Genomic DNA, 288358 nt, shown 5'->3' with positions numbered 1-288358 from the left:
TAGTTATGAGGTTAATTTGCAGTGAGCTCGCGAGCTTTGACAAAGCATGAACTCAGATGTTCTCAACTTTTGGGATCTACTATATGGTGAAGTGCTTGAACTGTTGGTGAGCTCTTGTATCCTTTGCAAATAGCTTGCCATGGTGGGCTTTCGTGCCTCAAGTTGTCTAGTGACTTGGTTGACTATGAGCCCAAAGTCCCTAAATACCTCTACTCACCCCGCCCTAACGTCCCGTGCGAGCCAAAGCCTAAGTATCAGGGCCTCATATTCTACTTTATTGTTGGACTCTTTGAACTTAAACTACAATGCATGCTCTAGAACGGAGTTAGTCAGTCCACGGAGTATGAAACCAGCATTGCTACCTTGTCAGTTGGACGACCCGTCTACATGGAGAGTACAAGCTCTACTTACCATTGGCATTCTTTACCATTACCACGTTTGCCAATCAGTCTAGGTAGGTCACTTCTTGGATGAAGTTGGCATCTAACAACTTTTGCACTTCCTCGTTGATTACCTTCCACTGTTCCGAGGCAAAACTCCTCTTCTTTTGCCTCACAGGTCGATAGTGCAAGTTAGTGTTAAGTTGATGTGTCATGACCTCGGGCTCGATCCCAGGCATATCTGCTATAGCCCAAGCAAACACATCAGCATTAGCTTTCAAGAGTCGGATGATGTTGTCCCGAAGACCGTCCTCTAGGAGTAACCCTACCTAAATGGTCTTCTCCGAGTCACCATCGAAGAAGGGTACGTACCTAGACGAGGTCCTCCATGGGTTGGTTGTGCTGCATTCGTAGCTTGTCTTTGAGGTCTATGTTATCCATGGTGAGCCTCTCATTGGTGCGATGTCTCCCTCGACAAGATGTTATGTACCACTAGGTGTGGATTCGAGATGAGCTGAGCAGAATAGTACGAGGCTCGAGCTCGGCTTGAGACTGTTCTACAAGGAAGAGCCTTGAGCTTGAGCTCAGCTTGGCTCGGCTCGAGCTTGTTTTTGAGAAAAAATGTTTTGTAAAAATAAAAAATTATATATAAAAATATTTTTTATTTGATTTTTTAAAATTTAAGAATTATAATAATTAATAATTATAATATTTTTATTATATATATTATTTTCTATAATTTTATTATATATATATATATATATATATATATATATATTCAAGCCAGCTCGCGAGCCTTACAAGCTAAGCTCTAGTAGGCTCAAGCTCGGCTCGAAGCTCGGTTGAAACTGAGCCGAGCCAAGCTCGAGCAGCTCATGAAAACTTGGCTCGTTGCCACCCCTATGTGCCATTGCTTCACCGTCCGCTGGTTACCTTGGGTGACTGAGGATGGCATTGTATTGAGACAAGACGCGATCAACCATGAAGTCTAACATCACCATGCTAGTGATGAGCCCGTTGCCTATCAATAGCAGTAGGGTAATCTTCCCCTAAGGTATTAGTGACTCTCTCGAGATGCCTACTAGAGGGGTGTTGATTGGCTACAGGTGGTCTCTCCCACTGTCGAGTTGTTTGAAAGCTTCCTCTAAGATAATCTCAGCCGAGTTCCATGTGTCTACCAGTATTCTGTGCACCTCGAAATTAGCAATCTTGGATGAAATTACTAGGGGCACTTTCATTAGTTGATTGTCCCTCAAGGGCAACGGGGTAACTTCCCTTCCTTAACGGTTGTAGAGAATTTTCTATGGACACACGATCCTAATGCATCTACTCCTAAGTCACTAATTATGGGGTCGTGGTCGACCGATGCCTCTTTGAGTCCTCCTATGTGACCACAACCAATGGGATTGTTACTTGTTGTTCACTACTACTCACCTGAGGGACTCCGACTATAAAAGGGACACTATAGCTAAACGTACAACACGTACACTTGAGCTATCACTTACACTCTTATGGAGACTTTAGCTTACTTTGAGCCCTTGACTACTTTTCACACTTAGAAAGCAGGACACATATCCCTCCTAGGGCTTTTGACCACTTTTCACACTTAGAAAGCAGGACCCATATCCCTCGGAGCTTGAAAGTAACTCTCTTGCCCTTGGCTCCAAGTTTGCAACATCACCTTAATAAAAAGATACCATAATTTTCCCCTCAAAAATAAAAAGATTTTGTTTTAGACAATTCTATTGGCCCACTTACCCCTAGACCTTCTTTCACACTCAAACCCCTTCTCCACCGTCTACAAATGACCTCCAAATCTTGACCAACCAACTGGAATCCCTTTTTATCATTACTAATATTAAAATGACAAAGATATCCTTCAAATTTTCAAGAAAATCACAACATTGCCCTTATGCCCTAGTATTTAAGTAACCTAAAGTTTTGATTCAAGTTAATTGGAAAGGGGAAATCTGTTCACCATCTTCCTCATTGACAAACCACATCATTAATTCCTTTGGCCATCTAATTGTTTCTCTCTCTCTCTCTCTCTCTCTCTCTCTCTCTCTCTTTTCTTTTCTTTTCTTCTTCTTAGGGATGGATTTGAGCCAAGCCAAGCTGAATACTTGGCTTGAACTCGATTTCAAGCCAATTACATATAAAAATATTTTTTATTTTACATACAAAAAATTAAAAATTATAAAAATGATTTACTATTATAAATAAAAAATAAAAATATTATTATATATAATAAGAGTTATTATATATATTTATATGCACGTATGTATGTATGTATGTATGTATGTATGTATATGTATGCATGCATGGTTTTCAAAACCAGATTGGACCGGATGGTCGGACAGAAAAACCGGTAATCAGTCAGCCATCTGGGTACGGTTTTACTAGAAACCGGAAAATTGAAAAAAAATGTCGAAAAGTCAAAAAACCTGCTGACCCGGCGGTCAGACCGCTAAATCGTTCGACCCGGGCAGCGGTTTGCGGGTAAAGATTTTTATTTTTAATGCTTTAAATAAAAAACAAAAAATAAAATACCCATTATATCCCAACCAGTTCGAATCCTTATTTGATTTTCCCTTTAGCTTTGGGGTTATTTCCCATTCTCCCAAATTCCCTCCTCATTCCTCTCAACCCTCACACCCTACCGAGCGATCACCTATGGCGGCTATCACCTTTGGCATCCGACGGCGATACACATCGACGACAACTAGCAAGCTTGTAGCGGAAAAAAGTAACCCTCACCCCAGCACTTGCAGCCGCATCCAATGGCGAGAAGATCCAACACTTGCAACGGTGACTTGCAGCAGTGGACGGCGAGCTTGTAGCAGCACTCGACACTTAGCAACGACACTCAACACTCAGCATTTACACTAGCGAGCCCAAGCTTGACTTGCAGGTTTGCAGTGGTAGCGAATCCATTTGGCACTCAGCCCTTGTAGGCTTGCAGTGGCAACTTGCCTATGACCAAGCCCAATTGCCCAAGCCCACTGGCGGCGAATCCACTGTCACACCACCATTACCGGCACTTGGTAGTGAAATCCTGAAGGTATAAATTTTTTTGTGATTTAATTGATTTTTTTTAATTTTTTTGATTCATTTGGTTCATCAGCCCCTATTTGTTCTTCGTTTGCTTCATCATTTTGCTTTGGACCTGCTAGGCAAAGGCTTTTAGTGAATACTTTTTAGTTTATAATTAGGAGCAACAGACGATAAGTTGATATATTTACTAGCAAAAAATTGCTACTTGTATTTTTATATCAGTTTCTTGTTGATTATATGCCTTGTTGAACCCTCAAACTTCATTTGATGATCAGATTCTTAGTTCTTTATTTAATTAATCTGGCTTAATTTGTTTTAAATTTTCATATGCATATTTTTCTTAATTTTCATACGATGATCAAATGTTGAAAGTTTTGCTTAAATTTTTGCAAGCAATTTACTCTCATTTCTAATGGAGTGATTTTACATTTTGGTTAATTATTTTCTTAATTTTTTGCTTAAGTATTTTCTTAATTATCTTTTTGTTTATATGGAGTGATTTTACATTTTGGTTGGTTCTTTTAGTCAATGCAAGGTTTTAAATTTTAAATTTTGTGTTTCAATGAAGGGATTTATTTTTGAGTTGGATTTCTTTGATTGAACTAAGATGATGGAATCTCAAAGTCCAAATGCTAATAAATCTAATCCAGCTCCATGCAAGAGTCCATTTCATCAAATGTTAGGGGAAAAAATGATTATACTTGGGAGCATGTTTTCCTTAAAGTTGACCCTCTTAATGGATCAGAGTCAATGACATGTCTTTGTTGTCAAAAGACTTTTTAAAGGGGGAGGGATTAATAGAATGAACCAACATCTTGCCCAAAGGAAAGGTGACAGTAGAGCACAATGTGGAAGGATTGATAATGATTATGATATTGAGATTAGAGAAATAGATCCACCTAGTACACATGATACCTATCAAGGGAAAAAACCAACTACATCATCGGGAAAGGGGAAAGCATCTTTAGGGCTAATAACTAACCATCTTTCTCCACGGACCACTCCAGTTGCACAACCTGGAATTAAGAGTGTATTGGCATCTAAGGGAGCAATTAATCATGTGGACCATGTTGTTATGAAGTGGTGATGCTTGTATTCCCTTGAATGCTTTGCGTTCAAGATATTTTCAACGTATGTTGAATGCTCTTATTACTATTGGTCCAATGTACAAGGTTCCTTCATATCATAACTGTAGGATCAATTTGTTGAAGGATTTAGTTTAGGAGGTGCAAATGTCAGTTGATAAACTCCGTAAGGATTGGGTTACATATGGTTGCACTATAATAACTAACGATTGGATAGATACACATAGTCGAACATTGATTAATTTTTTAGTGTATTGTCCTACAGGAACTGCATTTGTGAAGTCTATAGATGCTTCTGAAATAGTCAAGAGTGCAGAGAATTTATTTATTTTATTTAACAAAATTATTGATTGGGTAAAAGCAGAAAATGTTGTTCAGGTGGTCATTGACAATGCTACAAATTATGTAGTTACAAGAAGATTGTTGGAAATAGAATTTCCATTGATATATTGGTCACCTTGTGCAGCACATTGTCTAAACCTGATGTTAAAGGAAATTGGGGAAATGGAATATGTTGCAAATGTGGTTCAATGTGCATCTAGAATTACCAAAATTTTCTACAATCATATTTTTGTACTCTCAATGCTAAGGAAGAGACTTGGTTGGGCTGAGATAGTATGTCTTGGAGCCACTTGTTTTGCAACTAATTTTATTACATTGGATAGCATTTTGAAGCACATGCATAATTTGCAAAATTTGGTAACAGGTCGGAGTTTTATTGATTCTAGATATGCAAAAGATGCAAAGGGGAAGGAAGTAATACAAATAGTTTTGGATTCTGAATTTTGGGCACAATGCAAAATGATTGTGGGTTTCACATCACTTCTTGTTAGTGCATTGAGACTTGCAGATTTTGAGTTTAGGCCTGCAATGGGGTATATGTATCATGCAATGTTGAAGGCAAAAGAATCACTGAAAAAGTTTTTTAATTATCAAAAATCTGAATATGGCCCAATCATGGACATTATTGATAGAAGATGGAATAAACAAATGGATCAGAGGCTTCATCTTGCAAGGTATTATTTTAACCCGGCCTTCCAATATGATCCGAAATCAAAAGTTAAATCCCCGGCCATTATGTCTGCAATTTTTGATGTCATTGAAAAGCTTGCAATCAAATCAGATGATGTGGAGATAAAGTTGAACAAAGAGCTTACTCTTTCTGAAAATTGTCGTGGTAATTTTGGAAGATCTTTCTTAGTGAAGACATTTAAGTCAATGCCTCTAGGTAATAAATATTTTTTTTCTTATAACATGTTTATTATTTCAATTTTCAATTTTATTTTATAAATTAAATTAACTCTATTTCATTGTATATAAGTGAATGGTGGTCGATATTTGGTTGTGACACTCCAAATTTGAAAAGGATTGTTATACGAATCCTTAGCTAGACGTGTAGCTCATCTAGATGTGAACACAATTGGAATGTTTTTAAATGTATGCACACGAAGAAAAGGAATATGTTAGAGCACCAAAGGCTTAATGACCTAGTATATGTTCATTGCAACCTGCATGTGATGGATGGGTAAGTGTTTTAACTTTTATGTTTCATGATTATTTTTTTTAATGCTTGCATTGCATCTAATGTATCATTTATTGATTTGTAGAGAAAAACTAAAAGTCTTGACCCAATTGGGCATGAACATGTTGAGGTTGTGGAAGATTGGGTAGTGCACGATGACAAAGATCCTCCATTACTTGATGGTAATGAGAATGATGATATTTTTAAAGCTGATGAGACAACATTTCCAATAACGGAATCACCATCAAGAAAAAGAGCTAGGACTGATGGTAAGTATCATTGATATTATCTCAAATGACATTTTCATACTTGATTATTTTAGCTATTTTTTGAGTTTTAATTTTCCATTTTCATTCTTTAGATGATGATGAATTTTTCATTGAGCAAAGGGGAATCATGGAGGAAAATGCAACCAACACCCAAGTTGGAGATGTAGATGAAACACAACCTCTCGAAGATGAAGATGATGGTGATATACCACCTAGCTTTGGTTGGTAGTTGGCACCATTGAGAAGTGGGGCCAACATATCTGGAGAATTTGGATGATTATACTAGTGAAGCAAACTCTATATTGAACTTGAAGTTTTGATTTATGTTTAATACTTGGTGAACTTTGCTTTTGATCTTTTTGTTACTTGTGTTTATGATCTTTTTATTTTTGAGTATCTAAGTATTATGTTTGATGAATTAAGAAAGCACGATGTTATAGGAATATGAATAATATCTATTGCAAAAAAAAAATTCTTATCTTCTTAGTGCTTATGAACAGAAAGTCCAGAGGAAACTCTGAAAGACATGACCATCTAAAGGGGTTCTTCTCCATAAGGTGAAAGAAAGTACTCATTTTATAGTTTGCATTGCTTATGGCCTGATAGAAGTTTTTCTTACCTTTTTCTTTGTATATTTGGAATATAGGTTAAAAGGGCTTGTAAAAAACTCAAAGAAAGTAGAAGTTGAAAGCCTGTAATAACTAATGGTAAGGTGCATTGAGTTGTTATAATGGGTATTTTCTAATAAGTAGGGGGAAGAGGACTTGATGGAAGAAGAAGAAGAAGAAGAACTTGTGTTTGTAATGACTGATGAATTGATGGAATTCTTTGCAAAATCTGAAGCAAAAAGGAGACAAGGTGGAATCCTCTTCTTGAACATACAAAATCTATTGAATGAGTTCTTGACATTTAGTCAGTAGTAATTATGTTCTTAAAGATCTTCATATATATATATGTAGGTTATGGTGTTTGGTTGCAGATATAAGTACATTACTAATATTTATTAGACTACCCCTTTATTGAAGAATGTACAGAATTGCAAATCTTTTGGAAATACAGATCTGTACAAAACTATAGATTATTAGACTACCCCAAGGCAAGATGGATCCAAGATACCTTGCGTTAGGGCCTTGGGTTTTTGGTTATTAGACAACATATCTTTTGGCATGGATGCTTCAGGTAGGCCAAAGTGTCTAAGTACTACAATTGGAATTTTTTGGAATTTTTTCTATATTTTTGGAAAATTTTCTATATTTTTTGGAATTTTTTTTGTATTTTTTGTATTTTTTGTATTTTATTATTTTTATTTTTCATGTATTGTTCTTTTTCGTATATTTTTTTGTGTATTTTTTGTATTTTATTTAAATTTCTATGGTATTTTTATTATATATAAGTTTTTTATTTATTTATGATGTTACGGGTTGAACCGTTCGACCTGGATGGTTGAACTACTGAACTGGAAAACGGTGCCTTGACTGGTTCAGTTCTAAAAACCATGTATGTATGTATAGTAAAAAATATTTATTTATTATACTAGGCTCACAAGCCTCATGAGGTGAGCTCGAATGGCTCATGAGAAGCTCGACTCCCTACTTCTTTTACTTCTTCTTCCTCTTTATTCCACGCTGCAAGTCAACTTGGCATCGTACCCCCACTTTTTTTTGCCTTTCTTCTTCTTCTCTGTTTTGTCCTTTCTTTCTTTCTATGTTCTTCTTCTTCTTCTTCTTCTTTTTCTTCCTGGTTCCTTGCATTCATCACCACCAAACAACCGATTTCAAGCCTATCACCACCATCATCTCTCTTTCTTTCTCTATCTTTCTTCTTATCTCCCTTATCCCTTCTTTCCTTCCCCTTTCTTCCCATGCTCTCCATCTCCTTGCTGCAGCTCCTTAGTTTTTTTTCATTAACTCTTGCAACTGGTGGGGATCTAAGGTTGATGTAACCTTTAATGCCTACCAATAGAACCCACCACAAGATAGCATTGAATCTCCATTGTTCTCATTAGTAGTAGCTCTAGATCATCTCTACCTCAACTTATTCTGATTGGTTTTTCAACAAGAATGGTGCTCTGTTTTACTCTCTCTAAATTGTTCTTTAATGAATGAAGGTTTAAAGATCTTGATCATCACCGATCTCAAGCCCCTTGCATTGAAAAATTTATGACCCATACATTAGAAGTTGGAGTTGATCTACCATCAGTCATTATTCCAAAACAAAACACTAAACCACAACCCTTTTGGTATTATTACCTGCAACCTCATTTCAAATATCGTTGTCGTAGAAGTTAAGCAGTTACAAGAATCAGTTTAGTAGTTTTGAAGTTCTTAGAATCTGTTAAAAGTCGTTACAAGTGGCAGCCCACTTGTCTAGCTGTCCAGCTTGTTTTGTTATGGCATGTTTACATGTATAAATATTCAACACCAAAAGTAAATGAAAGTATTATCGGTTTTCACTCACACCTAACACCCTTTCCATTCTTCATCATATAAATGCCTCTTGCGATGAACCTTTGTCATTTGTGATAAACTTTCACATTTTTAATAAAGTTTTACATGGTATCAAAGTCTCCTCAAATATTGATCCTGGAATCATTCTTGACCAAAATCCATGGTTGCTAGAGGTTACACAATTGACAATCTTTCTGATCCCAAATCCCCATATTACTTACATCCCTCATATCATTCTGGAGCAGTGCTGATCTCCTTTCTCCTCAATGAAGAGAATTACCCAATCTAGAAGAGGGCAATGTCCAATGCCCTATTGTCCAAGAACAAGATGGCCTTCGTTGACGAATCTCTTAAGAAACTAGATGAATCTTCACTTGACCTGTTTGCATGGAGGAAATGCAATTCTCTAGTCATAGCCTGGCTCTTCAACTCACTTGCATGGGATCTTCACAACAGCATAGCTTATGATGATCTTGAAGAAAGTTTTTCACAAGGGAACCCTCCTTGAATCATTCATCTCAAATGAGAAGTGGCCTTAATCAAGAAAGATAATTTGTTGATCTCTGCTTACTTCACTAAACTGAAGTCTTTATGGGATGAGCTCTCTGTTTACTTCCCGATTCCAGATTTCACCTATGGATCCTACACATGGGGAGCAATGAAAAAATTCATGGCTGATAAGGAATGAGAAAAAGTGTTTATGTTTCTTCTTGGATTAAATGATTGTTACAATTCCATTCAACCAACATCTTGAGCCTAAATCCACTGCTAAGTATTAATCGGGTTTATGCAATGGTCATTCAAGAAGAAAAGTATTTAACATTTGTAAGCAGACGGACACCTTAGATAGAGGCAGCAGCCTTGCACGTTGGAAGTACCCCAATCAACTCTTAAGCTCAACATAATCAAGGGCGTTCTAAGCTGAAGTGTGACCACTGCAAAAGCATTTGTTATATTAAAGATAGATGTTATGAATTGGTTGGATATCCAACCAATTAGGAGTCACGAGGAAAGAAGAAGAACCCTCTTCCTCCTCTGCTCAAGCTACATCAACTGAAATAGGATCATCATCATTTGTGGGTCTCACAATAGAACAATATCAATAATTAATGGATTTGCTGAATTCCAACAACGGTAAACGTCCTAATTCATCCAATTTTGTTGGTAAGGCCACTAAACTCCAAGGAATTCTTGAGAATAAATGGACATGGATAATTGATAGTGGTGCATTGGACCACATGACATTCCTAAGGTCCTCTGCATTTGATAATCACAGTGATGTGAGACCTGTACAACTTCTAAATGGCACCATGGTGCCAATGGAATCTTAGACATCGATAAATCTACCATCAGGCATCAAGTTATCAAATGTGCTATGCCTACTGGATTTCCATTGCAATCTTTTTATCAGTTAGTAAGATGACTATTGATATGTGATTTTGGCAAGAAGAAAGATCTCAATCAAGAGATGAGAGGAGGAGAAGAGAAGAAGAAGGAAGAAGAAAGAAGAAGAAAAGAGGAGAGAAGAAGAGGCAAAATATTTAGACCAAAAAACATAAATTGGCGGTGCCCATGATTTGTTTTTATAAGTTAGGGCGACTACATAAAAAATAAAATGTTAAAAAGACAAAAATGCCACTATGGCATATAATTGAGATTACATCACTCCCCCTCAAGTTGGGTCATAGATATCAATCATCCCCAACTTGTCACAAAGATTATAGTGCCACATGGAATTTAATCCTTTAGTAAGGATGTTTGCCAGTTGTTCCAGAGAGTTGATGTAGAGAGTGCAAACTTCTCATTTTTCCAATTTTTCCCTGATGAAGTGTTTGTCAACCTCTATATGTTTAGCTCTATCATGGAGAATAGGATTTGTTGAAATGTGAATAGTAGCCTTATTGTCATAGTATAATGACATAAGATCACTTATAGGAAAGCCCAATTCACCCAAGAGATTGTTTATCCATAGAAGTTCTGCCACACCATGAGACATGGCTCTATATTCAGCTTCTGCACTCGATCTAGCCACCATACTTTGTTTCTTACTCCTTCAAGTAACCAAGTTCCCTCCAACAAAAGCATAATAGTCACTAGTAGATTTTCTATCATCCATAGAACCAACCCAATCTGCATCAGTGTAAACTTTAACTCTCATATGCCCATGTTTTCTAAAGAAGAGTCCTGTCCTAGGGAATTTTTTCAAATATCTAAGAACTCTGTGTGCTGCCTCCAAGTGTGTGGCCTTAGGAGCATGCATAAATTGACTAAGGACTCCCACTACATACGCAATGTTAGGTTTTGTCATAGATAGGTAGGGAAGTCTACCCACCAATCTTTGATACTGCTTCATATCTGCTATGGGCTCATCGCTGCAATCCCCGAGCCTGTGGTTTACATCTATAGGAGTGTCAGCAGGTTTTGCTCCAAGCTTCCCTGTATCTTTCAAGAGATCAAGAACATATTTCCTTTGGGAAATGCAGATACCCTATTTAGAGTGAGCCACTTAAATTCCAAGGAAATAACGTAAAGGCCCTAAATCCTTCACTTCAAATTGGGTGGCCAAGAATCTCTTCAATTTTTGTATCTCTGAGTTCCAATCATCGATGATAATAATGTCATCAACATACACAATTAAAGCTTCCATTCTTCCTTGCTCTCTCTTCACAAAGAATGTGTGATCAGATTGGCACAACTTAAAACCCGTCTGTTGAACTACATTGTGGAACCTACTGAACGAAGCCCTTGGAGACTATTTTAAACCATACAAAGATTTATTCAGTCTACATACTTTGTGCTCATCTCCTTTAGCATGAAAACCTGGAGGTTGGATCATATACACTTCTTCCTCTAAGCCATCATTCAAAAAAGCATTTTTAATGTCCAACTGATGAAGTTCCTAATCTAGATTTGCTGCTAAAGAAATGAGGGCTTGAATAGAATTCATTTTTGCTACAGGTGCAAAGGTTCCGCATAATCAACTCCATACGCTTGTGAAAAACCTTTTGCAACTAGCGAGGCCTTGTACCTCTCCACTACGCCATCTGCCTTATGTTTCATAGAGAATACCCATTTTCACCCCACAGGTTCCTTTTCTTTAGGAAGATCTATTAGCTCCCACGTGTCATTTTTGTGAAGGGCATTGATCTCCTCCTTCATTGCATATGCCCATTTAGGAGTAAGTAAACCTTCTACAACACTCTTAGGAAGGGAAACATTGCTAATAGCAGAGAGGGAAAGCACGGAAAGAGGGTGAAACATGCTCATAGTATAAGGAAAGGGCCATTAGGTGGTGCATGATCTGACACATTTCCTCTTAGCAATAGGAAGATCTAGATCACAATTAGAAGTATCAATATCAATGGGCTTAGGGATGTCAACTGGAACAATAGTACCTGGATGCGGTGATTGACTTAACCCCGAAGAGTTTGATAGCATAGGTTGCACAGCTTCAGGATGCTTTGCATCTATTGAACTTCATTGATCATGGCCTTGACTTTTGTACCGCTGTCTACGAAAGACCCAAAATGGAGGTGGGTCAGGAGGAGAAAGCAACAAAACATGTCTCTGTTTCTCTTCACTTGGACTCTTCCCCTAAGGAGAAGTAAGAAAGAAAGGCACATCTTCAAAGAAAGAAATATCCATAGATACAAAGTACTTTTTGGAAATAGGGTCAAAGCAACGATAACCTTTTTGGGAAAGGGGATAGCTAAGGAATACACAAACAATGGCTTTGGGATATAACTTACCACGAGTAAGTGATAGATCATGCACAAAACACTTACACCCAAAGATACACAAAGGGATAGGAAACAATGGAGCTATAGGAAAGATGAGTTGATGAGGGAACTTGTGCTCCAAGAGACAAGATGGCATCCGATTGATAAGATAAGCCGCAATCATAACAGCATCCACCCATAACCTTTTTGGAACATTCATGTGTATCAACAACCCTCAAGCAACCTCTAAGAGATGGCGATTCTTTCTCTCTGCAACCCCATTCTGTTGAGGGGTTCGAGCACAGGAACTACGATGAATAGAGCCACAAGTTTCAAAAAATTCTATGAGGTCACCATGAAAGTACTCTTTGGCATTGTCTGATTGGAAAGTTTGAATCTTCGTTTGAAATTGTGTGTATACCATACGTTGGAAAGCTTTCACAAGTTTAAGAACTTCATCTCGAGGGTGCATAGGGTACACCCACGTATATCAAGAGAAGTCATCAATGAAAAATATGAAATATCTGTAGCCATGCTCTGTTGAAATATTTACAGGTCCCCAAACATCATAATATACAATGGAAAAGGAAACATTTGATTTTTTTATTACGTAAAGAAAATGAAGTTCTACAATGCTTGTTTAGCTGACACACTTGACACTGAAAATTATTAATAGACACATACTTAAACAATTCTAGAAACAAATACTTTAAGGACTCAAAAGACAGATGACCCAAACGGTTGTGCCATAAAGTAACTTGACTTTTATTTGATCGACTTAAAGACTCTGCGGCCGCAAGACCAACTCTATTCTCCAGCACATAGAGGCCATTTACCATGTTCCCTTTACCAATCGTTCTCCCAGAGGCCAAATCCTGAAAGACACAAGATTGAGGAAAAAAGGTTACTGAGCAGTTTGAAGAGTGTGTAATGCTGCTAATAGATAGTAAATTAATAGGCAGATTTGGAACATGTAAAACATCTAATAGGGGTAAGCCAAGTGGCAAAGATCTAGATCTTTGACCAGCAATGGAAGAGAAGGATCCATTAGCTAACCTCTCTTTATCTTTGCCAGAAAGAAGGGTGTATCATTGGAAAAAGGTTGACTTACCTGTCATGTGATTGGAAGCACTGGAATCAATAATCCATGGAGATTCAGAGGCATCGATAGACACATGGAATGTAGAAGCTAAATTACCTGAGGAAGAGGCAAAATAGGTTGAAGGAGTGGGTCCAAAATTAGTTTGTGTGAGGCCTTACCATATTGCTCCAAATGGTCATGAAAAGCAGTGATAATATTTTCCTTAAGATCGGGCCTAGGGGGACAATCTTGAGAGTTCATAGTAGTTCCTCCACTCTGCAACTCATGAGAGGCCAAGTTAGCCGAGGTGAATCTTTTCTGATTTGGTTTCTTGTTTTGTTCTTGTGCTGATTTCTTATTTAGGTCTTTTGCCCACTTTGGCTTGCCATGCAATTTCCAACATGTCTCCAGTGTGTGTCGGGATTTCTGACAATGAGAGCACCACCGTTTATCCTTATCATAAACCCTTTTCTAACCATTCCCTTTCTTTCTGAATTGATATTACCTCTTGCGGCTAAGGCAATGGTCTTCCCCTTGGGAGGATTCATGGCAGATTTTCTACTTTCCTTCAATTGAACCAATGCATACACCTTTTGGACAGAGGGAAGATCCTTTCTGCCCAAAATTTGAACTCGAATGGGTTCATATATGGGATTAAGTCCCAACATAAAAGCAAACACCCGCTGCTGTGACACTAACAGTTTGTAGGCTTTGGCATCCTTTTCACTCTCCCAGTCAATATTATGATAGGAATCTAACTCTTTCCAGATAGATGTGAGGGCAGAATAGTAGGTGGATAAGCTTCTTTCCCCTTGTTTACACGTTGCAGACTTAGCTTGCAATTGATAGATTCTAGCATAGTGCCTCTGTTCGGAGTGAGTTGACCTTGCTTGTTCTCATGTTTCCTTGGTTGTTTTAGCCCACATAAAGTTCTACTTCACTGATGGTAGCATAGTAGTCAAGAGCCATGACATAATCATGTAGTTTTCCTAGTTCCACTTATCATATTCAATCGTACCAATCCTAGGTTCCTTCACTTTTCCATTGATATACCTTGCTTTACCCTGGGTTGTGATGTACAACCGCATCTCCTTAGACCATGTCAAATAATTTCTGTCATCTGAGGTAGTAATGGTCATTGGAAAGCTCATGGATTCAATACTATTGTTCATTCCTCCTTGGTTAAAAGAGGCTCCAGAGGTTATTGAATCTTCAAAATTCATGATTGATGCTCACTAAGACAACAACTGTCCCTTCACTTTAGTCAATACACACAAATGGACTACATAGCCCTTACTTTAAGTTTTCTAACAGTTAGAACACAATCACAACCCTTGCTACAACACACTCTCACTGATCTAACAGGCCTCTCCAAGGCTAATATAAGCCATAAGAATCAGTACTCTGCTGTTGTACTAGCCATCTAAACAAGTTCACAGGTGTAACAAACTTCTCCAAGGCTAATATAAGCCACAAGCATCAGTACACGGTTGCTGTAACAGTCAACCAAACCAGGTCACTCATGACCTACAACTAATTCCACAAGTTCACAGGTTTTTGGATCATCCAACCCACAAAGAAAGGGTTAAACCTCCCTTATACCATTCGGTCAAGGCAACCCTCAACCTATTCCTGGTACTAGCACCAAGAACCAAAGAAAGAAAGGTTTAAAAAAAAATTGTCCAAGTTCTTTGGATGGTTTCTGGATTTTCCAGTCCAAGAATAATAAAAGAGAATAGAAAAAAGGAGCCCCCAACATCTTGGAAGGACTCAATCAGTCTTCAAGATTTTTCTACAATCACTTCAGTTGATTTCCGCCTAGAACAGGAAAGGGAGATCCGTTGAGTTTCTACCCAGAACAATCTTCTGCAATCACTTCCGTTAAGTTTCTGCCCAGAACTGGAGAGGGGGATTCGGCCGATGAGTTCTTAGGTCCAGAGCTAACTTTGTTTCTTCATTCTCAGTCAAGTGAACACAAAGGATGTCATCGACCAAAAAAAAGATTTGCAAAGCACCAACCTGTTCTAATACCATGATTTTGGCAAGAAGAAAGATCTTGATTAAGAGATGAGAGGAGGAGAAGAGAAGAAGAAGGAAGAAGAAAGAAGAAGAAAAGAGGAGAGAAGAAAGAGGTAAAATATTTAGACCAAAAAACATTGGCGGTGCCCAAGATTTGTATTTATAAGTTAGGGCGACTACACAAAAAATAAAAGGTTAAAAAGACAAAAATGCCCTTGTGGCACATAACTGAGATTACATCAATATGAATTGTGCAATCATCTTCTTCTTGACTTTCTATGTGATACAGGACTTGGCCCACAGGAAGCCGATTGGTGTGGGTAAACTTCACAATGGGTTGTACATGTTTTCAGATCATCATCCATCGATGAACCACACTACATCTTTTTGTTCGACACATAGACATGGCATTATCGATTGGGTCATGCTTCGTATGATCGTTTCTCTCTCATACAAATGCTACATGTTCCACATTCAAATAAAGACTATTGTGATACTTGTAATAAGGCCAAAATGACACTAGTACCTTTTCCTATGCAACAAGCCAGATCTAATTCTTGTTTTGATATCATTCATTGTGACATTTGGGGTGGATATCGTACCTCGTCATTGTCTAGTGCTCATTATTTCTTAATAATTGTTGATGATTGTTCATGTGCTACTTGGGTTTTCTTGCTAAAAAAATAAATCTAAAACAACCATTTACTTGTAACAATTTTGTGTTTATGTTAATACTAAATTTCAAGCAGTAGTTCGTTGCATTCGTTCAGATAATGGGCTTGAGTTTTGTGGGCCCAATGAAGTCCTTCTAAGCTTCCCATGGTATTGAACATCAAAGGACCTGTGTTGACACACCCCAACAAAATGGAGTGGCTGAACAAACACACAAAAACCTACTAGAGATGGCACACACTCTTCGATTTCATGCGAAACTTCCTATCACATTTTGGGGAGAATGCATATTGACTGCAGCCTACTTAATCAACCACTTACCAACTCTCCTACTATCTGGGAAATCTCCTTCTGAGGTATTGTGTGGAAAAAACCAAGTTATGAGCATTTGCATGTATTTGGGTGCTTATGTTATGCTCGGGTCCATGGTCATGATAAATTCTCTCCACGGTCCACAAGATACATATTTCTCATATATCCACGTGGTTAGAAAGGATACCGAGTCTACAATTTGGACACCCAACAAATATTTGTCTCAAGGGATGTTCAGTTCTATGAAAATCAGTTCCCATTTGCTCATGGTGATATGATAATAGATTTTGAGTCACAAATTGGGATGGGACACCTTGAACCCAATCAAATCATTTTGGATGGAACATGGGCCAATTTCAGACCTAGACCCATGATTGAAACCCATGTTGAACATGTAGAATAGGACCACCCATCACAGCCTGAACATATAGAGGCATCCCAACCTGATCAACATCAGGATCAAAATTCAACTGTACCTTCTAGGCCCAACACTAGGCCCATCAGAACCACTTGGATTCCCAAACATTTTCAGGACTATGTATGTTCCACATTAACCTCCACAGCCCATCCATTAACTGGCCTTGTCACATCACACCCCAATGCCTTTACAACTTCATTATTCCAAGTAAATGAACCCAAGTCCTATGCTCAAGCTGTCTTAGATCCAAAATGGTGTGAAGCTATGGATGTTGAACGAAGCACTTAACAGAAATCAGACTTGGACCCTCATTGATCCACCACTAGGTAAACATCCTATTGACACTGAGGACCATTACAAAGCTTGGCTAGTATCTAAGGGCTATAACCAAACTGAAGGCATTGATTACAACGGAACGTATGCTCCCGTTGCAAAACTTGCTACGGTACAATGCCTCCTGTCCATTGCTGCTATATGTAATTGGGAATTACATCAAATGAACATGAATAATGGCATTCTTACATGAAGATCTACACTAAGAAGTGTACATGTACCCTCCTCTTGGACTTTTTAAAGATGGTGATACCTGTGTGTGCAAACTACAATGGTCTCTTTATGGGCTCAAACAAGCCTCAAGATAGTGGTTTGAAAAGCTTGCTATGGCCCTCCAAACCTGTGGATTTAGTACATTGAGTGCAGATTGTACATTTTTCACAACTTCCACTCAAAATAATTTCATAGCCGTGCTTGTCTATGTTGACGATCTTGTGATCACATGGACAGATCCTACTCAGATAGAAACTCTTAAACAATACCTTGGATCATGTTTTCACATCAAGGATTTAGGTCTCCTTCACTATTTTCTAGGGATTGAGGTCACATGAACCACAGAAGGCATACACCTTTGCCAAAGGAAGTATACACTTGAAGTACTTCAAGATGTAGGCGTCACAAGCTGCAAGCCCAACACCTTTCCCATTCTTCAACAACAACATTTGGCCCTTGCCTCTAGACCTTTGTTAGCTGATGCAACTAAATATAGAAGACTTGTTGGAAGATTAATCTATTTGACAGCCAGACACCTAGATATAAGATTTTCTATTAATGTTCTAACTCAGTTTATGAGTGCTCCACGGCAAGATCATTGGGGTGCAGCTGTTCATGTTCTTCGGTATTTGAAAAGCATAGTTTCTCATGGGATTCTCTTGTGTGCAACAAGTAACTTGACTCTTAAGGCCTATTGTGACTCAGATTGGGCTGGTTGCCCAGTTAGTAGGCGGTCAACCACAAGTTACATTACAATGCTGGGAAACTCTCTTCTATCTTCAAAATCAACGAAACAAACCATTGTTTCAAGGTCTTTTGTAGAAGTAGAGTATCGAGCTATGGCAGCTACACAAGTGAACTTCTATGGTTGAAGCGGTTATTTGCTGACTTAGGGCTACAACATATTCCGCCCATGCAACTACATTGTGACAACAAAGTTGCGATACACATAGCCACCAACCCAGTTTTTCATGAGAGGACCAAGTACATTGAAATTGATTGTCAATTTGTGTGTCACCACATCCAATCTCAAGCTATTTCCACCCACTATTTCTCCTCTAAAACTCAGCCAGTAGATATTTTCACCAAAGCACTTGGGGGAGATCACTTTCATTCCTTATTATCCAAGTTGGGCATGTCTCTTCCTAATCAAAGCCATGTCCAATTTGAGGGGGAGTCTTAGAAGTTGAAAAATTACAAGAATTGGTTTAGCGGTTTCGAAGTTGTTAGAATCTGTTGGAAGTCGTTACAAGTAGCAACCCACTAGTCTAAGTTGTCCAACTTATTCTGCTATGGCATGCATACATGTATAAATATTTAACACCAAAAGTAAAAGAAAGTATTCCCAGTTTTCACTCACACTCGATACTCTTTTCATTCTTCATCGTACAAACACCTCTTGCGATGAACCTTTGTCATCTGTGATAAACTTTCGCATATGCGATAAAGTTTTACACGCTGTAATAGCATTGGATTGAGCGGACTGAAGGCAACATTGGGAAGATTACACCTCCCCCATCACCAGTAATCAACCCCCTTTCTAATTGATTTCCTACATTGAATTAAACACTTTAAACTTGATGATGAAATGCTTTAATCTAGTATCTATAGATTCTTCAATTTTCAATTTTCAATGTCATTGTGTTAGTTTAATTTATCCAATCTGAGTTGTATTTTGCATCACTAAGTTAGGTTATCTTACCGAAGCAAAAAGAGAAAACAAAAGAGATTCCAAGTACTAGATCATTCGGTATCTAACTCACAGAGGGTATAGACATGCATCGACACTTAGTTGCGATTCATTGGGGTTACATCTCAAAGGCATTTTATAAAACACCTAACAGTCTTTACGAGTCAAACATCTCAACAAACATTACTGAAGAGTGAAGAATAAACAGAATTCAAACTATCAAATCCTCATTGAACAACACTTATTAGAAAGAAAAAAAACCTCATAGAATAGTAGTAGAGAGAAACGCCTCATTTAGACTTCTATGTAGTTTGAAATTGTTAGAGGTTAACGGCATACGAGAAAAATATATTACAGAACTATGAAAACTAGTAGGTTTTAAAGTTTTATTATTACTGTATATTTAATTCTATGTTCATACACCGGAAGATAGATTTAGCTGACCACTTGCACGTGGGGAGCGGCGTACCACACAAACAGCAATTATGGGAAAATGATTCAGTAGGGAGCTGCTCATTCCACTAAACGGAATCTTGCCACACAACCAATTATAACTCAAATCCAGCCAGCTCAGGGCATCCAATTTGGTGATCTGCTAGGGAATTCTCCCCCAAATCCTGTTGTGTGCCATTTCCAAAACATCCAACTTCTTTGGAAATCTCACCTTTGACAAATCAAAGCTGAGAAAGTCATTAGACAACATGATCGCACGAGCTGCTGAATTCTCCTTGAATAACACCGATGGGTCCCTAGTGAGTCTGTTATTCGATGCATCCATTACTCTGAATTGCAACTTTCCTAATGATTTGGATATCTCACCGTGTAAAAGGTTGCCATTTAGGAGGAGATCGAAATATTCGATCTTGTCGGGATTAAATCCCCCGAACGAATCGGGTATGTTTCCGGTGAGTTTGTTGGATGAGAGAATCAATGTATTTAGTTTCTTGAGATCTGCGAGGGAAGTTGGGATAGAACCAGAAAGCTGATTGCCTCCCAAATTTAAAAAGCCAAGGTTTTTAAGCTGGCGGAGGCTGTTGGGAAAAAGAATAGAAATTTTATTTTGAAAAACAAAGCCACTTCGAATTCAATTCACTTTGCTAAAAAACATCAAAGGTCCAAATAAATAGACTAACAACAAAATAGTGCCTAACAGCTAAGAAGTAACTCACCCACTAAGTCCACTAAGTTTGAAACACTATTCAACATAATGCTTAATAATTAGGAAGTAAATCACCCACTAAGTTCACTTAGTTTGAAGCACTATAATAGTGCCTAACATTTAGGAGGTAAATCACCCACTAAGTTCACTTAATTTGAAGCACTATCAACACTCCCCCGTGCTTCAAAACTTGTTACTTCCATCTACAGTCTGAAGTACTCGTGTTTGGCACGTGGCAGTGACTTGGTAAGAACATTAGCTACTTGCTCATTGCCCCACAATGCTTCATTGCTATTGTTCCTTCAGCAACCAAATTTCGGATGAAATGATAGCTGATGTTAATGTGCTTTGTTCTGCTATGGAAAGCTGGATTTTTCGCTATAGCGATTGTGGCCTTATTGTCACAAAACACTTGAATTGCACCTTTTTGAACCTAGCAAAAATCAACTAACAATTTCCTTAGCCAAACTGCTTGACAAACTGATGTTGTTGCAGCAATATATTCTGCTTCTGATGATGACAAGGCCACGATCTCTTGCTTCTTTGAACTCCATGAGATAGCACCCGAACCAAGGGAGAAAACATAGCCGGAAGTGCTTTTTCTATCGTCCAAGCAACCTACCCAATCACTGTCAATAAAACCCAAAAGTTTGAAATCTGATACTTTTGAGTACCAAATTCCAAAATCAACAATTCCAACAACATAACAAAGGATCCTCTTTGCTGCCCCGAGGTGATGCATTGTTGGGCTATGCATAAATCTAGAGACAACGCTGACAGGGAATGAGATATCAGGCCTTGTGTGAGACAAGTAGTTCAAACCACCAACCATACTTCTAAAATATCTCACACTCGCCATTCCGGTGCCATTATTAGCTATGAGTGTCTCATTCACATTCATGGGAGTTGGAGCTGCTTTACAGTTTAACATATTGAAAATTTTCAACAAATCATTAGCATATTTTCCTTGGGAACTAAAACTCCCATCTGCACTTTTGTTGACCTCTAAACCAAGAAAATAATGCAAGTCACCCAAATCTGACATCTTGAATTTTTTTCATCATGCAAGACTTAAATTCCTCAACAAGAGGCTCACAAAATCCCATATAAATTATGTCATCAACATAAAGACACACCACCAAAAAATCAAAGTTACCTCGCTTCTTCACATAAAGTGTTGGCTCATTTTTACTTCTTTCAAATCCATTCTCCTGAAAGTAGGAGTCTATCTTGCTATACCATGCTCACGAGGCTTGCTTAAGGCCATATAAAGCCTTCTTCAACCTATAAACTTTGCTGCCATCGCCACTAACAAAACCTTCAGGTTGAGAAACATACACCTCTTCATCTAGTTCTCCATTCAAAAAGGTGGATTTAACATCAAACTGGTACACAACCCAATTTAATTATGCAGCCAAGGCTAGAATGGTTCTCACCATTTCAAAGTGAGCAATTGGAGAAAAGGTTTCTTCAAAGTCAACACTTTGCTGCTGAGAGTACCCTTTCGAGAAAACATACTTTGTTTTGTACACCCACTTGAGCCTAATAACATTCTTGCCTTCTGGTAGGTTGATCAACTCCCAAGTTTCATTTCTTTCAATAGCCGACATCTCTTCTTTCATTGCGTCCTGCCAAACTTGACTTTCTGTAGCTTCATCGTAATAAGTGGGGTCAGAAACATACAAAGCAAAGCTACATGAAGCATAAATATCCCTCAATGATCTGAATTTTCTTGGAGGTGTTTCACTAGAGGAATTTGAAGATGAAGATTGCAAGCTTGTTGGAGTAGAAACTCGTCAAGTTCTTTAAAAAGAGACTTTGTTTTGGACATATGGTTGGAGCATCCACTGTCCAAAAACCAAACTCCATTGGAAGCATTATCAATAGGAGAATGAGCCATGAATAGCTTGCTCTCCTCTTCAATTTTCTCTATGAAATTGGCTTGTTTCTGCTCATCTTTCTGCTTGGTCCAACAGTCTACTTCTTTGCGATCCAATTTCTTGCAATATCGGCATTGGATAGTGCTTTTGTGTTGGCATTGATCACCAAATTGGCCTCTTCCTCTGCCGGAACCGCAACCTCGACCACCTCTGTTTTGTCCCCAACCTCTAGAATTTTCTGACTTTCCCTTGTAGGAAGACTCCCCCTTAACATGAAAAGCCTTCTCCTCTACCTTTTCATAGGATCTACTCAGTCTAGCTTCATGGGCTAACAGAGAACTCATTAATTCATCAAAAGTATAAGTAGACAAATCCTTAGACTCTTCAATTGCAACAACTATATGATTGAATTTTGAAGTTAAGCTCCTCAAAACCATACTCACAACAGTTTCATTACTAACACTTTCACCATACGACTTCATATGATTAACAATCCTAGACACCTTTGATAAAAATACTTGCACAGATTCTTTTTCTTTCATGGCCAATGTTTCAAAATCACGACGAATAGTGTAATTTAACATTAATTACCTTATTGTCACCCAAGAATTCTTGCTTCAGAATCACCCATGCTTGAGTGGAGGTGCTAGCTGCTGCAATTCTTGGAAAAATTTCTTCATCAAGGGCATGTTGAATGAGAAACAGAGTCTTTGCATCCTTCTTACAGGTTTCTCGCAACCGTTGATCAGGCTCAATCGGATTTGTGTCTTCAAATCCCTTCTCCACCAAGTCCCATAGCTCTTGAGACTTGAACATGGTCTTCATTTTGAGGCTCCAGAAGTGATAATTTTCCCCTTTAAAGACTAGAATTAGGGTTTCTAAAATGTTTGCAAAAGGTTTTAATTCTCGGGATCCATATAAGTAGAGAGTGCAACACTGTTCCTTGCAGTCGAGGGAGATGTCCTCTCTTGTCGGGCAGTGTTTGATCATTATTGGCTGAGAGGTTAAGTGTAAGGCCACTGAGGGTAATGCCTGATGGGCTAATCTTGCATCTGCCTATAGCCCCTGGGTTTTTATAAGGTGGCTTGGCCCAGGGACCACTTAATGCAAGTGTTGGGCCCAATAGAAGCCCATGTGATGGGTTTCAGGGGGTGCACTGTCCACAACAGTGTATTCGACCAGGCCTTGTAACAAAGGCTGGGCCGAACCCATGTGGCTGATGTATAGATCAATGCTTGGGTCCCACGCCATACAAAGAAGCCCAATTGGGCAATAGTTTGGAAGCAAGCTGATCTAATATGCAAATAAGATAAGATCAGGAGAAGGCTGATCTAATCTGCAAATAAGATAAGGGTCTTATCCTTATCACTTAAAGAGAGTCCAAATTCAGATAATGATCTGAATTAGGAAACTCCTGATAGGATTAGGAGCTGATCTCTTTAAGCTTGTAAAACAAGAAGGGGGCGAACCATCCAGAGCATCTCAGAAATTCCAGAGATATTAGATCTCGAATTACAGAGAGAAGAATACACAATGTGACTACGCCTTCTCCCTATGATCCCTTCCTACCGCCGCCATACTGCTAGTTCGTTCTCCAACCTTGTAGGAGTGGTCAAGATTGGATATTGACACCAGTCTTTGCTGAAAGGCTGATAGGAAGTTGTGCTCACTGCCTCCATTGGATTCTTGCTGAAGAATTCAGTTTGTGGGACGGGCCCTGTTGATTTTGCTCCTCCATCCACTGTGTCATCTTCAGTGGGAGTAGTCTTTGGTGATATTCTTTGGGCGTGAACACCTCTATTGAGAGATATTATTTCTCTATATCAGGTATATCCCTCTTCTACTGTATTGTTTCAAATCTGATTCGGTTTATGATTCAAGATTGATCATTGAAAACATGATTTTTCTAAAATAGGAAATGCAATTCCCAGTTGAAGGGAGAGAAAATTTTGAAATTCCCCCACCCTATTCAGCAAATTTTGGGCATCAATGTGATGGATCTCTCATCCCTTCAATGGTATCAGAGCTAGGTTCAAGTCTTGAACCAAACAAACCAGATCTGAAACTTGCGCAAATATGCAGAAGGTGTTCTACCCGATTTGCGCAGTTTAAAGTTTTTTCTGGGAAATTTGTTCCCAATTAATGGGCGAATGATCTGAAATTAATTTTTATAAATCTATAATTTATTTAGAATTGTTCTTTATTATTTTTTTTATTTATGGGCTATTCGTACAATTGGAGATCGAAATCTTGATTGGCTTAGTGAACCTGCGATTTGCAGTTTCTATTCATTCATTCTGGTATGTAAATAATTTTTTTTTATTTTCTAGACTGAATGTATAGGATTCGATCTGATGTAATATTAATAGAAAATTAGGATTTCTATTTATTTTATTTTGGATCGAAGCTGGCAGCGTAGGAAGGAGATTTCACAGATGATAAATTGTTATCTGCAATTTGTAGTTTGAGAAACTGCAAACTGGGATCTAACCTCTATTTTGTAGGATGGAATGTGCGAATAGCCTTATTTGAATGATTCTTGTTTGATCTTCTATTAGTAATTAATTTTAGATTAATTCTTGAATTAAATCTTTAATTAAAAATCAAACCCTAGACCCATTCAAACCAGATTGGTCCAAGCTGGTTGGACCGAATCTAGGGTTCGATCATGGCTGAATGTCAGTCCTATTTTTTTCCCACTAATGGGTCTGAGGATTGATAATTAATTAAATGTTTAATTGGGCCCAACCTGTAAAGGCCCAGTTTTAAGTTGTTAAAACTACTAAAAGCCCACTATGCGGATAAAGCTATATGGGCCAAACTAATCAACCCTAATTCAGCCCATATACCTAGATAATATTAATGGTTAATATTATGAATTAAAAATGGGCTTCAAATGGGATTTACAGATATTTAATTGATTAGATCAATTTATCCTTGTATGTGATGTATGGATGTGTGATGTGCTTCGAGCATGAACCATAAGAATTTGGTTCATGCAGTTTCGATAGTGGCTCTTGCGCACATCATGGCTGAATGCACATCATTGCCATGGTGTCCCTTTTGGTCATTGGATGACCTCCCTCAGTGGTGGGCCCCACACCTCATGGAGTAGATACGTGCGGAACACTAGCCGATTTAGGTCCACCGAAATCTAGCTTTATGAAAGTCAGTGGGAGCCACTTTGGTTTGACCTAGATCAAACTAGGGCGTAATTACTGTTCCCTCCAACTAATATGAGTGCATGTAATTAGGAGATTCATATGATGAACTCTCTAAAGGCCTTCCATCATTAGCATGAGGATGGGTCATTCAGTAATGAAAAAACACACCGAAAAATGGGCTATCCATTTGCTGTTGGGTTTGTCTGAATGTTTCATAAGATGATAGGGGCGTCATAGACTGATGTGGGAGGTGCTTCACCAGAAAATGGAAACTCTCTCACGGTACCTTGGCGTTTATGAATATGATGGGTAAGCACTCACTGGACAGAAATGTTTACCTGAAAACGACTCTGAACCTTGTTTGATAGAGGCCAAAGGGAAAGCTCATATGATGAGTGGATATGATCCTTCGCAGAAAGGTCGTGGGTTTATGCAACTGAAACAGTTGGCTCCATGCACCTTATGTGATTTCCCACATTTCCAGAGACAATTCGTAGTCTCCGTCACTAAGATGGGAGGGAAATCTCATAGATGAATAAATGGAAATGGAACATAGATTAAAAGCCATATCTATGTAATGAACATGAATCAAATTAGGTTGTGGACTGAGGTTTGATCTTTTATCAAAAAATGGCAAACGGACAATTTGCAAAGTTTCTTGATGACTACAAGCTGAAGGGCCCGAACTATGCCGACTGGTATAGGAACCTTATGTTGGTTCTAACTTCTGAAAAGTTAGACAAAGTGGCTAAAAATCCTGCCCCAGAGCGTCCGGGTGATAGAGCTTCTGAGGCCTGGAGGAGAGATTATCAGGACTGAGAGGAGAAAAACTCCCTTGCCCGGTGTTCGATCAGATTGAGTTCACCAAGGACATATTGGATAGTTTAAGAACAATGTATGAAGAGCAGAATCATTCTACTCACCAAAAGGTCTTGAAAAGGTTCATAACCGCTCAAATGTCCAAAGGGCAACAAGTTCATGACCATTGTCTTCGGATGATGGGCTACATCAATGAGCTTGAAGCTTTTGGATCCGGGCTGGATCTTGCGACCCAGATAGATGCCATCCTTAATTCTTTGCCTCCTTCCTTTACTCCGTTAATCATGAACTATAACATGAATAAGCTGAATGTCAGCGTACAAGAGCTCAGTAATATGTTGTAACGCAGAAGAATTGATTAAAAAGGATGAGCCTGTAGCTATGCTTGTTGAAGCTAGCAAGACAGGCAAGAGAAAGAGAAAGGCAAAGAAGCCTCAGAAGAAATCCACTAAGGGTAAGAAGCAGAAGAAAGACAAAGCATTGGATGCCTGCCACTTTTGCAAACAGACCGACCACTGGAAAATGAACTGTCCTACCTACCTGGAATCCAAGAAAGGTAATTTTGAATCATGTGTTATAGAAACTGATTTATTGGTAGCTTCTACATCTTGGTGTATTGACTCCGAGGCTTCAACTCATGCGTGTAACTCACTGTAGGGGTTCAAGGTAAGTAGAAAGCTGAGTGAAGGAGAAGTTACGCTCTACTTGGGGACTTCTGCAAGTGTTGCAGCCGCGACCATAGGAACCGTGGAGTTAATTTTTAGAGAATGAACAATTGTACTCAAAGATTGCCTTTATGTACAAAACTTAAGAAGAAATTTGATTTCTGTCTCAAAACTGTGTGCAGATGGTTATTCTGTCTTCTTTAGTAATATGATTACTATTAAAAGAAACAACAGATTCATCGCATATGGGGAACTAGAGAGCAGTCTCTATGTTCTACGTCCTTCTCTAGAAACTAACATAACCGAAACTACGTCGGCTGAAATCCCCAAGAAAAGAGTCTGTGATATAGTGAATCCCATGTGCTTGTGGCATTACCGGCTTGGCCATATCGGTGTTGACTGAATCACAAGGTTGGTAAAGGATGGTCCTTTGGATTTTCTAACTGTAGAAGACCTTCCCACTTGTGAGCATTGCCTATAAGGTAAGATGACGAAACGACCATTTAACGGTAAGCCTGAAAGATGTACAGACACACTTGACCTTATACATAGTGATGTATGTGGTCCCCTGAGTGTTAGGACACGCAATTAACACGTGTACTTCATCACCTTTACCGATGATTTCTCACGATATGGTTACGTGTACCTAATGAGACATAAGTCTAAATCCTTTGAAAAGTTCAAAGAGTTCAAACAAGAGGTCGAGAAATAGTTAGGGAGAGAAATTAAAGCCCTTCAATCTGATCGAGGTGGCGAGTATCTCTCTGACGAATTCAGGGACTACTTGAAGGACAATGGGATAGTATCACAATTGGCTCCTCCTGCTACACCACAACTTAACGGTTTTTCAGAGAGGAAGAGTAGGACCTTAGTGGATCCGATCACTTCTCATACACTCAGAGTTACCCACATCTTTTTGGGGTTACGCATTAGAGACTGCAATTTACGTGCTGAATTGGGTTCCAACCAAATCGGTTCCGAACACTCCATATGAACTTTGGACCAGAAAGAAACCAAGTGTCAGACACTTGAAGATTTGGGGTTGTCCAGCACACGTTAAAAAGAACGAGTGCAAACAAGTTGGAATCCAAGACCAGCCGTTGCCTATTTGTAGGCTAGCTGAAAGGTTCTGTGGGTTACCTATTCTATGACCCAAGTGAGCAGAAGGTGTTCTATAGCTGAAATGCTCAATTCTTGGAAACTGATTACATCCTGGACACCCATCGTCAGGAAATAGTTCTTGATGAGGAGAGCTCAGGAGCAGTGAGAGATGTCCCACAAGTTCCAGGTAGTGACCAACCCAGAAGATCCACTCGGGTATCTAGACCACCAGTTCGTTATGGTTATGACTAGGATAGTTACTTGGTGTAAAAGCAATTGGTTGCAAATGGACTATGAGGAAACATTTTCGCCCGTGGCCATGCTTAAATCCATTAGGATCCTGCTAGCTATAGCAACATACCATGACTACGAGATTTGGCAAATGGATGTCAAAACTGCATTCATGAATGGAGATCTTACTGAAGATATCTATATGCAGTAGTCGCAAGGCTTCATTGTTGCTGGTCAGGAACACATGGTATGTAAACTTAACAAATCCATTTATGCACTTAAGCAAGCTTCTAGAAGTTGGAACATCCGTTTTGACTCTGCTGTCAAATCGTTTGACTTCAAGCAGAATCCAGATGAGCCCTGTGTTTATAGAAAGTCTAGTGAGGATAAGGTTACTTTCTTGGTTCTGTATGTAGATGACATTCTACTCGTTGGGAATGATGTAGAAATGTTATCTACGGTGAAAGTATGGTTTTCGCAGCAATTCTCCATGAAAGATCTGGGAGAAGCCTCCTATATACTAGGTCTTCAACTCTATAGAGATAGATTGAAGCAAATAATAGGATTATCCTAATCTGCTTACATTGACAAAATAGTCAAAAGATATAGCATGAAGAACTCCAAGAAAGGATTCTTTTCAGGCATGGAGTCATTCTCTCCAAGAAGATGTCTCCCAAGACTTTTGAGGAGATTGAGGGCATGAAGGACGTTCCCTATGCCTCTGCCGTAGGGGGCATCATGTATGCCATGATGTGCACTTGCCCTGACATTGCTCAGGCAGTGAGTGTGGTAAGTGGATTCCAAGCCAACCTAGGGTAGGAGCACTGGACTGCTGTGAAAAATATACTCAAGTACTTTTGAAGGACAAAAGAGTTTTGTCTGGTATTCGATGGTAGTTCACTACAGATCCAAGGGTATACTGATGTCGATTTCTAGTCGGATCCATATGATAGAAATTCTACATCTGGATATATTTTCACGATAGGATCGTGTGTTGTTTGCTGGAAAAATAGCAAACAGGGGTCCACTGCAGACTCCACGACCGAAGCCGAATACATTGCTGCAAGCAAGGCTGCCAAAGAAGCCGTGTGGATGAAGAAGTTCGTTCACGAGTTGGGAGTAGTTCCATCTAGCACATCACCCATCCCGTTGTTGTGTGACAACAATGGAGCAATTGCTTAGGCTAAGGAGCCACAAGCCCACTTGAAGTCAAAGCACATCGAGAGGAAGTACTACGTACTGCGGGAGATTGTTGGTAGAGGGGACGTCCCGATTCAGAAGGTAGTGTCAGCGGAAAATGTAGCAGACCCATTAATGAAGCCACTATCACAGAAAGTGTTTGAGAAACACGTGGAAAGCATGGGACTTCGGCTTGTACCAGATTGGACCTAAGTGCAAGTGGGAGCTATTAGACAGTCTTTGTATGCCCTTAGCTCCAATCAGAATGATGTACTTTTGACATTTACTGTAAATGAATAAAGTGCATGTTTGATTCATGTTTTTGTGGTTTGTTTCTGTGTTATACCCTTAAGCTGGACACTTAATGAGACTCGTGTTTGTTTAGAGTGTTCACAACCGTTGGGTCGGTCTAGGGAGACCTATCCTGATAAGGCTGACACTAATGTGCCACCAAGTCAGTTGGGGTGGCCTGTCTCAGCCGCCAGGGTGAGACCCAAGGCACATATAGTGTAGAATTAATTGAATCTTTGTACCAGACTAGATTTCCAGTATTGCCCTGGACCTTGGAGATTAATGGGCAAAAACTGGAAAGTTACACCTAACCCCTAGGGGTTACCAATCAGTGAGATCCTTAGTGGGGGTCAAAACCTGGGTATGTTGAGACAATTTGAGAACTCATCTGAGTGGGTGATCATAGTGACAGGATCAACCCCTTTGTCGAACAAAGGTAATGATCGGGGATGCACTCTCTCTGATGGAAACCAAGACTGCTGGCAGCCGATTTCAATCGTTGAGATTTGTTTTGCAAAATATATTTTATATGAGATATAAAAGTATATATATTACAGTTTCTAAAATGTTTGGAAAAGGTTTTAATTCCCGGGATCCATATAAGCAGAGAGTGTAACACTATTCCTTGTAGCCGAGGGAGATGTCCTCTCTTGTCGGGTAGTGTTTGATCATTATGGGTTGAGAGATTAAGTGTAAGGCCACTGAGGGTAATGCCTGATGGGCTAATCTTGCATCTGCCCACAACCCCTAGGTTTTTATAAGGTACTTGGCCCAGGGACCACTTAATGGGCCCAATAGAAGTCCATGTGATGGGTTTCAGGGGGTGCACTGTCCACAACAGTGTATTCGGCCAGGCCTTGTAACAAAGGTTGGGCCGAATCCATGTGGCTGATGTGTAGATCAATGCTTGGGTCCTACGCCATACAGAGAAGCCCAACTGGGCAGCAGTTTGGAAGCAGTTTAGAGCACATAGACTTATTGGGCCTGAAGCCCATTTCGAATTGGCCTAATTTGATTAGTTAAATAGATGGGGCGGATCTGGGATTAAATCAGTAGATGGGATAGAGTCCTACCCTGTCCACTCAGAGACACTAGATCTGAATACAGATCTGGAAACCTCTTGATAAGATCAGGAGAAGGCTGATCTAATCTGCAGATAAGATAAGGGTCTTATCCTAATCACTTAAAGAGAGTCCAAATTCAAATAATGATCTAAATTAGGAAACTCCTTATAGGATTAGGAGCTGATCTCTTTAAGATTGTAAAACAGGAAGGGGGCGAACCATCCAGAGCATCTCAAAAATTCTAGAGATATTAGATCTCGAATTATAGAGAGAAGAATACATAGTGTGACTGCGCCTTTTCCCTGTGATCCCTTCCTGCCGCTGCCATACTGCTAGTTCGTTCTCCAACCTTGTAGGAGTGGTCAAGATTGGATCTTGACACCAGTCTTTGCTGAAAGGCTGAGGAAGTTGTGCTCACCGCCTCCATTGGATTCTTGCTGAAGAATTCAGTTCGTGGGACGGACCCTGCTGATTTTGCTCCTCCATCCACTGTGTCATTTTCATTGGGAGCAGTCTTTGGTGATCTTCTTTGGGCGTGAACACTTCCATTGAGAGATATTATTTCTCTGTATCAGGTATATCCCTCTTCTACTGTATTTTTCAAATCTGATTCGGTTTATGATTCAAGATTGATCATTGAAAACATGATTTTTCTAAAATAGGAAATGCGATTCCCAGTTGGAGAGAGAGAAAGTTTTGAAATTCCCCCACCTTATTCTGCAAGTTTTGGGCGTCTATGTGATGAATCTCTCATCCCTTTAGAAAGCTGGTTGTCGGACAAAATTAGGTACGTGATGCTTTGAGCTCGCCAAGAGAGGATGGGATTGGTTGGAAAGCTGGTTTCTGGACAACTCGAGATTGACAAGCTTTTTTAATTGGCCTAGGAATTGTGGGATGGGGGCGGAGATATTGGTTCCAGATATCTTGAGAATTTCTAGGTTATTCAATCGGGTGAAGGAGTCTGGGATGGTGCCAGTGATGTTGACGTTTGTAAACGCAAGCTCTGTAAGGTGGGGGAGGTCGCCGATGGCCGCTGGGATGTGGAAGGGGGCATAGATTTCATAAAAAAAGAGTGCAGTGACACGGTTGGTATTTGGGTGGTAATCAACATTTACCCAGCGACAACAGTCTGTGTTGGGATCCCAGAAGGCAAAGTAGTCAGTTAACCAGAGATTTCTTGATTGACAGGAGTGCTTTTTTGTCAGGTAGGTTGCAGCGGACAGAGGAAGCTGAGAAAGTGGGAGATGGAAGGAAAGATAATAAAAAAACAAGGAATATGAGAGAGAGAAGAGAGGTAAGTGAAGAAGGCATCCTGACACCACAGTTGTTCATTCGAATGTTTATCAGTTTCAATTCACTGGTTCGAGGAAAGATGGAGAGACAGAGCTTTGAATTTATAGACGTTTTGGAGCGGAATATTGACCAATCATTATGCGTTCTGATTCAACGTCAACCCAAATCCCAAAACACAGAAACTCAATGTTTTCTTCTTCCTATCTTTCTTTTTCATTTATTGGTTCCTTTGCTTTTTGTCTCTTTCCGTGTGCTATACATAAAATTTGTCTATAAAAATTATACAAAAATCCGTAGTTGGAATGGAAAAGGGAAACCAATGGATTCAGTTCAGAGAAGAAATGAGATTCAAGAACTAATGGCTCAGTTTGAAGGAGTACAAATACAAATATCAGTGTAAATACATAGAAAATAATATAAAATTATTTGTATTTGTATACTTCCAAATACAATTTATCTGGTATTTGAATCGAAGATTCAACGAGTCTTGTAACCTATAAAGAATTATATACTATGATGTAGAGATACAACCACAGAAAAATTCAGGTTGAATGGCGCCTCCTGGCCTAAGGGGCCTTCATAATTCAAGCCCATATCACCTTTGGGCCCAGTTTGGAATTTCTAGATACCCCGATCTGGGCCTATTGGGCCGAGTGGTCCGTTTCCATTCCTGTTCTGGATGTAGCACTTCTAAATCACACAATGAAAAAGAAGTAATGGAGCCCTCTCAGGGAAGGGCAGTACCCCATTAGGTTTTCTGAGCGACTCATTTGAGTTCTAACACCTTTGTACACAGAGATGTATTGTTGGTAGCAATATTCAGTCTTCCGAATGTGTTTGTCTGTTTTCGGTTAGTTAGTCTTCTTCTTCTTCTTCATTTGTATGATTGTGTATAAATCGAAGTCAAGCTTTATTTCCGCCTCGCCTTCAAAGTTGTCGGCGTATCTACAAGCACAAATCTTTTTCTTTGTTCTTTTCGGAATTAACCACAAGCATTTCAAAGAGAGAATGAAATCCGCCCCTTGACTTGAATGAACCCATATAAAATGCGAATTGATGTTATGGGCACAAGAGCTTCAAGCCCTCAGAGTCCTCACTCGTGCCCTCTTGGATATTTATATAGACTCAACTAATACTTTGATAATTGGATTGTCACTAAGCATCTTGGGTTGACTGTAATAGTAAAATAACTAAAATGGCCATTCAAAATTCGATGGACGCTGACTGAGATAAGAAAATATTATAAATAACGAAAATAGGTAAATTAATGCATGGGAACTCCTTTTTCATGTTTAGATTTTTTTTGCAAAATCTAATGTATTTTTCATTTCCCTTTTTTTCTATATTTTCCACTTTTCTTCTTTATTTATTTGTATTTAATGTATTTTTATGCAATCTCTTAATTTTTCTCTATTTTCTGTTTTCTTATTGTATTTCATGATTTTTTTTTATTTTTTTGCAAAATGTTCTCATAAAATGATACAAGGGTGGTTTAGTGTTTTAGAAATTTAGAAAAATGCACATGACAGCCATCTCTGAAGTTAAAGTTAAGTGACAAATTGCTAATGAAGGAACAAGGTGCTAGAATTGAAAGTTTCTTTCCTTTTTTTTGTGGTAAAACTAGAATTTGAAAGTTTAGGGTGGATTTTTGGCAAATGAAAATGGGGGAGGGGGATCTGTAATTTTCCCTTACATTTTTTCAATGCAATTTCTTACTTAGAGAATAAATACTATTCAGGGATCTCATTAAACAGGTTAAGTTTTTAAGTTGAATGGTTCTTTAAGATGATATCAAAGCCTTTTTTTACCAAGTAATCTAGTATTTGATCTTCATCTCCTCCATTATAATTAATTAATTAAATTTCAGAATAAGGCATCACCTAACAACTAATGATTTTAGGTTGAATGGTTTTTTAAAAGAGTTCAATACAAATACCTGTCCCCAAGTTTTTGTATCTAGGTCAAACAACCCATAAATATATAAACAATACACATTGTCCCTCCTCAGTTGGGTAACTTCTCTTTTTATTTTTCTGGTTATCTGATTTAATCCTGGGTGTTGGGTTTTTCTTATTCAACATTTTATCCTTACACTTTTTTGTTCATTTTTATTTAGAAGCTTTTTCAGTTTTTATCTCATTCATCTGTTACTAGTGAATGACCCCGTAGTAAGTACGGGGAATCAGTAATGTTAAATTTATATTAATGGAATCAATAATGTTAAATTTATATTTATTAATATTTTAAATAATTATTAAAATTTCAATAAATATTTATTTCAAAAAATAGCTTTTCAAAAATTATTAGAATATGGATAGTTTTCTTTTGTTATGATAAGTAAAGAGTTAAAGATTAACTGAGATTAATAAAATGTAGGCAGAAGTGGTTAGGAATTGTAGGTTGTGGGATTTAGTAGCAGCTTCTAAAAAAATGCCACATGTCTAACTTTCTAGAAAAATGAGGGCCATGTGTTTGAATGTTGGGGAGTGTAACTTGGTAGTGGGCTGTGGGACTTAATAGGAATTTCTTAGAAAATGTCACATGTCTAAATTTCTAGAAAATGAGAAATCTACTTTTTTGAATGATGATAGTGAGTTACGGGATTTAATAACTTCTCAAAAAAATGCCATGTGTCTAAATTTGAAAAAGCCACGTGATGGATGGTGGAACTGTTGCCTCAAAGCCTTCTTTTAATATATATATATTGCTTCGTTGCATTACCATGCACTTGATCTCTTGAAGCTTGAGATTGAAACCAAATTGCACGTTCCAAGTCACATGTAATGAACAAGTGTTGTAGTGTATGCACTTTCATCATTTCTACCCCCCATATTTACATTGCAATTTCATTTAAAGCATGGAAATGCAAATAAATTGAATGCAAAATTAATTTAAGCTCATTTTGGAAGGAGTACAAATGGAAATTTGTAGAGTGCAAAACCTTATATTTTGTATTATATTGTATGTATGTACACTATGCATATTTGTATTTGTACTCCTTCCAAATTGAGTCTTAGGGTCAAAACCTCTCTTGAATTCAGAATCAGAATGGTTTAATGAATCTCCCATATGTTCATTTCTCATTCCCAAGGGAGGGGGAGGAAATGATGATTCTCTCAAATGAGTAAATGTCATTCCAATAGGAAAGGGAATCGAATTCCAATTCCATAGCTTTATTCCCATGAACAAATTAACGGATCCTTATTTTCATTTCAAAGTTAATTTGACCTTGTTTGAAGTGCAAATGAAGTACAATAAAAGTTAAATTAAAGCAAAAGCCAAAGTAAAAAATGAATTTATACATTTCTGATTTGTACTCCCACGCATTCGTATTACTACAAATGAATTTGCACGGCAAACAAATACAATTTTATTTGAAATTGAAACATATCACACATAAAGCGTTGCACACATGCAACCACAACAAAAAAGAAGAACAATAAATTACAGACGACTATAGATTATTGCCTTATTGGAGGTGCTAATACTATAATTAATATATATTTTGAACATTGTTATGGTGTCCCGTTGTTCCCAAATTCCCTTTCTTCTCTTCCGCCGGTGCCGGATTACTTACACTGGTTGGGGAGCGGCGGTCCGCACAAACACTTATTATGAATAAAGTAGCCCACAGCTATGTTCTGCACGTTCCCACCCACCGGAATCCTCCCACATAACCGATTATAGCTTACGTCAAACACTTGCAACGAAGGCAGCTCGGTGATCTGCTCCGGAATGCTTCCTCTAATTCTATTGTGCGACAGCTTCAGAAACGACAAGTTCTTTGGAAATCTCACCTTGGAGAGGTCAAAGTCGAACAGGTTATTCGACAGATACACATTTTGGGCCGCTCCGTTCTCTCTGAGCAAAACGGACGCGTCACCCACGAACTTGTTGTAAGAGAGGTCGATGGAAACGTAGTTGAATTCTGCTAACGAAGCAGGGATCTCACCAGACAGAAGGTTGTTCGATAGATCAAGAGAGAAACCACCTGTGGTATTGAATCTCCCGAATGAGTCAGGTATGCGTCCTGTCAGTTTGTTCCAGTCGAGGTAAAGGTAACGCAGTTTTTGCAGATTTGCTAGGGAAGCCGGAATGGGACCCGAAAGCCGGTTGTAGGACAAGTCGAGGGACTCGAGGTTCTTGAGTTGGGTGAGGAATTCGGGAATGGAGCCAGAGAGATTGATTCTCCACATGCGGATGATTTTGAGGTTTTGAAGCTTGGTGATGGAGTAGGGGATGGAGCCGCTAATTTTGGTGACTCGCTGGAGCTGTAAAATTTCCAGGTAGGGAAGGTCGCCGATAGCTTCTGGTATTCGATCCATGCCAGTATTGAAAATGTTGAGCACGTTGACGCGATTGGTTTGATCGTCGCATTGGACGTAGCCCCAGTCACAGCAGTCGGTGTTGGGATCCCATGGGGTTAAGTCTGAAGGGAATTTTGAGGTAAAGGACTGCTTGATTTTTAAAAGGGCTGTTTTGTCGTCGGGATGACAGCGGACGGAGGAGGCGGCGGAGATGGTGAGAGAAGGGAGAGATGAGGAGACTAGGAAGAGAAAAACAAGGGGAAGAGAGAGTGAACCTGTAATGCCATGAACTCCCATTTCGATTGTTCTCCTTTCTTTAAGGATGAAACGTTTTCTTTTCTGATTGAGAAAATTTGCAGAGAACGGTCTTCAATTTATAGAGGCTCGATCCATTGCTTGATCTCATCCAATTCTGAGCTCTGTAGTTAAGTACAAAGCGATGAAGTCAGCCATCTCTGGAGTTTCTTTAACTTTCCAAAACCGGGATTTTTGTTCCACAACCAAGGAATGAAATTCTGTGATCTAGTTCAACTAATGGCATTGGAATGAGACTGCTGTGAACAAGACAATTAATGGCGTAGGACCCATTTCTTTATCTTTATTATATCTAGATTTACAGTGTCAGTGTCATTATTCAAAGTCCATGGTCCATGCTCATCACTGAATAGACACATCACGCGTAGGCGTAAATAGAGAAGTTGATAACGAAACACGGATTGACTTAGGTACATAGCGACGTCAAATTGCCTCGTATCATGATTATGTTTGTGTATGAAAAGGAATAATCTTGCTTGCAAAATAGTATATATCATCCATTCGAATTCCTGAGAGATTTTTCATTCTTAATCGACTTCAAACCTCAAATGCTCGGTTCAAATGGGAGTGCAAATATGGGTTTCAAGTAAGGGTGTGCATGGGTCGGTTTTGGATTAGATCCTGTCCGGTCTAAAATTAATTTGGACAGATTGAACGGGGACCAATAAGACATATTAGATTGAATCAATTTGGTCTAAAATATTTATTAGATTGTATTGGATCTGGTCCATTTATAATAAATTTATATTGAATTGAATTGGATTAAGCTATTATCTGATTTATTGATATATAAAATAAGAATATAGGTGTAAATAGATTGGATTAATTTGGATTAAAACCAATCTAAATTAAAACGAATTTGAAGAGGTTGAACGATGCACACATTGAATTACACTAATCCAAAATGGTTCCAAATAATTATTGAATTAGATTAGACCTGATCCATTTATAATGGACTCACATTGGATTGAATCCTATTGGATCAAATCCAATCCAATTGACATCCATGTCGAGCTACTACTACAATCCCTAGCTTTGTCCCTTGTACTAGTCGGTAATAGAATTGCTGGGTTTTGACTGAGAAAAAGAAAAGAAAACAGTTAATACTTAAACAAAGCAAAACAAGTATAAAGATGGTATGTCCATAACCAACCTCCTTGTTCATCCAAATATCCTTTTCCTACATGGTGGGTTTTGATATCGTCCTGGTTTTGTTTCTTTGGTTTTATATGTTTCTGGGGATTTAAGCTAGTGGGTTTTCATCGTCCTGGTTTTGTCTCTTTGCATTTTATTCATGGTCAAATTTCAGTACAAATACTTGCTATCGATGCAAAATAAGCTCTTCCCCTTAAACGTTAAAAAACCTCAATCAACTAGTACTGTAACTTGCAGATTGCCCTAATACGAGGTTGGGCCATGGTGTTGATCCTAATAACATATGGGCTTTTACTGAAGTTTCACTCTTATGTCCAACTAAACTTACTAAATTATTTTTCCTCAGAAAGAAATCCATGATGGTTTTAAATTAAAAAAAAAAAATGCAAAACTCAGTTTTCTATCAAAATTGAGAAAACTAGAAATATAAATATTAAAATAAAAGAACATCGATAAAATAATACAAAAATATTATTTTCTAATTCCATATTATTGAAAAACAAAATTGTTTCGTATTTAGGGCTTAGAATGGCTGAAATTTTCTAATTGGAAAAGGCTCCCTTCTTTAGGTCTATGTTCGTGCTATTGGATTTGACTCAAATGGTAAAGCAAATCAGCTCATAAATTGAGAAAAAAATAAGGAAAAAAAGTAAAAGCATGCGCAGTTGAGATTTTGAGTTTAAAACATAACATTTGTCATTAGAGTTCTTCGTGAAAGTTGGATGAGTTGGACGGATGGGGGATAATTAGCAGATCAGATAAGAAGGTTAATGCATTTAACCAAGTCATCTACTCTACTTGGTAGCATTGGCATTAACAATTCCCTGAGCTAATACATATATTTCAATTGTAATTGGCCAATCAATGAAGAAGGTAAAATGTCAAGTTATAGAAAAAGAACTAAACAAAAGAAAATGATATCTCTTAGCTTCTTCAATAAAAAGAAAAAAAGAGTGAAAATAAAAAAAGAATCATATATACCCTCATTGCATTGGATAAAATAGCGGTGTGTTTCTTGAGGACTTCATACTCAACATTTCAATGAAAATAAATTGTAATTTGATGTGCCCAAGGATATGTTTATGTTTGTTAAATTGTGAATGAAATTTATGACTTTAAAAGGTGGCATTAGTTAACAATTCATTTTGATATTTGAATTTTGTTTGTCATTTATGCAGGAATGTATTTGGGCTTTCTGATTGGATTAAGCCCAATAGAACAATAGAATAAACAAACCATATAGAAACCAGACCAAAATGTTCTTTTCTTTTTCTTTTCAGCTCCAAGGGGATACACAACGAGGGTAGCCCATCCCCCAAACTGCTATCCCCAACCCAGGTACAGGCGGGATTCAATCCTAAGTCTCCACTACAACCAGCAGATCTTACTAACCTGCTGGTCGGGACCTTGGGACCAAAATAGTTTGATTTTGTTTGATTTTCACAGTAATTTATTGGTTTTGGAATGAGATCTTCTCTAAATCAGACTGTTAATACCCCTATTTTTGAGTATTTGATCCCTTTTTTACTTCTCAGTATGTCTGTCTTGGTGCTTTTCGGTCTTTTTTTTTTGTGCTAAGCTTATAGGATATATCCACTATTAAATCAAGGTTTTAAAAATGATCCGGAAATAGAACCGCTATGACCACGGTTTTCTGGGTTAACGGTTTGAATATCCAAGTAAAAAAAATCAGGTGGGGTTGGATTATTAGGGCAACTTTTAGGCTTCTATCAATATGAGAAAAGAGAGACTATGTAGTTGTCGGCTAAAAAGAAAACAGAAGAAAGAAAGAAAGAAGAAAAGGAAATAAAGAAAGAAAGGAGAGAAAGGAAACAAAGAAAATGAAAGAGAGAAAGAAAAGGAGGGAAGGAGCCAAGGAGGGAAGAAGGAGGAGGATCTGAAGTTCACCGGCCGGCAATGACGATGGTGATGGTGGCGACAACAGATGCAGCGGCAACAGTCACATATCTCAAACCTGAGATTTGATTTCTCTCCAACCTTTGCAAAAGTGCAAATCTTGTTTTTTTCTTCTTCTTCTTCTTCTTCTTCTTCTTCTTAACAGGTCGATGGTTCAACCACTTGGGTCAGCGGTTCTCTGATCAAGTCAACTATTTTTGGCCTAAGAATGGATTAAGGGTGAAATGAAACGAGTTGCATGAATGGTTTCTGGGCCAAATGGTCCGACCATCCGGATCAACGATGATTCGAAAGCACTGTTTAAAGCTTTTCAAGTCTACGTACAAGACATTTGATTTATTTTCAATTTGAATTGTTGTTTTAATGGTATCATATATGTTTGCTTTTGATGTAGCGCGATCCGCTCACTCCTATCTGGCGCTCACTTGGCTCCTGGAAGATACCTGAGAAGAAGAAAATTCCCGGAGGGAGTTATCCGGCGGGAACTCTCCAATGATTAAGTTAGTACTTGGTAGGAGAAACAAGGAGGAAGATGAAGACTAAGAGTGGAGATTGCGCGCGTACCATAGATGAATCCCCCTCTCGCCTTGATGCTAAACTCCTTATAGCAGAAATCTGTTACCTCTCCCCGTTGGCCTCTGACAGGGCGGGTATAACCGTCACTGCCAACCTGCTGTAGCCATTATTGGCAAGGCTGAGGTGGCACGTGCGGGGCCGTCACCATTGGGTACGTGTCTGTCAGGTGTAGGACACCTTCTAAAGGTGGAAGGCACGACGCTGCCTGTCGAGGGACATGGCTGCTATCACCAGATTTGTCTGGTACGACGGTCGGGCAGGAGATCTTCCTGCCTTCCCTCATGCGGCTCGCCGAGCTGCCACAAACTGGGGTGCTTTAGGGAAGATAGGTCCCTGCCTCGAAGCACCGAGATGCTCCTTCCCAGGTGGGTAAAAGCTTGGCGTCCCTTAGAGGAGAGTCTAGGCTCTCCGAGCTAGGCGGGGGACTGACTCACCGAGGTATTAGCCCTCAGTGATTTGACTGTCTTTGACTTGGCATTTCCTCCGTGCTGAGTCGGGATCGTGCTGCTAGGTTGGACTGTTCACCAAGCCAGGTCATGCGCATGTGTCCTGGGTTCATGGGGTTGAGCCAAATCGTCCTCCATCAATTGCCCCCTACTCCCTGTGCTGGGGATGGGGGCCCCAATGCGGGGAGTTCATGGTTCGTTGGCGGATTTGGCTCGGTTACTCACACTATCGTGCTAGGTGATTCAATGGCTGGACCGGCTAGGCATTTGGTTCTTTACGGGAAAAAACCCACGTCTCGTGCAACTCACGCGTGGATGTCAGGCACTTTATGTTGCACGGACGCGAAAAAATGCGCTAAATTAAATTCGCGTCGGGAGCCCCGCAGCCAGTTTCTTTGAGGTCCGTTGGATTGATCCAATCCTGACTGTTGGTCACTGGGTCCGCGTCTATAAATAGTGGGGTTATGGCATTTTTTTGCTGCTAAGTAGCTTTCGCTTTGAGCTCGCGTGAAGTCTCTAACTTGAGTCTTTTCAGCTCGTTTTCGCCTATTTCATGTGATTCTCTGAGTCTTTCCTTTCCTTTTCTTTCTTCTTTTCTTAGCCCGCCCTCCTTATGTCTAGTGAGAGTAGCTTCTCGGATGTGCCCGGGGTGGGCACTTCGGGTCATGGTGACCCTTCCTCGGCCGGACCTGCCCATGAAGCATGGGCAGCTTCGAGTAAGTTGGCGTCCACCTCCCATCGAGGTCGGGTGCCAGACCAGTTTGGTCCCTCTACTCTGACATTGGAGAGGCTTCAAGACCACATCCAGCAGTTCAACCTTCCTTCTAAGTACGACTACAACCTTCCCACCCGTAATTTCCCTTGGGAGCACGGTCCGGATGAGGTCGTGATTTTCAGGGAACAACTCGTTGGTGGGCTTCGTCTGCCTCTTCACCCCCTTATCCCCGAGGTGTTAAGGCGTTTCAATATCACGTTGGATCAGCTCCACCCCAACTCCATTCGGAATTTAGTGGGGACCATTCCCTCTGCCATGAAAAGTTGTTTCTTTGGATGCGAACATACTCTGCTCCATACTGCTGATAAAAAAGAGCACCTCTAGCGCTCCCCCTGAGCACGGGCAGGTCTACTACTTATCTCCTCGCCTAGGCTTTAAGCTACTGCATAAGTTCCCGAGCAAGGTTCTGGCTTGGAAGCAGGACTACCTTATGGTCCGGGCCAGCACAAGATGGCCTTTCCTTACCAGCTAGAGGGTGGCTACCCAGGCGACCAGCATCACCCTCAACCAGTAGACGTGGGAGGCCTTCCACTCGTGGGCTCAAACTGAGTTCGATCATCGGGAATACATCACCGAAGAGAAGCTCGTTCAGGCCGGTTTGAGCTCGGGTAGGTCTGCTTCTGTCTTTTGGCGCTTTGTTTTTATCTGCTTGTCGTTTTTGGATTTACTAACGTCAACTTTGTTGTAGGCCCCATGGACGAAGAAGAGAGAATCACGGCTACCCGGCTCCTTAACCAAGTGAAGAGGAGGAAGAAGTGGACTACAAAGAAGGTCGCCAAAAGGTCCCATGTGGAGTCACCGAGGGTTCCCTTCCCCAAACCCGATCATTCTCGGGCTCCTATCCCTAGTCTGGGCTCAACAGTGTCCCTCCGGTGATAGATCTGAAGGGTGACTTTCCACCCCAAAGACCTGAGGCTTTGAGGGGGTTGGAGAATGAGCCAGCCGAGGTTACTACTGAGGCCCCGAGCTCAGTTGGGGTAGCCGCTGAGGCTACAGAGGGGTCGGCTCAACATATTGCAGACGCGGCAGCGTCCAGCTCAGGGACCGAAGAGAGGAGTCCATCTTGGATCCCGAGGTCAGCCTCGACGGAAGCAAGAGGGGCGTCACCAATGCAGAAGTCATGAGCTAGGCCAAACTCTCCCCAGGTCAGCTCGGAGGTCACGCGGCAACCCACATCATGGTGGTAAGTTCATTTTTTGTGAGCAAACACTTTATCTCACTTCTCTGCATTCTCCCCTTTTTCTATTTTTTTTCTTTTATTTTTTTTGCTGACTAGTTCCCTTCTGTTAGGCGAGCACCGTCGTGCACGCCTTAACTTTCCAATTTGATAAACACCTGAGGTGCACTTTGGCTACTGAGGAGTCATCCCATATGGCCCATGCCGAGCTGAAGGCAACACAGGACAAGGTCCATCAATTGGAGAGTGTTGTCGCCGCCCAGAAAAGTCTGAATGACACCTTGGCACTAGAGAGGGAGGAGCTAGCTCGAGAACAAGATAGACTGAAGGCAGAGGTGAATGGGCTCCGAGTTGGTCAAGAAGCCCTAAAGCTCATGGTGGAAAGCTTCGCAGCTCAAGATGTAGGCCCTCAAGGGAACCAAGGAGGCCCTAGAACGCGAGGTGGAGTCTCTCAAGGCCGATATCGAGGAGAAAACAGAAATCTTTCATGATGCTCTGGAACAGACCAAGGTCATCGACTACGTCAATTCCTCGCGGTTCGATAACGTAATGTCAAAGGTCTACCGTAGGGGGTTCAAGCTCGGCCGATGGTGGATAAGGCATACCTACCCCGATCTGGATATAAGTGCCTTCACTTCTTTCAACATCACAGATGACATGGCACGCCAGGCCACAGATGACACAGACTCTGAAGACAATGGCAGCAACGGGGAGGCTGACGCCACCGATCTGATTAATTCTTCTGAGGAAACCCCTGAAGAAACCCCGAGTAAGGCCGATGAGCCTCCCAAGTAGTCAAGCGCTCCTTGTATTCTGGGCCTGCGAGCTCGATTTTCCTCTCTTTTGTATTGAATGTATTTATGTAGTGTAGTGGAGCCTATATAATGAAGAACATTTTTCGCCAAATACTTGCGCAATTTTCTTTTACTTGCCGAAGTGGTTGTCTTACTCTGAACTGTTAGGCTACTAGGATGATTACTCGGAGTGTGGGTTCCTCAACCATCGTGGTCCCGAACTGTATTCCGACACTTAGTAGGGGTAGCCTTGTGTACATCGAGGTGAGTGACATAGTAGGGTACATGCCTGACCTGTCTGCACTCGGGTTAAGTTGGCATTGGTTGTCTCTTATAACTTTAACTTGTTGCATGCCAAGGAGGGCTATCCGTCACAAGGTTCCTGGTCGAAGTGCCTGTGCCTTAGGTATTGCAAGCATTTAGGCTATGCCAATGAGACAACTAGATATTGTATGCTGCTGAGGTCTTTTCATTATCTCGGCGTTCTAGCCCTTAGGCTGGAGGAGTGGATTGTGACCCACTCTCGGAGTCTGCCCATGCCATAGAGGCGGCTGGGTCCTATTGTGCCGAGGTCATGTCAGCTCGGCGTTCTTTGCCCTTAGGTTCTGGGGGTGACTTATAGTCTATTTTTGAGGTTTGCCCGTGCCTCAAAGGCGACCAGGTCTTATTTTGCCGAGGTTATGTTATCTCGACATTTTTGCCCTTGGTTTTTGGGAGCGGCTTGTGGCCTACTCGGTTGATACAGATAGTATTGTCTTATTCCATGCCCGAGGTACTTGTTTCCCTTCAAGGGTCTCGAGCTCATACGTTCCTTCCCTGAGCACTCGCTTCACTCGGTAGGGACCTTCCCAGTTGGACCCGAGCTTGCCAGCGCAAGGCTCGGGTACCATAACTTTACGAAGGACCAGGTCGCCAACGCGGAGGTTCCATCTCTTGACCCTGGCATTATAGTACCGAGCTACTCTCTGTTGGTAAGCTACGGTCCTTATGTACGCGAGGTCCCTTACTTCATCAAGTAGATCGAGGTTGGTGCGTAGCTCATCTTCGTTTGTTTGATCACTATATGCTTCTAGTCATAGCGTAGGCACTTCAATCTCTGTAGGGATTATTGCTTCAGTGCTGTAGGTGAGATTGAAGGGTGTTTCTCCCGTAGCGGTCTTCTCCGTGGTCCGGTATGCCCATAGAACACTGGGTAGTTCATCTGTCCACAATCCTTTAGCTCGGTCCAACCGTGCCTTTAATCCGCAGAGGATGGCTTTGTTCATTACTTCTGCCTGACCGTTTGCTTGAGGGTGTGTGACTGAAGTAAAGTTTTGTCGGATTCCCATGTCTTGGCACCAGTCTTGGAATTTGATGTCTTCAAACTATTTGCCGTTGTCGGAAATCAATACCCGAGGTAATCCGAAGTGGCATACGATGTTTTTCCAAAAGAAGTTTTGGAAATTTCGAGCTGTGATCGTTACAAGGGGTTTGGCTTCAACCCACTTGGTAAAATAGTCCACTGCTACCACTAAGAACTTCCTTCCACCCGTTGCTGGTGGGAATGGCCCGAGTAGATCGATGCCCCACTATGCAAAGGGCCATGGATTGGTGAGATACTTGAGGTCGACAGCGGGTTGGTGGTGAATATTGGCATGTCTCTAGCATTTGTCACATTTTCTAACAAGTTCAATGGCATCTGCCTTCATTGTTAGCCAATAATACCCTTGTCGAAGCGCTTTCTGGGCAAGGTCCCTGCCCCTCAAGTGCCCGCCGCACAACCCCTCATGAGTGTCGTACGAGTTCGGCTCCGGTAGGCCGCAAGCAATGTAGATAGGGGAGCGTGTAGGATCTCTTGTACAACTGCTCGTCTATCATGACTTATTTAGCTGCTTGGCGCTGCACCCTTCTGGCTGCATTGCGATCTGCAGGGAGGGTCCCGTGTAGCAAGCAACTCACGGGCAGGTTAATCCAGGTCGGCTCTACTTGAACGATGGGAGCGACCTCCTCTGCCCCCCAGGCCGAGACAGGTCCTCTATGTACACGGTTCTCATGGTGATGTCGCTAGTGCTGGCTAACTTGGACAGGGCGTCGGCCTCAACATTCTCTGACCTAGGGATCTGTCTAATGAAGTGTGATTGGAAGTCGAGCAGGGTCTCTCTAACTTTGGTCAAGTAGGCAATCATGGTTGGCTCGTGAGCTTCATACTCGCCGGTGACCTGGTTAACCACGAGCTGGGAGTTGCTGCAGATAACAATGTGCTTTGCTTTTACTTCTCTGGCTAGGGTTAGTCCAGCTATCAATGCCTTGTACTCTGCTTCATTGTTAGACGCCGCGAACGCGAAGCATAATGCGTATTCCAGTTTTGTGCTGCTTGGGCCATGTAGAACTATTCCGGCTCCGCTGCCCTATTGGTTCGAGGAGCCATCTATGTGAAGGATCCAGGGCTCCTCATCCCAGATCGCGGTTGGCCGAGCTAGGAGAGATGCCACACTGGCTGCTACCTCACAGGGTTTGGACTCGACCGACCTGGGAGCTTCGGGCTCACCCGAGCTTGGAGCCTTGTGCTCAACTAGCCTAGGGACTTCGGAGCTGAATGTGCATTCAGCTATGAAATCTGCTAAGGATTGGGCCTTAATGGTAGTTCGCGGCTTGTGCTGGAGGTCGTACTCGCTAAGCTCAATGGCCCACTTCGTCAATCGACCAGAGACCTTGGGCTTAAGCAATACTTGCCTCAGATGTTTGTCGGTGAGGACGATAACAGTATGAGCTTGGAAGTACAGGCGGAGCTTCCGAGCTGCGATTATCAATGCGTATGCTAGCTTTTCCATCTTCGGGTATCTCATTTCTGCTCCCTGCAATACTTTACTAACATAATAGATGGGTCATTGGACCCGATCTACTTCCCTTATTAGTACCGCATTGACCACTTCGTCGCTCACCGAGAGGTATAGTTCTAAAACATCGCCCTCCTCGGGCTGGGTTAATGTCGGCACACTAGCGAGGTATTTCTTGAGCTCATCGAACGCGAGCTGGCAGTCTTGGGTCCATTCGAACCCTTTGCTCTTAATTGCCTTAAAGAACGACAGACAGCGGTCTGCCGATTTAGACATGAAGCGGCTTAGGGCAGCTATGCAGCCATTCAACCTCTGAACCTCCTTCAGCTTCTGGGGTGGTTTCATATTTAAAATGGCCTTAATCTTATCCGGGTTGGCTTCGATGCCGTGCCGGTTAATGATGTATCCTAGGAACTTGCCCGAAGTCACACAAACACACACTAGTTTGGGTTTAGTCTCATATTAAATTTACGCAGAATTTCAAAAACAGTGTGCAAATCTTATATTAATTCATGTGAGAGTTGAGTTTTGACGACCATGTCATCTACATAGCATTCTACTTTTCTACTGATTAACGATGCAAACAACTTATTTACAAGCCTTTGAAAGGTTGCCCCTGCGTTTTTCAACCCGAAGGGCATAACCTTGTAATAGTATAGGCCAAATTCCGTGATGAAGGAAGTCTTTTCTTCGTCCGCCGGGTCCATAATGATTTGGTTATAGCCCGAATAGGCGTCCAAGAAACTTAGCAACTCATGCCTTGAGGTTGCGTCCACCAAGCGATTGATTATGGGGAGCGGGAAGCAGTCTTTTGGGCAAGCCCGATTCAGGTCGGTGTAGTCGATGCACATACGCCACTTGCCATTGGCCTTCTTTACCAGGACGGGGTTGGCTACCCAGCTCGGGTAGTGGACTTCTCTTATGAAGTCAGCTGCGAGGAGATTTTCGACCTCCTCGTCGACCGCTTTCCACCGCTCCAGGGCTAGGCTGCGTTTCTTCTGTCTAACGGGCCTAACTACAGGATCAGTATTCAGCTTGTGAGTTATGAGTTCGGGGTCTATACCAGGCATCTCTATCGCAGACCATGCAAAAATATCTAAATTTTGAAGTAAGAAACTTACCAGTTCGAATCATAGAGGTTCTTGGTCGGAAGCGCCGATTTGAAGCATCCGAGCTGGGTTTGCTGCTGAGGTTGGAATTGCGATTGTTCCTTCTGTGGGTGCGGCTCGTTCTTCGCCTTGCTCCATAGGCCGCTCTAGCTCGAGGTCATCAGCTACCTTGGTTTTTCCCTTCAGGGCGGCGACGTAGCACTTACGGGATTCAAGCTGGTCACCCCGTGCTACCCCCACACCAAAGTCTGTTGGAAACTTCATAGCCAAATGGTAAGTGGAGACCACTGCCTGTAGGACATGGGTGATTGGTCGACCTATTATGGCATTGTAGGGGGAGGGGGTCACGACCACCAAGAAGTCATGCTTGAATCTGACCACACAAGGCCACGTACCGACTTCCAGAGGTACTGTTATTTTCCCAAGGGGTCGGACTTCTTCTCCACTGAAGCCTACCAAAAGAGTGTCTGTGGGCTTCAGGTCGCCTCTCTGCAACTGGAGCTAGTCAAACGCAACTTTGAGGAGGATGTCGGCTGAGCTAGCTGAGTCTACGAGTACGCGCCTGACCTCGAAGTCGTTGATTCTTAGCTTTATTACGAGCGCGTCATCGTGGGGGTAGTGGAATCCCCACGCATCATCTTTTGTGAAGAAAGTTGGCTCTTCTGTTCTCGGCCGCTTTGGGGGTTCTGCTCCTCCCGGGTGGCCTCACGAACCGACGTTCGAGCTACCACTAAAGTGCAACCCGCAACGATCGAACCTCCCACTATCATGTGGATGGTTCCCTAAACTGGCCTCTCCTCCGGATGCTGCCTCTGCGGTGGCTCGGCCGACCTGCTACTAGACTCGGGGGCATCCTTACCCTGCTTCCCTTGCCGACCTATTTTATTACTATTATTATTATTCTATACAAAGTTTCTTAGATATCCGCGATGGATGAGCTCCTCTATCTCGTCGTGGAGGTTTTTACAACTCTCGGTACTGTGACTGTGATTTTTGTGAAAACTGTAATACAGATTCTTATTTCTTTCATTCGGATGACCCCTCAGACGGGGTGGCCACTTCACGTACGGGGCATCCTTGATCGCCATCAAGATTTCAGCTCGGTCCGTTACAGGAGGTCGGAAAAACTGACCCGGCTTTGCCCCCCGAGCTGTGTCATTTTTCTTTCGGCTGTCCCCTTGGCTGGAAAGCTCTCATTCCCTCTTCCTTTTTTCGAGCGCACCCTCGCCTTTTTGGTTGATCTCCTCCTCGGTGGCTATGAACCTATCCGCAAGCTTCAGGAACTCGGTTATGGTCGTTGGTTGGTTGACGACCATGTGCCACTTAAACTCTTTGTGTGTCACGCCCTTCTTAGCTGCTGCAAGGCGCACGACAGGGTCCAGGTGCGGTATCTGCATACAACTATCATTGAACCGCTTGATGTAACTTCGGATGGATTCTCCCTCTCTCTACACTATGCTGAGGAGACTTTCTTCAGTTCGTGGACACCGCTTGCTAGTAACAAAGTGGGACGCGAAGGTTTGCGTGAACTGTGCCCAACTTCCTATCGATCCAGGTGCCAAGTTCAGGTACCATGTACGGGCTACTCCTCTAAAAGTGGTGGAGAAGGCCACGCACATGCACGACTCACTAGCTCTCGCCAGGGGCATCTGAGACTGAAAAGCGCCCACGTGATCGTTTTGGTCGAATGACCCGTCGTACTTGTCAAGAGAGGGGAGCTTGAAGTCTTTAGGCATTGGGACTGCTAGGAGCTCGGGAGATAGGGGGACTGGACTGAAAGGAGGGGTGCCTTGGCTTCGCCCGAGCTTACCTCTTCTTTGACCCCGAGCTCGGGCAGGTCGTGGGTGGCAGATCGGCGAGCTCGGTGGTGGCGTCTTTGCTTCTTGGCGGGCTTGGCATTGGTGCTACTCACCTCCGTGTTGTCAGGAATGGTGTGTGCCAGAAGTAGCTCAGGCTGCTGGTGTTGGTTGCGGACAGAGGGATCCTGCTTGGAGCTTGTGGCCAGGATCTCAAACTGGTTCTCTAGGAATGGGGTATCGGGCTTCGAGGGCTGAGGAGACATGGACCTGGTGAGATGAGGTCCTCCCGACCTGACTGCCCGCGGTGAGGCCAGAGTGGCTGTTCTTCCACGTCTACTACGGGAGGAGGTCTGGCTCCTAGGAGGGTTCTGGGGGGCCTCTCCTTGGTGAGAAAGGTGCTCCTCCTGGCGGCGAGACCTGGCTTGTTGCGAGGCCGAGTGCCGAGGAGGGAGTTGTGGCTGCTGATGCTGAGGTTGGGGCAATTGAGGGAATTGCTGTTGATATTGGTATTAGAAGACCTGGTGTAGCACGTGCTGTTGATAAATCTGAAATTGTTGAAACTGCTACATTTGAGCCTGCATGGTCCGCATGCACTGCACCAAATCTTCCAGCTGGTTCAGGCTGGCCACTGGGGGCACAATCAAGGGTTTAGTGACGGTTGTTCCGACTGTGGTAGGGAGCGGAGCAATGATGGGTGCCCCTATAAGAGGCACGTTCAAACTAGGGATCCCGTCCGCTGAGAGGGGGATGGTGAACTATCCGATGCAAACAATAGGAAGCTGGGGCTGTTCCCTGGAGTTATTCATCTCAGTGCTTCGTCCGATATTACTTGAGGATGCCATGAGCGTTGAGTTTTTGGAGAGTAAAAAGATGTGAAAGTTTAGAGAAAGGCTTTCCGAAGCATTTCCCATAGACGATTCCAAATGATGTAGTGTGATCCAATCACTCCTAGCTGGTGCTCACGTGGCTCTTGGAAGATACCTGAGAAGAAGAAAATTCCCGGAGGGAGTTATCCGATTGGAACACTCCGATGATTAAGTTAGTACTTGGTAGGAGAAGCAAGGAGGAAGATGAAGACTAAGAGTGGAGATAGCGTGCGTATCGTAGATGAATCCCCCTCTCGCCTTGATGCTAAACTCCTTATAGCAGAAATCTGTTACCTCTCCCCGTTGGCCTCTGACAGGGCGGGTATAACCGTCACTACCAACCTGCTGCAACCATTATTGGAAGGGCTGAGGTGGCACGCGTGGGGCCGTCACCACTGGGTACGTGTCTGTCAGGTGTAGGACACCTTCTAAAGGTGGCAGGCACGATGTTGCCTGACGAGGGACACGGCTGCTATCACCAGATTTGTCTGGTATGGCAGTCGGACAAGAGATCTTCCTGCCTTCCCTCATGCGGCTTGTCGAGCTGCCACAAACTGGGGTGCTTCAGGGCAGATGGGTCCCTGCCTCGAAGCACCGAGGTGCTCCTTCCCAAGTGGGTAAAAGCTTGACATCCCTTAGAGGAGAGTCCGGGCTCTCCGAGCTAGGCGGGGGACTGACTCACCGATGTATTAGCCCTCGGCGATTTGATTGTCTTTGACTTGGCGTTTCCTCCATGCCGAATCGGGACCGTACTACTAGGCTGGACTGTTCACCAAGTCAGATCATGTGCACGTGTCCTGGGCTCATGGGGTTGAGCAAAATCGTCCTCCATCAGCTTTGATCAAATTTTATCATGCTTTTCATTCTTGAATTATACAAATTTTTCTGTATTATAGTTTTATTGTGATTGCACATTTTACTAACCATATATGTCATGGACCACAAGCATACGGACTAATTACGAATTTGGGTCGTCTAGACCACCAATGGCGAGAGTACTTTGTCTTGTAGAGCGAACACCCTACACTCCAGATGTGGGCGTTTTTGTAATTGCAACCAATAACAGACAAATTCGATCTTCAGAAGGGTGGAGTCAACCTAACTTCTACAACTTGAATTGGAATTTCAATGATAAAAGTGACCTTTGTGAAGTAGATGCCTTTCCTTTGATAGGAGTTCTTTTGCAATTCCATGCCACAATTAAAACAAATTAACACCAGCGGTGTATTCTGTGCAGTATTAATTACTGGGTAGGCCACAGTATGTTACTCTGGTCAATGGTCGAGAGGTTCAATTCTCAAACCCAAGTTTCTCATACGATTGTTAATAAACATTCAAGTCTTCCCTTTGCAAATTCAATTTGATGAAACTGGGGATGAAGTGATGGACTATTAATCATATAAAAGGAAATCTTCAGAGAAATTGGTGGATTATTAAGTTGCTATAAGTCAAACTGGAAGTGGAAAGTTACTGGAAACCGATGTAAAATTTTCATTACAAACACACAGTATCAAGTCCGACCAGTCGAACCAGCATTCCATCCAGCACAATTAACTAACTTGAAGTTTGCTTTTCCGGCAGAACGTAGACCGGAAAAATCCAAACTCTCGTCTGTTGCCATTCACGGCTGCAGGACTACTTACACTTGGTGGAGAGTGGCGGACCACACAAACACCGGTTGTGGATAAATGCATGCTCACCTTGCTGCTGCACATTTCCACCATATGGAATCTTTCCACACAACCGATTATCACTCAAATACAGTCCTTGCCAATTCAATTCTGTGATTTGCTCTGGAATACTACCGCGAATCCTGTTGTGGGACAAATCCAAAACCATCAACCCCTTCGGAAACCTCACCGCGGAAAGATCAAAATCAAGTTGGTTATTCGATAAATGGATCCACAGTGCCGCTCCATTCTCTTTGAACAACATTGACGCATCCCCAACAAGCTTGTTGTACGACAGATCAATCCCCGTGAAGTTCAATTCCCCCAGTGCTTTAGGGATCTGACCAGACAACTGGTTGTGGGATAGATAAAGAAAGAAACCACCTTGGGTGTTGAATCTCCCGAAAGAGTTGGGTATGCTTCCGGTGAGTTTATTCCCTCCGAGGTCAAGTCCTCCTAATTTGTTGAGATTGGCGAGGGAAGCTGGTATTCGACCCGAAAGTTGGTTGTTGGACAATTCGAGGTACTCGAGGTTTTTGAGCTGGGTGAGAAACTCAGGGATGGGGCCAGACAGAGTGGTGTTAAATATGCGAAGCAATTTGAGGTTCTGAAGTTTTGTGATGGAGTAGGGTATGGAGCCGGTAATTTTGGTGGCGAGGTGATGGAAGATTAGCTTTTCCAGGTAAGGGAGGTCGCCGACGGCTGCCGGAATATGGTGGAAATTGGTTTCGTAGATGTTGAGTATGCGTACCCGGTTGGTTTCCTCGCTACAGTCGACATATGCCCATGTGCAACAGTCGATCTTGGGGTTCCAGGGTGTCTCGTCCTTCGGGATGTGAAGGGAGAGGGATTTCTTGATGGCTAGAAGCGCTTTTCTGTCATCTGGATGACAGCGGACGTAGGATGCAGAGATAGTGGGGAAGAGGAGGGAAGAGGAGAAGATGAGGAGGGGAAGGAGACAACAGAGTGACGTCTTGCAGATAGAGCTACTGTGACTATTCATCTTCGATTAGTCTATAGGTTTGAAGTTTCTGGGTGTTGAGTTTGAGGGAATATGGAGGAGTGGAGTGTTGAATTTATAGATAGATGCTGTAAACAATGTTGGTGTAGAGTACGTGGTTCGATTCCATCGGGTAATAGTCAAGCAAGATGTGCTCCACCTGTTTTTGTTTTCTTTTCATCTGTCTCTCTCTGTGTGTGCTACTGATCATAGAGTGGTTGAGTTCACTTTGGCTATGGCGACTGTCTATGATTTGGCGACATTAACCAATCAAAGTCGTTCTCTGTGTGCAAAGGTGGCTTCCTGTCTTGTATGTATTGACTAGTACGAATCCGCGACACGTGGGATTCTTTTATGTTATGTTGGGATGAAACTTTTTTCCTTGAAGGGATAACGATGAAATACATTTTGTCCTGGAGATAATAAAGGAAATGGATTATGATCCAGTTTGTCAAATGTCTACGAGATTAATGAATTGGTGTAGATGTTGTAATCTGTAGGGTGTTTAACTTATTTTGATAGGAGGTGATCCGATTCTTCTTTTCGGGGTGTTTACGGGTTGGGTAGTTGGGTAGTCGGTTTTTTTATTGACTAAACTGAAGTCGACTGACCATGAAACAAAATCGATTCAAACATTAAGAGTATGTTTATCGGTTCAGTTAGTTTATATCTATATTATAAATTAAAATATCTTTATTTAAATATCTATATTTATATTTAAGTTTATTTTTTTAGTTTTTATGTAAAATCAAAATATATATTTAAATCTCTTAATTTTTTTTTTTATGTAAAACTGATTTTTATGCAAAATTGGTTCGGTTTGACTTCGGTTTTTATAATGAAAATCGAAATCAAACTGAATTATTGGTTTATTTTTTCATACAAAACAAAATCAATCAATGATTTTGAAAAACCAACCAACTTGAATTGGATCGGGCCGGTTTGACATTTAATTTGAACACCCCTACCGTTTATATCGATCGAACTAAGGAACTACCATTGGTAAAAATATTGTGTAAAATTTTATGTTGAATTTGGAAGGAGCATAAATACAAATATGTATAGTATAAATTTATACAAAATACAAGGTTTTACATTTTTCATATTTGTATTTGTATTCCTTCTATATTCAGACTCGATTTGTATTTGTACTCCTTTCAAACTAAGCCTCAAATACAAGGTTTTGCACTCTATATTTGCTTTTATACTCTATCCAAACCAAGTCTTCCCAGCATTGGTGCATTGGTATTGAAACACATTAGTCCATTCCGACGATCAATTCTCTCCTTCAAAAGTATTCAAGTATTCAACTTATTACCGTTGCAAGGTGGATGAGAGAAAGAAATAAGAGAGAAGGAAAAGAGGAGAGAGGAAGAGAAATAGAAGATGGGGCAGCGATTGAACGTCTTCACTCGGTCCATCGATGGTAGTGGAAGATTTAGTCAATTGTCAAAAAAAACTTGGAGGGTACCTTAAGGTAACTTGTAAACAATAGGAGTAGAGTTAATTTCTTAAAACTTTAGGGTATTTTAAGAGATTTTCCCTTCTTATTTTTTAAGCAATGACTTTGATAATTCTAATGAAGACCACCACTAAATAGGTTTCAACAAAATCTTTACAATTCATTAGGAGAGGTGGTTGGAGAAGTCTAGTAATGAGATGAGACACATTGTGCTTTCATTATTCATAACTCAAAAATTGGTTTCATTTTTCAAAAGGTAGAAAACTTCCTTTTATTAATGCCATCATGAAAAATCTAAGGGTCCATTTGATTGGTAGTCAGAATCATAATGGAAATGGGCTATTCTCATAGTCCCTTTAGTTCAGATAGGAATGGAATGTGATGCTGTGCGATCCGGGCACTCTTAACTGGTTGGAACCTGGCTCTTAGCTGTGACTGACGGCACCTGAGACGAATAGGAACGTGAAGAATTCTCGGGTAGCTCTTCCGGCGGGAACACTCCGATGCTTAAGTTAGAATTCTGAGAAGACTCAAGGAAAATGTAGAGAGAAAACTAAGAGTGCTGATTGCGCTAGCTTCAATACTTTTCTCCTCGAGGGTCCGAGGTCTTTTTATATTGAAGATCTCTCAAATCAGGTGCAACCGACTCTGCCACAGCTGTTACTGCCAGAGCCGAGGTGGCGGATGTGGCAGTCGTTGCAGGGTACGGACTTGTCAGGCGTGCCACATTTGGTAGAAGTGGTAGGCACAACGCTGCTTGACAAGAGACGTGGGCATAGCCTCCGGATTCGATAGGTACTATTGTCAAGTAGATCTTCTCTGTAGGTTGCCGAGCTACTTTGCACCGAGCTGCCTTGGTCCGAGCTACCCTACACCGGGGTGCCAGGGTGGCCGAGGTGCGAGTGCTCGAGTAGAGCCTTAGGCAAATATGGGCAGGAGCGTAAATGGGACTACCCCGAATTGTCCCTACTTCGGGGTACTTCCCGTAGACCGGGGTGTTCCATTTTCAGGAAGGAAGAGTTTGGGGCCCATTGGGGGAAGTCCAGGTCTCGGGAGGAGCTCGGAAGTCCTCCTCCCTTAGGGAGAATTCTGAGTATGCTAGATCTTTCTTCTCGGTGAGCTGCTACGTCTGCCAAGCTGTATTGCTGGGCTTTGATGAGTTCAATACACCGAGTTATGGCCAAGCTGCCATGCTGGCCTGTCACTTATGCCAAGTTGTACCCACATGTCCCCATGCTGTGAGGTCGGGCCAAATCACCCCATCAAACACCTAGCAGTCCTTACGAGTCAAGCATCTCAACGAACACTACTGAAGAGTGAAGAATAAACAGAATTCAAACTATCAAATCCTTATCGAACAACACTTATTAGAAAGAGAAAAAAAAAAACCCTCGTAGAACAGTAGGAGAGCGAAACCCCTCGTTTAGACTTCTATGTAGTTTGAAATTGTTAGAGTTGCGGGACAGGATGACAATTGTGTGGAGGTTAACGGTATAAGAGAAAAATATATTACAGAACTATGAAAACTAGTAGGTATTAAAGTTTTATTATTACTATATATTTAATTCTATGTTCATACACCGAAAGATAGATTGAGCTGATCACTTGCACGTGGGGAGCGGCGGACCACACAAACAGCGATTATGGGAAAATGATTCAGCAGGGAGCTGCTGCATCATTCCACCAAACGGAATCTTGCCACACAACCGATTATAACTCAAATCTAGCCGGCTCAAGGCATCCGATTTGGTGATCTGCTGGGGAATTCTCCCCCAAATCCTGTTGTGTGCCATTTCCAAAACGTCCAATTTCTTTGGAAATCTCACCTTCGACAAATCAAAGCTGAGAAAGTTATTGGACAACATGATCGCACGAGCTGTTGAATTCTCCTTGAATAATACCGATGGGTCCCGAGTGAGTCAGTTATCCGATGCATCCATTAGTCTGAATTGCAACTTTCCTAACGATTTGGGTATCTCACCGCGTAGAAGGTTGCCATTTAGGAGGAGATGGAAATATTCGATCTTGTCGGGATTAAATCCCCCGAACGAATCGGGTATGTTTCCGGTGAGTTTGTTGGATGAGAGAATTAGTGTATTTACTTTCTCGAGATCTGCGAGGGAAGATAGAACCAGAAAGCTGATTGCCTCCCAATTTTAAAAAGCCAAGGTTTTTAAGCTGGCGGAGGCTATTTGGGATCGACCTAGAAAGCTGGTTATCGGACAAAATTAGGTACGTGAGGCTTCTAAGCTCGCCAAGAGAGGGTGGGATTGGTCCGGAAAGCTGGTTTCTGGACAACTCGAGATTGACAAGCTTTTTTAATTGGCCGAGGAATTGTGGGATGGTGATGGAGGCCCATCTCCTCATATAGGCGGCAATTCATGAGATAAGAGTCATATGCAGGATAAGGATAATCCCAAGATCCAAGATCCAAGATTCAAGATACTTCCAAGAAGAAAGGATAATCCATGCATGGATCGATCCAGGGAGATCGGACGGTGGAGATCGAGGCAACCTCCAAGAAAACTTCGATCCTAGCTAGAAGATTAGTTGTTTAGATCATCTACAATTTTCTTTCCTAGTTTCTCTACAATTTTCCAGATGTATTATAAATACAGTTCTTTCCAAGCTAATAGACATTCAAGCCTTGCGTTCGCCCGGTGCTAGCATAGCCAGCCCGGTTTATTGCTTCTACGCTGCGTCAGGTGGTATCAGAACAGGGAGTTCGCCTAGTCAGATGGCCAACCCAGACGGTAGCAGTCGCAACCCACCCCATGACGGAGATCAGGGGTTACAAGCTGTTTGGAGAGCAATCTAAGAGCAGTGCACAGCCACACGTAACATCGAACAACAGTTGGTAGAAATCGTTGGACAACTACGGACCTTGTTACAGGAGGATGTTCCACGGAACTGGGAGAATCCGTATCCAATTGAAGGGGACGACCATGGTAGACCCCTCGTCAATCCTGCACCCTGGCATCCTATTCTTGACGACGATAATGATGTTGAGCTAGAACTCGGTGTTGCTCCAGTCAATCCCGACGACGGCTGGAATGGTAGAAATTGGTGCAACCCAGGTAATTTCAACCCTCGTCGGAATAATGATGAATTTAAACTCAAGGTAGACATTCCTACTTTTAGTGGGGATCTGGATATAGAGGGCCTTCTAGATTGGATCACAGAGGTCGACCATTTCTTTGAATACATGGAGATCCTAGAAGAACGAAAGGTGAAATTGGTAGCCTTTCGACTGAAGGGAGGCGCATCTGTCTGGTGGGAAAGGATGAGAGAGACCCAGATCAGAGAAGGAAGAGGTCCTATTCGAACCTGAAGGCGCATGAAACAACTTATAAGAGGTAGATTTTTACCCCCAGATTTATGAATAATATATGTTTGAATCATATCAACAATGTGTGCAGGGTTCACGGAGTGTCAATGAATATACATCTAAATTTCTAAGATTAGCTGAGCAAAATCAGCTATCTGAAAGTGATAACCAGCAGGCAGCCCGTTATTTGAGCGGTTTGAGACCAGCTATCAGAGACAAATTTGGCGTCCAGATGGTTCTTAGTGTACAGGAAGCAAGGAACCTAGCCTTGAAGGCTGAATTAATGTTCCAAGAGAAGATCGAAGGTGATAATTACTGCCAGTACAGTGGGAGCGACAACAGACTGACAACTGTCGATAAGAACATTCAGTCCCAGGAATATAGCCTTCTCACTTGGCAAGTACAGCTAACGCCAGTAAGGCCATAGCCGGAGGAAATACTCGAGGTAACCCTTCCAACCCTCCTAAACCCAGTAATCCCTATGCAAAATCTGCACCTTTTAAATGCTTTAAGTGCAATGAAGTTGGGCATAGGTCCAGTGATCATCCACAAACGGACGGACAGATAGAAGTGGTGAATCGGACCCTTGGAAATTTGATTCGCAGTATCTATAGGGAGAGACCGAAGTAGTGGGATTTTGCCATAGCACAAGCCGAGTTCACCTACAATAATGCAGTCCACAGCTCTACAGGTAGATCCCTGTTCTCCATTGTCTATATGAAGGTTCCTAATCATGCACTGGACTTAGTGAAGCTACCCAGAGTACCCAGTGCCTTGGCATAACAGCTGGCAGAGTAGATCCAGTCTGTCCAAGACACCGTAAGGCAGAAACTAGAGCAAACCAACGCAAAATACAAGATGGCGGCAGACAAGCATCGCCGACATCAAGTATTTGACGTCGGTAATGAAGTTATGGTGTTCTTGAGGAGAGAACGGATTCCCGTGGGAAAGTATAACAAGCTACATCTGCGGAAGTATGGTCCATACAAGATCATGAAGAAAATCAACGACAATGCTTATGTCATGGACTTGCCAGATCACATGGATATCTCTAAGACATTTAACATTGCTGATTTTCACCGATACCTGCCCGAGACGACACTTGCATATCCTAGTCATGACTCGGGGTCGAGTTCTTTTCAAGTGGGAGAGAATGATGGAGGCCCATCTCAAGGCCCATCTCCTCATATAGGTGGAAATTCATGAGATAAGAGTCACATGCAGGATAAGGATAATCCCAAGATCCAAGATCCAAGATTCTAGATAATTCAAGATACTTCTAAGAAGAAAGGATAATCCATGCATGGATCGATCTAGGGAGATCGGACGGTGGAGATCGAGGCAACCTCCAAGAAAACTTCGATCCTAGCTAGAAGATTAGTTGTTTAGATCATCTACAATTTTCTTTCCTAGTTTCTCTACAATTTTCTAGACGTATTATAAATACAGTTCTTTCCAAGCTAATAGACATTCAAGTTTTTCTCGCCAACTTTTCTCCCTCCTCTAGAGAATCGCGTATAATTCTCTTCGGCTTCACTACGAAGCCTTGCGTTCGCCCGGTGCTTGCATAGCCAGCCCGGTTTATTGCTTCTACGTTGTGTCAGATGGGGGCGGAGATACTAGTTCCAAATATCTTGAGAATTTCTAGGTTCTTCAATCGGGTGAAGGAGTCTGGGATGGTGCCAGTGATGTTGACGTTTGTAAACGCAAGCTTTGTAAGGTGGGGGAGGTCGCTGATGGTCGCCGGGATGTGGAAGGGGGCGTTTGGAAGTAGTACAAATACAAATATCAGTATAAATACATAGAAAATAATACAAAACTATTTGTATTTGTATCCTTCCAAATACAATTTATCTGGTATTTGAATTAAAGATTCGAAGAGTCTTGTAACCTATAAAGAATTATATACTATGTAGTATGTAGAGATACAACCACAGAAAATTTCAGGTTGAATGGCGCCTCCTGGCCTTAGGGGCCTTCATATTTCAAGCCCATATCACCTTTGGGCCCAGTTTGGAATTTCTAGATACCCCGATCTGGGCCTATTGGGCCGTGTGGCCCTTTTCCATTCCTGTTCTGGATGCAGCACTTCTAAATCACACAATGAAAAAGAAGTAATGGAGCCCTCTTAGGGAAGGGCAGTACCCCATTAGGTTTTCTGAGCGACTCATTTGAGTTCTAACACCTTTGTACACAGAAGATGTATTGTTGCTAGCAATATTTAGTCTTCCGAATGTGTTTGTCTGTTTTCGGTTAGTTGGTAATGTGGGGAACTATATAATAAGATGGGGCAAATGTTGACGTGGACATAAGATTGAAAAACTGGCTAGTCCAGATTGTCTCCTTTCTAATGAATGGCTGCGATTGGTCACATCATCAATCTACGTGGCAAAAAAGGGTAGGCCGTGTAGGAAATCTCCATATTTTGCATGGTTTTATTGAAGGAAACCACTCGCATGAAAATCAACCTGGAAATTGGGTTGGCAATTTCTTGGGTAGGACTGGGCTGCAAACGGTTTTTTAATGGTCCTAGTGGACCTCAATTTTGGATTCACTGGACCATGAGGAGTACCATGCCTACCGGTTACAGCACAGCAATTCGTTTAATTTATGATAATTAATACAATTTTTTATTTAATAAAAATAAATTCATGCTAGAGAGAGAGAGAGAGAGAGAGAGAGAGAAGAGAGAAATGAAGGATAAAATTTCATACTAGGTTACCTCTGCGGATTCACAGATACCATCAAATGCAACAGTATCAGACTGGGCCTATGCAACTGGGCTTAGGCTTGGCCAAGCATCAATGTAAAATTTATTCTCATGCCTCAACTCCAAGCTATCAAAGCTGAACTGAAAATGGTTCTCCCATTGGATCAGCCACAAGATCCGTTTGGAAATATTCATAATTGATCCATCTATTGAAAATGGTTCTCTCTTTGAATTGTTTTACTTTTTGTCGGTTCCAAAAACAAATCAAAAACGTTTTATTTGAATGTAGATTGTTTCTTAAAATAGAAATCCAAAAAACATGTTTTTGGTTAGGTGTAGCCTAGAAATTTCTAGGTTAGATGGGCCGGCCCACGCAGGTTTTGTTGGTAATCATCAGTTAAGAAACCCTCTTTGAGTTTTGTGGGTTATCATTTGAATTTGTAATTCTTCCAAACTGAGCCAAAAGTCCAATTAACCCAATAGGTTCTTTCTTATCTCCAAATAAATTTGACAATTTAACTGGAGAGGATTCCGATCAATACGTTAGGTTTATTATAAAGAGAGAAGAAATAACCAACACCACACCACATGAGCCATGAGTTCTCCGGTGAAGACAGTACACCGGAAATTTTGAGTGCCACACTGAACTTCATGCACTTGATGGGGAGTGGCGGACCACAGAGACAGCGATTATGTAGAAACGAGAAAACTCCGAGCTTCTGAATGTTTCCACCTACCGGAATGCTTCCTCGGACCTTATTATGCGTCAATACCAGAAATGTTAAATTCTGTGGAAACCTCACCTTGGACAGATCAAAATCGAAATCGTTATTCGACAAATAGATATACTGTGCTGCTCCATTCTCCTTGAACAATAAGGAGGCGTCACCGACGAGTCTGTTATAAGATAGGTCGATCGTCATGTAATCCAATTGTCCAAGCGATCTGGGGATCTCACCAGACAGCAGGTTGTGTGATAGATCGAGTGAAACCCCCTGTTACGTCGGTGTTGAATCTCCCGAATGAGTCCGGTATGTGCCCCGTGAGCTTGTTCGACTTGAGCACAAGAGTTGCCAGTTTTCTGAGATTTGCTAGAGAAGATGGGATTGGACCCGAAAGCTTGCTTTGGGACAACTCGAGGTACTCAAGGTTTCTCAGTTCACTGAGGAATTCGGGGATGGGGCCGGAGAGACCGGAGTTCCATATTTGAAACAATTTAAGGTTCTGAAGTTTTGTAAAGGAAGCGGGGATGGAGCCGGTAAGTTTGGGGAAGTCCTCAAACGTTAGTCTTTCCAGGTATGGAAAGTCCCCGATGGCTGCCGGGATATGACGAACGCCGGTTTGTTGAATTGTGAGAGAATTAACTCGGTTGGTTTTGTCGTCGCATTGGACGAAAGCCCAATTGCAGCAGTTGATGTTGGGATCCCAAGACGTGAAGTTGTCAGGACTTTCTTGGGAAAAGGAATCCTTGATACGTAGAAGTGCAGCTCGGTCGGCGGGATGACAACGGACGGATGAGGCGGAGAGAACGGGAGATAGGAGGAGAGGAGATGAAACAAAAAGAAGAAAGAGAAGAAAACGAAGAGTGAACCGCCACTACCAGTGCTGTAAATTTCCATTTTGTGGATGAAGAGCAGAAGAGGTCTTCAGACTGCTCTCTGAAATTTAACAGAGAATATGGAGGGGATCATCTTTAATACCACTAAATACAACAAAATGGAGCTTGAGTGATCAACGAGACAGGTTCCTTCTTCCCTTGTCGTTTTGTGCTTGGTCTTCTTCTTCATTTGTATGATTGTGTATAAATCGAAGTCAAGCTTTATTTCCGCCTCGCCTTCAACGTTGTCGGAATTAACCACAAGCATTTCAAAGAGAGAATAAAATCCGCCCCTTGACTTGAATGAACCCATATAAAATGCGAATTGATGTTATGAGCACAAGAGCTTCAAGCCCTCAGACTCCTCACTCTTGCCCTCTTGGATATTTATATAGACTCAACTAATACTTTGATAATTGGATTGTTACTAAGTAGTGCTGCTCATAAGAAGACCCAACCCGACCAAATCGATCAACTCGGACCGACCCAACCTGAGTTGGCCAAGTTTTCTTCAATACTGGTCGGTTTCGGGTTGTAAAAAATTATAAACCGATGGTTCAGATCGGTTTCAATTTTTATGTGTGAAAACCGAAACCGACTTAGTAGTTAGTAGTTAGTTCCTAGTTAGTAGTTACAACCTACTTAGTTCCTATTTAACTAAGTTGTCTCTATCCCACTTACAACATTACTTAATTTCTAGTCTTCTAGTTAGGAATTACATTAATGGCAAGTATTATAAGACAACTAGACAAGGAATTATTTTTAGAAAAGTTTAAAGAAAAGAATCAAAGGATCCTAATTTCTATGGTCTTTTACACCAAATAGGCAACCAATTACAATTATAAATAGGTGTCATTTTTTACTTAGATTAGAAAGTTTCTTAAAATATACAAATTTCAGTCTTCTTTCTCTAATACAGTTTGACTTTCTATTTTCTTGATAACTTCTATTCTAACTTGGTCTGCCCCCCCCCCCCTCCCCTTAGCACCTCAACTCAAGCACAACCTCTAATACAATTTGACTCTCAAGCATGGTTGAATTTAGAGCCGAAATCGACCCAAACCGACCCAACCCGATTCAAACCGACCAGGTTGGTTTGGCTTAACACAGGGTCGGTTTCGGTTTCAATTTTAGGTAACCCGACCATGTCGGGTCGGTTGGAAAAATCTCAGTAAACCGACCCAACCCAACTCGTGAACATCCCTATTACTAAGCATCTTGGGTTGACTGTAATAGTAAAAGAACTAAAATGCCCATTCAAAATTTGATGGATACTGACTGAGATAAGAAAATATTATAAATAATGAAAATAGGTATATTAATGCATGGGAACTCCTTTTTCATTTTTAGATTGTTTTTTGCAAAATCTAGTGTATTTTTCATTTTCTTTTTTTTTCTATATTTTCCACTTTTCTTCTTTATTTATTTGTATTTAATGTATTTTTATGCAATCTCTTAATTTTTCTCTATTTTCTATTTTTTATTGTATTTCATGATTTTTTTTTGCAAAATGTTCTCAATGATAAAAGGGTGGTTTAATGTTTTAGAAATTTAGAAAAATGCACATGACAATCATCTCTGAAGTTAAAGTTAAGTGACAAATTGCTAATGAAGGAACAAGGTGCTAGAATTGAAAGTTTCTTTCCTTTTTTTTTTGTGGTAAAACTAGAATTTGAAAGTTTAGGGTGGATTTTTGGCAAATGAAAATGGGGGAGGGGGATCTGTAATTTTCCCTTACATTTTTTCAAAGCAATTTCTTACTTAGAGAATAAATACTATTAAGGGATCTCATTAAACAAGTTAAGTTTTTAAGTTGAATGGTTCTTTAAGATGGTATCAAAGCCTTTTTTTATCAAATGATCTAGTATTTGATCCTCATCTCTTCCATTATAATTAATTAAATTTCAGCATAAGGCATCACCTAACAACTAATGATTTTAGGTTGAATGGTTTTTTAAAAGAATTCAATACAAATACCTATCCCCATATTTTTGTATCTATGTCAAACAACCCATAAATATATAAGCAATACACATTGTCCCTCCTCAGTTGGGTAACTTCTCTTCTTATTTTCTTGGTTATTTGATTTAATCCTGGGTGTTCATTTCTATTTAGAAGTTTTTTCAGTTTTTATCACATTCATCTGTTACTAGTGAATGACCCCGTAGTAAGTACGAGGAATCAGTAATGTTAAATTTATATTTATGGAATCAATAATGTTAAATTTATATTTATTAATATTTTAAATAATTTTTAAACTTTCAATAAATATTTATTTCAAAAAATAGCTTTTCAAAAATTATTAGAATATGGATAGTTTTTTTTTTGTTATGATAAGTAAAGAGTTAATGATTAACTAAGATTAATAGAATGTAGGCAAAAGTGGTTATGAATTATGGGTTGTGGGATTTAATAGCAACTTCTCAGAAAATGTCACATGTCTAACTTTCCAAAAAAATGAGGGCCATGTGTTTGCATGGGGGGGGGGGGCTGTAGCTTGGTAGTGGGTTGGGGGATTTAGTAGGAGTAGAAGTTCAGGACTATTATCAGTCTTGAACCCTAATGGATTTCAGGATCGAAAATAAGAAGAAAGGTAAGAGGAAAGAAGAGGAAGAGGGAGGAGAAGCAGTAGAACACAAGAGTTGAAAGGAGGAGTAGAAGCTTAATGTTCTGTCGCCGCCACTTTAATTAATATTTATAGGTTATGCTCATTACATGGAAATGACAGATTTTCCCTTAGTCTTTACATAACAAATAGAGCAGAAAATAAGACTGAAATAAATAACAACTGAAACAACTAAATGACCAATAGCTAATCCTAGGCAGACTAGAACATCTTCTACCCTACGAACACAATGAGACCGTAGCTGTGAGGCCCACATCAGTGTTCTCTACACTCCCCCTCAAGTTGGGAATAAATGTTTATCATTCCCAACTTGGATAGATCTGCCTCTAGCTTCTTCTGTGGTACAACTTTGGTGAGGATATCTACCAGCTGCATATTGGAGGTGATGTATGGGAGACACACTTCTTGTGATGAGACCCTCTCTCGTACAAAGTGTTGATCAACTTCAATATGTTTGGTCCTGTCATGCTGCACTGGGTTGTGTGCTATATTAATAGCCGCTTGATTATCACAATACAACATCAGGGGCTTCTCATACTCAATACCCAACTCCTCAAGTAGTGATCTCATCCAAAAAATTTCAGCCACTCCATTAGCCATTGACTTGTACTCAGCTTCAGCACTGGATCGGGAGACAACACTCTGCTTCTTACTCCTCCAAGAGACTAGGTTACCTCCCACAAGAGCACAATATCCAGAGGTAGACATTCTATCATCAACACTCCCAACCCAATTAGCATTCGTATAGACTTCCACCTTCATGTGGTCATTGTTCTTGAACAGTATACCTCTACCCGGGCATCTCTTCAAGTATGCTAGTATTCTTTCTACTGCTAGAAGGTGCGTAGTTCTAGGAGAATGCATGTATTGTCTGACAACACTAACGGCATAACTGATATCTACCCGGGTGAGGCATAGATATAGGAGCTTTCCCACTAACCATTGGAACATAACTTTGTCTTCAAATAGCTCCCCACTCTCTGCACTGATCCTGTGGTTCTGTTCAATGGGTGTATCTACAGGTTTGACACCCAGTTTTCCAGTTTCAGCCAAGAGATCTAAAACATATTTCCTTTGAGAGACAAAGATCCCCTGTTTAGATCTAGCAACCTCAATACCCAAAAAATACCGTAGTGTACCCAGATCTTTCACCTCAAACTCTTGATGAAGGAGTTGTTTGAGGGATTCAATCTCATGGTTGTCATTTCCTGTCACCACAATATCATCAACATATACTACAAGTAGTGTCAGTGACGACTCCACCCTCTTGATGAACAGTGTATGATCTGACTGGGCCTGTACATAACCGAACTTCCCAAGGGTTAGTATGAATCTGTCGAACCAAGCTCTAGGTGACTGCTTCAAACCATACAATGCCTTATTGAGTAGGCAGACCTTCTTACCTGCCTCTGTATCATAGAATCTGGGAGGCAACTGCATGTAAACCTCTTCCTGCAATTCCCCATTCAGGAAGGCATTCCTAACATCCATTTGGTACAAAGGCCAAGTGTAGTTTGCTGCAAGAGATAATAGAACCCGAATGGTGGTCATCTTGGCTATCGGGGCAAATGTCTCCAAGTAATCTATACCATAAGTCTGAGTGAACCCTTTTGCAACTAGCCGAGCTTTGTACCTCTCAATGGAACCATCCACATTGTGCTTCACAGTAAATACCCACCTGCATCCAACTGGTTTCTTTCCTTTGGGCAAGTCAACTAGCTCTTAGGTATTATTTTTCAACAGGGCATCCATTTCAACTTGCATTGCACCTCTCCACTCTGGAACTGATAGGGCTTCTTGCACTGTTCTCGGAATAGGGACATCAGCAACGGAGGTGAGATAGGACCTGTAGAAGGGAGATAGGCGATTATAGACAAAAACTGGGAGATGTAGTGGGCTGTAGATGTGGTGCAATGCCGTTTTACTTTACGGAGGGCAATGGGAAGGTCAAGGTCATCTGTAGAGGGTGAGGTAACAATAATAGAAGGAGTCTTTGTGGGCCCTGGGACTGTAATATCTGGACTTGGAGCCGCAGAAGAGGTTGGAGCTGGCCGAGACTACTGATTACCGGGATTAACCTACCTGCATCACCTGTGATAGACTCTCAACTCCCGATCCCTCTGACCACCCTCGCTACTACATCCCTCATCACCAACAGGAATAGGTAAGGGAACAGCCCCAAAAGTATTAACCCTGTCCTCACTACACTCCCCCTGAAGAAAAAGACCCAAAACTCCACGCTCACCACTCTCCCCCTAAGGAGAGACCCGAGAATAGTAGGGTGTCTCCTCAAAGAAAGTGACATCAATGGATACAAACTTCTTCCCTGAGATAGGATCATAACAACAATAACCCTTTTGAGTTTGTGCATAACCAAGAAATTTGGAGGCCTTGGGTTCAAACTTGAAGTGATGGGGACCGAGAAGCTGAACAAAATAGGTACAATCAAATGTCTTGAGGGGAATAGTGAACAACTCCTCATTGGGGTATAGAAGGGAAAAAATGAGGTTTCATATCAAGAACCCGAGAAGGAATCCGATTAATAAGATATACCACCATAAGGATAGCATCACCCTAGAAGCAAATAGGGACATTGGAAGTAAACATAATACTTCTAGCCACCTCCAAGATGTGCCTATTCTTCCTTTCTGCAACTCCATTCTGTTGAGGTGTATGAGGGCAAGTGCTCTGGTGGATAACCCCATGATTAAGGAGGTACGATGCCAATGGCTTAGCAAAGTATTCCTTTGCATTATCAGATCTAAGCACTTTGATCCTTGCATCAAACTAGGTTAGGATCATTTGGTGGAAGTTTTGGGTCAGGGCAGGCACCTCATCTCGTGAACTCATAAGATAAACCTAAGAAAACCGGGTGTGGTCATCAACAAATAACAAAAAATACCTGTACCCACCCATAGAAGGAATGTGATATGGCCCCCAAATATCAGTATGCACAATATCAAAAGAACTATTACTCATTTTATTACTCAATGAATAAGAGTTCCTATAATGTTTAGCAAACTCACAACTTTCACACTTCAATTAAGATGACTCAACAGACTCAAACAAAGTAGGAAACAGACTCTCCCCGAGCTGATAGATTCTATTCGTCTCACGACCAGTCCCAATCACCTTCTTCATCTCCAGGTCCTGAAAAACACATCGGTCAGGAAAGAAAGTTACTGCGCAGTTCAAATGTTTGGTAATACTACTAACAGAAAGGAGGTTAGTATCCAGTTTAGGAACATGCAAGACAGAGGACAAGGATATAGTATCCGACAGTTTGATGTCACCCTTGCCAGAAATAGGGACAAGAGAGCCATCAGCTATAGATACTTTATCCCTACCAGAAGATAAATAATAAGTAGTAAACAAAGAGGGAAAGCTAGTCATATGGTCGGATGCACCTGAATCTATTACCCAGCAAGGTTCAGTAGTACCTGGAGCGGATGCATGGTAGGCTGAGGCTCGAGTACCTGAGTGTGCAAAGGCCGATGTGGCCTGAGCTGACGATGACTGCGGTAATTGAGCTGAACTGCCAACTTCCTTCTCCAATTGTATTAGAGCAGCCCGAACTGCAGCTAAGGTCTCTAATGGTGTGCCTCTTGTGCTAGATGAGGATGCTAAATCAGTAGTCATAGCCACATGAGCATTACCCTTTTTATTTCTCAACTTTGTTGGGACCAAATGTGGATGCAGCTTCTAACATGTTTCTTTTGTGTGTTTAGGTTCCTTGCAATGCTCAAACACCACATCCCTTTTATCTTCCTTCTTTCTGTCCCTCTCTGAATCACCCTCTGTTTTGGGTTTGATAGCTACCAAGGCAGGTGTAAGCGATTGAGGTTGCATCATGATTTTCCCCCTGGTTTCTTCACTGTGCACTAAGGAGTATGCCTGAGAGAGGGTCACACTATCTCTGGTCAACATCTGCTGCCTCACAATATCATTTTCTAAATTCAGTCCTGCTAGGAACTCAAACACTCTGTTTGTCTTGATGTGCTTTCTATGTACCTGAGCATCTTTGGGACTCTCCCACTCAAGAGTCTCTAAGTGATCAATCTCATGCCACAGGGACTTCAAGGTAGAGAAGTAGACCGACATCGGTTTCTCTCATTGTTTAAGGGAATTCACCTCACATTTCAATTCATATGCTCTGGCAACATTAAGGGGTTGGGTGTAAGTCTCTTTCATCACATTCCATATCTCCTTAGTTGTCTTTGCCCATAAGTAATTTCGGCTAATATGGGGCTGCATAGAATTACAGAGCCATTTCATAACCAAATAGTTTTCTTGGACCCACTTGGTATACATAGGGTCTCCCTTAGAAGGTTCTGCTACATCTCCCAAGAGATACCCTACTTTGCCCCTTCCCCCAATAGCCATCATGGCTGATTGGGCCCATTCCAAATAGTTTGATCCATCAAACTTTACGGTTGTAATCTAAAAACCTGTCTCAGAACCACCACCATAACTGCTGTTCCCAAAAATGCCTTCTGCTTGATTCTTAAACTCCATTTCGGTCAAGAACCAAAATTCTCAAAATTAGGGTTATTACAGTCAAAACCAGCACTAGGACTACCAACCACAATCACAAAATCAGTATAGAACAAATCTGTACTCACAGTAGATGTGCATGAAACATGTATAAACTGATCTGAAATCAACAACCACACACAACAGCAACAGTTGGAACTGTTTTCACCCCTTTAGAAGTGTTCGAAACCCCAAAAGAAAACTGAAAAACAGTTTGAAGAACAATTTGATATGCTGAAGCCAATTTGAGGTTTTAATCAGTCCTAAGAGCTGTACACTCCTGATAGTACCATATGGATAAGGGTTAATATGAAACCCTAAAATTGATCAATGTTGAGGAGAACTATTAGGGTTTGCCGCAGGGATAAGATCACAAGGTTCAGTCCAATACTAGGGTTTGCCGTAGGGATAAAGACAAAACCCTAGAGAATAGAGAGATAAAACCCTAGAGTGGTTCGGCCACCCTTGCTGGATAGGTCCAACCTATCTTCTCTGATATTACTTCTCTCAGAAAATAAAAGACTTAAAATAGGATGCAGTTCGTTGCCTACCAAGGTTACCCAAACCCTAGCCTTCTCTGATTCTTCTTGATCACCAACTTGCTGCAACTGTGGCACTTCTTCAAACATTCGCTAATCCTCTAGAGATCTCCAAGAACCAGTCAACGAACTCTGCTTTCTCAGCTTCCAGCCCTAGATGGTTCTCATGTGGTCGGCTGGACTAGACTCACATGAGAAACCCTAGCTCTGATACCAAGTAGAAGTTCAGGGCTGTTATCAGTCTTGAACCCTAATGGATTTCAGGATCGAAAGTAAGAAGAAAGGTAAGAGGAAAGAAGAGGAAGAGGGAGGAGAAGTAATAGAACACAAGAGTTGAAAGGAGAAGCAGAAGCTTAATGTTCTGTCGCCGCCACTTTAATTAATATTTATATGTTATGCTCATTACATGGAAAGGACAGATCTGCCCTTAATCTTTACATAACAAATAGAGCAAAAAATAAGACTAAAATAAATAACTAAAACATCTAAATGACCAATAGCTAACCCTAGACTGACTAGAACATCTTCTACCCTACGAACACAGTGGGACAGTAGCTGTAGGGCCCACATCAGTGTTCTCTACAGTAGGAATTTCTCAGAAAATGCCACATGTCTAGTTTTGTAGAAAATGAGAACGCTACTTTTCTGAATGGTGATAGTGGCGTGCGGTCTTTAATAACTTTTCAAAAAATGCCATTTGTCTAAATTTGAAAAAGCCACGTGATGGATGGTGGGGGTTGTAGTCTCAAGGCTACTTTGCTTGGTCGCATTACCATGCACTTGATCTCTTGAAGCTTGAGATTGAAACCAAATTGCACGTTCCAAGTCACATGTAATGAACAAGTGTTGTAGTGTATGCACTTTCATCATTTCTACCCCCCATATTTACATTGCAATTTCATTTAAAGCATGGAAATGCAAATAAATTGAATGCAAAATTAATTTAAGCTCATTTTGGAAGGAGTACAAATGGAAATTTGTAGAGTGCAAAACCTTATATTTTGTATTATATTGTATGTATGTACACTATGCATATTTGTATTTGTACTCCTTCCAAATTGAGCCTTAGGGTCAAAACCTCTCTTGAATTCAGAATCAGAATGGTTTAATGAATCTCCCATATGTTCATTTCTCATTCCCAAGGGAGGGGGAGGAAATGATGATTCTCTCAAATGAGTAAATGTCATTCCAATAGGAAAGGGAATCGAATTCCAATTCCATAGCTTTATTCCCATGAACAAATTAACGGATCCTTATTTTCATTTCAAAGTTAATTTGACCTTGTTTGAAGTGCAAATGAAGTACAATAAAAGTTAAATTAAAGCAAAAGCCAAAGTAAAAAATGAATTTATACATTTCTGATTTGTACTCCCACGCATTCGTATTACTACAAATGAATTTGCACGGCAAACAAATACAATTTTATTTGAAATTGAAACATATCACACATAAAGCGTTGCACACATGCAACCACAACAAAAAAGAAGAACAATAAATTACAGACGACTATAGATTATTGCCTTATTGGAGGTGCTAATACTATAATTAATATATATTTTGAACATTGTTATGGTGTCCCGTTGTTCCCAAATTCCCTTTCTTCTCTTCCGCCGGTGCCGGATTACTTACACTGGTTGGGGAGCGGCGGTCCGCACAAACACTTATTATGAATAAAGTAGCCCACAGCTATGTTCTGCACGTTCCCACCCACCGGAATCCTCCCACATAACCGATTATAGCTTACGTCAAACACTTGCAACGAAGGCAGCTCGGTGATCTGCTCCGGAATGCTTCCTCTAATTCTATTGTGCGACAGCTTCAGAAACGACAAGTTCTTTGGAAATCTCACCTTGGAGAGGTCAAAGTCGAACAGGTTATTCGACAGATACACATTTTGGGCCGCTCCGTTCTCTCTGAGCAAAACGGACGCGTCACCCACGAACTTGTTGTAAGAGAGGTCGATGGAAACGTAGTTGAATTCTGCTAACGAAGCAGGGATCTCACCAGACAGAAGGTTGTTCGATAGATCAAGAGAGAAACCACCTGTGGTATTGAATCTCCCGAATGAGTCAGGTATGCGTCCTGTCAGTTTGTTCCAGTCGAGGTAAAGGTAACGCAGTTTTTGCAGATTTGCTAGGGAAGCCGGAATGGGACCCGAAAGCCGGTTGTAGGACAAGTCGAGGGACTCGAGGTTCTTGAGTTGGGTGAGGAATTCGGGAATGGAGCCAGAGAGATTGATTCTCCACATGCGGATGATTTTGAGGTTTTGAAGCTTGGTGATGGAGTAGGGGATGGAGCCGCTAATTTTGGTGACTCGCTGGAGCTGTAAAATTTCCAGGTAGGGAAGGTCGCCGATAGCTTCTGGTATTCGATCCATGCCAGTATTGAAAATGTTGAGCACGTTGACGCGATTGGTTTGATCGTCGCATTGGACGTAGCCCCAGTCACAGCAGTCGGTGTTGGGATCCCATGGGGTTAAGTCTGAAGGGAATTTTGAGGTAAAGGACTGCTTGATTTTTAAAAGGGCTGTTTTGTCGTCGGGATGACAGCGGACGGAGGAGGCGGCGGAGATGGTGAGAGAAGGGAGAGATGAGGAGACTAGGAAGAGAAAAACAAGGGGAAGAGAGAGTGAACCTGTAATGCCATGAACTCCCATTTCGATTGTTCTCCTTTCTTTAAGGATGAAACGTTTTCTTTTCTGATTGAGAAAATTTGCAGAGAACGGTCTTCAATTTATAGAGGCTCGATCCATTGCTTGATCTCATCCAATTCTGAGCTCTGTAGTTAAGTACAAAGCGATGAAGTCAGCCATCTCTGGAGTTTCTTTAACTTTCCAAAACCGGGATTTTTGTTCCACAACCAAGGAATGAAATTCTGTGATCTAGTTCAACTAATGGCATTGGAATGAGACTGCTGTGAACAAGACAATTAATGGCGTAGGACCCATTTCTTTATCTTTATTATATCTAGATTTACAGTGTCAGTGTCATTATTCAAAGTCCATGGTCCATGCTCATCACTGAATAGACACATCACGCGTAGGCGTAAATAGAGAAGTTGATAACGAAACACGGATTGACTTAGGTACATAGCGACGTCAAATTGCCTCGTATCATGATTATGTTTGTGTATGAAAAGGAATAATCTTGCTTGCAAAATAGTATATATCATCCATTCGAATTCCTGAGAGATTTTTCATTCTTAATCGACTTCAAACCTCAAATGCTCGGTTCAAATGGGAGTGCAAATATGGGTTTCAAGTAAGGGTGTGCATGGGTCGGTTTTGGATTAGATCCTGTCCGGTCTAAAATTAATTTGGACAGATTGAACGGGGACCAATAAGACATATTAGATTGAATCAATTTGGTCTAAAATATTTATTAGATTGTATTGGATCTGGTCCATTTATAATAAATTTATATTGAATTGAATTGGATTAAGCTATTATCTGATTTATTGATATATAAAATAAGAATATAGGTGTAAATAGATTGGATTAATTTGGATTAAAACCAATCTAAATTAAAACGAATTTGAAGAGGTTGAACGATGCACACATTGAATTACACTAATCCAAAATGGTTCCAAATAATTATTGAATTAGATTAGACCTCATCCATTTATAATGGACTCACATTGGATTGAATCCTATTGGATCAAATCCAATCCAATTGACATCCATGTCGAGCTACTACTACAATCCCTAGCTTTGTCCCTTGTACTAGTCGGTAATAGAATTGCTGGGTTTTGACTGAGAAAAAGAAAAGAAAACAGTTAATACTTAAACAAAGCAAAACAAGTATAAAGATGGTATGTCCATAACCAACCTCCTTGTTCATCCAAATATCCTTTTCCTACATGGTGGGTTTTGATATCGTCCTGGTTTTGTTTCTTTGGTTTTATATGTTTCTGGGGATTTAAGCTAGTGGGTTTTCATCGTCCTGGTTTTGTCTCTTTGCATTTTATTCATGGTCAAATTTCAGTACAAATACTTGCTATCGATGCAAAATAAGCTCTTCCCCTTAAACGTTAAAAAACCTCAATCAACTAGTACTGTAACTTGCAGATTGCCCTAATACGAGGTTGGGCCATGGTGTTGATCCTAATAACATATGGGCTTTTACTGAAGTTTCACTCTTATGTCCAACTAAACTTACTAAATTATTTTTCCTCAGAAAGAAATCCATGATGGTTTTAAATTAAAAAAAAAAAATGCAAAACTCAGTTTTCTATCAAAATTGAGAAAACTAGAAATATAAATATTAAAATAAAAGAACATCGATAAAATAATACAAAAATATTATTTTCTAATTCCATATTATTGAAAAACAAAATTGTTTCGTATTTAGGGCTTAGAATGGCTGAAATTTTCTAATTGGAAAAGGCTCCCTTCTTTAGGTCTATGTTCGTGCTATTGGATTTGACTCAAATGGTAAAGCAAATCAGCTCATAAATTGAGAAAAAAATAAGGAAAAAAAGTAAAAGCATGCGCAGTTGAGATTTTGAGTTTAAAACATAACATTTGTCATTAGAGTTCTTCGTGAAAGTTGGATGAGTTGGACGGATGGGGGATAATTAGCAGATCAGATAAGAAGGTTAATGCATTTAACCAAGTCATCTACTCTACTTGGTAGCATTGGCATTAACAATTCCCTGAGCTAATACATATATTTCAATTGTAATTGGCCAATCAATGAAGAAGGTAAAATGTCAAGTTATAGAAAAAGAACTAAACAAAAGAAAATGATATCTCTTAGCTTCTTCAATAAAAAGAAAAAAAGAGTGAAAATAAAAAAAGAATCATATATACCCTCATTGCATTGGATAAAATAGCGGTGTGTTTCTTGAGGACTTCATACTCAACATTTCAATGAAAATAAATTGTAATTTGATGTGCCCAAGGATATGTTTATGTTTGTTAAATTGTGAATGAAATTTATGACTTTAAAAGGTGGCATTAGTTAACAATTCATTTTGATATTTGAATTTTGTTTGTCATTTATGTAGGAATGTATTTGGGCTTTCTGATTGGATTAAGCCCAATAGAACAATAGAATAAACAAACCATATAGAAACCAGACCAAAATGTTCTTTTCTTTTTCTTTTCAGCTCCAAGGGGATACACAACGAGGGTAGCCCATCCCCCAAACTGCTATCCCCAACCCAGGTACAGGCGGGATTCAATCCTAAGTCTCCACTACAACCAGCAGATCTTACTAACCTGCTGGTCGGGACCTTGGGACCAAAATAGTTTGATTTTGTTTGATTTTCACAGTAATTTATTGGTTTTGGAATGAGATCTTCTCTAAATCAGACTGTTAATACCCCTATTTTTGAGTATTTGATCCCTTTTTTACTTCTCAGTATGTCTGTCTTGGTGCTTTTCGGTCTTTTTTTTTTGTGCTAAGCTTATAGGATATACCCAATATTAAATCAAGGTTTTAAAAATGATCCGGAAATAGAACCGCTATGACCACGGTTTTCTGGGTTAACGGTTTGAATATCCAAGTAAAAAAAATCAGGTGGGGTTGGATTATTAGGGCAACTTTTAGGCTTCTATCAATATGAGAAAAGAGAGACTATGTAGTTGTCGGCTAAAAAGAAAACAGAAGAAAGAAAGAAAGAAGAAAAGGAAATAAAGAAAGAAAGGAGAGAAAGGAAACAAAGAAAATGAAAGAGAGAAAGAAAAGGAGGGAAGGAGCCAAGGAGGGAAGAAGGAGGAGGATCTGAAGTTCACCGGCCGGCAATGACGATGGTGATGGTGGCGACAACAGATGCAGCGGCAACAGTCACATATCTCAAACCTGAGATTTGATTTCTCTCCAACCTTTGCAAAAGTGCAAATCTTGTTTTTTTCTTCTTCTTCTTCTTCTTCTTCTTCTTCTTAACAGGTCGATGGTTCAACCACTTGGGTCAGCGGTTCTCTGATCAAGTCAACTATTTTTGGCCTAAGAATGGATTAAGGGTGAAATGAAACGAGTTGCATGAATGGTTTCTGGGCCAAATGGTCCGACCATCCGGATCAACGATGATTCGAAAGCACTGTTTAAAGCTTTTCAAGTCTACGTACAAGACATTTGATTTATTTTCAATTTGAATTGTTGTTTTAATGGTATCATATATGTTTGCTTTTGATGTAGCGCGATCCGCTCACTCCTATTTGGCGCTCACTTGGCTCCTGGAAGATACCTGAGAAGAAGAAAATTCCCGGAGGGAGTTATCCGGCGGGAACTCTCCAATGATTAAGTTAGTACTTGGTAGGAGAAACAAGGAGGAAGATGAAGACTAAGAGTGGAGATTGCGTGCGTACCATAGATGAATCCCCCTCTCGCCTTGATGCTAAACTCCTTATAGCAGAAATCTGTTACCTCTCCCCGTTGGCATCTGACAGGGCGGGTATAACCGTCACTACCAACCTGCTGCAGCCGTTATTGGCAGGGCTGAGGTGGCACGTGCGGGGCCGTCACCATTGGGTACGTGTCTGTCAGGTGTAGGACACCTTCTAAAGGTGGCAGGCACGACGCTGCCTGTTGAGGGACATGACTGCTGTCACCAGATTTGTCTGGTACGACGGTCGGGCAGGAGATCTTCATGCCTTCCCTCATGCGGCTCGCCGAGCTACCACAAACTAGGGTGCTTTAGGTCAGATAGGTCCCTGCCTCGAAGCACCGAGATGCTCCTTCCCAGGTGGGTAAAGCTTGGCGTTCCTTAGAGGAGAGTCTAGGCTCTCCGCGCTAGGCGGGGGACTGACTCACCGAGGTATTAGCCCTTGGTGATTTGACTGTCTTTGACTTGGCATTTCCTCCGTGCCGAGTCGGGATCGTGCTGCTAGGTTGGACTGTTCACCAAGCCAGGTCATGCGCACGTGTCCTGGGTTCATGGGGTTGAGCCAAATCGTCCTCCATCAATTGCCCCCTACTCCCCGTGTTGGGGACGGGGGCCCCAATGCGGGGAGTTCATGGTTCGTTGGCGGATTTGGCTCGGTTACTCACACTATCGTGCTAGGCGGTTCAATGGCTGGACCGGCCGGGCATTTGGTTCTTTACGGGAAAAACCCACGTCTTGTGCAACTCATGCGTGGATGTCAGGCACTTTATGTTGCGCAGACGCCAAAAAATGCGCTAAATTAAATTCGCGTCGGGAGCCCCGCAGCCAGTTTCTTTGAGATCTGTTGGATTGATCCAATCCTGACTATTGGTTTCTGGGCCCGCGTCTATAAATAGTGGGGTTCTGGCATTCTTTTCGCTGCTAAGTAGCTTTCACTTTGAGCTCGCGTGAAGTCTCTAACTTGAGTCTTTTCAGCTCATTTTCGCCTATTTCATGTGACTCTCTAAGTCTTTCCTTTCCTTTTCTTTCTTCTTTTCTTAGCCCGCCCTCCTTATGTCTAGTGAGAGTAGCTTCTCGGATGTGCCCGGGGTGGGCACTTCGGGTCATGGTGACCCTTCCCCGGCCCGACCTGCCCATGAAGCATGGGCAGCTACGGGTAAGTTGGCGTCCACCTCCCATCGAGGTCGGGTGCCAGACCAATTCGGTCCCTCTACTCTGACATTGGAGAGGCTTCAAGACCTCATCTAGCAGTTCAACCTTCCTTCTAAGTACGACTACAACCTTCCCACCGGTAATTTCCCCTGGGAGCACGGTCCGGATGAGGTCATGATTTTCAGGGAACAGCTCGTTGGCGGGCTTCGTCTCCCTCTTCACCCCCTTATCCCCGAGGTGTTAAGGCGTTTCAATATCACGTTGGATCAGCTCCACCCCAACTCCATTCGGAATTTAGTGGGGACCATTTCCCTCTGCCATGAAAAGTTGTTCTCTTTGGATGCTAACATACTCTACTCCATACTGCTGATAAAAAAGAGCACCTCTAGCGCTCCCCCTGAGCACGGGCGGGTCTACTACTTATCTCCTCGCCTAGGCTTTAAGCTACTGCATAAGTTCCCGAGCAAGGTTCTGGCTTGGAAGCAGGACTACCTTATGGTCCGGGCCAGCACAAGATGGCCTTTCCTTACCAGCTAGAGGGTGGCTACCCAAGCGACCAGCATCGCCCTCAACCAGTAGACGTGGGAGGCCTTCCACTCGTGGGCTCAAACTGAGCTCGATCATCGGGAATACATCACCGAAGAGAAGCTCGTTCAGGCCGGTTTGAGCTCGGGTAGGTCTGCTTCTGTCTTTTGGCGCTTTGTTTTTATCTGCTTGTCGTTTTTGGATTTACTAACGTCAACTTTGTTGTAGGCCCCATGGACGAAGAAGAGAGAATCACGGCTACCCGGCTCCTTAACCAAGTGAAGAGGAGGAAGAAGTGGACTACAAAGAAGGTCGCCAAAAGGGCCCATGTGGAGTCACCGAGGGTTCCCTTCCCCAAACCCGATCATTCTCGGGCTCCTATCCCTAGTCTGGGCTCAACAGTGTCCCTCCGGTGATAGATCTGAAGGGTGACTTTCCACCCCAAAGACTTGAGGCTGTGAGGGGGTTGGAGAATGAGCCAGCCGAGGTTACAACTGAGGCCCCGAGCTCAGTTGGGGTAGCCGCTGAGGCTACAGAGGGGTCGGCTCAACATATTGTAGACGCGGCAGCATCCAGCTCAGGGACCGAAGAGGAGGAGTCCATCTTGGATCCCGAGGTCAGCCTCGACCGAAGCAAGAGGGGCGTCACCAATGCAGAAGTCATGAGCTAGGCCAAACTCTCCCCAGGTCAGCTCGGAGGTCACGCGGCAACCCACATCATGGTGGTAAGTTCATTTTTTGTGAGCAAACACTTTATCTCACTTCTCTGCATTCTCCCCTTTTTTTATTTTTTTTCTTTTATTTTTTTTGCTGACTAGTTCCCTTCTATTAGGCGAGCAACGTCGTGCACGCCTTAACTTTCCAATCTGATAAACACCTGAGGTGCACTTTGGCTACTGAGGAGTCATCCCATATGGCCCATGCCGAGCTGAAGGCAACACAGGACAAGGTCCATCAATTGGAGAGTGTTGTCGCCGCCCAGAAAAGTCTGAATGACACCTTGGCACTAGAGAGGGAGGAGCTAGCCCGAGAACAAGATAGACTGAAGGTAGAGGTGAATGGGCTCCGAGTTGGTCAAGAAGCCCTAAAGCTCAAGGTGGAAAAGCTTCGCAGCTCAAGATGTAGGCCCTCAAGGGAACCAAGGAGGCCCTAGAATGCGAGGTGGAGTCTCTCAAGGCCGATATCGAGGAGAAAACAGAAATCTTTCATGATGCTCTGGAACAGACCAAGGTCATCGACTACGTCAATTCCTCGCGGTTCGATAACGTAATGTCAAAGGCCTACCGTAGGGGGTTCAAGCTCGGCCGATGGTGGATAAGGCATTCCTACCCCGATCTGGATATAAGTGCCTTCACTTCTTTCAACATCACAGATGACATGGCACGCCAGGCCACAGATGACACAGACTCTGAAGACAATGGCAGCAACGGGGAGGCTGACGCCACCGATCTGATTAATTCTTCTGAGGAAACCCCTGAAGAAACCCCGAGTAAGGCCGATGAGCCTCCCAAGTAGTCAAGCGCTCCTTGTATTCTGGGCCTGCGAGCTTGATTTTCCTCTCTTTTGTATTGAATGTATTTATGTAGTGTAGTGGAGCCTATATAATGAAGAACATTTTTAGCCAAATACTTGCGCAATTTTCTTTTACTTGCCGAAGTGGTTGTCTTACTCTGAACTATTAGGCTACTAGGATGATTACTCGGAGTGTGGGTTCCTCAACCATCGTGGTCCCGAACTGTATTCCAACACTTAGTAGGGGTAGCCTTGTGTACATCGAGGTGAGTGACATAGTAGGGTACATGCCTGACCTGTCTGCACTCGTGTTAAGTTGGCATTGGTTGTCTCTTACAGGTTTAACTTGTTGCATGCCAAGGCGGGCTATCCGTCACAAGGTTCCTGGTCGAAGTGCCTGTGCCTTAGGTATTGCAAGCATTTAGGCTATGCCAATGAGACAACTAGATATTGTATGCTGCTGAGGTTTTTTCATTATCTCGGCGTTCTAGCCCTTAGGCTGGAGGAGTGGATTGTGACCCACTCTCGGAGTCTGCCCATGCCATAGAGGCGGCTGGGTCCTATTGTGCCGAGGTCATGTCAGCTCGGCGTTCTTTGCCCTTAGGTTCTGGGGGTGACTTATAGTCTATTTTTGAGGTTTGCTAGTGCCTCAAAGGCGACCAAGTCTTATTTTTCCGAGGTTATGTTATCTCGACATTTTTGCCCTTGGTTTTTGGGAGCGGCTTGTGGCCTACTCGGTTGATACAGATAGTATTGTCTTATTCCATGCCCGAGGTACTTGTTTCCCTTCAAGGGTCTCGAGCTCATACGTTCCTTCCCTGAGCACTCGCTTCACTCGGTAGGGACCTTCCCAGTTGGACCCGAGCTTGCCAGTGCAAGGCTCGGGTACCATAACTTTAAGAAGGACCAGGTCGCCAACGCGGAGGTTCCATCTCTTGACCCTGGCATTATAGTACCGAGCTACTCTCTGTTGGTAAGTTGCGGTCCTTATATACGTGAGGTCCCTTACTTCATCAAGTAGATCGAGGTTGGTGCGTAGCTCATCTTTGTTTGTTTGATCACTATATGCTTCTAGTCATAGCGTAGGCACTTCAATCTCTGTAGGGATTATTGCTTCAGTGCTGTAGGTGAGATTGAAGGGTGTTTCTCCCGTAGCGGTCTTCTCCGTGGTCCGCTATGCCCATAGAACACTGGGTAGTTCATCTGTCCACAATCCTTTAGCTCGGTCCAACCGTGCCTTTAATCCGCAACGGATGGCTTTGTTCATTACTTCTGCCTGACCGTTTGCTTGAGGGTGTGCGACTGAAGTAAAGTTTTGTCGGATTCCCATGTCTTGGCACCAGTCTTGGAATTTGATGTCTTCAAACTATTTGCCATTGTCGGAAATCAACACCCGAGGTAATCCGAAGTGGCATACAATGTTTTTCCAAAAGAAGTTTTGGAAATTTCGAACTGTGATCGTTACAAGGGGTTCGGCTTCTACCCACTTGGTAAAATAGTCCACTGCTACCACTAAGAACTTCCTTCCACCCGTTGTTGGTGGGAATGGCCCGAGTAGATCGATGCCCCACTATGCAAAGGGCCACGGACTGGTGAGATACTTGAGGTCGACAGCGGGTTGGTGGTGAATATTGGCATGTCTCTAGCATTTGTCACATTTTCTAACAAGTTCAATGGCATCTGCCTTCATTGTTAGCCAATAATACCCTTGTCGAAGCGCTTTCTGAGCAAGGGCCCTGCCCCTCAAGTGCCCGCCGCACAACCCCTCATGAGTGTCGCAGAGTACGAGTTCGGCAACGGTAGGCCGCAAGCAATGTAGATAGGGGAGCGTGTAGGATCTCTTGTACAACTGCTCGTCTATCATGACTTATTTAGCTGCTTGGCGCTGCACTCTTCTGGCTGCATTGCGATCTGCAGGGAGGGTCCCGTGTAGCAAGCAGCTCACGAGCAGGTTAATCCAGGTCGGTTCTACTTGAACGATGGGAGCGACCTCCTCTGCCCCCCAGGCCGAGACAGGTCCTCTATGTACACGGTTCTCATGGTGATGTCGCTAGTGCTGGCTAACTTGGACAGGGCGTCGGCGTCAACATTCTCTGACCTAGGGATCTGTCTAATGAAGTGTGATTGGAAGTCGAGCAGGGTCTCTCTAACTTTGGTCAAGTAGGCAATCATGGTTGGCTCGTGAGCTCCATACTCGCCGGTGACCTGGTTAACCACGAGCTGGGAGTTGCTGCAAATAACAATGTGCTTTGCTTTTACTTCTCTGGCTAGGGTTAGTCCAGCTATCAATGCCTTGTACTCTGCTTCATTGTTAGACGCCGCGAACGCGAAGCGTAACGCGTATTCCAGTTTTGTGCTGCTTGGGCCATGTAGAACTATTCTGGCTCCGCTGCCCTATTGGTTCGAGGAGCCATCTATGTGATGGATCCAGGGCTCCTCATCCCAGATCGCGGTTGGCCGAGCTAGGAGAGATGCTACATTGGCTTCTACCTCACGGGGTTTCGACTCGACCGAGCTGGGAGCTTCGGGCTCAGCCGAGCTTGGAGCCTTGTGCTCAACTAGCCTAGGGACTTCGGAGCTGAATGTGCATTCAGCTATGAAATCTGCTAAGGATTGGGCCTTAATGGTAGTTCGCAGCTTGTACTGGAGGTCGTACTCGCTAAGCTCAATGGCCCACTTCTTCAATCGACCAGAGACCTTGGGCTTAAGCAATACTTGCCTCAGATGTTTGTCGGTGAGGACGATAACAGTATGAGCTTGGAAGTACAGGCGGAGCTTCCGAGCTGCGATTATCAGTGCGTATGCTAGCTTTTCCATCTTCGGGTATCTCATTTCTGCTCCCTGCAATACTTTACTAACATAATAGATGGGTCATTGGACCCGATCTACTTCCCTTATTAGTACCGCATTGACCACTTCGTCGCTCACCGAGAGGTATAGTTCTAAAACATCGCCCTCCTCGGGCTGGGTTAATGTCGGCACACTAGCAAGGTATTTCTTGAGCTCATCGAACGTGAGAGGTATAGTTCTAAAACATCGCCCTCCTCGGGCTCATTGGCGGGCTTCGTCTCCCTCTTCACCCCCTTATCCCCGAGGTGTTAAGGCGTTTCAATATCACGTTGGATCAGATCCACCCCAACTCCATTCGGAATTTAGTGGGGACCATTTCCCTCTGCCATGAAAAGTTGTTCTCTTTGGATGCGAACATACTCTGCTCCATACTTCTGATAAAAAAGAGCACCTCTAGCGCTCCCCCTGAGCACGGGCGGGTCTACTACTTATCTCCTCGCCTAGGCTTTAAGCTACTACATAAGTTCCCGAGCAAGGTTCTGGCTTGGAAGCAGGACTACCTTATGGTCTGGGCCAGCACAAGATGGCCTTTCCTTACCAGCTAGAGGGTGGTTACCCAGGCGACCAGCATCGCCCTCAACCAGTAGACGTGGGAGGCCTTCCACTCGTGGGCTCAAGCTGAGCTCGATCATCGGGAATACATCACCGAAGAGAAGCTCGTTCAGGCCGGTTTGAGCTTGAGTAGCTCTGCTTCTGTCTTTTGGCGCTTTGTTTTTATCTGCTTGTCATTTTTTGATTTACTAATGCCAACTTTGTTGTAGGCCCCATGGACGAAGAAGAGAGAATCACGGCTACCCGGCTCCTTAACCAAGTGAAGAGGAGGAAGAAGTGGACTACAAAGAAGGTCGCTGAAAGGGCCCATGTGGAGTCACCGAGGGTTCCCTTCCCCGAACCCGATCATTCTCGGGCTCCTGCACCTAGACTGGGCTGAACAGTGTCCCTCCGGTGATAGATCTGAACGGTGACTTTCCACCCCACAGACCTGAGGCTGTGAGGGGGTTGGAGAATGAGCCAGCCGGGGTTACTACTGAGGCCCCGAGCTCAGTTGGGGTAGCCACTGAGGCTACAGAGGGGTCGGCTCAGCATATTGCAGACGCGGCAGCGTCCATCTCAGGGACCGAAGAGGAGGAGCCCATCTTGGATCCCGAGGTCAGCCTCGACCGAAGCAAGAGGGTCGTCACCAATGCAGAAGTCATGAGCTAGGCCAAACTCTCCCCAGGTCAGCTCGGAGGTCACGCGGCAACCCACATCATGGTGGTAAGTTCATTTTTTGTGAGCAAACACTTTATCTCACTTCTCTGTATTCTCCCCTTTTTTTATTTTTTTTCTTTTATTTTTTTTGCTGACTAGTTCCCTTCTGTTAGGCGAGCACCGTCGTGCACGCCTTAACTTTCCAATCTGATAAACACCTGAGGTGCGCTTTGGCTACTGAGGAGTCATCCCGTATGGCCCATGCCGAGCTGAAGGCAACACAGGACAAGGTCCATCAATTGGAGAGTGTTGCCGCCGCCCAGAAAAGTCTGAATGACACCTTGGCACTAGAGAGGGAGGAGCTAGCCCGAGAACAAGATAGACTGAAGGCAGAGGTGAATGGACTCCGAGTTGGTCAAGAAGCCCTAAAGCTCAAGGTGGAAAGCTTCGCAGCTAAAGATGTAGGCCCTCAAGGGAACCAAGGAGGCCCTAGAATGCGAGGTGGAATCTCTCAAGGCCGATATCGAGGAGAAAACAGAAATCTTTCATGATGCTCTGGAACAAACCAAGGTCATCGACTACGTCAATTCCTCGCGGTTCGATAACGTAATGTCAAAGGCCTACCATAGGGGGTTCAAGCTCGGCCGATGGTGGATAAGGCATACCTACCCCGATCTGGATATAAGTGCCTTCACTTCTTTCAACATCACAGATGGCATTGCACACCAGGCCACGGATGACACAGACTCTGAAGACAATGGCAGCAACGGGGAGGCTGACGCCACCGATCTGATTAATTCTTCTGAGAAAACCCTTGAAGAAATCCCGAGTAAGGCCGATGAGCCTCCCAAGTAGTCAAGCGCTCCTTGTATTCTGGGCCTGCGAGCTCGATTTTCCTCTCTTTTGTATTGAATGTATTTAGGTAGTGTAGTGGAGCCTATATAATGAAGAACATTTTTCGCCAAATACTTGTGCAATTTTCTTTTACTTTCCGAAGTGGTTGTCTTACTCTGAACTGTTAGGCTACTAGGATGATTAATCGGAGTGTGGGTTCCTCAACCATCATGGTCCCAAACTGTATTCCGACACTTAGTAGGGGTAGCCTTGTGTACATCGAGGTGAGTGACATAGTAGGGTACATGCCTGACCTGTCTGCACTCGTGTTAAGTTGGCATTGGTTGTCTCTTACAGGTTTAACTTGTTGCATGCCAAGGCGGGCTATCCGTCACAAGGTTCCTAGTCGAAATGCCTGTGCCTTAGGTATTGCAAGCATTTCGGCTATGCCAGTGAGACAACTAGATATTGTATGCTGCTGAGGTCTTTTCATTATCTCGGCATTCTAGCCCTTAGGCTGGAGGAGTGGATTGTGACCCACTCTCGGAGTCTGCCCATGCCATAGAGGCAACTGGATTCTATTGTGCCGAGGTCATGTCAGCTCGGCGTTCTTTGCCCTTAGGTTTTGGGGGTGACTTATAGTCTATTTTTGAGGTTTGCTAGTGCCTCAAAGGCGACCAAGTCTTATTTTTCCGAGGTTATGTTATCTCGACATTTTTGCCCTTGGTTTTTGGGAGCGGCTTGTGGCCTACTCGGTTGATACAGATAGTATTATCTTATTCCATGCCCGAGGTACTTGTTTCCCTTCAAGGGTCTCGAGCTTGTATGTTCCTTCCTTGAGCACTCGCTTCACTCGGTAGGGACCTTCCCAGTTGGACCCGAGCTTGCCAGCGCAAGGCTCGAGTACCATAACTTTACGAAGGACCAGGTCGCCAATGCGGAGGTTCCATCTCTTGACCCTGGCATTATAGTACCGAGCTACTTTCTGTTGGTAAGTTGCGGTCCTTATGTACGCGAGGTCCCTTACTTCATCAAGTAGATCGAGGCTGGTGCGTAGCTCATCTTCGTTTGTTTGATCACTATATGCTTCTAGTCACAGCGTAGGCACTTCGATCTCTGAAGGGATTATTGCTTCAGTGCTGTAGGTGACATTGAAGGGTGTTTCTCCCGTAGTTGTCTTCTCCGTGGTCCGGTATGCCCATAGAACAATGGGTAGTTCATCTATCCACAATCCTTTAGCTCGGTCCAACCGTGCCTTTAATCCGCAGAGGATGGCTTTGTTCATTACTTATGCCTGACCGTTTGCTTGAGGGTGTGCGATTGAAGTAAAGTTTTGTCGGATTCCCATGTCTTGGCACCAGTCTTAGAATTTGATGTCTTCAAACTATTTGCCGTTGTTGGAAATCAATACCCGAGGTAATCCGAAGTGGCATACGATGTTTTTCCAAAAGAAGTTTTGGAAATTTCGAGCTATGATCGTTACAAGGGGTTCGGCTTCTACCCACTTGGTAAAATAGTCCACTGCTACCACTAAGAACTTCCTTCCACCCGTTGCTGGTGAGAATGGCCCGAGTAGATCGATGCCCCACTATGCAAAGGGCCACGAACTGGTGAGATACTTGGGGTCGACAAGGGTTGGTGGTTAATATTGGCATGTCTCTGGCATTTGTCACATTTTCTAACAAGTTCAATGGCATCTGCCTTCATTGTTAGCCAATGATACCCTTGTCGAAGCGCTTTCTGGGCAAGGGCCCTGCCCCCCAAGTGCCCGCCGCACAACCCCTCATGAGTGTCGCAGAGTACGAGTTCGGCTCCAGTAGGCCGCAAGCAATGTAGATAGGGGAAAGTGTAGGATCTCTTGTACAACTGCTCGTCTATCATGACTTATTTAGCTGCTTGGCGCTGCACCCTTCTGGCTGCATTGTGATCTGCAGGGAGGGTCCCGTGTAGCAAGCAGCTCACGAGCAGGTTAATCCAGGTTAGCTCTACTTGAATGATGGGAGCGACCTCCTCTGCCCCCCAGGCCGAGACAGGCCCTCTATGTACATGGTTCTCATGGTGATGTCGCTAGTGCTGGCTAACTTGGACAGGGCGTCGGCCTTAGCATTCTCTGACCTAGGGATCTGTCTAATGAAGTGTCATTGGAAGTCGAGCAGGGTCTCTCTAAATTTGGTCAAGTAGGCAATCATGGTTGACTCGTGAGCTTCATACTCGCCGGTGACCTGGTTAACCACGACCTGGGAGTCGCTGTAGATAACAATGTGCTTTGCTTTTACTTCTCTGGCTAGGGTTAGTCCAGCTATCAATGCCTTGTACTCTGCTTCATTGTTAGACGCCGCGAACTCGAAGCGTAGCGCGTATTCCAGTTTCGTGCTGCTTGGGCCATGTAGAACTATTCCGGCTCCGCTGCCCTATTGGTTCGAGGAGCCATCTATGTGAAAGATCCAGGGCTCCTCATCCCAGATCGTGGTTGGACGAGCTAGGAGAGATGCCACACTGGCTGCTACCTCACGGGGTTCGGACTCGACCGACCTGGGAGCTTCGGGCTCACCCGAGCTTGGAGCCTTGTGCTCAACCGGCATAGGGACTTCGGAGCTGAATGTGCATTTTGCTATGAAATCTGCTAAGGATTGGGCCTTAATGGTAGTTCGCGGCTTGTACTGGAGGTCGTACTCGCTGAGCTCAATGGCCCACTTCGTCAATCGACCAGAGACCTTGGGCTTAAGAAATACTTGCCTCAGATGTTTGTCGGTGAAGACGATAACAGTATGAGCTTGGAAGTATAGGCGGAGCTTCCGAGCTGCGATTATCAGTGCGTATGCTAGCTTTTCCATATCCGGGTATCTCATTTCTGCTCCCTGCAATACTTTACTAACATAATAGATGGGTCATTGGACCCGATCTACTTCCCTTATTAGTACCGCATTGACCACTTCGTCGCTCACCGAGAGGTATAGTTCTAAAACATCGCCCTCCTCGGGCTGGGTTAATGTCGGCACACTAGCGAGGTATTTCTTGAGCTCATCGAACGCGAGCTGGCAGTCTTAGGTCCATTCGAACCCTTTGCTCTTAATTGCCTTAAATGTTTTGACAGAATTATTGTTGGTTAATTGGACTTTAATGACATTTTCTAGATGTTTAGATTTGTTTCTAATCAAATGGATGATTTTGCTTAGTCATAGGCACTAAAACTTTCAATGTTAACAACAAAAGAATATACTGCTGATTTGTTTTAATGTAGTTGAGAACCTCCTACCATGTGATCAGCCATTGCTTACATCTTTTTTTTTTTATTTTTCTTTTCTTTCTTTTTCTCTATGAATTTTCTGCTTAAAGGTTAATCAACTCTGTGGGAATTTTTTGCAATATCAGAATTTTGGTTTATTCAAATCTTAAACTCTTCTATCAGTTGAAGAAAAGGACCTATTTTCTTAGAAAATAATAGCCTCTCTAAACAGGTTTAATACATGCTTGATCCTTGAGAGCCATAGTAAGAGAGAAAAAAGTAGTAAAGAAGAAAGATGGACCCTGAAACACTCCTTAGAGTGGTCCCAATCCATTTGCATCTATTTTGGTGGTATGGGAAAGTTAGGGTATATTATTGGATCATCCCAAACCAGAGAAATCTGATTCTTCACATTCAAAGTGCATGTAAGAGAATTATTTGGCCATCTCCAGCCTGTGAATTCAATAAAGCCACATATTGAACGCAACTTCATGTGGATGGAGACAACAAAGAAATATGGGAAATTATGACTGAAACCCGTTCCCAAGGTATGAATGTGGCTAGAACTTATCAAATAAGAGGAGAAACCAATAATCTGAAATCTTGATTACTTGTATTATGCTCTGTTTTTGTATTTTCTTTCACATTTATTTGCAGAGTCCCAAGTTAAATTGTTCTAATATAACCTTGGGTGTGGAGTTCAACAAGTAAAGGGGAGAAAACTTACTCATTTCCATTATTCCATGTTCTTTTTACTTTCCATGGGGTGTTTGGGTTTTGTTGGGTGCAGGGGCTAGTAAATCCATTTGGAAGAATTGTTTCCATTAACAAGTTAATGAATTTTTGTCTTTAGGATTCTCTCAGTGGAACTGTCCCTTTAATATAACTTATCTAATTGCTTGTGAACTGTCTTTCTTCCAAGCAGTTGTGGTAACAGCAGTCACAGAATTGGGAAATGGGAAACCAAAATTAAAAGTTTTCTTCACAGATAATAGCAGAAGTAATTACGCTACTGATTAAAGAAAATGGAATATGGTTTCCCTTGGTTTCTTTGTCTGTGTGCTTGATGTCAAACACAGGATTATAAAAAACCATGGCTTGTTCTCCTGTGTTTTGATTACAAACTTTCTTCGGTTTCATCATGCAAATGCGATGGGGTTTTGCTATGCTGACACTACAACAAAATAAAACATTGGTTAATTGTAGCAATAAAATGAACATTTATAAAATAATATTTGCTTTTCCCGGCATTAATCCATGTTCAAATATAAATAGATATATATATGAGAAAAAAAAACAAGGTAAATCTATCAAATCAGAGAAAGTACTTTTTTCCTTTGAAATAAATATTTGTTTTCGTTTAGAGAAAATTTCAGATGAAACAAATAAATTATTTTTTAAAAAAATTTAAGACCAAATCAAACATTTCTAGTAATAAAAATAAAATCAGATCAAACCATTGTATTACAGAACCAATAATGTATTACGTTTGGTCTAGTTTTTAATCCAGTTTGGGCTACTCTATTAGGCTTAATTAGAAATAGGGTGCAAGTCAGGCGGGTGGGGCCGAGTTTATGTTCAACCCAGTCCTGGCCTTAAAATTTGGGTTTAAAGCCCAATCCGGCTCAATCCTGAGGTCAAGCCCGAATTTCCCAACCCAAGCCTAGTCCACCCTACAATTTGATGCACTTGGGTTGGATTGGATTTGGGGTCAGGTCGGGCTTGGATTGGTCAATGAACCCACTCTAAAATTATACATATATAAATGTATTTATGTAAATATATATTCATATATTTATGTATATATGTAAATATATATGAAACATTTACATATATACACATATATGTATAAATATATATAGTTGAGCCATACTGGGCTTGGGCTACCTAAGGACTATGCCTGAGCCCAGCCCGAAAAATAAAAAAATCCGACTTCTTGGGCCTGAAGTCTAGGTTGGGCCGGTTCGGACTTGGGCTGGCCCGGCCAAGTTGCACCCCTAATTAGAAAGCCCAAATAACATGATGCATACCTGAATAAATAACAAATATAATTTAAATATTATATTGAAATGTTAAAGTGTATATACCATCTATTACTATGATATAAATTAATTATGTTCACACTTTCTCAAATATAAATTAAAAATTGAAACAAGCAACAACAATTTATGAAATATTAAATGAATAAATACATACATATGTTTAGACCAATGTTTTAAAAACCAACCTAGATCCTAAACCGTTTTTGCCTCTGGGTCATGGTTCACCATATATATTTGTGTGTATAGGTATGTATAGACATGTATTTTATCAATTAATAATGTATAACTATGTTCCGCATATAATATATGTATTATTTTATATCTAATTAATCTTTTTTACTTCAGTTTTAAAGTTTTTATTTATAAAAAATATAAAAAAAAAATACAATTTGAGGCCAATTTTTTTTTGACAAAAATAGCGGAGCACAATGCTTTGCAACACATAGATCTCGAAAAGTTACCCAAAATATAAAAAAATAACCTCAATTAGACATTAGAGTAACCCGATCACCGGGTCAAATGGATTAATGGTCCAATCGTTTGGATCGAATTGTTTTGACCAAGTCAACTATTTTTTATTATCCGTTAAGTTTTACTAAGACTGGGCATGGAATCTCGAACAGAAGACAGTTTGAACAGTTCAATAGACCGCACAAATGGCGGGTTGAAAACACTGGTTTAAACATATGTATTATATATTACATATATTAATAAATACATTATTAATAATATGGTCTAGTTTCTAAATTAATTAGAAAATTAAAGCCTGAAAAATTTTCACCCTAAGACAGTTGCAATGCAAATGAATTTACACTGGTGCAAAATTATGGCAGTGCTAATGATTTGAGTGTAAATCATGATCGTTTTCTTGTTTTAACTTTAATCTTATGTTGTTTGGGTTGCGTTTGGTTGCAATGCAAACGCAAATATGTACATTGCATGTTTACCCTTTTTTCGTTCTATGAATGCAAACACAGTTCACATTTTAAACCGTTTTTGCACTCATCATGTTTGTTTGAAATTGGTGCAAAATGTGGGCCATCATTAAATGCTCCAACTATCTTATGCTCCAATGCCTTAACTAGGGGTGATTATTTCAGCCCATTCCGAGACCGACTCAGCCCGCATATAGTTAAACATACACATTTTGTGTAAAATGTATACATATATATACATGTTATTTTACATTATATTATATTTTATATATAAATATTATAACATGACATGTGTAATTTATATTATATGTAATATTTATATTATATAATGTATAACATAAGTTTATATGCATGTTATGTCATTTAATATATATATATATATATATATTTATATTTATATAATGTTTTATATATGAGTGACATTGGCTCAGAATCAGGCCTGGCCCGGTCCAGGCCCGTATAGACTTGGGCTAGGGATTATGTTTCAGGCCCAAAACCTCAGATCAGTCCGAGCCCGGGCCTAAGCTATAGTAGTTACCAAAAGTGCATAGCCTGGTCTGGGCCCAACACATGATCACCCCTAGCTTTAACTTTGTTCAAAAAGTTAATTATCAAAAGAACGCAAAATTGTATCCAAAAAATAAGTACAGTAATGCTATCTTTATAAAATACAAAAGTGTAGAAAATACATTTTTGATTTGGTAATAATTACTTTTTTACAAATAAAGTAAATTAAGACATAAACCAAAATAAAGTTAAACCAGAACAAAATTAAACGAGAATTTACAGCTTTTTTTCATTTGCACTTCCATGCATTTGTGCTACTGAAATTAAAATTGCACTACCAGCCAAAATCTCTAACCTGAAAACAAAAATAAAACATGCGCATCATTGTTTTATATGCAATCCAAGGCCCACCAATTTTGTCTTCTAAATCGTTTTTTGAAACGTACGTGGTAGAACAGCACTGGGCCAAAACAAAGTGTTGATCCTAGAGAGTCTTCTAAAATTCCTTCAATTGTAATATCTTGCGACAATTAACAAGTTATTGTTTTTAATCACAAGCAGGGTTGACGAAAAGAATATGTAAATGGGTTCATGGAGAAAAGTATCATGACTCGATGGACAAAGTACATTGACCTGCAACCATTTTTTTCCCTACCAACAAAGCCCATTACGTTGCCGGCTTGCCACGCCACCCACGATGAACCGACTACTTGCACTTGGGGAGTGGCTGACCACACAGACAGCGGTTATGGAAGAAAGAGTCTGCACCAAACTCCTGCACCTTCCCGCCAAATGGTATCTCTCCGCACAGTCGATTATAGCTTACTTTTAGCCAATACAAATTCAATCCTGTGATCTCCTCGGGAATACTCCCTCTGATCCGGTTATGCGATAAGTCCATATCTTGTAGGCTCTCGGGAAGCTTCACCCTGGAGAGATCAAAGTCGAACTCATTCCATGACAGGTCCTGATGCGACAACGTTCCGTTTGTTTTGAACAACGCCGATGCATCTCCTGTAAACTTGTTAATTCTAAGATTGATTGAATCGGCATTGAAATGGCTTAACGATTTGGGAATTTTACCAGAAAGCTGGTTCTGGGAAAGGTCCAATACAACGAAGCGATTTTGGGATGCCCAAAGTGAGTCAGGAATGTTTCCGGTCAATTTATTACCTCCTAGTTCAAGAAGTTTGGGCAGATTTGCTAAGGAAGCTGGAATTGGACCAGAGAAATTGCCGTACGATAGATCAAGTAACCAAAGGTTCTTCAGTTGGTGAAGGAATTCTGGGATGGGGCCAGAGATTTTGGTCGCCAAAGTACTTAACATTCTCAGGTTTTGAAGTTTTGTGATGGAGTAGGGGATGGGGCCGGTAAGATCGGCAACATTTAGGAAATCGAGGGTGTCGAGATATGGAAGATCACCGATGGCAGCCGGGATTTGGCCTGGGATGCTGATACCAGAGAATCTAAGTGTAGTGACGCGGTTCGTTTGGAGGTCGCAGATCACGCCCAGCCAATCACAGCAATTGGTGTTGGGGCTCCAAGAGATAAGTGCTCGAGGGTTGTTGAGGGATTTCTTGATTTTGAGGACTCTTTTATCGCTAGGGTTACAACGAACGGATGAGGCGGAGAGAGTGGGAGACGGGAAAGAGGACGAGACCAGGAAGACAGAGAGAAGCACAAGACGGAGTGTGATGAAGGAAGATTTGGCCCGACCCTGTAGTTACGCAACACGTAGCAAAGGCAACAGTTCGGCACAACAGTACGCCTAAGGCGCGAGCATCAAAGGGATGAACCAACAGTCCGAACTCCCTACTAGGAGCCCGAACTCACTACTGGGAACCCAAGCTCTCCCTTAGGCCCCAAGCAAAACCCAAATTGGCCTGCCCTATGGCAGTTCGGAACACACCTCACCGAACTGGACTGCCTTATAACAGTTTGGGACACCTCACCGAACTGGCCTGCCCTATGGCAGTTCAAGACATACCTCCGAATTCAAGACTTCACCTCGCTCACCACTCCAGCACTTCGCCTCCAAGACGCCCAACTGAGCAAACTGTACCATGACTGACACCGAGGAAGTTCGTATCCAAGGGCGGCGCACCTGACTGACTTGGGATCTAACGCTTGACGGCCACACTTCAATGGCCACCTGCCACTGCCACCTAACACCGCCATCTCCAGTTACAGAAATGGCTCCGACAAGGAGCAGTGGCGGTTCTATCCCAGTAGAAATGATGACACCCGAACTGGCAGAAACACAGAAGTAATCATACCCGACTTGACAGAGGCCTCGGAGTGAGTTCGCGAAGTGGTTATAAAAGGCCCCCTACCCCCAACAATAAGGTATGTGAACTTTGCGTCATCTGGTCTTTATCTTGCCTTTGAGAGAATACTAACTTAAGCTTCGGAGTTATCTCACCGGATTCCCCCCGGTGTTCCCTCATCTTCTCCGTTTCAGGCTCCCCATTGCTCCAATTAGAGACAAGATCGTTGATAGCTAAGACCGGCCGGATTGTGCACCATCAGTTGGTGTCGTCTGTGGGAATGCTTATAAAAGTCTCCCTCTAAATCTCTCTTACCCCTCTTACCTACTCTTCTTCCAAAAAACTCCAACACCCATGGCTTCCTCCAACAATGCCGGACGTGGCACAGAAACGACCACCACCGGGGAGCAACTCCAAGTTCCCTTGGTGTGCATCGGGCAGTTCACCATCCCTCTTTCAGTGGATGGGATCCCCAGTTTGAATGCGCCACAAGCAGTGGCACCCCTGAACCTTCCTACATTGAACACCCCTCTTCCACTCCCTATCGAAGCAACCTTCGCTGAACCAACTATTGTCCCACTGGCGACCCGCCAGAACTAGATGGACAACCTAATGCAATGCATGCAGGCAATGCAAGCCCAAATGCAACAATTCCAACAGCATCAACTCTAGCAGCACCAGGTACTACACTACCTCTCCCAACACCATTATCAGCAGCAATTCCCTCAGCTACCCCTAAACCAGTCACTGCTTCCCCCCCGGCACCCTATTCTAAAGCCGGTTAAGACCTCCCCTCAAGGTGGATGCCCTCACTGAGGAAAAGCTTCCCAACTACAGAACCCCCCTAATAGTCAGGCCTCATCCCCAGGCCGAAAGCAAAGAAAAGTTACCCCCGCCTCACAGCTCGCAAGTGGGTCGAGAACCTCGCCCACAAAGTCAGCACTTCAGTGATCAAAGCCTGAGTTCCCACTCACGGAGAACCGGTTCAGCGCCCAGGTAGCAGACCAACATTCTGGGCTTATCGAGCTCGGCAACACGGAGGCCAGCAGTGCCAGCACCAGGCCCGCTCAACGAAGGCGCCGACGAAGTCGCCGAACTGCTACCTGTGTCCTACCTAAGCTTAGAGGCAAGGAAGAGACGAGCTCGAACGAGGTAAAAACTGTCCCAATTCTCTCAGTTCCTTCCCCCCTCGCATCTGAACTCCTGGCAATCCCCATGCCTAGAGACTTCAAGCTTCCATCTTTGGACAAGTATGATGGGTCCTTTGACCCCAACGACCACGTCGACGCTTTCCGGTCGCAAATGCACCTCGCTAGGGCCAGCGAGTCATGAATGTGCATGGCCTTCACCACCACCTTCAAGGGGGTGGCCTGCACCTGGTACCGGAATCTAGCCCCGGGTCAATAAGAAGTTAGGCCCAGTTCGTGCAGATCTTCACCGCACACTTCGTTACCAGCAAGCGGTGCCCCAGAACCGAGGAAAGTATCTTCACGGTAGTCCAGAGGGAAGGGGAATCCATCTGGAGCTACATCAAGCGGTTCAATGAAGCATGCTTGCAGATACCGCAATTAGACCCCGTAGTACAACTCGCCGTGGCCAAGAGAGGGGTAATGCACAAGGAGTTCAAATGGCACATGGTGGCCAGCCAGCCCGCAACCGTGGCCGATTTCCTCAAGCTCGTGGACAAGTTCATGAGAACAGAGGAAGAAATCAACCAAAGAACGTAAAGCGGGGTCGAGAAAAGGAAAAGAGAAGATGAGCCCTCCAACCTGGGTGACAAAAGAAGCCATGCCCGAGAGGCTAAGCCAAGCCAGCCGTCCTGAGCTCCCTTAGCCGTTCGGATGGATTACACGCCGTTGAACGCAAGGCAGACCGAGATCTTGATGACGATCAAGGACGCTCCCTACGTAAAGTAGCCACCTCGCCTAAAGAGTGATCCAAACGAGAGAAATAAAAACCTATACTGTAGTTTTCATAGAGATCACGATCATAGTACCGAACAATGTAATAATCTCCGGGACGAGATAGAGGGACTCATCCATCATGGATACTTGAGAAATTTTGTACAAAATGACAATAATAATAAAGCAGGTCGGCAAGGGGAGCACGGAAAGGATGCCCCCGAGTCCAGCAGCAGACCGGTCGAAGCCTTGCAGCGACCTCCTTCAGAAGAGAGGCCAGTTCAGGGAACCATCCATGTGATAGTGGGTGGTTCGGTGGTAGCAGGTTGCACTTCGGCAACAGCATGGACATCAGTTCATGAGACAGCCCGAGAAGAACAGAACCCTCCAAAGAGGCCGAAGACGGAAGAACCAATCTTTTTCACGGAAGACGACACGCAAGGTGTCCACTATCCCCATGATGACGCGCTCATCATAAAACTAAGGATCAGCGACTTTGAAGTTCGGAGCATACTTGTGGACTCAGGCAGTTTGGCGGACATCCTCTTCAAATCAGCGTTCGACCAACTACAGTTGCAGAGAAGTGAGTTGAAGCCCACAAACATTCCTTTGGTGGCTTCAGCGGAGAGGAAGTTAGGCCATGGGGAAGATAACAGTACCTGTGGAAGTCGGCACATGGCCTTGCACGATAAGACTCAACCACGATTTCCTGGTGGTCGCAACCCCCTCCCCATACAATGCCATAATAGGGCGGCCAATTATGCATGTTCTGCGGGTAGTGGTCTCCACCTACTATCTAGCAATGAAGTTCCCCACGGACTTCGGTGTGGGGGTAGCGCAGGGCGACCAGCTTGAGTCCCGCAAATGTTATGTTGCCGCCCTGAAGGGAAAAACCAAGGCAGCCGACGACCTCGAACTGGAGCGGCCTACGGAGTAGGGCGAGGAATGAGCTTCACCCACTGAGGAAACAGTCGCGATCCCGACCTCGGCTACAGATCCGGCACGAACGCTGCAGATCAGTGCTTCCATCAAAGAGCCTCTACGAATGGAACTAGTGAGTTTCTTACTCCAAAATTTAGATATTTTTGCATGGTTCGCGGCGGATATGCCCGGTATTGACCCTGACCTTATAACTCACGAACTTAACACTGACCCTGTAGTCAGACCCATTAGACAGAAGAAACGCAACTTAGCCCCGGAGTGTTGGAGGGCGATCGACGAAGAGGTCGAAAAGCTCCTCGCAGCGGACTTCATAAGGGAAGTTCATTACCCGAGCTGGGTAGCCAACCCAGTGCTGGTGAAAAAAGCAAACGGCAAGTGGCGCATGTGCGTCGACTACACCGACCTGAACCGATCTTGCCCAAAAGACTGTTTCTCCCTACCCCGAATTGACCTCCTAGTGGATGCGACCTCGGGACATGAGCTGCTAAGCTTCTTGGACGCCTACTCAGGCTACAACCAAATCAAGATGGACCAGTCCGATGAGGAAAAAACCAGCTTCATAACCGAGTTCGGCCTGTACTGTTACAAGGTCATGCCCTTCGGACTAAAGAATGCTGGGGCAACCTTCCAAAGATTTGTAAATAAGCTTTTTCGGCCCTTAATTGGCACGAAAATAGAATGTTATGTAGACGACATGGTCGTCAAAACGCAGTTCTCGCAGGAATTAACAAAAGACTTAGATTCTGTCTTCCAAATTTTGCATCAATATAGCATGAGACTAAACCCAAACAAGTGTCTTCAGTGTCACTTCGAGTAAGTTTCTAGGGTACATTGTCAACCGGCGAGGTATTGAGGCCAATTCGGACAAAATAAAGGCCATCCTAGATATGAGATCACCCCGAAAAGTAAAAGAGGTTCAGAGGCTAAACGGCCGCATAGCCGCCCTCAGCCGCTTCATGTCCAATCGGCAGACCACTGTCTGCCTTTCTTTAAGGCAATCAAAGGCAAAGGGTTCGAATGGATCCGAGATTGTCAGCTCGCATTCGACGAGCTATAGACCTACCTCGTTACTGTGCCGACCTTAGCCAGGCCCGAGGAGGGCAAAGTCTTAGAACTGTACCTCTTGGCGAGCGATGAGGTGGTCAGTTTGGTACTAATAAAGGAAGTAGATCGGGTCCAGCGGCCCGTCTATTATGTTAGTAAAATTCTACAGGGAGTAGAGATGAGATACCCGCAGATAGAAAAGCTAGCGTACGCACTAGTGATTGCAGCTCGGAAACTCCGCCCATATTTCTAGGCTCACACCGTCGTTGTCTTGACTGACAAACCTCTGAGACAAGTATTACTCAAGCCCGAGTTTTCCGGTTGGCTGACGAAGTGGGCCATCGAGCTCAGCGAGTACGACCTCCAGTATAAGCCACAGACTGCCATTAAGGCCCAAGCCTTGGCAGATTTTATCACCGAGTGCACATTCAGCCTCGAAGCCCCTGGGCCGGTTGAGCCCGAGAGCCCCAGTTCGGGCGAACCTTGAGCTCCCAATCCAATAGAGTCTGAACCCCGTGAAATAGTAGCCAGTGTGGCATCTCTCCTGGTTAGGCCAAGCGCGAACTGGGATGAGGAGCCCTAGATCCTTCACGTAGATGGCTCCTCGAACCAGCAGGGCAGCGGAGCTGGAATAGTCCTATGCGGCCCAGGTGGCATAAAATTGGAATACGCACTACGCTTTGAGTTTGCGGCATCCAACAACGAGGTAGAGTATGAGGCACTGATAGCCGGGCTGAACCTAGCGCAAAAGGTAAGAGCAAAGCACATAGTCATCTGCAGTGATTCCCAGCTCGTGGTCAACCAGGTTATGGGCGAGTACGAAGCACGCAAGCTCTCCATGATCGCATACTTAGTGGAAGTAAAAGAGGCCCTGTTCAACTTTCAGTCACACTTCATCAGGCAAATCCCAAGGTCAAAGAACACTGAGGCCGACGCCCTGTCCCGGTTAGCCAACACGAGTCACAACACCATGAGAACCGTGTACATAGAGGATTTACCTTGGCCTAGCATTCTCAATGGGGCAGAAGAGGTCGCTTTCGTCCTTGAAGCAGAGCCGAGCTGGATAGACCCACTCGCGAGCTTCTTGTTAGATGGAACCCTCCCTGCGGACTGCAATGCAGCAAAGAGGGTGCAGCACCAGGCAACCAAATACATCATAATAGACGAACGGTTGTACCAATGGTCCTACACCCTCCCCTACTTGCGTTGCCTACGACCTGCCGAAGCCGACCTCGCCCAAAAGGCACTTCAACAAGGATACTACTAGCCAACGGTGAAGACAAAAGTCGTCGAGCTCGTCAGAAAATGCGACAAGTGTCAGAAGCACACCAATATCCACCATTAGCCTGCTTCCGACCTCAAATACCTCACCAGCCCATGGCCCTTTGCACAATGGGGCATCGACCTCCTGGGGCCATTCCCGCCAGCAACAGGTGGGAGAAAGTTCTTAGTGGTGGTAGTAGATTACTTCACAAAGTGGATAGAAGCTGAACCTCTGGCAACAGTTACAGCCCGAAACATACAGAACTTCTTTTGGAAGAACATAGTATATCAATTCGGGCTACCTCGGGTATTGATCTTCGACAACGGCAAGTAGTTCGAGGATATCAAGTTCCAAGAATGGTGCCAGAATATGGGAATTCGTCATAACTTCACATCGGTCGCACACCCGCAGGCAAACAGTCAAACAGAAGTATTGAACAGAGCCATCCTGCGCGGACTGAAAGCACGTCTAGACTGAGCTAAAGGGTTGTGGGCGGACGAGCTACCAAGTGTTTTATGGGCTCACCGGACTACAGAAAAAACCGCCACGGGAGAGACCCCCTTCAACCTCACCTACGGCACTGAAGCAGTAATCCAAGCGGAAGTCGAAATACCTACACTACGACTAGAAACATACGACGATCAAACAAATGGAGACGAGCTACGTACCAACCTCAACCTACTGGATGAGGTAAGAGACCTTGCGCACGTCCGGACAGCGGCCTACCAGCAGCAAGTAGCTCAATACTACAATGCTAGAGTAAAGAAGCGAAGCTTCTGAGTCGACGACCTGGTTTTTCGTAAGATTATGGTGCCCGAACCCGGCGTAGGCAAACTTGGACCAAATTAGGAAGGGCCCTACAGAGTAAAGAGAGTGCTCGAAGGGGCATATGAGCTTGAAACCTTGGAAGGCAAACAAGTACCCCGAGCGTGGAACATCATCAACTTGAGGCGATACTACCTATAGATTGCCAAGCGAAGTGGACGAAATCGCTACCAAAGCATAAGCCAGGATGCCGAGCTAACAAAGGAACCTTGGCATAGGCAAAGAGATGGGCGAAGCGAAGTATTAAACACCAAAACAGGTCGTGCGAGTGCAATAACCCGAGCAAAAATAGACCGAGCATATTATCAGTTTGGCAATTATGTCAGTTTGGGAGAAAGAACAACAACAGTTAAACAAAAGAGTCTGTTCCATTGCAAGAAAAGGAAGAGTACATTTAAAAAAAAAATTCACAAGTCCGAAGCTACTTCTTCCTCATCAAAAGGCACTTCAACGACACCCGAAGGTCCTGCCTCACCCTCGAAATCTGGCTCACCATCAGTAGCGTTGGCCATCTCCTGAGTTATGCATGAAGTGGATATGGCACTAATATCGAGCTAGGGGTACGTGTTCCGGATCATCCACCGGCTCAGTTTGAATCCCCTTTTGTAAGAATCCACCATCAAGTCATCAAAGCGCGGCGAGGTGATGTAGTCATCAACGGCCTTCTTCTTGGCATCTTCAATGCCTTGGCAAAACATCTGCATTTTTTCCCTTATGTCCTCCTGAAGGTATTCGACCTGATGTTGCAGGTCCAGCCTCAGGTCCGCCATATGCTTCACAACCACCCCCATAGCCTCGGCATCCCTCTGAGACCTCGCCTGTCTGGCCATAGCAGCACGAACAGCCTCATCAGCAGCATGAGTAGCCGCCTCAGTAGCTCGGGTAGTCGCCTCGGCAGCAGGAAGGGCCTCTTTGGCAGCTCGCACCTGCCTCGAGCTCCTCTCTACTTGGGCCGCTAAGGCGTGAATAGAAGAGTTCACCTAAAAAATGAACAAGTGATTAAGTGCAACAACAAGAAGGATAGAAAACAAAGAGGACCGACAAGAAATTTGACTCACCACCATAGCATGAGTTGCGGCACGACAGGCGATCTGGTTCAGGGGAAGATCGGTCCACGCCGCGATCTCCTCGGGGAAAGTGGCCTCCCTACTCTTCTAAAGAGCGTAGTTCTGCGACAACACGCTCCTGAACTCCCCTTGAGCTCCCAAGCCCGAGGGCCTAGCTCGCGTGTGAGCGGACCCAGAGTAAGCAGGAGCACTAGAGTAGGCGGGAACACCCGTGTGAGTTGTCTTGGCATAAGGGCCCCCTGCCGCTTCCTGCATTGAAGGAGCCACCTCGGGCTCCCTGGGCGATCCTCTAGCGTGTAGTCTGAAGCATGAGGCTTTGCATCCTGGGGCAGCTCGGCACGAGTTCGCTTGGCAACCGCTTCGTCCTCTTCATGCCTTGGAACAGGTGCCCACCGCGAGTCCTCTCTGAGTCTATCACACCTACAAAAAGAGTTCAGCATCAGAAAAAATGAAAGAACAAAGCGAAACAAGAAAAACCTCTGAGCAAGGAACCTATCAGAACTCAGGGCGGCCGTAATGAACTTGGCCTTCGTCAGGTACCAATTGCATTTTAGCCCTAGCCGTGCCCATTGCCGGAGGCCCTTCACCATCTCCTTATCAAGAGTGACACCGGAGTCAAGAGCGGCCATCCCCCACCCAGTCTGAAAAGGCCACCCTAGTACACTTTGCACCCCAAAGTAGTCCCGCTTCCATACCGGGACCTTGTTGGGAAGTTTGTGCAAGAGCTTAAAACCCAGGCGAGGAGACACGTAATACGCCTGCCTGCCCTCGGGAAGAGAACCCGCTTGTTTCCTAAGCATTAAGATAGAGGAGAATACCTCCAAGTCTAAAGGAAAGCCCTGTTCACAAAAAAGGGAGATTGTCCCCACCAAGTTATGAATGGAGTTCGGGTGAAGCTGGGCGACGATGATGCCGAAGTGGTTTATGACCTCGACAAGAAGAGGGTGGAAAGGCAGTCGCAGCCCCGCAGCGAGCTGCTCCCGGAAAATCATGATCTCTTCAGGTCTGTGTTCCCAAGGAAAGCTACCCGAAGGAATGAAATAGGCGTACTCCCCAGGCAAGTTGTAATAAGGGATTGGAGCCCCTTAGGCGTCATGGTCGAAGGACCAAACCTATCTAACATCCGACCTCGGTGAGAGGTAGATGCCAGATTGCCCAAAGCGGCTCGACCTATAGGCTCAAACTCTTCCTCGAGTTCTACCTCACGTTCGCTAAGGCCATCAGGGGATGCAACTCGGTTCGTAGAACCTGCATTTGACCCACTTGAAGAATCGTCTGAGCTATCCAAGCTAGACATGGAGGAGAAAAGATGGATTTCAAGAAAGTACTCACCCGAAAAAATGTTTGAAGACTCTGGAAATTGGAACAAGCAAAAAACCTTGAAGGTGAACTAACAAGCCTAGACGCGAGCTAAAAGGCCTGGACGCGAGCTGAAAAGTTGGACGTGAGTTCAAGAAGCAAAACGCAGAAGTGACAAATCGACTGGGGTCCCCTACTATTTATACCCACAGTAACCGAGAACCAACAGTGCAGATCAGAACCAATCCAACGGCCCGCATTCGTTCTAACTGCATGTCCCCTGAGACTGAAACGTGATTGGTGCACGTCTTTCTAAAACTGACGAAACACTGGCGCACGTCTTTCTGAAACTGGCGAGATGACGATGCACGTCTTTTTCTGAAACTGACAGAGTGGCCAGCGCATGTCTCCTCACCTTTCAAACGTCAGTGACGTGCTTTTTTCAAAATCAAAAGACCCGCGGTCACGTCTCCCAACGGTGCGCTTTTTTGAAATTTGAAATAAGTGCGCGCCGCCACGTCTGTCAGCATTTGTAAGCAGGTAGGCCCGCCTCCCGCCTTTTGGGCACTCAAGAGACCCAAAGAATCCCGACAACGCATCTCACGCTATCAAGATTCGAAGTACGGGACAAATCCACCTACCACCTCGTGAACTCCCCACGCTAGGGCAAGACCCTTAGCGCGAGGAGTGGGGGGCAATTGATGAAGGAAGATTTGGCCCGACCCCGTAGTTACGCAACACGTGGCTAAGGCAACAGATCGGCACAACAGCACGCCTAAGGCGTGAGCACCAAATGGAGGAACCAGCGGTCCGAACTCCCTACCAGTAGTCCGAACTCCCTACTAGGAGCCCGAACTCACTACTAGGAACCCGAGCTCTCTCTTAGGCCCCAAGCAAACCCAAACTGGCTTGCCCTATGGCAGTTCGGAACACACCTCACCGAACTGGCCTGTCTTATAGCAGTTCGGGACACACCTCACCGAACTGGCCTGCCTTATATCAGTTCGGGACACACCTCACCGAACTGGCCTACCCTATGGTAGTTCAAGATATACCTCCGAACTCTAGACTTCACCTTGCTCACCACTCCAACACTTCACCTCCAGGATGCCAAACTGAGCAAACCGTACCAAGACTGACACCGAGGAAGTTCGTATCCAGGGGTGGTGCACCTAACTGACTTGGGATCTGACACTTGACGGCCGCACTTCAACGACCACCTGCCACCGCCACCTAACACCGCCATCTCCAGTTACAAAGACAGCTCCGACAAGGAGCAGTGGCAGTTCTGTCCCAGCAAAAAGGATGACACCCGAACTGGCAGAAACACAGAAGTAATCATATCCGACCTGACAGAGGCCTCGGAGTGAGTGCGCGAAGTGGTTATAAAAGGCCCCCTACCCCCAACAACAAGGTATGTGAACTTTGCGCCATATGGTCTTTATCTTGCCTTTGAGAGAATACTAACTTGAGCTTCGAAGTTATCTCACCGGGTTCCCCCCGGAGTTCCCTCATCTTCTCCGTTTCAGGTTCCCCATTGCTCCAGTCAGAGACAAGATCGTTGACAGCTAAGACTGGCCGGATTGCACACCATCAAAATGTGTGAGCATTTTGTGGTGATTCACATGCATGAGAAGAGGCATGAAGAAATGGATGGACGAGGTTGTCAATATATACGTAAATATAGTTTGACTAGCCCACAGAGGGACTGGACTTAATGCTTTGCTCTAACTTCGACATTTTCTCTGTGTGCTTGAACTCGACCGATCTAAGAAGATTTTAATTTCCCAGCTAATTCTATTAGCTTATCAACAATTCTACTTGTTAATTTGGGAGCAAATTGACTATACAAAATATCATTATCGTAAATATTGATGAAAGGGATAAAATCTCAGTTTTACCCTTTTCCTTTCTCTCTTCACCTCATTTGCACACAATGGGACATCAACGAAGACACCGTCGCCACCACTACAACCTTTAAAAGTGGTGGTCATCACTAACGGGAACCAGTCGATACTACCCAAAAACCCCCGCCGTGTGACGGTGAGAAAGGTGAGAGTAAGCTTGCATCCAATGGCAAGACAGCAACTGCTAAACCCACTGCAGCCCTCGCTAGTCGCCGCTAGTGGTGCTTGATTCGTTTCTATTGCCGTCAATGCACAGAAATTTTGTGTTGGCTTCGACCCAGTCTATATGAACAAGAGGAGTCAATTGAAGCATTTGTTTGGCATCAATGTCGTTGCTCTAAAAAACTGTGCCACATAAACATCATGTCGAAAAAAATAAAATGGTGCTATAGGAAATAGGGCATTTGTTTGGAACCATTTATCCAAAAATAATAGTACTCCAAGTCACACCTTGGAAATTAGGAAGGTGTGGCTTAGAGTAATATCAAATAGCATTTCCTGGAATTGTAGTTTATTGTTGGCAACAAGGACATGAGATGGCAGTGACGAGGCATTCAATGTGGTCATTATATGAATTGATATGGTGCATCGCAATGCACTATATCGTAAATATTTCTCTTCTGTTTTTAACGAACCCTAACCCTCTTTTGCATTTTTTCAGCCGTTGGAGGTCGACTGCAGCCAGTCACCAGAGGCCATCTATGCAACCAGTCAACGGAGGTCTACCCGCGCAGCTAGTCACTGGAGAATCAAACAAAACGCTGAAGATCAGTTCTACTGTCTATTTTGTCACCAGACTTTTTTCATTCACTGGAAGTTTGTGTTCTTCGAGTTCTTTTTTTTTTTTTTAGTCATTGTTTTGTTCAGTCGCTAGATGTACCGGGTTTGTATTCTTCAAGCATTCTGAGGCTTTTTTTTCTTTCTTTTTTTTTGTTTGTTTTGATCCAACAGTGTGGTGTTTGCTCTTTCATCACTTGGAAAAACATTTCCGTGTTTCCATCACCATTCTATCATTCTAATCATCATGTTTTTGTACATATGAGATTTCAATTTGCTCTTTCATCACTATTTTTTTCCATTTTTCTAATTTTTGTATATATAAATTCATAATTTTTGAACAGAGAAGACTTCAGTTTGCTCTTCTTCATTTTTTTCACTATAAGTAAAATAATTAAGAATATCTTTGAGATGACATCAATTTTGAGTAGAGGAGACTTCAGTTTGGAATTGTTTCAAGTCGATTGATCTTGATACTTTGTTCTATATTTTAAATTCAGATGTGTTAAAACATGACTTATATTTATATTTATGTTCATATATATTTATATATATATACATATATATATATATATATATTTCTATTTTTTCCACGCAGTTTCATTCAATTTTTTGACTTTCATACTTTGTTCTATATTTTTCCATTTGTCTAGAATTTTTTTGTATTTATCTATTATGAAAATTATAATACAAACAAAGTATGAAATAAAAAAAATATATATACATATATATATATAAATATATATTCTATTTTTTCTATGTAATTTCATTCAATTTCTATGTTTTTTTTTTCCACCGTTGGATGTAAGATAATATATACATAGTAGAAGCATTGGATAATGGGTACCAGTGTTGAAAACATTTCCTGGAGCATTGCTATCAAACAAAAAACGTTGTTGTTGCTTCAGGAAACGTCCTACCTAACAACAATGTTTCCAAACAAAAAAAAAAAAAAAACAAAAAAACGTTTTCTCATAAAACAATGTTTCCAACCCACATATCAATAGCACATCTTCGATTTTCCTACTAACTTTAATCTACTCTCTTCTCTACTAACCCAATTAAAATATACCACCTGACCCTACCCATGTTACAAGAGATTTAGCCTTCCAACAACCCACTAACTAGCATCTTGCATCTTAAAACTTCTAGCCATGGTTTTCAAAACCAGACCAAACCGGACGATCAGACTAAAAAAACAGGGAAGGTGACCAATTTCATTTTTCCTCAAAATTGGATTTTTGCCAAAAAAAAACGTTGATTTGTTTAACAAACTATTGACATGGGTAGTTGAATCGTTCAAATTGTTCAAAAGTTTTGACCATTTTTTATCTTTTTTTTATTTTTACTTTTTTATCAAAACGGGCCGACTGTTCGACCCGAGAATTGGACCCCTGTTCGGTTTGTTCTTTGGGTTGGTTTTAAAAACATTGCTTCCAGCCATTAAACATAACATGATCTGTTATCAACTTTTATGTTTTTCTTCAGTTTTGAATTCTCAAGGTAAAAACTATCTATTGAAGATAGGAACTCTAGTTGATTGCATCTGATATTCTTCTCAAGTTGCCGGTAATGTTCTACAAGAAAATATTACAGATCCCTAATTGAATTCTCCACAATATATAAATCTATTTGGCCCAGTTGAGGAATTTACTCCCCATTTCCATTTCTCAACCTAGAAATTGATAAATTTGATAACATAACATGATAAACGATCAAAATGACACATTTTTGTGCAATGTTCAAAATAACCCCTATGAAGTTCTAGTTTGAGGCTCCTCAAACCTATAACAATGACGACGTTCAATGTTCTTGATTCAAATAGAGATGAATAGGTTGCTTCTTGTCCTAATATTTCAATTCAATTGAAAGCAAGGTTTTCAAACCATCATTGACCTGGACATTTAGACTGTTCGGCATTGGAACTCTCCAGGCAACCAATTCCGTTTTACTCCAAACCCGGTTTTCGTAAAAAATTGTTGAAAAAGTCAACAACCCATTGACCCGAGCAGTCGAACCGTCGATCTGTTCAACAATTTGTTACTATTTTTTTAATTTGTTTATCAAAACAAGACATCTGTTCAAACCAAACAGTTGGACTATTGACTCGAAAACTGATGGCCAAAACAGTTCTATTTCCAGGTCATTTTTTAAAACGTTAATTGAAAGTCTTTTAGGAAAATCAATAAAAAATTCCTATTTAACCAAGCAATTTTTCCTTAATTCGCAAATGACTATTTTATTCCATTAAGCCACAATACTAGGATAAAGAAAGGGCACAAAATCACCAAATAAATGAAGTTGGAAGCTATCAAATGTTCAATATTTGGTGTGAATCTATATAACTTGATTTGAAATTTGCATTTTTGGAAATTTGTCCTTAGCGTGCAAAAGAGAAAGGGAAAAAAATGTTTTGTGGGTAGTGACAGGTGGTGTATTTTAATTGAGTTAATAGGGAGACGAGCAGAGTAAATTAGATCGCAGGATCTCCTCCCTACTAGAACTATGTAAAGAATGAGATATTCTCCATGTGCGACTAAGATATACGTATAAACGTGGGCAGGGTTCTCGTAGGCAGGGGATTCGGGCTCATAAAATTAGTAGGGAAACAAGCTGTGGAGACTCACAGACTCACCACTTTTTTTCACCACAATTCTATAATTTTTTTATTACAGAAACAGAATTACAGAAGCAGAGCATCCAATCCAGCATCTTATAAATAGATCACTAGATCATATGTGGAGATTCAATAAACAAAGTTCTAGGCAGGAGAAAGAAGAGAGATGGCATTTTCTTCCTTCCACTTTGTTCCTCATTCTCTCTCACTTTTATCTCTCCTCTTCCTTTTCTCTTTATTACTCCCATCTACGATCCTCCCCGCCATCACCCACTGCCACCCAGATGACAAGAAAGCTCTGCTCAGTATCATGAAATCACTAAACAACCCCAACACCCTCTCCTCCTGGAATCCAACAACCGATTGCTGTACCTGGGAACATGTCACCTGCGACTCCAACAGCAACTACCGCATCATGGAGCTCCTCATCTATGATATCAGCGTCAATGGCCCAATCCCTTCGGCCGTCGGCGACCTCCCCTACCTCGATTCCTTACAGTTCGGCTGGGTCAAGAACCTCACCGGCCCCATCCCCTACTCCCTCACCCAACTCCCCAGACTCAGATTTCTGCGTATCAACAACAGCCCTCTTTCCATCTCCATCCCTGACTTTCTCGGCCATATACAAAGCCTCGGGTACCTAGAGCTAGACCAGAACCAGCTCAAAGGCCCGATCCCAGCTTCTCTTTCAAATCTGAGCAAACTACGAGATCTTGATCTCAGTCGGAATAAGCTAACTGGAAGCATACCCGTCTCATTTGGGAGCTTTACGAGCAACTTGTACAGGTCGGCCCTTTATGAAAACCAACTATCAGGTGAGATTCCCAAATCGCTCGGCCGGTTATTGGATTGAGAGACATTCATATTGTCTGGTAATAAACTGGTGGGGGACGCGTCCATGCTGTTCAAACAGAACGGAAAAGCGTCGTTCATCGATTTGTCAAACAACCTCTTGGACTTCGTTAATAGATTTTAAACCGGACTTGACCAAATTGGACCAAAACTCGGTCCATTTTGCTTGATACGACACCAAGTACTGAATCAGTCTGATTTCAATTGTTTTCCGAAAATTAAAAGATAAATTCTTAGCGTAATGAAAACACTGTTCATTTTGTATGATACGACACCAAAGAAGTGGTATTACAAAGAAAAAGTTACAAATAATAACAAGAAAAAGAAAAAAAAAAACTCAAAATTATTCAGTGGAAAAAAAGAACAATGTACCCATGGGCCATAACCGCTGGTTCCAGCAATTTCTTATAAGTTGAATCAGAATATATTATTATATATATATATTCTGTTTTTTTCCATGCAATTTCATTCAATTTTCCGATTTTCATACTTTGTTCTATATTTTTCCATTTGTCTAGAATTTTTTTTGTATTTATATATTATGAAAATTAGAATATGAACAAAGTATGAAAATCAGAATATTTATATATATATATAAATATATAAATATGCATATATATATATATATATATATATATATATTCTAATTTTTCCTTGCAATTTCATTCAATTTCTGATTTTGATACTTTGTTCTATATTTTTCCATTTGTTTAAAATTTTTCTATATTAATGTATGAATTTTTCTGTTTTTTCATGTAATTTTTAGATTTTTTTGCCAAATTTCTCTTGATTTCCTAATTTTTTTTAATCTATTGAACAATTGGGACTATAGAATGAAATAGGTGTTTTTCTTCCACCATTGGATGTAAGATAATATATACATAGTAGAAGCACTGAATAATAGGTACCAGTGTGAAAACGTTTCCTGGAGCATTGGTAACAAACAAAAAACGTTGTTGTTGCTCCGAGAAACGTCCTACCTAACAACAATGTTTTCAAACAAAAAAAAACCATTTTTTAAGAAAACAATGATTCCAACCCACATATTAGTAGCACATCTTTGGATTTCCTACTAACTTTAATCTACTCTCCTCTCTACTAACCCAATTAAAATTAAAATATACCACCTGTCCCTACCCATGTTACAAGAGATTTAGCCTTCCAACAACCCACTAACTAGCATCTTGCATCTTAAAACTTCTAGCCATGGTTTTCAAAACAGGACCGGACGATCGATTAGACTAAAAAAATTGGGAAGGTGATCAGTTCCAATTTTCCTCAAAACCAGATTTTTGCCAAAAAACATTGATTTGGTTAACAAACTATTGACATGGGCAGTTGAATCGTTCAAATCGTTCAACAGTTTTGACCTTTTTTATTTTTATTTTTTATCAGAACAGGTCGACGGTTCAACCCAAGAACCGGACCCCAGATCGGTTTGTTCTTCGGGTCAGTTTTAAAAACATTGCTTCTAGCCATTAAACATAGCATGATCTGTTATCAACTTTTATGTTTTTCTTCAGTTTTGAATTCTCAAGGTAAAAACTATCTATTGAAGATACGAACTCCAGTGATTGCATCTGATATTCTTCCCAAGTTGCCAGTAATGTTTTACAAGAAAATCTATTTGGCCCAGTTGAGGAATTTACTCTCCATTTCCATTTCTCAACCCAGAAATTGATAACTTTGATAACATAGCATGATAAACGATCAAAATGACTCATTTTTTGTGGATGATACTAAGTGCAATGTTCAAAATAAGCCCTATGAAGTTCCAGTTTGAGGCTCCTCAAACCTATAACAGTGACTACGTTCAATGTTCTTAATTCAAATAGAGATGAACAAGTTGCTTCTTGTGCTAATATACACCCTTCAATTCAATTGAAATTAAGGTTTTTGAACCACCGTTGACCTGGACGGTTGGACTGTTCCCCCCAGGAACCATCCAGGCAACTAATTCCTTTTTACCCCAAACCCGGTTTTGGTCAAAAACAGTTGAAAAAAGTCAACAATCCGTTGATCCGGGCAGTTGAACCATCGATCCGTTCAATAATTTATTACTAATTTTTAATTTGTTTGTCAAAACGAGGCATCTGTTCAAACCAAATAGTTGGACTGCTGACTCAGAAACTAATGGCTAAAACGATTCTGTTTCTGGATCATTTTTTAAAATGTTGGTTGAGAGTCTTTTAGGAAAATCAATTATAAATTCCTATTTAACCAAGCAATTTTTCCTTAATTGGCAAATGACTATTTTATTCCATTAATCTACAGTAATAGGAAAGAATGTTCAATATTTGATGATCTATATAACTTGATTTGAAATTTGCATTTTTGGAAATTTGTCACGCTAAGGGAAAAGAAATGTTTTGTGGGTAATTCCGAGCCGGCATTTAACAGTAATTTGAACTTACAAATTCTGATCTGGGCTGATCGATCATTCTCCCATTCTTTTATGAGCTTGAACCTCTCATTAACTAACCCAATGCAATTTGAAATTCTGAATTTGACAATCCGACTTAACCCTAATTCATGATGATAAGAGGTTAAAACGAAATTCAAAATAAAATATTAAAATACAGCCCTTTAATTTATATATGGATTATTTTACAATTTCCAAAAAAAAAATTCAAATCTTTCTCTTTATTAACCATTTTTCTTATTTATTGAATATTACACAAATATGAAAAACGGAGTGAAGCGAAAGAGTTGAATACTTAAATCTATAGATACCTATGTATATATAGTTTGTACAGTATTATTTGATAGACGGTAAGTGGTGAATCCTTCGAAATAAAATCCAACCCAACTTGAATCCTTCAGAAGAATTTCATCAAACCATGAACCTATGTTACCATTGAAATTAATTTCCTTGCAGGCAAAACAATTCTTAAAGGTGGCATGGAACCATGGACATGACACCAAGAAAAGTTACAACATGAAACAACATGGTTTTTAAAACCGAACCAATCAGGGGTCTCGTTACTGGTTAGAACGGTCTGACCGTTTGACCCAAATGGCCAGTTCATTCTGACAAAAATATTTTAAAAATTGAGAAATGATTAAAACGGTTCGAATGGTTCAAATGATTAATAGGCCGGTTCAATAGTTTACTGACCAAAATCAACGGTTTTGGGGGAAAAACGGAATCGGTCAGATCAGATGACCGGTTCCCAGTTTTTCCGGTCTGACTGTCCGGTCCAGTCCAGTTTTGAAAACCAAGTGAAACAGAAAAAAACTTTATCTTAGTTATTCACTAAAAAAAAATAAAAATAAAAAGAAGAGAACAGCATTCATATATATCCGCATGTTCCAGCAAATTCCTTATTACAAGAAATTATTCTTGTTGAAATCAAAATTCCCACCGAACGGAATCTTTCCGCACAGCTGATTATAACTCAAATCTATGCTTTCCAAATCCGACTTATTAATTAACTGCTTCGGAATGTTGCCGTGAATCTGGTTCTGGGACAAATCTAAAACTTTTAACTTCTTTGGAAACTTCACCTTCGTCAGATCAAAGTCGAGTTGGTTGGGAGATAAGTAGACCCATTCCGCTGCTCCATTCTCCCTCAGCAACATTGATGCGTCCCCAGTGAGTTTGTTATGCGACAGGTCGATGCTTGAGACATTAATCGATTTTGGGATTCCACCTTAGAGCTGGTTGTCACATAGGTAGAGAGTGAAACCGCCGTATTCGCCGTATTCGCTGCATTAGTATTTGCAGCTTGTTAATGCTTGCCAGAGAAGTCGGGATTGGACCAGAAAGCTGGTTGTAAGTCAATAGAGACTCCAGAGATTTTTGAATTGATTTTGAAATTCAGGGATAGGACCCGAGAGGCTGGTGTTCGATATACGGAGTATTTCGAGGTTGTGAAGTTTTGTGATGGAGTAGGGGATGGAACCAGTGAAATTGTGGTTTATGTATCGCTATCACAGCATTGGTTTGAGAAGTCAACGAAGATGAGCTCCACGTCATTTGACCATTTAATGATTAATACTTAGATCTATTGATCTAAGTAGTTGAATTATTGATTAGTTGACCTGCTAAATGGTTTTGGGATGTTTTTTATTTTTTTAATGGATTATCTAGGCAATTAGTTCCGTTTTATCCTAATCTTTATCTGTAGTAAAAAATCGTTGAATTAGTCAATGATTCATCGACCCAGTCCGTTGAACCATTGACCTGTTTAATAGTTTTTGGTCATTTTTTATTTTGTTAATTTTTATTATCAGATTAGGCCACCCGTTCGAACTGAATAGTCAAACCATTGACCCAAAAATCGGTGGCCAGAACGGGTTCGTTTTTAGGTTGTAAAGTCACACACTCAAATGACATAACACGTATGGTAATGCTTAATGGACCTCACACACTAAATTTTTTGCATGTAATTTTTGTTGTTAGAATGGGTCATTCGTTTTTTTTTTTTTTTTTTTTTTTTCCATTGGAAACTATCCAAACAAACCATTGAATCGGTCAATGACCCATTGACCTAAGTGGTCGAATCGTCAACCCATTGACCCATTCAATGGTTTTTGGCTGTCTTTTTATTTTTTCTAATTTTTGTTGTTTGAATGGGTCGTCCATTTGTACCAGGCAGTCAAATTGTTGACCCGAAAACCGGTGGCCAGAGCGGTTCCATTTTTGGGTCGTATGAGTCACACACTTGAATGACATAACATGTATAATAGTGTTCAATGGACCTCACACACTCAATTTTTTGCTTGTAATTTTTGTTGTCAGAACGGACCGTCTATTCGAATTGGATGATCAAATCGTTAATGTGAAAATTGGTAGCTAAAATGGTTCCGTAAATTTTTGCTTATAACTTTCCTTGTCAAAACGGGCCGTCCATTCGAATTGAACAGCCGAATAGTCGATCCAAAAACCTATGGCCAAAATGGTTATGTTTTCGGGTTGTATGAGTCACACACTCAAATGAGTTAACACGTATGATACTACTTAATGGACATCACAAGCTCAATTTTTTGCTTATAATTTTTGTTGTCAGAATAGGCTATTCGTTCAAACTGGATGATCGAACTGTCAACTTGAAAACCGATGGCCAAAATGGTTCCATAATTTTTTTCTTGTAATTTTTGTTGTTAGAATGGTCCACCCATTGGAACTAAATGATCAAAGAGTTGGTTGTTAGAACGTTATTAACAACATTTATCAATAATAGTAAGTAATTATACTATTTAATTAAATAATCATTAATAATAGTTTTAATAATATTATTTAATTATTTTTAATATAACAGTAATTATTAAATTTATGAATAGGATTTATTAACAATATTCATTAAATTAATAATTACCAAAATTAAATTAAATTAACAGTATTTATTAGTAATAGTTAGTAATTATAATATTTTATTAAATAATCAATAACAATACTTTTAATAACATTTTTATTTATTTTGAATATAACAATAAATACTATATTTATTAACAGTATTTATAATTTTAATTTGAAGTAAAATTTAAGTAAATATCTATTTATTAACAACATTTATAATAAAAATTGGGTTACAGTAATCTTATATATATATATATATATATATATATATTAAATGGGGTTATCAGAAGCTTCAAACGAATAAGCTTTGCAGCCTCTGTTAAACGCATTCTTGTCTGCACTCGGCCTCATTCTTAGGTTCAAACTGCGACGACTCTGCTTCCTTTACATTCAATATATTAAAAGGGGCGAAGTCTTCCTTCCATACCTCGTTATTTGCAGTGGTTCTCGTGCACCCACCGGAATGGTTGCCGGAATCCCAATCTTCCTGCGATTGGGCACGGAACCCAGGCAAGCATTCACATGACGGCGTATTATTGACGTTGCAAACAGCGTTGGCACCACAAGCTTTGTGGACGTTGCAGTTGTTGTTCGGTAACGACCATAACAATTCCCACGCATGGCTTCTCAGCCTTGTGTTCCTGTAATTGAATTTCATTACGCTTCTATTGACTTGGGATGGGTTAATACTTTTCCTTGTGAGTCGGTCCAACAGATTTCCATTGGAATAATCACTGGCATCGACACTGTAATTTGATAGCAAGTAGGTCACTAAGAAAGATAATCCATCCGATGATCCACTTCTCCAATAGACGGTTGATCCATTATCATGATGCTCAAATGTGAATGCTCCTGGTGCTGGATCATACTCATCTGTCAGATGATCTTAGCATCTTGTTTGCCTACAGCTTCATTCCTGGGAGGAACGTATTCGATGGGTTGCGTTCATCATAAACGAAGCTGTGCCATATCGGGTTGTGATTCCCATTCTCTCCTCCTCCTCCTCTTGCTCCTGCCGTCAGGATAAGGTTCCCAGAATCCAAGAGAGTAGCAGTGGTGTTAGTGGTTGCAGTTGCAGCCTTTGTAGACCAAACTACTTTTCCTTCATCTAAAATCTGGAGGTTTCCATCCCGGAAGATGGTAAACACTCCATTCCAATTTGGAATTGGGTGGTCTCTGTTGGCGACGCACACAAGCGTTTGAGAAGACACCGCGATACCAAATCCCCAGGTACCGGTTGTTGGTAGAATTACCAGAGTAAAGAAACCCAATTCCAATCTGCCATTACCTCTTTTACATTTGAATCACTTAAAATAGATTGACAATCAAAGAACTTGCCATTACCTCTATATATTTTTTTTCTCAGCAGGTTTATTAGCTTTTTTCTCCACAATTAAAAGAAATTATTTTAAAAAGTTTTAAAAAAAGACATTTTTCACTGATGGACTAGACAAGAAATTAAAGTCTGAATCACGACTGGCAAATGAGTTCCACTAAAACAAATTTCATTAAGCCGTGGGTATATAGAATGAAAGGTATCGTAGAAATTTCAACCGAAATGATCCTCAGAATATATTTGGTGGGAAATAGCAAAATATCTTAAAGCAGCTGGCATGGCCATGGCACAAAGGAAGTGATACAAAGACTATTTACAGAAAACAACAAGACAAGAACCATATTTTAGTGATTGAAGGTGTCTTCTTTCACTGGATGCCGACTGGTTTACTTGCACATGTTAGGGAGCGGCTGACCGCATAAACACCGATTATGGGCAAATGATTTAGCACCCAGCTGCTGTACATTCCCACCCAAAGGAATCTTCGCGCACAGCTGATTATAACTCAAATCCATTCTTTGCAAATCCAACTCAATTATATACATACATGTATGTACATATAGATACATTATTTGCTTGCATGCATACATATATGAATATATGCATTTATGTTAAATTTTGGTGTAGGCTAATTGATTAATCCAAACCTAGTCCGCATCGCTTGGGCTTGTGTTAAGCTTAAACTGGGCCTAATCCGCATCACTTGCATCCTTACCCCCTTGTTCAGTTCTATCTTCATTTCTCCCCTCCCTTCCCCTTCATACTCTCTTCTCAACTTCGCTTATCTTCACTATAGTCTTTTTCATCTTTTCACCTGTCTATTCATTTACCCACCATTCCTATTATTCATCTTTTTATCTCTTCCTTTTGATATAAATCATGCATTTTACAAGTTATTTGTACTGGATTCATGAAAAGCATGATTCAGTTTATTCTAAACTGAGAGCTCAGCTTGTAAAATTTGTGAGTCTAATCATTTGTATTATATATAATATTTTTAATTTCTTATATATGTAATTTTGAGTTTTTTATATAAAACTTGGCTCATTGTGGAGTTTGAGTTGAGCTGAGTTCAAATATACGAGCCTTTTAGTTGGGCTGAATTTGAGCTCATGTTTCTAACTCAATTGAGCTTGAGCCCAGATGCAAACCTCATGCTTTCTACCAAGCTGAGCTCGAGTAGCGAAAAATTCAGCTCTGCTCATCTTAAATCCACCACCCTCTGGTGCAATTGATCAATTGCAGGTTAGTTCCAATATACAAAAGAGAAAAGTGAAAATAAAGAGACATTTTGACAATGGGGCTGATGATTGAGATAATACCTTCTTTTCCCATTTCTCTCATAAAGCTAAGGGTGCAAATGGATATGACCCAACCCAATTTGAATCCGCTCCTATTTTTATCGGATCCAGATAGCCCTCTATTGTATTTTTAGATTGGGTTGGATAGGATAATAGGATTTGATTGGATTAGATAGCTCTTTGTTGGATATTTATTTATAAATATATTTATATTGCAGTTTTTGTAATTTTTTTATAAAAATACGTGTATATATTAATATCATGATGAAAATAGTTGCAAAGTTATTTATATTTTTTGTTTTCCCTTATATAAACTGTTATGCTTATTTTCTTTTAATACTTTATTAAAATTTTCAGAATTTGAATCAGATGGGATCAGAATCCAACATTCTTACCAGATTCAGATTTTGAATTACTATTTGTGAGAAATCTTCTTTTAATACTTTATTAAAATTTTCAGAATTTGAATCAGATGGGATCAGAATCCAACATTCTTACCAGATTCAGATTTTGAATTACTATTTGTGAGATCCGAGCCAATCTTCAAATCAGATTGGACCTTGGATATGTACTACCTTATTAGATTTAGAAATACCCTTATTCAAACCAATCTGATCCATTTGCATCCCTACAAAAAACCATCCAATACTCCTTATTAAAGACGATCTAGGAAGAGAGAGTGGAAGAATATGAAGGTGATCAAGTGTTTGGATTAAAAGAGATCAGGTCGAATCCAATCAAGTCATTTGCAGTAAAAATGGGTTCGTTTGGATTTTGGACTTTATCTTGGATTTGGCTTGGAACGGATTTGGATAGTTCGTTAATAGATTTTAAACCGGACTTGACCAAATTGAACCAAAACTCGGTCCATTTTGTTTGATACGACACCAAGTACTGAATCAGTCTGATTTCAATTATTTTCCCAAAATTAAAAGATAAATTCTTAGCGTAATGAAAACACTGTTCATTTTGTATGATACGACACCAAAGACGTGGTATTACAAAGAAAAAGTTACAAATAATAACAAGAAAAAGAAAAAAAAAACTCAAGATTATTCAGTGGAAAAAAAGAACAATGTACCCATGGGCCATAACCGCTGGTTCCAGCAACTTCTTACGAGTTGAATCAGGAATATATTATTATTATTATTATTATTATTATTATCATCTTAATCACAAGAGTTGATGCCGATTGATCTACTTGCACTTATTTGGGAGCGGTGGACCGCACAAACACCGATTATGTGCAAAGGCTTTGGCACCCATGTCCTGCACATTCCCACCGGCCGGAATCTTTCCACACAACCGATTATAACTCAAATCCAAAAGCTGGACATTCACCTCTGTCACCTGCTCCGGAATGCTGCCGTGAATCTTGTTGTGGGACATATGTAAAACTTCAATGCTCCTTGGAAATCTCACCTTTGTCAGATCAAAGTCCAGTTGGTTGTGAGATAGATCGATGTATCTTGCCGCTCCATCCTCCCTCAACCACTCCGACGCGTCACTGAGCTTGTTATACGACAGGTCGACCTTTGAGATATTAAGCGATTTGGGGACCTTGCCGGAAAGCTGATTGTAAGATAGAAAGAGAAAGAAACCGTCTTCAAAGTCGTTGTTGAATCCCCCAAATGAGTCGGGGATGCTTCCGGTGAGTTTGTTCGACCGAACGTCAAGAACTTCGAGCCTGTTAAGATTTCCGAGAGAATCCGGGAGTGGACCGGAGAGTTGGTTGTAACCCAAGAAGAGAGAGTTGAGATTTTTGAGTTGGCCGAGAAATTCAGGGATAGGACCCGAGAGGCTGGTGTTCTGTATTTCTAGAAATTCGAGGTCGTGAAGTTTGGTGATGGAGTAGGGGATGGAACCAGTGAAATTGGTGATGTCTTTGAATACGAGATAGTTTAGGTACGGGAGGTCTCCGATGGCCTCCGGGATGTGGAAAGGGGCGTGGATTGTGTAGAAGGAGAGTTGGGTGACACGGCCGGCGGTGTTGCAGTCAACGTGGTTCCAACTACAGCAATCGATACTGAGTTTCCATGGATTCCAAGAGTCGAAGTAATGGGGGATGTTTAGAGATTTCTTGATTTTCCAGAGCGCTCTTCTGTCGGATGGGTTGCAGAAAGAGGAAGCGGAGATAAGAGATGGCAGAGAGCAAGAGACGAGGAGGAAGAGTAAGAGAAGAGAGAGAAAAGAGGCGCCATACTGGGGAGTATCCATTTCTCTAATCGAGATCGATATGAGTTCTGTTCCTACGACATAAAGGAGAGTCCTACGTGTGTGTATAAATAAATGGAAATTGTGGGCTACTAGTAGTCAACTAAGATGACCTCGTTCGTCTTTTAATCGAAGTCTGTGTGCTTCGGTCGTATTCAATTTCTGGTATACAAATATATACAGTGCAAATACATAGAGGATTTTGCACTCTACAAATTTATATTTCTAAACTGAGCCTAAAGAAACTAATTGCAATTACCAAATGTCAAGATAAGTTCCAGCAACGGTCAAAAACTCATAGAGGTTTTAGGGAATTTACCATTTTTTTATTTGGGTCAGTCATTTTTATATATCTGTCCACGCCATGGGCACGTCGCATTCATAATTCTTGGTACGCGGAGAAAATATGTCGTGGAGAAGGTGATGCAGACCAATTTTGCTCAGCCAAGTTTTCAAGTAATTATCTGTTACGAAATCTAAATATGTATAATTGAATGTATGCTTTCTTTTGGGTCAGATTATATGTACTAGTTAGGGCCCATATAATTAATTGTGAGCCCGTGTTTGAGACTTGAAAAACATACAAGTCGGAACCTATGGGCCTGATCTTCTCTTCTCCCATGTCTCAACTGCGAGTAACGGGCTATAACTAGACTTGTTCATGGGCCGGGCGGCCCAATGGGCTGGCCCGGCCCCCGAATGGGCTTGAATAGGTATATGAGCCTGCGGGTTTAACCTCGGGCCAAAAAGTCTGGTCCACAATAAATTTAAGTCGGATTCGGGATTTGTCAAAATAGTTCGGCTTGAGCCCGGCCCCGACCCGACCTATAGTTAAACCTAAGTAAAAACCCTAGTCGAGACCTCTTTGCCTCTTCCCATTCTTTTTTCCAGTCGAACCCTTCATCTCCAATCTCCACATCCTCCACACTCCACAATTCTCATCCTCACACTATCAGGCAGCCATAACCGGCGAGGCGGCAAACGTTCACCGGCGCAACAACTCCGGCGGTGGTGAGTTCTCTCTGTCTCTCTCTCTCTCTCTGACGCAAACTGATCAAGTGATCATTGTCAAAATCGCAAATCAGGCTCGCAGCTCACAGACCACAGTCACCGACTCACTGCGAACTATCCAACGAATACAATCACCGGCGGCGGCAGTGAGTCCTCTTTACCATTTTATTCTATTACAATCTTTAGTGTTTACTGTTTTTATAACTGTTGGAGATAATATATTATAAACTTCTGCAAGTTCCAGTCGACTGGGAGTCTGATTCCACCACCAGGTTTGTCCAGCCATGATCCATCCAATGTGAAACATAATCCTTATATGAATTATGCAGAAAAAAATGGATGTTATCATAATTGCTTAAAAAATATGAAAATGTGAAACGTAATTCCACCACCAGGTTTGCCCCTGCATTACAAATTCTGTTAGTATCAGAACTGCTGTTAAAAAATATGAAAATGTTGTAGCGGTAGAAACTAATTAAGATTTGTGCCCTTTTTCTCTTCTCATTCTTCTTCTATTCTCTTCCCTTCTCTTCCACTCTTCTTTCTTCTTTTTTTTTCCTTATTTCTTTTTGGTTTTCCTGTTGAAACTACATCAGAATACTAATCGAATGTGAACAACACCCGCCATCTATTCTCAAGTAATTGTTGGTTGATTAGAAAATGATAATGGAGGTTCATGGCAGTATAGACATGCAATGAGAAACATTAAAATGATGACTAGAGATTTGAGTATTAACTATAGATGGGTACCAAGATCAGCCAATTGTGTGGCTGATTCTCCTGCAAGAAAAGGGGTGGGAAGGGAGTAAATGTACTGATAGTTTATTTCCCAAAAGGGCAGTGTATGGGTGGGTAGCAGGTGTTGGCCCAATACGAGGGAAATGTTGGCTTTTCCTATTTGTACAGCATCTTTATCACAATACTAATAAAGTTTGATTGTCATTTTTCTTGAAAATTCTATAACCCATGGGACTTAAGCATCATACCTCAAGGGTTATGCTTCATGCATCTAAAGGTCGCTATGTATGGTTGTACGCTATGTATGGATTGGGGGGGGGGGGTGGCAATTGGGCAGGCTTGGGTGGATTGGATTTAGAAAAAGAGGAAGAGTGAAAATCTGTTAGTCTTCACATGCACAAAGAAACAATAGTGATAGTCGAATGCTATCATCTTGCTTGAATGCTATTGTTTGTCTTCAAATAGAAATTTACTAGGTAATGTTGGTCTTCTCTCCTTTAGAATTTATATAAAATTTGATTTATATTATTTTGACTTGAATTCAGAATTTATATTATTTTTTTAATGTAAATAAATTTTGATTTATATTGATTATTGAATTCAGAGTTTATATTATTTTTTAATGTAAATAAATTTTGATTTATATTGATTATTGAATTTAGAATTTATACTGAATTTATATATTTTTTTAATGTAAATAAATTCTGATTTATATTGTTTATTGAATTTAGAATTTATACTGAATTTATATTCTTTTTAATATAAATAAATTCTGATTTATATTGATTATTGAATTCAGAATTTATAATGAATTTATATTCTTTTTTTAATGTAAATAGATTCTGATTTATATTGATTATTGAATTCAGAATTTATACTGAATTTTATATTCTTTTTTAATGTAAATAAATTCTTATTTATATTGATTATTGAATTCAGAATTTATATTATTTTTTAATGTAAATAAATTCTGATTTATATTGATTATTGAATTCAGAATTTATATTGGATAATCTGCAATTGGTTTTTTTTTTGCAGATTCAAAAAATTATATTCTTTTTTAATGTAAATAAATTGTAGAAATTTATTTTAGTTTTTTATTTAATATATGCTTGTCTTATTGATAAAATTAGAATTCATTATGTAGGTTATTTCATATTTAATAATTACTATCATGTCAATGGCAAGTGAAAATGCGGCTGCTGGAGTAACCAGACTTCCACTAAGAAAAGATAGCACCTAAGGTGTGGGAAGAAATTGAAAAGATTAATTCGAAGAAGGCACGATGTAAGCACCGCATGAAAATATTACAAGGTAAGTCAAGTAAGGGAACTACTCACTTGAAGCGTCATTTAGAGCGTTGCCCTAGACGTAGAATTCAGGATATTAGACAGTACAAAGTAACTACTCAATCAAACACTGATGGGAGTACTTCTTTGAAAAACTACAAGTTTGATCAACAAGAGTCTCGTAGGGCATTATCAATTTTTCTTGTATGTTGAAAACACCCTTTTACTACTGTTGAAGAACCTGGTTTTAGATTATTTATTCAATCTATAAATCCTGAATTTAAAAATGTGAGTAGGCATACTACTAAAAGAGATATCATGTCTAGTTATGTGAGAGAGAGAGAGGATGTGAAAAGTGATTTGTCTAATACACTTGGTTGGATTTGTTTATCTTTCAATAATTGGAGATCTGAGCACACTGATGATGAGTTCATGTGTATAACTACTCATTGGATTGACAACAATTGGAAGTTACAAAAAAGAATTTTTTGTTTTAAAGTTTTGGCACCTCCTTTTGATGGACTGTCTTTAGCAGATGAGGTGGTCATATGCTTAAGCGAATGGAATATTGATTAAAAAATTTTTAGCATCACATTAGATAATGCTAGTTGCAATGATGTAATGGCTAACTCTTTGAAATTGAGATCTTCAATACATAAATCTTTGGTGTGTGGTGGTGATTTTTCAAAGTTCGTTGTTGTTGCCATATTTTGAATCTTATTGTGCAAGTTGGTTTGAATATTGTTGATGATGTTGTTTGTAAGATTCTGGATGGTGTGAAAAGTATAAAGAAATCAACTGCCCGGAAGCATAGATTTTATGAACTTGCTGAAAAAAGTTTTCACTTAAACACAACTAGAAGATTGGGATTAGATATGTGTGTGAGATGAAATTCAACTTATTTGATGCTTGAACATGACATTTATTATAAGCAAGTCTTACAACATTGGGGGCAAAGGGATAATATTTTTAAAATGTTTATGCTTTCAGAAGAAGAATAGGGAAAAGTGGATAAGCTTCACAAGTTCTTAAAGGTTTTTTATGATGTTACTTGCATGTTTTCTACCACTAAGTACCATACTTCAAATATTTACTTCAAGGGAGTGTGGATGATTCATAGACATTTGATGTTAGTGAGTAAAGAACCTCAGAATTTTATGATTGACATGATTAGAAAAATGAAGGAGAAATTTGATAAATATTGGGCTGAATATAGTATGATTTTATCTTGTGTTGCTGTGTTGGATCCTCGTTGCAAGATTAGGTTAGTAGAGTATTGTTTTGATAAACTTTATAGGGATGAAGCTGATGAACATGTTAATGCTATAACTAGAACTCTCCATGATTTGTTTAATGAATACAAAAAAAAATTTCCTCCACCTCCTTTGTTGGATCTTCTAGTCAATTTGACATGAGTGAGAGAAATGATGATGGTGATGGGTTTGAAGATTATGAGCACTTTTTTAATTCAAAAAAAAAGATTCAAAGTGAAAAAATTCAGTTAGACCTTTACTTGGGGGAACAAAATCTTGATATCAAAGCAAATGTTGATGTTTTGGAGTATTGGAATAAGATTTCACTTAGGTATCCTGAATTGGCATTAATGGCTCGAGATAATTTGGCTATTCCTATTTTCACAGTTGCATCCGAATCTGCATTTAGCACTGGAAAGAAGGTGATTAATCATTGGAGAAGTTCACTTAAGTCCAAGACAATTCAAGCTTTGGTTTGTCTTGAAGATTGGCTTCGTGCACAAGGCCTTGTATTAGATAATTTTTTTATTTATTGTTTATTAAAATATATGATTCATTGAATTTTTTCTAATAGATTTTCCAATTGTATGCAGGGGGATCAAATTTGTTAGGGACTTCTTCAGGATCAAGCTTGTTAGAAGAGGATGGAGAATCAAATAGTAGTGATGTTGATGATGAAAATGTTGAACTTGATGATATGTTTTAGATATTATAATAACATATATTTTCATTATTTATTTGTCATTTGATATGATAGCAAATTCCATATGTGACATGGGTACTGGATTTATCTCTTATTTTCTTTTGTAGGAAGGCTTGGAACTTGGAAGTTGGAATGTTCAATTTTGTTGGTGAATTCAAGAATGAATGGAGATGGCTAAAAGCCTAGAACATATTTTATTTGATATGGTCATATGGGCAATGAAGTCTTTTATTTTATTTTTTAGAATGACTTGGAACTTGAGAGTTGGAATATTCCATCTTGTTGGTGAATTCAAGAATGAATGGAGAACATGTTTTATGAATTGTGTTTGTCTTGTTCAAATTATTTTTTATGGCTTTGGAGGAACATAAATTTGAAGTTATATGAATTTAATTTTAGTGTGTGATGCTATTTGTAGGAATATGAACCAATATGATTTGCTCTTATGTGTTTTATTTCAGGTTTGCCTTGGCTGTATAGAAACAAACAACCAAACAACAGGGAATATATTAAACAACCTTAAAGAAGGTTGTTGATTCACTTGATTGTAAGAAAAAAATAATGAAATTAATTAATTCTTGGTACGCGGAGAAAATATGTCATGGAGAAGGTGATGCAGACCAATTTTGCTCAGCCAAGTTTTCAAGCAATTATCTGTTACAAAATCTAAATATGTATAATTGAATGTATGCTTTCTTTTGGGTCAGATTATATGTACTAGTTAGGGCCCATATAAATTAATTGTGAGCCCAGTGTTTGAAACTTGAAAAACATACAAGTCGGAACCTATGGGCTGATCTTCTCTTCTCCCTTGTCTCAACTGTGTGTAACGGGCTATAACCAATTACAGTGAATACGTCAGCTTTAGTTCCTTATATTTTAAATATTTTATAAACAATATTTAATATTGAAGATATTAAATATATTGTTATTTAAAATATTAATAAATAATTTAAAAATTTTAAGTATTAAAATAATTATTATTTTTATATTAAAAGCCACTTCTTAATAAAAATGTGGATTCTAGTGATTATTTATTTTATTAGTTTATAAAATATTAATTTTCAATATTAATTTTTTTAATTTATAGTTAGAATTGTTGAACATAAATATATATTAATTGTTTGGGTTAAATAAGAACATTAAGCCAATGTGTAAACCTAGAATACAAAATATTCCCATCTTAATTACTTAAAAATATTCTTAAAATATATTTCACCGATCAAATCCTGTTCTTTCGGGTTGGATTGGATTGGATTCACAAGTTGAACCAACTTTTTGTTAAATCTACCTATCAAACATATATAACAGCACCACCTCTCACTTTGGTCTATTCACCGAATTCCTCAGCTTGCCCTTACTTCCAAGTTCCAACCCTACTAACTTGACCCGTCGGAGGGTTTGTCCCCTTGGAATCCACTTTGAGGCTTCTAATGTTTGTATGTATCTAGAAGATGAACACCCATGCCTATGTCATCAATAGAATTTCCAGTTATAATCTCCTTGCATTGGAAAAATAGAAAACCGGTTACCCTCTATTTCACCCCAGAACTGTTTTTCGTCCAAATACTGCTGATACCAAAACTGGCTGAATCTTCAACTCGGACAATGATTTTTGACCATTTTTGCCTTTTTATTTTTTTTTAATTTTTTTCTGTCAAACCATTCGACCTGGACAGACTCATAATGGTTCCCTGTCCGGTTCGATTTTAAAAACCTTGCCTCCTAAGTCGCAGCATCCAACATCAACACAATTTCATTTGTATGGAAGCACCATAGAAAATTTTCATTTATTTTTGCTTTGGATTTTATTTTATTTTGTTTTAAGGTTTTAAATTTTAATTTCTTTCGTCTGCACTACAGATAAAAAGTACAACGTTACGTAAAAATTACAAATATTCATTAAATAAAATTTGTTCATACTTTTATACCAGAGCAAGTAAAATTGTAAAGTAAAGAGACAAGGCTTAAAGAATCCACACTATTATTTACATTTGGGCAGTGGGGTGCCACATAAACACTTACTGTGTAAAAACGAATCCACACTAAACTGCTGCAGAGTCCAACCCACAGGAATCTTCCCACACAACCGGTTATAACTCACATTCATGAATTGCAGATTCAATTCGGTGACCTGCTTGGGGATGCTCCCACGAATCCTGTTGTGTGACAGGTCTAGATATGTCAAAGTCTTCGGAAACCTCACTCTGGATAGATCAAAATCGAACTGGTTCAATGATAAATCGATCTGCTCCGTTGTTCCCTTCGCTTTAAACACCATGGACGCGTCTCCTACCAGCTTGTTATTGGATAGAATTATCGCCTTGGAGTTCATTTCGCCCAACGACTTCGGTATCTTACCTGAAAGCTGGTTATGGGAGAGGTCGAACCAAGTAAGATTGCTCTTGAGTTTGTCCAGAGAGTCTGGTATTTTTCCGGTGAGGTTGTTCCGGTTGAGGTAAAGGTTTTCTAGTTTTGGGAGATCACCGAGGGAAGCCGGGATTGGACCAGAGAATTGGTTGTAACCCAAATCGAGGTAGTCCAGGTTCTTGAGTTGGTCGAGGAATTCAGGGATGGGGCCGGAGAATGGAGTCCAATTGAGACGAAACAATTTGAGGTTCCGAAGTTTGGTGATGGAGTAGGGGATGGTACCATTGAGCTGGGTGACTTCATCAAAGGAGAGGGTTTCAAGATAGGGAAGGTCACCGATGGCGGATGGAATTTGGCCGGGGATGTAGGCTTGGAAGAAGGCGAGTTGGGTAACTCGGTAGGTTTGAGGGTTGCAGACGATGTAGTCCCAATCACAGCAATCAATTTCGGGATCCCAGGAGAGAAGGGCGTTGGGATTGTTTATGGATTTCTTGATTCTCAGAAGGACCTTCTTATCATGCGGATTGCAACGAACAGAAGAGGAGAGGGTGAGAGATGGGAGAGAAGCTGAAACGAGGAGGAGAGAGAGATGGAAAAGAGAGACTACTGAACGGGTGTTGCTGCAGAGAGACTTCATCTTCAAAACTAGCTTGGTGATGATTCAGAACCAGAAATGACAACAAAGAGCGAAAGAGAGTTTGAATTTATAGAATGCATGCATATTGGTGCATGTGCAGCTTGTATGGAAAATTACGCTACTGATTAAAGAAAATGCAATATGGTTTCCCTTAGTTTCTTCGTCTATGTGCTTGATGTCAAACACAGGATTATAAAAAACCATGGCTTGTTCTCCTGTGTTTTGACTACAAACTTTCTTCGGTTTCATCATGCAAATGCGATGGAGCTTTGCTATGGTGGGTGGCACTACAACAAAATAAAACATTGGTTAATTGTAGCAATAAAATGAATATATTAAAATAATATTTGCTTTTCCCGGCATTAATCCATTTTCAAACCATTGTTTTCGTTTAGAGAAAATTTCAGATGAAACAAATAAATTATTGTTTGAAAATTTTTAAGACCAAATCAAACATTTTTAGTATAAAAATAAAATCAGATCAAACCATTGTATTACGGAACCATTAATGTATTACGTTTGGTGTAGGTTTTAATCCAGTTTGGGCCACTCTATTAGGCTTAATTAGAAATAGGGTGCAAGTCGGGCGGGTTGGGCCGAGTTTATGGTCAACCCAGTCCTGACCCACCCTACAATTTGATGCACTTGGGTTGGGTTGGATTTGGGGTTGGGTCGGGCTTGGATTGGTCAATGAACCCACTCTAAAATTATACATATATAAATGTATTTATGTAAATATATATTCATATATTTATGTATGTATGTAAATATGTATGAAATATTTACATATATATACACACATATATGTATAAATATATACATAATTGAGCTACCTAAGGGCTAGGCCTGAGCCCCGCACGAAAAATAAAAATATCCGACTTCTTGGGCCCAAATCCAGCCTGAGGACCAAAAATCCAAGCCCAGCCCATGCAAAATTCCAGGTTGAGCCGGTTCAGGCTTGGGCTGGGCCCACCCAAGTTGAAACCCTAATTAGAAAGCCCAAATAACATGATGCATACCTGAATAAATAACAAATATAATTTAAATACTATATTGAAATGTTAAAGTGCATATATCATCTATTACTATGATATAAATTAATTATATTCACACTTTCTCAAATATAAATTAAAAATTGAAACAAGCAACAACAATTTAATAAATATTAAATGAATAAATACATACATATGTTTAGACCAATGTTTTAAAAACCAACCTAGAGCCTAAACCATTTTTGCCTCTGGGTCATGGTTCACCATATATGTTTGTGTGTATAGGTATGTATAGACATGTATTTTATCAATAAATAATGTATAACTATGTTTTGCATATGATATATGTATTATTTTATATATAATTAATCTTTTTTACTTCAGTTTTAAATTTTTTATTTATAAAAAATATAAAAAATTACAATTTGAGGCCAAAATTTTTTTTTTGACAAAAAATGGTGGATCACAATATTTTGCAACACATAGATCTCAAAAAGTTACCCAAAATATATAAAAAAAAAATCACCTCAATTAGACATTAGAGTAACCCGATCACCAGGTCAAACGGATTAATGGTCCAATCGGTTGGATCGAATTGTTTTTGACGAAGTCAACTATTTTTTATTATCCGTCAAGTTATACTAAAACTGGGCATGGAATCTCGACCGGAAGATAGTTTGAACAGTTCGATAGACCGCACAAATGGCGGGTTGAAAACACTGGTTTAAACATATTTATTATATATTACATATATTAATAAATATATTATTAATAATTTGGTCTAATTTCTAAATTAACTAGAAAATTAAAACCTGAAAATTTTCACCCCTAAGACACTTGCAATGCAAATGAATTTACATTGATGCAAAATTATGGCAATGCTAATGATTTGAGTGTAAATCATTATCTTTGTCTTGTTTTAAATTTAATCTTTTGTTGTTTGGGCTGCGTTTGGTTGCAATGCAAACGCAAATATATACATTGCATGTTTTATGAATGCACACATGGTTCACATTTTAAACCGTTTTTGCACTCATCTTGTTTGTTTGAAATTGGTGCAAAATGTGGGCCATCACTTAATGCTCCAACTATCGTATGCTCCAATGCCTTAAATTGGGGTGATTATTTTTGCCTGGGACCGGCCTAGCCCGCATATATTTAAACTTACACATTTTGTGTATAATGTATACATATGTATACATGTTATTTTACATTATATTATATATTTTATATATAAATATTATAACATGACATATATAATTTATATTATATGTAATATTTTATATTATATAATGTATAACATAAGTTTATATGTATGTTATGTCATTTAATATATAGATATATAATGTTTTATATATGAGTGACATTGGCCCAGAATTAGGCCCTGCCTGGGCTCGTATAGACCTGGGCTAGGGATTATGTTTCAGGCCCGAAACCTCAGATCAGGCCGGGCCCAGGCCTAAGCTATAGCATTTATCACAAGTGCAATGCCTGGTTTGGACCCAACACATGGTCACCCGTAGCCTTAACTTTGTTCAAAAAGTTAGTTATCAAAAGAACACAAAATTGCTATCTTTACAAAGTACACAAGTGTCAGAAAATACATTTTTGATATGATAATCATTACTTTTTTACATATCAAACAAGCATAGCCTTGATTACCGTACAACTGAAGTAAATTAAGACATGAAGCAAAATAAAGTTAAACCCAAAACAAAGTTAAACGAGAATTTACAATTTTTTTCATTTACACTCCCATGCATTTGTGCTACTGCAAATAAAATTGCACTACAACCAAACACAGCCTAAATCTCTAACTGAAAACAAAAATAAAACACATGCGCATCATTGTTTTATATGCAATCCAAGGCCCACCAATTTTGTCTTCTAAATCGTTTTTTGAAACGTACGTGGTAGAACAGCACTAGGCCAAAACAAAGTGTTGATCTTAGAGAGTCTTCTAAAATTCCTTCAATTGTAATATCTTGCAACAATTAACAAGTTATTGTTTTCAACCACAAGCAGGGTTGACGAAAAGAATATGTAAATGGGTTCATGGAGAAAAGTGTCTCATGACTCGATGAACACCTCTCAATATATGAAATTGGTGTTGATCAACTTAATATTAAATGTAGTTCTCAGAGAGAGAGAGATTTTAATAAATATATATCTTGGCAGGCTTGATTCATTCAAACTATGATCTTGGTACAATATATAGAGAAGAAAAGATGAACACAAGGATTAAGTTGATCGATGAGTGCATCGACCATTATTCCACCCAGAAACAAACCAGAAACGAACACAATAAAACCTAATTAACAAAGTACATTGACCTGCAACCATTTTTTCCCTGCCAACAAAGTCCATTACGTTGCCGGCTTGCCCCGCCACCCACGATGAACCGACTACTTGCACCTGGGGAGTGGCTGACCACACAGACAGCGGTTATGGAAGAAAGAGTCTGCACCAAACTCCTGCACCTTCCCGCCAAATGGTATCTCTCCACACAGCCGATTATAGCTCACGTTTAGCCAATACAAATTCAATCCTGTGATCTCCTTGGGAATACTCCCTCTGATCCGGTTATGCGATAAGTCCATATATTCTAGGCTCTCGGGAAGCTTCACCCTGGAGAGATCAAAGTCGAACTCATTCCATGACAAGTCCAGACGCGACAACGTTCCGTTTGTTTTGAACAACGCCGATGCATCTCCTGTAAACTTGTTATTTCTAAGATAGATTGCGTCGGCATTGAAATGGCTTAACGATTTGGGAATTTTACCAGAAAGCTGGTTCTGGGAAAGGTCCAATACAACGAAGCGATTTTGGGATACCCAAAGTGAGTCAGGAATGTTTCCGGTCAATTTATTACCTCCTAGTTCAAGAAGTTCAAGTTTGGGCAGATTTGCTAAGGAAGCTGGAATTGGACCAGAGAAATTGCTGTACGATAGATCGAGAAACCAAAGGTTCTTCAGTTGGTGGAGGAATTCTGGGATGGGGCCAGAGATATTGGTCAACAATGTACGTAACATTTTCAGGTTTTGAAGTTTTGTGATGGAGTAGGGGATGGGGCCGGTAAGATCGGCAACATTTACGAAATCGAGGGTGTTGAGATATGGAAGATCACCGATGGCAGCCGGGATTTGGCCTGGGATGCTGATACCATTGAAGCCGAGTGTAGTGACGCGGTTCGTTTGCAGGTCGCAGCTCACGCCCAGCCAATCACAGCAATTGGTGTTGGGGTTCCAAGAGGTAAGTGATTGAGGGTTGTTGAGGGATTTCTTGATTTTGAGGAGGACTCTTTTATCGCTAGGGTTACAGCGAACGGATGAGGCGGAGAGAGTGGGAGACGGGAGAGAGGACGAGACCAGGAAGACAGAAAGAAGCACAAGACGGAGTGTGTGAGTATCCATTTTGTGGTGATTCACATGCATATGAAGAGGCATGAAGAGATGGATGGACGAGGTTGTCAATATATACGTAAATAGTTTGACTAGCCCATAGAGGAACTGGACTGAATGCTTTGCTCTAACTTCGACATTTTCTCTGTGTGCTTGGACTCGACCGATCTAAGACGATTTTAATTTCCCTGCCAATTCTATTGGCTTATCATCGATTCTACTTGCTAATTTGGACCATTGGATAAGACCGATCTAAGACGATTTTTTTTTTTTTTTTTTTATTATGGATGGGTTAAAGTTGTTGGACTGAGACTTCATCTCCCACAGTTTTTTGGGAGCTAATTGACAATACAAAATATCATTTTCGTAAATATTGATGAAAGGGCTAAAGTGTCAGTTTTACCCTTCTCCTCTCTATCTTCACCTCGTTCGCACACAATGGGACATCAACGAAGCCACCGTCGCCACCGCTACAACCTTTAAAAGCGGTGGTCATCACTAACGGAAAACAGTCGATACTACCCGAGAATCCCCGCCGTGTGACGGTGAGAAAGGTGAGACGAAGCTTGCATCCAGTGGCAGGACAGGAGCTGCTAAACCCACTGCAGCCCTCGCCAGTCGCCACTAGTGGTGCTTGATCCGTTCCTATTGCTACGGTGCAGCGAAATTTTGTGTTGGCTTCGACCCAGTCTATATGAACAAGAAGAGTCAATTGAAGCGTTTGTTTGGCATGGTTGTTGTTGCTCCAAAAAACTGTGCCACATAAGCATCATGTCAAAAAAAATAAAATGGTGCTCCAGGAAATAGCATTTGTTTGGAACCATTTATCCAAAAATAACGGTACTCCAAGTCACACCTTGAAAATTAGGAAGGCGTGGCTTAGGGCAATATCAAATTTGGCATTTCTAACTGTAGCTCATTGCTGTCAACAAGGACATGAGATGGCAGTGACGTGGTCATTATTTGAATTGATATGATGCATCACAATGCACTATATCATAAATGTTTCTCTTCTGCTTTTAATGAACCCTAACCCTCTTTTGCATTTTTTCTGCTGTTGGAGGTCGACTATAACCAGTCACCAGAGGCCATCTATGTATCCAGTCAACGGAGGTCTACCCGTGCAGCTAGTCACTGAAGAATCAAATAAAACGCTGAAGATCAGTTTTACCGTCTGTTTTGTCACCAAACTTTTTTCATTCACTGGAAGTCTGTGTTCTTCGCGTTCTTTTTTTTTAGTCACTGTTTTGTTCAGTCGCTAGAGATACCAGGTCTGTATTCTTCAAGCATTCTGAGTTTTTTTTTTGTTTTGGTCGAATGGTGTGATGTTTGCTCTTTCATCACTTGGAAAAACATATTCGTGTTTCCATCACCATTATATCATTCTAATCATCATGTTTTTGAACAGATGAGACTTCAATTTGCTCTTTCCTCACTATTTTTTTCATTTTCTAATATATATATATATAAATTCATAATTTTTGAACAGAGAAGACTTCAATTTGCTCTTCTTCATTATTTCACCATAAGTAAAATAATTAAGAATATATTTGAAATGACATCAGTTTTGAAAAGAGGAGACTTCAGATTGGAATTATTTCAAGTCGATTGATCTTGATACTCACGTTGATGGAACAGATAAAAGTTAAACAGTTTAAATTCAGATGTGTTACATGATTTATATTTATATATATTTATATTTATGTTTATATATATTTATATAAATATATATAGATATATATAAATGTAAATATATATAAGCCCTTTTAAGTTCCAGTTTGATAACATAACATAACATGATAAACGATCAAAGTGACTCATTTTTGTGGATGATATAAGCCCTATTAAGTTCCAGTTTGAGGCTCCTCAAACCTATAACAGTGACGACGTTCAATGTTTTAAATTGAAATAGAGATGAACAGGTTGCTTCTTGTGCTAATACACGCCCTTCAGTTCAATTGAAAGTAAGGTTTTCGATCCAACGTTGACCTGGACGGTTGGACTGTTCAGCCCAGGAACCATGGAGGCAACCAATTCCGTTTTACCCCAAACCCGGTTTTGGTCAAAAACTGTTGAAAAATTCAACAACCCGTTGACCCGGGCAATTGAACCGTCGATCTGTTCAACAATTTGTTACTATTTTTTTAATTTGTTTATCAAAACAAGACATCTGTTTAAACCAAACAGTTGGACTATTGACTCGAAAACTGATGGTGAAAACAGTTCTATTTCCGGGTCATTTTTTAAAATGTTGATTGAAAGTCTTTTAGGGAAATCAATAATAAATTCCTATTTAATCAAACAATTTTTCCTTAATTGGAAAATGACTATTTTATTCCATTAATATAAGGGGACAAAATCACCAAATAAATGAAGTTGGAAGCTATCGAATGTTCAATATTTGGTGTGGATCTATATAACTTGATTTGAAATTTGCATTTTCGGAAATTTGTCCTTAGCGTGCAAAAGAGAGGGAAAAGAAATGTTTTGTGGGTAATTCTCTTCCAGTATGGGTAGTGACAGGTGGTGTATTTTAATTGGGTTAGTAGGGAGAAGAGCATAGTAAAATTAGAGCGCAGGATCTCCTGCCTACGAGAACTATGTAGAGAATGAGATATTTTTCATATATGGTTAAGATAAACGTATAAACGTGGGGAGGGTTCTCGTAGGCAGGGGATCTGGGCTCATAAAATTAGTGGGGAATCCGAATTCCATGCATAGCGCCAGCAGTTCACGTGGTCTGTCAGAGCTACCACCGTTGGTACCTCCACCTCTACGACAAGAAACAAGTTCACAGGCCCTCTGCTGCGGAGACTCACAGACTCACCACTTTTTTACACCACAATTCTATAATTTTTTTATTACAGAAACAGAATTACAGAAACAGAGCATCCAATCCAGCATCTTATAAATAGATTACTAGATCATATGTGGAGATTCAATAAACAAAGTTCTAGGCAGGAATCCAGCATCTTATAAATAGATTACTAGATCAAATGTGGAGATTCAATAAACAAAGTTCTAGGCAGGAGAAAGAAGAGAGATGGCATTTTCTTCCTTCCACTTTTATCTCTCCTCTTCCTTTTCTCTTTATTACTCCCATCTACGATTTGGTCAAGGATCACCCCACACGACCCAAGGGGGAAGCCATACACACTACAGCCCCAAACGATAGAGATGCTGAGATCAAAGAGCTCCGGCAACGTTTGGAAGAGTTAGAATGCACTCTGACCCACAAGAGCGTAACTCTTGCCATAGACCAACCTGTTCAAGCCACTGTGCATATCACCAAGGAGCCGCCCTTCATCCAGGACATCGTAGATGAGATAACCCCTACTGGTTGGCGAGCCCCTAATTCGACAAGCACGATGGGAACTCCGATCCTTTCGACCATGTCGTTGTGCTCAAAGCCCAGATGATGTTACACGGCGCGTCGAAAGAACTAATGTGCAAAGCCCTTGTGACCACGTTGTAGGGCCCAACCTTGGCATGGTACTTCTCTCTAACGTCGAGGTCCATAACATCATGGGCCCAGCTAGAGACCCAGTTCCTAGCACAATTCACCGCCAGTCAAAAGCATTGGAAAACTTTAGCCAGCCTTATGCAGGTTCGACAGAAGAAGGTGGAGTCTCTTAGAGATTACCTAGCAAGGTTAAAAAAAAAAGCACTCCAAGTCAGGGACTTCAACCAATCAGTTGCGGCGACGGCCATACAACACGGACTCCTCCCTTCCCCATTCAATTTCTCCATCTCCAAAAATCCTCCTCAGACATTGGCCGCTCTAGTGGGCCACACGCAGAAGTATATCAATGCTGAAAAGGTCCAAGAACAACTCAGAGATGAGGATGAGAAGCCCGATAGAAAGAGGAGAGAGATCGACTAGCAAAAGTCCGAGAGGTCGGACAAAGATCACAAGAAACAGGATCGCCGGACCGACCATAGACCTCAAACTCCTCCGCCAACCTATCAAAATTTCATGTCGCTTAATATTCCTTGCTCTGAAATCCTGATGCAAATCTACAACCACAATTACGTCAGGTGACCCGAGAAGATGAAGACGCAAAGTAACAAGAGAAACCGAGACAAATATTGCAAGTTCCACAAGGACCACGACCATGACACAAAGAAGGCACGTTATATCAGGAGGAGCCATCGCTAGAGGGGAAAGCAGATTGAGTAGGAAAAGATATGCTCGATCGTACAAGATCGACGACCAAGGTCATGGAAGAAGGCATGACGCATCTATCACCTTCACTAATGACGACCTCCGAGGGGTCCAGACACCACATGACGATGCCTTGGTCATCACAGCCAAAGTGGCCAACTTTGAGTTGCGGTGGATCCTAGTGACACAGGAAGTTCTACCGACGTATTGTTTGAAGATGCATTCGAAAAGCTTAGCATTAACAGAGAACGACTTACACCAGCTAGCACTCCCCTGATGGAGATGTCACTGCAACGGCCATGATAGACTTTATTGTGGTGCGTTGCCCGTTTTCTTACAAAGTGATCCTCGGCAGGCCGACCCTCAACGCCGTGCAGGCCATAGTCTCAACATACCACCTCGCAATGAAATTTTCAACCAAGTATGGCATAGGGGTGGCATGCAGAGACCAGAAAACAACACGACATTGCTATCAACTATCCTTCCGAGGACCACGTCCAACGACCAAGACGTTGATGGCAGAAGCATATGACCTGCGTGACGAGGTAAAGGCGCAGCGCAACCAACCCGTGAAAGACCTCGTCCAAGTCCCCCTATTTGAAGATGATCCCGAAAAGATGGTCCAAGTCGGCTCCCTTCTAGGCAACCACCTCCGAGAGGAACTTGTACGACTATTGAAGAATAATGCCGACGTATTTTCTTGGTTGGTAGAGGATATGCCTGGGATCGACCCCGAAGTTATCACACATCAGTTGGATGTTGACCCCCGTTATCGACCTATGAAGTAGAAGAAGAGAAACTTCACCATAGAGTGGTGGAAAGTAATCGCTGATGAAGTGCAGAAGATGCTTGACGCCGGCTTCATTCGGGAAGTCAAATACCCTGATTGGCTGGCCAACGTAGTGATGGTGAATAAGGCCAACAGAAAGTGGAAAATCTGCATTGACTTCATTAACCTGAATAAGGTCTGTTCCAAAGATAGCTTTCCCCTACCGAGGATCAACCAACTCATTGACGCAACAGTAGGACATGAGCTCCTAAGCTTCATGGACGCCTTCTCAGGCTACAATCAAATCCAGATGGACCTGGACGACTAGGAGCGAACGGCCTTTATCACTGACCGTGGCCTGTATTGCTACTATGTAATGCCCTTTGGCCTCAAAAACGTCGGCACCACTTATCAGTGGCTGGTGAATGAGGTATTCAAAGAACAACTCAGTAGGAACATGGAGGCATATGTTGACGACATGCTCGTGAAGAGCAAAAAGGTTGAACAACACCTAGCCAACCTCCGCGAAGTCATCAACACACTAAGAAAGTAGAAGATGAGGTTAAACCCAACCAAGTGCTCGTTCGGGGTTGGCTCTGGCAAGATTTCAGGGCTCATAGTAACACAAAGAAGAATCGAAGCAAATCCGGAGAAGATAAATGCTATCCTTGACATGCCATCCCCCTAGACACATAAAGAGGTGCAATGGCTCTTCGGGAGAATAGCCGCCCTTGGCAGGTTTATGTCCAAATCCACTGGACAGAAGAGTGTGAGCAATCTTTCCAAGAACTGAAGCAGTACCTGACCTCACAGCCCCTCCTGAGTAAGCCAAGCCCAAGGGATGAGCTATTGCTCTACCTCTCGGCCGGAGATGAGGTTGTCAGCTCAGTACTGGTCAAAGAAGAGGATCGGGTACAGAGGCCTATCTACTACACCAGTAAGGTCCTCAGTGGTGTAGAGACTCGGTACTCCAATCTTGAAATGTTGGCTTTAGCCCTTGTCACCATGGTCAGAAAACTCAGACCCTACTTCCAAGCCCACAACATTCGAGTACTCACCAACCATCTCCTTAAGCAGGTGCTACAAAGACTGGAAGTATCGGGCCATCTAGTCAAGTGGAGTATAGAGCTAAGTGAATTTGACATCGAGTACGCACCCTGACTGGTGATCAAAGCCCAGACCTTGGCAAATTTCATCGCAGAATGTACATTTACCACCGAGGAGCCGGCCCCACTGCCCCTCGTGAAACCAGCTGAGGTGGATTCTGCTCTTCATGCTCTAGTTCACGGACATAAGCTTTACTTGTTGCTGAGGTGCACCCCACGATGATGGACCCACCAGTAGTCATGTTGATTACTCCACGGATCGGCCTATCTTTTGGTAATTGCCTCTACGACTCCTCATTCTGCCTGTTACTGGACTCGGGAGCATTTCTTCTTTGCTCCTCTTGTCGATCTGCTTGGTTCTTTTTTTTGTATGAATTTTTTTAGGTATCACGACGGATGAGTTATTCAATCTCGTCATGGAGGTTTCTACAATTTTCGATATTATGACCGTGATCTTTTTGAAAGTGACAATACACATTCTTCTTGTTTCTAGTGGCGGGGTCCCCCCTCAACCGCTAAGGCAGGGTTACTATTGGCCCACAATGAAGGAAGACGCACTCAAGCTCATCCGGAGGTGTGACAACTTCTAGAGGCATGCTAACATCCTCGGTCCTTTCATCCGGAGGTGCGACAACTTCTAGAGGCATGCTAACATCATCGATCCTTTCCCACCAACATGGTAATCACAACCTGAAATGTATAAAGTTTCTTCTAGAGGAACATAATGTGCAAATTTGGACTCCCAAAGGTGTTGATATCCAACAATGAGAAATAATTCAAGAACATCAATTTCTAGAATTAGTGTGCCATGATGGGGATCTAGAAAAATATCACTTCAGTAGCTTATCCCCAAGCGAATGGACAGGCCAAGGTGACGAATAAGGAAATCCTCCGCTGGCTTAAAGCTCGGCTTTCCCGAGTTAAGGGTTTGTGGGTAGACGAGCTACCCATCGTCCTTTGGGCCTACCGAGCTACAATAAAATGGCGATCGGAGAGACCCCATTCAATCTAACGTACGGGACAGTGGTTGTCATCCCTGTCGAGATCGAAGTGCCCACCTTACGGTTAGAGGCATATGACAAGGAGGCCAACGATGACAAGTTGCGAACCAACCTCGACCTGATGAAAGAAGTTTGAGACCAAGCCTATATTCATACCACAACCTACCAACAACAAGTAGCTCGATACTATAATGCCCAAGTCAAGAGACGCCACTTTTGAGTTGGCAACCTTGTACTTCAAAAAGTTATGGTGCCTGAGCTCAATATTGGTAAGCTAGGGCCAAACTAAGAAGGTCCCTACAGAGTGCTATGGGTAATTGGTGAAGAAAAGAATGAGCTCGAGATGTTGGAGGAGAGGCAGATGCCCCATGCCTGGAACATGGATAATCTACGAAGGTACTACCTATTAGCTCGGGAGTCCAGCATCTGCAACTTCACCAAGTTCTTGAAATTTTACTAAGTAGAAAAGACCACTCGCCTCGACAACTTGGTCTAGTTGTCTTGTAGTATGAAGCACATTAGCTAAATTACACCTCAAAAGGGGACACCAAGTCGCTTTAAGCTTAAAGGCTCCCTATGCCGATTTGGCAATGATGTCAGTAATTCGATATGCCTAGTCGTTTCGGCACATAGGCAGTTCGGGTTATATACTATGCCTAGTCTCTTTGGCATATAGACACCATGGGTTAATCTCATACTATGCCTAGTCGCTTCGGGAGCTAGGCATAGGTTAATCCTATACTTAGTTTATTTTTGTGAAGTTTCAGGTTTAAAAGAGAAAGACACGAGGTGTGCAAAATAAAAAGTTTATTCATTGAGGATAAACATTGATTACATTGTTGTAAGAAAAAAAAGAAGAAAATTCTATTAGACCAAGATCTGAAGCTTGACACTTTACATTTTTACATGGGGGGTCCAAGAAAAGAAGCAAAGGATTCAAACATCTTGGGTCTCCTTGTCTCCATCACCAACCACTTCAGTAGCTTCCCCCTTGGCACCTTCTCCTATGGTGGCATCCTTTCCGGCAACGTCTACTTCGGCTCCCACCTCAGCTCCCTTGCCAGTCCCGTCTGTCTCGTTCTTGGAATCCATCTCCAGATTGACCTGATCTGACATCTAATTGGTGCAGGTCGAGGACTTGGTGAGCGTTAGGTTGAACTCGAGGTATACCAATCTCATCAACATCCAATTGAGTTTGAAACCTTGACGGAAAGTCATAGTGCCGAACTCCTCCCTCTCCTGCAAATAGCCTGGCGAGACCTTGAACTCTTCAACGGCACGGACCTTGGAAGCTTGGACCTTGTGTTCAGCGAGGTGAGCATCCTTCTCCTGAAGCTCTTTCCTGAGCTTCTTAACATGAAGCTCTAGCTCCCTGATGTAGTTCCTCTTGTTCACCATCTTGCCCCTTAACTTGCCGATGACGTCGACAGCTTGCTACACTCAAGACTGACATTCACGCCGCGTCAGCATTGTCAGCCCTTGTCAGGTGTTACTCAAATTCCTTGATTAGGGAGTGGACTATGGTGTTCATCTGTAAAGGAAAGAATAAGTTTAAGTACAAAGACACAGCTCAGGAATAGAATAGTGAGGAGGTTAGAAGCTTACCATCATGAGGAAACACATGGCCTTGGTGCCGAGCTCACCAGATCACAACTCAGAGAGGTCAGAGACCTCCTTGGAAAAGATGTCCTTGGTTTTGATAAGGGCAATCCTGAAGTCCATGATGGACCTTCTCTCCCTAGGAGTGTCCTTAGATGTTTGGGCCTTGTGTTCCTTGTGTTGTAGAGGGTGCGCCTCGGACGATTGGACCACCTCGGTCTCATGTGAGGGTCTCTCCGGTTGATCTTCCTTGACTAGGTCAACCACTAGGACTTCCTCAGCGGCAATGGTGCAACAGGCTCAAGAGTTGATGCTCGAGGTGCATCCTTGTGAGACACCTTCATCTTCCTCATGTTTTGGAGGAACTCCAAAGTCAAAACACCTGACATGTCTCCTGCACAAGAAGCTCGAAGAAGTTTGTACCCAAGCCGGTAAGACAAGTAGTAACCGACCTTGCTCGAGGTGCTAGAAGGGTTTTGTTTGATTTGGTAGAGTCCGACAAAGGTCTTGATGTCAAGGGTAAGGCTGAGGTGAAAGAAAAGGGAAATTGTACTGACCAGGATACGGATGGAGTCTGGATGCAACTGGTTGAGGCTAACATTGTAGTAGTTCAGGACCTTGGGAATGAAGGGGTGGAGCAGAAACCAGAGACCTACCTTCAGAGCCTCCTCGAAGATGGCCACCTCGTCCTTGTTGTGCTCCTAAGGGAAACCACTAGTAGGAAGGGAGTAATCGTAATGGTCTGGAAACCTGTATCGAGCTACCAAGCTATGGATCTCCTCGGCAGACAACTCAGTAGGAACGAAGTGATCCGGCACCCTGGGCCTAGATGGCCGACAGGAAGACGAAGCCCCTCTATGTGAACCTTGTTAGTTTTAGATTGAGGCCCCCTCTTTGGCCTGACCGGATTTTACCCTCACCTCACCAAACTCACTACTCAACATAGCTAAAATGAACAAGGAAAGAAAGGAAAAGGAGGACAACTCGCTGAAGGGGAGAAAACAATTTACCTCGCCAACCAAACTGAAGACATCGACAACAATGTGTTTTGTGACCTCCAAATGCATTAGAGATCAACAATGGACAAACTAAATGGGTCCCCAAGGGCCCTATTTATAGCCGCCTTAACCAACCACGAAAATCTGTTGAGCACGTTTTTCACGTGTACGGAGCTTAATGTTCGCATGACATCCGTACGTGCCCGAGACGTGACTTCCCTCCCTAAGGTTGAGCTAGTTGAGTTGATCAGGTCTGAACCATTGGTTGGAGTGTGGCTGAATCAGAGACCGGGCCAAATCCATTCAACTCGTTGAGACTCCCACCCCGAGTTGACTACGTTAGGCTCGGGAGTGGGGGGCCATTGATAAGGGATAATTTGGCCCGTCCAATGATGAGACAACACGTGGAATGACTGAGTGATATGGCGACACTTCAACAATCTCGGACACCTCAATAGTCCTATTCACTTCAGGTCACTCAGCCAAGGCTGAGGCCTGAGTAGCTCACTACATCCATCAACCTACCGAGGTGCCATGTAACCTCCTTTTAGAAGTAAGCCAATTGTCTCCGATCTCCTTGGAATTACGGTGCATGTCAACGGATCTTATCTTCACCCCGTCCGATTCGGACAGACCTGGATAAGCCTTATCAGCTTAATTGGAGCCCATCCTTGGGTGTGAAGCTAATGTCGAGTTAGGCGGGCCGGTGATTTCGGACATGCATCGTGAGGCCCACAACAATTTGCTTATATAAAGGCTTCACCTCCACCCTCATAAGGTATTTACGATTTAGCTTTTGCACTCAATCACTTTCAAGCTATCAATTCTCCCAAATCTCCAATGCTAACTTAAGCATCAGAACACCCACACCGAGTAAAACATCTTAGAACATTATGATCGTTTTCTCTTGCAGTTAAACCCGGCCACATAGCTATAGTCCAACGTTTGAATTGCCTTCTAAGAGAGAACAGCAAAATCACACATCATTAGGAATCATCAGTCAAATTTTTTTTGGAGTACACACATGCCTAATATATAGAATTCTGAAAAGTTCAAAATCCACATCCTATACACCTATATTTTTTTCCATGTGACTTTGGTCATAGTCAATTTAAGGCATCACTGATATTGCCACCTATATCAAACTGCCTATCGCTATTGAATGGCCATAAAAAGGGACCCATTTAGATGAGGTGACCGGTTCCCAGTTTTTTCGGTCTAACTGTCCGGTCCGGTCCGGTTTTGAAAACCAAGTGAAACAGAGAAGAACTTTATCTTAGCTATTCACTAAAAAAAATTAAAAAGAAGAGAACAGCATTCATATATATCTGCATGTTACAGCAAATTCCTTATTACAAGAAATTATTCTTGTTGAAATCAAAATTCTCAGGCAGTGATGCAAGGTGTCTTCTTTCACTGGATGCAGACTGGTTTACTTGCACTTGTTCGGGAGTGGTGAGCCGCACAAACAGTGATTATGGGCAAAGGATTTGGCACCCATCTTCTGCACATTCCCACCGAACGGAATCTTTCCGCACAGCTGATTATAACTCAAATCCATGCTTTCCAAATCCGACTTATTAATTAACTACTTCGGAATGTTGCCGCGAATCTGGTTGTGGGACAAATCTAAAACTTTCAACTTCTTTGGAAACTTCACCTTCGTCAGATCAAAGTCGAGTTGGTTGTGAGATAAGTAGACCCATTCCGCTGCTCCATTCTCCCTCAGCAACATTGATGCGTCCCCAGTGAGTTTGTTATGCGACAGGTCGATGCTTGAGACATTAATCGATTTTGGGATTCCACCTGAGAGCTGGTTGTCAGATAGGTAGAGAGTGAAACCGCCGTATTCGCCGTCTTTGAATCTCCCAAATGAATCGGGTATGGTTTCGGTGAGTTTGTTCGAATGGAGCATTAGTATTTGCAGTTTGTTAAGGCTTGCAAGAGAAGCCGGGATTGGACCAGAAAACTGGTTGTAGGTCAAACAGAGACTCCAGAGATTTTTGAGGTGGCTTAGAAATTCAGGGATAGGACCCGAGAGATTTTATTATTATTATTATTATTATTATTATTAGTTCATCCAGGTTCTGTAACATGCATGGCCGCTCACAAAGTAGCTAGGTTTGATTTTACTTTCAAGTTTTTAAAAGTTGAATCCATTTTAGCAACTGGTTTTTGAGTTAGCGAGGTTGAACAGTACAACCCTTTGAGTTAAGTATAACATGTATACGTCTTAGCCTTTCGACTATAATATCAGGGTAATTGAAAAAAATAAATCCGGTGTCTAGAAAGCCCTTTGGTTTCAAAGAAAACCATTTTATTTTTTATAAATTCGTTTCTCAAACTTTTATTTATTTATCTATTTAATCGTTTTATGTTTTATTTAATAAATTTCTATTAATTAATGAAATAACATAAATCAGATAACTATTTAACTATTCTTACAATGAAATAAAAACTATTAGATTAATTAAGTTTGTTTAATGGGTCCCATGCTTTATATTTAATTGAATATATGTGGATATACATGTGTCTAAACTACATAATTTTTCTTTTAAGAAAGTTAAGAGTGGAACTATCCACTTCTTGGATGCTAGTTCTCTAGTTCTTGAAACAATAGGATTGCATGTATTTGATGGAGAAGCTTTCTAGTGAATGATCCCGTAATAAAGCATGAGGAAATTTGCTGTTATGTATGAAATTTTACTAATTTTAATGAATATTAGTTGTTATTTACCCATATAAATTATTAATAAAAAAGTATTTGCTATATATCACTTATATTTTATTCATATTACAAATTATAGTGTTATTTAGTAATTTATCATTTATTTAATCATTTTATGAATTGTTTTATCAAATTTTAAACTAGCGGAGGGGCCCTGCTTCGTAGGGGCTAGAATGGAATTCTCGACATGTTGACCCGTTGATCTGGTCTTTGGCTAAAAAACGTTGAATCGGTTAATGAACTATTAATCTAAGCAGTCGAATTATTGATTCGTTGACCTGCTCAATGGTTTTTGGATGTTTTTTATTTTTTTAATTAGTCATCTAGGCAACTGATTCCGTTTTATCCTAATCTTGGTCTATAGCAAAAAATCTTTGAATTTGTCAATGACCCATTGACCCGGGCAGTTGAACCATTGACCCGTTCAATGGTTTTTGGTCATTTTTTATTTTGTTAATTTTTATTATCAAAACGGGCCATCCGTTCGAACTGAATAGTCAAACCATTGACTCAAAAATCGGTGGCCAGAACGGTTCCATTTTTAAGTTGTATAAGTCACACACTCGAATGACATAACACGTATGGTAATGCTTAATGGACCTCACACACTAAATTTTTTGCATGTAATTTTTGTTGTCAAAATGGGTCATTCGTTTTTTTTTTTTCATTGGAAACTATCTGGGCAACCACTTTCATTTTACCCCAATCTTGGTCCCTGGCCAAAAACCATTGAATCGGTCAATGACCCATTGACCTGAGTGGCTGAATCGTCAACCCATTGACTCGTTCAATGGTTTTTGGCCGTCTTTTTATTCTTTTTAATTTTTGTTGTCTGAATGGGTCGTCCATTTGTACCAGGTAGTCAAATCGTTGACCTGAAAACCGGTGGCCATAGCGGTTCCATTTTTGGGTTGTATGAGTCATGCTTGAATGACATAACATGTATGATACTGTTCAATGGACCTCACACACTCAATTTTTTGCCTGTAATTTTTGTTGTCAGAATGGACCGTCCATTCGAATTGGATGATCAAACCGCTAACCTGAAAACTGGTGGCTAAAATGGTTCCATAAATTTTTGCTTATAAATTTTCTTGTCTAAATGGGCCGTCCAATCGAACCAAATAGCCGAATAGTCGATCCAAAAACCTATGGCCAAAACGGTTCTGTTTTCGGGTCGTATGAGTCACACACTCAAATGACATAACACGTATGATACTACTTAATGGACCTCACAAGCTCAATTTTTTGCTTATAATTTTTGTTGTTAGAACAGACTATCCATTAGAACTGAATGATTGAATTGTTAACCTGAAAACCGGTGGCCATAATGGTTCCATAATTTTTTTCTTGTAATTTTTGTTGTTAGAATGGGCCACCCATTGGAATTAAATGGTCAAAGAGTTGGTTGTCAGAACGTTATTAACAACATTTATCGAAAATAGTAAGTAATTATATTATTTAATTAAATAATCATTAATGATAGTTTTTATAATATTATTTAATTATTTTTAATATAACAATAATTATAAATTTATGAATAGGATTTATTAAAAATATTCATTAAATTAATAATTACCAAAATTAAATTAAATTAACAGTATTTATTAATAATTGTTAGTAATTATAATATTTTATTAAATAATCAATGACATTACTTTTAATAACATTTTTATTTATTTTGAATATAACAATAAATACTATATTTATTAACAGTATTTATAATTTTAATTTAAAGTAAAATTTAAGTAAATATCTATTTATTAACAACATTTATAATAAAAATAATTATTAATTATAATAACTAATTTATATTTATTAAATTATTGTAATATTCAGTAATTATTAAAATCGGGTTACTAAATTTATTAACAGTATTTGTTAATAACAATATTTACAATAACAGTAATCACTATTATATATTTATTAAATTACTGTGATAATCAGTAATTATTATTATAACAATCTTATATATATATATATATATATATATATATATATATATTTATTTATTTATTTATACCTTAAATTGGGTTATCAGAAGCTTCAAACGAATAAGCTCTGCAGCCTCTGTTAGCGCATTCTTGTCTGCACTCGGCCTCATTCTTAGCTTCAAATTGTGACGACTCTGCTTCCTTTACATTCAATATATTAAAAGGGGCGAAGTCTTCCTTCCATACCTCATTATTTGCAGTGGTTCTCGTGCACCCACCGGAATGGTTGCCGAAATCCCAATCTTCCTGCGATTGGGCACGGAACCCAGGTAAGCATTCACATGCCGGCGTATTATGATACGTGCATGTGCATTCATGCACTAGGCGCATAGCAGCCAAGAACCCGGTCAGAGTTGACAGCAGCAGGAGACCCGGTCATATTAGCCCTTAGTTTATGGATAAGCCTTAGCCATTTGGTTTTAATTCTGTTAAGATAGATAAGTCTTCATTTATGTTAAAATAGATAAGTCTTCATTCTGTTTTCTGTTTTAGTAGATAAGTGCATTCTATTTTTGTTGATAAGCTCCTAAGATTATGGGGCGGCAGTTCCTATTTCTACTCCTAGTTTGTAGCACAATAAGGCTATAAATATAGCCTGAATGAATGGAAGAAGGCATTGGCTTTTCCCTACAACCGAACTCTCTATCTCTCTTCTCCTTATTCTAGATCTTTCTCCCCCTTTTTCTGAGAACTTGATCGTATCATTGGATCAGAGCCGGTTCGACCATAGACACCCGTGGAAAGACCAACTCGGAATTCCGCAATGAAGTCAATGAAACCTTAACACGACATGAGTCGAGCTTCGACCAGGTGAACACTGTCTTACAAGCAGTGTTAACTGAACTCCAAGCCCTTCGAGCCTCACGAACCACTCCCAATACCACTCCCGAGACCAACCCTTTCGCCCATGAAGAATCCTCACACCCCCATACTTCCCGTTCCAGCTCCACCCATGACCACTCTCATCAACACGTCAAGCTGTCGTTCCCAAAATTTAATGGGGATGACCCAAGCTGTTGGTTTTACGAGGCAGAACAGTATTTTGAATTTCAAAATATTATTCCAGACCAACAAGTGCAGCTAGCTTCCTTCCATTTGGAAGGCATCGCCTTACAATGGCACAGGTGGTTGACAAAGCATCGCGGACCACTCACATGGGAAGAATTCTCCAAGACTGTGTTACAACGGTTCGGCCCCACCGACTACGAGGACCCATCGGATGCGTTAACTCGCCTGAAGTAAACCACCACTGTGACAGCTTATCAAGAAGCCTTCAAAAGGCTCTTCCACCGAGTTGACAGCTTGCCCGAGAGTTTTCTCATTGGCTGTTTCATTGCAGGACTTCGTGATGATGTCCGTTTAGATGTGAAGATCAAGCAGCGCCAAACCTTGATAGAGGCGATTGGAGTGGCCCGGTTAATTGAGGAAAGAAACCACTTGTAGTGGAAAGCGAACCAGCCGGGTCGATCCCCATCAGCCATGATATCCCATAAGGGGTCACCCAACCCCATGGCCGGTGTACTCGGGCCTCCACCTACCCCACGCACGAACCAGGTTTCCAGTGCTCCTCCCTCAACATTCTGATGGCTCACCAACCAGGAGGCGTGGGAACGTCATGAGAAGGGTCTGTGTTACTACTGTGATGAGAATTTCACCCCCGACCACCGTTGTGCATGACCATAACTATTCATGATCGAGGATCCAGAACCGACGGACATGGAGACTGTCAAACCAGAGGAAGAAAACCAAGAAGCCATCCCTGAAATCTCCTTCCATGCTATTGCAAGAGATGAGCACCCGCAAAACTACGTGTTCTTGGTAAGTTGAAAAACAAGAACGTGACAGTACTCATTGATGGCGGCAGCACCCACAATTTCATTGACCAGGCCATTGTCTCAAAGTTCGGGTTATCAGTGAACCGATACAAGAAATTTCAAGTTATGGTAGCCAACTGTGAAAAGATAGAGTGCATGGGGCAGTGCCGAGCTCTCACTCTTGCCATTCAAGGACATCCCATTACCGCTGACTACTATGTTCTTCCAGTCACGGCATGCCAGTTGGTATTGGGAGTACAATGGCTAGAGACGCTTGGACACATCGAGATGGATTACAAACAACTGACCTTGACGTTCAAGAAGGAGGGACTCTCTTGCACCTTCTAAGGATTGGGACGAGCCAGCATTGAAGCCTTAACCAACAAGGAATGCAATGGGTTACAAGGTACGGGATTTTTTTTTTCAGATAGTTCCTTCACATAGTAGCGGTCAACCAAGTTTCTTTCCACCTAAGGTGGACCACCTCCTAACTGAGTTTTCCCATGTGTTTGAACCACCCACCAACCTGCCTCCTAAACGTCCACATGACCACCAGATTCCCCTGCTTTCCGATAAAGGACCAGTTAGTGTGAGGCCATATCAATACCTATATTACCAGAAGACTGAAATAGAGAAGATGGTGAAGGAGCTTCTGCAGTTAGGGCTGATAAGGCCAAGCAACATCCCATTCTCATCAATGGTTTTGCTAGTGAAGAAGGCTGGTGGAGCTTGGCGTTTTTGCGTGGATTACCGAGCACTGAACGACATCACTGTTAAAAACAAGTACCCAATTCCTGTGATCGATGAATTATTAGATGAGCTCCACGGGACCAAATTCTACTCCAAAGTGGATCTACGGTCGGGGTACCATCAGATTCGGGTACAAGAAGAAGGCATTCCTAAAACAGCCTTCCGGACTCATGAAGGGCATTACGAGTTCTTAGTGATGTCGTTCGGCTTACGAATGCACCTGCAACTTTTCAAAGCCTCATGAACGACCTCTTCCACCCATACCTCCAAAAATTTATTTTGGTCTTCTTCGACGACATTCTGGTTTATTCAAAATCATGGGAAGACCACCTATCTCATTTGAGAATTGTTCTAACAATATTATCCTCTAACAAATTATTTGCAAAAATGTCAAAATGTCAATTTGGTGTTTCGCAAGTTGAGTACTTAGGTCATGTGATTTTAGAGCAAGGTGTGTCAGTTGATCTAGCCAAAATACAAGCTATTCTCACATGGCCTACACCAACATCGACAAAGGCAGTCTGTGGCTTTCTCGGGTTAGCAGGATACTACCGGAAGTTCATCCGCAACTTCGGAAGCATTGCCGCTTCCTTGACCCAACTGTTGACCAAGGGAGGATTTCAATGGAACGAGGCAGTAGAGCTGGCCTTCCAGTAGTTGAAGAAGGCACTCACTTCACCACCGATCCTATGTCTTCCAGATTTTTCCCAATGATTTGTGATTGAATGCAATGCGAGTGGAACTAGAATTGGCGCAATCCTCACTTAGCATAACTGATCGGTGGCCTACTTCAGTGAAGCATTGAAGGGTTCAGCCTTGGCGTTATCCACCTATGAGAAGGAGATGTTAGCTATTGTCAAAGCCATTAAGAAATGGTGCCCATATCTGCTTGAAAAACCTTTCACAGTCCGCACTGACCAAAAAAGCCTTAAATATCTACTCGAGCAGAGTATAACCACACCGGCACAAACGTGGTGGTTGCCAAAGATACTGGGGTACGACTACGAGATCGAGTATAAGAAAGGAGTTGAGAATCAGGGTGCAGATTCCTTGTTGCGTATGGCCGAATTTCAATTTTTGTCCATCTCTATACCACATGTAGACTAGTGGCCGACACTACAGGAAGAGGTCAAACAAGACACATTTTATGAAGAATTGATGAAGAAGCGACCCTCCCACAAGTTGCTTCAATGAGATGGAGTATGGTTCAAGGGGGATAAGATTTATTTGAGCCCCCCCTCCACCTTGATTTCAAAGGTGATGGCGGACTGCCACTCATCCCCAGTAGGGGGGCACTTTGGGTTTCATAAGACCCTCTCTCGCATCAAGCATAGCTTCCTTTGGCCTCACATGCATCGAACGGTGAAGGAATTTTTGCAACAATGTGACGTATGTCAATGCTTCAAAACAGATTGCATGAGACCAACGGGATTACTTCAGCTGCTACCGATACCTACTCAAATGTGGATAGACATCTCCATGGACTTTATCGAATGATTGCCTCCTTCCAACGGGTATATGGTTATCATGGTAATTGTGGATCAGTTGACAAAATATGCCCACTTCATTCCCTTAAAACACCCATTCACTGCCACGACAGTCGCTAAGGCATTTGTTGCCAGCGTTGTCTACCTACACGAAGTTCCAACATCCATTGTTAGCGACCGTGACAAGGTATTCATTAGCTCACTTTGGCACACACTTTTTTAGATCATGCAACAAAATTTTGTATGAGCTCAAGTTACCACCCCCAAACCGACGGGCAAACCGAAGTTGTTAACCGAATGATGGAGCAATATCTACAGTGCTTTGCAGGTACCTTGTCTTGTACCACCTGATCATGGTGGTAAATGGTTGGTCAAACAATAGTATCCCTGCAACTAGAGAGACAAGGCAAGACCCACAAATGTTGACAAAGAGTTCAAAGAACCAAGTAATCGGGCTTTCAACCAACAGATGCTAAGACCCAATATAGCTAGATGAACTCAAAACAACCCACCATTTACATTATTCTCATGCCCAAATATAATCTCCATATGTCTATGTCGAACGATTGATGCAAACATCCATGATGAGAGACCTATTCTTTCCTGTAACATGCGGTTCAACTTGTGCTGATCCACCTTGTTCCCAGTTTAATTGATTGGTCAACTAAACATGCCCAACTGCTTTGGCTTCAAAATGGCTGGCCAGAACCCTAAGCACATATTGAGAGAATTGCATGTTGGACATTTGGAACTTATGCTTATTTGCTTTTGTTTCTTCTTTTTCTATTTCTTTTCATTTTCTAAATATCTTCTGTTGTTGTACACAGATAGACTTGTCGACTGGTCGTAGAAGCTGCTATTCAAACTTTCAAAATCTTCAGTCAAAGCTTAAAGGGTACTAGAAAGTTTCAATCTGGAATGGAAGTTGCTATTTGTTTGTGAAAATTCATTGTGATTGATAGTAGTAGGCATGTTTTTTGGTTATCATCTAGGACGCACACTGAAGAACCAAGCTCTTTCATGGTTTGCTATCTATAATTTGATTTGAAAGTTTCAGAAGAAGAATGTATATTTTCCAAAATAAGTGAGCTTTTTGTATATGAGAACTTCAGTAGGGTTCCTGTAGAGAGATAGGAACCAAGTTCAAGGCTTATGCTTTGAAATATCTGTTAAGATGAATCATTAAGATGCTTTGAAATATCAGTAGCGTTCTTGTAGAAAGGACAGCTTTTTAGCTATCTTTTCTGTATGGCTGTTAAGATGAACCATTAAGATGGTTTGAAATATCTGTAAGATTTGGCAAAAATTTCCCAAATTCCCATTTAACCATTTTAATGGAGTGATACGAACATTTCCAAGAATATGTTTGCTTTAAATTGAATGTGTTCTTATGAAAACATTAATATTTAAAGTAAAGACTCATACCTTATTTTGCCTGTATTTTTTGTACATTTGCTTTAAAAAGTATGCATGTTGGATAAGATAGAGAGAATTCAACCTTTTCTTTGAGAAGACAAAGATTTTTAGTTTGTTCTGAATCATTCTTGTCCTAAACTGATCATTAAGGTGATGATTAAATTGGGCTGTATTTTGTTATCATTAATAACAGGGCTAGAAAGACTAATGAAAAATTAAATAGAAAAGCTAATGAAAATTAGGGGGCAGGGCTATAAATAGAAATTACTATAATTATGTCTATGTCTTTTCTCTCTGATCATCAATCTTGTCAGGACCATTCTATTTGTTTTCCAGTTTTTATTTAAGAAGGCAAGAAGTATGATTGGTGTTGAATCAAACCTGACTCGCGTGTAAAATGATTTTCTAATGTTGAATGTGGCGGGGCAGAATTGGAGCCGAGTGGATAATTTCAGATATAATTGCTGTTTTATGTGTGGATGCTTCTCTCCCTGTGTTGGATCGATATGTGGAAAAGCGAGTAGACAGCATGATTGATGCTGGCTTACTAAATGAAGTTTATGATATTTATAGCCTGACTTCAGATTACACTCGGGGGTTGCGGCAGGCTATTGGTGTACGCGAATTTGAAGGTTTTCTTAGAATATTTCATTCCAATACAAATGCATCTCATTTTCGTATCACAGATGCACATTATGACTCAAGTGCTGGGTGTGGCACGAGTACATCGACAAACAAGGGAAATATGATTTCAAGAGAGAATTTGAGGGCTATTTTGGGTTTCTCTGATGATGACTTTTACAAAATTATCTTACAAGAAGCTATTGACAAGCTAAAAGAAAATACCAGAAGACTTGTTCGTTGTCATGCTTTCTTGCTTGCACATGCATTCCTGGTTAAGGCATGGTAAGCATACTTATCATACTATAGTTCAATTTTCAGAAAGAATTGGGTATATTTTTTGCTTAGTACAACTCACCTCAAAGCTCAGCTTAGCATTGATCCCCAACTTTCTAGGATTGGTCACATGAATCGTCTTCTGTCATTGTTCTGTATCATGAGCCAAATTTTATGTCAAATCATACGCTCTTAGATTATTTTCAGCACTTAAACCCATGCTTTTCTTGGTATTCTCCTTGCTCTTTTACAACCTTCTACTTGTATCAAATTACTCCAATTAGTGCAATTATTAGTCATATATGCACCATATCAAACCATCTTGGTCAACTTTTACTCATCTTGTCACTAATTGGATATACTCCTAGGTTCTCGTCAATGCACTTAATTCTTTCTTTTCTAATCTTTTCACTCATCCATCTCAACATTCTCATCTTGTTCATGGTTGAAAATGTCTATATATTTCAACAACATATTTCCATTTCCATGGGTACTGATATGAAATATTATTGGAGTATATCTTGACAAATTTCCTAGTGCATTTAAAATATTTTATATTGTATGTATTGGAGTTATCATTAATAAAAAGGCTAGAAAAGCTAATGAAAAATTAAATAGAAAAGCTAATGAAAATTACCTCGTGACGCCTTGTATATATTCTAAGGACAAAGGACCGGCCCATAGATAGGTTTGAGCCCCCATAATGTGCTACCTATCCCTTCTTTTGAGTAGAGGAACCAGCATTCCATGTTTATTTAATAGATTTTGTTTTAAATTGCATTTTTTATTTAAGCTGTTTATAATATATAAATTGTCATGAGATTTGTATTAAACATGTATTAAAGTGATGAATGTTGGAATTAAAGTATAGTACAAAAAATGATGCAATTAACTTAGACTAAAGATAATAAAAAAAAGAAACACCAAAGCCGGCGGTCATCCAAACCACTGGTTTAAACATAAATAAGATCAAAGGCAGCGGCGGTCATATGAGATCTAAGCCGGCGGTTTAGACCGCCACTTAAAAACCCAAGCGGCATTTGACAAACCTATGCGGCGGTTTAGACCGCCACCAAAAGATGCAATTTATGTTTGACAAGTCAGAATTGTTGGCTTTATTGATGCTAAGCCGGCGGCTCTAATCGACCGCCGCTTTAGCGCATTTGGGTGATGCCTGACCGCCGCCTTAGATCAAGAGCAGCGGTCTAAAGGCCCAAGCCGGAGACCGCCGGCTCTGACCATTTTTCTTGTAGTGCAAGCTCCATGGAGGTGCAGCAACGTTTCATATCTTGTGCTGTTTGGAAGGACATTTGAAGAAGTGGGTCATATGGATTCAGTGTGGCACCTCTCCTTGATTTTTGAATGCCGTATGGGAACGGCAGAGTTAACATTGTATTGAAGCGAAGGAAAGTTCACCGGATGATTGGCTTTCAGAGGAAGGGGTAGGTATGACATGTCGTTCAGATCGGGAAATAAACAGCAACGAAGCGCCTTCTCGATGTACGCAACAACAACACCTCACCAGATTAGGGCTGCCAAACAAAAAAAATCGCAGTGGTTAGTATGAAACATATGGCCGGCGTCGAGGCGAGGGATTTTGTAGCGGTCGACAGCAAACTTATCGGAGGCGCACCCTCTCTGGTCAGCATGAAAGCAAATCTCCCCCTGCGGCTATCCCTCTCTACAACTATCCTTGCGAAAAGTCCCTCTCGCACAGTGGTAAGGGTTTGGCCGTTTGGGTCATGGGGGTTTTCTTCACAATTTCAATGATCCGTGAAGCACTAGATACTTTTCCTCAATCGCCGCATCACCGTCCATGTATGCGCCATGTCATATGTGTGTTTCGTGAAACGCGAAGAACGGCTCATTGTACAAAAATTCATCCATTTCCATTTATCAGTTTTTTTTCTGGATAAAAAATCTCACCAAACAGCTGATTAACCTCTAATAAACGTTTATCGTACCAAATGCCTATGTGACGCCTACCTGGCAGCGATTATTGAAAAACGTCCACGGTTCCAAATACAGCTAAAGAAATACACTTGCGTTACACTTGATTGAGCCCACAAGTGGCAACATCTTGTCCGTCTCAGAAAAGAAACAATTATACCATCAAACAATTTGTCAAGTAAATATAAACCATGGTCAATGATGCCGGAAATTGACCATGACCAAAGCACACGGCTTTTCAAATAAGGGATTAATCATTAACTGATCAAGTGACGTGGAGCTCATCTTCCTTGACTTCTCAAAAGATGCTCTGATAGCGATACATGCCCCGCAATCTCCATCTATATATGCACATCATATTTTTTTGGTCTTAAAACTCATCTCAAACAGAGAAATGGATACTCCTCTGCTCTCCGTTCTCCTTCTCTTCCTCCTCGTTTCCTGTTCTCTGCCATTTCTTACGCTCTCTGCTTATCCTTTCCGTTGCCATGCATCTGACAAAAGAATCCTCTGGAAAATCAAGAAATCTCTGAAAATCCCCCATTACTTTGATTCCTGGAATCCCAGCACCGATTGCTGTAGCTGGAACTACGTCGGATGCGATCCTTCAGACCGCGTTACCCAAATCCTATTCTACAACATCCACACTCCTTTCAAGATCCCAGAGGCCGTCGGTGACCTTCCATTCCTGAAGACTCTCGACTTCGATGACATACCCAATTTCACTGGTTCCATCCCCTACTCCATCACAAAACTTCAGAACCTCGAAATACTCAGCATATGGAACACCAGCCTCTCCGGTCCTATCCCTGAATTTCTAAGCCAATTCAAAAATCTCAGATATCTCCATCTGGGGTACAACCAACTTTCTGGTCCAATCCCAGCTTCTCTTGCAAACCTTAACAAGCTGCAAAGTCTTGACCTCGTTTCGAACAAATTCACCGGAAGCATACCCGACTCATTTGGGAGTTTCAAAGACGGCGAATACGGCGTTTTCTCTCTCCATCTATCTCACAACCAGCTCTCCGGTGGAATCCCAACATCGATTAATGTCTCAAGCATCGACCTGTCGCATAACAAACTCACTGGGGACGCATCAATGTTGCTGAGGGAGAATGGAGCAGCGGAATGGATCTACTTATCTCACAACCAACTCGACTTTGATCTGACGAAGGTGAAGTTTCCAAAGAAGTTAAAAGTTTTAGATTTGTCTCACAACCAGATTCACGGCAACATTCCGAAGCAGTTAATTAATAAGTTGGATTTGGAAAGCATGGATTTGAGTTATAATCAGCTGTGCGGAAAGATTCCGTTCGGTGGGAATGTGCAGAAGATGGGTGCCAAATCCTTTGCCCATAATCGCTGTTTGTGCGGCCCACCACTCCCGAACAAGTGCAAGTAAACCAGTCGGCATCCAGTGAAAGAAGACACTTGTAATCACTGCCTGAGAATTTAGATTTCAATAATAATAATAATAATTTCTTGCAACGAGGAATTTGCTAGAACATGCAGATATGAATGTTGTTCTCTTATTTTAATTTTTTTTTAGTGAATAGCTAAGATAAAGTTCTATCTGTTCATGTCGTAACTTTTCTTGGCGTCATGTCCCTGCTTCCATGCCAGCTATAAGATATTTTTCTACTTTCTGTCATATATATTGACGATCATTTGGTTGAGAAATGTCTTACCTGCAAGGGAATTAATTTCAACGGTAACATAGGCTCATGCTTTGATGAAATTCGTTTAGTGGAACTAATTTGCCAGTCATGATTTAGAATTTTCCTGTCCACTTCACCAGTGAAAAAAGGTTTCTGTTGAAGGATTCACTGTGTTTTTCATATTTCTGCAATATTCAATAAATAAAAAAAGATGGTTACTAAAGAGAGAGATTTGAATTTTTTTTTTGGAAATAGTAAAATAATCCATATATAAATTAAATGGCTCTATTTTAATATTTTACTTCGAAATTCCGTTTTAAGCTCTTATGATCATGAATTAGGGTTAAGTCGGATTGTCAAACTCAAAGGATTTCAAATTACATTGAGTTAGTTCTTTAGGGTTCAAGCCCATACAAAAAGTAACAAATTCCCAATCCAACCTTATCGAAGTTGCACCCCAGTTCGGATTTGGATTTGCTCCTCATATACAATCTTCCTACTTTTACGTTTTTATTCATCCGGCTCACCCCCTTTTTGCAGCCGCACATCATGAAACAATCTTCCTACTTTTACGTTTTTATTCATGCGGAGATATTGCAAGGATTATGATGTGGCCGTAGGGCTGGCAATCTTAATCTCAACCCATTTGACCCACCCATCTTGGAACCCATCCATACCTATCCATTCTATTGGTGGATCAATATTCGTCGAACAACCCATTAGGGTCAGTGGAAAAGGGTTAGACTAGATTGGGTCGAGGGTACCCATTAGGGTCAGGATGGGTTCAGTCGAGGGGGTCAAGGGTTGGATCAATGATTTTGCCAAGCCTCACAATAAAAAATGTATTTGAGTTGAGGGGGTCAAGGGTTGGGTCGACGATTCCACCTAGTGCATTAACATTCTACTTCAATTCCAATCCACCAAGCAAAATGCGATTTTGTGATTAAAAGTAATATAAAAATGAATTTATTAACTTTTGTGTTCACATGCAATTTAAACAAAAATCAAATATTTATATTTAACAACTCTAACCAAAATTAAAAAGTAGTAGTAAAAAACAGTATTTTATAAACTAATAGAATAATTAATCTATCAAATGCATATTTATATAAAAAGATAATTTTTAATATCAAAAAACTATATACAAATAGAATAATTATTTACTTAAGATTTATAAATTCGCACATGATGTAAATCTTAAAATTGTTATATCTTTTATAAATTATTAACTAATATTTTAATTTACATTAATAAGTAATGACAAAATATTTATTATTTACAAAACTAAAAATATTATAAACAAAAGTATTGAATAATATAATATATTAAATTGAATCTATCAAATCCACTAACCTACATTTATTTCAAAAAAACTATTTTTACTTCATAAAAATTATAGAAATCAAAATATCAATAATGGAATAATTATATGGTATTTGTTGTATTTTTTCTATTTTTTTGCAATGTCTCTGCCTTTTTTGCAATTTCTTGGTATTTTTTGCAAATTTTTTGCTTGTTCTACAATGTTTTTGGTATTTTTCTACATAAATTTTACATTTTCGGGTACACAGGTCAACTTGACCCGTTTCTGCCATGTGGTAGCCTTGGTAGAGATTATTCTCTCAAATATGTTATTTTTGAGCATACGGGTTGGTCGACTTGTTTCTATCACATGGCAGCCTTGAGAGATGATTCTGTCAAAAATGTTATTTTCGGATATACGGGTTGACCCAACTTGTTTTTGTCACATGGCGGCCTTGAGAGATGGTTCTCTCAAAAATGTTATTTTCAGGTATACGGGTCAACTTGACCCGTTTATAGCATGTGGTAGACTCGAGAGAGTTTGTTCTCTCAAAAGTTCTTATTTTTGATATATGGATTGACCCAACCCATTTCTATATTTATAGGTGATGATAGGTGGGTTATAACCCTTTGAGAAACATTGATGATGGGTCATGGTGGGTTGGTGGGTCAATATGGGTGGATTGGTATTCAACCCTTACCCAACCCAATCCACCCATTTGCCACCCCTAGATGTGGGTGTGAGGACCAATTTTGTGAAGAGCAAATCCAATTTCAGTTGCACCCCTATTTTTTGTTTGTATTTTTAGGTATTAAACAAAATTCATTCAACAACACATTGGCTACAAGTGAGAGTTCTAAAGATGCATATGAAAATGTACAAAGAAATGAGATAATGACAGACTATGTTTCACTAGTCAATGCTAAAAAACCGTGTTCCCTTTTCAATCATTTGACATCAGATGTAATTGAGGAAATGAATTCTCTTAGACCCCATTATTTAGTTTCATTTATCCGAATAAAACTTATTTATTTCTCATGTGGGTAAGTAACTTTTTCACATTAGGGAAAAGTTTATGAAACTTAATGTGACAAGTTTGTCCATTTTAACATTGTCTTTTAATGGGTGTAAATTGTTATATTATTTTCGTAGGAATCAAAAGAACATAGATAAGTAAAACTTACTTTGATAAATGCATTTACCTAGGTAAATGACTTTTTAAAAAATTAACAAAGGATGAGAATCAAAAGAATATGGGTTAATGAACTTACTTGGATAAATCCACTTACCCAGGTAAGTGACCTTTTGAAAAACAAACAAGGCCTTTAATTACCTGCATCCGTGATATGCACTGCACGCACCGAGGTCGTTCCTTATTCTCCACACAAGAGAGAGATTTACTTTCCAAAACAAAGTTGGACATGCCAACTTCTAAAGCAAATTGGAAACCCTCCCACATAGCTTGAGCTTCAATCTCCATGTTTGAACACTCGTTATAATACTGGTTGATTGATTACATGTTTCTCCGATATAATCCATACATACATTTCCATGATTTCCGGTATTAGAGTTTGCATTAGCGTCAACTGTTTCGAAAGTCGAGGCTTTCTTTTAAGTTCAAATCAGGTTCAACCAGATCTTAATTGCCCATTTGGGAGGGCTTTCGTTCAGCCAAGAAATATTGAACTTTCTGGTGCAGATAGTTTTGTAACTTTTTTAATTGGTTTAATGAATATAGCTCAAATCAAAGCTGAAGCGGTCAATAACTCGTTGATTCAGGTGGTTGAACCGTTGACCCGTTTGATCTATTTAATAGTTTTTCGTTATTTTTAAATATTAATTATTTTTTAAAATTTTTATTATTTATTTTGTCAGAATGGGTCATTTGTTCAGATCGGATGATTGAACCGCCAACCCGAAAACTAGTGGCTAGAATATTGCGGTTCTAAGTCATTTGTTATTCATGGAGAGATGCTCCCAATTATGTATGACTATAATGGCTGATTGGGACGTTGTTGCACTTTGTGTTGGTAACAGATCTGAATTCAAATTTGGGGTTATAGACCAAAATGTTTATTTTGGTTGATTGGCGCTGTAATACTTAATGTTCAAACTACCCATACTATTGACCAAAATGTTTATTTTCTAAATTTTCTCTTCATATTGATTGCTGTCCTAAATCTTTCTAATCTCTTTTCCGAAATTAATTTATTTTTCAAAAGGTAAAGCAACAATTGTAAACATTGTTTTTGTTTTTATTCATAAAATTTCCATTGTTTTTTTCTATAAAAAACGGTCTCAATTGTAATTTTATGGGTATTTTAGACATTTTATCTGAGAATTCCATAAAAGGATTCTACTTGTAATTGTGTAAAAAATTTCAAAGTTTATCCTTCTAATTATATGGGCCCTAACTGTAGGGTTCCCTGATTCAAACACCAGGGCACACCATTAATTATATGAGCACAAACTGTATACATTTTGACGGAACGGGATCTGCTCCTCACAATTGGCGCTGCATTGAAAACATCGCGTGTGAGACGCGTGCAGATCCGGTCTCACATTTTGAACATAAAAATGCATACTTAAATAAATAAATAACTAAATATGCCCATGCCGTCAATTCTCCGCGTAGCAAGAATTATATCAATGATCTGTCTGACTGTCTTGTAGTGCATTAATGGTTGATAATAGATTCTCATCATGCATGATGTCGACAATTGATCCAAATAAAAAAAAAGAAAAAAACTAGCAGAAACTAATTGGCGGGTCCCTTTCTATGACCATTGGGATCTGCTACACTCACAGGGCGTCTCACAATAACCTGCACATTCTATATGTATTGAGAATATCTCCTATAAATAATAATATATAAATATGAAAAATGTTTCGAATGTGCGGTGGGATGTACTTATGAGGTCGGTGTAAGGCGCCTCGAGTGAGGTCTCATCCAATAGCGATAGACAGTCTGGCATTATTGGCAATATCACTGATGCCAGAAATTGACTATGACCCAAGCACACAGACTTACAAATAAAGATGGAAAAAACAAAGTGACGTGGATTTCATTTTCGTTGACTACTCAATCATTCGCTGATGCATCATCATGTTTAACCACAATCTCCCTCCATAAATCCACACACGTAGGACTCTTTTTTTCTGTCGTAAAAGTAGAACTCTCAACTCATCTGAACCAGGGAAATGGATATTCCTCACTGTGGTGTCTCTTTTCCTTTGTTCTCGGTTCTCATGCTCTTCTTCCACTTCTCCTCTTTTCTACCATCTCTTACACTCTCTGATTCTTCTTCCTCTTTCCACTGCAATCCAGCTGACAGAAGAGTCCTCTGAGGAATCAAGAATTCTAATTCCCCATTACTTAGACACTTTGAATCCTTGGAAACTCAGTATTGATTGCTGTAGTTGTAACTACGTTGAATGCGACGCTTCTGGCCGTGTCATCCAACTTTCCTTCTATACAATCCACACCCCTTTCCATATCCTGGAGGCCATCGGAGACCTCCCGTACCTAAATTATCTCGTATTCTCACTGGTTCCATCCCCTACTCCATCACTAAACTTCACAACCTCGAATTTCTAGAAATACAGAACACCAGTCTCTCGGGTCCCATCCCTCAATTTCTCGGCCAACTCAAAAATCTCAAGTCCCTCTTCTTGGGTCACAACCAACTCTCCAGTCCACTCCCGACGTTTCTCGGAAATCTTAACAGACTTGAAGTTCTTGACGTTCGATCGAACAAACTCATCGGAAGCATACCCAACTCATTTGAGAGATTCAATAACGACGTAGAAGACGGCTTGTTTCTCAATTTTTGGTGAAGTATCAGTTTTTTGTGCTAAGTACCTCATCATTCGGTCTGCTTCTAAGTGGCCGATAACTCAACCAAAGTGGAGAATTTTGCTTGGTGAGGATCTGGAGACCAAAGGACCGAGTTGCATATTAGGTGACGAGTTGACCAGAGGGCCGAGCTGCCTATTAGGTGTCGAGCTGACCAGAGGGCCAAGCTACATATTATATGACGAGTTGACTAGAGGGCTCAGCTGCCTATTAGGTGACGAGCTAACCAGAGGGTCGAACTGCCTATTAGGTGACGAGCTAACCAGAGGGTCGAGCTGCCTATTAGGTGTCGAGCTGACCAGAGTGTCGAGCTGACTAGAGTGCCGAGCTTACCAGAGTGTCAAGCTGCCTATTAGGTGCCGAGCTGACTAGAGGGTCGAGCTGCATATTAGGTGACGAGTTAACCAGAAGGGCTGAGCAGCTTATTAGGTGCCGAGCTGACGAGAGTGTTGAGTTGCCTATTAGGTGCCGAGCTGCATATTATGTGACGAGTTGACCAGAGGGCCAAGTTGCTTATTAGGTGTCGAGCTAGATTGATTGTTGAGATTCGTAGTTCTTTAGATACCTGCGAGGAATCAATGTCAGAGGACCCGGGGTGGCTAACCCAGCGAGGTCACTCAGATGGTTAAGTCAGTACTCTCATAGTAGATTACGAGCTAAAAATCATAAAGTATGAGAGCTAGAATATGCTTACTTGCCCCCCTATGCCATTGGGGTTGGTGCCTTTATATAGGCATTGTTTGGCATGGGTTTAACGCACCGCATCCGAGATTTCCGAGATGTCATCGAAATGGTCCAAGATTTCCGGAGGCAACCACCATGCACGTTAACCACCTCCGGAACGTTCGGTACATGGGCCAAATTCCAAGGATCGTGGGAGTGTTGGGATATGCATGTCGAATTTGTCGGCAAGCACGTCTCGCAGGTCGCCAGTTCAGCGCTTGTGCCAGGTTGCCAGGTCGGCACCTATGCTAGGTTGCCAGGTCGATGCCTGTGCCAGGTCGCCATCATCTTGGCTAAGGCAAGTTGTTGCCTAAGTGGTTCTGGGTGTCACCCAGTTGTTCTAAGATATCACGTGTCACAATGTCATTGGACTGCCAAATCTGCCCTCATCAATTACCCCCCACTCTCGAGCTGAAAGTAACTCGACTAAGGGAGTAGATTGCTCCTTTTGGCCTAGAATGACTAATTCGATGAGCTCATAAGCGGCGATCCAATTTGCTTCTCAAGTCGGAAGAGTCCAAGTGTTTGCAGCCTTGTGTAGGACCTCGCCATCTTTATTTTCGGGGCCCGAGAGCGAATTCATCTGCTCAACGAGAGGTGGAGCGAGTACCCCGAGGACATCTACCTTATCAGGGATGTAACCATCAAGAGGTTCTGCGATCCGGTTAAGTACCTCAAGAGTGAAGCTCATCATGCCGTCCTTAAGAGGGGGTTCTGTGTAATTGCTTTATCAGGTCGCTCCACCTAAGTAGACTTCGATGCAACATTCTTCGAGCTTGCCCTAGCCAGTGAGTTTGATGTGGAGCCTACAATTGAGGTGGAGGTCAACAATGAAGAAATCAAGTTTTGCATCCATCATGGTGCTAAGAGCGAACTACTCTTTCTTTTGTTTTCTCGTGCTAAATACGAACTGTTTTAGCCCTTAGGCTCTGGGAGAGACTCGCAGTCCACTCTCCTTACCCTTGGTTTTGCCCATGCTAAAGAGGCGACTGATTCTTATGTGGTGCCGAGGTCTTTTATCAGTTTGGCACTTTAGCCCTTAGGCCCTGGGAGCAACTCGTAGTCCACTCTCCTTGATTTTTCCCATGCCAAAGAGGCAACTGGGTCTTATGTGGTGTCAAGGTCTTTTATTAGTTCAACACTTTTAGAGCTACGACTGCACTGCATTAGCCTCATTAGTGACGTCGGTCACTCACTCCTACAAGAAGCTACTGGGAGCTCAACCTAAGGGGGCAACACTACTGACTTTAGGTCTTATGTGGTGTCAAGGTCTTTTATTAGTTCAACACTTTTAGAGCTACGGCTGCGCTGCATCAGCCTCATTAGTGACGCCGGTCACTCACTCCTACAAGAAGCTACTGGGAGCTCAACCTAAGGGGCAACACTACTGACTTTAGGTCACCAGCTCGCACGAGAGCCTTGGAAGGCTCGACCGGCAAGGGGCGTTCCTGTAGTCCGTTGGTTGCCAATTCCGCAGAAGCCACGAAGAGCTCATCTTGTAGAGGGTAACTCGCGAAGAGGAGTGATGAGGCTTTATCTGAGTTGAAATAAAGTTGGCAGAGCTGCTTAGTTTGTTGGCCATCAACTTCCTACATAGTCTTTGAGTTCATAAAAAAATGAAAAGTAGAAAGTGAGAGCTTTAGTTTCTAAAAGGTGAGAACTTAGCTTCTTGAAAGAAGAGGACTTAGCCTTTCAGAAGATGAGAACTTAGCTTTTTGTAGCGTTCCCACAGACGACACCAATTGATGGATCAATTTTTTGTGAAGTATTAGTTTTTGTGCTAAGTATCTCATCATTTGGTCTACTTCCAAGTGGCCAATGACTTAGCCAAAGTGAAGAATTTTGCTGGGTGAGGACCTGGAGGCCGAACTAACTAGAGGATTGAGTTGCCTATTAGGTACCGAGCTACATATTAGGTGACGAGCTGACCAGAGGGCCGAGCTGCCTATTAGGTACCGAGTTACATATTAGGTGACGAGCTGACCAAAGGGCCGAGCTGCCAATTAGGTGCCGAGCTGACCAAGGTGTCAATCTGCCTATTAGGTGTGAGCTGCATATTAGGTGATGAGCTGACTAGAGGGCTGAGCTGCCTATTAGGTGCTGAGCTACCTATTAGGTGATAAGCTAACCAGAGGGTCGAGCTGCCTATTAGTTGTTGAGTTGCAAATTAGGTGACGACCTGACCAGAGGGCCGAGTTGCCTATTAGGTGTCGAGCTTACTAGAGTGCCGAGTTGACCAGAGGGCCGAGCTGCATATTAGGTGATGAGCTAACCAGAGGGCCGAGCTTCCTATTAGGTGTCGAGCTTACCAAAGTGTCGAGCTGCCTATTAGGTGTCGAGATGACCAGAGTGTCGAGCTACCTATTAGGTGTCGAGTTGACCAGAGGGCCGAAATGCATATTAGTGATGAGCTGACCAGAGTGCCGAGCTACATATTAGGTGCCGAGTTGACTGGTGGCAAGCTGGATTGATTGTTGAGCTTCGTAGTTCTTTAGAGACCTGCAAGGAATCAATGTCAGAGGACCCGGGTGGCTAACCCGGTGAGGTTACTCAGATGATTAAGTCAGTGCTCTCATAATAGACTACGAGATAAAAGTCATAAAGTATGAGAGCTAGAATATGCTTACTTGCCCCCCATATGGCATTGGGGTTGGTGCCTTTATATAGGCATTGTTTGGTGTGGGCTTCACGCACCGCATTCGAGATTTTCGAGAGGTCGTCTAAGTGGTTCGAGATTCCTGGTGTCACCTAGTTGTTTTGAGATATCATGTGTCACAATGTCATTGGAGGGCCAAATCCGCCCTCATCAATCCCCATGATTAATGTCTCTAGGGATCTACCTGTCGCATAACAAACTCAGTGAGGATGCATCGATGTTGTTGAGGGAGAATGGAGCAGCAACATGGATTGACCTGTCTCACTGATAACATAGATGCTGTCCATGGGCCATGCACACCTACGTAGCCTCCAAGTCCATTTAGCATAACCAAATCCTATGGGCTCTTGTATATAACTAAATAGAATAATCTTACTTCTACCCAAGATAAGAATTATCCTAAACAAGGTAGGATAATCCTAATCCTATCATAAGATAAGATCTATCCTAGATAAATCACAACTAACCCAGATAAGCTCAATCTCTTGCAATTCTCATCTGTACAATCCTACTACAACTCAATCTCTGTAACTATAAATAGGGCTAGTTCCCCCCCATCAATGCAGGTTAGCCATATTATTCTTTAAGCTTGTCTTCTCTTTAATTTCAATTATTATTTTTATTCTATTTGTCAGTTTTAACTTGGTATTAGAGCCATGTCAACAGAGACAGGCACACATGGTAGCAACCAAGCAGCCTGCAACAACAGCTCATCCACGAGTAATGCGCTCCCTTCAATCCAGAATGTGACTCATTATCTTCCTATCAAACTTGGAAGTGACAATTATCTACTATGGTGTGCCTAGTTCCTTCCCATCCTTTGACACCACCACCTGTTGGAGCTTGTAGAAGGAAAGAAGAAACCATCACTTGAAGTTATACCCAATCCAGATGGTACAGAGATGATAGTGAACCATGAATTTGAAAAATGGACTGATATTGACCAGCTTGTGTCGAGTTGGCTGATTTCTTCTCTCACTGAAGGAGTTATGGCGCAAGTGGCAACTCTGTCGACATCATCAGAGTTATGGACTTCCCTTGCTCACAATTATTCCACCCACTCCTAGTCTAGGGTATTGCAGTTGCAGAGACAACTACAAAATCTCAAAAAAGGTTTTCTCTCTATTTCTGCATATATACCATGTGCAAAGTCTATTGCTAACAGTCTGTCTACAGCATCTGAACCAGTTCTCAAATCTGAACTAGTACTTTACATTTTATTTGGACTAGGGAGTGAATATGTGTCAGTGGTTACAACACTGAAAAATCAACCAGATGCAACAAATCTTGGTATTGCTGATATTATGGGAGCACTTCTGAACCATGAAAGCTGGCTTGAGAACCTATCCCTTGCGTCAAATCCTCGAAGTGCGAATCTTGCAAGCGTCCCTCCTAAGAAAAATAAATTTCAGAAGCCCCTATAGTAGTTTTCACCAAATTTCAACAACAATAGAGGTAAGGGGTGTGGTCATTGCTTCCCATAGTATAATCATCAATCCTCCAAAATTAGACACAACAATTTTCTAGAGGACGTGGAGGTAAAAATAACATTACTTATCAGATTTGTAATAAATTTGGACACAGTGTTCTATAGTGTAGAAAGGCGAAATATGCTTTTGGATTTTCTAATAACACCTGCAATGATCCTTCTGCCTTTCATGGAGGGGTAAATACCCCTCAGAACCAGTATGAGAGTAATTTTGATCCCAACTAGTATTCGGACTCTGGAGCTACTCATCATATGACTCCAAATCTAGACAATCTGCAGAATCGCACTGAGTGTATTGGACTAGATCAAGTAAAGGTCGGCAATGGTCAATGTTTGAATATTCATCATACAGGATCTTCTTCTATGATTTTTAATCAGCATGCTTTCTCTTTGAGAGATATTTGTCATCTTCCCTCCATTTGCAAGAATCTATTATCTGTCAGTCGATTTACTAGAGATAATAATTTATTTTTTAAATTTCACCACGACTGTTGCTATGTGAAAGACTATATGAGGAGAATCCTACTTCAAGGAGCCAATAGAGACGACCTATATAGCTTTCCTGCGTCAGCCACAATCTCTCCCGAAGCTCTTCTTAGAGAACACACCTCTCTTCATGGTTGGCATCTTCGTCTTGGTCATGTAGCTATGCGTAATGTATGGCAAGTTGTTTCAAAGTTGGGTCTTCCGTTTATTCGTTCTAGTGTTAATGAGTCTATTTGTGAGTCCTGTCAAATGGGCAAGAGTCATAAGATGTCCGTGAAATCATCTAGTTCTCAGTCTAAGTGTCCATTAGATTTAATTTTTTCAGATGTATGGGGACCTGCTCCCATTAAGTCGAACAATGGATTTTCATATTATGTTCTATTTCTATATGATTTTTCAAAATTTTCTTGGAGTATCCTATTGCTAGAAAATCAAATGTGTGTATGTGATGCTTTTATTAAATTTAAGAGACATGTAGAAGTTTTGTTTAGTACCAAAACCAAGGTATTTCAATCAGATTGGGGTGGAGAGTATTGTTCTCTCTCCTGATACTTGGACTCACAAGGAATGACACATCGTTTGGTGTGCCCTCATACACACGAACAGAATGGTTCAACAAAATGGAAGCACAGACATGTGACCGAATCTGCCTTACTCTACTAGCCTCCTCCAAGCTTCCCTTCTCCTTCTGGGTTGATGCAGTAGAAACTGCAGTTTTCTTGATAAATCGACTACTAACAAAGGTATTGCATGGTATGTCTCCGCATGAGAAACTCTTTCAGACTTCACCTAATAATTCTCTACTGCGATGCTTTGGGTGTGCTTGCTATCCTTTTCTGCGGCCCTACAACAAAAGTAAGTTTCTGTTTTAGTCCCTTCCATGTATTTTTATTGGATATAGTACCTCTCACAAAGGGTACCGATGTCTCCATGCTCCTTCAAGGCGTGTTTTCATTGCCTGCCATGTTGTTTTTTATGAAAATTCATTTCCAGGAATTGCTAAAGCAGAACTAAGCCCAACTCCTGCTCCTACAGGAATGTTTATTTCAGTACCGGCTCCGCTGCAATCTATAACTTCAGTCGTATCTCCTTCCTCTCAGTCTCCTGCTCCTAATTCAGTTCTACTTGAGCAACCACCTCTCCAATTTCAGGACCATTAGAGCAATCTTCATTTGCTCAGCCACAAAGGTATCGAAGCATTCAAGACTTACTGGAATCTACAACACCTATTTCACAACTAGTTCACACTCACTCCATGTGAACCTGATCAATGAGCGGGACCCTCCCCTGGTCTCAACTTGCGACAAGGTACCCAATCCCTTTTGCTCTTGCCTCTCTCCTCCAAGAACAATAACCTAAACACTTTAATCAAGCTGTCAAATTGCCAAAATGGCAAGAGGCCATGCAAAAAGAATATCAGGCCCTCAATAAAAATGACACCTGGCACTTAGTTCTGTATGACCCTTCCATGAATATTGTCGGAACTAAGTGGATTTACAAAATAAAAACGAAGGCTGATTGGACCATTGACCGTTATAAAGCCAGGTTGGTCGCTCAAGGTTTCAGTCAGATACCAGGCCTTGATTACTTTGATACCTTAAGCCCAGTTGTAAAACTGATGATTGTATGAGCAATCCTCTCTATTGCTCTTGCGCAAAACTGGCTTGTTCATCAATTAGATATTGACAATGCCTTCCTTCATGGCATTCTGAACAAAAACATTTATGTTCATCAACCAAAGGGCTTCGTTGATCCCAGGTATCCCACTTATATCTGCAAATTGAAAAAGACTCTCTATGGCCTCAAACAATCACCGCGAGCCTAGTATTCACATTTGAGTTATGTCCTCAAACAGATGGGTTTTCACAACTCGGTTTCTAATCCATCTCTTTTTCTTTTCTCTTCCAACAAATCGACTCTCCTTCTGCTGGTATATGTGGATGACATGATTTTGACTGGAACCTCTATTGTCGCCTTCAGTGATTTTCTCAAATCACTCTCTATAGTTTTTCCATTGAAGGACTTAGGGTCCTTACACTATTTTTTGGGAGTTGAGGTAAGTCGCAAATCAGCCAATTTGGTTCTCTCACAACAGTGTTACATCCTAGTTTTACTTCATAGGACCAATCTTGAAGGGGCCAAACCTGTGAGTTCACCCATGTCTACTTCCAGTCGTTTGTCCAAAGACTCGGGTGATCCATTACCTAATCCCACTGAGTATCGCAGTATTATTGGAGCATTACAGTATGTCACTACCACACGTCCAGATATCTCCTATATAGTCAACAAAGTATGCCAATTCCTTCACTCTCCCACTAGTGAGCATTGGACAGCTGTCAAACGCATCCTTCGGTATCTCAAAGGAACTCTCTCACTCACAATTTCTTTTTTCTAGGGTCCTCATCTCGACAGTTAACGACATACATAGACACTGATTGGGCCAGTCGTTCAGATGATCGATGGTCTACAGGAGGGTATGCTGTTTACCTTGGCCACGACCTAATCTCCTGGTGCTCCAAGAAGTAACCCACTATTGCCTGCTCTAGCACCGAATTTGAATTCAGATTTCTTGCCAACACAGTCATAGAGTTGTTATGAATTCAATCTCTACTATGAGACATTGGCTTTCTAGCTCCTCCCCCTATTATATGGTGCGATAATATGGGTTCTACCCACTTGGCTGCCAACCCTGTTTTCCATGCTCGCACAAAGTATGTAGAGGTTGACTACCATTTCCTATGAGATCTTGTCACCTGGAAGCAGCTTCAGATTCGGTATATTCCAACAGTAGAGAAGATCGTCGACATCTTCACAGCCCACTTTGCTTCTCTTCGGGACAAGCTTCTTGTTACCCCGTTCAACTTGTGGGGGGATGATAACATAGACGTTGTCCATGGGCCCATGCATGGTCCATGCATACCTACATAGCCTTCAAGCCCATTCATGCATATCTACATAGCCTCTAAGCCCATTTAGTAGAACCAAATCCTATGGGTTCTTGTATATAACTAACTATGATAATCCCATTTAGCAGAACCAAATTCTATGGGCTCTTGTATATAAATAACTACCCAAGATATACTCCTACCCAAGATAAGAATTATCCTAAACAAGGTAGGATAATCCTAATCCTATCCTAAGATAAGATCTATCCTAGATAAATCACAACTAACCTAGATAAGCTCTATCTCTTGTAATAAAAATCGTGTGATCCTACTACAACTCAATCTCTATGACTATAAATAGGGCTGGTTCGCCCCCATCAATGCAGGTTAGCCATATTCTTCTTTAATCTTGTCTTCTCTTTAATTTATGTTATTATTTTTATTTTGTTTGTTTGTTTTAACTTTACAACCAACTCGACTTTGATATGACGAAAACGAGGTTTCCAAGCAATTTGAATGTTTTAGATTTGTCCTACAACAACAACCATGGCAGGCGATTCCAAGCAACTTGAATGTTTTGAATTTGTCTTATAACAAGATTCACGGTGGAATTCCCAGGCAAGTAATAGAATTGGATTTGATCATAATGGATTTTAGTTATAATCGGTTGTGTGGAAGGATTCCGTTTGGTGGGAATGTATAGAAGATGGGTGCTAAATCATTTGCCCATAATCGGTGTTTGTGCGGTCCACCTCTTCCTAATAACTGCAAGTGAATCAGTTGGCTTGAATCAAAAGAAGACAACTTGATTCCTCATACGACATTGTGTGGAGATTCAAATTTCAATAGTTAACTAGCAGGGACCCGTACGATGCACAAGAAAATCTGAAAGATTTAATATTTTTATTTTTCATTTAATGTTGATTTATAAAAAATAATTATTGTTAATTGAATATGAACAAATATATTTAATAAATTTAGTTTTACTAATAATTTTTATTTTTATTTTTTTATTATTTTTAAATAAAATTTTGATTAATTTTAAATAAATAAAAATAATTATAAAAGATAACATTTTTATTAATTCCAATAATAATTAACAATTATCTAGGAATGACAATGGGGTGGATTCTGGGCAGGGCACCCCATCCCTTTCCATGACCCATAGTCAAGACACTCTACCCATCCCCGCCTCGTCCCTAGTGTCATGCGGTTTCAGGGCAAGGTAGCCACTTCTCAATGTATCCTTTTGAATATAAATTTTCTAAAAGTACACTAAATTGTCTTTAATATTCAAAAATGTAATTTTGTGAAAATTTTGGAAAATTTATTGTACTTCTATAATCGTGAAATTCAAATTTATTTAAATTTTTATTAAGTAATTTATTTTATTTTTAAATGGTGACTTACAGAATTATACTAATTTATCTTATAATTTCTAATAAAAACTAACCAATAATTTCCTTTTTCCAATATTATACTAATTTATCTTAATAATTTGTGTAATTATTTGTTCAAATTATAGTTTTCCATTTCCCATAGTCTTTTAACTTTAATAATTTTCAATAATTTGCAATGAAAATTACATAATTTTTCAATGGTTTTCCAAAATCTATCAACCATAATAAGTTTTCCTAAAATTTTTAAATATTTTAATAATTTTCAATAATTATTTAATGCATTTTAAATAAAATTTCAAATACTTTATATCTTTTAATTTCAAAAATGTTATTTTATGAAAATGTAGTTTTATGAAAATTTTTGAAAAATTTATTACATTTGTGTATTTATGGGGATTTATTGATTTTTTTAAATTGTTATTAAATATATTTTTTTATTTGGTAGGTTACTAACAAAATTACACTAATTTAAATTTTATTTTTCAATATAAATTAATTAATTATTTTATTTTTAAACATTATAATATTTTGTTCCCCCATTTGTATTTGGTTATTAATTATAATAATAACAATAACTAAAATTTTATACTTTTTGATAATTGTTAAATATAATTCTCGAATTTATAGAAATTAGTTAAAGAGTTGTTAGCACCCAATTTTTGCTCGGTCCCTTTACCCTACCTCTTTGTACTCCCTTTTTGCACTCTAAAAACTTAAAACACAAGTAGATCAACTTGAGACTTTCCAAACCTGGAAAGCCCTCATTTGACACAATCCACTGGAAAAACAACAACCTTGATTAGGCATCACCCCCAAAGTTGAAAAACTATAACTTAGTTACATATAAATTTTCATGACTAAACTCTAAAGATCCACCATTCATCATGCCAACTTCCTTTCTAATGGCCCCGATCTATGCGATATCAAATTCCAACTCCTCCAAAATCAAATCCAACATATCCATCACCCCAAGATCACTAGGAAATATCCAACTAGCGAATCCCACCACGAATCTTCAACAACCAACTACAAAGACATCAAGATCTCATTTGGATGGCCCTAAATGATTACCAAGATCGACCATATATTTCTCAAATTAGAACCATCCTCTTGACTTCTCACCTAATCCATGCCTACCTACCAAATTGTAGCTCAAAATTCCCTTGTTTAACCCTCCATCAAGCCTAGATCCTATTCCAAAAAATCTCATTAATTAGAGCCTACCATCCATCATCCCAACTTCACATGACAAATCAAACCTTACCACTATGTTTGGAGACCCGAAAAACCCTAGCACATCAAATCTCACGACCAAACACCTCTGTTTGACTGCTGAAAAAGTAAAATTCCATTTCAAACCCTCTCAATTGATTGGAAAAACCATAAGCTAAAACCATGATCTGAACTAAATTAACAAATCTACACCTCTGGTCAAAGATCCATCACTTCCATTAGATTCAGGATGATCAAAAGTGCCAACCCACCAAATTTCATCCCAAAATTCCCCCATTTGACCCATCATCGAACAAAGATTTTGTTTCAGCAAATCCCATTGATCCGAATTTGTCAGTCATAGATCTCAACCATCCAGACTCTATTTGTCCGATCAGACCTCACTACTGTTTTCAGAGACCCTAAAAAACCCAGGACACCAAATTTCATGACCAGACTCATTCATTTGACCATTAAACTAGGAAGATACCTTTTTGACGCATCAGATTACATTCAAGTGGGCTTTTGATAAAGAAAAGACACATGTCTTATTGGAATTTGTGTTTGCATCCATTATAGCTAAAAGAAATAAATTTGCACTACACTTTACACTACATATTTGGAAATAATGTAAATAAGTGTGAATGCAAATATGTAGAGTGTAAAACGGCCCATAAAAATTGCAAAGTTGGGTTAGTTTTGCACTGATAAATTGACCTTCTTACCAAATAGACTTTTAGATGTAATCATGCAAACACAAATTCCAATAAAGCATATGCCTTTTTTTTTATCAAAAGCCCACTTGAATGCAAATTTACTTCTTTTTTATCGATGTAATTTTACATCTTATTATCAATGTAAATATGTATTAGTTTATCATTTGTCAATGCATAAACGTAATGTTGCCAAACACAGCCAAAAGTGAACCAGAGTGCAAATTTACCCTGAATCGGAATTGAAACTCTATTTGCATTCTTTCCAAACTTAGCCTAAGACTCAGTTTGGAAGGAATACACATACAAATTTGTAGAGTACAAAACCTAACATTTTATATTATTTTGTATGTATTATATTGTACATATTTGTATTTGTACTCCTTGCAAATTTAGCCTAAAGCTTAATTTGAAAAGAATATAAATATAAATATATACAGTATAAATACATAAGAAATACAAGGTTATGTTTAGCTGTATTTTGATTGTCTGAAAATTAAAAAGCAAAAAAAAAAGGAGAGGCCTTCTCTTGCAAAAGTAGGGCGCATCATCAACTTTAGAAAGAAACAGAAACAGGGGATGCAGTTGTCGCTTCGGTCGGGCCCAGCATGCCCATGGCACAAGCCCAGACGCCCAGGCGGGCCCAGGCCTTCCATGGGCCAGGCCAGGCTATGAGTGTCATATTTAAAAAAAAAAATTAAAAATAATGAAAATTTTAAAAATATATTAATAATGTAGACAAAAAATTGAAAATAAAAATGTATACATATATTAACATACTATATACATATGTGAATTACACTTGACAGAGCAAGAATCGATCGGCATGGTCTTCTCCATCTCCGTGTCATCTTTTCTCAGCGTAACGAGAAATTTGTCCATTTCCATGTACTACGAACTGTGACGTAAGAAGTAAGAAATATTGAATGCATATCATAAAAAAAGTTGGTGGCTTCGTGGGTCTCTTTCTAGCTTCTATGACTACGACTATCCCATGTGTTTGATTTAATATTTGTCAGTTGTCGATACTTAATAACAGACAATTAAACAATTGGACATGATTTATTATGATGAAGACAACTGACTGAGGTGGCTAATTCATGCGCCATTATTACTGTCAGCTATCATCCAAGCACACAGCATTCCATTAAGGATAGAAAAACCAAGTGACGTTGAGTTCAATTTTCGTTGATGATTTAAACCTTAATCTAGCTAATATATCAGCGTGCTTGCCCAACATCTGTCTCAGCTCAGATTTCCTCTCACAGATCGAATTAGTCTTGACATCAGGAACGTCTCCATGAGGAGAAAATCTGGATTCTCTGTCTCTATATATACACATACCCTTGTAAAACTCATCTCAAATAGGGAAATGGAAACTCTTCGTAATGGGCGTAGTGCCTCTTTTCCTTTGCTCTCTGTTCTCCTGCTCTTCTTCCTAATCTCCTCCTCTCTGCCATCTCTTACGCTCTCTGCTTCCTCTCTTCGCTGCCATGCAGCTGATAAAAGAGTCCTCTGGAAAATCAAGAAATCTCTAAAAATCTCCGATTATTACTTCGACTCCTGGAATCCCAGTACCGATTGCTGTAACTGGAACTATGTTGTGTGCGACCTTTCAGACCGCGTATCCCAACTCCTCTTCTACAACATCTACACTCCTTTCCAAATCCCGGAGGCCGTCGGTGACTTCCCATACCTGAAAACTCTGGAATTCAGGGACAGTACCAACCTCACTGGTTCCATCCCCTACTCCATCACAAAACTTCCGAGCCTCGAAACTCTAAGCATATGGAACACCAGCCTCTCGGGTCCTATCCCTGAATTTCTAAGCAAGCTCAAAAATCTCAGATATCTCTATCTGGGCTACAACCAACTTTCTGGTCCAATCCCGGCTTCTCTTGTAAACCTTAACAAGCTGCAAAATCTCGACCTCCGGTCGAACAAACTCACTGGAAGCATACCCAATTCATTTGGGAGATTCAAAGACGGGGTACTAGCCATTTTCTCTCTTTCTTTATCTCACAACCAGCTGTCCGGTGCAATCCCCAAATCGATTGATGTCTCAAACATCGACCTGTCACATAACAGACTCAGTGGGGACGCGTCAATGTTGTTGAGGGAGAATGGAGCGGGAACATGGATCGATTTATCGTACAACCAATTCGACTTCGATCTGACGAAGGTGAGATTTCCAAAGGGCTTAATGACTTTAGATTTGTCCCACAACAAGATTCACGGCAACATTCCGAAGCAGGTGATTGAGTTGATGAATTTACAAAGAATGGATTTGAGTTATAATCAGCTGTGCGGAGAGATTCCTTTCGCTGGGAATGTGCAGAAGAACCTTATGGGTGCAAAAGCCTTTGCCCATAATCGGTGTTTGTGCGGCCCAACGCTCCCCAATAAGTGCAAGTAAACCAGTCGGCATCAATTAATGAAGACACCTTGAACCACTGCCTGATAATTCAGATTTCAGTAATAACAATAATAATTTCCGGGTGCAACGAATTTGCAGGAACGTGCAGATATGAATATTGTTCTTGTTTTTCTTGTGGATGAATAGCTAAGATAAAGTTATTTTCTTGTTCTTTTCGTAATTTTTCTTTGTATCACTTCGTTTTTGGGCACGAGTATGCCAATTTAAGATGTTTTGTTACTTCCACCACATATTGACCATCATTGGGTTGTAATCTGGTTCAGATCCCTTCCTTTACTGAAATACGTTTTTGTGGAGAACTCATTGATCGGTCATAATTACCTTTAAATGTTGGAAAGGAAAACTTGAAATCAGGTTGATCTAGAGCTTGAGTAATGCATCATATCGAATGTGTTAATTAAGCATAAATTTGGTTAGGGTACTGTTCTTTATGTCAATACTTGGGATGAGTTAGAATTGAGTTACCAATTCATACTCGTCTTGGACTAGATTGACCCAACAAAACTCATTCAGTAGTCGGATTTCATCTGCACATCCGCTTCACAGCACATCAGTCTTGCACTAATTAGAAACATATTCTCATGAATGAATACATACAATGGCCAATTTAACTTAAGATTAATCTTGGGTTAGATTTTATTTCGAAGGATTCAGCTTGTGGTTGGATTATATTGGTTCTTATTGCTGATATTGCATCAATTTAAAAAATAAAACGTACTACATAAAATAATTCTATTTTGGTAATTTTTCTTTTCAAACCATTTGGGTAAAAAATTTGAAAAGTGCTTTCTAACACAGTAATACCATTTTCTGTGTGGCAAAAGCACCTCCATTTGTACTTTCGGTGACGTTTTCTCGTGGTTTTGTGGTTTAGAACCGACGTGGTCCGACTTTAGTAGTGACTAGCGGAGGTAGAGTCGAGAGTTTTATTGAAGGGTGTCACAAAAGTACTATTTCGCCACAAGAATGAATTATAAAAAGCCGGCTTTGTGCTTTTTAAGTTTTTCATACCTTAAAAATATGAAAGCAAGAATATTGTGTTTTTTCGTACATTTATACTTTCAAAGGTATGAAAATACTTTATAAAAATCTATCTAAATAGGGATTTTTATATTAAATATTAAGAATTGAAAACATAATTAAGCAGCATTTTTGTTTGCAAAAATAGCGAGGTAAGGTATGACCAAACCAGCTAGGTCAATTCTACTCATCCCAAGTCTTGATCAAATGGTTTGATACATATATGTGTTCTGATTCAGTTTTGCAAGTGTTTGGTATGAATACATTTATGTACTAAAAATGAGAGTTATAATAACTTTCAAGACATGTTAGTACTCAAAATGAGAATACATTTCTTAGGCCATGTTTGGTTTGAAGGAAAAGGTAAGGAAAGGAAAGGAAATGTAGGATAGGGGAATTGAATCTATACAAGGTTTGTAAGGGTTTCCCTCCCTTTCCTTTCTTTTCCCTACTTTTTCCTTCAAACCAAACATAGCCTTAGTGTAAAACTAAACCACACTTTGCATCCTTGCATTATACATGAACTGGTCATAGGGGGGTTTTGAACTGTACATATTTGTTTTAGCAGTGGAAATAAAAACATCATTTGGAACATGTAGAGCTCAAAATCTTACTCGAGTGCAAAGTTACAAACCACCAGAAGTTCTCACTTATGTTTTAAAATATTTCAAATCTAAAACCAGGACCACTTCGAGGTTTTGGGTGGTTGTAGCTTTTGGTTTTAAGGGTATGAGCAAACCAGCTAGGTTCTTGGGTCATAGTTCAAGTGGTTCAACCAGCCGGTCCAGTCCAGTCTACTAAATAGTGCTTATCATGGTTATTATAAAATGTACATATATTTACAAGAAAATAAATATGAAAATTTAGGAAAAAATATTGGATTTACTTGTAGTAAAATACACATTATTTTTCATATCTTTTGAATTCTAATATTACTATTAGATACAAAAATAACTAGTATATCATTAATCTACATCCCACATAGAAATGGATTGAGTCCATGTCAACAACACAACCACTTGTCTGTCATGGGTCACAACTCAAACCATTTGTCAAATAATGCATCTATACGCTATATTTATAAACTAAAGAAATGAATGCATTGTACAATTGTACAAGGGTGTTCATAGATAGGGCCGGATCAGTTACAAGCTGTTTGGCCAACCAAACCAATCTTATCGAGTTATGAAATTGGCCACCCTAAACCGATCAACATTAGTGAAAATCAACCCAAACATAAAGAATTAATTTGGGTCGATTTATCAGTTTGGCCGGTCAGATCATAGGACAGCCTAGAGGTAGTTTTCACCATGCAAAAATCATACATTGAATGGTTGGACGCCAAGTAAGGTTTTCATTAGGTAAAAATCATATATATTAAATGGTATTATACCATTTGCTGTATATGATTCCCACTTTCCCATTGTTAAAAAAATTTAATTTTAAATATAAAAATTATTTTATATATATATATATATATATATATATATATAGTTTTGAGAACCCTGAGAAATGGTTATTTCTTGCATCTTCAACAGCTATCGTATCTTAGAGCTAGTAGATAGAAGAAATTAAGTCCTGTTCTTCGTTATATATATGTGATTTTTGTTTTAAAAATGAAACAAATTAAAGAACATGCTTTTTTTTCTAAGTATATATATTCACATCCAATGATCTCTTATCGTGTTTCATAAATCATGTAATTTTTCACTCCAAAACTTGTTTTCGTTTTAAAAGCATCATTTTAGTGGTTTCGAAAACATATTTCCTTTTTAAAACAAAACTAATTTATTTTTGTTTTCCAAAACAGAAACACAATTAAGAACACGTTTCAAGTTTTTTTTTTTTTTTTCCCTCATATGTTATGGCTTAAAAAACACATGAAAACAAAGGCATTGATGTAGACCAGAGTGGGTTTTCAAAGTAAATAGATCTCCTACCACATCTCAAATCGTTGTAGCTAGAGTGGCTATCCCATTCTTAGATCTGTCATTCCCCCATTGAAAATTGAAACGCCAAAACAAAGAAAAAGAAATACAGACATGATCTGGCATGTAGATGTATTGATTTGAACAATATATTAATTAAACGTGTTTGGAAATTGGAATACATTCCAATTCTAAAACAACCAGCAGAAATGTATTAAAAGCAAATCGTTTTAATATGGGACCCTATTGCCTTGCGGCAGTGGTTTCCAGTTCTTCGAAAGAGACAAAGTACCGCTGTCTGTAATCGATTGGACCGACCCAAGAAACAGCAGAAGTCTAACATTGTTCTCTATTATATTTTTGTAAGTTTTATTCCATGAAGGATCAATGATATCAACCGGAAGTCTGAAACTCCCCCATTTTGTTGAATGTTGACCAGTTAAATTTTACTCTGAAGTCGATCTGAAGCGATAGGATAGATAAAACCATGGCCTGACTACAATAAGGTCCCCTATAAATTAACGCACTCATTGCTTCAACTTTTCATCAACTCACCCAACAATTAACAAATGCAGAAGATGGCCACTCATCAGAGACGAGACACTGCTTCTTCTCATTCTTCTTCCTCGCTTTATCTCTCCATAGTTTTCCTCCTGGTCATATCCTCTACTTTCCCAACCCCAACTCTCTCCGCCATCTCTCCTCGTTCTCGTTGCAACCCAGATGACAAAAGGGTCCTCCTGCAAATTAAGAAATCCATCAACAATCCCCATCACTTCCATTCCTGGAATTCCACCCTTCCATGCTGTGACTGGGACTACGTTCTATGTAACGACTATACACACCGCGTCGTCCAGCTCAACTTTTACGGAATCCAAACCCACTTCCAGATACCGGCGGCCATCGGCGAGCTCCCTTATCTCAGATTCCTTAACTTCGCTGGCCTCCCCAATCTCATCGGGACCATCCCCTACTCCTTCACAAAGCTTCAGAACCTCGAATCTCTCATTATTCGGCGTACCACTCTCTCCTGTCCCATCCCAGACTTCCTCGGCCAGCTCAAAAATCTCCGACAACTTATTTTGTCCTACAACCAGCTCTCCGGCCACATCCCGACTTCTCTCGGATATCTCAACAAACTGGCTCTTCTTGATCTCAGATGGAACAAACTCAATGGAAACATACCCGACTCGTTCGGGAGCTTCAACTTTGACGATGGCATGGGTTTTATGCTCGATCTATCTCACAACCAGCTGGCCGGTGAGATTCCCAAATCGATGGGTGCATTGAATTTCACAAGTATCGACCTGTCGCACAACAAGCTCGTCGGAGATGCATCAGTGTTGTTCAGGGAGAACACGGCGGCAAGATCGATCTATTTATACAACAACCGGCTCGACTTTGATCTGACAAAAGTGAGGTTTCCGAGGAACATAAATTATTTAGATTTATCTCACAACAGGATTCACGGCAGCATACCCAACCAGGTGATTGAGTTGGATTTGCAAAGTATGGATTTGAGTTATAATCGTTTGTGTGGAAAAATTCCGTTCGGTGGGAATGTGCAGCAGCTCGTTGCCAAGTCCTTTGCTCATAATCAGTGTTTGTGCGGTCCTCCACTCCCTACCAAATGCAAGTAAACCGCCGATTGGCTGAGCTGAAGAGAAAAAGAAAACCTTGAATAATAATAATAATAACAATGTTGTGATGTGAGGTGTTCTCTAGAGCATTGTTTGTATTGGTTTTCACATAACATGTTTTGTATTAATCCTTCATTTATTGTCAATTAATGATGCAATGTATCTTCTGGTTTGGTATGGGGGAGTTAGGATTTAGTGAGGACAAAGCTTCTTCGAGCAGCTTTAACTATCTAAATATCTCCTTATTTGTGTACTTTATTTCATGGATGGAAAGATATTTTCAATACAAAATTGGAAAAGGCTGTTAGAACGATATGAGCACAAATTTGACTTGATGGAAACTGATCTGGGTGTGGGGAACAGACCACAAATGTGTGTAATATGGTGTATGTGGAGCAGCCATTAGATGGTGCAAAACAACTATTAAATAGCAAAATTTTCGAGGGTAGAGTCCAAGTTCGACTTGGGATCGCCTGCCAATTAAACATATTCCAACCCAACATAATCTGACACTATACATCTCACGGTGAGACTGGGGTCCATCATAAATGTGGGACACACATGTGCATGTGTGAGATAACGGACTTCCAGGTTCAGTTGCATCCATGCAACTTGGGCAGCCTCAGGTTGCGCTTTTATCAGTTTCAAGCCAAAGAAGCATTAGCGAAATTTCTGATTATTTTGGTGTTTGGTTGGCCGATTTTTTAGTTAGAAATCAGCCAATGGGTCAGAAAACAATTATCAAAATTTAGGTCCCATTTGGTTCACGGGAAAGGGGGTTTGAAATCGAAATTGGAATGGATTATTCTGATTCCAAATATTTGATTTGGCAGCAGAATCAAAATCCCATTCCCAATCCCGGTGGGATGACGTTACCCATTTGACGCAATGGTCATTTCCTCCCCTTTCCTTGGAAATGAAATACCATTCCTTCTCATTCCAATCTTCATTCCATTCCTATCTGAACTAAAGGGACTATGAAAATAGCCCATTTCCATTCTTATTCTGACTACCAATCAAATGGACCCTTAGATTTTTCATGATGGCCTTAATAAAAGGAGGTTTTCTACCTTTTGAAAAAGCAAACCAATTTTTGAGTTATGAATAATGAAAGCACAATGTGTCTCCTCTCATTACTAGACTTCTCCAACCACCTCTCCTAATGAATTGTAAAGATCTTGTTGAGACCTATTTAGTGGTGGTCTTCAATAGAATTATTTTCCTTGTTGGGAGTTTGAAATTAAATCAATTCAAAGTTATCTTGCTTGAAAAATAAAGGGCAAGTCTTTTAAAATACCCTAAAGTTTTAGGAAATTGAGTAACTCTATTCCTAACTTAAAGTACCCTCCAAGTTTTTTTGACAATTGACTAAATCTTCCACTACCATTAGCATCTATTATCATTTTATCACAATCCATTCACATGTGATACCACGTGACATAAATTTTTTAAACCTGATATTACGCTTGTGTGGTCGATTTTTCCTTCTATTATTCTTCAAATTTTCAAAATAAAACTCAACATCCAACCTGATTACCCGATATTTAGTCACATAACGTCTGTGCTCTAAAGCTTGTTTTTGTTTTTAATAAAAGCATCATTTTTATGATTTCAAAAACATGATGAGAATGGCTTCTATAACAAAACTTGTTTTTGCTTCTCTAAACTATAAAATACAGTTCAAGAACATGTTTCAGATTTTTCTTTTTTGTTTCTTTGTTGATGTGGAAGTTTCAAAAGCAAGAAATTAAAAACATTTATGTTGCACCTTAGTGATGGGTTCTAATTCTTAAAACATGGGTAACTTGTTGGCAAGTAATGGTGGCCCCCAGACAATCTCAGTGTTGAATACACATCTGCGCCACACAATGTCCCACAGCATATCCTGACCTTGTATTAGGAACATCTCCCGATGCTAAGCATGAAAGATTATAAGACATTATTGGGAGATGTTCTCAATACAAGGTTGGGGCACCCCTTTGTGGGGTGCAGATGTGAACTCCTCAGTGTCTGCTGTCCCTACACTAGAAACGCTCCCCCCACACATAAGACCCTTGCAAGTGCTGACTTTTAGAATCTAAAACTACTACTACTTCATCTTTGTAGACCATTCAGATTTCGTCCTCACAGATTTGGTCCACTCACAACCTTTTCAATTATGCATAGGAAACATCTTCCCATAAATAAAAATTATATAGGGATAAGTGGAGTGCAATCCACCTCAAAAATCTGAATTGCAGCCCCCTGCTAATCTACTAGCAGCCCCCCCCCCCCCCCCCAATAAACCGCATCTTGCCCATGAATTTGTCATCAATCCATGGGCAGGATTCAGTCCACCCCTAAAAATCTTAGCTCCACCCTAGGGGTGGACTGAACTATAAAAACCCCTAATATTATAAATACGAAATCAGGAGGTTTTAGGATGCATGCATGTCCACCAACGTGGTAGGAGCCAAGTATTGCCCACAGGGATGCAAACAGATTGGATCATCATCCATGCAATCTGAATTTGAATCTAATCTGATTTTACTGGATTTGAATACCTGTCACATTTTTGAATCAGATTGAAAAATCAAACGGATAGGGGGTGATAGATTCAATTAAAAATATTGGATCATGAGCTGATCTGAGTTCAAATCAAACATATGAATACATAATCAATATACCCTGATTCAAATCCAATAGAATCCATTTGTATACATAACCGATGGATTTTATTTTATTTTTTATTTTTTTATTTCAAAGTTCAATGTATTTGAAAATCAGATAAGGTTATGTTTGGTTTGAAGGAAAAAATAGGGAAAGGAAGGGAAAGATAAGGAAACCATTGCAAATCCTGTATAAATTTCCTTGCTTTTCCCTTCCTTTCCCTACCTTTTCCCTCAGACCAAACATAGCCAAATTCTCCATTTTCTGGGTACGATACTCAAATCAAATAGCATTTGAAAGTTTGACTTCTGACTTTCATCTTGGACAAATAAGACTTAGAATCTGCTTCAAGCACATAGTTTTATACTGAATTTCATTAAAATGTTGCTTCATCGCAATCTATAGAGGGAGAACACAGAGCAAAACCGAGGGAGTTCTTCTTGGCGACTGGTAAGCACATAGTTTTATACTGAATTTCATTAAAATGTTGCTTCATCGCAATCTAGAGAGGGAGAACACAGAGCAAAACCGAGGGAGTTCTTCTTGGCGACTGGTAAAGCAAACCAATGTACAATGAGTATAAATTCATGAGTAATTAAAATCCCACTCCCTTGTCTTAAACTCATCTCATCTACTAATAACAGTCCATAATGAAGACTTATACTCACTGTAGCGGTACGTATTCTCCCTCATTTTATCTCCTCTTCTGTTTTCTCCTCTTAGTTTCATCTTCTCTCCCATCTCCTACGCTCTCCTCCTCCATCCGCTGCAACCCAGATGATAGAAAAGCCCTCTTGAGAATCAAGAATTCGATCAAAGCTCCCGAATACTTCGACTCCTGGATTCTCAACACCGATTGCTGTAACTGGAATGGTGTCGGGTGCAACGCCTATACCAACCGCGTCACCGAACTCCTCTTTTTTGAAATCAACACTCCCTTCCAAATTCCGTCTGCCATTGGAGACCTTCCGTTCCTCGATTCCCTTGACTTCTTTGGCACCAGCAACCTCTATGGATCTATCCCCTACTCCATCACCAAGCTTCAAAACCTCAAAAGACTTCGTATATGGAAAACCACCTGGTCTGGCCCCATCCCCGAATTCCTCAGCCAACTCAGAAACCTGGAGTACCTTGATTTGTCCAGGAATCAGCTCTCTGGTTCGATCCCGGCTTCCCTCGCAGACCTCTACAAACTAACTGAGCTTGACCTTTCATGGAACAAACTCACCGGAAACATACCCGACTCCATCACCAAGCTTCAAAACCTCAAAAGACTTCTTATATGGAACACCACCTTGTCTGGTCCCATCCCCGAATTCCTCAGCCAACTCAGAAACCTGGAGTACCTTGATTTGTCCAATAATCAGTTCTCTGGTTCGATCCCGGCTTCCCTCGCAGACCTCTACAAACTAACTAAGCTTGACCTTTCATGGAACAGACTCACCGGAAACATACCCGACTCGTTCGGGAGATTTAAGGGCGACTCTATTTGGCTCTCTCACAACAAGCTCTCCGGTAAGATTCCTGAATCGTTCGGCGAGTTGGACTGTTACGGGATCTACTTGTCTAACAATAAACTTGTTGGGGATGCATCGATGTTGTTCAAAGAGAACGGAAAGATGCACGCGATAGATTTGTCATGGAATCTGTTCAACTTCGACCTGTCAAGGGTGATGTTCCCGAAGCCGTTAGCATATTTGGATTTGTCCCACAACAGGATCGGAGGGAGTATTCCGAAGGAGATCACTGAATTGGATTTGACATTGCTGAATGTGAGCTATAATCGACTGTGTGGAGAGATCCCGTTTGGTGGGAAAGTTCAGCAGTTCGGCTACGATTCGTTCTCCCATAACCGGTGTCTGTGTGGTCCGCCACTCCCTAAGTGCAAGTAGTCCGTACATGACAACGGAATTTTAAATTCCCAGGGGACATTGCATATTTTGTACTAGGGTAAAATGGTAAAAATACAAAACATAAGGTCTTTGGTTTTCTTCCTTTTTTCCATGTGCTTACCATTTTCTAAGCATCGTATGAATAAACAGTGCATTGTTGAATGCTTTTTTTAAAATTACAACTTTTGTTTGTCTGCAAAGTTCGTTCTATCGTTGTTTGAGACTTTTTGTCCACATACACCTGAAAAACAAAAAAGAAAAAACTGAGTGAAGACGTTCAATCGCTGCCCCATCTTCTATTTATCTTCCTCTCTTATTTCTTTCTCTCGTCCACCTTGCAACGGTAATAAGTTGAATACTTGAATACTTTTGAAGGAGAGAATTGATCGTCGGAATGGACTAATGTGTTTCAATACCAATGCACCAATGCTGGGAAGACTTGGTTTGGATAGAGTATAAATGCAAATATAGAGTGCAAACCTTGTATTTGAGGCTTAGTTTGAAAGGAGTACAAATGCAAATTGAGTCTTTATTTAGAAGGAATACAAATATAAATATGAAAAATGTAAAATCTTGTATTTTGTATAAATTTATACTGTACATATTTGTGTTTATGCTCTTTCCAAATTCAACATAAAATTTTACACAATATTTTTACCAATGGTAGTTCCTTAGTTCGATATAGACGATAGAGGTATTCACATTAAATGTCAAACTGCCCGATCCAATTTAAGTTGGTTGATTTTTCAAAATCATTGATTAGTTTTGTTTTGTATGAAAAAATAAACCAATAATTCAGTTTAGTTTTGATTTTCATGTATAAAAACTGAAGTAAAACTGAACCAATTTTGCATAAAAATTAGTTTCACATAAAAAAATTAATGAATTTAAATATATATTTTGGTTTTATATAAAAACTAAAAAAATAAACTTAAATATAAATAGATATTTAGATAAAGATATTTTAATTTATAATATAGATATAAACAGACTATGGATCGATTTTGTTTCATGGTCAGTCGACTTCAGTTTAATCAATAAACAAATAAACCGACTACCCAACCCGTAAACACCCACGAATTGGATCACCTACAACACCCTCAGATTACATCTTCTACACCGATTCATTAATCTCGTAGACATTTGACAAACTAGATCATAATCCATGTATTTCATCGTTATCCCTTCAAGGAAAAAAGTTTCATCCCAACATAAAAGAATCCCACGTGTCGTGGATTGGTTCTAGTCAATACATACAAGACAGGAAGCCACCTTTTTGCACACAGAGAACGACTTTGATTGGTTAACGTCGCCAAATCATAGACAGTCGCCGTAGCCAAAGTGAACTCAAACTCTCTATGATCAGTAGCACACAGAGAGAGAGAGATGAAAAGAAAACAAAAACAGGTGGAGCACATCTTGCTTGACTATTACCCGATGGAATCGAACCACGTACTCTACACCAACATTGTTTACAGCATCTATCTATAAATTCAACACTCCACTCCTCCATATTCCCTCAAACTCAACACCCAGAAACTTCAAACCTATAGACTAATCGAAGATGAATAGTCACAGTAGCTCTATCTGCAAGACGTCACTCTGTTGTCTCCTTCCCCTCCTCATCTTCTCCTCTTCCCTCCTCTTCCCCACTATCTCTGCTTCCTACGTCCGCTGTCATCCAGATGACAGAAAAGCGCTTCTAGCCATCAAGAAATCCCTCTCCCTTCACATCCCGAAGGACGAGACACCCTGGAACCCCAAGATCGACTGTTGCACATGGGCATATGTCGACTGTAGCGAGGAAACCAACCGGGTACGCATACTCAACATCTACGAAACCAATTTCCACCATATTCCGGCAGCCGTCGGCGACCTCCCTTACCTGGAAAAGCTAATCTTCCATCACCTCGCCACCAAAATTACCGGCTCCATACCCTACTCCATCACCAAACTTCAGAACCTCAAATTGCTTCGCATATTTAACACCACTCTGTCTGGCCCCATCCCTGAGTTTCTCACCCAGCTCAAAAACCTCGAGTACCTCGAATTGTCCAACAACCAACTTTCGGGTCGAATACCAGCTTCCCTCGCCAATCTCAACAAATTAGGAGGACTTGACCTCGGAGGGAATAAACTCACCGGAAGCATACCCAACTCTTTCGGGAGATTCAACACCCAAGGTGGTTTCTTTCTTTATCTATCCCACAACCAGTTGTCTGGTCAGATCCCTAAAGCACTGGGGGAATTGAACTTCACGGGGATTGATCTGTCGTACAACAAGCTTGTTGGGGATGCGTCAATGTTGTTCAAAGAGAATGGAGCGGCACTGTGGATCCATTTATCGAATAACCAACTTGATTTTGATCTTTCCGCGGTGAGGTTTCCGAAGGGGTTGATGGTTTTGGATTTGTCCCACAACAGGATTCGAGGTAGTATTCCAGAGCAAATCACAGAATTGAATTGGCAAGGACTGTATTTGAGTGATAATCGGTTGTGTGGAAAGATTCCATATGGTGGAAATGTGCAGCAGCAAGGTGAGCATGCATTTATCCACAACCGGTGTTTGTGTGGTCCGCCACTCTCCACCAAGTGTAAGTAGTCCTGCAGCCGTGAATGGCAACAGACGAGAGTTTGGATTTTTCCTGTCTACGTTCTGCCGGAAAAGCAAACTTCAAGTTAGTTAATTGTGCTGGATGGAATGCTGGTTCGACTGGTCGGACTTGATACTGTGTGTTTGTAATGAAAATTTTACATCGGTTTCCAGTAACTTTCCACTTCCAGTTTGACTTATAGCAACTTAATAATCCACCAATTTCTCTGAAGATTTCCTTTTATATGATTAATAGTCCATCACTTCATCCCCAGTTTCATCAAATTGAATTTGCAAAGGGAAGACTTGAATGTTTAATAACAATCGTATGAGAAACTTGGGTTTGAGAATTGAACCTCTCGACCATTGACCAGAGTAACATACTGTGGCCTACCCAGTAATTAATACTGCGCAGAATACACCGCTGGTGTTAATTTGTTTTAATTGTGGCAGGGAATTGCAAAAGAACTCCTATCAAAGGAAAGGCATCTACTTCACAAAGGTCACATTTGTCATTGAAATTCCAATTCAAGTTGTAGAAGTTAGGTTGACTCCACCCTTCTGAGGATCGAATTTGTCTGTTATTGGTTGCAATTACAAAAACGCCCACATCTGAAGTGTAGGGTGTTCCCTCTACAAGACAAAGTACTCTCGCCATTGGTGGTCTAGACGACCCAAATTCGTAATTAGTCCGTATGCTTGTGGTCCATGACATATATGGTTAGTAAAATGTGCAATCACAATAAAACTATAATACAGAAAAATTTGTATAATTCAAGAATGAAAAGCATGATAAAATTTGATCAAAGCTGATGGAGGACGATTTGGCTCAACCCCATGAGCCCAGGACACGTGCACATGATCTGACTTGGTGAACAGTCCAGCCTAGTAGTACGGTCCCGATTCGGCATGGAGGAAACGCCAAGTCAAAGACAATCAAATCGCCGAGGGCTAATACATCGGTGAGTCAGTCCCCCGCCTAGCTCGGAGAGCCCGGACTCTCCTCTAAGGGATGTCAAGCTTTTACCCACTTGGGAAGGAGCACCTCGGTGCTTCGAGGCAGGGACCCATCTGCCCTGAAGCACCCCAGTTTGTGGCAGCTCAACAAGCCGCATGAGGGAAGGCAGGAAGATCTCTTGTCCGACTGCCATACCAGACAAATCTGGTGATAGCAACCGTGTCCCTCGTCAGGCAACATCGTGCCTGCCACCTTTAGAAGGTGTCCTACACCTGACAGACACGTACCCAGTGGTGACGGCCCCACGCGTGCCACCTCAGCCCTTCCAATAATGGTTGCGGCAGGTTGGTAGTGACGGTTATACCCGCCCTGTCAGAGGCCAACGGGGAGAGGTAACAGATTTCTGCTATAAGGAGTTTAGCATCAAGGCGAGAGGGGGATTCATCTACAATACGCACGCTATCTCCACTCTTAGTCTTCATCTTCCTCCTTGCTTCTCCTACCAAGTACTAACTTAATCATCGGAGTATTCCAATCGGATAACTCCCTCCGGGAATTTTCTTCTCAAGTATCTTCCAAGAGCCACGTGAGCACCAGCTAGGAGTGATTGGATCACGCTACATCATTTGGCGTCGTCTATGGGAAATGCTTCGGAAAGCCTTTCTCTAAACTTTCACATCTTTTTACTCTCCAAAAACTCAACGCTCATGGCATCCTCAAGTAATATCGGACGAAGCACTGAGATGAATAACACTAGGGAACAGCCCCAGCTTCCTATTGTTTGCATCGGATAGTTCACCATCCCCCTCTCAGCGGACGGGATCCCTAGTTTGAACGTGCCTCTTGTAGGGGCACCCGTCATTGCTCCGCTCCCTACCACAGTCGGAACAACCGTCACTAAACCCTTGATTGTGCCCCCAGCGGCCAGCCCGAACCAGCTGGAAGATTTGGTGCAGTGCATGCGGACCATGTAGGCTCAAATGTAGCAGTTTCAACAATTTCAGATTTATCAACAGCACGTGCTACACCAAGTCTCCTAGTACCAATATCAGCAGCAATTCTCTCAATTGCCCCAACCTCAGCATCAGCAGCCACAACTCCCTCCTCGGCACTCGGCCTCGCAACAAGCCAGGTCTCGCCGCCAGGAGGAGCACCTTTCTCACCAAGGAGAGGCCCCCCAGAACCCTCCTAGGAGCCAGACCTCCTCCCATAGCAGACGTGGAAGAATAGCCACTCTGGCCTCACCGCGGGCAGTCAGGTCGGGAGGACCTCATCTCACCAGGTCCATGTCTCCTCAGCCCTCGAAGCCCGATACCTCGTTCCTAGAGAACCAGTTTGAGATCCTGGCCACAAGCTCCAAGCAGGATCCCACTGTCCGCAACCAACACTAGCAGCCTGAGCTACTTCTGGCACACACCATTCCTGACAACACGGAGGTGAGCAGCACCAACGCCGAGCCCGCCAAGAAGCAAAGACGTCACCACTGAGCTCGCCGATCTGCCACCCACGACCTGCCCGAGCTCGGGGGCAAAGAAGAGGTAAGCTCGGGCGAAGCCAAGGCACCCCTCCTTTCATTCCAGTCCCCCTATCTCCCGAGCTCCTAGCAGTCCCAATGCCTAATGACTTCAAGCTCCCCTCTCTTGACAAGTACGACGGGTCGTTCGACCAAAACGATCACGTGGGCGCTTTTCAGTTGTAGATGCCCTTGGAGAGAGCTAGTGAGTCGTGCATGTGCGTGGACTTCTCCACCACTTTTAGAGGAGCAGCTCGTACATGGTACCTGAACTTGGCACCTGGATCGATAGGAAGTTGGGCGCAGTTAATGCAAACCTTCGCGTCCCACTTTGTTACTAGCAAGCGGTGTCCACGAACTAAAGAAAGTCTCCTCAGCATAGTGTAGAGAGAGGGAGAATCCACCGAAGTTACATCAAGCGGTTCAATGATAGTTGTATGCAGATACCACACCTGGACCCTGCCGTGCACCTTGCAGCAGCTAAGAAGGGCGGGACACACAAAGAGTTTAAGTGGCACATGGTCGTCAACCAACCAGCGACCATAACCGAGTTCCTGAAGCTTGCGGATAGGTTCATAGCCACCGAGGAGGAGATAAACCAAAAAGGTGAGGGTGCGCCCGAAAAAAGGAAGAGGGAATGAGAGCTTTCCAGCCAAGGGGATAGCCGAAAGAAAAATGACACAGCTCGGGGGGCAAAGCCGGGTCAGTTTTTCCGACCTCCTGTAGCGAACCGAGCTGAAATCCTGATGGCGATCAAGGATGCCCCGTACGTGAAGTGGCCACCCCGTCTTAGGGGTCATCCGAATGAAAGAAATAAGAATCTGTATTACAGTTTTCACAAAAATCACCGTCACAGTATCGAGAGTTGTAAAAACCTCCACGACGAGATAGAGGAGCTCATCCGTCGCGGATATCTAAGAAACTTTGTATAGAATAATAATAATAGTAATAAAATAGGTCGGCAAGGGAAGCAGGGTAAGTATGCCCCCGAGTCCAGTAGCAGGTCGGCCGAGCAACCGCAGAGGCAGCATCCGGAGGAGAGGCCAGTTTAGGGAACCATCCACATGATAGTGGGAGGTTCGATCGTTGCGGGTTGCACTTTAGTGGTAGCTCGAACGTCGGTTCATGAGGCCACCCGGGAGGAGCAGAACCCCCTAAAGCGGCCGAGAACAGAAGAGCCAACTTTCTTCACAAAAGATGATGCGCGGGGATTCCACTACCCCCACGATGACGCGCTCGTAATAAAGCTAAGAATCAACGACTTCGAGGTCAGGCGCGTACTCGTAGACTCAGCTAGCTTAGCCGACATCCTCCTCAAAGCTGCGTTTGACTAGCTCCAGTTGCAAAGAGGCGACTTGAAGCCCGCAGACACTCCTTTGGTAGGCTTCAGTGGAGAAGAAGTCCAACCCCTTGGGAATATAACAGTACCTCTGGAAGTCGGTACGTGGCCTTGTGTGGTCAGATTCAAGCATGAATTCTTGGTGGTCGTGACACCCTCCCCCTACAATGCCATAATAGGTCGACCAATCACCCATGTCCTATAGGCAATGGTCTCCACTTACCATTTGGCTATGAAGTTTCCAACAAACTTTGGTGTGGGGGTAGCACGGAGTGACCAGCTTGAATCCCGTAAGTGCTACATCGCCACCCTGAAGGGAAAAACCAAGGTAGCTGATGACCTCGAGCTAGAGCGGCCTATGGAGCAAGGCGAAGAACGAGCCGCACCCATAGAAGAAACAGTCGCAATTCCGACCTCAACGGTAAACCCAGCTCGGATGCTTCAAATCGGCGCTTCCGTCCAAGAACCTTTACGATCCGAACTGGTAAGTTTCTTACTTCAAAATTTAGATATTTTTGCATGGTCCGCGATAGAGATGCCTGGTATAGACCCCGAACTCATAACTCACAAGCTGAATACTGATCCTGTAGTTAGGCCCGTTAGATAGAAGAAACGCAATCTAGCCCCGGAGCGGTGGAAAGCGGTCGACGAGGAGGTCGAAAAGCTCCTCGCAACTGACTTCATAAGAGATGTCCACTACCCGAGCTGGGTAGCCAACCCCGTCCTGGTAAAGAAGGCCAATGGCAAGTGGTGCATGTGCATCGACTACACCGACCTGAATCGGGCTTGCCCAAAAGACTGCTTCCTGCTCCCCAGAATCGATCGCTTGGTGGACGCAACCTCAAGGCATGAGTTGCTAAGTTTCTTGGACGCCTATTCGGGCTATAACCAAATCATTATGGACCCGGCGGACGAAGAAAAGACTGCCTTCATCACGGAATTTGGCCTATACTATTACAAGGTTATGCCCTTCAGGTTGAAAAACGCAGGGGCAACCTTTCAAAGGCTTGTAAATAAGTTGTTTGCGTCGTTAATCGGCAGAAAAGTAGAATGCTATGTAGATGACATGGTCGTCAAAACTCAACTCTCACATGAATTAATACAAGATTTGCACACTGTTTTTGAAATTCTGCGTAAATTTAATATGAGACTGAACCCAAATTAGTGTGTGTTTGGTGTGACTTCGGGCAAGTTCCTAGGATACATCGTTAATCGGCGCAGCATCGAAGCCAACCCATATAAGATTAAGGCCATTTTAGATATGAAACCACCCCAGAAGCTGAAGGAGGTTCAGAGGTTGAATGCCTGCATAGCCGCCCTGAGCCGCTTCATGTCTAAATCGGCAGACCACTGTCTGTCGTTCTTTAAGGCAATTAAGAGCAAAGGGTTCGAATGGACCCAAGACTGCCAGCTCGCGTTCGATGAGCTCAAGAAATACCTCGCTAGTGTGCCGACATTAACCCAGCCCGAGGAGGGCGATGTTTTAGAACTATACCTCTCGGTGAGCGACGAAGTGGTCAATGCGGTACTAATAAGGGAAGTAGATCGGGTCCAATGACCCATCTATTATGTTAGTAAAGTATTGCAGGGAGCAGAAATGAGATACCCGGAGATGGAAAAGCTAGCATACGCATTGATAATCGCAGCTCGGAAGCTCCACCTGTACTTCCAAGCTCATACTGTTATCGTCCTCACCGACAAACATCTGAGGCAAGTATTTCTTAAGCCCAAGGTCTCTGGTCGATTGATGAAGTGGGCCATTGAGCTCAGCGAGTACGACCTCCAGTACAAGCCGCGAACTACCATTAAGGCCCAATCCTTAGCAGATTTCATAGCTGAATGCACATTCAGCTCCGAAGTCCCTAGGCCGGTTGAGCACAAGGCTCCAAGCTCGGGTGAGCCCGAAGCTCCCAGGTTGGTCGAGTCCGAACCCCGTGAGGTAGCAGCCAGTGTGGCATCTCTCCTAGCTCGGCCAACTGCGATCTGGGATGAGGAGCCCTGGATCTTTCACATAGATGGCTCCTCGAACCAATAGGGCAGCGGAGCCAGAATAGTTCTACATGGCCCAAGCAGCACGAAACTGGAATACGTGCTACGCTTCGAGTTCGCGGCGTCTAACAATGAAGTAGAGTACAAGGCATTGATAGCTTGACTAACCCTAGCCAGAGAAGTAAAAGCAAAGCACATTGTTATCTGCAGCGACTCCCAGCTCGTGGTTAACCAGGTCACCGGCGAGTATGAAGCTCACGAGCCAACCATGATTGCCTACTTGACCAAATTTAGAGAGACCCTGCTCGACTTCCAATCACACTTCATTAGACAGATCCCTAGGTCAGAGAATGCTGAGGCCGACGCCCTGTCCAAGTTAGCCAGCACTAGCGACATCACCATGAGAACCGTGTACATAGAGGACCTGTCTCGGCCTGGGGGGCAGAGGAGGTCGCTCCCATCGTTCAAGTAGAGACGACCTGGATTAACCTGCTCGTGAGCTACTTGCTACACGGGACCCTCCCTGCAGATCACAATGCAGCCAGAAGGGTGCAGCGCCAAGCAGCTAAATAAGTCATGATAGACGAGCAGCTGTACAAGAGATCCTACACGCTCCCCTACTACATTGCTTGCGGCCTACTGGAGCCGAACTCGTACTCTACGACACTCATGAGGGGTTGTGCGGCGGGCACTTGGGGGGCAGGGCCCTTGCCCAGAAAGCGCTTCGACAAGGGTATCATTGGCTAACAATGAAGGCAGATGCCATTGAACTTGTTAGAAAATGTGACAAATGCCAGAGACATGCCAATATTCACCACCAACCCGCTGTCGACCTCAACTATCTCACCAGTCCGTGGCCCTTTGCATAGTGGGGCATCGATCTACTCGGGCCATTCTCACCAGCAACGGGTGGAAGGAAGTTCTTAGTGGTAGCAGTGGACTATTTTACCAAGTGGGTAGAAGCCGAACCCCTTGTAACGATCATAGCTCGAACCGTGTACATAGAGGACCTGTCTCGGCCTGGGGGGCAGAGGAGGTCGCTCCCATCGTTCAAGTAGAGACGACCTGGATTAACCTGCTCGTGAGCTGCTTGCTACACAGGACCCTCCCTGCAGATCACAATGCAGCCAGAAGGGTGCAGCGCCAAGCAGCTAAATAAGTCATGATAGACGAGCAGCTGTACAAGAGATCCTACACGCTCCCCTATCTACATTGCTTGCGGCCTACTGGAGCCGAACTCGTACTCTACGACACTCATGAGGGGTTGTGCGGCGGGCACTTGGGGGGCAGGGCCCTTGCCCAGAAAGCGCTTCGACAAGGGTATCATTGGCTAACAATGAAGGCAGATGCCATTGAACTTGTTAGAAAATGTGACAAATGCCAGAGACATGCCAATATTCACCACCAACCCGCTGTCGACCTCAAGTATCTCACCAGTCCGTGGCCCTTTGCATAGTGGGGCATCGATCTACTCGGGCCATTCTCACCAGCAACGGGTGGAAGGAAGTTCTTAGTGGTAGCAGTGGACTATTTTACCAAGTGGGTAGAAGCCGAACCCCTTGTAACGATCATAGCTCGAAATTTCCAAAACTTCTTTTGGAAAAACATCGTATGCCACTTCGGATTACCTCGGGTATTGATTTTCGACAACGACAAATAGTTTGAAGACATCAAATTCCAAGACTGGTGCCAAGACATGGGAATCCGACAAAACTTTACTTCAGTCGCACACCCTCAAGCAAACGGTCAGGCATAAGTAATGAACAAAGCCATCCTCTGCGGATTAAAGGCACAGTTGGACCGAGCTAAAGGATTGTGGACAGATGAACTACCCAGTGTTCTATGGGCATACCGGACCACGGAGAAGACTGCTACGGGAGAAACACCCTTCAATGTCACCTACAACACTGAAGCAATAATCCCTTCAGAGATCGAAGTGCCTATGCTATGACTAGAAGCATATAGTGATCAAACAAACGAAGATGAGCTACGCACCAACCTCGATCTACTTGATGAAGTAAGGGACCTCGCGTACATAAGGACCGCAGCTTACCGACAGAGAGTAGCTTGGTACTATAATGTCAGGGTCAAGAGATGGAACCTCCGCGTTGGCGACCTGGTCCTTCGTAAAGTTATGGTACTCGAGCCTGGCGCTGGCAAGCTCGGGTCCAATTGGGAAGGTCCCTACCGAGTGAAGCGAGTGCTCAGGGAAGGAACATACGAGCTCGAGACCCTTGAAGGGAAACAAGTACCTCAGGCATGGAATAAGACAATACTATCTGTATCAACCGAGTAGGCCACAAGCCGCTCCCAAAAACCAAGGGCAAAAATGTCGAGATAACATAACCTCGGTAAAATAAGACTTGGTCGCCTTTGAGGCACTGGCAAACCTCAAAAATAAACTATAAGTCACCCCCTGAACCTAAGGGCAAAGAACGCCGAGCTGACATGACCTCGGCACAATAGGATCTAGCTGCCTCTATGGCATGGGCAGACTCCGAGAGTGGGTCACAATCCACTCCTCCAGCCTAAGGGCTAGAACGCCGAGATAATGAAAAGACCTCAGTAGCATACAATATCTAGTTGTCTCATTGGCATAGCCTAAATGCTTGCAATACCTAAGGCACAGGCACTTCGACTAGGAACCTTGTGACGGATAGCCCGCCTTGGCATGCAACAAGTTAAACCTGTAAGAGACAACCAATGCCAACTTAACCCGAGTGCAGACAGGTCAGGCATGTACCCTACTATGTCACTCACCTCGATGTACACAACGCTACCCCTACTAAGTGTTGGAATACAGTTCGGGACCACGATGGTTGAGGAACCCACACTCCGAGTAATCATCCTAGTAGCCTAACAGTTCAGAGTAAGACAACCACTTTGGCAAGTAAAAGAAAATTGCGCAAGTATTTGGCGAAAAATGTTCTTCATTATATAGGCTCCACTACACTACATAATCACATTCAATACATAAGAGAGGAAAATCGAGCTCGCAGGCCCAGAATACAAGGAGCGCTTGACTACTTGGGAGGCTCATCGGCCTTACTCGGGGTTTCTTCAGGGGTTTCCTCAGAAGAATTAATCAGATCGGTGGCGTCAGCCTCCCCGTTGCTGCCATTGTCTTCAGAGTCTGTGTCATCCGTGGCCTGGTGTGCCATGCCATCTGTGATGTTGAAAGAAGTGAAGGCACTTATATCCAGATCGGGGTAGGTATGCCTTATCCACCATCGGCCGAGCTTGAACCCCCTACGGTAGGCCTTTGACATTACGTTATCGAACCGCAAGGAATTGACGTAGTCGATGACCTTGGTCTATTCTAGAGCATCATGAAAGATTTCTGTTTTCTCCTCGATATCGGCCTTGAGAGACTCCACCTCGCGTTCTAGGGCCTCCTTGGTTCCCTTGAGGGCCTACATCTTGAGCTGCGAAGCTTTTCACCTTGAGCTTTGGGGCTTCTTGACCAACTCGGAGCCCATTCATCTCTGCCTTCAGTCTATCTTGTTCTCGGGCTAGCTCCTCCCTCTCTAGTGCCAAGGTGTCATTCAGACTTTTCTGGGCGGCGGCAACACTCTCCAATTGATGGACCTTGTTCTGTGTTGCCTTCAGCTCGGCATGCGCCATACAGGATGACTCCTTAGTAGCCAAAGCGCACCTCAGGTGTTTATCAGATTGGAAAGTTAAGGCGTGTACGACGGTGCTCGCCTAACAGAAGGGAACTAGTCAGCAAAAAAAATAAAAGAAAAAAATAAAAAAAGGGGAGAATGCAGAGAAGTGAGATAAAGTGTTTGCTCACAAAAAATGAACTTACCACCATGATGTGGGTTGCCGCGTGACCTCCGAGCTGACCTGGGGAGAGTTTGGCCTAGCTCATGACTTCTGCATTGGTGACGCCCCTCTTGCTTCGATCGAGGCTAACCTCGGGATCCAAGATGGGCTCCTCCTCTTCGGTCCCTAAGCTGGACGCTGCCGCGTCTGCAATATGCTGAGCCAACCCCTCTGTAGCCTTAGCGGCTACCCCAACTGAGCTCAGGGCCTCAGTAGTAACCCCGGATGGCTCATTCTCCAACCCCCTCACAGCCTCAGGTCTTTGGGGTGGAAAGTCACCCTTCAGATCTATCACCGGAGGGACACTGTTCAGCCCAGTCTAGGGGCAGGAGCCCGAGAATGATCGGGTTCGGGGAAGGGAACCCTCGGTGACTCCACATGGGCCCTTTTAGCGACCTTCTTTGTAGTCCACTTCTTCCTCCTCTTCACTTGGTTAAGGAGCCGGGTAGCCGTGATTCTCTCTTCTTCGTCCATGGGGCCTACAAAAAAGTTGGCATTAGTAAATCCAAAAACGACAAGCAGATAAAAACAAAGCGCCAAAAGACAGAAGCAGACCTACCCGAGCTCAAACCGGCCTGAACGAGCTTCTCTTCGGTGATGTATTCCCGATGATCGAGCTCAGCTTGAGCCCATGAGTGGAAGGCCTCCCACGTCTACTGGTTGAGGGCGATGCTGGTCGCCTGGGTAGCCACCCTCTAGCTGGTAAGGAAAGGCCATCTTGTGCTGGCCCAGACCATAAGGTAGTCCAGGTTCCAAGCCAGAACCTTGCTCGGGAACTTATGCAGTAGCTTAAAGCCTAGGCGAGGAGATAAGTAGTAGACCTGCCCGTGCTCAGGGGGAGCGCTAGAGGTGCTCTTTTTTATCAGCAGTATGGAGCAGAGTATGTTCGCATCCAAAGAAACAACTTTTCATGGCAGAGGGAAATGGTCCCCACTAAATTCCGAATGGAGTTGGGGTGGAGCTGATCCAACGTGATATTGAAACACCTTAACACCTCGGGGATAAGGGGGTGAAGAGGCAGACGAAGCCCACCAACGAGTTGTTCCCTGAAAATCACGACCTCATCCAGACCATGCTCCCAGGGGAAATTACTGGTGGGAAGGTTGTAGTCGTACTTAGAAGCAAGGTTGAACTGCTAGATGAGGTCTTGAAGCCTCTCCAATGTCAGAGTAGAGGGACCAAACTGGTCTGGCACCCGACCTCGATGGGAGGTGGACGCCAACTTACTTGAAGCTGCCCATGCTTCATGGGCAGGTCAGGCCGGGGAAGGGTCACCATGACCCGAAGTGCCCACCCCGGGCACATCCGAGAAGCTACTCTCACTAGACATAAGGAGGGTGGGCTAAGAAAAGAGGAAAGAAAAGGAAAGGAAAGACTCAGAGAATCACATGAAATAGGCGAAAACGAGCTGAAAAGACTCAAGTTAGAGACTTCACGCGAGCTCAAAGCGAAAGCTACTTAGCAGCAAAAAGAATGCCAGAACCCCACTATTTATAGACACGGGCCCAGTGACCAACAGTCAGGATTGGATCAATCCAACGGACCTCAAAGAAACTGGCTGCGGGGCTCCCGACACGAATTTAATTTAGCGCATTTTTTCGCGTCCGTGCAACATAAAGTGCCTGACATCCACGCGTGAGTTGCACGAGACGTGGGTTTTTTCCCGTAAAGAACCAAATGCCCAGCCGGTCCAGCCATTGAATCGCCTAGCACGATAGTGTGAGTAACCGAGCCAAATCCGCCAACGAACCATGAACTCCCCGCATTGGGGCCCCCATCCCCAGCACGGGGAGTAGGGGGCAATTGATGGAGGACGATTTGGCTCAACCCCATGAACCCAGGACACATGCGCATGACCTGGCTTGGTGAACAGTCCAACCTAGCAGCACGATCCCGACTCGGCACGGAGGAAATGCCAAGTCAAAGACAGTCAAATCACCGAGGGCTAATACCTCGGTGAGTCAGTCCCCCGCCTAGCTCGGAGAGCCTAGACTCTCCTCTAAGGGACGCCAAGCTTTTACCCACCTGGGAAGGAGCATCTCGGTGCTTCGAGGCAGGGACCTATCTGCCCTAAAGCACCCCAGTTTGTGGCAGCTCGGCGAGCTGCATGAGGGAAGGCAGGAAGATCTCCTGCCCGACCGTCGTACCAGACAAATCTGGTGACAGCAGCCATGTCCCTCGACAGGCAGCGTCGTGCCTGCCACCTTTAGAAGGTGTCCTACACCTGACAGACACGTACCCAATGGTGACGGCCCCGCACGTGCCACCTCAGCCTTGCCAATAACGGCTACAGCAGGTTGGCAGTGACGGTTATACCCGCCCTGTCAGATGCCAACGGGGAGAGGTAACAGATTTCTGCTATAAGGAGTTTAGCATCAAGGCGAGAGGGGGATTCATCTATGGTACGCGCGCAATCTCCACTCTTAGTCTTCATCTTCCTCCTTGTTTCTCCTACCAAGTACTAACTTAATCATTGGAGAGTTCCCGCCGGATAACTCCCTTCGGGAATTTTCTTCTTCTCAGGTATCTTCCAGGAGCCAAGTGAGCGCCAGATAGGAGTGACCGGATCACGCTACATCAAAAGCAAACATATATGATACCATTAAAACAACAATTCAAATTGAAAATAAATCAAATGTCTTGTACGTAGACTTGAAAAGCTTTAAACAGTGCTTTCGAATCATCGTTGATCCGGATGGTCGGACCATTTGGCCCAGAAACCATTCATGCAACTCGTTTCATTTCACCCTTAATCCATTCTTAGGCCAAAAATAGTTGACTTGATCAGAGAACCGCTGACCCAAGTGGTTGAACCATCGACCTGTTAAGAAGAAGAAGAAGAAGAAGAAGAAGAAGAAGAAAAAAAAACAAGATTTGCACTTTTGCAAAGGTTGGAGAGAAATCAAATCTCAGGTTTGAGATATGTGACTGTTCCCGCTGCATCTGTTGTCGCCACCATCACCATCGTCATTGCCGGCCGGTGAACTTCAGATCCTCCTCCTTCTTCCCTCCTTGGCTCCTTCCCTCCTTTTCTTTCTCTCTTTCATTTTCTTTGTTTCCTTTCTCTCCTTTCTTTCTTTATTTCCTTTTCTTCTTTCTTTCTTTCTTTCTTCTGTTTTCTTTTTAGCCGACAACTACATAGTCTCTCTTTTCTCATATTGATAGAAGCCTAAAAGTTGCCCTAATAATCCAACCCCACCTGATTTTTTTTACTTGGATATTCAAACCGTTAACCCAGAAAACCGTGGTCATAGCGGTTCTATTTCCGGATCATTTTTAAAACCTTGATTTAATATTGGGTATATCCTATAAGCTTAGCACAAAAAAAAAAGACCGAAAAGCACCAAGACAGACATACTGAGAAGTAAAAAAGGGATCAAATACTCAAAAATAGGGGTATTAACAGTCTGATTTAGAGAAGATCTCATTCCAAAACCAATAAATTACTGTGAAAATCAAACAAAATCAAACTATTTTGGTCCCAAGGTCCCGACCAGCAGGTTAGTAAGATCTGCTGGTTGTAGTGGAGACTTAGGATTGAATCCCGCCTGTACCTGGGTTGGGGATAGCAGTTTGGGGGATGGGCTACCCTCGTTGTGTATCCCCTTGGAGCTGAAAAGAAAAAGAAAAGAACATTTTGGTCTGGTTTCTATATGGTTTGTTTATTCTATTGTTCTATTGGGCTTAATCCAATCAGAAAGCCCAAATACATTCCTACATAAATGACAAACAAAATTCAAATATCAAAATGAATTGTTAACTAATGCCACCTTTTAAAGTCATAAATTTCATTCACAATTTAACAAACATAAACATATCCTTGGGCACATCAAATTACAATTTATTTTCATTGAAATGTTGAGTATGAAGTCCTCAAGAAACACACCGCTATTTTATCCAATGCAATGAGGGTATATATGATTCTTTTTTTATTTTCACTCTTTTTTTCTTTTTATTGAAGAAGCTAAGAGATATCATTTTCTTTTGTTTAGTTCTTTTTCTATAACTTGACATTTTATTTTTATTACTAGACCAAACGTAATACATTATTGGTTCTGTAATACAATGGTTTGATCTGATTTTATTTTTATTACTAGAAATGTTTGATTTGGTCTTAAATTTTTTTAAAAAATAATTTATTTATTTCATCTGAAATTTTCTCTAAACGAAAACAAATATTTATTTCAAAGGAAAAAAGTACTTTCTCTGATTTGATAGATTTACCTTGTTTTTTTTTCTCATATATATATCTATTTATATTTGAACATGGATTAATGCCGGGAAAAGCAAATATTATTTTATAAATGTTCATTTTATTGCTACAATTAACCAATGTTTTATTTTGTTGTAGTGTCAGCATAGCAAAACCCCATCGCATTTGCATGATGAAACCGAAGAAAGTTTGTAATCAAAACACAGGAGAACAAGCCATGGTTTTTTATAATCCTGTGTTTGACATCAAGCACACAGACAAAGAAACCAAGGGAAACCATATTCCATTTTCTTTAATCAGTAGCGTAATTACTTCTGCTATTATCTGTGAAGAAAACTTTTAATTTTGGTTTCCCATTTCCCAATTCTGTGACTGCTGTTACCACAACTGCTTGGAAGAAAGACAGTTCACAAGCAATTAGATAAGTTATATTAAAGGGACAGTTCCACTGAGAGAATCCTAAAGACAAAAATTCATTAACTTGTTAATGGAAACAATTCTTCCAAATGGATTTACTAGCCCCTGCACCCAACAAAACCCAAACACCCCATGGAAAGTAAAAAGAACATGGAATAATGGAAATGAGTAAGTTTTCTCCCCTTTACTTGTTGAACTCCACACCCAAGGTTATATTAGAACAATTTAACTTGGGACTCTGCAAATAAATGTGAAAGAAAATACAAAAACAGAGCATAATACAAGTAATCAAGATTTCAGATTATTGGTTTCTCCTCTTATTTGATAAGTTCTAGCCACATTCATACCTTGGGAACGGGTTTCAGTCATAATTTCCCATATTTCTTTGTTGTCTCCATCCACATGAAGTTGCGTTCAATATGTGGCTTTATTGAATTCACAGGCTGGAGATGGCCAAATAATTCTCTTACATGCACTTTGAATGTGAAGAATCAGATTTCTCTGGTTTGGGATGATCCAATAATATACCCTAACTTTCCCATACCACCAAAATAGATGCAAATGGATTGGGACCACTCTAAGGAGTGTTTCAGGGTCCATCTTTCTTCTTTACTACTTTTTTCTCTCTTACTATGGCTCTCAAGGATCAAGCATGTATTAAACCTGTTTAGAGAGGCTATTATTTTCTAAGAAAATAGGTCCTTTTCTTCAACTGATAGAAGAGTTTAAGATTTGAATAAACCAAAATTCTGATATTGCAAAAAATTCCCACAGAGTTGATTAACCTTTAAGCAGAAAATTCATAGAGAAAAAGAAAGAAAAGAAAAATAAAAAAAAAAAGATGTAAGCAATGGCTGATCACATGGTAGGAGGTTCTCAACTACATTAAAACAAATCAGCAGTATATACTTTTGTTGTTAACATTGAAAGTTTTAGTGCCTATGACTAAGCAAAATCATCCATTTGATTAGAAACAAATCTAAACATCTAGAAAATGTCATTAAAGTCCAATTAACCAACAATAATTCTGTCAAAACATTTAAGGCAATTAAGAGCAAAGGGTTCGAATGGACCTAAGACTGCCAGCTCGCGTTCGATGAGCTCAAGAAATACCTCGCTAGTGTGCCGACATTAACCCAGCCCGAGGAGGGCGATGTTTTAGAACTATACCTCTCGGTGAGCGACGAAGTGGTCAATGCGGTACTAATAAGGGAAGTAGATCGGGTCCAATGACCCATCTATTATGTTAGTAAAGTATTGCAGGGAGCAGAAATGAGATACCCGGATATGGAAAAGCTAGCATACGCACTGATAATCGCAGCTCGGAAGCTCCGCCTATACTTCCAAGCTCATACTGTTATCGTCTTCACCGACAAACATCTGAGGCAAGTATTTCTTAAGCCCAAGGTCTCTGGTCGATTGACGAAGTGGGCCATTGAGCTCAGCGAGTACGACCTCCAGTACAAGCCGCGAACTACCATTAAGGCCCAATCCTTAGCAGATTTCATAGCTAAATGCACATTCAGCTCCGAAGTCCCTATGCCGGTTGAGCACAAGGCTCCAAGCTCGGGTGAGCCCGAAGCTCCCAGGTCGGTCGAGTCCGAACCCCGTGAGGTAGCAGCCAGTGTGGCATCTCTCCTAGCTCGGCCAACCACGATCTGGGATGAGGAGCCCTGGATCTTTCACATAGATGGCTCCTCGAACCAATAGGGCAGCGGAGCCGGAATAGTTCTACATGGCCCAAGCAGCACGAAACTGGAATACGCGCTACGCTTCGAGTTCGCGGCGTCTAACAATGAAGCAGAGTACAAGGCATTGATAGCTGGACTAACCCTAGCCAGAGAAGTAAAAGCAAAGCACATTGTTATCTACAGCGACTCCCAGCTCGTGGTTAACCAGGTCACCGGCGAGTATGAAGCTCACGAGCCAACCATGATTGCCTACTTGACCAAATTTAGAGAGACCCTGCTCGACTTCCAATGACACTTCATTAGACAGATCCCTAGGTCAGAGAATGCTAAGGCCGACGCCCTGTCCAAGTTAGCCAGCACTAGCGACATCACCATGAGAACCATGTACATAGAGGACCTGTCTCGGCCTGGGGGGCAGAGGAGGTCGCTCCCATCATTCAAGTAGAGCTAACCTGGATTAACCTGCTCATGAGCTGCTTGCTACACGGGACCCTCCCTGCAGATCACAATGCAGCCAGAAGGGTGCAGCGCCAAGCAGCTAAATAAGTCATGATAGACGAGCAGTTGTACAAGAGATCCTACACTTTCCCCTATCTACATTGCTTGCGGCCTACTGGAGCCGATTTCGTACTCTGCGACACTCATGAGGGGTTGTGCGGCGGGCACTTGGGGGGCAGGGCCCTTGCCCAGAAAGCGCTTCGACAAGGGTATCATTGGCTAACAATGAAGGCAGATGCCATTGAACTTGTTAGAAAATGTGACAAATGCCAGAGACATGCCAATATTAACCACCAACCCTTGTCGACCTCAAGTATCTCACCAGTTCGTGGCCCTTTGCATAGTGGGGCATCGATCTACTCGGGCCATTCTCACCAGCAACGGGTGGAAGGAAGTTCTTAGTGGTAGCAGTGGACTATTTTACCAAGTGGGTAGAAGCCGAACCCCTTGTAACGATCATAGCTCGAAATTTCCAAAACTTCTTTTGGAAAAACATCGTATGCCACTTCGGATTACCTCGGGTATTGATTTCCAACAATGGCAAATAGTTTGAAGACATCAAATTCTAAGACTGGTGCCAAGACATGGGAATCCGACAAAACTTTACTTCAATCGCACACCCTCAAGCAAACGGTCAGGCATAAGTAATGAACAAAGCCATCCTCTGCGGATTAAAGGCACGGTTGGACCGAGCTAAAGGATTGTGGATAGATGAACTACCCAGTGTTCTATGGGCATACCGGACCACGGAGAAGACAGCTATGGGAGAAACACCCTTCAATGTCACCTACAGCACTGAAGCAATAATCCCTTCAGAGATCGAAGTGCCTACGTTGTGACTAGAAGCATATAGTGATCAAACAAACGAAGATGAGCTACGCACCAGCCTCGATCTACTTGATGAAGTAAGGGACCTCGCGTACATAAGGACCGCAACTTACCAACAGAGAGTAGCTCGGTACTATAATGCCAGGGTCAAGAGATGGAACCTCTGCATTGGCGACCTGGTCCTTCGTAAAGTTATGGTACTCGAGCCTTGCGCTGGCAAGCTCGAGTCCAACTGGGAAGGTCCCTACCGAGTGAAGCGAGTGCTCAGGGAAGGAACATACAAGCTCGAGACCCTTGAAGGGAAACAAGTACCTCGGGCATGGAATAAGACAATACTATCTGTATCAACCGAGTAGGCCACAAGCCGCTCCCAAAAACCAAGGGCAAAAATGTCGAGATAACATAACCTCGGAAAAATAAGACTTGGTCGCCTTTGAGGCACTAGCAAACCTCAAAAATAGACTATAAGTCACCCCCAAAACCTAAGGGCAAAGAACGCCGAGCTGACATGACCTCGGCACAATAGAATCCAGCTGCATCTATGGCATGGGCAGACTCCGAGAGTGGGTCACAATCCACTCCTCCAGCCTAAGGGCTAGAACGCCGAGATAATGAAAAGACCTCAGCAACATACAATATCTAGTTGTCTCATTGGCATAGCCTAAATGCTTGCAATACCTAAGGCACAGGCATTTCGACTAGGAACCTTGTGACGGATAGCCCGCCTTGGCATGCAACAAGTTAAACCTGTAAGAGACAACCAATGCAAACTTAACACGAGTGCAGACAGGTCAGGCATGTACCCTACTATGTCACTCACCTCGATGTACACAAGGCTACCCCTACTAAGTGTCGGAATATAGTTTGGGACCACGATGGTTGAGGAACCCACACTCTGATTAATCATCCTAGTAGCCTAACAGTTCAGAGTAAGACAACCACTTCGGAAAGTAAAAGAAAATTGCACAAGTATTTGGCGAAAAATGTTCTTCATTATATAGGCTCCACTACACTACCTAAATACATTCAATACAAAAGAGAGGAAAATCGAGCTCGCAGGCCCAGAATACAAGGAGCGCTTGACTACTTGGGAGGCTCATCGGCCTTACTCGGAGTTTCTTCAGGGGTTTTCTCAGAAGAATTAATCAGATCGGTGGCGTCAGCCTCCCCGTTGCTGCCATTGTCTTCAGAGTCTGTGTCATCCGTGGCCTGGTGTGCAATGCCATCTGTGATGTTGAAAGAAGTGAAGGCACTTATATCCAGATCGGGGTAGGTATACCTTATCCACCATCGGCCGAGCTTGAACCCCCTACGGTAGGCCTTTGACATTACGTTATCGAACCGCGAGGAATTGACGTAGTCGATGACCTTGGTCTGTTCCAGAGCATCATGAAAGATTTCTGTTTTCTCCTCGATATCGGCCTTGAGAGATTCCACCTCGCATTCTAGGGCCTCCTTGGTTCCCTTGAGGGCCTACATCTTGAGCTGCGAAGCTTTCCACCTTGAGCTTTAGGGCTTCTTGACCAACTCGGAGTCCATTCACCTCTGCCTTCAGTCTATCTTGTTCTCGGGCTAGCTCCTCCCTCTCTAGTGCCAAGGTGTCATTCAGACTTTTCTGGGCGGCGGCAACACTCTCCAATTGATGGACCTTGTCCTGTGTTGCCTTCAGCTCGGCATGGGCCATACGGGATGACTCCTCAGTAGCCAAAGCGCACCTCAGGTGTTTATCAGATTGGAAAGTTAAGGCGTGCACGACGGTGCTCGCCTAACAGAAGGGAACTAGTCAGCAAAAAAAATAAAAGAAAAAAAATAAAAAAAGGGGAGAATACAGAGAAGTGAGATAAAGTGTTTGCTCACAAAAAATGAACTTACCACCATGATGTGGGTTGCCGCGTGACCTCCAAGCTGACCTGGGGAGAGTTTGGCCTAGCTCATGACTTCTGCATTGGTGACGACCCTCTTGCTTCGGTCGAGGCTGACCTCGGGATCCAAGATGGGCTCCTCCTCTTCGGTCCCTGAGATGGACGCTGCCGCGTCTGCAATATGCTGAGCCGACCCCTCTGTAGCCTCAGTGGCTACCCCAACTGAGCTCGGGGCCTCAGTAGTAACCCCGGCTGGCTCATTCTCCAACCCCCTCACAGCCTCAGGTCTGTGGGGTGGAAAGTCACCGTTCAGATCTATCACCGGAGGGACACTGTTCAGCCCAGTCTAGGTGCAGGAGCCCGAGAATGATCGGGTTTGGGGAAGGGAACCCTCGGTGACTCCACATGGGCCCTTTCAGCGACCTTCTTTGTAGTCCACTTCTTCCTCCTCTTCACTTGGTTAAGGAGCCGGGTAGCTGTGATTCTCTCTTCTTCGTCCATGAGGCCTACAACAAAGTTGGCATTAGTAAATCAAAAAATGACAAGCAGATAAAAACAAAGCGCCAAAAGACAGAAGCAGAGCTACTCAAGCTCAAACCGGCCTGAACGAGCTTCTCTTCGGTGATGTATTCCCGATGATCGAGCTCAGCTTGAGCCCACGAGTGGAAGGCCTCCCACGTCTACTGGTTGAGGGCGATGCTGGTCGCCTGGGTAACCACCCTCTAGCTGGTAAGGAAAGGCCATCTTGTGCTGGCCCAGACCATAAGGTAGTCCTGCTTCCAAGCCAGAACCTTGCTCGGGAACTTATGTAGTAGCTTAAAGCCTAGGCGAGGAGATAAGTAGTAGACCCGCCCGTGCTCAGGGAGAGCGCTAGAGGTGCTCTTTTTTATCAGAAGTATGGAGCAGAGTATGTTCGCATCCAAAGAGAACAACTTTTCATGGCAGAGGGAAATGGTCCCCACTAAATTCCGAATGGAGTTGGGGTGGATCTGATCCAACGTGATATTGAAACGCCTTAACACCTCGGGGATAAGGGGGTGAAGAGGGAGACGAAGCCCGCCAATGAGCCCGAGGAGGGCGATGTTTTAGAACTATACCTCTCGCGTTCGATGAGCTCAAGAAATACCTCGCTAGTGTGCCGACATTAACCCAGCCCGAGGAGGGCGATGTTTTAGAACTATACCTCTCGGTGAGCGACGAAGTGGTCAATGCGGTACTAATAAGGGAAGTAGATCGGGTCCAATGACCCATCTATTATGTTAGTAAAGTATTGCAGGGATCAGAAATGAGATACCCGGAGATGGAAAAGCTAGCATACGCACTGATAATCGCAGCTCGGAAGCTCCGCCTGTACTTCCAAGCTCATACTGTTATCGTCCTCACCGACAAACATCTGAGGCAAGTATTGCTTAAGCCCAAGGTCTCTGGTCGATTGAAGAAGTGGGCCATTGAGCTTAGCGAGTACGACCTCCAGTACAAGCTGCGAACTACCATTAAGGCCCAATCCTTAGCAGATTTCATAGCAGAATGCACATTCAGCTCCGAAGTCCCTAGGCTAGTTGAGCACAAGGCTCCAAGCTCGGCTGAGCCCGAAGCTCCCAGCTCGGTTGAGTCGAAACCCCGTGAGGTAGCAGCCAATGTGGCATCTCTCCTAGCTCGGCCAACCGCGATCTGGGATGAGGAGCCCTGGATCCATCACATAGATGGCTCCTCGAACCAATAGGGCAGCGGAGCCAGAATAGTTCTACATGGCCCAAGCAGCACAAAACTGGAATACGCGTTACGCTTCGCGTTCGCGGCGTCTAACAATGAAGCAGAGTACAAGGCATTGATAGCTGGACTAACCCTAGCCAGAGAAGTAAAAGCAAAGCACATTGTTATTTGCAGCAACTCCCAGCTCGTGGTTAACCAGGTCACCGGCGAGTATGGAGCTCACGAGCCAACCATGATTGCCTACTTGACCAAAGTTAGAGAGACCCTGCTCGACTTCCAATCACACTTCATTAGACAGATCCCTAGGTCAGAGAATGTTGAGGCCGACGCCCTGTCCAAGTTAGCCAGCACTAGCGACATCACCATGAGAACCGTGTACATAGAGGACCTGTCTCGGCCTGGGGGGCAGAGGAGGTCGCTCCCATCGTTCAAGTAGAACCGACCTGGATTAACCTGCTCGAGAGCTGCTTGCTACACGGGACCCTCCCTGCAGATCGCAATGCAGCCAGAAGGGTGCAGCGCCAAGCAGCTAAATAAGTCATGATAGACGAGCAGTTGTACAAGAGATCCTACACGCTCCCCTATCTACATTGCTTGCGGCCTACCGGAGCCGAACTCGTACTCTGCGACACTCATGAGGGGTTGTGCGGCGGGCACTTGAGGGGCAGGGCCCTTGCCCAGAAAGCGCTTCGACAAGGGTATTATTGGCTAACAATGAAGGCAGATGCCATTGAACTTGTTAGAAAATGTGACAAATGCTAGAGACATGCCAATATTCACCACCAACCCGCTGTCGACCTCAAGTATCTCACCAGTCCGTGGCCCTTTGCATAGTGGGGCATCAATCTACTCGGGCCATTCCCACCAACAACGGGTGGAAGGAAGTTCTTAGTGGTAGCAGTGGACTATTTTACCAAGTGGGTAGTAGCCGAACCCCTTGTAACGATCACAGTTCGAAATTTCCAAAACTTCTTTTGGAAAAACATCGTATGCCACTTCGGATTACCTCGAGTGTTGATTTCCGACAATGGCAAATAGTTTGAAGACATCAAATTCCAAGACTGGTGCCAAGACATGGGAATCCGACAAAACTTTACTTCAGTCGCACACCCTCAAGCAAACGGTCAGGCAGAAGTAATGAACAAAGCCATCCGTTGCGGATTAAAGGCACGGTTGGACCGAGCTAAAGGATTGTGGACAGATGAACTACCCAGTGTTCTATGGGCATAGCGGACCACGGAGAAGACCGCTACGGGAGAAACACCCTTCAATCTCACCTACAGCACTGAAGCAATAATCCCTACAGAGATTGAAGTGCCTACGCTATGACTAGAAGCATATAGTGATCAAACAAACAAAGATGAGCTACGCACCAACCTCGATCTACTTGATGAAGTAAGGGATCTCACGTATATAAGGACCGCAACTTACCAACAGAGAGTAGCTCGGTACTATAATGCCAGGGTCAAGAGATGGAACCTCCGCGTTGGCGACCTGGTCCTTCGTAAAGTTATGGTACCCGAGCCTTGCACTGGCAAGCTCGGGTCCAACTGGGAAGGTCCCTACCGAGTAAAGCGAGTGCTTAGGGAAGGAACGTATGAGCTCGAGACCCTTGAAGGGAAACAAGTACCTCGGGCATGGAATAAGACAATACTATCTGTATCAACCGAGTAGGCCACAAGCCGCTCCCAAAAACTAAGGGCAAAAATGTCGAGATAACATAACCTCGGCAAAATAAGACCTGGTCGCCTTTGAGGTACGGGCAAACCTCAAAAATAGACTATAAGTCACCCCCAGAAACTAAGGGCAAAGAACGCCGAGCTGACATGACCTCGGCACAATAGGACCCAGCCGCCTCTATGGCATGGGCAGACTCCGAGAGTGGGTCACAATCCACTCCTCCAGCCTAAGGGCTAGAACGCCGAGATAATGAAAAAACCTCAGCAGCATACAATATCTAGTTGTCTCATTGGCATAGCCTAAATGCTTGCAATACCTAAGGCACAGGCACTTCGACGAGGAGATAAGGTAGTCCTGCTTCCAAGCCAGAACCTTGCTCGGGAACTTATGCAGTAGCTTAAAGCCTAGGCGAGGAGATAAGTAGTAGACCCGCCCGTGCTCAGGGGGAGCGCTAGAGGTGCTCTTTTTTATCAGCAGTATGGAGTAGAGTATGTTCGCATCCAAAGAGAACAACTTTTCATGGCAGAGGGAAATTATCCCCCATCCGTCCAACTCATCCAACTTTCACGAAGAACTCTAATGACAAATGTTATGTTTTAAACTCAAAATCTCAACTGCGCCTGCTTTTACTTTTTTTCCTTATTTTTTTCTCAATTTATGAGCTGATTTGCTTTACCATTTGAGTCAAATCCAATAGCACGAACATAGACCTAAAGAAGGGAGCCTTTTCCAATTAGAAAATTTCAGCCATTCTAAGCCCTAAATACTAAACAATTTTGTTTTTCAATAATATGGAATTAGAAAATAATATTTTTGTATTATTTTATCGATGTTCTTTTATTTTAATATTTATATTTCTAGTTTTCTCAATTTTGATAGAAAACTGAGTTTTGCATTTTTTTTTTTTAATTTAAAACCATCATGGATTTCTTTCTGAGGAAAAATAATTTAGTAAGTTTAGTTGGACATAAGAGTGAAACTTCAGTAAAAGCCCATATGTTATTAGGATCAACACCATGGCCCAACCTCGTATTAGGGCAATCTGCAAGTTACAGTACTAGTTGATTGAGGTTTTTTAACGTTTAAGGGGAAGAGCTTATTTTGCATCGATAGCAAGTATTTGTACTGAAATTTGACCATGAATAAAATGCAAAGAGACAAAACCAGGACGATGAAAACCCACTAGCTTAAATCCCCAGAAACATATAAAACCAAAGAAACAAAACCAGGACGATATCAAAACCCACCATGTAGGAAAAGGATATTTGGATGAACAAGGAGGTTGGTTATGGACATACCATCTTTATACTTGTTTTGCTTTGTTTAAGTATTAACTGTTTTCTTTTCTTTTTCTCAGTCAAAACCCAGCAATTCTATTACCGACTAGTACAAGGGACAAAGCTAGGGATTGTAGTAGTAGCTCGACATGGATGTCAATTGGATTGGATTTGATCCAATAGGATTCAATCCAATGTGAGTCCATTATAAATGGATGAGGTCTAATCTAATTCAATAATTATTTGGAACCATTTTGGATTAGTGTAATTCAATGTGTGCATCGTTCAACCTCTTCAAATTCGTTTTAATTTAGATTGGTTTTAATCCAAATTAATCCAATCTATTTACACCTATATTCTTATTTTATATATCAATAAATCAGATATTAGCTTAATCCAATTCAATTCAATATAAATTTATTATAAATGGACCAGATCCAATACAATCTAATAAATATTTTAGACCAAATTGATTCAATCTAATATGTCTTATTGGTCCCCGTTCAATCTGTCCAAATTAATTTTAGACCGGACAGGATCTAATCCAAAACCGACCCATGCACACCCTTACTTGAAACCCATATTTGCACTCCCATTTGAACCGAGCATTTGAGGTTTGAAGTCGATTAAGAATGAAAAATCTCTCAGGAATTCGAATGGATGATATATACTATTTTGCAAGCAAGATTATTCCTTTTCATACACAAACATAATCATGATACGAGGCAATTTGACGTCGCTATGTACCTAAGTCAATCCGTGTTTCGTTATCAACTTCTCTATTTACGCCTACGCGTGATGTGTCTATTCAGTGATGAGCATGGACCATGGACTTTGAATAATGACACTGACACTGTAAATCTAGATATAATAAAGATAAAGAAATGGGTCCTACGCCATTAATTGTCTTGTTCACAGCAGTCTCATTCCAATGCCATTAGTTGAACTAGATCACAGAATTTCATTCCTTGGTTGTGGAACAAAAATCCCGGTTTTGGAAAGTTAAAGAAACTCCAGAGATGGCTGACTTCATCGCTTTGTACTTAACTACAGAGCTCAGAATTGGATGAGATCAAGCAATGGATCGAGCCTCTATAAATTGAAGACCGTTCTCTGCAAATTTTCTCAATCAGAAAAGAAAACGTTTCATCCTTAAAGAAAGGAGAACAATCGAAATGGGAGTTCATGGCATTACAGGTTCACTCTCTCTTCCCCTTGTTTTTCTCTTCCTAGTCTCCTCATCTCTCCCTTCTCTCACCATCTCCGCCGCCTCCTCCGTCCGCTGTCATCCCGACGACAAAACAGCCCTTTTAAAAATCAAGCAGTCCTTTACCTCAAAATTCCCTTCAGACTTAACCCCATGGGATCCCAACACCGACTGCTGTGACTGGGGCTACGTCCAATGCGACGATCAAACCAATCGCGTCAACGTGCTCAACATTTTCAATACTGGCATGGATCGAATACCAGAAGCTATCGGCGACCTTCCCTACCTGGAAATTTTACAGCTCCAGCGAGTCACCAAAATTAGCGGCTCCATCCCCTACTCCATCACCAAGCTTCAAAACCTCAAAATCATCCGCATGTGGAGAATCAATCTCTCTGGCTCCATTCCCGAATTCCTCACCCAACTCAAGAACCTCGAGTCCCTCGACTTGTCCTACAACCGGCTTTCGGGTCCCATTCCGGCTTCCCTAGCAAATCTGCAAAAACTGCGTTACCTTTACCTCGACTGGAACAAACTGACAGGACGCATACCTGACTCATTCGGGAGATTCAATACCACAGGTGGTTTCTCTCTTGATCTATCGAACAACCTTCTGTCTGGTGAGATCCCTGCTTCGTTAGAAGAATTCAACTACGTTTCCATCGACCTCTCTTACAACAAGTTCGTGGGTGACGCGTCCGTTTTGCTCAGAGAGAACGGAGCGGCCCAAAATGTGTATCTGTCGAATAACCTGTTCGACTTTGACCTCTCCAAGGTGAGATTTCCAAAGAACTTGTCGTTTCTGAAGCTGTCGCACAATAGAATTAGAGGAAGCATTCCGGAGCAGATCACCGAGCTGCCTTCGTTGCAAGTGTTTGACGTAAGCTATAATCGGTTATGTGGGAGGATTCCGGTGGGTGGGAACGTGCAGAACATAGCTGTGGGCTACTTTATTCATAATAAGTGTTTGTGCGGACCGCCGCTCCCCAACCAGTGTAAGTAATCCGGCACCGGCGGAAGAGAAGAAAGGGAATTTGGGAACAACGGGACACCATAACAATGTTCAAAATATATATTAATTATAGTATTAGCACCTCCAATAAGGCAATAATCTATAGTCGTCTGTAATTTATTGTTCTTCTTTTTTGTTGTGGTTGCATGTGTGCAACGCTTTATGTGTGATATGTTTCAATTTCAAATAAAATTGTATTTGTTTGCCGTGCAAATTCATTTGTAGTAATACGAATGCGTGGGAGTACAAATCAGAAATGTATAAATTCATTTTTTACTTTGGCTTTTGCTTTAATTTAACTTTTATTGTACTTCATTTGCACTTCAAACAAGGTCAAATTAACTTTGAAATGAAAATAAGGATCCGTTAATTTGTTCATGGGAATAAAGCTATGGAATTGGAATTCGATTCCCTTTCCTATTGGAATGACATTTTCTCATTTGAGAGAATCATCATTTCCTCCCCCTCCCTTGGGAATGAGAAATGAACATATGGGAGATTCATTAAACCATTCTGATTCTGAATTTAAGAGAGGTTTTGACCCTAAGGCTCAATTTGGAAGGAGTATAAATACAAATATGCATAGTGTACATACATACAATATAATACAAAATATAAGGTTTTGCACTCTACAAATTTCCATTTGTACTCCTTCCAAAATGAGCTTAAATTAATTTTGCATTCAATTTATTTGCATTTCCATGCTTTAAATGAAATTGCAATGTAAATATGGGGGGTAGAAATGATGAAAGTGCATACACTACAACACTTGTTCATTACATGTGACTTGGAACGTGCAATTTGGTTTCAATCTCAAGCTTCAAGAGATCAAGTACATGGTAATGCGACCAAGCAAAGTAGCCTTGAGACTACAACCCCCACCATCCATCACATGGCTTTTTCAAATTTAGACAAATGGCATTTTTTGAAAAGTTGTTAAAGACCGCACCCCACTATCACCATTCAGAAAAGTAGCGTTCTCATTTTCTACAAAGCTAGACATGTGGCATTTTCTGAGAAATTCCTACTGTAGAGAACACTGATGTGGGCCCCACATCTACTGTCCCACTGTGTTCGTAGGGTAGAAGATGTTCTAGTCAGTCTAGGGTTAGCTATTGGTCATTTAGATGTTTTAGTTATTTATTTTAGTCTTATTTTTTGCTCTATTTGTTATGTAAAGACTAAGGGCAGATCTGTCCTTTCCATGTAATGAGCATAACCTATGATATTTTTTGTTATTTGTTGATGACCACACCCGGTTTTCTTGGGTTTATCTTATGCGTTCACGAGATGAGGTGCCTGCCCTGACCCAAAACTTCCACCAAATGATCCTAACCTAGTTTGATGCAAGGATCAAAGTGCTTAGATCTGATAATGCAAATGAATACTTTGCTAAGTCATTGGCATCGTACCTCCTTAATCATGGGGTTATCCACCAGAGCACTTGCCCTCATACACCTCAACAGAATGGAGTTGCAGAAAGGAAGAATAGGCACATCTTGGAGGTGGCTAGAAGTATTATGTTTACTTCCAATGTCCATATTTGCTTCTAGGGTGATGCTATCCTTATGGTGGTATATCTTATTAATCGGATTCCTTCTCGGGTTCTTGATATGAAACCTCCTTTTTTTCCTTCTATACCCCAATGAGGAGTTGTTCACTATTCTCCTCAAGACATTTGGTTGTACCTATTTTGTTCAGCTTCTCGGTCCCCATCACTCCAAGTTTAAACCCAAGGCCTCCAAATTTCTTGGTTATGCACAAACTCAAAAGGGTTATTGTTATTATGATCCTATCTCAAGGAAGAAGTTTGTATCCATTGATGTCACTTTCTTTGAGGAGACACCCTACTATTCTCGGGTCTCTCCTTAGGGGGAGAGTGGTGAGCGTGGAGTTTTGGGTCCTTTTCTTCAGGGGGAGTGCAATGAGGACAGGGTTAATACTTTTGGGGCTGTTCCCTTACCTATTCCTGTTGGTGATGAGGGATGTAGTAGCGAGGGTGGTCAGAGGGATCGAGAGTTGAGAGTCTATCACAGGTGATGCAGGTAGGTTAATCCCGATAATCAGTAGTCTCGGCCAGCTCCAACCTCTTCTGTGGCTCCAAGTCCAGATATTACAGTCCCAGGGCCCACAAAGACTCCTTCTATTATTGTTACTTCACCCTCTGCAGATGACCTTGACCTTCCCATTTCCCTCCGTAAAGGAAAACGGCATTGCACCACATCTACAGCCCACTACATCTCCCAGTTTTTGTCTATAATCGCCTATCTCCCTTCTACGGGTCCTATCTCACCTCCGTTGCTAATGTCCCCATTTCGAGAACAGTGCAAGAAGCCCTATCAGTTCCAGAGTGGAGAGGTGCAATGCAAGTTGAAATGGATGCCCTGTTGAAAAATAATACCTAAGAGCTAGTTGACTTGCCCAAAGGAAAGAAACCAGTTGGATGCAGGTGGGTATTTACTGTGAAGCACAATGTGGATGGTTCCATTGAGAGGTACAAAGCTCGGCTAGTTGCAAAAGGGTTCACTTAGACTTATGGTATAGATTACTTGGAGACATTTGCCCCGATAGCCAAGATGACCACCATTCGGGTTCTATTATCTCTTGCAGCAAACTACACTTGGCCTTTGTACCAAATGGATGTTAGGAATGCCTTCCTGAATGGGGACTTGCAGGAAGAGGTTTACATGCAGTTGCCTCCTAGATTCTATGATACAGAGGCAGGTAAGAAGGTCTGCCTGCTCAATAAGGCATTGTATGGTTTGAAGCAGTCACCTAGAGCTTGGTTCGACAGATTCATACTAGCCCTTGGGAAGTTCGGTTATGTACAGGCCCAGTCAGATCATACACTGCTCATCAAGAGGGTGGAGTTGTCACTGACACTACTTGTAGTATATGTTGATGATATTGTGGTGACAGGAAATGACAACCATGAGATTGAATCCCTCAAACAACTCCTTCATCAAGAGTTTGAGGTGAAAGATCTGGGTACACTACGGTATTTTTTGGGTATTGAGGTTGCTAGATCTAAACAGGGGATCTTTGTCTCTCAAAGGAAATATGTTTTAGATCTCTTGGCTGAAACTGGAAAACTGGGTGTCAAACCTGTAGATACACCCATTGAACAGAACCACAGGATTAGTGCAAAGAGTAGGGAGCTATTTGAAGACAAAGTTATGTTCCAGTGGTTAGTGGGAAGCTCCTATATCTTTGCCTCACCCGGGCAGATATTAGTTATGCTGTTAGTGTTGTCAGTCAGTACATGCATTCTCCTAGAACTACGCACCTTCTAGCAGCAGAAAGAATACTAGCATACTTGAAGAGATGCCCGAGTAGAGGTATACTGTTCAAGAACAATGACCACATGAAGGTGGAAGTCTATACGAATGCTGATTGGGTTGGGAGTGTTGATGATAGAATGTCTACCTATGGATATTGTGCTCTTGTGGGAGGTAACCTAGTCTCTTGGAGGAGTAAGAAGCAGAGTGTTGTCTCCCGATCCAATGCTGAAGCTGAGTACAAGTCAGTGGCTAATGGAGTGGCTGAAATTTTTTGGATGAGATCACTACTTGAGAAGTTGGGTATTGAGTATGAGAAGCCCCTGATGTTGTATTGTGATAATCAAGCGGCTATTAATATAACACACAACCCAGTGCAGCATGACAGGACTAAACATATTGAAGTTGATCAACACTTTGTACGAGAGAGGGTCTCATCACAAGAAGTGTGTCTCCCATACATCACCTCCAATATGCAGCTGGCAGATATCCTCACCAAAGTTGTACCACAGAAGAAGCTAGAGGCAGATCTATCCAAGTTGGGAATGATAAATATTTATTCTCAACTTGAGGGGGAGTGTAGAGAACACTGACGTGGGCCTCACAGCTACGGTCTCATTGTGTTCGTAGGGTAGAAGATGTTCTAGTCTGCCTAGGATTAGCTATTGGTCATTTAGTTGTTTCAATTGTTATTTATTTCAGTTTTATTTTCTGCTCTATTTGTTATGCAAAGACTAAGGGCAGATCTGTCCTTTCCATGTAATGAGCATAACCTATAAATATTAATTAAAGTGGCGGCGGCAGAACATTAAGCTTCCACTCCACCTTTCAACTCTTGTGTTCTACTGCTTCTCCTCCCTCTTCCTCTTCTTTCCTCTTACCTTTCTTCTTATTTTCGATCCTGAAATCCATTAGGGTTCAAGACTGATAATAGTCCTGAACTTCTACTCCTACTAAATCTCCCAACCCACTACCAAGCTACAGCCCCCCCCCCCCCCCCATTCAAACACATGGCCCTCATTTTTTTGGAAAGTTAGACATGTGGCATTTTCTGAGAAGTTGCTATTAAATCCCACAACCCACAATTCATAACCACTTTTGCCTACATTCTATTAATCTTAGTTAATCATTAACTCTTTACTTATCATAACAAAAAAAAAAAACTATCCATATTCTAATAATTTTTGAAAAGCTATTTTTTGAAATAAATATTTATTGAAAGTTTAAAAATTATTTAAAATATTAATAAATATAAATTTAACATTATTGATTCCCTAAATATAAATTTAACATTACTGATTCCTCGTACTTACTACGGGGTCATTCACTAGTAACAGATGAATGAGATAAAAACTGAAAAAACTTCTAAATAGAAATGAACACCCAGGATGAAATCAAATAACCAAGAAAATAAGAAGAGAAGTTACCCAACTGAGGAGGGACAATGTGTATTGCTTATATATTTATGGGTTGTTTGACACAGATACAAAAATATGGGGACAGGTATTTGTATTGAATTCTTTTAAAAAACCATTCAACCTAAAATCATTAGTTGTTAGGTGATGCCTTATGCTGAAATTTAATTAATTATAATGGAAGAGATGAGGATCAAATACTAGATCACTTGATAAAAAAAGGCTTTGATACCATCTTAAAGAACCATTCAACTTAAAAACTTAACTTGTTTAATGAGATCCCTGAATAGTATTTATTCTCTAAGTAAGAAATTGCTTTGAAAAAAATGTAAGGGAAAATTACAGATCCCCCTCCCCCATTTTCATTTGCCAAAAATCCACCCTAAACTTTCAAATTCTAGTTTTACCACAAAAAAAAGGAAAGAAACTTTCAATTCTAGCACCTTGTTCCTTCATTAGCAATTTGTCACTTAACTTTAACTTCAGAGATGACTGTCATGTGCATTTTTCTAAATTTCTAAAACATTAAACCACCCTTTTATCATTTTATGAGAACATTTTGCAAAAAAAAATCATGAAATACAATAAAAAAATAGAAAATAGAGAAAAATTAAGAGATTGCATAAAAATACATTAAATACAAATAAATAAAGAAGAAAAGTGGAAAATATAGAAAAAAAAAGAAAATGAAAAATACACTAGATTTTGCAAAAAACAATCTAAAAATGAAAAAGGAGTTCCCATGCATTAATATACCTATTTTCATTATTTATAATATTTTCTTATCTCAGTCAGCATCCATCAAATTTTGAATGGGCATTTTAGTTCTTTTGCTATTACAGTCAACCCAAGATGCTTAGTAATAGGGATGTTCACGAGTTGGGTTGGGTCAGTTTACTGAGATTTTTCCAACCGATCCGACATGGTCGGGTTACCTAAAATTGAAACCGAAACTGACCCTGTGTTAAGCCAAACCAACCTGGTCGGTTTGAATCGGGTTGGGTCGGTTTGGGTCGATTTCGGCTCTAAATTCAACCATGCTTGAGAGTCAAATTGTATTAGAGGTTGTGCTTGAGTTGAGGTGCTAAGGGGAGGGGGGGGGGGCAGACCAAGTTAGAATAGAAGTTATCAAGAAAATAGAAAGTCAAACTGTATTAGAGAAAGAAGACTGAAATTTGTATATTTTAAGAAACCTTCTAATCTAAGTAAAAAATGACACCTATTTATAATTGTAATTGGTTGCCTATTTGGTGTAAAAGACCATAGAAATTAGGATCCTTTGATTCTTTTCTTTAAACTTTTCTAAAAATAATTCCTTGTCTAGTTGTCTTATAATACTTGCCATTAATGTCATTCCTAACTAAAAGACTAGAAATTAAGTTATGTTGTAAGTGGGATAGAGACAACTTAGTTAAATAGGAACTAAGTAGGTTGTAACTACTAACTAGGAACTAACTACTAACTACTAAGTCGGTTTCGGTTTTCACACATAAAAATTGAAACCGATCTGAACCATCGGTTTATAATTTTTTACAACTCGAAACCGACCAGTATTGAAGAAAACTTGGCCAACTCAGGTTGGGTCGGTCCGAGTTGATCGATTTGGTAGGGTTGGGTCTTCTTATGAGCAGCACTACTTAGTAACAATCCAATTATCAAAGTATTAGTTGAGTCTATATAAATATCCAAGAGGGCAAGAGTGAGGAGTCTGAGGGCTTGAAGCTCTTGTGCTCATAACATCAATTAGCATTTTATATGGGTTCATTCAAGTCAAGGGGCGGATTTTATTCTCTCTTTGAAATGCTTGTGGTTAATTCCGAAAAGAACAAAGAAAAAGATTTGTGCTTGTAAATACGCCGACAACGTTGAAGGCGAGGCGGAAATAAAGCTTGACTTCGATTTATACACAATCATACAAATGAAGAAGAAGACCAAGCACAAAACGACAAGGGAAGAAGGAACCTGTCTCGTTGATCACTCAAGCTCCATTTTGTTGTATTTAGTGGTATTAAAGATGATCCCCTCCATATTCTCTGTTAAATTTCAGAGAGCAGTCTGAAGACCTCTTCTGCTCTTCATCCACAAAATGGAAATTTACAGCACTGGTAGTGGCGGTTCACTCTTCGTTTTCTTCTCTTTCTTCTTTTTGTTTCATCTCCTCTCCTCCTATCTCCCGTTCTCTCCGCCTCATCCGTCCGTTGTCATCCCGCCGACCGAGCTGCACTTCTACGTATCAAGGATTCCTTTTCCCAAGAAAGTCCTGACAACTTCACGTCTTGGGATCCCAACATCAACTGCTGCAATTGGGCTTTCGTCCAATGCGACGACAAAACCAACCGAGTTAATTCTCTCACAATTCAACAAACCGGCGTTCGTCATATCCCGGCAGCCATCGGGGACTTTCCATACCTGGAAAGACTAACGTTTGAGGACTTCCCCAAACTTACCGGCTCCATCCCCGCTTCCTTTACAAAACTTCAGAACCTTAAATTGTTTCAAATATGGAACTCCGGTCTCTCCGGCCCCATCCCCGAATTCCTCAGTGAACTGAGAAACCTTGAGTACCTCGAGTTGTCCCAAAGCAAGCTTTCGGGTCCAATCCCATCTTCTCTAGCAAATCTCAGAAAACTGGCAACTCTTGTGCTCAAGTCGAACAAGCTCACGGGGCACATACCGGACTCATTCGGGAGATTCAACACCGACGTAACAGGGGGTTTCACTCGATCTATCACACAACCTGCTGTCTGGTGAGATCCCCAGATCGCTTGGACAATTGGATTACATGACGATCGACCTATCTTATAACAGACTCGTCGGTGACGCCTCCTTATTGTTCAAGGAGAATGGAGCAGCACAGTATATCTATTTGTCGAATAACGATTTCGATTTTGATCTGTCCAAGGTGAGGTTTCCACAGAATTTAACATTTCTGGTATTGACGCATAATAAGGTCCGAGGAAGCATTCCGGTAGGTGGAAACATTCAGAAGCTCGGAGTTTTCTCGTTTCTACATAATCGCTGTCTCTGTGGTCCGCCACTCCCCATCAAGTGCATGAAGTTCAGTGTGGCACTCAAAATTTCCGGTGTACTGTCTTCACCGGAGAACTCATGGCTCATGTGGTGTGGTGTTGGTTATTTCTTCTCTCTTTATAATAAACCTAACGTATTGATCGGAATCCTCTCCAGTTAAATTGTCAAATTTATTTGGAGATAAGAAAGAACCTATTGGGTTAATTGGACTTTTGGCTCAGTTTGGAAGAATTACAAATTCAAATGATAACCCACAAAACTCAAAGAGGGTTTCTTAACTGATGATTACCAACAAAACCTGCGTGGGCCGGCCCATCTAACCTAGAAATTTCTAGGCTACACCTAACCAAAAACATGTTTTTTGGATTTCTATTTTAAGAAACAATCTACATTCAAATAAAACGTTTTTGATTTGTTTTTGGAACCGACAAAAAGTAAAACAATTCAAAGAGAGAACCATTTTCAATAGATGGATCAATTATGAATATTTCCAAACGGATCTTGTGGCTGATCCAATGGGAGAACCATTTTCAGTTCAGCTTTGATAGCTTGGAGTTGAGGCATGAGAATAAATTTTACATTGATGCTTGGCCAAGCCTAAGCCCAGTTGCATAGGCCCAGTCTGATACTGTTGCATTTGATGGTATCTGTGAATCCGCAGAGGTAACCTAGTATGAAATTTTATCCTTCATTTCTCTCTTCTCTCTCTCTCTCTCTCTCTCTCTCTCTCTCTCTCAGCATGAATTTATTTTTATTAAATAAAAAATTGTATTAATTATCATAAATTAAACGAATTGCTGTGCTGTAACCGGTAGGCATGGTACTCTTCATGGTCCAGTGAATCCAAAATTGAGGTCCACTAGGACCATTAAAAAACCGTTTGCAGCCCAGTCCTACCCAAGAAATTGCCAACCCAATTTCCAGGTTGATTTTCATGCGAGTGGTTTCCTTCAATAAAACCATGCAAAATATGGAGATTTCCTACACGGCCTACCTTTTTTTGCCACGTAGATTGATGATGTGACCAATCGCAGCCATTCATTAGAAAGGAGACAATCTGGACTAGCCAGTTTTTCAATCTTATGTCCACGTCAACATTTGCCCCATCTTATTATATAGTTCCCCACATTACCAACTAACCGAAAACAGACAAACACATTCGGAAGACTAAATATTGCTAGCAACAATACATCTTCTGTGTACAAAGGTGTTAGAACTCAAATGAGTCGCTCAGAAAACCTAATGGGGTACTGCCCTTCCCTAAGAGGGCTCCATTACTTCTTTTTCATTGTGTGATTTAGAAGTGCTGCATCCAGAACAGGAATGGAAAAGGGCCACACGGCCCAATAGGCCCAGATCGGGGTATCTAGAAATTCCAAACTGGGCCCAAAGGTGATATGGGCTTGAAATATGAAGGCCCCTAAGGCCAGGAGGCGCCATTCAACCTGAAATTTTCTGTGGTTGTATCTCTACATACTACATAGTATATAATTCTTTATAGGTTACAAGACTCTTCGAATCTTTAATTCAAATACCAGATAAATTGTATTTGGAAGGATACAAATACAAATAATTTTGTATTATTTTCTATGTATTTATACTGATATTTGTATTTGTACTACTTCCAAACGCCCCCTTCCACATCCCGGCGACCATCAGCGACCTCCCCCACCTTACAAAGCTTGCGTTTACAAACGTCAACATCACTGGCACCATCCCAGACTCCTTCACCCGATTGAAGAACCTAGAAATTCTCAAGATATTTGGAACTAGTATCTCCGCCCCCATCTGACACAACGTAGAAGCAATAAACCGGGCTGGCTATGCAAGCACCGGGCGAACGCAAGGCTTCGTAGTGAAGCCGAAGAGAATTATACGCGATTCTCTAGAGGAGGGAGAAAAGTTGGCGAGAAAAACTTGAATGTCTATTAGCTTGGAAAGAACTGTATTTATAATACGTCTAGAAAATTGTAGAGAAACTAGGAAAGAAAATTGTAGATGATCTAAACAACTAATCTTCTAGCTAGGATCGAAGTTTTCTTGGAGGTTGCCTCGATCTCCACCGTCCGATCTCCCTAGATCGATCCATGCATGGATTATCCTTTCTTCTTAGAAGTATCTTGAATTATCTAGAATCTTGGATCTTGGATCTTGGGATTATCCTTATCCTGCATGTGACTCTTATCTCATGAATTTCCACCTATATGAGGAGATGGGCCTTGAGATGGGCCTCCATCATTCTCTCCCACTTGAAAAGAATTCGACCCCGAGTCATGACTAGGATATGCAAGTGTCGTCTCGGGCAGGTATCGGTGAAGATCAGCAATGTTAAATGTCTTAGAGATATCCATGTGATCTGGTAAGTCCATGACATAAGCATTGTCGTTGATTTTCTTCATGATCTTGTATGGACCATACTTCCGCAGATGTAGCTTGTTATACTTTCCCACGGGAATCCGTTCTCTCCTCAAGAACACCATAACTTCATTACCGACGTCAAATACTTGATGTCGGCGATGCTTGTCTGCCGCCATCTTGTATTTTGCTTTGGTTTGCTCTAGTTTCTGCCTTACGGTGTCTTGGACGGACTGGATCTACTCTGCCAGCTGTTATGCCGAGGCACTGGGTACTCTGGGTAGCTTCACTAAGTCCAGTGCATGATTAGGAACCTTCATATAGACAATGGAGAATAGGGATCTACCTGTAGAGCTGTGGACTGCATTATTGTAGGTGAACTCGGCTTGTGCTATGGCAAAATCCCACTGCTTCGGTCTCTCCCTATAAATACTGCGAATCAATTTCCAAGGGTCCGATTCACCACTTCTATCTGTCCGTCCGTTTGTGGATGGTCACTGGACCTATGCCCAACTTCATTGCACTTAAAGCATTTAAAAGGTGCAGATTTTGCATAGGGATTACTGGGTTTAGGAGGGTTGGAAGGGTTACCTCGAGTATTTCCTCCGGCTATGGCCTTACTGGCGTTAGCTGTACTTGCCAGGTGAGAAGGCTATATTCCTGGGACTGAATGTTCTTATCGACAGTTGTCAGTCTGTTGTCGCTCCCACTGTACTGGCGGTAATTATCACCTCGGATCTTCTCTTGGAACATTAATTCAGCCTTCAAGGCTAGGTTCCTTGCTTCCTGTACACTAAGAACCATCTGGACGCCAATTTTGTCTCTGATAGCTGGTCTCAAACCGCTCAAATAATGGGCTGCCTGCTGGTTATCACTTTCAGATAGCTGATTTCGCTCAGCCAATCTTAGAAATTTAGATGTAAATTCATTGACACTCCGTGAACCCTGCACACATTGTTGATATGATTCAAACATATATTGTTCATAATCTGGGGGCAAAAATCTACCTCTTATAAGTTGTTTCATGCGCCTTCAGGTTCGAATAGGACCTCTTCCTTCTCTGATCCGAGTCTCTCTCATCCTTTCCCACCAGACAGATGCGCCTCCCTTCAGTCGAAAGGCTACCAATTTCACCATTCGTTCTTCTAGGATCTCCATGTATTCAAAGAAATGGTCGACCTCTGTGATCCAATCTAGAAGGCCCTCTATATCCAGATCCCCACTAAAAGTAGGAATGTCTACCTTGAGTTTAAATTCATCATTATTCCGACGAGGGTTGAAATTACCTGGGTTGCGCCAATTTCTACCATTCTAGCCGTCGTCGGGATTGACTGGAGCAACACCGAGTTCTAGCTCAACATCATTATCGTCGTCAAGAATAGGATGCCGGGGTGCAGGATTGACGAGGGGTCTACCATGGTCGTCCCCTTCAATTGGATACGGATTCTCCCAGTTCCATGGAACATCCTCCTGTAACAAGGTCCGTAGTTGTCCAACGATTTCTACCAACTGTTGTTCGATGTTACATGTGGCTGTGCACTGCTCTTCGATTGCTCTCCAAACAGCTTGTAACCCCTGATCTCCGTCACGGGGTGGGTTGCGACTGCTACCGTCTGGGTTGGCCATCTGACTAGGCGAACTCCCTGTTCTGATACCACCTGACGCAGCGTAGAAGCAATAAACCGGGCTGGCTATGCTAGCACCGGGTGAACGCAAGGCTTCGTAGTGAATCCAAAGAGAACTATATGCGATTCTCTAGAGGAGGGAGAAAAGTTGGCGAGAAAAACTTGAATGTCTATTAGCTTGGAAAGAACTGTATTTATAATACATCTGGAAAATTGTAGAGAAACTAGGAAAAAAAATTGTAGATGATCTAAACAACTAATCTTCTAGCTAGGATCGAAGTTTTCTTGGAGGTTGCCTCGATCTCCACCGTCCGATCTCCCTGGATCGATCCATGCATGGATTATCCTTTCTTCTTGGAAGTATCTTGAATCTTAGATCTTGGATCTTGGGATTATCCTTATCCTGCATATGACTCTTATCTCATGAATTGCCGCCTATATGAGGAGATGGGCCTCCATCACCATCCCACAATTCCTCGGCCAATTAAAAAAGCTTGTCAATCTCGAGTTGTCCAGAAACCAGCTTTCCGGACCAATCCCACCCTCTCTTGGCGAGCTTAGAAGCCTCACGTACCTAATTTTGTCCGATAACCAGCTTTCTAGGTCGATCCCAAATAGCCTCCGCCAGCTTAAAAACCTTGGCTTTTTAAAATTGGGAGGCAATCAGCTTTCTGGTTCTATCTTCCCTCGCAGATCTCGAGAAAGTAAATACACTAATTCTCTCATCCAACAAACTCACCGGAAACATACCCGATTCGTTCGGGGGATTTAATCCCGACAAGATCGAATATTTCCATCTCCTCCTAAATGGCAACCTTCTACGCGGTGAGATACCCAAATCGTTAGGAAAGTTGCAATTCAGACTAATGGATGCATCGGATAACAGACTCACTCGGGACCCATCGGTGTTATTCAAGGAGAATTCAACAGCTCGTGCGATCATGTTGTCCAATAACTTTCTCAGCTTTGATTTGTCGAAGGTGAGATTTCCAAAGAAGTTGGACGTTTTGGAAATGGCACACAATAGGATTTGGGGGAGAATTCCCCAGCAGATCACCAAATCGGATGCCTTGAGCCGGCTAGATTTGAGTTATAATCGGTTGTGGCAAGATTCCGTTTGGTGGAATGATGCAGCAGCTCCCTGCTGAATCATTTTCCCATAATCGTTGTTTGTGTGGTCCGCCGCTCCCCACGTGCAAGTGATCAGCTCAATCTATCTTTCGGTGTATGAACATAGAATTAAATATATAGTAATAATAAAACTTTAATACCTACTAGTTTTCATAGTTTTGTAATATATTTTTCTCTTATACCGTTAACCTCCACACAATTGTCATCCTGTCCCGCAACTCTAACAATTTCAAACTACATAGAAGTCTAAACGAGGGGTTTCGCTCTCCTACTGTTCTACGAGGGTTTTTGTTTTTTTTTTTTTCTCTTTCTAATAAGTGTTGTTCGATAAGGATTTGATAGTTTGAATTCTGTTTATTCTTCACTCTTCAGTAGTGTTCGTTGAGATGCTTGACTCGTAAGGACTGCTAGGTGTTTGATGGGGTGATTTGGCCCGACCTCACAGCATGGGGACATGTGGGTACAACTTGGCATAAGTGACAGGCCAGCATGGCAGCTTGGACATAACTCGGTGTATTGAACTCGTCAAAGCCCAGCAATACAGCTTGGCAGACGTAGCAGCTCACCGAGAAGAAAGATCTAGCATACTCAGAATTCTCCCTAAGGGAGGAGGACTTCCGAGCTCCTCCCGAGACCTGGACTTCCCCCGGTGGGCCCCAAACTCTTCCTTCCTGAAAATGGAACACCCCGGTCTACGGGAAGTACCCCGAAGTAGGGACAATTCGGGGTAGTCCCATTTACGCTCCTACCCATATTTGCCTAAGGCTCTACTCGAGCACTCGCACCTCGGCCACCCTGGCACCCCGGTGTAGGGTAGCTCGGACCAAGGCAGCTCGGTGCAAAGTAGCTCGGCAACCTACAGAGAAGATCTACTTGACAATAGTACCTGTCGAATCCGGAGGCTATGCCCACGTCTCTTGTCAGGCAGCGTTGTGCCTGCCACTTCTACCAAATGTGGCATGCCTGACAAGTCCGTACCCTGCAACGGCTGCCACATCCGCCACCTCGGCTCTGGCAGTAACAGCTGTGGCAGAGTCGGTTGCACCTGATTTGAGAGATCTTCAATATAAAAGACCTCGGACCCTCGAGGAGAAAAGTATTGAAGCTAGCGCAATCAGCACTCTTAGTTTTCTCTCTACATTTTCCTTGAGTCTTCTCAGAATTCTAACTTAAGCATCAGAGTGTTCCCGCCGGAAGAGCTACCTGAGAATTCTTCACGTTCCTATTCGTCTCAGGTGCCGTCAGTCACAGCTAAGAGCCAGGTTCCAGCCAGTTAAGAGTGCCCGGATCGCACAGCATCACATTCCATTCCTATCTGAACTAAAGGGACTATGAGAATAGCCCATTTCCATTATGATTCTGACTACCAATCAAATGGACCCTTAGATTTTTCATGATGGCATTAATAAAAGGAAGTTATCTACCTTTTGAAAAAGGAAACCAATTTTTGAGTTATGAATAATGAAAGCACAATGTGTCTCATCTCATTACTAGACTTCTCCAACCACCTCTCCTAATGAATTGTAAAGATTTTGTTGAAACCTATTTAGTGGTGGTCTTCATTAGAATTATCAAAGTCATCTTGCTTAAAAAATAGAAAGGGAAAATCTCTTAAAATACCCTAAAGTTTTAAGAAATTAACTCTACTCCTATTGTTTACAAGTTACCTTAAGGTACCCTCCAAGTTTTTTTTGACAATTGACTAAATCTTCCACTACCACCGATGGACCGAGTGAAGACGTTCAATCGCTGCCCCATCTTCTATTTCTCTTCCTCTCTCCTCTTTTCCTTCTCTCTTATTTCTTTCTCTCATCCACCTTGCAACGGTAATAAGTTGAATACTTGAATACTTTTGAAGGAGAGAATTGATCGTCGGAATGGACTAATGTGTTTCAATACCAATGCACCAATGCTGGGAAGACTTGGTTTGGATAGAGTATAAATGCAAATATAGAGTGCAAAACCTTGTATTTGAGGCTTAGTTTGAAAGGAGTACAAATACAAATCGAGTCTGAATTTAGAAGGAATACAAATACAAATATGAAAAATGTAAAACCTTGTATTTTGTATAAATTTATACTGTACATATTTGTATTTATGCTCCTTCCAAATTCAACATAAAATTTTACACAATATTTTTACCAATGGTAGTTCCTTAGTTCGATCGATATAAACGGTAGGGGTGTTCACATTAAATGTCAAACCGGCCCGATCCAATTCAAGTTGGTTGGTTTTTCAAAATCATTGATTGGTTTTGTTTTGTATGAAAAAATAAACCAATAATTCAGTTTGGTTTCGATTTTCATTATAAAAACCGAAGTCAAACCGAACCAATTTTGCATAAAAATCAGTTTTACATAAAAAAAAAATTAAGAGATTTAAATATATTTTGATTTTACATAAAAACTAAAAAAATAAACTTAAATATAAATATAGATATTTAAATAAAGATATTTTAATTTATAATATAGATATAAATTAACTGAACTGATAAACATACTCTTAATGTTTGAATCGATTTTGTTTCATGGTCAGTCGACTTCAGTTTAGTCAATAAAAAAACCGACTACCCAACTACCCAACCCGTAAACACCCCGAAAAGAAGAATCGGATCACCTCCTATCAAAATAAGTTAAACACCCTACAGATTACAACATCTACACCAATTCATTAATCTCGTAGACATTTGACAAACTGGATCATAATCCATTTCCTTTATTATCTCCAGGACAAAATGTATTTCATCGTTATCCCTTCAAGGAAAAAAGTTTCATCCCAACATAACATAAAAGAATCCCACGTGTCGCGGATTCGTACTAGTCAATACATACAAGACAGGAAGCCACCTTTGCACACAGAGAACGACTTTGATTGGTTAATGTCGCCAAATCATAGACAGTCGCCATAGCCAAAGTGAACTCAACCACTCTATGATCAGTAGCACACACAGAGAGAGACAGATGAAAAGAAAACAAAAACAGGTGGAGCACATCTTGCTTGACTATTACCCGATGGAATCGAACCACGTACTCTACACCAACATTGTTTACAGCATCTATCTATAAATTCAACACTCCACTCCTCCATATTCCCTCAAACTCAACACCCAGAAACTTCAAACCTATAGACTAATCGAAGATGAATAGTCACAGTAGCTCTATCTGCAAGACGTCACTCTGTTGTCTCCTTCCCCTCCTCATCTTCTCCTCTTCCCTCCTCTTCCCCACTATCTCTGCATCCTACGTCCGCTGTCATCCAGATGACAGAAAAGCGCTTCTAGCCATCAAGAAATCCCTCTCCCTTCACATCCCGAAGGACGAGACACCCTGGAACCCCAAGATCGACTGTTGCACATGGGCATATGTCGACTGTAGCGAGGAAACCAACCGGGTACGCATACTCAACATCTACGAAACCAATTTCCACCATATTCCGGCAGCCGTCGGCGACCTCCCTTACCTGGAAAAGCTAATCTTCCATCACCTCGCCACCAAAATTACCGGCTCCATACCCTACTCCATCACAAAACTTCAGAACCTCAAATTGCTTCGCATATTTAACACCACTCTGTCTGGCCCCATCCCTGAGTTTCTCACCCAGCTCAAAAACCTCGAGTACCTCGAATTGTCCAACAACCAACTTTCGGGTCGAATACCAGCTTCCCTCGCCAATCTCAACAAATTAGGAGGACTTGACCTCGGAGGGAATAAACTCACCGGAAGCATACCCAACTCTTTCGGGAGATTCAACACCCAAGGTGGTTTCTTTCTTTATCTATCCCACAACCAGTTGTCTGGTCAGATCCCTAAAGCACTGGGGGAATTGAACTTCACGGGGATTGATCTGTCGTACAACAAGCTTGTTGGGGATGCGTCAATGTTGTTCAAAGAGAATGGAGCGGCACTGTGGATCCATTTATCGAATAACCAACTTGATTTTGATCTTTCCGCGGTGAGGTTTCCGAAGGGGTTGATGGTTTTGGATTTGTCCCACAACAGGATTCGAGGTAGTATTCCAGAGCAAATCACAGAATTGAATTGGCAAGGACTGTATTTGAGTGATAATCGGTTGTGTGGAAAGATTCCATCTGGTGGAAATGTGCAGCAGCAAGGTGAGCATGCATTTATCCACAACCGGTGTTTGTGTGGTCCGCCACTCTCCACCAAGTGTAAGTAGTCCTGCAGCCGTGAATGGCAACAGACGAGAGTTTGGATTTTTCCGGTCTACGTTCTGCCGGAAAAGCAAACTTCAAGTTAGTTAATTGTGCTGGATGGAATGCTGGTTCGACTGGTCGGACTTGATACTGTGTGTTTGTAATGAAAATTTTACATCGGTTTCCAGTAACTTTCCACTTCCAGTTTGACTTATAGCAACTTAATAATCCACCAATTTCTCTGAAGATTTCCTTTTATATGATTAATAGTCCATCACTTCATCCCCAGTTTCATCAAATTGAATTTGCAAAGGGAAGACTTGAATGTTTATTAACAATCGTATGAGAAACTTGGGTTTGAGAATTGAACCTCTCGACCATTGACCAGAGTAACATACTGTGGCCTACCCAGTAATTAATACTGCGCAGAATACACCGCTGGTGTTAATTTGTTTTAATTGTGGCAGGGAATTGCAAAAGAACTCCTATCAAAGGAAAGGCATCTACTTCACAAAGGTCACTTTTATCATTGAAATTCCAATTCAAGTTGTAGAAGTTAGGTTGACTCCACCCTTCTGAAGATCGAATTTGTCTGTTATTGGTTGCAATTACAAAAACGCCCACATCTAGAGTGTAGGGTGTTCGCTCTACAAGATAAAGTACTCTCGCCATTGGTGGTCTAGACGACCCAAATTCGTAATTAGTCCGTATGCTTGTGGTCCATGACATATATGGTTAGTAAAATGTGCAATCACAATAAAACTATAATACAGAAAAATTTGTATAATTCAAGAATGAAAAGCATGATAAAATTTGATCAAAGCTGATGGAGGACGATTTTGCTCAACCCCATGAGCCCAGGACACGTGCACATGATCTGACTTGGTGAACAGTCCAGCCTAGTAGTACGGTCCCGATTCGGCATGGAGGAAACGCCAAGTCAAAGACAATCAAATCGCCGAGGGCTAATACATCGGTGAGTCAGTCCCCCGCCTAGCTCGGAGAGCCCGGACTCTCCTCTAAGGGATGTCAAGCTTTTACCCACTTGGGAAGGAGCACCTCGGTGCTTCGAGGCAGGGACCCATCTGCCCTGAAGCACCCCAGTTTGTGGCACCTCGGTGCTTCGAGGTAGGAAGATCTCTTGTCCGACTGCCATACCAGACAAATCTGGTGATAGAAGCCGTGTCCCTCGTCAGGCAACATCGTGCCTGCCACCTTTAGAAGGTGTCCTACACCTGACAGACACGTACCCAGTGGTGACGGCCCCACGCGTGCCACCTCAGCCCTTCCAATAATGGTTGCGGCAGGTTGGTAGTGACGGTTATACCCGCCCTGTCAGAGGCCAACGGGGAGAGGTAACAGATTTCTGCTATAAGGAGTTTAGCATCAAGGCGAGAGGGGGATTCATCTACGATACGCACGCTATCTCCACTCTTAGTCTTCATCTTCCTCCTTGCTTCTCCTACCAAGTACTAACTTAATCATCGGAGTGTTCCAATCGGATAACTCCCTCCGGGAATTTTCTTCTTCTCAGGTATCTTCCAAGAGCCACGTGAGCACCAGCTAGGAGTGATCGGATCACGCTACATCATTTGGCGTCGTCTATGGGAAATGCTTCGGAAAGCCTTTCTCTAAACTTTCACATCTTTTTACTCTCCAAAAACTCAACGCTCATGGCATCCTCAAGTAATATCGGACGAAGCACTGAGATGAATAACTCCAGGGAACAGCTCCAGCTTCCTATTGTTTGCATCGGATAGTTCACCATCCCCCTCTCAGCGGACGGGATCCCTAGTTTGAACGTGCCTCTTGTAGGGGCACCCGTCATTGCTCCGCTCCCTACCACAGTCGGAACAACCGTCACTAAACCCTTGATTGTGCCCCTAGTGGCCAGCCCAAACCAGCTGGAAGATTTGGTGCAGTGCATGCGGACCATGCAGGCTCAAATGTAGCAGTTTCAACAATTTCAGATTTATCAACAGCACGTGCTACACCAGGTCTTCTAATACCAATATCAGCAGCAATTCCCTCAATTGCCCCAACCTCAGCATCAGCAGCCACAACTACCTCCTCGGCACTCGGCCTCGCAACAAGCCAGGTCTCGCCGCCAGGAGGAGCACCTTTCTCACCAAGGAGAGGCCCCCCAGAACCCTCCTAGGAGCCAGACCTCCTCCCGCAGTAGACGTGGAAGAACAGCCACTCTGGCCTCACCGCGGGCAGTCAGGTCGGGAGGACCTCATCTCACCAGGTCCATGTCTCCTCAGCCCTCGAAGCCCGATACCCCATTCCTAGAGAACCAGTTTGAGATCCTGGCCACAAGCTCCAAGAAGGATCCCTCTGTCCGCAACCAACACCAGCAGCCTGAGCTACTTCTGGCACACACCATTCCTGACAACACGGAGGTGAGCAGCACCAACGCCGAGCCCGCCAAGAAGCAAAGACGCCACCACCGAGCTCGCCGATCTGCCACCCACGACCTGCCCGAGCTCGGGGGCAAAGAAGAGGTAAGCTCGGGCGAAGCCAAGGCACCCCTCCTTTCATTCCAGTCCCCCTATCTCCCGAGCTCCTAGCAGTCCTATTGCCTAAAGACTTCAAGCTCCCCTCTCTTGACAAGTACGACGGGTCGTTCGACCAAAACGATCACGTGGGCGCTTTTCAGTTGCAGATGCCCCTGGAGAGAGCTAGTGAGTCGTGCATGTGCGTGGACTTCTCCACCACTTTTAGAGGAGCAGCCCGTACATGGTACCTGAACTTGGCACCTGGATCGATAGGAAGTTGGGCGCAATTAACGCAAACCTTCGCGTCTCACTTTGTTACTTGCAAGCGGTGTCTGCGAACTAAAGAAAGTCTCCTTAGCATAGTGTAGAGAGAAGGAGAATCCATCCGAAGTTACATCAAGCGGTTCAATGATAGTTGTATGCAGATACCGCACCTGGACCCTGCCGTGCACCTTGCAGCAGCTAAGAAGGGCGTGACACACAAAGAGTTTAAGTGGCACATGGTCGTCAACCAACCAGCGACCATAACCGAGTTCCTGAAGCTTGCGGATAGGTTCATAGCCACCGAGGAGGAGATAAACCAAAAAGGTGAGGGTGCGCCCGAAAAAAGGAAGAGGGAGTGAGAGCTTTCCAGCCAAGGGGACAGCCGAAAGAAAAATGACACAGGTCGGGGGGCAAAGCCGAGTCAATTTTTCCGACCTCCTGTAGCGGACCGAGCTGAAATCCTGATGGCGATCAAGGATGCCCCGTACGTGAAGTGGCCACCCCGTCTGAGGGGTCATCCGAATGAAAGAAATAAGAATCTGTATTACAGTTTTCACAAAAATCACGGTCATAGTACCGAGAGTTGTAAAAACCTCCACGACGAGATAGAGGAGCTCATCCGTCGTGGATATCTAAGAAACTTTGTATAGAATAATAATAATAGTAATAAAATAGGTCGGCAAGGGAAGCAGGGTAAGGATGCCCCCGAGTCCAGTAGCAGGTCGGCCGAGCAACCGCAGAGGCAGCATCCGGAGGAGAGGCCAGTTTAGGGAACCATCCACATGATAGTGGGAGGTTCGATCGTTGCGGGTTGCACTTTAGTGGTAGCTCGAACGTCGGTTCGTGAGGCCACCCGGGAGGAGCAGAACCCCCCAAAGCGGCCGAGAACAGAAGAGCCAACTTTCTTCACAAAAGATGATGCGTGGGGATTCCACTACCCCCACGATGACGCGCTCGTAATAAAGCTAAGAATCAACGACTTCGAGGTCAGGCGCGTACTCGTAGACTCAGCTAGCTCAGCCGACATCCTCCTCAAAGCTGCGTTTGACTAGCTCCAATTGCAGAGAGGCAACCTGAAGCCCGCAGACACTCCTTTGGTAGGCTTCAGTGGAGAAGAAGTCCAACCCCTTGAGAAAATAACAGTACCTCTGGAAGTCGGTACGTGGCCTTGTGTGGTTAGATTCAAGCATGACTTCTTGGTGGTTGTGACACCCTCCCCCTACAATGCCATAATAGGTCGACCAATCACCCATGTCCTACAGGTAGTGGTCTCCACTTACCATTTGGCTATGAAGTTTCCAACAAACTTTGGTGTGGGGGTAGCACGGGGTGACCTCGAGCTAGAGCGGCCTATGGAGCAAGGCGAAGAACGAGCCGCACCCACAGAAGAAACAGTCGCAATTCCGACCTCAGCAGTAAACCCAGCTCGGATGCTTCAAATCGGCGCTTCCGTCCAAGAAACTCTACGATCCGAACTGGTAAGTTTCTTACGTCAAAATTTAGATATGTTTGCATGATCCGCGATAGAGATGCCTGGTATAGACCCCGAACTCATAACTCACAAACTGAATACTGATCCTGTAGTTAAGCCCGTTAGATAGAAGAAACGCAATCTAGCCCCGGAGCGGTGGAAAGCGGTCGACGAGGAGGTCGAAAAGCTCCTCGCAGCTGACTTCATAAGAGAAGTCCAGTACCCGAGCTGGGTAGCCAACCCCGTCCTGGTAAAGAAGGCCAATGGCAAGTGGTGCATGTGCATCAACTACACCGACCTGAATCGGGCTTGCCCAAAAGACTGCTTCCCGCTCCCCAGAATCGATCGCTTGGTGGACGCAACCTCAAGGCATGAGTTGCTAAGTTTCTTGGACGCCTATTTGGGCTATAACCAAATCATTATGGACCCGACGGACGAAGAAAAGACTGCCTTCATCACGGAATTTGGCCTATACTATTACAAGGTTATGCCCTTCGGGTTGAAAAACGCAGGGGCAACCTTTCAAAGGCTTGTAAATAAGTTGTTTGCGTCGTTAATCGGTAGAAAAGTAGAATGCTATGTAGATGACATGGTCGTCAAAACTCAACTCTCACATGAATTAATACAAGATTTGCACACTGTTTTTGAAATTCTGCGTAAATTTAATATGAGACTGAACCCAAACTAGTGTGTGTTTGGTGTGACTTCGGGCAAGTTCCTAGGATACATCGTTAACCGGCACGGCATCGAAGCCAACCCAGATAAGATTAAGGCCATTTTAGATATGAAACCACCCCAGAAGCTGAAGGAGGTTCAGAGGTTGAATGGCTGCATAGCTGCCCTGAGCCGCTTCATGTCTAAATCGGCAGACCACTGTCTGTCGTTTGGAAATGGTTAGAGTGGATTCCTTGGTTGGAATACAGCTACAACACCTCTACTCACTCTTCCACCAAAATGACACCCTTCGAAACAGTCTACAACATCCCACCCCCAAGTCTGCTGACCTATGTACCAAGTACTGCTCGAGTAGGGGCAGTTGACGAATACTTGCATGACCGGGACATCATCCTACTCGAGTTACAACATAACCTCTAGGTAGCTCGGAACCGGATGAAATGTCAAGCAGACCAACACTGATGTGAAGCCTCATTTGTCATAGGTGATTTCGTGTATGTGAAGTTGCAGTCTTACCGACAGACCTCGGTGGCGTTTCAGCGTTCCATGAAGCGTGCCCCACGTTACTTTGGGCCATACCCAATCATTGAGAAGATTGGTCCAGTGGCCTATTGATTAGCCTTGTCTCCCGACTCTTAGATCCACAATGTGTTTCATGTCAGTTTGTTGCGGAAGCACTTAGGACCAATCACCCCAACTTCCACCCAATTTCCCCCTATCTCGGATACTTCGACCATCCTACCCTAACTAGAAGCAATCTTGGACCGCCATATTATTCACAAGGGCAAATACCATCCAAAATCCGAAATCTTGGTCAAATGGGTTGGGGCACCTACCGAGGACGCAACCTGGGAAAATGAATGGCACTTCACCAAATCATATCCCGACTTCCTTGTGGACAAGGATCTTTCAGGGGGGAGGAAACGATACGTGCATGTGCATGCATGCACTAGGTGCACAGCAGCCAGGGACCCGGTCAAAGTTGACAGCAGCAAGAGACCTGGTCATATTAGCCCTTAGTTTATGGATAAGCCTTAGCCATTCGGTTTTGATTCTGTTAAGATAGATAAGTCTTCATTTCTGTTAAAATAGATAAATCTTCATTCTGTTTTCTGTTTTTGTAGATAAGTGCATTCTGTTTTTGTTGATAAGCTCCTAAGATTATGGGGCAGCAGTTCCTATTTCTGCTCCTAGTTTGTAGCACAATAAAACTATAAATATAGCCTTAATGAATAGAAGAAGGCATTGGCTTTTCCCTACAACCGAACTCTCTATCTCTCTTCTCCTTATTCTAGATCTTTCTCCCCCTTTTGCTGAGAACATGATCGTATCATATTATTGACGTTGCAAACAGCGTTGGCACCACAAGTTTTGTGGACGTTGCAGTTGTCGTTCGGTAACGACCATAACAATTCCCACGCATGGCTTCTCAGCCTTGTGTTCCTGTAATTGAATTTCATTACGCTTGTATTGACGTGGGATGGGTTAATACTTTTACTTGTGAGTTGGTCCAACAGATTTCCATTAGAATAATCAATGGCATCGACACTGTAATTTGATAGCAAGTAGGTCACTAAGAAAGATAATCCATCCGATGATCCACTTCTCCAATAGACGGTTGATCCATTATCATGATGCTCAAATGTGAATGCTCCTCGTGCTGGATCATACTCATCTGTCAGATGATCTTAGCATCTGGTTTGCCTACAGCTTCATTCCTGGGAGGAACGTATTCGATGGGTTGCATTCATCATAAACGAAGCTGTGCCATATCGGGTTGTGATTCCCATTCTCTCCTCCTCCTCTTGCTCCTGCCGTCAGGATAAGGTTCCCAGAATCCAAGAGAGTAGCGGTGGTGTTAGTGGTTGCAGTTGCAGCCTTTGTAGACCAAACTACTTTTCCTTCATCTAAAATCTGGAGGTTTCCATCCCCGAAGATGGTAAACACTCCATTCCAATTTGGAATTGGGCGGTCTCTGTTGGCGAGCCACACAAGCGTTTGAGGAGACACACCACGATACCAAATCCCCAGGTACCGGTTGTTGGTAGAATTACCAGGAGTGAAAAAACCCAATTCGAATATGCCTCTGGCAGAAGTTTGGGTTTTAAAAACATGAGTTTGTCGCTTCTTTATTTTGGGCTCTTGGAGGATAGCGAGCTACGAACCCTTATTTTGGGTTCTTGGATTTTTTTCATGAAATGATGATGGACTGTTAAGAGTTTGGGTTTTGTTTCATCTTTTCCACAAAGAGAATGATGAACAGTGTCTAAGGCTAATTTTGATATTTTTAAAAGTCTTAAATTGCACATGAGATCACGTGATATACATAATCGATGGTCCATTAATGATAGGTACTAGATTGTTGCACTTCATAAGTTTGGGTATTAGTTTGTCACGCTTTAAAGTTTAGGTACTAAATTGATACACGAGTACCTATCAGAAATTTTGCCTTAATATTAATTAATTTTAACCTTTACAATTTTATTAATTTTTTAATCAAATTTATCAAATCATTTTGTTTTTAATTATTTAACTATTTTCCCAATTATTTAATCATTCTAGTGTTTAACTAAGCATATGTTAATAATTTAATCATTTTGAAATTTGTAAACACATTTATTAATTTACATTCATTTTATTTCATTTTCAATTTAATTGTTAAACAATGTATGCTTCATTTAATAAATTTTCTATCTTTTAATGAAAAATAAAAATAAAAATCTAATTGTCATCTAAGCATCTAATATAATAATGAAATAACACATATTAATTAAATTTTTTTACCTTAATTAACCTAAAATTACTTTGCTTAATTTTCTCATACTTTTTCTTTCTTAGTCTCGAGCCAAGAAAAGTTATAAATGGTAATAAATCTGAATGAGTAATAATTCGGTCTGGTGTTTCAGTGAAATTTTATTTCTATTTGATTGTCAAACGGGTCAAAAATAACCCATTTGCTTCATCTTCTTTGCCTGTGTAATAGTTATTTTAGTGTTGATAGGTAAACTTCCATACAATTGATCTTAACTTCTGAACCTTGTAAACAATATACCATGTATTCTACTCCAACTTCCAATCCAATTAAAACATGCACCTCTCAAGTTTGAAAAGGCCACTTTAGGTATTAAAAAATCCATTAATTAATTAAAAGATAAATTTTATTAACCTTTAAGTAAATTACTTCAAGGACTTTAATTATCAAATTAGAGTCATTAAATTAACAAAAAATAAGAGTAAATTATTACTTAAAACATTAACTTAATTGGCTTAATTAATAGAAAACTAACAATCACTTAATTTACTTAATTAACTTAGTAACTCAATTTACTTAATTACATTAATTTACTTGTTTCTTTAATTATTTTATTTGTTTAATTTTCCTATTTGCCTTAATTATCTTTGATTATTTAATTACTTTATTTACTTAATCAATTAGTTAATTCATTTTATTATATGGTCTTAAAATTGATGTTGACATGGGCAGTTTAACCGTTTGACCTAGGAATCAATCAACTATTTTATTTTATTTTATACTTAGCTCAAATTTTTCCAAAAATAAAAAATAAAAAAACATTGACTTAGGTAGCAAACCAGACGATTAAACCATTAAACTCCTGGTGAATGGTTTTCGGGTATTTTTTTTTTAATGTTTTAAAATGTTGTGGGTTGATCCATTTGGACCAGGCAATCACACCCTTAGCCCAAAAGTTGATGGCCAAAGTGGTTTTGCTTTCAGGTTGGCTTTTAAACCATTGCTCAATTGGCTTAATTTACTTATTTAAATCGATTAACTTTGTTTATTTAATTTACTTAATTAATTTAGTTTACATATTTATCTAATTTACTTATTCAATTTCTTAACTTACATAGCAATTGGATTAATTTATTTAATTATCTTAATTAGTGTAGTTTATTTAATTTACTTAATTAACTTTATTAAGATGTCTTTTAAAACGTGAACAATACCACATAAATATGTTTTTATCATTTTATTCTCAATGGGTCGGGTCCGACCCAATGGACCTGACAGAACCATCTTGATTAGATTGGTTCTGGTTCTAGTATTTGCCCCAGTGGGTTGGTTCCAGTTCCTAATTTTAGGGGTGTCAATGGTATTCGAAAATCCGATTTTGAATTAGATATTCGAAATAATCGAATCGAATTCGGATAATTCAAATATATAATCGGTCAAATTTGGATATGGCCTAATTCGATTCGATAAATATCCAAATTTGATCGATTATTTAATTCTTATATACAATATATAAAATATTTTATATAATTTATATATTTATATACTTTATATCAATAAAATATTTATTTTTTTATATTTATTAATTATTTAAAATAATTAATTAATTGAATTCGAATCGAATTGAATATTTGATATTTAATCGGATTTGAATTCAGATATTAATTTTCAATATCCGTCGGATATTGAATCGAATTTAGATATTAGATTTTCTAATCGGATTTGAATTCAGATATTGCCTGATCCGATTAGAATTTACCAATTCCACCCTGTCCTGAACCGATTAGGACCCGACCCGGGCATATGTGTAATTATATAAATATAAATCTATGTAATGTTTATATTAATAGATGTCAAAAATGACCATTGCGTTCTCCAATCTACCAAAAGGGCAAACGAAAGGAGATTTGGGGACACTGTCAACTCTCAACTCTGGTCTGCCGCTCAGGCTCTGCTTCTTTGGTCTCACCGTCTAGGAGTAATCACGCCCACCATCAACTTTTCTTCACTCAGCAGGTCACTGTATAGGAGTATTCTCTTCTCCCTCACCGTCTCTCTCCATTCTCCATTCAACCACTGAAAAAACAAATCATCTTGTATTGGTTTGAAGAGTGGAGACTTTCAGATTTCAGTTGAGTAGAGGGAAGCCCAGATCAAACTGATAAATCTTCATAAAGGTTAAGACTTTTTACCTATGTTCTTGAATGTTAAAGCATGTAAACTTCCATTCTTTGTAGATAGGATAGTAGATAGGATAGTAGACTTCGAACAGGTTACCTAGTAAAAACTCTTGAAGCATATGTAGATAGGATAGTAGACTTCGAACAGGTTAAAGTTATTTTTCTGATTTACTGTATTAGGTTTTGATCTAATTCGCCATTAATAAGTGAAGAACTAATCATAACTTCTGGGATTTTTATTTGGGTACATTTAGGAAACGAGAGGATGTTGTTGTTCAAGAAAATTTTACTGCTTCATTTAATGAAATTCCACCTCTTCATTTCATGTTTTACATTTGAATCACTTAAAATAGATTGACAATCAAAGAACTTGCCATTACCTCTATATATATATATATATATTTTCTCAGCAGGTTTATTAGCTTTTTTCTCCACAATTAAAAGAAATTATTTAAAAAAGTATTAAAAAAAGACATTTCTCACTGATGGACTAGACAAGAAATTAAAGTCTGAATCACGATTGGAAAATGAGTTCCACTAAAACAAATTTCATTAAGCTGGGATTGAACCAGAAAGTTGGTTGTAGCCCAAAGAGAGATACCTGAGATTTTTGAGTTGGCTTAGAAATTCAGGAATAGGACCCGAGAGGCTGGTGTTCCATATGCTGAGAGTATCGAGGTTCTGAAGTTTTGTGATGGAGTAGGGGATGGAACCAGTGAAATTGGGGATATCATTGAAGTCGAGAGTGTTCATGTACGGGAGGTCACCGACGGCCTCCGGGATCTGGAAAGGACTGTGGATGTTGTAGAAGAGGAGTTGGGTGACACGGTCTGAAGGGTCGCATCCGACGTAGTTCAAGTTACAGCAATCGGTACTGGGATTCCAGGAAAGGGTAAGCAGAGAGCGTAAGGGATGGGAGAGCGCAGGAAACGAGGAGGAAGAGGAGAACAGAGAGCATAGGAAAAGAGGCACTAGAATCCATTTCTCTGGTTGAGAGATAAATTTTACGACGAAAAGGAGAGTCGTTGTTGTCTCTATGTATATATAGTATGAGAGAAAGGTTTGAGTAGTCAACGGAGATGAGATCCACGTCCCTTGTTGTTTTAATCCTTATTGGAAATCTGTGGCTTCGGTCATATAGTCAAATTCAGGCCCTAGATATTGCCAACAATGCCCATGGGATAGGCATAGAGCGGGACCCACTAACAGATTTTTCATTTTTGTGATAATTTGGAGTTTCTTCTAATATTAACGCAAAGGGGATAGATCTTTGTGATAGTTTGAGCATTTCCTACGCGGAGAAAAGAGGACAGAGAGATTAGGACGATTTCTGGCTCAGCCACTCTTTTTGAAATTCCAATTTCCAAATAATAAACGTATCTATACTTCGGATCAGATTATATGTGCTAGTTAGTGCCCATATAATTAACGGTGGGCTTGCGAATTTCAACCATTGCAAATTTTAACTCATGTGTTTTTTATTTTTTTTATTTTATAACTTTTTTCAAATTTTTATAAATATTTTAAATTATTTAATAAATAAAATAAATGGGTTTATCAAAACACTTTTTAATAGGTGTACTGAAACCCTAACGATACGATACAATACATTTGATATAGGGCGTATAGTATAACATTACGTGCATTTTCCTCAACTTGGGACAAGCCCAACCCATACTTAGGCCAATCCAACCCATAATTTTTTACTGGTTGGGTTTGGATTTTCAGTTTTCGAATTAGACCTAAGTCTAAAAGTTTGTGTTTTCTTAATTTTCGGGCAAAGGCCAAGTTTAGTCCTTGGGTAACTCAAACCCAGCCTGACCTTTATCCCAAACTGAGTTCGACCCAATTATATACATACATGTATGTACATAAAGACACATTATTTGCTTGCATGCATACATACATATGTGTAGACTAATTGATTAATCCAAACCTAATCCCCGCTTAAGTGCACCATATTTTAGTATAGGCTATGCTTAGGATGAATAAATCAAGCTCTGCTCAGCTTAAATCCACCACCCTCTGGTGCAATTGATCAATTGCAGGTTAGTTCCAATATACAAAAGAGAAAAGTGAAAATAAAGAGACATTTTGATAATGGGGCTGATGATTGAGATAATACCTTCTTTTGCCATTTCTCTCATAAAGCAAAGGGTGCAAATGGATCATATCATGACCCAACCCAATTTGAATCCGCTCCTACTTTTATCGGATCCAGATAGCCCTCTATTGTATTTTTAGATTGGGTTGGATAGGATAATAGGATTTGATTGGATTAGATAGCTCTTTGTTGGATATTTATTTATAAATATATTTATATTGCAGTTTTTGTAATTTTTTTATAAAAAAACGTGTATATTTTAATATCATGATGAAAATAGTTGCAAAGTTATTTATATTTTTTGTTTTCCTTTATATAAACTGTTATGCTTATCTTCTTTTAATACTTTATTAAAATTTTCAGAATTTGAATCAGATGGGATCAGAATCCAACATTCTTACCAGATTTAGATTTTGAATTACTATTTGTGAGATCCGAGCCAATCTTCAAATTAGATTGGACCTTGGATATGTACTACCTTATTAGATTTAGAAATACCCTTATTCAAACCCAATCTGATCCATTTGCATCCCTACAAAAAACCGTCCAATCAAGTCAGTTGCAGTAAAAATGGGTTCGTTTGGATTTTGGACTTTATCTTGGATTTGGCTTGGAACGGATTTGGGTAGTTCGTTAATAGATTTTAAACCGGACTTGACCAAATTGGACCAAAACTCGGTCCATTTTGTTTGATACGACACCAAGTACTGAATCAGTCTGATTTCAATTATTTTCCCAAAATTAAAAGATAAATTCTTAGCGTAATGAAAACAGTGTTCATTTTGTATGATACGACACCAAAGACGTGGTATTACAAAGAAAGAGTTACAAATAATAACAAGAAAAAGAAAAAAAAAACTCAAGATTATTCAGTGGAAAAAAAGAACAATGTACCGCTGGTTCCAGCAACTTCTTACGAGTTGAATCAGGAATATATTATTATTATTATTATTATTATCATCTTAATCTCAAGAGTTGATGCCGATTGATCTACTTGCACTTATTTGGGAGCGGTGGACCGCACAAACACCGATTATGGGCAAAGGCTTTGGCACCCATGTCCTGCACATTCCCACCGACCGGAATCTTTCCACACAATCGATTATAACTCAAATCCAAAAGCTGGACATTCACCTCTGTCACCTGCTCCGGAATGCTGCCGTGAATCTTGTTGTGGGACATATGTAAAACTTCAATGCTCCTTGGAAATCTCACCTTTGTCAGATCAAAGTCCAGTTGGTTGTGAGATAGATCGATGTATCTTGCCGCTCCATCCTCCCTCAACCACTCCGACGCGTCACTGAGCTTGTTATACGACAGGTCGACCTTTGAGATATTAAGCGATTTGGGGACCTTGCCGGAAAGCTGATTGTAAGATAGAAAGAGAAAGAAACCGTCTTCAAAGTCGTCGTTGAATCCCCCAAATGAGTCGGGGATGCTTCCGGTGAGTTTGTTCGACCGAACGTCAAGAACTTCGAGCCTGTTAAGATTTCCGAGAGAATCCGGGAGTGGACCGGAGAGTTGGTTGTAACCCAAGAAGAGAGAGTTGAGATTTTTGAGTTGGCCGAGAAATTCAGGGATAGGACCCGAGAGGCTGGTGTTCTGTATTTCTAGAAATTCGAGGTCGTGAAGTTTGGTGATGGAGTAGGGGATGGAACCAGTGAAATTGGTGATGTCTTTGAATACGAGATAGTTTAGGTACGGGAGGTCTCCGATGGCCTCCGGGATGTGGAAAGGGGCGTGGATTGTGTAGAAGGAGAGTTGGGTGACACGGCCGGCGGTGTTGCAGTCAACGTGGTTCCAACTACAGCAATCGATACTGAGTTTCCATGGATTCCAAGAGTCGAAGTAATGGGGGATGTTTAGAGATTTCTTGATTTTCCAGAGCGCTCTTCTGTCGGATGGGTTGCAGAAAGAGGAAGCGGAGATAAGAGATGGCAGAGAGCAAGAGACGAGGAGGAAGAGTAAGAGAAGAGAGAGAAAAGAGGCGCCACACTGGGGAGTATCCATTTCTCTAATCGAGATCGATATGAGTTCTGTTCCTACGACATAAAGGAGAGTCCTACGTGTGTGTATAAATAAATGGAAATTGTGGGCTACTAGTAGTCAACTAAGATGACCTCGTTCGTCTTTTAATCGAAGTCTGTGTGCTTCGGTCGCATTCAATTTCTGGTATCGTAGATATTGTCGATGTCCATGGGATGGGATGAGGCGATAAGCATAGAGAATGAGACGGATCCACCAACATTTTTATGTTTTTTAGGGTAAATTGTTTTAGTCTCCCTGGCTTTCTCTGCTTATTGCTGAAATCTTCCCTCAAGTTTCAGACATTTCTTAACTTTTTCACATAATTGTAAAATGTAAATAGACTTCTTTATTAAAATTCTCTTGTATGAAGATGTTTAAAGATTTTGCACTCTACAAATTTGTATTTTCAAACTGAGGTTAAAGAAACTAATTGCAATTACCAAATGTCAAGATAAGTTTTAGCAACGGTTAATAACTCATAGACGAGAGAGTTTCTCTGTGTGCTTAAACTCCACCGATCTAAGACGATTTTAATTTCCCTGCTAATTCTATTGGCTTATCAACGATTCTAATTGTTAATTTGGACCATTGGATAAGACGAGAGAGTGATGTCCTTGACTTTCCAGCAGTTTCAATTTGTATGAGATAAAGTTGTTTTCTTTATTTAATTTTTTTTGGATGGGATAAAGTTGTTGGATCTCACAGTTTTTTGGGAGCTAATTGACTATACAAAATATCATTATCGTAAATATTGATGAAAGGGCTAAAATCTCAGTTTTACCCTTTTCCTTTCTCTCTTCACCTCGTTCGCACACAATGGGACATCAACGAAGCCACCGTTGCCACCATTACAACCTTTAAAAGCGGTGGTCATCACTAACGGAAACCAGTCGATACTATCCGAGAATCCCCGCCGTGTGACCGTGAGAAAGGTGAGAGGAAGCTTGCATCCAATGGCAGGACAGCAGCTGCTAAACCCACTGCAGCCCTCGCCAGTCGCCGCTAGTGGTGCTTGATTCATTTCTATTGCCGCCAGTGCACCGAAATTTTGTGTTGGCTTCCACCCAGCCTATATGAATAAGAGAGTCAATTGAAGCGTTTGTTTGGAATTATTATCGTTGCTCTAGAAAATTGTGCCACATAAACATAATGTCAAAAAAAAATGGTGATCCAGGAAATTAGTATTTTTTTGGAATCATTTATCCAAAAACAGCGGTGCTCCAAGTCGCACCTTGGAAATTAGGAAGGCATGGTTTAGAGCAATATCAAATTTAGCATTTCCTACAACTGCTCAATGCTATCAATAAGGACATGATATGGTAGTCACGAGGCATTCAACGTGGTCATTATTAGAATTGATATGGTGCATCGCAATGCACTATATCGTAAATGTTTCTCTTCTGTTTTTAGCATACTCTAACCCTCTTTTGCATTTTTTTCAGCTGTTGAAAGTCGACCGTAGCCAGTCACCAGAGGCCATCTATGCAACCAGTCAACGAAGGTCTACCTGCATAGCTAGTCACTGGAGAATCAAACAAAACGCCAAAGATTAGTTCCACCGTCTGTTTTGTCATCAGACTTTTTTCATTCACTCAAAGTTTGTGTTCTTCGAGTTCCTTTTTTTTAGTCACTATTTTGTTCAGTCGCCAGAGATGCGAGGTTTGTATTCTTCAAGCATTCTGAGTTTTTTTTTTTTTTTTGATCGAATAGTGTGATGTTTGCTCTTTCATCACTTGGAAAAACAGATCCGTGTTTTCATCACCATTCTATCATTCTAATCATCATGTTTTTTAATAGATGAGACTTCAATTTGCTCTTTCATCACCATTTTTTCTATTTTTCTAATTTTTGTATATATAAATTCATAATTTTTTAACAGAGAATACTTCAATTTCCTCTTCATCATTTTTTTTCACTATAAGTAAAATAATTAAGAATATCTTTGAAATGACATCAGTTTTGAAAAGAGGAGACTTCAGCTTTGAATTGTTTCAAGTCAGTTCATCTTGATACTCACGACAATGGAACTGTTGAAATATAACAGTTTAAATTCAGATGTGTTAAAACATGTTTTATATTTATATATATTTATATTTATGTTTATATATATTTATATAAATATATGTATTTATATATATATATAAATGTAAATATATATATATATATATATATATATTCTGTTTTTTTTCCATGCAATTTCATTCAATTTTCCGACTTTCATACTTTGTTCTATATTTTTCCATTTGTCTAGAATTTTTTTTGTATTTATATATTATGAAAATTAGAATATGAACAAAGTATGAAAATCAGAATATATATATATATATATATATATATATATATAATAATTTTTCCTTGCAATTTCATTCAATTTCTGATTTTGATACTTTGTTCTATATTTTTCCATTTGTTTAAAAATTGTCTATATTAATGTATGAATTTTTCTGTTTTTCACGTAATTTTTAGATTTTTTTGCCAATTTTCTCTTGATTTCCTAATTTTTTTTAATCTATTGAACAATTGGGACTATAGGATGAAATAGGTGTTTTTCTTCCACCATTTGATGTAAGATAATATATACATAGTAGAAGCACTGAATAATAGGTACCAGTGTGAAAACGTTTCCTGGAGCATTGGTAACAAACAAAAAACGTTGTTGTTGCTCCGAGAAACGTCCTACTTAACAACAATATTTTCAAACAAAAAAAAAACCATTTTTTTAGAAAACAATGATTCCAACCCACATATTAGTAGCACATCTTTGGATTTCCTACTAACTTTAATCTACTCTCCTCTCTACTAACCCAATTAAAATTAAAATATACCACCTGTCCCTACCCATGTTACAAGAGATTTAGCCTTCCAACAACCCACTAACTAGCATCTTGCATCTTAAAACTTCTAGCCATGGTTTTCAAAATAGGACCGGACCGGTCGATTAGACTAAAAAAATTGGGAAGGTGATCAGTTCCAATTTTCCTCAAAACCAGATTTTTGCCAAAAAACATTGATTTGGTTAACAAACTATTGACATGGGCAGTTGAATCGTTCAAATTGTTCAACAGTTTTGACCTTTTTTATTTTTATTTTTTATCAGAACAGGTCGACGGTTCAACCCAAGAACCGGACCCCAGATCGGTTTGTTCTTCAGGTCAGTTTTAAAAACATTGCTTCTAGCCATTAAACATAGCATGATCTGTTATCAACTTTTATGTTTTTCTTCAGTTTTGAATTCTCAAGGTAAAAACTATCTATTGAAGATACGAACTCCAGTGATTGCATCTGATATTCTTCCCAAGTTGCCAGTAATGTTTTACAAGAAAATCTATTTGGCCCAGTTGAGGAATTTACTCTCCATTTCCATTTCTCAACCCAGAAATTGATAACTTTGATAACATAGCATGATAAACGATCAAAATGACTCATTTTTTGTGGATGATACTAAGTGCAATGTTCAAAATAAGCCCTATGAAGTTCCAGTTTGAGGCTCCTCAAACCTATAACAGTGACTACGTTCAATGTTCTTAATTCAAATAGAGATGAACAAGTTGCTTCTTGTGCTAATATACACCCTTCAATTCAATTGAAATTAAGGTTTTTGAACCACCGTTGACCTGGACGGTTGGACTGTTCCCCCCAGGAACCATCCAGGCAACTAATTCCTTTTTACCCCAAACCCGGTTTTGGTCAAAAACAGTTGAAAAAAGTCAACAATCCGTTGATCCGGGCAGTTGAATCATCGATCCGTTCAATAATTTATTACTAATTTTTAATTTGTTTGTCAAAACGAGGCATCTGTTCAAACCAAATAGTTGGACTGCTGACTCAGAAACTAATGGCTAAAACGATTCTGTTTCTGGATCATTTTTTAAAACGTTGGTTGAGAGTCTTTTAGGAAAATCAATTATAAATTCCTATTTAACCAAGCAATTTTTCCTTAATTGGCAAATGACTATTTTATTCCATTAATCTACCGTAATAGGAAAGAAAAAAGGGCACAAAATCACCAAATAAATGAAGTTGGAAGCTATCGAATGTTCAATATTTTGATGATCTATATAACTTGATTTGAAATTTGCATTTTTGGAAATTTGTCACGCTAAGGGAAAAGAAATGTTTTGTGGGTAATTCCGAGCCGGCATTTAACAGTAATTTGAACTTACAAATTCTGATCTGGGCTGATCGATCATTCTCCCATTCTTTTATGAGCTTGAACCTCTCATTAACTAACCCAATGCAATTTGAAATTCTGAATTTGACAATCCGACTTAACCCTAATTCATGATGATAAGAGGTTAAAACGAAATTCAAAATAAAATATTAAAATACAGCCCTTTAATTTATATATGGATTATTTTACAATTTCCAAAAAAAAATTCAAATCTTTCTCTTTATTAACCATTTTTCTTATTTATTGAATATTACACAAATATGAAAAACGGAGTGAAGCGAAAGAGTTGAATACTTAAATCTATAGATACCTATGTATATATAGTTTGTACAGTATTATTTGATAGACGGTAAGTGGTGAATCCTTCGAAATAAAATCCAACCCAACTTGAATCCTTCAGAAGAATTTCATCAAACCATGAACCTATGTTAACATTGAAATTAATTTCCTTGCAGGCAAAACAATTCTTAAAGGTGGCATGGAACCATGGACATGACACCAAGAAAAGTTACAACATGAAACAACATGGTTTTTAAAACCGAACCAATCAGGGGTCTCGTTACTGGTTAGAACGGTCTGACCGTTTGACCCAAATGGCCAGTTCATTCTGACAAAAATATTTTAAAAATTGAGAAATGATTAAAACGGTTCGAATGGTTCAAATGATTAATAGGCCGGTTCAATAGTTTATTGACCAAAATCAACGGTTTTGAGGGAAAAACGGAATCGGTCAGATCAGATGACCGGTTCCCAGTTCTTCCGGTCTGACTGTCCGGTCCAGTCCGGTTTTGAAAACCAAGTGAAACAGAAAAAAACTTTATCTTAGTTATTCACTAAAAAAAAATAAAATAAAAAGAAGAGAAGAGCATTCATATATATCTGCATGTTCCAGCAAATTCCTTATTACAAGAAATTATTCTTGTTGAAATCAAAATTCTCAGGCAGTGATGCAAGGTGTCTTCTTTCACTGAATGCAGACTGGTTTACTTGCACTTGTTCGGGAGTGGTGGGCCGCACAAACAGCGATTATGGGCAAAGGATTTGGCACCCATCTTCTGCACATTCCCACCGAACGGAATCTTTCCGCACAGCTGATTATAACTCAAATCCATGCTTTCCAAATCCGACTTATTAATTAACTGCTTCGGAATGTTGCCGTGAATCTGGTTCTGGGACAAATCTAAAACTTTTAACTTCTTTGGAAACTTCACCTTCGTCAGATCAAAGTCGAGTTGGTTGCGAGATGAGCTCCACGTCATTTGACCATTTAATGATTAATACTTAGATCTATTGATCTAAGTAGTTGAATTATTGATTAGTTGACCTGCTCAATGTTTTTCGGATGTTTTTTATTTTTTTAATGGATCATCTAGGTAATTAGTTCCGTTTTATCCTAATCTTTGTTTGTAGTAAAAAATCGTTGAACTAGTCAATGACTCATCGACCCAGTCCGTTGAAACATTGACCTGTTTAATAGTTTTTGGTCATTTTTTATTTTGTTAATTTTTATTATCAGAACAGGCCACCCGTTCGAACTGAATAGTCAAACCATTGACCCTAAAATCGGTGGCCAGAACGGGTTCGTTTTTAGGTTGTAAAGTCACACGCTCAAATGACATAACACGTATGGTAATGCTTAATGGACCTCACACACTAAATTTTTTGCATGTAATTTTTGTTGTTAGAATGGGTCATTCGTTTTTTTTTTTTTTCCATTGGAAACTATCCAAACAAACCATTGAATCGATCAATGACCCATTGACCTAAGTGGTCGAATCGTCAACCCATTGACCCATTCAATGGTTTTTGGCTATCTTTTTATTTTTTCTAATTTTTGTTGTTTGAATGGGTCGTCCATTTGTACCAGGCAGTCAAATTGTTGACCCGAAAACCGGTGGCCAGAGCGGTTCCATTTTTGGGTCGTATGAGTCACACGCTTGAATGACATAACATGTATAATAGTGTTCAATGGACCTCACACACTCAATTTTTTGCTTGTAATTTTTATTGTCAGAACGGACCGTCTATTCGAATTGGATGATCAAATCGTTAATGTGAAAATTGGTGGCTAAAATGGTTCCGTAAATTTTTGCTTATAACTTTTCTTGTCAAAACGGGCCGTCCATTCGAACTGAACAGCCGAATAGTTGATCCAAAAACCTATGGCCAAAATGGTTATGTTTTCGGGTTGTATGAGTCACACACTCAAATGAGTTAACACGTATGATAGTACTTAATGGACATCACAAGCTCAATTTTTTGCTTATAATTTTTGTTGTCAGAATAGACTATCCGTTCAAACTGGATGATCGAACTGCCAACTTGAAAACCGATGGCCAAAATGGTTCCATAATTTTTTTCTTGTAATTTTTGTTGTTAGAATGGTCCACCCATTGGAACTAAATGATCAAAGAGTTGGTTGTTAGAACGTTATTAACAACATTTATCAATAATAGTAAGTAATTATACTATTTAATTAAATAATCATTAATAATAGTTTTAATAATATTATTTAATTATTTTTAATATAACAGTAATTATTAAATTTATGAATAGGATTTATTAACAATATTCATTAAATTAATAATTACCAAAATTAAATTAAATTAACAGTATTTATTAGTAATAGTTAGTAATTATAATATTTTATTAAATAATCAATAACAATACTTTTAATAACATTTTTATTTATTTTGAATATAACAATAAATACTATATTTATTAACAGTATTTATAATTTTAATTTGAAGTAAAATTTAAGTAAATATCTATTTATTAACAACATTTATAATAAAAATTGGGTTACAGTAATCTTATATATATATATATATATATATATATATATATATATATATTAAATGGGGTTATCAGAAGCTTCAAACGAATAAGCTTTGCAGCCTCTGTTAAACGCATTCTTGTCTGCACTCGGCCTCATTCTTAGGTTCAAACTGCGACGACTCTGCTTCCTTTACATTCAATATATTAAAAGGGGCGAAGTCTTCCTTCCATACCTCGTTATTTGCAGTGGTTCTCGTGCACCCACCGGAATGGTTGCCGGAATCCCAATCTTCCTGCGATTGGGCACGGAACCCAGGCAAGCATTCACATGACGGCGTATTATTGACGTTGCAAACAGCGTTGGCACCACAAGCTTTGTGGACGTTGCAGTTGTTGTTCGGTAACGACCATAACAATTCCCACGCATGGCTTCTCAGCCTTGTGTTCCTGTAATTGAAATTCATTACGCTTCTATTGACTTGGGATGGGTTAATACTTTTCCTTGTGAGTCGGTCCAACAGATTTCCATTGGAATAATCACTGGCATCGACACTGTAATTTGATAGCAAGTAGGTCACTAAGAAAGATAATCAATCCGATGATCCACTTCTCCAATAGACGGTTGATCCATTATCATGATGCTCAAATGTGAATGCTCCTGGTGCTGGATCATACTCATCTGTCAGATGATCTTAGCATCTTGTTTGCCTACAGCTTCATTCCTGGGAGGAACGTATTCGATGGGTTGCGTTCATCATAAACGAAGCTGTGCCATATCGGGTTGTGATTCCCATTCTCTCCTCCTCCTCCTCTTGCTCCTGCCGTCAGGATAAGGTTCCCAGAATCCAAGAGAGTAGCGGTGGTGTTAGTGGTTGCAGTTGCAGCCTTTGTAGACCAAACTACTTTTCCTTCATCTAAAATCTGGAGGTTTCCATCCCCGAAGATGGTAAACACTCCATTCCAATTTGGAATTGGGTGGTCTCTGTTGGCCCCGCACACAAGCGTTTGAGAAGACACCGCGATACCGAATCCCCAGGTACCGGTTGTTGGTAGAATTACCAGAGTAAAAAAACCCAATTCCAATCTGCCTCTGGCAGAAACGAGAGTCAAGAAAAAAAGGTTTAACAGATTCGGACTCTGATAGAAGTTTGGGTTTTAAAAACATGAGTTTGTCGCTTCCTTTATTTTGGGCTCTTGCAAGGATAGCGAGCGAAGAATCCTTATTTTTGGCTCTTGGATTTTTGTCATCAAATGATGATGGACTGTTGAGAGTTTGGGCTCTGTTTCATTTTCTTGACAAATAAGATGATGAACAATGTTCAAGGTTAATTTTGACATTTTTAAAAGTTTTAAATTGCACATGCTATCACGTGAACATAACGGATAATCCATTAATAGTAGGTACTAGATTGTTGCATTTCAGAAATTTGGGTACTAGATTGTCAGGTTTTTAAAGTTTATGTACTAAATTGACATATGACCTAAAGTATAGGATACCTATTGGGAATTTTTCCTTAATATTAATTAATTTTAACCTTTACAATTTTATTAATTTTTTAATCAATTTTATCAAATCATTTTGTTTTTAATTATTCAACTATTTTCCCAATTATTTAATCATTCTAGTGTCCAACTAAGCATATGTTAATAATTTAATCATTTTGAAATTTGTAAACACATTTATTAATTTACATTCATTTTATTTCACTTTCAATTTAATTGTTAAACAATGTATGCTTTATTTAATAAAATTTCTATCTTTTAATGAAAAATAAAAATAAAAATCTAATTGTCATCTAATCATCTAATATAATAATGAAATAACATATATTAATTAAATTTTTTTACCTTAATTAACCTAATATTACTTTGCTTAATTTTCTCTTACTTTTTCTTTCTTAGTCTCGAGCCAAGAAAAGTTATAAATGGTAATAAATCTGAATGAGTAATAATTCGGTCAGGTGTTTCAGTGAAATTTTATTTATATTTGATTGTCAAACGGGTCAAAATAACCCATTTGCTTCATCTTCTTTGCCCGTGTAATAGTTATTTTAGTATTGATAGGTAAACTTCCATACAGTTGATATTAACTTCCTAACCTTGTAAACAATATACCATGTATTCTACTCCAACTTCCAATCCAATTAAAACATGCACCTCTCAAGTTTGAAAAGGCCACTTTAGGTATTAAAAAATCCATTAATTAATTAAAAGATAAATTTTATTAACCTTCAAGTAAATTACTTCAAGGACTTTAATTATCAAATTGGAGTCATTAAATTAACAAAAAATAAGAGTAAATTATTACTTAAAACATTGACTTAATTGGCTTAATTAATAGGAAACTAACAATCACTTAATTTACTTAATTAACTTAGTAACACAATTTACTTAATTACATTAATTTACTTAGTTTCTGTAATTATTGTATTTGTTTAATTTGCATATTTGCCTCAATTATAACAGCACCACCTCTCACTTTGGTCTATTCATTGAGCTCCTCAGCTTGCCCTTACTTCCAAGTTCCAAGTTCCAACCCTACTAATTTGACCCGTGGGAGGGTTTGTCCCCTTGGAATCCACTTTGGGGCCTCTAATGTTTGTATGTATTTAGAAAATCAACACCCATGCCTAGGTCATCAATAGAATTTTCAGTTCTAATCTCCTTGCTGCAATGTTTTTAAAACTGGAACGGGTCGAATGGACTGAAAAAATCGGAAATCGGTTACTTTCCATTTCACCCTAGAACTGTTTTTTGTCCAAATACCGTTGATTTGGTAAATGAACCACTGACCAAAACTGGTTGAATCGTCAACTCGGACAATAATTTTTTACCATTTTTGCTTTTTTATTTTTTATTTTTATTTTTTTCTGTTAGAACTGGCCATTTGTTCAATTCGAATGGTTGGACCATTTGACCTGGGACAGACCCATAACAGTTCCCTATCCGGTTTGATTTTAAAAACCTTGCCTTGTAAGTCGCAGCATCCAACATCAACACAATTTCATTTGTATGGAAGCACCATACAAAAGAGAAATTAGAAAGTTTTCATTTATTTTTGCTTTGGATTTTATTTTATTTTGTTTTGAGGTTTTAAATTTTAATTTCTTTCGTCTGCACTACAGATAAAAAATACAACGTACGTAAAAATTACAAATATTCATTAAATAAAATTTAAACATACTTTTACATAGAGCAAGTAAAATTGTAAAGAGACAAAGCTTCAAAGAATCCACACTAATTATTTACATTTGGGCAGTGGGGTGCCACATAAACACTTATTGTGTACAAACGAGTCCACACTAAACTGCTGCAGAGTCCCACCCACCGGAATCTTCCCACACAACCGGTTATAACTCACATTCATGAATTGCAGATTCAATTCGGTGACCTGCTTGGGGATGCTCCCACGAATCCTGTTGTATGACAGGTCTAGATATGTCAAAGTCTTCGGAAACCTCACTCTGGATAGATCAAAATCTAACTGGTTCAACGACAAATCGATCTGCTCCGTTGTTCCCTTCGCTTTAAACACCATGGACGCGTCTCCTACCAGCTTGTTATTGGATAGAATTATCGCCTTGGAGTTCATTTCGCCCAACGACTTCGGTATCTTACCTGAAAGCTGGTTATGGGAGAGGTCGAACCAAGTAAGATTGCTCTTGAGTTTGCCCAGAGAGTCTGGTATTTTTCCGGTGAGGTTGTTCCGGTTGAGGTAAAGGTTTTCTAGTTTTGGGAGATCACCGAGGGAAGCCGGGATTGGACCAGAGAATTGGTTGTAACCCAAATCGAGGTAGTCCAGGTTCTTGAGTTGGTCGAGGAATTCAGGGATGGGGCCGGAGAATGGAGTCCAATTGAGACGAAACAATTTGAGGTTCCGAAGTTTGGTGATGGAGTAGGGGATGGTACCATTGAGCTGGGTGACTTCATCAAAGGAGAGGGTTTCAAGATAGGGAAGGTCACCGATGGCGGATGGAATTTGGCCGGGGATGTAGGCTTGGAAGAAGGCGAGTTGGGTAACTCGGTAGGTTTGAGGGTTGCAGACGATGTAGTCCCAATCACAGCAATCAATTTCGGGATCCCAGGAGAGAAGGGCGTTGGGATTGTTTATGGATTTCTTGATTCTCAGAAGGACCTTCTTATCATGCGGATTGCAACGAACAGAAGAGGAGAGGGTGAGAGATGGGAGAGAAGCTGAAACGAGGAGGAGAGAGAGATGGAAAAGAGAGACTACTGAACGGGTGTTGCTGCAGAGAGACTTCATCTTCAAAACTAGCTTGGTGATGATTCAGAACCAGAAATGACAACAAAGAGCGAAAGAGAGTTTGAATTTATAGAATGCATGCATATTGGTGCATGTGCAGCTTGTATGGAAAATTACGCTACTGATTAAAGAAAATGCAATATGGTTTCCCTTAGTTTCTTCGTCTATGTGCTTGATGTCAAACACAGGATTATAAAAAACCATGGCTTGTTCTCCTGTGTTTTGACTACAAACTTTCTTCGGTTTCATCATGCAAATGCGATGGAGCTTTGCTATGGTGGGTGGCACTACAACAAAATAAAACATTGGTTAATTGTAGCAATAAAATGAATATATTAAAATAATATTTGCTTTTCCCGGCATTAATCCATTTTCAAACCATTGTTTTCGTTTGAAATAAATATTTGTTTTCGTTTAGAGAAAATTTCAGATGAAACAAATAAATTATTGTTTGAAATTTTTTAAGACCAAATCAAACATTTTTAGTATCAAACCATTGTATTACGGAACCATTAATGTATTACGTTTGATCTAGTTTTTAATCCAGTTTGGACCACTCTATTAAGCTTAATTAGAAATAGGGTGCAAGTTGGGCGGGTTGGGCCGAGTTTATGGTCAACCCAGTCCTGGCCTTAAAATTTGGGCTTAAAGCCCAATCCGACTCAATCCTGAGGTCAAGCCCAAATTTCCCGGCCCAAGCCTAGCCCGCCCTACAATTTGATGCACTTGGGTTGGGTTGGGTTTGGGGCCGGGTTGGGTTCGGATTGGTCAATGAACCCACTCTAAAATTATACATATATAAATGTATTTATGTAAATATATATTCATATATTTATGTATGTATGTAAATATGTATCAAACATTTACATATATACACACATATATGTATAAATATATATAATTGAGCCATGCTGGGCTTGGGCTACCTAAGGGCTAGGCCTGAGCCCAGCCCGAAAAATTAAAAAAAAAATCCAACTTCTTGGGCCCGAACCCAGCCCGAGGACCAAAAATCCAAGCCCAACCCATGCAAAATTCCAGGTTGGGCTGGTTCGGGCTTGGGCTGGACCCACCCAAGTTACACCCCTAATTAGAAAGCCCAAATAACATGATGCATACCTGAATAAATAACAAATATAATTTAAATACTATATTGAAATATGTTAAAGTGCATATACCATCTATTACTATGATATAAATTAATTTCATTCACACTTTCTCAAATATAAATTAAAAATTGAAACAAGCAACAACAATTTATGAAATATTAAATGAATAAATACATACGTATGTTTAGACCAATGTTTTAAAAACCAACTTGGAGCCTAAACCATTTTTGCCTCTGGGTCATGGTTCACCATATATATTTGTGTGTATAGGTATGTATAGACATGTATTTTATCAATAAATAATGTATAACTATGTTATGCATATAATATATGTATTATTTTATATCTAATTAATCTTTTTTACTTCAGTTTTAAATTTTTTATTTATAAAAAATTTAAAAAATTATAATTTGAGGCCAACTTTTTTTTTTGACAAAAATAGCGGAGCACAATGCTTTGCAACACATAGATCTCGAAAAGTTACCCAAAATATAAAAAAAATCACCACAATTAGACATTAGAGTAACCCGATCACCGGGTCAAACGGATTAATGCTCCAATCATTTGGATCGAATTGTTTTTTACCAAGTCAACAGTTTTTTATTATCCGTCAAGTTTTACTAAAACTGGGCATGGAATCTCGACCGGAAGACAGTTTGAATAATTCAATAGACCGCACAAATGGTGGGTTAAAAACACTGATTTAAACATATGTATTATATATTACATATATTAATAAATATATTATTAATATTTTGGTCTAGTTTTCTAAATTAACTAGAAAATTGAAGCCTAAAAATTTTTCAACCCTAAGACAATTGCAATGCAAATGAATTTACACTGATGCAAAATTATGGCAGTGCTAATGATTTGAGTGTAAATCCTGATCCTTTTCTTGTTTTAAATTTAATCTTATGTTGTTTGGACTGCGTTTGGTTGCAATGCAAATGTAAATATGTACATTGCATGTTTACCCTTTTTTCGTTTTATGAATGCAAACACAGTTCACATTTTAAACCGTTTTGCACTCATCTTGTTTGTTTGAAATTGATGCAAAATGTGGGTCATCATTAAATGCTCCAACTATCCTATGCTCCAATGCCTTAACTAGGGGTGATTATTTCAGCCCGTTCTGGGACCGGCCCAGCCTGCATATATTTAAACTTACACAAAATGTGTATAATGTATACATATGTATACATGTTATTTTACATTATATTATATATTTTATATATAAATATTATAACATGACATGTATAATTTTTATTATATGTAATATTTTATATTATATAATGTATAACATAAGTTTATATGCATGTTATGTCATTTAATATATAGATATATAATGATTTATATATTAGTGACATTGGCCTAGAATCAGGTCCGACCCGGCCCGGGCCCGTATAGACCTGGGCTAGGGATTATGTTTCAGGCCCGAAACCTCGGATTGGGCCAGGGCTGGGCCTAAGCTATAGCAATTACCATAAGTGCAAAGCCTAGTCCGGGCCCAGCACATGATCACCCCTAGTCTTAACTTTGTTCAAAAAGTTAATTATCAAAAGAACATAAAATTGTATAAAAAAAATAGGTACAATAATGCTATCTTTACAGAGTACAAAAGTGTCAGAAAATACATTTTTTATCTAATAATTATTACTTTTTTACATATCAAACAAATGGAACCTTGATTACGGTACAAATGAAGTAAATTAAGACATGAAGCAAAATAAAGTTAAACCAGAATAAAATTAAACGAGAATTTACAATTTTTTTTCATTTGCACTCCCATGCATTTGTGTTACTGAAAGTAAAATTGCACTACAACCAAACACAGCCAAAATCTCTAACCTGAAAACAAAAATAAAACATGTGCATCATTGTTTTATATGCAATCCAAGGCCCACCAATTTTGTCTTCTAAATCGTTTTGTGAAACGTACGTGGTAGAACAGCACTAGGCCAAAACAAAGTGTTGATCCTAGAGAGTCTTCTAAAATTCCTTCAATTGTAATATCTTGCGACAATTAACAAGTTATTGTTTTTAATCACAAGCAGGGTTGACGAAAAGAATATGTAAATGGGTTCATGGAGAAAAGTGTCTCATGACTCGATGAACACCTCTCAATATAAGAAATTGGTGTTGATCAACTTAATATTAAATGTAGTTCTCAAAGCGTGAGAGAGAGGTTTTAATAAATATATATCTTGGCAGGCTTGATTCATTCAAACTATGATTTTGGTACAATATATAGAGAAGAAGAGGGACAACAAAGGAAAGATGAACACAAGGATTAAGTTGATCGATGAGTGCATCAACCATTAATCCACCCAGAAACGAACACAAGAAAACCTAATTAACAAAGTACATTGACCTGCAACCATTTTTTTCCCTACCAACAAAGCCCATTACGTTGCCGGCTTGCCACGCCACCCACGATGAACCGACTACTTGCACTTGGGGAGTGGCTGACCACACAGACAGCGGTTATGGAAGAAAGAGTCTGCACCAAACTCCTGCACCTTCCCGCCAAATGGTATCTCTCCGCACAGTCGATTATAGTTCACGTTTAGCCAATACAAATTCAATCCTGTGATCTCCTTGGGAATACTCCCTTTGATCCGGTTATGCGATAAGTCCATATATTCTAGGCTCTCGGGAAGCTTCACCCTGTAGAGATCAAAGTCGAACTCATTCCATGACAATTCCAGACGCGACAACGTTCCGTTTGTTTTGAACAACGCCGATGCATCTCCTGTAAACTTGTTATTTCTAAGATGGATTGAACCGGCATTGAAATGGCTTAACGATTTGGGAATTTTACCAGAAAGCTGGTTCTGGGAAAGGTCCACTACAACGAAGCGATTTTGGGATACCCAAAGTGAGTCAGGAATGTTTCCGGTCAATTTATTACCTCCTAGTTCAAGAACTTCAAGTTTGGGAAGATTTGCTAAGGAAGCTGGAATTTTCAGATTTTTTTGCCATTTTCCTCATGATTTCCTGAATTTCCTTTTTTTTTTTATAATCTACTGAACAATTGGGACTATAGGATGAAATAGGTATTTTTTTCCACCATTGGATGTAAGATAATATATACATAGTAGAAGCACCGGATAATAGGTACCAGTGCTGAAAACGTTTCCTGGAGCATTGGTATCAAACAAAAAACGTTGTTGTTGCTCCGGGAAACGTCCTACCTAACAACAATGTTTCCAAACAAAAAAAAAAACCTGTTTTTTCATAAAACAATGCTTCCAACCCACATATCAGTAGCAAATCTTGGGATTTCCTACTAACTTTAATCTACTCTCCTCTCTACTAACCCAATTAAAATATTCCACCTGTCCCTACCCATGTTAAAAGAGATTTAGCCTTCCAACAACCCACCAACTAGCATCTTGCATCTTAAAACTTCTAGCCATTGTTTTCAAAACCGGATTGGACCGGACCAGATGATCAGGCTAAAAAAACTAGGAAGGTGACCGGTTCCAATTTTCCTCAAAATCGGATTTTTGCCAAAAAACGTTGATTTGATTAACAGACTATTGAGATGGGTAATTGAATCGTTGATATTGTTCAACAGTTTTGACCTTTTTTATCTTTCTTTTATTTTTATTTTTTTATCAGAACGGGCCAACCGTTCGACCCAAGAACCGGACCCCTGATCGATTTGTTCTTTGGGTCGGTTTTAAAAACATTCCTTCTAGCCATTAAAGATAACATGATTTGTTATCAACTTTTATGCTTCTCTTCAGTTTAGAATTCTCAAGGTAAAAACTATCTATTGAAGATACGAACTCCAGTTCATTGCATCTGATATTCTTCCCAAGTTGCTAGTAATGTTCTACAATAAAATATTATAGATCCCTAATTGAATTCTCCACAATATATAAATCTATTTGGCCTAGTTGAGGAATTTACTCCCCATTTCCATTTTTCAACCCAGAAATTGATAAATTTGATAAATAACATGATAAACGATCAAAATGACTCATTTTTGTGGATGATATTAAGTGCAATGTTCAAAATTAGCCCTATCAAGTTCCAGTTTGAAGTTCCTCAAACCTATAACAGTGACGACGTTCAATGTTCTTAATTCAAATAGAGATGAACAAGTTGCTTCTTGTGCTAATATACGCCATTTAGTTCAATTGAAAGTAAGGTTTTCGAACCATTGTTGACCTAGACGGTTGGACTGTTCAGCCTAGGAACCGTCCAGGCAACCAATTTCGTTTTACCCCAAATCCGATTTTGGTCAAAACTGTTGAAAAAGTCAATAACCCGTTGATTTGGGCAGTTAAACCGTCAATCCATTCAACAATTTATTACTATTTTTTTAATTTGTTTGTCAAAATGAGGTGTCTGTTCAAACCAAAACAGTTGGACTGTTGACTCGAAAATTGATGGCTAAAATAGTTCTGTTTCCTTGTCAATTTTTAAAACGTTGATTGAAAGTCTTTTAAAAAAATCAATAATAAATCCCTATTTAACCAAGCAAATTTTCCTTAATTGGCAAATGACTATTTTATTCCATTAATCCACAATAATAGGAAAGAAAAAGGGCACAAAATCACCAAATAAATGAAGTTGGAAGCTATCGAATGTTCAATATTTGGTGTGAATCTATATAACTTGATTTGAAATTTGCATTTTTGGAAATTTGTCCTTGGCGTGCAAAAGAGAAAGGGAAAAGAAATGTTTTGTGGGTAAATAAAACATAAGAATTTATTTTAATAGAGGTTAAGGTTTGATCAGTTGTTGGAAGGTTAATTCTCTTCCAGTATGGGTTTAATTGCGTTAATTGGGAGAAGAGCAGAGTACAATTAGAGTGCAGGATCTCCTGCCTACGAGAACCATGCAGGGATCCAGGCTCATAAAATTAGTAGGGAATCGGAATTCTATGCATAGCGCCAGCAGTTCACGTGGCCTGTCAGAGCTACCACCGCTGGTAGCTCCACCTCTACGACAAGAAACAATTTGACAGGCCCTCTGCTGTGGAGACTCACAACTCACCACTTTTTTACAGCACAATTCTATAATTTTTTTATTACAGAAACAGAATTACGGAAACAGAGCATCCAATCCAGCATCTTATAAATAGATCACTAGATCATATGTGGAGATTCAATAAACAAAGTTCTAGGTAGGAGAAAGAAGAGAGATGGCATTTTCTTCCTTCCACTTTGTTCCTCATTCTCTCTCACTTTTATCTCTCCTCTTCCTTTTCTCTTTATTACTCCCATCTACGATCCTCCCCGCCTCCACCCACTGCCACCCAGATGACAAGAAAGCTCTGCTCAGTATCAAGAAATCACTAAACAACCCCAACACCCTCTCCTCCTGGAATCCAACAACCGATTGCTGTACCTGGGAACATGTCACCTGCGACTCCAACAGCAACTACCGCATCATGGAGCTCCTCATCTACGATATCAGCGTCAATGGCCCAATCCCTTCGGCCGTCGGCGACCTCCCCTACCTCGATTCCTTACAGTTCGGCTGGGTCAAGAACCTCACCGGCCCCATCCCCTACTTCCTCACCAAACTCCCCAGACTTAGATTTCTGCGTATCAACAACAGCCCTCTTTCCACTTCCATCCCTGACTTTCTCGGCCATATACAAAGCCTCGAGTACCTAGAGCTAGACCAGAACCAGCTCTACGGCCCGATCCCAGCTTCTCTTTCAAATCTGAGCAAACTACGAGATCTTGATCTCAGTCGGAATAAGCTAACTGGAAGCATACCCGTCTCATTTGGGAGCTTCACGAGCAACTTGTACAGGTTGGCCCTTTATGAAAACCAGCTATCAGGTGAGATTCCCAAATCGCTCGGCCGGTTATTGGATTGTGAGACATTCGAATTGTCTGGTAATAAACTGGTGGGGGACGCGTCCATGCTGTTCAAACAGAACGGAAAAGCGACGTTCATCGATTTGTCAAACAACCTCCTGGACTTCGATCTCTCCAAGGTGAGATTTCCGAAGAACTTGACGTATTTGGATTTGTCACGCAATAGGATCCGAGGTAGTATTCCGAAGCAGGCCACTAAAATGAAGTGGAAAAAGTTGAATTTGAGCTATAATCAGTTGTGTGGAAAGATTCCGCAGGGTGGACAGTTGCAGCTGTTCTCTGCTGCCTCGTTTGCCCATAATCAGTGTTTGTGTGGTCCGCCGCTGAGCAAATGCAAGTAATCGGACGTGCAGAGTCTATGAGTGCAACAGAAGTAGTATCCTTGGGTGGATCTTGAAGCGGAGATTTAGACAAAAAAAAGGAAATAAGTTGCTTCCAACTTAGGACATTGATGTTTTTATGTTTCTTTCTGTGCATCTGTTCTGTGCTTTGTGTAGTATTTAACTGGGAAATCTTAAAATTAACTATAAGCACAGCAACAACTGTGGTTCTGGTGTATGCATTTGCATGGGAAAATGATTATGATATCTAGCTGTGCTGAGTTTTGGTTTAGAAAATCTGTTTGGTTTGGGACCTATGAGCTATAACTGTGTTTTAAAAGGCATGATGTGAGAGGCGCTGGTGCAAGAGGTGTAATAAATAATCCTCTTTAGCTTTTCTCATGAGGCAGGTTAGAGGCGTACGCCTTAAAAAAAAAAGAAAAAAAAAGGGAAGAAAGGGAAGGCAAAGTAAAAATGAGAGAAGAAAAAAAAAAAGAAAAGTAAATAAAAGGGAAGGAAATAGAAGAAAACAAGGAACTAATGTTATGCATCTTTATTTTTCTTAATATAGAAGATTATTCTTTAAAATAAAGACAATGAGATTCCCCCTTCCAATCCTACTCCTCCTAACTCAGGCTTAAGCCTCATTGTGTTTGAGAGGCTTACACCTCTTGCATTTTGAACTATGCCTCATGCCTATTCATAGTGGAACATCTCGTGTCACAACTCCATGTTTTAAACATTGAGTTATTGCATATGGTTATATCTTTTCTATCTGCATATAACATAGAATGATGAGCTAAATAACTATAAGAACTATATCCAATACCAAACCCATTGAAAATTACTTATACGCCAGCCTTGTGAGAATGCTAATACACGAGTAGATATTGGTATTTTAAGGTGGAGGTGTTTGTAATTTTGAATTATTTAAGATTACGATGAAATTCAAAATTTTGTAGTGTGATGTAATGTATTTTTCTGCTTGTTTTCTCCATTATCGTTGTTTGTGTGGCCAATCACTTTATTCTAGATTTTATGCCCTGTCCAGCGGATACCTTGCCTCTATCCATCCCAACGGATTTTTTTTACAAGGGTTTGAGACAGGATTTGAGAAAATCCAAAACTTTGGGGATCAAGGATGGGGCTAGGGAAATTCAGGGAGGGTTGAGATTACCTGCCCGACTGGGGTTTGAGGCAGGGATAAGGTAGATTTGAATTCATTCTCGATGAAGAGGCATGCGCTGCTTTGCCTAATTGTCATTTCTACTTATCCTTCCTTATTTGTGTATTGTTGGAAATCATATGAAATTATATACCAGGTGTTGAATGTAATAATATTTTGATTTTTTTTGTGAAAAAATAATAGATTTTGTATTTTTTGTATGTTTAATTAATTAATTTGAAATCTTGATTTTTATTCATGCCATTTTACTTATTTATTATTTATATATAATAAAAATAATAAAAATGATTTGCGGGGATCATGGGTCGAAAAGGACTTTACATTTTCTTGTGTAAAAATGATTTGAATTCTGAAAATCCAAAACCCGTTATAAATTTTGTAAAGAATAGGATAAAAGACTTAAAACTCCCTTCACATTTCTCATAAATATTATAATATTCCCTCTTTTTTAAAAGGTCTTCATTCCCCCTTTTTAGAATAAAACATTGTTATATCTGACAAAGTTAATAAAAAGATTCCTTTGCTACTCAATTCTGATTTTCGAAATGTTATTTCAATTCAATTGGAACACGGATCAGCGGAAGTTTGCTTGTATTTGAATCTCCGTACAAATGGTTTCTATTTTTTAAGAGAAAAATCTAAAAGCAAAAGATCTAAAAAGGGAACACGTGTAACAAATTATGGATGGAGCTTATCGCATGCTGCAGTACAATTAGGCATGTTTGGATCTGCTCCGCACACAAACTCTGCCCCCTTTTCTGTATGAGATGTTTTCAATTCATGTATTGTGGGAAGACATGGTCATGGACAGGAGATACAGAGTTATTTATGAGATGCAAATCAGACAGTTGATTGGCTGGCATAAAGCTTTATTTGCTCAAACAGAATTTCTTATTATATGTTTGGCAGTAAATGCTTTACTAATTGTATTTGTATGTAACAAATTTCGGTTTTTGTGCATTTTTCCTGTTTTAGGAAGTTCTATTGGCATTGAAACCAGTAGGCGTTTATTGACATTTTGTTGATGTAGTGCTTAATTGTGCCTATATATCATAAATACCCTCGTTAAATGTATTTTTCCGCTTTGCAATCACACAAGTGCAAAACATTTATCGAATAAATATAAGTGGAACCAAACACCTTGATAATCTTAATTTAGCTTCTTTTCGTTTTCCTCTTTTTCTACTTGTGTTGCTAAACAAAAATACATACAGAATAATAGAAAATGTGAAATTTTGCATTTGTACTTCCAAATTGAGCCTCATAGTAATCTTAACTCATCCCTTTTAAGTTGGTATGCTTTGACTTTACATTATACTGCTATTTAAGAATGCAAAAATTATTTAAAGATCGAATTATTTGGAACATTGCTTGGATCAATTTTATTCATGGCAATACTGTTAATTTCAATTCGAATTGTCATACACTTTTTGATTCTCAACAGATTCAGCAGCTTCCGGTTCACACAAAGGCTATTTTACTCATTGGCCGAGGCACTATATCACACATCACTTAGATTTTGGGGAGAATGACGGTTCAGTGTAGGGTCGGAATTTTCAGGCCTAAAATACAAGCGGGCATTAATATATAGAGTGGGGATTTTTGATATTTTTTGCAGTGAAATTCAGAAATCTGCATTGGGTCTGTTTGTACTTTTCGGTAGATTTTTTGATACACTTATTTTTCTTCTTCTTTCCTCTGTCTAGATAGGGGTGTCAATTCAACCACATTTGGTCCCATTGGATGTAGTTCAATATGAGTCCATTACAAATGGACCAAGTCTAATCCAATGCAATGAATATTTTGGATTAATCCAGTTATTAGACCGTTCAATCTGTTCAAAGTTTGTTTTAATTTAGATTAGTTTTAAGCCAAACCTGGTCCATCCACACTTATATTCTTATTTTCTATCAATGGACCAGATATTAGCTCAATCCAACCCAATTCAATATAAATTCGTTAAGGATGGAGCAGGTCCAATCCAATTCAATAAATACGTTGGACCATTAAATCTAGGCTGGTCCAATGCAATGTTTTGTTGGTCCATCCAATCTGTCCAAATTGATTTTGGTTTAGATGGTGTCCAATTCAGAACCGGTGCATTGTCACCCCTATGTCTAGGTATAGGAGGCAAATCCACCAATATGAGAGGTGTGCAACAAGCAGAACTGGATGCTATTTTGTAGGGATTTCTTTTCTGTTTCTCAGATTATTAACTCGGGGGAGTTCGGCTTGGGTCAGGGCAAAGCCCATTCAAGTATCCTTTACAGCTAGAATATCTCTCTGCTTATATGCTTTATTTCATGGGAAGATTTTCCTGATGCAAGGCGACTGGAACAGTATAGGCATGGGCTTGCCCTGACGGAAAGCCGATCTCACCCAGTCGGAATTTCCTATTCACTTTTTCTATCTGCGGTAAAATGTGTGGCTGCAATTCACAACGGTAGAGAATGAATAGGAAATCAGGGCTGTCTATCAGTTTTTATTTTATTTTTCTCTTTCTCTTTACCTAATTATCCAAAATGGCTGCCCAATGTACAGAACTTGGTAAGTTTTCATCAGTTCCTAATACCCGTTTGTGGATACATCCGAAGCTATCTTTATCATGGTTGTCCTCCAACTCCAAATATGGATTTTATGACTGGACATGCTAAAAGTGGGAATTTATGAGCTGTAAAGACTGTAGAGGGAGGATTTAATGCAGCAAAAGACTACAAGGATAAGGACTTGGGATGGAATAGAAGGCGGCCTCACAACCACCAATTCCCGAGACCGAATCTGTTCCTCACAAATGCGTCTTACACACACACACTTGGGAACATTTCAAGTACTTATTAATCAATATTCACGAGAAATATTCTCAATACTCGGTGGATGTGCGAGTGAGGCGCCCATTGCTGAGATCAGATCCCGTCACCCAATTCCCCCTCTGTTTTCTCTTATTAGATCTTTATGCTGAAATCAATTGGTACAAAAAAGTTGACATTTCAGGAATTTAGTTGTTCAAAAGGCCGTATACTCTGATATAGTAAGACAACAAATTATAAAATTCAATTTTCATTTTGCCCTTGTTTTTTTACAACAATACCTGCATTCCACATGCGCATATAAATACCCGTTTCACTCGTGTGGAATGTGTTTCAATAACTTGTTAATAACAATAGTAATAATCTTCTATAGTAAATAAAAATTTTATAAAGAAAAGAAAAGATCACTACAAAACTATAGATGCCCAGCCACAAAAAATAATAATAATAAGAACTGGGCAACCCTCAAACTAAATAACTAATACCAGCCCACCAAAGATTTAGCAAATAGTCCAAGCCCATTTGATGAGGGCGGATTTGGCCCTCCAGTGAAAATATGACATTTGGCACCTCATGCCAATTAAGTGCAGTTTCTTGACAAATAGGTAACTCGCTACTTAGGGGTAGTTCGACATTTACAGGCAGTCTGGCGTCTTACAAAGAGCTCGCTACTTAGGGGCTGCTCAGCACTTACAGGCAGCCTAGTGTCTTATAAAGAGCTTGACACTTACAAGCAGCTTGGCGTCTTATGAAGAGTTCGCCACTTACGGGCAGCTCGGCACCTACAGGCAACTCGGCATAGGTAGCTCGCCACTTGGGGGCAGTTCGGCACTTACAAGCAGCCTGGCGTCTTACGAAGAGCTCGCCACTTAGGGGCAGCTCGGCACCTACAGGCAGCTCGGCACTTACAGGCAGCCTAGCGTCTTACGAAGAGCTTGCCACTTAGGGGCTGCTTGGCACTTACAAGCAGCATGGCGTCTTACGAAGAGCTCGCCACTTAGGGGCAGCTCGGCACCTACAGGCAGCCTAGCGTCTTACGAAGAGCTTGCCACTTAGGGGCTGCTTGGCACTTACAAGCAGCCTGGCGTCTTACGAAGAGCTCGCCACTTAGGGGCCGCTCGGCACCTACAGGCAGCTCGACACTTACAGGCAGCCTAGCGTCTTACGAAGAGCTTGCGACTTAGGGGCTGCTTGGCACATACAAGCAGCCTGGCATCTTACGAAGAGCTCGCCACTTAGGGGCAGCTTGGCACCTACAGGCAGCTCGGCATAGGTAGCTCGCCACTTAGGGGTAGTTCGGCACTTACAAACAGCCTGGCGTCTTACGAAGAGCTCGCCACTTAGGGGTAGCTTGGCACCTACAGGCAGCTCGACATAGGTAGCTCGCCACTTAGGAGCAGCTCGGCATAGGTAGCTCGCCACTTAGGGGCAGCTCGGCATAGGCAGCTCGCCACAGGTAGCCAACCACTCCACAGGCAGCCTGGCATCTTACGAAGAGCTTGGCACTTACAGACAGCTCGGCATAGGTAGCTCGCCACTTAGGGGCAGCTCAGCACCTACAGGTAACTCGCCACTTAGGGGCAGCTCGGCATAGGTAGCTCACCACTTAGGGGCAGCTCGGCATAGGCAGCTCGCCACAGGTAGCCAGCCACTCCATAGACAGCCTGGCGTCTTACGAAAAGCTCGGCACTTACAGACAGCTCGGCATAGGTAGCTCACCACTTAGGGGTAGCTCGGCGTATCGCAGGAAGATCTCCTACCTAACAACCGTACCTGACAGATCCGGAGACCTGCGACCACGTCTCTCGCCAGGCGGTGCCGTGCCTGCCAACTCTAAGAGTTGTCCCTTGCCTGGCAGAGCAGTACCCTGCAACAGCTACCTGCACCCGCCACCTCAGCTCTGTCAGTAATGGCTGCAGCAGAGAGACAGAGGCGGTTATGCCTGACTTGACAGAGGCGGTTACGCCTGATTTGATTGGACATCACTATATAAGGACTCCAACCCCCAAAGACAAAGGGGGGAGAGACTGGAAAAATGGAGGTAATCCCTGCTCTCTAGCTCTCTCATTTCTCTCCAAGCTCTCTACAATCAGAATGCTAACTTAGGCATCGGAGAGTCCCCGCCAGGTAAATACCCCTGGGTCCTCTGATTCAGTTCTCGCAGGTTCCTCAACTCCCGCCGCCTACAAAGAGGAGGAAAAGATGGAGTTCCTGTAGGTTTATCAGCTCCCGCCGCCTGCAAAGGAGAGGAGATCACCTCATGCAGAGGGCAATCGGGTTGCGCTGCACCAGGGAGCTCCACCATCCTCTGAGTTACAGGCCGTCTAGGAGCATGTCAAATGACGAGTCCATCAAGGTAGCTCACCACCAGGGAGAAGGAAAGGAGATCACCTCATGCAGAGGGCAGTCGAGTTGCGCTACACCAGGGAGCTTCACCACCCTTTGAGTTACAGGCCACGTAGGAGCAGGTCAAATGACGAGTCCACCAAGGTATCTCACCATCAAGGAGCTCGACATAGCTCTCCCCCAGGCGGTTCGCCATCAGGGAGCTCGGCATAATTCTCCCCAGCTCTGCATAGCTCAAGGAGCTTGACATAGCTCGGGCAGCTCGGCATAGCCCTCCCCTAGGCAGTTCACCACCAGGGATCTCCACCATCCTCTCCTGGGAGTAGGTCAAATGACGAGGTACTTAGCCAAAAAAATTGATACATCACAAAAATTGGTACGTGACCAGAAACGGTTACATCACCAACCCACCAAAGAACTACCATACAGCCCAGCAGGACAAAAGCCAGATAAAAGAAGACAAACCTCACTAAACAATCTCAGATTCAACAGTTGTGAGTGTGTTTCCTCTTCAAAAATTGGTACGTGACCAGAAACAGTTACATCACCAACCCACCAAAGAACTACCATACAGCCCAGCAGAACAAAAGCCAGATAAAAAGAAGACAAACCTCACTAAACAATCTCAGATTCAACAGCTGCGAGTGTGTTTCCTCTTCCTCTACCACTTCCCCCAACACTTTTAGTTTTAGAGCCATGTGGGCCACAATAACCACAATGTCTACATATAAGTCATCGAGTTCAGATCTGCACTCCACAACGTCCCACAACACATCTCCGCTGGGAATATTTCTAGATGATGTCATCATTAATTATGTTGCTATCATCGGGAGATGTTCCCAATACACGAAGATGATGTGTTGTGGGACACCCCCTTGTGGGGCGCATATGTGAACTCATATAAGTTTACCAATCTTCTTAACTTTATACCTCCTAGTCGGAGGCTCACCGATATTGAATTTTATGGTTTCCACCTCTAAGTCTCTATTTCTAAAATGCCCCCTTATGAACATTGAATTATAGGCTGCATTTGGAATTTCTTATTTTAAGTACTTATCTCCTTTTTTGTTGTTAAAATGTCTCTATGGACGTTGAGTTTTTAACTACAAATTAAAAGGAGATAAGTCCTTAAAATAAGGAAGGTCAAATGTAGCCAAAGTCCACTTCCTTCAAACTAGGGGTGTCAATTGGACTGGATTTGGTCCAATTCGATCCAGTCTAATGTGAGCCCATTATAAATGGACCAGGTCCAATCCAATCCAATCCAATGAATGTTTTGTTATATTTTGAATCGGTCTGATTCAATGTCCGAACTGTCCAATCTGTTCAAATTCATTTTGATTTAGATTGGTTTCAACACAAACCCGGTCCATTGACACATATATTCTTATCTTATATCAATGGACCAGACATTGGCTTAATCCAATCCAATCCAATATAAATTTGTCACGATCGAACCAGTTGCAATCCAATCTAATAAATGTTTTGGACCGAATTGATCCGATCCAATATGTCTTATTAGTCCATCCAATTCGTCCAAATTAATTTTAGACTGGACAGGGTCCAATCCAAAACCGGTCCATTGACATATGTAGGCTCTTAAAATCTACATTGTTGAATATCATTTTGTCTGTAAATGTGATGCCATTCAATCTAGAGGGCGCATGCATTGATGATATGAAGATTAAAGTTAATGAATGACTACAAGGTCTTCACTCTAGCCATTTTGCCCTGATGTACTTGTGAGGGTTAAGGTCACCGTTTCATTCTTTTGTATTGATAAAGATTTTTCTTTTTCAAAAAAGGAAAAGAAAAAACAGAATGCCATTAAGACTTGAGGCATGTCCAATTGTGCAGTATATATTAAAAGTTGCAAAGGACAATATGGTATAAAACAAAATGCCATTAAGACTTGTCGGTAAAGTTAAAGGGCGACAATGACACACCAAGCTTGATTACGCGTTTTCCACTAAAACCAAAAGATGTTGACAATTGAGTCTACGCCTTATCCAATACAACTACGCGTTTGGATTTTTCTCTTACTAGGCAAATTTAATAGAGTGCTTGTCAAGCAAAACATGATCAACGAATAGATCGGGTTGGAATAAAACAGACCGTTTAACTAGAATAGATCGGATTGTCCAAGCTTCCAAACCAATGGTTGAACCGTTGATACAATGTAGCTGAGACTTGACTAAAAAACAATAAATGAATAGTTAAAGCCGGTTAAGAGCACATGGTCAAGTTAGGCTTTGCTAAGTATGAGATATGGTGTATCTGTTGATAACGCTACAGGATAAGCAACGAATAGAAATGTATTTTTTAAGTCATTCGTATTGTACTAATACGAATCCATATGCACTGGTACGAGATGATATGCGCAAAACGCCGAATCTCTACTTCATAAAAAATGTTCAAACCCAATTCATTCACATGCGCTATCTTTCTCCACACCCTGAACCATCAAGCCAGGATTTATCTTGTTCTTGTGTTATTCAATAGAATCAAATAAATTTTATTACTCTTTTGTATTAATATACAATTTAAACAAAAAAGACGTGTTTATATTTAACAATTCTAACTATTCTAAACAATAATATTCAAAAATAGTATTTTATAAATTAATAGAACGAATAATCTATTAAGTCCATATTTATATTAAAAGATGATTTTTAATATTAATAAAATTATACAAATAAAATATTAATAATAAAATAATTATTTTAATATTTAAATTGCACATGATATGCATTTTAAATTTTTTGTATATTTATAAAAATTATTAATTAATATTTTAATTTACATTAATAATTAATAACAGCATATTTTTTATTTATAAAAAATAAAAATATTGTTTACAAAATATTGAAGAATATAATATTAAATTAAATCTATCAAATTCAATAATGCACATTTGTTTCATAAAATGATTTTTTTTCTTCTTTTATTTCAAGGGAAGAATTCATGGATTCCCCATCCCTAATAGGAAGTGGGTACATTGCCCCAGACCCGCCCAACATCAGGGACAAGGCACAGAAATTCGAGGGATTCCCCATCCCTAATAGGGAGTGGGTGCCTTTCCTTGAACCCACCCAACACCAAGGACGGGGCGGGAAAATTCAAGGATTCCCTGTCCCTAATAAGGAGTGGGTGTCATTCCTTGAATTCGCCCAACTCCGGGGATGCGGTGGGGAAATTTGAGGATTCCCTATCCCTAACAGGGAGTGGGTTCCTTGTCTTGAACTCACCCAACAATAGGGATGGGGCAAGGATGGGGTGCCCCGCCCCGAACTAGCCCCATTGCCATTCCTATATAATTATTCATTATTAGTGAAATTAATAAAATTAAATGTTTGCTTTTGTAATTATTTTTATTTATTTAAAGTAAACCAAAATTTCATTTAAAAATAATGAAAATAATAACCATTATTAAAATTAATACATATGATTAATAAAATTAAATTTATTAAAAAATGTTTATTCCTATTAAATTAACAATAATTAATTTCTATAAACAAACATCAAATAAAAATACAATTATTAATATTTTAAATATTAACATTAATTTTGAATATTTTTAGTTAATTAACAACAAAATTTTATTATTCATTTATGAATTAATTAATAGTATATAAAATTATTCAATCTTTTAAAGATGCTAGGGTCCCTACTAGTTAAAATATAAAACAATTGTATACTATTATATATTTGTACTAGCAGGAACCTATGTGATGCATGGGATTTGTTAAGTTAAAGATAAACAATAGAAACATGTAAGAATATAAAATTGTTTTATATAATAATTAATAATCATTTATATTTATATATGCTTTTAATATTTTTTTTAAATAAAAAAATAACAATAATTAATTTTTACATAGGGTTTTTATCAAACTTAGGGATGGAAATTTTTCCCATTTCCCTGATTCCTATGGGGATTTGCCTTGAATGGGGTGGGGATGGGGATGATTTTCTCCCTGCGAGGATGGAGATGGGGAAATTTTCATCCCGTCGGAAGGGACAATGTAGGGATGGGGAGAGCACTCTCTACCCCACATGGACTTCGATCCCCACCCCACGGGATCCCCGCTAATATATATGTATATACACGCATATACTATATATGTATATATGTACACATGCATCTATATGTTAACATTTTTTAAAATATGGTTGAATATGTTTGAATCTTTTCTAATAGGATTGTAAATTTTAATTATTTTATTTTTATTTTTATTAAAAAATAACAACATAATAGTTGACATTATAAAGAATCACGGGGAGTGGGGATTCTCGTGGAGACGAGGATGGGGATGTGGACATGGATGGGGATTTTTGTGGGAGATTGTTTCTATTCCGAATCAAACTAATGAAACTAATCAACCCAATTTCTAGTATTTCCATTTGGCTTTGGTTCAATAATTTCCCAACCCAACTGGGTTGGATTAGTTTTGCTTTGGCCATTTGTAAACTGACTAAAATTGAGTAATATATACATACATATATATATATATATATATATATATATATATATATATATATATATCATAAATTTAATTTTGAAATTTCTTTTTTTAATAATGCCGATGTAATTTTTTAAAATTTAAACTTAATTTTTTAAGTTTAAATCTCTTGAACCGGCTAACCAAACCGAAAATTGACCCAAACCAAATAACTTAAGTGACCAACCCCCCAACTTGAGCAGATCAATTTGATTGGCCAAACAACCTACAATTGAACTGAACCAACTTGTGAACTATAGTTTAATCTCCAATAATTATTAAAAATTTATAGTGAAGATACACAATAAATTAAATTTAAACATCTAAATAATAGTAGTTTAAACTCCAATAACTATTGAAACTTTTCTATTAAATACCAAAACAAAAATAGATTTATACATAATTGTTGAAAATATATTTATCACAAAAAACAATAAATAATTATAGAAATAAAATACTATTATTTAATATAAAAGTTTCAATAGTTATTGGAGTTTAAACCACTATTATTTAGATGTTTATCACAAAAAAAAAATAATTATAGAAATAAAATAAATATTAATTTTAGCATAGATAAATATATAATAAATAAAGATTAAGTTTTTAAAATTATTATTAATAAACAATAATTTTTTTGAAAGTTATTTTCTAGAATTATTAATTGGTATAAATAAAATTAGTTATTTACAATATTATTTATTTATTGAAATAATATCATTACTTAAATTTTAAAATATTAATTACTTGTTGAATTAATTTCATCATAAGTATCCCCCGTTTAACCTTTATCACACTATGATTTTAATTTCGACTATCTCATTGCCCAAGATATTCATTTCTTAAATGCCCCTGATCATACCATTTATGGACCAATCAAACCCCACCAAACGATCCAAGAGACCAATACCTTTTAGAAACCCCATTGTTAACACCTTATTTTTGCTCAATTCATCGTCGAAACCCCAATTGCCCCGAACACCTTATCAAACCATTCTGATCCTTCTAAAGTACCTGAAAATCCCTGAACACCATCATTAGACCTAGGACATCCTAAAATATCTACCCCTGAAATTTTAACCTAAGATTCCCCTTCATTTATTCTTTTACTAAACCAAGATTCCCTTTCGAACCCTTTCATTAGCCTAAAGCACCAACGACCCAAATCTCCTTGATCCTAACACCTCTAAATCATTTAGACCATACAACTGAACCCTAGACACACCAAAAGCATTTACCCATACTTTTTTCAACCTAAAATTATCTCATTTGCCCCATCATCGAACAAATATTCCATTTTAGATGCTCTCGTTGACCCAAATTTTTGTGATTTTGGCCCTCCAAAATCAATAAGATGTTTCCATAAGACCCTAGACACCCTTAAAAACCTGCCCACAAAAATTCAGCCCAAAATACCTTTCTTTGCCCCTTCATTACACCAAGATTAATTCCGTTTCAAAGCTTTGTATTGACTAGATCAAGTCCTTTCCAAATCTTCCCGATCTTGGCATAATTGGGCCAATCTAATCCTACCTATCAACCCATAATGCTCAAAAACACCACCCTTCCAAATTTCAACAAAAAATCCTTCATTTTTCCCTCCATCACACCAAAATTCTGTTTCAAACTTAATAAATTAACTGAATCACTACCCCTCTAGATCTGCCCAATCCAAGCCTATTTAGGCCAATTTGATTCAAAATGCCTAAAAACCCCACCCTCTAAACTTTCAATAAAAAATACCCTTGTTTGCCATCCATATAAAAAGATTCCATTTTGGACAATCTCATTGGCCCATATATGCAAAACCATGGTATATACTCAAATCCAACTCCACCCTTCATTTTTTAACCACAAATACCCACCATTATATTAGAATTTTGTTTTGGCCTTCTTAGACCCGAATTGACTAAAATACCCCCAAAACTTACCAAAATACATAAATTAAATAAATACCATAAATAATTATGATATTTTTTAACGATACTTTTGTTATTAATTATGGTATTTATTTAATTAATAAATAGTATTTATGAAAATACTATTAATTAATTAACAATATTTTGATATAATTAATTAACAATATTTTTATTAATTATTGTATTTATTTAATAATTTAACAATATCATATGTATTTTGTGTAACAAAATTTTTTATTAGTTATGGTATTTAATTAAATAAATACCATAATTAATTAATAAGTACTATTAAATAGTGTATTGCTAATACTGCTAATTAATTAAAATAAGTTAAGTAATTCATTATGAGAGATGGAGAAGGGAGTGATGTTGTGGCTTCATAAGAGAGAAAAAAGGCTAAAATGAAGAATGTCTGAGAGTTCTAGATTGGAGTAAGGCAGAAAGCTCAGGCCATGATGTGCCATGTTTCTACTTTAGTATATATACTAACGGGACCCCATGCAATGCATGGGATGTGGCACTCCTCCTTGTCCGCTGCTCCCATATTCAAGACACTCTACTGCTTCCTCGCCTCGTCCTCAGTGGTGGGGTGGGTTCAAGGTGAGGCACCCATTCCCTATCAGGGATGGAGAATCTCTAAATTTTCCCTACCCCAATGCAACCACCTAAAAATAATCTAATTTGTAGATATTTTGCAAATAGGATTATGGGAATTGGGGGGTACTTTAGGAATTGGATTATGACAATTTGGGGGTATTTTATAAATAGAATTATGGGATATTAGGATTATAAGAACATGAGGATTATAAGGGCTTGGGTTGAGTCGTGATAAAATTTGGATGTTGAGTTGGCCCTGTTTTCTTGTTTTCCTTTCTAAATTTTTGGGGAAAAATGGGAGAATACCACATAGACATGACAACTCTTAATGCTTCTAGAGGGAATCTTGCATCCTCTTTACAACTTCTAGGTTTGGGTCATAAAGAATGGAGAGAGATACTAATATGGCCAGCTCTTCATTAGTGTGTATATATATATATATATATATATATATATATATATATATATTGATTTATACATAAATATTGAAAATAAATTTATCACAAAAATACAACAAATAATTACTAAAAATACAATAAATATAAACTTTAGTATATATAAATATATAATAAATAAAGATTAAGATTTTAAAATTATTATTAATAAATATAAATTTTCTGAAAGTTATTTTCTAGAATTATTAGTTGATATAAGTTAAATAATGTTTTTATTATTAGAACATTAAAAATTGCAATTACTATTCTATTTTTTAGTATATATTAATTTTTTTTAAAAGTCATTACCTATTTTTGTTATTTGAAAGCTTCAATACCTCTAAATTAATATATATTAGTAATAATTTCACAATAGTAGTGTATATTCATAATATATTAATATATGCTAAAATTAGTATTTATTGTATTTTTATAAATTATTTATTGTATTTTTTGATAAATATGTTTTCAATAATTATTTATAAATCTATTTTTGTTTTTTATTTAATAGAAAATTGTCAATAACTATTGGAGACTAAACAACTATTATTTAACTTTTGAAATTTAATTTATTGTATTTTTGTTATAAATTTATCTTTAGTTATTATTTATTTCTTATAATTTAATTATTTGTTGATTAATATTTATTATAAACCATTATTTGAGATTACACTATTTATTGACTAATTTAATATATTTTCAATATTTATTGTATTTTTATTAGATATCTATTGTATTTTCATTATAAATTTATTTTCAATAATTGTGTATTTTTGTATAAAATTTCAATAATTATTGGATATTAAACTATTGTTATTTATTAGAGATTAGATTATTAATTTAGCTAAAATGAGGATTGTTCAAAGATTGGTTCAATTCACTTGCAAGTTGTTTCGCCAACCAAGTCGACTTAGTCAAGTTGGGAGTTTGTCACTCGAAAATCGATTGATCATTAGTTAAAACCCACCAACTTGGGTTTTATCGATTTGGGTATATTTTTTGTTTGGTTTGGTTTGTTCAAAAGAGTTAACTTTAATAATTAAATTTAAATTTATTAAGTTAAAATTGTATTATTAAAAAATAAATTAAAAAATTAAATTTATGATATAAAATATTTTAGATTAAGAAATATAAAAACTTTTAACTTTTCTATATTAAAAATTTATATTTAAAATATAAAATATTAATATATATCTATGGTCGAATCGATTTAATGTTGGTCGATTTATAAATGATCAAAATGAAACTTACAAACTTAATCGAGTTGAAAATTACTGATCCAAAGTCAATTAAAAATACTAGAAAACTAACTAAATTAGATTGATTATTAAAATATTAAAATATAAAATAATTATAAGTTTAGCCCGTACATCGCACGGATCGCTAATCCCCGCTAATAAATTAAGGGATTAATAAAACATTGCGATCCATTCAATATTACAAAGGAAGATAAACGTACAAAGTGCACTTATTTGGTGATTAACAGATTCATTGGAAAGTACAGCTTACAAAGTCAAGACACGGTATCAGATAGCACACCGGGAAATTCTAGCTTAGGAGACGGGAGCCCACCGGAAAATTCTCATTCCTCACCGTTTACACTGGAGAGACTATTTACAGTTTGGTAGTGGCTGACCGCACAAGCACCGATTATGGAAGAACGAATCATAACCGAACCGATTCATCTTCCCACCAACCGGAATCCGTCCGCACAGTCGATTGTAACTCACATTAAGCCCCTGCAGCAGCTCCAATCCCGTGATCTCTTCGGGTATACTCCCTCTGATAATGTTGTGCGACAATTCCAAATCAATCAATGTTTTGGGGAATTTCACTCCCGAGAGGTCGAAGTCGAACTGGTTTCTTGACAAATCGATCGTCTGCGTCGTACCGTTCGGGTTGAACAACACCGAAGCGTCGCCCACGAGTTTGTTCCTCGAGAGGTCAATAGTAATGAAGTTCACCTCTCCCAACGATTTGGGGATCACGCCAGAGAGCTGATTGTGAGATAGATACAAACCCGAATATAAACTCTTCCCGAAGGAATCGGGTATGGATCCAGTGAGTCTGTTTCGGTCGAGGTGAAGAGTTGCCAGTTTTGAGAGATCGGCGAGGGAAGCTGGGATTTGACCGGAGAACCGGTTGAAAGCAAGATCGAGATACTCGAGGTTCTTGAGTTGGCCCAGGAACCCAGGGATTGGACCGGAGAGGTTGTTCCAACTTAGACGGAGCATCTTCAGGTTCTGGAGTTTGGTGATGGAGGACGGGATGGAACCATAGAGGTTGGGGAGCTTACGGAAGACAACGGTGTCGAGGTAGGGGAGGGCGCCGACGGCGGCAGGGATTTGGCCTGAGAGGTTGCTTTGAAAGATGGTGAGCTGGGTAATGCGGTTGGTGTTGTCATCGCACTCGACGCAGTACCAGTTGCAGCAGTCGGTGTTGGGAATCCAGGAGGCAAGGTGATAGGGATTGTTGAGCGATTTCTTGATTCTCATGAGGGTCTTGTAGTCTTCAGGGTTGCAACGAACGGAAGCAGAGAGAATGGGTGATGGGAGAGAAGATAAGAGGAAGAGGACACAGAGAAGCAGTGGAGAGAGTGAAACGAGAGAGCCCATGATGGAATTCTTGGTGGAACTCCTTTTGTCTCTTTAGACAATAAAACAGAGACGTGGTGATGAGTCCTATTTATAGAATGATGGAAGCTTGCCGCGTTACGACTTCCCGATCTCCAGTTTCAACTGTCGTACCAAGAATTTGAAACCACGCTAGCAGCTAGTCTCAGAAGACCCGCTACTGGAAAAAAAATCCTGAAGGCTCAGTTTGGAAGAAGTACAAATATTTACATTTTATGTATTTATACTGTACATATTTGTATTTATATTTATAATTTTTCGAAACTGAGCCATAAAACTGAGCCATTTTATGTATTTATAATTTTATCCAAGGAGATTGAATAATTAGAAAGATGCAAATTCGGTCAATTTCAATTTTTTAATTTTACAGTCTTACGGGTTCAGACAGTTGATTAAAGAAAGTAAGTCAATCTAGTGGTGCTATTTGTCAAATAAGACAAATAAACAATTGGGTCATTTACCTTCTATTAGTTTAAGTATTTCTTTATTCTGAATCATTGCGATACACGAACTTGTTAGGAAGAATTGAAGCAGAAAGAGGCTTTTGACTAGGGGTAATCATGTGCTGGGCCAGACTTTGCACTTTTGCTATAGTTTAGGCTCGGGCCCAGCTTGGTCGGGGTTCTGGGCCTGAAATATAAGCCCTAGTTTAGGTTTATATGGGCTCGGGCTAGGATAAGCTTGATTTCGAGCTAATGTCACTCATATATAAAATATTATATATTTATATATTAAATGACATAATATGTATAAAAACTTATTCTATATATTATATAATATAAAATATTACATATAATATAAATTATACATGTCATTTTATAATATTTATATATAAAAATATAATATAGTATAAAATAACATGTATACATTATACATAAAATGTGTATGTTTAAATATGTGGGCCGGGTCGGGTTTGAAGTATTAACCCAAGCTCGGCCCTAAAATTTGTGAGCCTGATGTGGGCTCGGGCCAAGGTCAGGCCTTAACACAAAACCCAAGCCCAAGCCCAAGCCCAGAATTTCCGTGCCAGGCCAAGCTAAAATGATCACCCCTACTTTTGACATTTTTAATTTAGACAAGTCAATCCAATCCGCCTCAAATAAATATATGTTTGAGTTAAAGATCAAATTATCGGTATCGAGTATCGTATTAGATAAGTCGAATACGGAAACAGATACACATTGAAAAATGCATGGATACGAACAAAATATATAGAAATACTTGGATACGCTAGTGGAATGAATACAAATCACATAAATACATTAATCATACTAAACCAAAAGCTGAATTATCTATGAATAAGATATAAACACATGAGAAATGCATACTTCAATAAGTTATATGAAGAGAAATATTACAATAAACAATACCGAGACTGTAGAGCATTCAAACATTGTACAATAATTATCACTCTTTTAATTTTATAATTATAATTTTCAAATTTTTATTAATTTTTGGGAATATTTATTAATTTATTTAAATAACAATTATTTTAAATAATAAATATGTTTTCATTTTTTGGGAAATTTTATTTATTTAGTATTTTTATATAACAACTCTATTTTTTTTTTCAAATAATAACCATGTTTTCATTTTAACATATAACTATGTGTAAGATAAAATATATAAATCATCTAAGGTAGATGAAATATATTATTTTTATAATTTTTAGTTTTTATTATTTTTTGGAAAAATTAAATCTTAAATTATTTATTTCAGTTTTCATAATACTATTTTTTAACTTGTATTAAAAATGAAAAACAATCCAAAAGTACTCAATGTACAATTTTGTCAAACTAGACACGGATACACCTCTATATTGGTGTGTATTAGACTGTTCTACCAAAAGCACTCATATCGATACCATGACTCATGCGATATGTATCCAATCGTAGCATATCCTATATCCATGATCATGGATACGGATACGATATGCCCCATATCGGGAGTATCGTATCGATACCTTAATCCGTGGTTTGAGTTATGTTTAATTGTTCTGATGAGAACCCGAATTGAAACCCTATTAGTGGGAATGGTTAATCTTGTATAATGATGTCAATAGATGAAGTTTAGTCCCCATTTGTTTTTTAGTAAGTTATTTACTCGGGTAAATGCAGTTAACTGAGTAAGTTTTTTCTATGAAACATTTACCCAGATAAGTACATTTATTTATGTTCTTTTATTTCTCATGTAAATAAGGCAAACCATTTTAGTCATAAAAAATCATTATTGAAAATGATGTTTTTGTCCCATTCAAGTGTTGGCAACTTCCTCCTAGGTGGGAAAGTTATTTACCCACCTAGGAGATGGGTGTAAGTGATAGCCAAGAAAATAAACTTTCCTTGGTCCCCACATAAATATGAAAAAAGAACATGGGATTCTTGTTCAGTGGGAATCAAAATCCTATTGACCAACTTTCCCCCCTCTCAAAATCCAAAAAAAAAAAAAAAAGAAGAAAAAGACCCCCTTTAATGGTAAATTCCACTTGATTCACCCCTACATAGTTAGGTTAAGGTTCATCTAATTGTAAATTCCACTGACCCACCCTTACATAGTTAGGTTAAGGTTAGGCTTATACGAGTGTAGGGTCATATTAGAGTTTTGATTATTTAACCCAACCCCCACTATAGGTTTGTTTAACCTAAGTCATAATACTCTTAGACATATAGAGGGGTGTCAATCAACTATTTGTGGATTGGATTCAATTCGATCCAAACCTGATCAAATTGGATTTGGATGATCCATTATAATTATTGGATTGAGCTAATCCAAAATAAATTGGTCCATATTCTTATTGGTCTAAATTGGACCTAAACCAAATTTCCAATAATCCAATCATGAGGCCAAACCCTTGTCCAATTTCAAAACCGAACTGAAACCGACATAAAATCACTTTTATGAAAAGGTACTTTTATGAAAGTACTTTTATAGAAGCAGTTTTAGAAAAGCACTTTTGCAAAACCACTTTAATAAAAGCGCTTTTACAAAAGTACTTTTATGAAAATATTTTTATAAAAGTACTTTTACGAAAGCACTTTTGTGAAAGCACTTTTACAATAGAAATTTTACGGAAGTACTTTTATAAAAGTACCTTTATAGAAGTACTTTTGTAAAAGTACTTTTACAAAAGCACTTTTATGGAAGTACCTTTATAATAGCACTTTTATGAAAGAACTTTTACGAAAGCACTTTTAACAAAAGCACTTTTATGAAAGTACTTTTATAAAAGCACTTCTACGAAAGTACTTTTACGAAAGAATTTTTACAAAAAGCACTTTTATAAAAGCACTTCCACGAAAGTACTTTTATAAAAGTACTTTTAAAGCACTTATACAAAGTACTTTTATGAACACTTCTACGGAAGTACTTTTGTAAAAGTTCTTTTATGAAAGAATTTTTACAAAAGTGCTTTTTCAATGCCAAAAGGGTATATTATAATTTTCTTATTTTCTTCATTTTAATATATTTTCATAAATTTTTATGTGTTTTGGCTTTTTATATAATTTTTGATATTTCATTTGGTTTGGATTGGATCCAATCCAGTCCATTTACATTTTAATGGATTAGATTGGATTCGATTTGTATTGGATTTGGACTAGATTGAGTCTAGTCCATTTGTAAGTGGACTCACATTGGATTGGATCGGTTTGGACCAAATCCAGTCCAATTGACACCTCTACACATATAAAGAGTATTCTTTTAATTTGGTCTAACTTCTAACTCCTAACAATTTCTTTTAATGTTTTCTTTTAACCTAAATGGGTGTAGGCTAGGTTAGAGTTCTGGTTTATTTAATCCAAATCGGTTTAGGTTTGGGTAACCCCCACCCATTGGGTCATAATACCCTTACACATAAAGATGCAACTTTGGTGAGCCCAGCTAGGTCCCACAAATTTAGATGGGCTGGGCTTGGATTTTTAGTCATTGGATTCTGTGTGGGCCTAAATATTTGGACTTTCTTAATTTTGGGGGTCAAGCCTAAGCTTAGTCCTTGGGCAACATGAGACTAGCCCAACCTTATCCCAACTCAAGCCAAGTTGAACTATATACATTTGTACACACAGGCTCGAGCCCAGCCCAAGTGCATCAAATTTTAGTGTAGGCTTGACTCAAGTTGAATAGATTTGGCTTGACATTGGGCTTGGGCCTTAAACCCAATTCTAAGTGTTGGGCCTGGGCTGAGCTTAATTACTGCTATTTTAATTATTGTAAAATTATTTTACCTTACGAAATAAATAAATGTGAAACTATTTTAATTATTAATTATATCTATACTTAATAATTGAAGTAATTATCAATAATAAAATTATAATTATTGTAAAATAATTTTACAGTAATTAAAATAAAAATTATTATAATTTTCAATAATTCATTAAATAAGGTAATTTACTATTAAATTATCTTTTAAAAAGATTGTTAATTAATTACTTATAATTACTCATCAATTTTTAAGAGAAAATTTTAACATTAATTAACTATGTAATTAATTACTAACTCTATTTAACTAAATATAATTAATTAAGTATTTAATGGATAATATTAATTATTTTAGAGTAACTAAATCCACATAGTTAATTAAATTTTTACTTTACTTTTCTGATTTGTGCTATTGTATTATCTATTTTTTCTCTTAGGATAATAGACTTAAACCTAAATAGTACAAAAAACCATTGGCTTAATTTAACAAACTTCATGCTCTTTAAAACCCTCAAAACAATGGAATCGAAACTAAGGATTCATGAAGTATGTCCTAGTATTTAGTCACAGAGAAACTAAAACTAAAATCCATGAAACCAAATAAAGCAACACAACTGAACCCATCAAATACTAATCGAATAAGTAATACGACACATTTAATAAATAATAATCAATAGGAAAAAATCCGTAACATATATGGAACGAACACATGAAATTCACCAGATTTGGAACAAGTCCATGGAAAAAACACATGTTCCTTGCCAGATCTTGAGTGCCGGTGTTAAACCAGAGGGTAATAGCAGTATATCTGAAACATTGGTGTCATGTTTTAGTTCTCCGGCGATGAAAAACTAGTCGGGTCGACCATGGTTGGAAGGGTGAATCAACGATTGTGGAAGGAGAAGAAATTAACGAAACCTTATAAAAATGATACAAAAGTAGAGGTAAAACGCGAGTGGATGTCGAATCTGTACTTAATGTTGCACGAAACTGTTTTGGTGCGACCCCACATTTTAACGTTTGATAAATCGCATCCCCCTCACTTCCTAGTGTTTCTTGCCAATCAAACACTAGAAAGGTGGAATATTCCACCAACATGTTTCCCATCCCTTCCCTATCTCGGAAACTAACGTACCATTATTGATTGATGTCATCAGACAAAGATCTCCCCTCATTTAAGATCGATATGAATGTGACATTAAGTTTTTCTTTAAATCTCAACTTTTCCCCTCTAAGATCCTTTGGTCATGTTTAACGACTAAAACCCAGAGATTTGTAAAATATCATTTAGTCCATAAATTTGATTTAGTTATTAAATTGAATACTTCATAAAATTATAATTTATATTGTTATTACATAGTTACATTATGAATTACATAAATATATTATAATTATGTTTTGTGCCTTTAATGAATATTTTAAAGTAATTAGATAATTTTATAGGTGAATGGTGGGGGAGAGGATAAATAGTGGGTGAATAGATATTGGTGAATAGTGGGTGATAGGAACAAATTGGAGTAAGGATTCGATTTACAAAAGACTTTTAACTTATATCTTTTCTAAAAATTAGGTGTTAACTATATAGATTTTATTAGTTTCCTAATGAAAAGGAGAGGAAAAAGGAAGACAAGCCTTGCTAATTTGACGTGGCCTGAATTATTTTAGTATAAACTAGTGGGACCCATGTGATGGATGGAAAAATCCAAACGCAATGTCCAATTTGATGATAAAAAAGATCAAAAGGATGTATGGAGTGTTAATAACACGATAAATTTATATAAATTGTATGACTTATGTTTGGGCCTGGCTCGGGTGGATTAGGTAGTGGCCTATGCATGGGCTGGACCAAGGCGGAGTGGTCTGGGCTAAGGTAATGGCAGACTAGGTTGTGGCCCAGGATTACCAATTTTTAGTAAATTACCCAGAAAATGCAGTACAATTTAAGCACTTAAAATCACCAAATTACTATAATTCACCATAATTTAAACACTAAATATCACTAAACAAAATAAACAACAAAATACACAAATAATTCAAAATCAAGGGATAAATTCAACACAATTTAAGCACCACAATCAAGTGATATCACTAAATGCATAAATGGACCATAATCAGTAATTATTCAATCAATTTTAATTATTATTTTTCAGTAATTATTAATCCAAATAATTAATCAAACTTGATAAATATTGACTGATCATTTCATAAAAATACATAAATTAAATAATTAAAAATCAATAACTAAATTTCAAAAATACATTAAGTTAATTGTAGGTAAACTACTGAAAATTTATCATTAAATAATAATAATAATAATAATAATAATATAGTGTTAAATAAGAATAATTTAATTTTAGGTAAATTACTGAATTGAATAATTAATAATATATCTCTAATAAATATGAATCATTGATTTTTACTGAATATATCTAATAAATATGAATTGATATTGTAAAGTATCTCCAATAATTACTAAACATCACTACAACAAAATTGACTTTTGGCAACAATAAAAAATTGTTACCAAAAGCTAGAAAACTGTTGTCAAATGTTTTACTTACAACTGGACCAATTGTTTCTAACAAAGCCGTGGTTAAAAAATATTTGGCAACAATTATGTATTGCAAAAGAGATATTTTAGGAACAATTGTTAAAATTTTTGAAAAAAAAAAACGTTTTTAACAACAATTAATCAGTAAATGCTCAATATTTTTTAATTATTAATTTTTGGTAAAAATTGATTTTAGGTTTTATTGTCCTATAAAAATACCCAAATATTAATCATAATATTTATATTTGAATAATTTGTGGTTAATTATTCTTTAATTTTTTTTGGAATAGTTATAGATGTTGCTTTACTCAGGGTGGACAATCAGATGCTTAAGTTACCGATGAGTTGTGAGAATTGAAAAGCTTGAGAGCAAGAGAGTTATTAGTGCTAAATCGTGCCTACCTTTTTTGAGGAAGGGGATGCCTTGTTATAGGCTAACAACTGTGAACTCTACAAAGCGCGTTCAAGATCTCTGGACCATTTGGTTCGGAGGTGGTTTCACGCCCGGAGATAGGTTTCTTGTAAGCGGGTAGTGCTTATCTAGTTACACTCGAAACAGGCTGGGCATTAATTAACTCCATCAACGTGGCGTCATGATCCCAGGGAAACTGGAGGTGACAACTCGTACGAGGAGGTCACCTGTCGTGCCATGCAAGCCACTAACTAATTCTTTACTAGGTCGACGGAGGCAGGTCGCCTCTTACACTGACCTGACACCAATAGGCCTATCTACAATCTAACCTGCCGAGGTAGGGCCAAGGATCTACTCGCCGTAGTAGGGCTGAGGAGTCCACAACAGATGAGAGGTGTCTATCATGCTCGCGAAATCTGCTTACATGGAGTTGAGTTGTCATCTGACGGTTTTGTGGAACCACGTGTCATGATGTCACTAGACAGCCAAATCACCCTTCATCAATTGCCCCCCACTCCCAAATTGATGATGGTTCGGCGAAGGGAGTAGCTCGCTATCAATCCTTGACCTAGGGTGACTCGTCTAGTGGGTTTGTAGTTTTCTCGATCTGTTCACTTGGCTTGGCCTAAGGGTAGGCTGGCATGCACAACAATTTTGAATTTTAAGTCGGGTGCGCAAATTTGAAATTCAAATTCACCCACAAATTATTGAAGCTGCATATTTCTCTCGACCGACGATTTTCCATGCCTATGGCTATAAATAGGTGGTCCCTGTAGGGTTCCCATTCATATTGTTTTGAGTTTTCTTGCAAAGGAGTGGGACGAGATATTAGAGGAGAGATTTGTTGGGAGGTCATAGTCAATTCGGTAAGCTTAATCCAATTAGGCGAAGTCACTCTTTTTTTCCCTAAGAAGCTGGTGAGTCCTTTTCCTTCTTGTTTAGTCATTAATGGTTGGTGGGGGGGGGGGTCTTCCTACTCTACTTGGGCCAAGGAAGGAACTACAAGGTGAGAGGGACGAGGTTCCCATACAGGGACCTCAACTTCTCAACAAGATTCACAGTTGGGCTTTCATTTTGGTCCCACCAAGCTGAGTGGGAAAGCAATTGTCAATCTAGTCTCTTCTTTCCATATTCCAAATGACTTCAACTATATTCTTCCCGACTTGTGTCAAATTCCCTAGAGTCACAGCCAATTTGAGGCCTGTGTCTTTGAGGAGGCATTGGTCACCAGCCTCCAATTTCCTTTGCACCCTTTTATTGTTGACGTGCTCTCACACGATGGCATCAACTTGGGGCAACTCCACCCAAACTCCATTCTGACCATTGTGGGGATCATCTCTCTCTCAGTTACCATCTTGATTTCCCTTTGGACATGGACATCTTCTCAAAGCTATGACATATAAAAAGAGTTCCCAATGAGCCCTATTACTGGTGTGGATATAAACTTCTGGGGGGCTTCCAGACAAAGTTGAAGCATTGGAAGAATAGGTACTTCTTCCTCTCTCGAGACATCGGTTGGCCCATGGACACCATTTGGCAACATGAGACGAGAAAGGCTTCTAACATTGAGTTTGATGAAGAGTTATGTTGTGAGGTTCAACACTTTATACGTCGGTGGTTAATGATAGATCAGTTCTTAATCAAGCCTATGCTTGTTCGGGCTGGCCTGAGTCCTATAGGTAGGTTGGCTTGGTTGTTGCTTGTTGAAGGATGTTCTTTGAATTGGCTCACTTATGTTTTCTTGCATGTTTCCTCAGAGATGGAAAGTATTGTTTCCCTTTTGGCAGCTGCTAAGAGGCCCTTGAAGAAGAAGAGGAGAGTAATAGATTCTTCGATTTGTTCATCGATGGAGGGTTCATCGGTCGAGGCTGAGGTTAGGCCTATTGAGCATATGCCCGAGGTGGTCGGGTTCGACCATCTTCAATTTGTAGAGCTTGCCCAGGTCTTCTTGGGTTCAACCGTCTCATCATCCCAAGTTTCCCCGGATGAATGCACCGCTAGCCCTTTGAACTCTGAAATACCTCGATTTGTCCTCAACATTGACGTCTCAATTACTGACCGCCTTATCGATCATCTCGTAGCTCTACAAAGGGGGAGGGGATCCTCCTTCCTGAAGATCACTAATACTACAATGGTCTTGACCCCGTTGACATCAGTACAAGAATGACTCAATGCATTCTATAGGTATGTAGTCCTTGTTTCTGATGTTTGCTCCTATCTTATTCGAGCTTTGCTACCCTTGTTTTAGTTGCTCGCAAACAAACTCTATGGGACATGTCTTGTTGAATTAGGTTGACATGTCGAAGTGCAAGAAGTAGGAGATGTAAGAGAATATAGAGGCCCTGTAGGCTCAACTAGAGGGAGCCTATCTGAGCGGTAAGGCAGCTCACCACAGCACGAAGGAGGATAATAAGTGCTTTTGTGACCTCGGTACTAGTATACAACATGAGCTAGAGGAGACTAAAGAGACTATCACCACCCTGACTGACGAGGTGCAAACGTAGGAACATTAGCTAGAAGAGCAATGGACTAAGAAGAGTGGAGACATCCATTGTATTGAGGTTGCTGCATTCAAGCATTTCGTTTGTTGTCGCAATTTGAATAGGAGAAGGTCAGGTTCGCAATTCCCTCTATGAAGAGGGTATTTAAACTATGTCATTGCTTCCTCAAGTCCTTGCATCCCAACTTAACTTCAGCCCTATATCGATTAGATTAGTACCGAATGAAGGTTGTGTAGGTTGACAAGGAGACTCAACTTTGAAGGAGGAGGCTAGCGAGGGCGGTGATGGGGCGGAAGATGAGGACGAGGGGGAGGTCGGCAATGGTCAAAAGGGCGATGAGGAAGAGTAGCTACTAATTAGGAGGGGTTCTATTATTTTCTTTTGGAAGTTCCTATGCTTCGAGCATGTGCTTCATTAACAAAACTTTTCAAGCCCGAGCCCGAGCCTGGCCTGACCAATAGGCCTACAACTTGGGCTTGAGCCCAACCCTCATAAAAAGCCTGAAGCCCGAGTTCATCGGTGCCTGAGTTCGTCATTTCCTAAGAGTCTAAGAGTGAAAATGAGAACTAAGAAGATAAAACAATGCAAAGAGGGAAATGGGAACGGTGGGAAAACTTAACGCGAGAGAGAGAGAGAGAGAGAGAGAGAGAGAGAGAGAGAGAGGACTCACCGTTGGAGAGGGAGATGACCTAGTTCATTGGTGGCACCGGTGCCTGAGTCTACCAGTGCTTGAGTTCGTCTTTGAGAGTGAGAATGGTGCCTGAGTTTGCTGGTTCCTGAGAGTCTGAGAGTGAGAATGAGAACTGAGAAGATAGAACGATGCAAAGAGGGAAATGGGAAAGGCGAGCAAACTTAACAAGAGAGAGAGAGAGAGGACTCACCACTGGAGAGAGAAACGACCTAGTTCACTGTTAGCGCTGGTGCCTGAGTTCGCCTCTGAGAGTGATAATGGTGCTTGAGTTCGTCGCTAGTTCCTGAGAGTTTGAGAGTGAGGAGAACCGAGAAGATGGAAGATGAAAAGAGGGAAATGGGAAAGGGTTAGTTGGCTAGGAATTTAGGGTTTAGAAGAAACTATAAAAAGTTGGGCCAGGCTAGACTCGGGTTGAGCTTTTTTTGACAAGTCCCAAGCCTGGCCCGAAAAATAGTCGAGTCGGGCTGGGCTAGCCCCTTGGGCTACCCGACCCATGAACAGGTCATCATCCTTCTCGACCCAACTCCTCTTTGTAATTTTGAATTTTTGAAGGTTTTGTCAATTTGATAAAATAAGAGGGAGAAGAGGATGTTGAAATGGTAGGGATAATTTCACTTCAAATGCTTCAAACAGAAGACTATGCACTTTATCTCGATCATTGTTCTCAACTTTGGGTAGAGATAATTTCACTTTCAGTAGAGGACGCTAGCAAATTGTTGATGAATCTATTAAAGTGGCTTCTAAAGAGGCTATTAATACAATTAGAACTATTTTTCAAGTGCATGTAGGTGATTCAAACTATGATGAGTACAAGTGTTATTATTTGAGATGCGAGAAATTGCAATTGGTTCAGCGGTTGATAGCCAAGAACTTTGAATTGAAGCAGTAGATAGCGAGGTTAAGGGATGCTTCTGAG

The 288358-nt window shown here is 40.6% G+C and overlaps 15 protein-coding genes and 9 pseudogenes across 20 annotated transcripts; 9 read left to right on the top strand and 15 right to left on the bottom strand.

Moving 5' to 3' along the window:
* Positions 1-35392: 35392 nt before the first annotated feature.
* LOC148872640 (polygalacturonase inhibitor-like) lies at positions 35393-36893 on the bottom strand. The gene has a single exon (XM_088972668.1). It carries the CDS (start codon positions 36662-36664, stop codon positions 35630-35632), a length of 1035 nt encoding a protein of 344 aa, XP_088828794.1. The 5' UTR covers positions 36665-36893; the 3' UTR covers positions 35393-35629.
* A 14584-nt stretch (positions 36894-51477) lies between these two features.
* Positions 51478-52815, bottom strand: LOC148872639 (polygalacturonase inhibitor pseudogene; annotated as a pseudogene).
* A 3030-nt stretch (positions 52816-55845) lies between these two features.
* Positions 55846-56611, bottom strand: LOC148872638 (uncharacterized). Its single transcript, XM_088970154.1, has 2 exons — positions 56294-56611; positions 55846-56133 (listed from the first exon to the last, which is right to left on the bottom strand). The coding sequence occupies exons 1-2, from the start codon at positions 56609-56611 to the stop codon at positions 55846-55848; spliced, it is 606 nt and encodes a 201-aa protein (XP_088826280.1).
* A 4186-nt stretch (positions 56612-60797) lies between these two features.
* LOC148872637 (polygalacturonase inhibitor-like) lies at positions 60798-62013 on the bottom strand (annotated as a pseudogene).
* An 8948-nt stretch (positions 62014-70961) lies between these two features.
* On the bottom strand, positions 70962-72462 carry LOC148872636 (polygalacturonase inhibitor-like). The gene has a single exon (XM_088972557.1). It carries the CDS (start codon positions 72231-72233, stop codon positions 71199-71201), a length of 1035 nt encoding a protein of 344 aa, XP_088828683.1. The 5' UTR covers positions 72234-72462; the 3' UTR covers positions 70962-71198.
* An 18921-nt stretch (positions 72463-91383) lies between these two features.
* On the bottom strand, positions 91384-92742 carry LOC148872635 (polygalacturonase inhibitor-like). Its single transcript, XM_088970152.1, has 2 exons — positions 92665-92742; positions 91384-92394 (listed from the first exon to the last, which is right to left on the bottom strand). Exons 1-2 carry the CDS (start codon positions 92740-92742, stop codon positions 91384-91386), a joined length of 1089 nt encoding a protein of 362 aa, XP_088826278.1.
* A 20318-nt stretch (positions 92743-113060) lies between these two features.
* LOC148872634 (G-type lectin S-receptor-like serine/threonine-protein kinase At4g03230) lies at positions 113061-114592 on the bottom strand. The gene is made up of 3 exons (XM_088970151.1): positions 114468-114592; positions 113648-114019; positions 113061-113487 (listed from the first exon to the last, which is right to left on the bottom strand). The coding sequence occupies exons 1-3, from the start codon at positions 114590-114592 to the stop codon at positions 113061-113063; spliced, it is 924 nt and encodes a 307-aa protein (XP_088826277.1).
* Positions 114593-116463: 1871 nt separating this feature from the next.
* Positions 116464-117595, bottom strand: LOC148872633 (uncharacterized). The gene has a single exon (XM_088970150.1). The coding sequence runs from the start codon at positions 117593-117595 to the stop codon at positions 116576-116578; it is 1020 nt and encodes a 339-aa protein (XP_088826276.1). The 3' UTR covers positions 116464-116575.
* Positions 117596-124570: 6975 nt separating this feature from the next.
* On the bottom strand, positions 124571-125593 carry LOC148872632 (polygalacturonase inhibitor pseudogene; annotated as a pseudogene).
* Positions 125594-128781: 3188 nt separating this feature from the next.
* LOC148872631 (polygalacturonase inhibitor-like) lies at positions 128782-130051 on the bottom strand. Its single transcript, XM_088974028.1, has one exon. The coding sequence runs from the start codon at positions 130029-130031 to the stop codon at positions 128991-128993; it is 1041 nt and encodes a 346-aa protein (XP_088830154.1). The 5' UTR covers positions 130032-130051; the 3' UTR covers positions 128782-128990.
* Positions 130052-141056: 11005 nt separating this feature from the next.
* LOC148872622 (leucine-rich repeat protein FLOR 1-like) lies at positions 141057-240190 on the bottom strand (annotated as a pseudogene).
* On the top strand, positions 150496-154234 carry LOC148872630 (polygalacturonase inhibitor pseudogene; annotated as a pseudogene). 2 transcript variants are annotated; one of them, XR_016108324.1, is made up of 2 exons: positions 150496-150719; positions 152016-154234. The product of XR_016108324.1 is annotated as a polygalacturonase inhibitor pseudogene, transcript variant X1 (transcript). The 2 variants fall into 2 exon arrangements; XR_016108325.1 differs by having other exon boundaries at positions 150504-150719; positions 151964-154234.
* LOC148872629 (polygalacturonase inhibitor pseudogene) lies at positions 172315-173777 on the top strand (annotated as a pseudogene). The gene has a single exon (XR_016108322.1). The product of XR_016108322.1 is annotated as a polygalacturonase inhibitor pseudogene (transcript).
* On the top strand, positions 176996-178067 carry LOC148872628 (polygalacturonase inhibitor-like). Its single transcript, XM_088974027.1, has one exon. It carries the CDS (start codon positions 176996-176998, stop codon positions 178064-178066), a length of 1071 nt encoding a protein of 356 aa, XP_088830153.1. The 3' UTR covers position 178067.
* LOC148872627 (polygalacturonase inhibitor-like) lies at positions 181366-182607 on the top strand. Its single transcript, XM_088968052.1, has 2 exons — positions 181366-181950; positions 182167-182607. The coding sequence occupies exons 1-2, from the start codon at positions 181366-181368 to the stop codon at positions 182605-182607; spliced, it is 1026 nt and encodes a 341-aa protein (XP_088824178.1).
* On the top strand, positions 184120-185449 carry LOC148872626 (polygalacturonase inhibitor pseudogene; annotated as a pseudogene). Its single transcript, XR_016108323.1, has one exon. The product of XR_016108323.1 is annotated as a polygalacturonase inhibitor pseudogene (transcript).
* Positions 209953-211499, top strand: LOC148872625 (polygalacturonase inhibitor-like). Its single transcript, XM_088973481.1, has one exon. The coding sequence runs from the start codon at positions 210182-210184 to the stop codon at positions 211214-211216; it is 1035 nt and encodes a 344-aa protein (XP_088829607.1). The 5' UTR covers positions 209953-210181; the 3' UTR covers positions 211217-211499.
* LOC148872624 (polygalacturonase inhibitor-like) lies at positions 213265-219108 on the top strand (annotated as a pseudogene).
* Positions 227157-228464, top strand: LOC148872623 (leucine-rich repeat protein FLOR 1 pseudogene; annotated as a pseudogene). Its single transcript, XR_016107844.1, has one exon. The product of XR_016107844.1 is annotated as a leucine-rich repeat protein FLOR 1 pseudogene (transcript).
* Positions 240191-241075: 885 nt separating the features above from the next.
* On the bottom strand, positions 241076-242559 carry LOC148872621 (uncharacterized). The gene has a single exon (XM_088968211.1). The coding sequence runs from the start codon at positions 242164-242166 to the stop codon at positions 241147-241149; it is 1020 nt and encodes a 339-aa protein (XP_088824337.1). The 5' UTR covers positions 242167-242559; the 3' UTR covers positions 241076-241146.
* Positions 242560-249258: 6699 nt separating this feature from the next.
* LOC148872620 (G-type lectin S-receptor-like serine/threonine-protein kinase At4g03230) lies at positions 249259-249597 on the bottom strand. Its single transcript, XM_088970148.1, has one exon. It carries the CDS (start codon positions 249595-249597, stop codon positions 249259-249261), a length of 339 nt encoding a protein of 112 aa, XP_088826274.1.
* A 2777-nt stretch (positions 249598-252374) lies between these two features.
* Positions 252375-253397, bottom strand: LOC148872619 (polygalacturonase inhibitor-like). The gene has a single exon (XM_088967670.1). It carries the CDS (start codon positions 253395-253397, stop codon positions 252375-252377), a length of 1023 nt encoding a protein of 340 aa, XP_088823796.1.
* A 6246-nt stretch (positions 253398-259643) lies between these two features.
* Positions 259644-260966, top strand: LOC148872618 (polygalacturonase inhibitor-like). The gene has a single exon (XM_088968210.1). It carries the CDS (start codon positions 259662-259664, stop codon positions 260688-260690), a length of 1029 nt encoding a protein of 342 aa, XP_088824336.1. The 5' UTR covers positions 259644-259661; the 3' UTR covers positions 260691-260966.
* A 14787-nt stretch (positions 260967-275753) lies between these two features.
* LOC148872617 (polygalacturonase inhibitor-like) lies at positions 275754-277362 on the bottom strand. The gene has a single exon (XM_088968051.1). The coding sequence runs from the start codon at positions 277070-277072 to the stop codon at positions 276068-276070; it is 1005 nt and encodes a 334-aa protein (XP_088824177.1). The 5' UTR covers positions 277073-277362; the 3' UTR covers positions 275754-276067.
* Positions 277363-288358: the final 10996 nt, after the last annotated feature.

This window comes from Nelumbo lutea, chromosome 2 (genome assembly GCF_056320005.1).
Source record: "Nelumbo lutea isolate HS-2025 chromosome 2, American lotus-T2T, whole genome shotgun sequence".
NCBI classification, from domain to species: Eukaryota; Viridiplantae; Streptophyta; class Magnoliopsida; order Proteales; family Nelumbonaceae; genus Nelumbo; species Nelumbo lutea.
This window is presented reverse-complemented; position numbering and strand designations above follow the sequence as displayed.

Excerpts from the sequence above, each read along its gene's own strand:
- LOC148872619 (XM_088967670.1), bottom strand. The coding sequence starts at position 253,397 with ATGAAGTCTCTCTGCAGCAACACCCGTTCAGTAGTCTCTCTTTTCCAT.
- LOC148872618 (XM_088968210.1), top strand. The coding sequence starts at position 259,662 with ATGGCATTTTCTTCCTTCCACTTTGTTCCTCATTCTCTCTCACTTTTA.
- LOC148872634 (XM_088970151.1), bottom strand. The coding sequence starts at position 114,592 with ATGGATTTGAGTTATAATCAGCTGTGCGCGAAGATTCCTTTGGGTGGG. Across the intron at positions 114,020-114,467 it reads CCGCTCCCTAACATGTGCAA|ATTGGAATTGGGTTTCTTTA; the intron begins GTAAACCAGTCG and ends AGGTAATGGCAG. Across the intron at positions 113,488-113,647 it reads TTCCTCCCAGGAATGAAGCT|TGTCGATGCCAGTGATTATT; the intron begins GTAGGCAAACAA and ends ATCAAATTACAG.
- LOC148872628 (XM_088974027.1), top strand. The coding sequence starts at position 176,996 with ATGCAGAAGATGGCCACTCATCAGAGACGAGACACTGCTTCTTCTCAT.
- LOC148872638 (XM_088970154.1), bottom strand. The coding sequence starts at position 56,611 with ATGAGGAGATGGGCCTCCATCACCATCCCACAATTCCTCGGCCAATTA. Across the intron at positions 56,134-56,293 it reads ACCGGAAACATACCCGATTC|GAGAATTCAACAGCTCGTGC; the intron begins GTTCGGGGGATT and ends GTATTATTCAAG.
- LOC148872627 (XM_088968052.1), top strand. The coding sequence starts at position 181,366 with ATGAAGACTTATACTCACTGTAGCGGTACGTATTCTCCCTCATTTTAT. Across the intron at positions 181,951-182,166 it reads GGAACAAACTCACCGGAAAC|ATACCCGACTCGTTCGGGAG; the intron begins ATACCCGACTCC and ends CTCACCGGAAAC.
- LOC148872631 (XM_088974028.1), bottom strand. The coding sequence starts at position 130,031 with ATGCCTCTTCATATGCATGTGAATCACCACAAAATGGATACTCACACA.
- LOC148872640 (XM_088972668.1), bottom strand. The coding sequence starts at position 36,664 with ATGGGAGTTCATGGCATTACAGGTTCACTCTCTCTTCCCCTTGTTTTT.
- LOC148872635 (XM_088970152.1), bottom strand. The coding sequence starts at position 92,742 with ATGGTACAGTTTGCTCAGTTGGGCGTCTTGGAGGCGAAGTGCTGGAGT. Across the intron at positions 92,395-92,664 it reads GTGAAGTCTTGAATTCGGAG|GGTCGGGCCAAATCTTCCTT; the intron begins GTATGTCTTGAA and ends GCGTAACTACAG.
- LOC148872620 (XM_088970148.1), bottom strand. The coding sequence starts at position 249,597 with ATGAATTTCAATTACAGGAACACAAGGCTGAGAAGCCATGCGTGGGAA.
- LOC148872633 (XM_088970150.1), bottom strand. The coding sequence starts at position 117,595 with ATGGATACTCCCCAGTATGGCGCCTCTTTTCTCTCTCTTCTCTTACTC.
- LOC148872617 (XM_088968051.1), bottom strand. The coding sequence starts at position 277,072 with ATGGGCTCTCTCGTTTCACTCTCTCCACTGCTTCTCTGTGTCCTCTTC.
- LOC148872636 (XM_088972557.1), bottom strand. The coding sequence starts at position 72,233 with ATGGGAGTTCATGGCATTACAGGTTCACTCTCTCTTCCCCTTGTTTTT.
- LOC148872625 (XM_088973481.1), top strand. The coding sequence starts at position 210,182 with ATGGGAGTTCATGGCATTACAGGTTCACTCTCTCTTCCCCTTGTTTTT.
- LOC148872621 (XM_088968211.1), bottom strand. The coding sequence starts at position 242,166 with ATGGATACTCCCCAGTGTGGCGCCTCTTTTCTCTCTCTTCTCTTACTC.